The sequence below is a fragment of the Monodon monoceros genome, unplaced genomic scaffold (genome assembly GCF_005190385.1).
Source record: "Monodon monoceros isolate NGI ecotype Baffin Bay Population unplaced genomic scaffold, NGI_Narwhal_1 Super_Scaffold_4, whole genome shotgun sequence".
In the NCBI taxonomy this organism is placed as follows: Eukaryota; Metazoa; Chordata; class Mammalia; order Artiodactyla; family Monodontidae; genus Monodon; species Monodon monoceros.
The window spans coordinates 52,224,417-52,504,487 of record NW_021703781.1 but is presented as its reverse complement, the minus strand read 5'-3'; the positions used below and the strand labels follow the sequence as shown (position 1 = coordinate 52,504,487).

At 48.4% G+C, this 280,071-nt stretch overlaps 14 protein-coding genes across 30 annotated transcripts; 5 read left to right on the top strand and 9 right to left on the bottom strand.

Annotated features, from left to right (window-relative positions):
- The first annotated feature begins 26,995 nt into the window (after positions 1–26,995).
- On the top strand, positions 26,996–32,452 carry SFRP5 (secreted frizzled related protein 5). Its single transcript, XM_029245643.1, has 3 exons — positions 26,996–27,591; positions 29,748–29,825; positions 31,395–32,452. Exons 1-3 carry the CDS (start codon positions 27,069–27,071, stop codon positions 31,739–31,741), a joined length of 948 nt encoding a protein of 315 aa, XP_029101476.1. The 5' UTR covers positions 26,996–27,068; the 3' UTR covers positions 31,742–32,452.
- A 6,020-nt stretch (positions 32,453–38,472) lies between these two features.
- On the bottom strand, positions 38,473–57,606 carry ZFYVE27 (zinc finger FYVE-type containing 27). Of its 3 annotated transcripts, none has more exons than XM_029201031.1 (12): positions 57,438–57,600; positions 55,732–55,929; positions 52,190–52,260; positions 50,423–50,609; positions 47,869–47,985; positions 46,535–46,647; positions 45,655–45,800; positions 44,353–44,424; positions 42,208–42,352; positions 41,671–41,717; positions 41,252–41,333; positions 38,473–40,206 (listed from the first exon to the last, which is right to left on the bottom strand). In XM_029201031.1, the coding sequence occupies exons 2-12, from the start codon at positions 55,926–55,928 to the stop codon at positions 40,142–40,144; spliced, it is 1,242 nt and encodes a 413-aa protein (XP_029056864.1). In that variant the 5' UTR covers position 55,929; positions 57,438–57,600; the 3' UTR covers positions 38,473–40,141. The 3 variants fall into 3 exon arrangements, with proteins under 3 accessions (XP_029056864.1, XP_029056865.1, XP_029056866.1); XM_029201032.1 differs by having other exon boundaries at positions 47,869–47,964; XM_029201033.1 differs by lacking the exon at positions 52,190–52,260 and having other exon boundaries at positions 57,438–57,606.
- A 1,620-nt stretch (positions 57,607–59,226) lies between these two features.
- On the bottom strand, positions 59,227–70,937 carry MARVELD1 (MARVEL domain containing 1). Of its 4 annotated transcripts, XM_029244607.1 has the most exons (3): positions 69,818–70,937; positions 68,871–69,157; positions 66,540–67,119 (listed from the first exon to the last, which is right to left on the bottom strand). In XM_029244607.1, the coding sequence occupies exon 1, from the start codon at positions 70,935–70,937 to the stop codon at positions 70,416–70,418; it is 522 nt and encodes a 173-aa protein (XP_029100440.1). In that variant the 3' UTR covers positions 66,540–67,119; positions 68,871–69,157; positions 69,818–70,415. The 4 variants fall into 4 exon arrangements, with proteins under 4 accessions (XP_029100442.1, XP_029100440.1, XP_029100439.1 ...); XM_029244609.1 differs by lacking the exons at positions 66,540–67,119; positions 68,871–69,157 and adding an exon at positions 59,227–59,286; XM_029244606.1 differs by having other exon boundaries at positions 68,871–70,937.
- An 8,000-nt stretch (positions 70,938–78,937) lies between these two features.
- On the top strand, positions 78,938–91,285 carry AVPI1 (arginine vasopressin induced 1). Of its 5 annotated transcripts, none has more exons than XM_029244873.1 (5): positions 78,979–79,195; positions 80,460–80,572; positions 82,635–82,719; positions 85,283–85,570; positions 86,761–91,285. In XM_029244873.1, exons 4-5 carry the CDS (start codon positions 85,284–85,286, stop codon positions 86,918–86,920), a joined length of 447 nt encoding a protein of 148 aa, XP_029100706.1. In that variant the 5' UTR covers positions 78,979–79,195; positions 80,460–80,572; positions 82,635–82,719; position 85,283; the 3' UTR covers positions 86,921–91,285. The 5 variants fall into 5 exon arrangements, with proteins under 5 accessions (XP_029100709.1, XP_029100706.1, XP_029100705.1 ...); XM_029244872.1 differs by having other exon boundaries at positions 85,123–85,570; XM_029244875.1 differs by lacking the exon at positions 80,460–80,572.
- PI4K2A (phosphatidylinositol 4-kinase type 2 alpha) lies at positions 88,363–115,234 on the bottom strand. Its single transcript, XM_029244868.1, has 9 exons — positions 114,745–115,234; positions 107,686–107,886; positions 103,229–103,360; positions 102,709–102,862; positions 98,037–98,098; positions 96,246–96,345; positions 95,139–95,272; positions 94,578–94,637; positions 88,363–90,796 (listed from the first exon to the last, which is right to left on the bottom strand). The coding sequence occupies exons 1-9, from the start codon at positions 115,177–115,179 to the stop codon at positions 90,635–90,637; spliced, it is 1,440 nt and encodes a 479-aa protein (XP_029100701.1). The 5' UTR covers positions 115,180–115,234; the 3' UTR covers positions 88,363–90,634.
- Positions 115,235–119,924: 4,690 nt separating this feature from the next.
- MORN4 (MORN repeat containing 4) lies at positions 119,925–131,100 on the top strand. The gene is made up of 5 exons (XM_029244878.1): positions 119,925–120,047; positions 127,983–128,075; positions 130,010–130,124; positions 130,535–130,644; positions 130,894–131,100. The coding sequence occupies exons 2-5, from the start codon at positions 128,009–128,011 to the stop codon at positions 131,040–131,042; spliced, it is 441 nt and encodes a 146-aa protein (XP_029100711.1). The 5' UTR covers positions 119,925–120,047; positions 127,983–128,008; the 3' UTR covers positions 131,043–131,100.
- HOGA1 (4-hydroxy-2-oxoglutarate aldolase 1) lies at positions 124,151–154,735 on the bottom strand. 4 transcript variants are annotated; one of them, XR_003796977.1, is made up of 9 exons: positions 154,156–154,665; positions 143,512–143,640; positions 143,176–143,303; positions 142,548–142,682; positions 142,193–142,289; positions 140,344–140,477; positions 134,392–134,660; positions 127,885–128,121; positions 124,151–124,344 (listed from the first exon to the last, which is right to left on the bottom strand). XR_003796977.1 is itself a non-coding variant. In XM_029244871.1 (7 exons), the coding sequence occupies exons 1-7, from the start codon at positions 144,141–144,143 to the stop codon at positions 134,511–134,513; spliced, it is 822 nt and encodes a 273-aa protein (XP_029100704.1). In that variant the 5' UTR covers positions 144,144–146,232; the 3' UTR covers positions 132,591–134,510. The 4 variants fall into 4 exon arrangements, 2 of the variants coding, with proteins under 2 accessions (XP_029100704.1, XP_029100703.1); XR_003796978.1 differs by lacking the exons at positions 124,151–124,344; positions 127,885–128,121 and adding an exon at positions 130,152–131,408; XM_029244871.1 differs by lacking the exons at positions 124,151–124,344; positions 127,885–128,121; positions 154,156–154,665 and adding an exon at positions 144,095–146,232 and having other exon boundaries at positions 132,591–134,660.
- On the bottom strand, positions 144,487–151,476 carry CUNH10orf62 (chromosome unknown C10orf62 homolog). Its single transcript, XM_029244869.1, has one exon. It carries the CDS (start codon positions 150,905–150,907, stop codon positions 149,858–149,860), a length of 1,050 nt encoding a protein of 349 aa, XP_029100702.1. The 5' UTR covers positions 150,908–151,476; the 3' UTR covers positions 144,487–149,857.
- A 414-nt stretch (positions 154,736–155,149) lies between the features above and the next one.
- ANKRD2 (ankyrin repeat domain 2) lies at positions 155,150–165,263 on the bottom strand. The gene is made up of 9 exons (XM_029245778.1): positions 164,908–165,263; positions 161,563–161,667; positions 159,889–160,047; positions 159,674–159,781; positions 158,094–158,192; positions 157,637–157,735; positions 156,673–156,771; positions 156,464–156,562; positions 155,150–155,455 (listed from the first exon to the last, which is right to left on the bottom strand). The coding sequence occupies exons 1-9, from the start codon at positions 164,980–164,982 to the stop codon at positions 155,306–155,308; spliced, it is 993 nt and encodes a 330-aa protein (XP_029101611.1). The 5' UTR covers positions 164,983–165,263; the 3' UTR covers positions 155,150–155,305.
- A 1,373-nt stretch (positions 165,264–166,636) lies between these two features.
- UBTD1 (ubiquitin domain containing 1) lies at positions 166,637–218,795 on the bottom strand. The gene is made up of 3 exons (XM_029244561.1): positions 218,481–218,795; positions 169,115–169,342; positions 166,637–167,740 (listed from the first exon to the last, which is right to left on the bottom strand). Exons 1-3 carry the CDS (start codon positions 218,548–218,550, stop codon positions 167,355–167,357), a joined length of 684 nt encoding a protein of 227 aa, XP_029100394.1. The 5' UTR covers positions 218,551–218,795; the 3' UTR covers positions 166,637–167,354.
- A 591-nt stretch (positions 218,796–219,386) lies between these two features.
- On the top strand, positions 219,387–251,566 carry MMS19 (MMS19 homolog, cytosolic iron-sulfur assembly component). Its single transcript, XM_029245217.1, has 31 exons — positions 219,387–219,524; positions 230,415–230,463; positions 232,424–232,524; positions 233,270–233,355; positions 233,746–233,820; positions 234,231–234,300; positions 234,683–234,811; positions 234,897–234,958; positions 240,817–240,903; positions 241,330–241,404; positions 241,814–241,891; positions 242,410–242,548; positions 242,798–242,952; positions 243,218–243,296; positions 243,707–243,832; positions 244,028–244,109; positions 244,418–244,515; positions 244,620–244,769; positions 246,285–246,440; positions 247,253–247,352; positions 247,838–247,940; positions 248,091–248,159; positions 248,387–248,513; positions 249,211–249,311; positions 249,454–249,510; positions 249,658–249,844; positions 250,169–250,251; positions 250,377–250,541; positions 250,624–250,683; positions 250,976–251,076; positions 251,157–251,566. The coding sequence occupies exons 1-31, from the start codon at positions 219,410–219,412 to the stop codon at positions 251,182–251,184; spliced, it is 3,093 nt and encodes a 1,030-aa protein (XP_029101050.1). The 5' UTR covers positions 219,387–219,409; the 3' UTR covers positions 251,185–251,566.
- Positions 251,567–251,791: 225 nt separating this feature from the next.
- ZDHHC16 (zinc finger DHHC-type containing 16) lies at positions 251,792–260,720 on the bottom strand. Of its 4 annotated transcripts, XM_029245218.1 has the most exons (11): positions 260,493–260,720; positions 257,079–257,326; positions 256,704–256,898; positions 256,465–256,553; positions 256,035–256,063; positions 255,281–255,414; positions 255,094–255,141; positions 254,155–254,240; positions 253,372–253,495; positions 253,116–253,186; positions 251,792–252,377 (listed from the first exon to the last, which is right to left on the bottom strand). In XM_029245218.1, exons 2-11 carry the CDS (start codon positions 257,319–257,321, stop codon positions 252,263–252,265), a joined length of 1,134 nt encoding a protein of 377 aa, XP_029101051.1. In that variant the 5' UTR covers positions 257,322–257,326; positions 260,493–260,720; the 3' UTR covers positions 251,792–252,262. The 4 variants fall into 4 exon arrangements, with proteins under 4 accessions (XP_029101051.1, XP_029101052.1, XP_029101053.1 ...); XM_029245219.1 differs by lacking the exon at positions 255,094–255,141; XM_029245220.1 differs by lacking the exon at positions 256,035–256,063 and having other exon boundaries at positions 255,281–255,326.
- Positions 260,721–260,875: 155 nt separating this feature from the next.
- On the top strand, positions 260,876–269,294 carry EXOSC1 (exosome component 1). Of its 2 annotated transcripts, XM_029201298.1 has the most exons (8): positions 260,876–260,921; positions 261,029–261,144; positions 262,954–263,028; positions 264,535–264,623; positions 265,405–265,438; positions 265,943–265,993; positions 266,123–266,207; positions 266,543–266,963. In XM_029201298.1, the coding sequence occupies exons 1-8, from the start codon at positions 260,891–260,893 to the stop codon at positions 266,647–266,649; spliced, it is 588 nt and encodes a 195-aa protein (XP_029057131.1). In that variant the 5' UTR covers positions 260,876–260,890; the 3' UTR covers positions 266,650–266,963. The 2 variants fall into 2 exon arrangements, with proteins under 2 accessions (XP_029057131.1, XP_029057132.1); XM_029201299.1 differs by lacking the exons at positions 260,876–260,921; positions 261,029–261,144; positions 262,954–263,028 and having other exon boundaries at positions 264,578–264,623; positions 265,405–265,442; positions 266,543–269,294.
- A 1,352-nt stretch (positions 269,295–270,646) lies between these two features.
- Positions 270,647–277,806, bottom strand: PGAM1 (phosphoglycerate mutase 1). The gene is made up of 4 exons (XM_029201084.1): positions 277,551–277,806; positions 273,408–273,682; positions 272,526–272,706; positions 270,647–271,735 (listed from the first exon to the last, which is right to left on the bottom strand). Exons 1-4 carry the CDS (start codon positions 277,687–277,689, stop codon positions 271,566–271,568), a joined length of 765 nt encoding a protein of 254 aa, XP_029056917.1. The 5' UTR covers positions 277,690–277,806; the 3' UTR covers positions 270,647–271,565.
- Between the last annotated feature and the right edge of the window lie 2,265 nt (positions 277,807–280,071).

Here is a 280,071-nt window from a genome sequence, read left to right as displayed (position 1 = left end):
TTATTTCTGCTCTGTTCTTTATGATTTCTTTCCTTCTAACTTTGGGTTTTGTTTGTTCTTCTTTCTCTAGTTCCTTTAGGTGTAAGGTTAGATTGTTTATTTGAGATTTTTCTTGTTTCTTGAGGTAGGATTATATTGCTATAAACTTCCCCCTTAGAACTGTTTTTGCTGCAACCCATAGGTTTTGGATCATCATGTTTTCATTGTCATTTGTCTCTAGGTATTTTTTGGTTTCCTCTTTGATTTCTTCAGTGATCTCTGGTTATTTAGTAATGTATTGTTTAATAACATTCTTTACATGGTTGGTTATTTACATCAGCGGGCTCCAACTCCAAGTGTCACCTGTTCAGATGGCCCCTCTCTACCAACACATCTGAAGTAGAGTGAATCCCATCACCTGTCTTAAAATTCATGGCACCGAGTACTACGAGAAATCAGCATACTTGTTCATTCATTGACTGGTTTGTTATGTCTCCCTACCCCACCCCCATTTTAGAGTTTAGATCCCACGAGGGGAACCAAGGCAGGACCTCGCCTGTTCTGCTTACTGTTGTATCTCTGGTCCCTAGAAGGGTGCCCAGCACCAGATTGGGGCTCAATGAATCATCGCTGATTGAATAATGAGTGAACTTACGAATATTTGTCACATCCCTCATTCAATTAGTTCTAACCACTACCCTGTGACATAATCAGTATAAATGTATCTAAAACCATTTTGCTGATGAGCAAAAGGAAATCCAGAGAGATAAAGTGTTTCCCAGCTAATAAGTGGCCTCTTCGTCCAGTGTGTAACCCATCAAGTTGACACAACGGAAAGCAGTCAAGCCTCTGCTTTACCTCCTACATGACCTTGAACTAGTCACTTAGGCCTTCACAGTGCAGTTTCCTCTTTGAAAACAAAACTGACAGTACTTTCCTCATAAGACTAGAGGATTAAAGGAGACAGTCAGAGATAGCACATGGCACGATGCTTGGCACATAGGAAGCACTAAAAACACTAAAGCACTAAAAATAGTTATTCTCCTTGCTAGTGCATATTCATTATTCATGGGCCTCTATAACAATAGTGCCGTAGTTATTATGTTAGCTCAGGGATACTGAATGCCACACCCAGGACCGCGCTCGCGTGGGTCCTGACCTCACACCCACACATCTGCCTCAAGCCCCGTGGCCCCCAGCACAGTCCTCACGCCCCTCTCCACACCTCAGGGCCGCTGAACAGAGGGCAGGCAGGATTGGGAGCTGTAGAGCAGGGGAGAGGTGCTCCGAGCGGTGGCTCTGTTGGCCTCCCGTGTGCTTTCAGGACCCAGCCCTGCCTGCCCCCCTCCAAGACCCACTCCATTCATACCCGCACCTTCCCTAGCAACAAGCAACTCGGGCCCAGAGCTGCTGGCTAACTCAAGGGAGCCCTTCGTGGGCCCCTCTACACCTCCCTGCCTGTGGCCTGGGCAGTTCCAACTCCCAGCACAGGTTCTGAGATGAGGCTGAAGGCAGTGCTCTAAGGCTGCATGCAAGCCTGCGTCTGCATCTCTGTCTGCATGGAAGCAGGTGGCTCTCTGAGCTCCAGACCTGTGCTGGGCACAGCCAAGGGTAGCTGGGGGCTCAGTGGAGCCCAGCTTGGCTCTGCTTGCTGTGTGGCCTCAGCTGGTCCACTCCCCACTCCCTCTGGGGAGCATGTCTCTTCACCACGGGATGATGGAGCACATGAAGTTTGGCTGACTCTGGAACCTCGGGCAAGTTGCTTAAAACCTGGAAGCCATATTGTGTGCATCAGAATCTCCTGGCCAGGAATTAAGAGAGAGGCGGGGCTCCACCCAGAAGAGCAAGGACTACCACTTACTGAGTACCTACCATATGCCAGGCACTCTTCTCCATGTTCTACCCATATTGTCTTATTTAAGCTTGATGGCAACCTTGTGAGGTATGAACTATTATTATTTCCATTTTGCAGATGAGGGAACAAACAAGAAAAAAAGCTTTCATCCAAAGTCACACAATTTTTTAAATTTATTTTTTATTTACTTATTTTTTGGTCGCACCACCCAGCATGCGGGATCTTAGTTCCCCAACCAGGGATCGAACCTGTGACCCCTGCAGTCGAAGCACAGAGCCCTAACCACTGCAACGCCAGAGAAGTCGCCCAAAGTCACACAGTTAAATAAGTGTGGGAACCAGGTTTGAATCTAGGCAGCATGACTCTGGAGCCTCACACGTCCTCCCCTGGCTCCATCAGATCTCACTGGTTTGAGCACCCCATGGTCCACCTAATTGCCACCCCTCACAGGGATCTCGGGCAGGAAAGGGCTGAGAGCCTGTGGTAGAGGAGGCAGCGCCCTTGGGCTTGGATCAGCCCTGCCAGATGCAGCATCTGCTGCCCCAAAGGTCAGACGGGCCCCCCTTATGAGGTCCCGCCAATGGACATGGGAGCCACTAATGAGGCCATCATGACAGACGGAGGCCAGCATGCCAGCTTCCCCGGAGATGGCTCTCCCTCCAGGGGCATGGCAATGGGCCTTGGGAGGGGCAGTGGGCCCCTGGTGGGACCAGGTGTTCTGGGTTCCTGCCATTCCTTGGAAAGTTCTGTCCTGGCTCCTTCCTTCCTCTGTCCTTTCTCCTCCTCTGACCACCTGGAGGCCAGTGACTTGGCTCTAGCTGCATAATGATTCCTTTCTCCTCCCAACGCTGGGGAGAACTAAAGAAGCAGACATTTGCATCTTCATCCTCTCCCCTCCACTTGCCCACCTGACACATGAAGTTACTATATCACTTCATAGAAGTGACATCGAATCATAGAATCACAGGCTCTCACAGAATGCCACTCTTAGGACTTTAGAATCGTCTTGTCCAAGGGTTTTCAACAGGGACTAGTATTATTCCCAAGGGGCGGTTAGAAAAGAGCAGGGCTGTTTTGGTGGTCACAATGTCTGGGGGTACTACTGGCACTTAGGCATGGCCCAGAGATGTTAAATGCCCTGTACTGCGTTAGAACAGTTCTGCACAGTGAAGAATCACACCACCCAAAATGCCAATAGTGCCCCAACCATCACCACCAATTTTTACAGAAGAGGACACTGAAGTTCAACAAGGAAAAGTGATTCATTCAAGGTCACTGTGGCAGAAACTGCCAATTGCCTACCAATTTCCCTTTTCCTCGTATTCCTTAGAAAAAGAACCTTACAAACAGCTGAGTGCCACCCAGCTCAGAGATTCCGTGTCCCCACTTCCCCAGCAGCTCTGTGCAAGCTGTATGCAAGGTCCAGTCCAGGGAATTAAGCGGGTGTGTTGTACGGGACTGCCGAGAAGTCCCCTTGAATGTGTGCCCTTTCCTGCCCTGCCTCCTCCTGCCGCCTGAGATGCAGCTGAGCAGCATCCTTGTGCCACAAGGCAATGCACTAAGGATGGAGGAGCAGTAGGATGGAAGGTGTCCAAGGTCCGGACGAATGTGGAGTCCACCCCAGCCCTGAACTACCTGCCTTCAGATATCTGATACATGAAAGAGAAATAAATTCTTTTTAAAGCTATTGTTATTTGGGAGATTTTTCTAGTAGTTGCCCCTAAATCGATATAGTCATGTAACTGGTTCAGATTAACATTCATCAAACATTTTTGGGGCATCTAAATGTGTCAAGCAGCAAGCTGGGCATCTTCACAGGCATTATCTTCCGAGGAGATCTGATTCTTAATCCCATGTTGCAGATAAACATTTTTCTTTTTAAAAAAAAGCAAAGACCTAAAAGAGGAAGTAACTTCCTTACCCATGGCAAAGAATGAGCAAGTGGCAAAGCCAGGACTGAAACCAAAACCTCCTAACGCCTTGACTATTGCTACTTCTACTTGTGGCAAGAGGAAAGCTGGGGCAAAGAGAGTAACTACGTGAGGATGGCATCACTCATCCTGCATGACTAGGACAGACATGTTCTTGGCCAATGTGGGGCTCTTTGTGATGAAAATCAGCCCGGGAAGGCAGCAGAGCCTCCTGTAGTGACTAAGGCAGGGGTTGCTGTTTCTCAAGTAGGAAGGTCACAGTCACTCATTCTTCATGTGAACTCCTGGTCACGGTGGACAAGGTAATTCAGGCCAGTTCTCTACTGAGGACAGTGAAAGGAAGGTGAGCCAGAAAATTGGAAAAACATCTTGAAAACGACAAAGACGACAAACCACTGAGGAAGTGCTGGGCTAAGATCTGGGAGAAGACAAGAATCCAGAAAGAGAAACCTAGCCCACAAAGCTGCTATTGTCCAGAGGACATTTGCTTGCCCGGGAGAAACAGGTACTGAGGCAGGAGCTGGCTCTGAGTGTCCCCTCAGGGCTGGAGGGAAAGAAGTGAAAACCCAGAGCCTGTCACAGGTGGGAGCTCTGAAACCCACAGCCTGCACAGTAGTGGAACTACACACCCCAGGTGGGGTATGGAGAAGACATAAACCAGCCCTCGCACAGACTTGCACCCTGGATTCTTTTTTTTTTTTTTTTTTGCGGTACGCGGGCCTCTCACTGTTGTGGCCTCTCCCGTTGCGGAGCACAGGCTCCGGATGCGCAGGCTCAGCGGCCATGGCTCACGGGCCCAGCCGCTCCACGGCATGTGGGATCTTCCTGGATCGGGGCACGAACCCGTGTCCCCTGCATCGGCAGGCGGACTCTCAACCACTGTGCCACCAGGGAAGCCCGCACCCTGGTTTCTTACCAAGAAATATCCAGCCTTGAAATTGAATTGTTGTGATTCCAGAATAGTAGCACACCCAAGCATTTATGCAAAGCAAATAAAAATACTTTCTGGATTTTGAATCCAAGTCTTCAAGATAGTATTCCAACATCCATGAGAAAAACCAAGGAAAAAACAGACAGTAGAAACAGACCCAAAAGTACATGAAGTATTGGTATTATCAGATGCAAGCTAAAAACAACTACGCTTACTGTGTTTAAAGAAATTAAAGGCCAAACTTTAAAAATCTGACAGGGAACTGGAAACTATAAAAAGTGATATTGCAGGTTTGAAAAGAACCAAATAGAAATTCTGGCTCTGAAAAAAATAGCCCAGAGAGATTAAAGAGGGAAAATACAGAAGTGAAAGGAAGAGACAGAGAAGACAGAGCAAGAAGGCCTATCATACTTCTAATAGAAGTCCCGGAAGAAGGGAATAAAAAGCATGTGGCAAGGCATTCCTCATGTGAATCTATCCTGTGGGAGTTTTTTATGGTAATGAAGGGATTTTACCCTTCAGTAAGTAGAACACTGGTCACAGCCCTGGGAGAAAATGATCCAAACTTTTCCTCCTTTGTCAAAGCCCTCTCCTAACTTTCAATCAGCAAAATCCTGAGCAGAGGGAGATCCTGTTGACATCGAACTGAAGACTGAGATGGCAGAGTTTTGCAAGACACAGGAAGAGGTGTGGGGTTGGGACTCTTTTATCTTGAGAGGTGGGGAAGAGTATCCATAAGAACTAGGTGGGAACACCAAGACAGGGAGGGTGTAGAGAGACCTGGGGGAGGAGCCTGGGGAAACCTGGGGAAACAGAGGTAAGACCTGAGAGAGGCTCCCAGGAACCCCTTTGAAGGTTTAAGCTGCATTTAACTACCTTTCTCCCCTAAGTGTCTGGTTTCCACTGGCCCAATCATACTCATCCTCGACCGTGGTCCCATCACCAGGCGTGGTCCTCTCAAGCCAAATCTAAAGCAGCTCCAGGCCACCTCTCCCTCACGCACGGCCCCAGACAGTCCACAGGAAACATGCTCACATCATTCGGCTTGCCATCTGTGGAAGTGGAGTTGGCTCCCAAAGCAGATGGGTTTTTTTTGCTCACCCTTTGCTCTGCCTTCTCAAGTTGAAAGCCACAGACTCACCTTTAGATTCCTTTTTTTTTTTTTTTTGGCCACACCATGTGGTTTGTGGGATCTTTGTTCCCTGACCAGGGATCGAACCCAGGCCCCGGCAGTGAAAGCACCAAGTCCTAACCACTGGACCACCTGGGAATTCCCTAGACTCCTTAGATTTATGTCAGATATGACCTCCTGGGCCCCCCCAAACTCCAGGAGACATACATCAAGTATACACCAAGGGGTCTCCTTGAAGCTCACCTTAACAGGTTTGAGGTGAGGGGGACCCCCTCCCTTTTGGGGTTGGAACCCCAACTGTCCAAGGGGTTGGGACTCATAGCACAGCTTTCTACAAAAAAACTCTCTCAAAATCCCCCAGATCTCCAGTTCCTAATCCTCTTTTGCCCTCAGCCATCTCCCTGGTTCTCAACCACAGTGTCTGTCCTACAACTCCTTCTGCGGGGCGTCTTGGTCTTCATGCCTCAGCCAAACCTGGAAGAGGAAGAGTCCTGATTTAATGTGTCATTATATGTGTCCCTATAACTAAATGGAAAGTTCTGGAAGGAGATACCATATAATACTAACAATATAATTATCAGAAGCTGGAGCTGTAATTTATGTTTTATTTTACCTTTATGCATATTTCAGATTTTCTAAAATGAATTGTTTCACACAGAGAAAAAAATTTTCATTTATTCAAAAAAAAAAAAAAAAGGTGTGGTCCCTGGAGCAAACATTGCTGGTTACCCACCCAACCACCACTTCCCCACTCCATCCCCACTAAATAACCATTCAAGAATGTTTTTATATTAGGTGGCCTGAGCTTCAGAGGAGGCTGGACTCTGCTCCAAGTGATACCTGGCAGTCACATGTGATAATTCTTTTCCCCTTGCCAGCGACTGCCTTAGAAAGGAACACATGACATGAGAGTATAAATAAATTGTGGCGCATTAATGCAAAGGAATATTATTCAGTGAGAAAAAGAAATGAGCTATCAAAGCACAAAAAGACACGGCGGAAACTTAAATGCGTTATCACTAAGTGAAAGAAGCCAATCTGAAAAGACTGTATGATTCCAACTCTATGACATTCAGGAAAAGCAAAACTATGAAGACAATAAAAAGATCCGTGGTTACCAGGGGTTATGGAAGAGGGAAGAATAAACAGGCAGAGGATTTTAGGTCAAACTATTCTCCTGAATGGTGGATACATTTGTTGTTATACATTTGCTGTTATACATACAAATGTTGTTATACATTTGCCCAAACTCATAGAGCTACAACTCCAAGAGTGAACTCTAATGTAAACTACAGACTTTTCAATAACAATGATGTGTCAATGTAGGTTCATCGATTGTAACAAACAAAATGTACCCACTGTGCTGTGGGATGTCCATAGTGGGGGAGATAGTGCATGTGGGGGGCAGGGGTAGATGGGGTCTCTCTACTTTCTGCTCAAATTTGCTGTGAACCTAAAACTGCTCTAAAAAATAAAGTTTATTGAAAATTAAATGTTTTAAAAAGACATGAGAAAAAAAACAGTTCCTTTCCTGCCCGTTAACAAGACCTCACGAGATGTGATGCAGCATCCAATGACACGCTGTGCAGAGATGGAGAACACCAGCTTGTTGGCAGTGGTGGACCAAGGATGGGGCGGGCGTGGTCCACCCCAGTGCAGGCGAAACAGGGGTGCAACGGCAGAGAATCTTAAAACCAGTAAAACAATCCAAAAGTCAGTCTCCATTTTGTTATCATCAAGCAGCAGTTTTAAACTATATCAGTGATAAAATATCCTTCCCTCAAAAATCTCTTGTCAGTCTAATTTCTAAAATTAGACAATAAAAAATTAGACCAAAAAAAAAGTGTATTGGGACTTCCCTGGTGGTGCAGTGGATAAGACTCCGTACTCCCAATGCGGGGGGCCTGGGTTTGATCCCTGGTCAGGGAACTAGATCCTGCAAGCATGCCACAACTAAGAGTTCACATGCCACAACTAAGGAGCCTGCCTGCCACAACTAAGGTGCCCATGTGCTGCAACTAAGGAGCCTGCCTGCCACAACTAAGACCCGGCGCAACCAAATAAATTAATTTTTTTAAAAAAGTGTGTTAAAGCCCCGTGGTTACCGCTGGGCTTTAATACACGTTAACTTCCAATTAGCACATTTTCATTACTTATCCTTTAATAAACATCGTATTCCAGGTGACAGTTAATTCGGAAAGTTCCAATTATCTGGGCAGCATTTGATACATGCAGACTTATCTGCACATGTGGTATTTTTTTAATTAATAGACTTTATTATTTAGAGCGGTTTGAGGCTTACAGAAAATTTGAGTGCACAGAGTTTCCCCCATTATTAACATCTTGCATTAGTGTGGTACATTTGTCACAACTGATGAACCAGTGTTGATAGGCTGTTATTAACTAAAATCCACAATTTACATTAGGGTTCACTCTTTGCATTGTACTTCCTATGGATTCGGACAAATATACAATGTATCCACCATTCCACACTATATAAAATACATTAGCTGTCCTAAAAAATCCCCTGTGCTCTGCCTATGCATCCCTCCCCAAGGCCCTGGAAAATACTGATCTTTTTTCTGTCACCATAGTTTTTCCTTTTCCAGAACGTCATAAAGTTGGAATCATACAGTAGGTAGCCTTCTCCAATTGGCTCCTTTCCCTTAGCAACATGCATTTAAAGTTCCTCCATGTCTTTTCATGGCTTGATAGCTCATTTCTTCTTCTTGTTGAATAATATTCCATTGTATGGATGTACCACAGTTTATCCATTCACTTGATGAAGGACATCTTGCTTTCTTCCTGCCTGTGTGTTTCTGGGATAAGTTCCTAACTGTTCTGATTCATTCAAGCTCATTCAGGTGCAATTTGTGTCCCCAAACCCTATGATATGACACATTCCTCCATTTAAACAGTAGATTCAAAATAGAAAATGATAGCCCACTGGGTTTAAAAACAAAAAACAAACAAACAAAACCCCCAGAACTTGAGTTCCTTCAATTCTGTCATTCTATGGGACCACTGGAGGCTTGTTTTGTGTTTAAAATCAAAAGCTGTGATACAGAGTGTGAAGTGAGAAGTAGAATGCTTTTGTTTGGTAAGCACTATTTTTGTTTATATGTGAAATATTTTACTGAATTTAAACAATATCTTTAAAATTGAAATTTCTTCTGTGTTTGCTTGTTTTGAAACTAGAGAACAATTTAAGGAAATAACCATTACTGATCATTACATGATTACTAGTCAAAATAATTTCATCATGTTAGTAATTCTAAGATGGTCTCCAAGATTCCCACCACCTGGTGTACATGGCCCAAACAATCCCCTCCCCTTGAGTGTGGGCGGAAGCAGTGAATATAATGGAATATTACAGTCAGTTGACTTTGAGCTAATCAAAAGGGATATTATCCTGGGTGGGCCTGACCTAATCAGGTGAGTCCTTTTAAAGCCGGTGACACAGCAGAAAGGTCTTTCCTGCTGGCCTTGAAGATGCAGCCTCGATGAATTCCACAGCTACAAGGAAATTAGTTCTGCCAAAAGCCATGTGTGTTTGGAAAAGGACCCCAAGCCTCAGGTGACACCACTCCCAGCTGACACCTTGACTGCAGCTTTGTGAGGCCCTGAGCAGAGGACCCAGCTAACCCATACCTGGACTCCTGACCCACAGAGACTGAGATAATAAATGTGTGTAGGTTGTTTTAAGCTGCTAACTTTGTGGCCATTTGTTACCGCAGCAATAGAAAACTAACGCACGAGCCTAAGGCCCCCCCGGCTGGCCAGAGGCAGAGCTGGATGAATACATTCCAGTCTGCACGCTGTGAAGGAATCCCTGTTAATGCTTGGAGATGCCAAAGCAGAGAAGTTAGGTGTCTCAGCCAAGATCACACAGTTGGCAAGTGAAGAAGTCAGGCTAAGCCAGGCCTGTCCAACTGCAGGGCCTCCAAGGCATGTGCTCCACGGATGATCCTGCAGGTGGCTGGTAGTCAGGCCCTATGGTGACGTGTGGTGATTTCTGGTGACAACGGGACCCCGAAGCTAGAAAGACCATGTAGAAGAAGTGGTTCCCACTCCAAGATTCCCAGACTGGCTTCACCTCAACCCCACCTGGTCACCTAGCTGAGCAGTGGAGCCAGGCCCCAAGACATTGCCTCTCCCAGCCCTCTGTTTATGTCCTTTATATCATGTTTGCAATTACTCCATTTGCACATCTGCCTGTCCCAGCCTCCCCACTTGAACGTCGGCCCTGTGAGGGTCCACATCTGACATGGGATCCCAGGGCCACCACGGTCCGGGGCACACAGTAGGCACTGAATGACATTCACTGAACGGATTATGGAGTGAGAAATGGTTACTTCTGTTCCTCCTCTGGATCCCTTTCTCTTCCTTTCCCATGGCCCCAACCTGGGCTCTAGGGTTCCAGAGGCGGCTCCCTTCATGGGCGATGAAGTCTTCACCCTTGCCAGTTCCACTCCAAGTCACCCCACTCCACCCCACTAAGGAGCTTCCAGGACCGGAGACCCCCTACGAGGGGGCCTGGAGCCTCCCAGGTTCCCAGACACAGCGCCTGTTCCCTCTGCTGGCAGAAGTGGGCAAGTGCATGGAGGTCCCTCCACACTGGAGACGCTGGAAACACTGGGAAGGTAGGAGTATCCTGGCCTGAGTCCTGCCACAGTGAGGGGACTCCTGCCCTGAGGCCTGCAACCCTGGAGTACTCGCTGGCCTCAGCCCTACCCACAGGGCTGGCAAAGCAGCAAATGCCTCAGATGCTCTGTATTTGCCAAGCAAGGCCTGGATGGGGGACCCCAGACCAGGAGGGGGGACATTGCTTCCACCAGGAGAGCACATTACTCAGAGGGAAGACAGTCCTCTAGCAGCCCAGCCCTGAGAGCTACCCGGTCCCACCGCATGATAATAACAGCTAGCACAGTATGCCTACTACACGCATGCCTCATCTATCCTTGCAGGGTGGGCACTACTACTTCACCATATAGACCAGAGGAGCAGAGAAGGTGGCGGAGTCAAAATCCAAACCCAGGTCAGTGTGGCTCTAAAAGCCCCTGCTTTTTACATGCCCTGTGTAGGTGTGCCTCATATATTATTTCTAATCCTACATCTAAGGAAGCCTTGTTACCCAAGATGGTCACATGTGGCTTCAAAGCCAAGGCTGGCTTGGGTGTGGCTGAAGCTGGGAGGTGCCTGGGATGGGAAATGGCCTCCCAAGACCAGACAGTGCCACGGGTACCTCCTGGCTGGGTGATCTTGGGCAAATCACTTAGCCTCTCTGAACCACTGTATTCTCATCCATAAAAGAAACATAATTCCTGTGGCTGTGGGGATTAGAGATCATGTGTGTCAAGTTCCCAGCACAGAGCACCCAGGCATAGAAAAGCTGGTATTGCACGTGTCTGTCTCTGATATTCCTCCCTTCCCTTGAGCATGGGCTGGCCTTAGTGACTTGCCTCTAACAAATGGGATAAAGGAGGGGTGATGGTGCAACTTCAGAGAGCAGGTGATGAAAAGCACTACGTTTCCTCCATGCTTGCTTCTCGATCACTCGATCCATAGAAGCCAGATGCCACATCATGGAGACACTCAAGCTGGCCATGTGGCTTCCAGCCAGCAGCCCATAGAAGTGAACTTGGAAGCAAGTCCTCCAGCCCAAGTCAAGCCTTCAGATAACAGCAGCCCTGGACAACATCCTAACTGCAACCTCATGAGACATTCTGAGGAAGAACTACGCAGCTAAGCAGCTGAATTTCCAACCCACAGAAACTGTGGAGATAATGTTTGCTGCTTTAAGTTTGTCATTTATTAGTTATAAAAATATAACTAATACACTTTGTAATCAGCATCCTTGGACCAGCAATTGCTTTAGGGTTGAGCTGCCCCTATCTCCTCCCCATAGCTGTGGTCACAGAGAATCCACATTGAAGAGGGTCCAGGCCCTGTGGAGCTGGCCACAAAAGAAAGAATAATCACTAATATTCACTGAGCATCTGCCATCTGTCAGGCATTGAGCTAATAAGCACTTTACATTTATCTTCCTAACAAAAATTCCAGGCGGGAAATACCACCATCCTCTTTTTACAGATGGGAAAACTGAGGTGCCAAAAGGTTGAGTACCCATCCAAGATTACACAAGGCAGTAATCAAACTCCACAATTCCAGCCCCCAGAAGTAGTGAGTGGCCCCCTGAAGGGCACTGTGGCTCTAAGGCCCATTTCCCCTCTCCTGTCCCATCCCTAGCCCCCAGCATCACCACCACTGCCCACTTGCTCTCCTGTGAGGGTGACTAACATGGGGTCTGGGACAAATCCCACCCAGCCTGTTGTCCCTTAGCCAAGGCAGTGCCTCTGCCCTCTTCCTGCTGTCAGGTGAGCCCACCCCTCACCTGTCCCAGCACAGGTCACTGAGCACATTCATGGTGAAAGTTCCCTCCAGGTCGTCTAACCCAGCCCCCTCCCATTCATTCAGATGCAGAGACAGGCCCAGGGAGGTGCGGTGGCTTGTCTAAAGACAGAAGCGGGGGTGGGGGGGTGGGGGGGGGGGGCACTGAGGCTGGAACCCAGGTCTCCTGGCTCCTCTCAACCCAGCCTGCACCCTGGGGCTGCCTTTCCCAGCGTTACCTGCCCCCATACCCAGTGTAGTCTCCACCCACATGCCCAGATACCAGGGATTGGAACTTGAGGCCAAACTTCCCAGCATCCTCCACTACCCCCGGCCCCTGAGGGTAGAAGGGGGCTTATCTCCACCTGTGAGGTGGTGCTGTCCTCACCCCACCCCCACCGTCCCTGCCAGGCAGCCTTGATTAATGGGCTGGCGCTATCTTATCTCCCAGCTGCAGCACTTAGGGATTAATGGGTGGTGGCCTGGGCCCTGGGAGGACACATCCTGCCCCCAGGTCAACCCAAGAGCTCTGCAGGAGGGTGGGGAGCAGGGAGAAAGGGGACTAAGGGGGTCTGTTCTCCAGCTGCCATCTTGCTCACCCACCTGAACTGGCTGAGTCACCACAAAGCACCCAGGACTGGGCCTGGCACTCAATGGGGGCTCAATAAATGGTAGCCACTGTTACACTCTGCTGTTGTTAGTTCCTGGAGTCCTTGGGCCCATGCCTGCCCTTCGGTTAAACTGCCAAAGTCTCCACCACCGCACAGCCCACAGACTAACTAGGAAGTCACCTTCCCCACTCCAGCCTCAGGTGCCCCATCTATAAAATGGGCACAGGTTTGGGGGTTGGAAACAGGGTTGTAGGTCCGACATTATTTTATTGAGTGAACTGGGAGTGGGTTGAGGGATTTATTGACCCAGCTGTGAGGCTTTAGATAATCGATTCATCCTCAGCCTCAATTTCCTCGTCTGTAAAGGGGTATGATAATATCTGCATTGTTAGCATGAAACAACTTCTGGAAAGCCCTGCCAGGACTGTTCCGTGTCATACTGAGTGTGGGTTCCCAGATGGGGTCAGACACCGAACTCTGACCAAGGGGTTCATGCTGATGCAAGTTGCTACTGACAGAACCAAGCCCAAATCCAGGCTCAGCTTTGGGAGAGAAAGGCTGTCTGAGCACAGGCCCTCCTGCTAGGACTGAGGAAGGGGGACCAGATGTTCTGCTGTGCCCAGGACAGTGCCAGGTCACTCCATTGCCCGGGTGCGACTGTTAGTACCACCCCCTTTCACTCTCCAAGTGTCCCCCCTTGGAGAATCAGTTATGTGGTCCCTAGGCTGAAGGAACAAGGTTCTATCCTCCCTCGGAGAAAGAGAGACTCCATCTAACCTTGAGCACGTGGCCAGCGTGTGTGAAGTCAGGCAGCTAACTCCACCAGAGCCACACAGGGGTCCCGACTCAGAAGTCCATGACTCAAAGGACTCCCCGCAAACTCCTCCCTAGTTTTCTCAAGAAACACATGGTCACTATAAAAAGGTAAGAAAAGATATGAAGATTAGTGAGAGGCGGAGGGCAGGAAGAAGGGACTTTCAGATGAACAGACAGAATAAGGGAAAAATGGATGAATTAAATGAGAAAGAGGAAAGAAAAACGGATACGGGGACAATGGATGAAGGGAAGAAAGGAAGGATGGAAGGATATTGAAAGCGAGGATGAAAAGATGGATGGCTGGGGGGTCGACAAGGGGATGGATGACAAGAGATGAACGTCAGAGTCTCACTGGCCAGCTCTCTGACAGAGCACAGCAAACAGGGAGGCCAGCAGAGGGCTTTCTTTCCAGAAGGACATACAGATTGACTCTCTGGGGCCCCAGGAAGCCAGTCTTCCCTCCCCCACTCCAAAGACATTCCTAGGACCACTCCTTCCCCTTCACTCTCTGCCTCTTCCCACTGCCCCTTCCCAAAGGGCAAAGGGCAGCACAGCCAGGAAAGCTATCTGCTATTTATCCCAGCCCTGTTTACTCTGGGTCTGTAATTAACAGAGTCTCCTTCCCAGATCAAGGAGGGCCCAAGAGGGCCCAAAGAGGACACGGAGAGCCCTGACAGGCCAGGTTACTCATTGATAAGCAATGGGGAATTGAGGGAGGCTACACCTTATCCTCTTCTGTCCCGTCAGCCACCCCTTCCTGACTCCCAAGGAGGCAGGGACCCAGGTCCCAAGCAGTTCTTAGCTCAGGAAGGCTGACATGGGATGGCCCTGCCTAGAAAGCCCTGCCTCAAGGTGTGCAGGTCTGTGCAGGTGCAGCTGGAGTCCTGGATCTGCCTTCACCTGGGCAGCTCCCAAGATCAGGGTCGAAAGACTGTGTAGCCTAGTGGTGAAGATCATGGGCCCTGGGAAGGGACCAGACCCAGGTTCATAGACCCATCTCTTCTCACTTACCAGCTGTGTGACCTTGGGCAAGTGACTTAATCCCTCTGAGCCTCAGTCTTCCCCTCTATAAAATAGGGATGATGGTAAGTCAGACCCATGTCAAAAGATGCTGCAAGGATGGAATGAGTTAACTTACATAACACACCAAGCATGCCAGACATCAGCCACAGTTTTGGGCTCCTTTGGGGAACCTGGGGCACCCTTCTCAGCCTTTTCATCTTCCAGGTTCCTTCCACTTTCCCCTAGGATTCCCTCAGCTACCAGCAGACACTTGGAGGTTCTGTTTCCTCAGTTACCCAGAAGGGCTCCAGAGGTTCCTGGTTGTCCAGTCCAGTAGCCACCAGCCACATGGGCCTATTTAAATTTCAATTAACTAAAATTAATATTATTTAGCCATGAAAAGGACTGCAGTACTGATTCATGGTACAACATGGATGAACTTCAAAAACATTCTGTTAAGTGAAAGAGGCCAGGCACGGAAAGTCATATACTGTATGACCACATTCCTATGAAATGTCCAGAAGAGGCAAATCCACAGAGACAGAAAGAAGCTTCGTGGTTTCCAGGGGCTGCGGGCAAGGGGAACGGGGAGAAACTGCTTAATGTGGACAGAGTTTCCTTTTGGGGTGATGAAAATTTTTAGAACTAGATAGAGGTGGTGGTTGCCTGACATCATGAATGTACTCAATGCCACAGAAGTATTCACTTTAAAACGGTTAACTTCCTGTTATGTGAATTTCATCTCACTACAGACAATAATTATAATTTAATTTAAAATTTGGTTCCTTAGTAGCACTAGCCACATTTTAAAAGCTCAGTAGCCACATGTGGCTAGTGGCTCCAGGATTAGAGGGCACAGGTACAGAACACGTCCATCACTGCAGAGAGTTCTTTTAACGAGGTTGACCTTCAGGTAATCAAATATAATAGTGATAAAACCTCTTTACATACATTATCTCATCTGACCCTCTCACCAGGATGGCATTTTTTTTTAAGACATGGGGAGATTGGGACCCAGAGAAGGGAGGTACAAGCCCAAGGCTGCACAGGGAGTGGCAGGCCAAAGACCCGCACTGGGGTCTGTGGGCCTCTGGGGTCCTTTCTGCCCCCCTCAGAGACGGGCCCAGGAAGTAACAACCAAACTCTCTGGCCGTCTGGCTGTTCTGCTCACATATCTGCTTTCTCCTGAAGGGGACTTGGCACCAGTTTAAAGCAGGGGAGGGTGTGAAAGTGTGCAGTCTGGAAGTTGAAGGGTGCTTGGTTCCTGTTTGCAAAAACTGTGGGGAAGAGAACTTAGTGCCAAGTGATTTGGAATTTTAACAAAAACTCCAGGAAGCCAAAGGCTGGGTAATGTGAGTGGAGGGGAAAGAATGCACCTTTCCCTGACCCCAAGTTGCCCGGCCACATAACTAGGTCAACAGGGCACAGACCTCTTTGTCTCTAGTGGACCCTGAGCTGTCTTCAGAGCCCTTCAAGGGGGGCTAAAAAGGCCTGAAAGTTTTCCTGGCCTTGGCATAATTCAGACTCGTGGGGCAGTGGAAAAGCATGGAAGGTTGGGAGAGTCAGAGCTTTGTTCAATTCCAGCTCCATCGCTTACTGCCTGGATGACCTTGAGTAAGATACTTAACCTCTCTGAGCCTCAATTTCTTCACCTGTAAAATGAGGACTGACTGTGTGTCTCCCTCAGTTGCTGTAAGGATGAAGCAAGATAACAGATGTGACTCCCAAACACACTATAAAGATGACTTATCTTCACCAGGACCCAGGCAGCTCTCAACCACTGTCCTTAGGAGGATCTCACCTTAAACATGAACCTGGGGAAGTCTTAAGATTAAAATCCTCATCAATAATATTACTAATAATGGCAATGGTGCTGGCATGGGTCAGACTCACTGAAGGGTGATTATGAAATCGCAGATGGAGGGACAGGCTGGCTGCCCTGCCTGTACTCAAAATATGTGCAGTAGAGTCAGATCCATCTGGAAGATTCCCAGCTGTGTGACCTTGGACAAGTTCCTCAATCACCTCTGACTTCTCATCTGTAAACAGGGATGATAATAACATCTACCTCTCAGCATTGCTGAGAGATTTAAATGAGATGATAAGAACTTAGCACCATGCCTGGACATACAAATGTCTGCTAACACTGTTTATTAATCAGAGCCCTGAGCCGGGTACTGGGGAAGGTAAGAAGGACAGGAAGCCAACTAACCACATCCCCAGGCAGAGAAGGCAGGTTGTGTGGAGCTTCCAGAAGGGAAAGAGTTCTCATTTTAGCCTCAAGGAGGTCCATGAGCCTTGGAGAGTGGCTGCAACCATGAACAGGACGAGGGGTGGAAGTGGGGAGCGGGCACGGCCCCCTCCGAGGCCAGCATTTCTCATCTTGGTCCCCAGGCCACTGCATCAGGACCACCTGAGAGTGACATATGCTGAACTGGAATCTGCAGGTGGCCCAGCAATCTGAATGGGTATTTTAACCAGCTTCCAAGCTGATGGCCTCACACTGCAAATTTGGGAACGTCTCTCCCCTCCTGGCTGTGGGGTGTGTCCTGTGACAGCCCAGGTCAGCCGGCTTAGTCAAGGTGGGTCCAGGAGGCCAGGGACAATTCACAGGCACAGGAAGTCAACCCCAAACCTCATCTGCCCATCATACTTCCAACCATTAGACAAAAACAAAACACCATGGGGCATATGCAGGGGTGAGGAGTAACAGGTGGCACAATGCAGACACTGACTGATTTCAGAAGATGACCAATGAGGGTAGCCACCAACCAATCAGAACAGAGGTCTGACCAATCAGAACAGCCATATAGGGCCGAGTCGGCTGCATGCACCCCTGGAGAGAGTTCATACTGGACAGGGGCCACTGTTGGGGACGGGAATGCTTGGTGGGTAGGGCTCTGGCCCACCCTAGCCCTTACCACACTCGACCCCTCTCATCTGTCTTATCTGTTGAGTTCCCACAAGCCACATTATTTGAAAACAGGATCTCCTTACTTTAAAAACACCATTGGTGAAAAGTGTTGATCCATGAGTGCTTCACAGGGGCTCTGCCGGCCTTTGGGGCAGGACAACCCTTGGTCGTGCGGGGCTGGGCTGGACGATACAGGAAGTTAGCATCCTTGGTCCCTGCCCAGTAAATGCCAGCAGCAGCCCCAACGGTCCTGATGATCAAACCCAGGCAGGGGCGGCCTATCCATCCAGCTGAGAAGCACTTCTAGCCCAACTCCCCCTGCTTTACAGCTGAAACAATTGAGAGCCAAGACATCGAGTGACCATCCAAGGCCACAGCACAGCGGATGAGTGGGGAACTGGAGAGCCAAAAGAAGCAGGCTGAGCCCAGGTCTCAGACAAACCTAACCGGGGCCTCAGTTACCCAGAAGTGGGCAGGACAGAAGTACGGGCCCCTTCCAGAGAGCCTCGTGTGGGCACTCATGCCCTGAACCACCACCAGCTGGAAGAACAAGGACCAGGTAGCCCCACTAGAGCCGGAACCCTCAGCGTCCGAGCACAGAAGACCCATTCTGGGGCTAGGCAAAGAAGCTGTGACCACGTCGGCGGCCCTCGGGGCAAGCGCCCGGCAGTTCCCAGGCCAAGGCCCCAGCTCCCTCACAGCAGAGGACAATTGCTCCATTGGCTAGAGTGGGGGAGAGGAGATTCACTGGCCGGGGCCCTGCCCGGCTTCTCCCCACCCGTACCCTCTCCTTAATGAGGCCATTGTTTGCCCAGGGTTCCCCCAACAGCCGGCCCTCACCCCAGCCACTCCTGCCCTGGGTTTCCCCTCCACAGCCTGCCCTCCAGGACCTCCTGGGGGCTTCCTGACTTTCTCCCTTGCACTTGGAGCACAAAGGTCCCTGGGGCCTCTCTGACCTACAGTTCCCCTTACAGGGCCACTCACTTCCCTCTCCCAGCCTCTGGTTTTTAAATTAATCAAAGAGGCGTGGACTGCCAATTGACTTCTGTTCAGCATGAGAGGAGTTCCATCCTGAGAGCATGTAATTCCAGTCAAAAGCAAAGAAATCTGCTCTTTTATTTACGGGCAAATGCACCATTCTATGTTGTTTTGGGGAAAGATGGTGAATAGCTTATGAAGCTTTAGTAGCTCCTTCCCAGACCCTGGGTGGTCAGGAACCAGCAGAATAGAGAATAGCTTTCAGCTGAAACATTTTATAAATCTGGGGTCCCAAGGGCCCCATGCAGCCACAGCCAGGGTTGAGAGTGGGAGCCGTGCAGCACCTACCTCCTGTGATTGCACAAAACTCTTTCAGCACTCACACTAGAGCAGTTTTACGCATCTTCAGGTACTTATTTAATCTTACCAACAAATCTACAAAAGGAAAGTCCCCATTTTGCAGATGGGGAAACTGAGGCACCAGGAGCTGTGTCTTACCCAAGTTCCCACATAAGCAGTAAAGGCAAAAGCCTAATCATAGGTGCCTTTGACTGCATTCAGGGCTCATTATCTTCTCCACCGAGAGGCTTTGGGGCACCTCTCCACCCCCCCACCCCCAACTAGGAACGCACTCTAGTTGTGATTAGAAGATACTTGTGTGTTTGTTCATCGGCTGGCTGCCCCTCTAGACCTCATACTCCCTGAGGGCAGTGGCCCAGGCAACCAGGGCCAAACCTGCTGCAGCCTCATTACCTGAGTCCCACTGAAGTTTCTGCTCTGGCCCCAGGGCTCCCCTTCCCCTGCAAGGCAGTTTGGGTCAGTGCCAGACAGTGTAGAACTCCCTCCAGACATTCTCACATGCGGACAGGAATCCACAAGCCACAGGGGGAAATCCTGGGTTCAAGTCCTGGCTCTGCTTTTTGGCTGTGTGACTCTGGGCAAGTTACTAAACTTCTCTGAGTCTCAATTTTCTCATATTAAATGAGGATGATAATGCCTCCCTCATAGTGCTATTGGAATAATTAAATGAGGTAATATATGGGAAAGCACAGAGCATTATGCCAGGCACCTAGGATGCCCTAAACAAGTGTTCAAGAGAGTAGGGGGAAGGAGGGAGCAAGGGAAGTCTACATGAGCTTAGGGGGCTTGTCCATCACCCCAAGTCCCTCAGCAAGCATCTCATGCTACTCCACTTACTCCGCTCAGTCCTCACCAGCTCTCCCCACAGTCACCCTATAGCCCTCCGGATCTTCCCTGGGCCTCCCAAGAATTCCAACAAAGACCAAGAAAGGTTAAAGGAAGCTGGCTCCCACCTGAGCCCATCTGGCTCCAAAGACTCCTTTCCCCTGCTGCCTCCTTCCACCAAGCATTCATCTGTCCAGTCAGTCATTCACTCACGCAACATGTATTGAGCATCTACTACGTGACTGGCAGTATTCTAGGAGCCAGAGGAACGGAGATGGACAAGACAGGCCTTGCCTCTGTGGAACCCTCAGCCTACTGGGAAGCCAGAAATTGAAAAAAATCAACCTAGTGAGATGATGAACAGGAGATGAGGGCTGCACAGGGAGGTCTGGGGTTCTACGAGTGCACCCAGCCAGAAGGCCTGGCCTACCTGGAGCCTTGGGAGGAACTTTATGCTAAAAGCAATCAGAGCAACTGAGGGTCTCGAGCTGAAGGGTGAGGCTACCGTGTTTGCAGTTTGAAATGATTCACTCCTGCAGAGTGGAAAACAAGACCAGAAGGCAGCCCCAAGCAGTGAGGAAGGACAGCATTGAGGAGGAGCAACAGTGAGAAAGGGACAGCACAGGTGTACTTACGAGAAATTTAGGAGCAAGGAGCCACAGAATCTGGTGACAGTCTCTAAAGACCATTGTCGTACCAATGTTCAATAGTTTTAACTAACAATTATACAGAAAGCTCTCCTCTGTGCACCATTCCAAGCCTTTTAAAATGAACTCTAATCCTCCCAATAATCCTATAAGGCACTATTGTTATTATCCTCACTTTACAGATGAGGAAACTGAAGCACAGACAGGTTAAATAACTCGCCCAAGGTCAAGTAGCATTGAGGAAATTAGAATCCAGTCTTGCTCCAGAGTTCGTGGTCTTTTTTTTTTCTTCTTCTTCCTCATTTTTTTAAATATTTGAACATGCCAACAGCATCCGGGATCTTAGTTCCCCAACCAGGGATCGAACCTGTGTCCCCTGCAGTGGAAGCGCGGCGTCTTAAGCACTGGACTGCCAGGGAAGTCCCCAGGGTTTGTGGTCTTAACCCAAACATTTGGCTGACTCTCTGATGTGCTTCTAGCTGGGCTGCCCACCAGCCACAGCTCAGGGCTCCCAGGTGTGCTGGGGACCCAGAGAGAAGAGGAGAGCATTTCTCAGCCTTCTCTCCATCCCAGCCCTGTCCAGAGACTACCAGCCGTGCCCACCCTCCACCCCACTTCCTTTTGTACTTCAGACAGTCATTCTTAGACTAGACCAAGGCGCAGGCCCAAGACAAGACTGGCCTCTGCTGTTTTTGCAGAGCTACCTGAGATCCAGGACAAATGGAGAGCCTGCTGGTGCCCGGGCTCATAGAAGGAAGGACTACGTCACCTCCCTAGCCACTCGATTCAGTGACAGCGAGCCCATCCCCTCCAGGACCAGGCCCCCACTGCCACCAGGGCACCCAGAGATCCTGAACAGGCCTTCGTGAACTGCTGCCCACAGCACAGGCTGTGCAGCAGGAAGGCTCGGCGCAGCTGGGGGCCTATGGGACAGATGTTGACTTTGCAATCGACAAAACTAAAATGCTGGAAAGTAAAGCAGTGCTGTAGGTGTGGTAGGAAGAGCACTGGACTGGAAGTCAGGAAGGTCAAGCTCTAGTTTCCTCTTACAGAAAGTGGGGGGGGAGGGGAGGATGCTGGGGGACAACAGAAGTGGTTCCCTGCTAGCACTAATGGTTCTCAACTTCACAGACCACTCTCCCCGCGCTCTTTGCTGAGCACTCAGCAGCAGCGGCTATGAAGACGGGTGTCCCAGCAGAGGAGCACTGAGCCTGTAAAAGGCAGGTACTTCCAGGAGGCTCTGGAACAAGGACAAGATTCTTTCTCACCTCTTCGGGCATCCCAGCCCTCCAGGAGGCAGGCAAGCCTGTGCTGGCAGGACCTCCTCACAGCCAGGGATGGAAGAGGTCCCACCTCAAGCCAAGGCTCCTCACAGCCTCACCTCCATCATCATCCCAGCCCCCTTCCTCTTCACTAACCTCAAGGCAGCCCCATGGAGAACGCAGGGCAGAGACTGCATTCCTCCTCATGTCCACAGATGAGTAAACTGAGACTCAGGGTGTGGGGAGGACTTGCTATTAAGTTGAAAACAGACAACTCAGATCTTCAGAATCCAAGCATGGTGCACTCCCCACTGCTACACACTGCCTCTCCCAGAGGCTTTGTAGAGGCATGAATGGGGCAGATCTCTTGGCTCCTGGCTCTGTTATAGCTCTGATCACAGAGCTACTGTAAGCCAGGCACTCTGCCAGGTGCTTCTCTCATCCTTTATCTAGTAAATCTTCACTACCACCTAGTAAATAAACGTTACTAACCACATTTTACAAATGAATAAACGCAGGTCTAAAGTTCAATAGACATGTGTCCAAAGACACACAACTAGGATGTGGTCAGAATTCACCACCAGTCAGGCTGACTCAAAGCCCTGGCTCCTCCCACTACACTTCACTGCCTTCGTGTGTCTGCGTCCTCCACGTGGGCTGGGACTGAGACTCTTACTCGTGTATGCCTGGCCCATAGCAGGCATTAGCTAAATGTTAGTTCGTGGAATTATTTTTCCCAAGACTAAAGATTAAAAGGAACAAAGAAGGCTATTTCATACAGATAAAAATTACAATCCAACCAGAACATACAATAATCACAAAATTTTATGCTCCAGGGACTTCCCTGGTGGCGCAGTGGTTAAGAATCCGCCTGCCAATGCAGGGGACACGGGTTTGATCTCTGGTCCAAGAAGATCCCACATGCTGCAGAACAACTAAGTCCGTGCGCCACAACTACTGAAGCCCACACACCTAGAACCTGTGCTCTGCAACAAGAGAAGCCACCACAGTGAGAAGCCTGCGCACCGCAACAAAGCGTAGCCAAGTAGACCCCGCTCACGGCAACTAGAGAAAGCCCGCAAGCAGCAGCGAAGACCCAACGCAGCCAAAAATAAATAAATAATTTTTTTAAAAAAAAAGAAACTTTATGCTCCTAACAACACAGCTTCAAAGTATATAAAGCAAAATTGAATCAAAAGAAAAAAAAAGAAAAGAAGAGGCAAAATTAGCAAACCTCACAAAGTAGATTTTATACACCTCTATCAGAAATGAACAGAGGAAGTAAGCCACTGGTTCTTAAACTTTTTGGTCTCAGGACCTCTTTACACTCTTAAAAATTATTGAGGTTTTAGATTAAATCAAAGAACTTTTGTTTATATAGATATCTACCATTTATATCAACATCTACAATGGTTAAAATGAAAACTGAGAAAAAATTTATATATTAATTCATTTCAAATAACCGTAATAATCCCATTATATGTCAACATAAATAAATTTTTGTGAAAAGTAATTACATTTTACAAAACAAAAAAATTTAGTGAGAAGAGTAGCACTGTTTCACTTTTTTTTTTTGGCTGCGTTGGATCTTCGTTGCTGTGCAGGCCTTCTCTAGTTGCGGTGCGCGGGCTTCTCACTGCGGTGGCTTCTCTTGTTGTGGAGCACAGGCTCTAGGCGCGCGGGCTTCAATAGTTGTGGCACACGGGCTCAGTAGTTGTGGCTCACAGGCTCTAGAGTGCAGGCTCAGTAGTTGTGGCGCATGGGCTTAGTTGCTCCGCAGCATGTGGGATCTTCCCGGACCAGGGCTCGAACCCGTGTCCCCTGCACTGGCAGGTGGATTCTTAACCACTGTGCCACCAGGGAAGCCCTGTCTTACACTTTTGCAATCTCTTTCATGTCTAGTTTAATAGAAGACAGATTCTTATATCTCCTGCATTCAATCTGTTGTTACATGTTGTTTTGGTTGACATATATGGAGAAAATTTGGCTTTACAGAGAAAAGTAATTGGAAAAGAGTATTTTAATAGCCTTTTTAGATATTATGGCTATCAAATTGATACTACAAAAAAATTGACAGGTGACAATTCCTTAAATGTTGGTTGTAATGTAGAATCTGAATCCACATCAATAAACTTTTCTTACTCAACAGAGTAAAATCCTTAAAATCCATTGGTCTATCTTGCACCTTGAGTGGATCTTCAAATTACGTACAATTTTGACCTTGCGGACTCCCTGAAAGGCACTTGGGGGCCCTCAAGGGAACCCTGACCACAAGGAGAACCACTGAAGTAGGCACTAAAAAAGTAGAAGAATGTAGGATTTGATAACATAATTAGCAATTTTTTTTTTGGCCGCACTGCATGGCTTGCGGGATCTTAGCACGCAGTCCTAACCACTGGACTGCCAGGGAATTCCCCATAAGTAGCACGTTTAATCTAAGAGTTCTCTATGTAGAACTTTGCTCACAACAAATCATGAATACACATTTTGAACAAGTGGTTCCCTCCATCAGCTGGGGGAAACGTGTGCCTGGACAGACAGCAGACGCTCCAAGATGGACAGATGCCCAGCATGCCAGGTGTCCCACCCAGCTGCCTAGGCCCTGTGACAGCCTCATCAGAAAGGGATACGACATCAGAGCGCAGCCTCTTCCTTTCTCTGGCCACAGGGGGAGAGCGTCCTTGAACAGCTACCCCACGGTGTAGCCCCCCACCTGGGTTCCTTTCCTGTGAAGGGCTTCCCTCCTCAATCTCATCATGGGTCCCATGTCAGGGCGCCTCAGGGGTCCACAAGGCAAAGTTGCCGGGTAAAGCCTACCCATCCTCCTCTTCCAGGAAGTTTCTAGCCTGGCCCCTCTGCTCTTCGGAGCCCCTGGAACTGCCAGGTACAGACTCCCCTAGCTCTCAGACCATGTGTAGTTCTTACATAAGCAGCAGCAGGAACAATGCCTCACTCTGTCCAGGCCAGGCACTGGGATGCCAAGAACAGCAAGGAGACCAGCTACACAGGGAGCCAGCACCTTGTACAACCATCTGGGAACTCCAACACCCCCTGCCAGGGACTGAAACCACAGCTCCCCTGGAGTGCAGAAGCCCTGCCAAGCCCAGAGCGGGTGGTGAGGGGTAAGCTGGAGTACAAGGAACAGAACTGCCGCTGAGAGTCCCAAACCAGAGCCAGGGCCAAGGTGTCCGAGGGAGCTTTCAGAACACACACATTTCTACCCTAAAGTCACACATCCCTTGGCAATCTAACATTCCTAGGTATCTACTATGTGCTGGCATTGTGCAGGAGGCTTTCTTTCCATGCACCATCTTGTATGCCCCTCACAACAACGGCTGAGGTGGTTCTATTTTACAAACAAAGAAGTGAAGGGTTAGAATGGCTCAGTATTTGCCCAAGGTCACTCAGAGAGCATACACTTGGATTTGAACCTGGCTCTTTCCGTCTGCAGAGTCCAGGCTCTTGCACCATTACTACACTGTCTGGCCCTGCAGACAGTGGTCCTTCGCCTTCTGAGTGGTCATCCCCAGAACCTCTTCACGCTGGGGTTGGGAGAGGGAGAAGGGGCAGGAAAGCTTGTTCTCCCCAGACCCAACTAGGTCATCCTGGACATCAAAAGAACATCCTGTCCCACCCCAGGGCTCTGTCTGCTTAATTTTCTTCTGCCTCCTCTGCCCTGCCTTGGGTCTTTTTCTCACAACTGGATCAGATGAAGCAGGGCCTACGCCTTTTGTATTTCTGTAGCCCCGTCTGTAGGATACACACCTCGAGCCTTGCACACAGCATGTGTCTGCTGAATGTTGAGAAGTGATCCTTCACCCCTCTCCACTACCACTGCAAGGGTAGATCCATGGGAAGATGGGAGCCTGGAAACATTCAGGAGGATGGGTACGGGGAGGATGTTAGGGCAAGAGTGGAGGCAGCAAGTGCCCCAGAACTCCTGCCCCCCCATAGCACCCCAAACCCTCCTACAAGACACCTCCCCAGGGTACCTCCCCACCAAAGGCTGGGGAGTCAGTTCCCCAGCTAGGTTCTCAGGAAGGAGCCCCCCACCACCCCCCACAAGCATCTTGTCCAAAGCTCCTCCCACAGGAAAGCCAATGGAAGGCAGGGTCCAGACAAGGAAAAGACCCCAGACATGGGGTTCCTGAAAGCTGCCTCCTCTCTGATACCTCCCTGGAGGTATCTCCTCTTCAATTCCTTCCTTCTCTAGGCTCCCAGAGGAGGTACAGTCTCCTCCCTCAGCGTTTCCTACCCTAGGCTGGAATTTATCTTAGGGCAGAGTAGTTAAACCCTGGCCTTTGGAACCCAACACCTGGACTCAAATGATGGCTCCTTCGTCTATTAGCAATGTGACCAAGGGCCAGTTACTTCACCTCTCTGAGCACCTCCCACCGCAGTCATTAAGCCTACAGACTCAGAATCCAGACCTCCTGGTCATATCTGGGCTCTGACTCTGGAATCAGACTTCCTGGGTTCAAGTCCTGGCACCAATCTTTACTTAACCTTTTCGTCTCAGTGCCTTTATCTGTAAAGTGAGGATAGTAATAGTATCTGCCCACCTAATAGCATTATTATAAGAATTAAATGAGGTAGTTTATGCAATATGCTCAGAACAGACTTGACACATAGGAAGCACCCAATAAGTGTTAGCTATCATTGGAAATGGTTGATAAGGTTGTGAAGTGCTGTGCAGTGTCTGAAGCACTTAATAAGCGCTCACTAAATAGTAGGCATGATTATCTTTGCCCCACTAAGCTGTGATGTCCCGGACGTGGGTTCTGGATCATATCCCCCTCTGATTCCCCAGCACCTCGAGCCTTGCACACAGTCAGCACGCTGCCTGGCACCAAGCAGGAGCTCAATAAATGCGTGAGGACTGGGAGTGAAGAACTTGCCTGCCTGGACCAGGAGGGTGTGGGCAGCCAGGAGCCTCCTGCCGAGAGAAGGGAAAACCGAGGTGTTAGGGAAGAGAAAACAGAGCAGAGTGGTAAGGGCCGAGACGGAGAGATAACCAAGTGAAGTGAGTGAGAAAAGGAACAGGAGAGGCTGTGGCGGAGAGAGATAAGGAGGAAGGATGGAGAAGGCGAGGGGCGAGGAAAAAGCCTAGGGAAGTGAGGGATCCCCGGGGAGAGGCGCAAGGCGAGGCTGGGTCAGTGGCAGGGGAGTGGGCGAGCGGGAGAGGGGCGCAGGAGCCGGCGCTGAGCGGGACGCGCAGGCCCCGGGGCAGGAGGCGCAGGGGGGGCGCCACCCTGCCTCCCCGCCTCGGGGCGGGGGCCGGGCGGCCGGAGATTGGCTGGGGCGCGCGGTGAGGCCGGGGCTGGAGCTTCAAGGTGGGAGGCGCCAGGATCACTCTGTGCGCGCGAGCGCGGAACGAGGCTGCCACCCACTTGGGCGACCTCAGCGGCAGGGGAGTATCGGGGGCCTGTGCAGCCATGCGGGCGGCGGCGGGGGGCGCGCGGGCGGCCGCGCTGGCGCTGCTGCTGGGGGCGCTGCACGGGGCGCCGGGGCGCGGCGAAGAGTACGACTACTACGGCTGGCAGACCGAGCCGCTGCACGGGCGCTCGTACTCCAAACCGCCCCAGTGCCTCGACATCCCCGCCGACCTGCCACTCTGCCACACCGTGGGCTACAAGCGCATGCGGCTGCCCAACCTGCTGGAGCACGAGAGCCTGGCCGAGGTGAAGCAGCAGGCGAGCAGCTGGCTGCCGCTGCTGGCCAAGCGCTGCCACTCGGACACGCAGGTCTTCCTCTGCTCACTCTTCGCGCCCGTCTGCCTCGACCGGCCCATCTACCCTTGCCGCTCGCTGTGCGAGGCCGTGCGCGCCGGCTGCGCGCCGCTCATGGAGGCCTATGGCTTTCCCTGGCCCGAGATGCTGCACTGCCACAAGTTCCCCCTGGACAACGACCTCTGCATCGCTGTGCAGTTCGGGCACTTGCCCGCCACCGCGCCTCCAGGTAGCGCTGCCGCCGCCGCCACCTCCCTACCCCCAGCCCCCAGCGCCCCGCACGCTCCGACGCGATAGATGCCGCTCCCCCAACCCCTTAGCACAGCTCTTCAAGCCCCCAGAGGTGCCACACACACACGTCTTTGCTCAGCCCTGCATGTCGCCCGAAGCCTACCAGCCTTCCCACCTGCGGCTGTGGACATTCCCACTGGTTCTCCCCCATTCCAACTCCGTTCCTGAAACCTCCCCCACTTCCCTCACAGCTCCCACCTTCCCAAGCTTCTGGAATCCCTGGGGGAGCCCAATGCTGTCACTCCATCCTGAGGCCTCCAATAAATGCCTTATCACCTCTCTCAGCCCACAAATGCCCAGGATTGCTAAGCACACTCTGGGCTATGAATTCCACCCTGTCCCCATTTTCTGCACGTGGGAACCCTAAATTTTCCCACTCTTTCCCCAGTCCCCCAGGTTGGGAGACCTTTGGGTAAGGCTCAGTGCAGAAGAGTGAGCAGATTGCTAGGCTTGGCCCCTGACAAGGAGCCCTTGGGCAAGTTGCTCAACTTTGAGCCTTGGTTTCCTCAAGGAAGCAATCCCAGGTTCCCAAAATTTATGAGATCCTAAGTGCCACCTCCCACCCACCCACCCCCAATCCCATTACCCCTAATTCCTCTCTGGTCTCAGCCCCCCCTTCACTGTGCACCCCCTCTGCCAGACTCCTTCCAGGCAGAGTAAGCCCAGGCTGGGCACCAGACAGGAGGATAAACAGTGGCACCAAGCAGGGCATCTTTGCCTGGGTGGCTAATACCCAGAATCTAGGGAGCTCCTGGCTCTGGGACTCTCCCAAGGGGCAGCACCACTCCCCCATTTTCCATTTGACCCGGCCCCCCAGAAACAACTGGACTCCACCACACCCCACCCACCCCTCAAAGCTAACCTCACCCATGCAGTCCCCAGTCCTACACACCCACACAGGATCTGAGAGTTGCAGCTGGGTGGGGGTCCTGTGACCAAAGAGTGTTGAGAGAAGAGAAACCCCCTATTGTCAGGTTAGTAATGGGACCAGGAAGCAGGGGAGAAAGATGCAGTTCAAGCAGAGACAGCATAGTCCCCAGCAGGGATCCTAGGCATGGCTCCTTTATTCTGGTTTTCTTGGAGCCCAAACATTAACATCCTGGAAAGCAGGGAAATCCCAGGCTTGGATTCCCGCCTGGCTCTGCCCTCCCACTCTCACCCGCTTTGAGCCCCTCTCTCCCCGATGATGGGGCACCCACCAGAAGGCAGAGACACAGAGCGAGGGCAGATGCTGTGTGGTAGGACCAGAGGCAGCCCGAGGTGTCTGTGTGCCCAACAGACAAAACTGAGAATATTTCATACAAAAAGAGTTTTGGCTTCCCTTGAAAAATCGGAAGTTCTGGTAATGCTAAAGTGGGTGCTCCTCAGTTTACCACAGTCCCTGCCCTGCCGGCGTCACTCATTTACCCACCTGTCTGGAGCCTGGGTTCCTAGAAAGACCCCGCAAACATCCCCACCCTAGCACTAGTCTAGGAGTCACAAATCCTGAGTTCTAAGCTCAATTCTCACTAGCTTTGCAGACTTGGGTAGCCACTCTGGACCTCGGTTTCCTTTTCTTTAAAAGAGGAATAATGGGGCTTCCCTGGTGGCGCAGTGGTTGAGAGTCTGCCTGCCGATGCAGGGGACATGGGTTCGTGCCCCGCTCTGGGAAGATCCCACATGCCACGGAGCAGCTAGGCCCGTGAGCCATGGCCGCTGAGCCTGCGCGTCCGGAGCCTGTGCTCCGCAGTGGGAGAGGCCACAACGGTGAGAGGCCCGCGTACCGCAAAAAAAAAAAAAGAAAGAAAAAAGAGGAATAACGATACCTACTTCATAGGCTGAGGACTAAATGAGACAAAATTTAGAAAAAGACAGAGCACATCATGGTCACAGCTGCCAGGGTCATGGGGCAATCATGCCCACCTGGTCAGTTTTGTCGCTTCACGACCTTTTGAACTTCACAAGCACTCAGCGAGCATTATCATTATCATCATCCTGTTTCCTGATGAGGAAGTGGAGGCTTGAGGGGGAGGTGGCTGGTCAGTGGGGCAGCCTGAACCCTAAGTGGCTCTATGGACTTTGATCCCCTCTCCCCACCCCTGCTTCTCTCTTCAGTGACCAAGATCTGTGCCCAGTGTGAGATGGAGCACAGCGCTGATGGCCTCATGGAGCAGATGTGTTCCAGCGACTTCGGTGAGTGTAGAGCCCACGTGGCCACTGCCCTCTCCCCAGAGAAATGTACCTCTTTTTTGCATGTCATCCCAGGGACTTCAAAAGCCCCTCAAGGCCATGGTCCATCCCTGGCCAGGGCTCCGGCAGCCCTCCCTTGACACTCTCTACAGAGGGGCCTCCAGGGCTGGATTCTCTTTAGGGGAAGGAGGCTTGGCCCAGAGATGGATGGAGGTAGCAGAGGGGAGAGATGGGCTCCAGGATGGAAGTGCAGCCCCCTTGTCCCTGGGCATCTCTGCCTAGTACCTGATGCACCTCTGGCCAGGGGAGCTGTGGTCACCCGTCCCACAGCTTCATCCTGGAGCCTCCCCATTCCTGGGGCAGTCAGGACTTGGCTCCTGTGCGGACCACGCAGCCCAGCCATGTGGTCTTGGCCAGGTCAGCTCCCCTTTTGTGTCTTAGCCTCCTCTGTCTATGAAAAAGAGAAAGCAATGAAACCCTTCCTGCGACAGGTCTTTGATGTCGTTAGTCTGTTTGGAAAGAGGACACTACTACTGCAAGGTGTGTGCGTGCCCGAGAGAGAAAGAGGGTGTGGGGGAGAAGGAAAGACATTTTATAACACTGTCCTTTCCTGGGTGGCCAAAGTTATTCTCTGGCTTCTCCCTGGCTGCTCCCAGAGATGGGGACCCAGAGGCCCGCAGAAGGAGGACCCTGGCCTAAGTGACCGCCGCTAACTCCATTAGGCTCTCTGGCCTTCAACCACCTCCTCCACTACCCCACACACTCACACTCCTACACACACCGCAGACATTCTCTCACACACAAAAACACACAGCACCACACTCCACACTCCCACCCACACTACACAGTCGCACACAAATTACAGCAGTGGGTTCGCCCAGCAAGAGCTGGTTGTATGCGGTGCTTCCCAACCCTGCGCTCCGTGACTCAGTGGGTCACGGTGGGAGCACTTACCCATGGAAATCAGCACATGCGACAGAGAAGGGCCCCCCCCACCCCCCGCCAGAGCTGGCTGTCTAGCATTTAGAGCCACCACTGCTCCAAACACCACCCCCTTCAACACACACACACACACACACACACACACACACACGCAGCCAGAAATCCATTTGGAAGCATCCCCAGAGATCATGAAATCCAGCCTTCCTCCATCACAAGGACGCCCCCTCCACCAAACCCTCCCTCCAACTGGTCAGCTCCACCCCCAATATTTCCCTTCCCCAGGGAGCCCACACCCAGCTCCACTCCCCACAGAGAGCTCTCCACCCTGCACCTGGTGTCATGGAGCGGCACAGGCCAGACCTCAGTTCAACCCAGGCTCTAGAATTCAGGCACATCACCACCTCTCCAAACCTCATTTCCCCACCACGCCTCAAGGATGAAACATGATAATGCCCGTGCGAGTCCAGCACATGATGGGAGCTTCATAAATGTCAGCGTGTACACGCAGAAGCTCCATCTCCCCAAGCCCCAGGGCTGGAGCTTCAGGCAGAGCACCAAGCATGGGGCCACCAGCGTCCTGAGCAAACGTGATGGTTCTCAGGCCATCCCTCTGTCCACCCCGACACACAGTGGTCAAAATGCGCATCAGAGAGATCAAGATAGAGAACGCGGACCGGAAGCTGATTGGAGCCCAGAAAAAGAAGAAACTGCTCAAGCCAGGCCCCCTGAAGCGCAAGGACACCAAGAGGCTGGTGCTGCACATGAAGAACGGCGCTGGCTGCCCCTGCCCACAGCTGGAGAGCCTGGCCGGCAGCTTCCTGGTCATGGGCCGCAAAGTGGACGGACAGCTGCTGCTTACGGCTGTCTACCGCTGGGACAAGAAGAACAAGGAGATGAAGTTCGCGGTCAAGTTCATGTTCTCCTACCCCTGCTCCCTCTACTATCCCTTCTTCTATGGGGCCGCAGAGCCCCACTGAAGGGCACTCCTCCCTGCCCCACCCAGCCAGCTGTGCCTTGTCTCTGTCTCCACCCCTAGGGCGCACTCTCTCCTCCTGCCCATCTGGCCTCCCCCTACTCCCAGGCTGACCCAGCCCCTGCCGGAGGGTGGTTCATGCAGAGCTGCTACCAGCACAGGCACTAAGGGATGGACATGGAGCCAGGCTGTCCTTGACCGAGGGGTTCTGGGGTCCTTGAAGGTTTCCTCCCATAGGAGCAGAGGTTTCTCAGTTGGGAGAAAGTAGGCAGAGAGAAAAGAGAGCTCTAAGCAGCCTGAGGAGGTGGTTTCCAGGATAGCCGGTGGTGTCAGCTCCCCTCTGTTGGCGGTGGGGCCTCGCCTGGGAGAGGGAAGTCCTGGTATTAGGCTGAGCTACTTGAGAGACAGTTCTTGGCCCCCAGGGCCCCTTCACGTGTCCTCATTGTAGCCCCCCCAAAAGGAAAGGGTCACAGTGCCCTCCAGCCACACCTCCCCTCCTTCCCCGTCTCTGCCCGTTTCCCTTCCCGCTGGACCGGAGAGAAGCCCAGCCCAGCCCCGCTCCCAGACGCGCACTCCTCAGCCTCCGCATGTCCCTTTTATCCTGATGACCAGTAAATTACTGCTACTGCTGTGAGGCCATAGATACTAGACTGATGCAGGTAGGGTTTGGTTTTCTATTTTTTTTTAAGTTTTTAATTAAATCAAAGAAAACAAACTGGTTTTAACCAGGTGATTTCTTTATCAGCTGGTTCCTCGGTGGGGTGTTCAGAAACGACTTCGCGAAAGAGGCCTTTTTGTAACCCACGGCCTGTCCACACAGACATACTTGGAATGCCTAAAAAGAGCAATTCCCATGTTTTCGCAGGATCCCCCGAGAACACATAGAGAGGGTCACCCTTCTCATCCTCACGAGACTAACTGAGCAATGGAGATGACTGTCCTTTTGTCTCAGAGGAAGGACAGAGATGCCAAGTTCCCCAGCCTTCTCCCACCATCAGAAGGCTCCCACAGTCCTGCAGCATCTCCCTGACACGGGCAGTGCCTGCTCTGAGGAGCCCCCAAAAGGCTGGGCCACAGGGAACTACTCTGAAGACCCAGAGGCCTAAACGTGTCACTCCTACCCCTAGAGCTCAAACACCCCTGGGCACTGGACGTGTAGGAGATGATGGTGTGGACAGGTGCTACTCCAAGCTGGTCCCTGGACCACAGCATCAGTATCACCTCAGAGCCGGTGAGAACCACAGAAGCTCAGGCCCCACCCCACACCTGCATTTTAATACATAAACCTTCGTATCATCTAGGGAGCTTTTACAAATTACTGGGCTCTACTCTAAATCAATTAAATCTGAACCTCTGGAGGGTGGTCCAAAATCAGCATTTCTAGATGCCCACTGGGGCGGTGTGCAGCCAGGGCTGAGAACCTCCATCCGGATAAGCCGACAGCTAAGGCAGGAGGGCGAGGGGCTGAGGCTACCTCAGGCTGGAAGGGTCCTGGTCCTGCACGCGGGGAGCGGACCAGCTATAATGCCTCAGGGGGCTTCTTCAGCGAGCTCAGTGCAGATGGAGGCTGCTACCTTGAGCTGGATGGGACAGCGAGGGGAGAAGGCTTGAAACGGAGGTGACAGGCTGCTGTCAGTAACGCGTCCAGAACTCGGGAGGGGTGGTGCCCGGAAAGAGTCCTGAGGTGACCGCCAGCGGATGCTGAGGGACAGGGCAGACGTACCCAGAGCAGGGGGCTGGGGACACCCCCAGAAGGCTTTCCTCACCAACTGGGGTACAGCTGGGATGCCAAGTCCAGTCAAGGCCTGCTGATCCTCCAAAACAATGGAGCCACGTTCTCTTGAGGTGAGGAAAACCCTGGCTTGCTTCCGCAGCTCTCAGAGGAGCGCGCTGCCACAGAGGAACAAGGGGCCAGTGCGGGCTAACAGGTGGTCTGACAGCCTGCCCATAAATCACCTCCCTGGCAGTCAGGTGCCCCACACAGGTCAGGGGCGGCCGCGGCCTGCGTGTTTCTCCTCACCTCTGAGGAAGCCGCTGCCTCCCACCCTCGCCCAAAGCCTGCCCAGCCCACCTGGCTCCCTGAAACCGCCCCTTGTCTTCCAGCCTCCTACCCCGACCAAATATTTACGGGCCCTTCTAGGGTCAACCAGGACCAGGGATTCTTTTTTCACTGAACACACAGGACTCAGGCTGCTTCTGGCCAGAGCACAATACTGACCTCTGTCAGGTGCTGGCAGCCCATGAGAGGGAGCGGGCGGGGAGGGGCTCCCTTAGCCCATCCTGTGAGGCCCCAGCAAGGCGCTCCTCACCCACCGCCACAAAGGGGTCAGGCCCTGCTCTGCACCTTGGCTCTGTCCCCGGCACCTGCCGTCAGAGCCCCCGGCAGTCTCTTCCCTGGGACCAAAGACCAAGGAGGCCCTGCAAGGCCTGAGCGCTCCCTGCATTCAGTTCAGCCACAGAACACTCCCTCCTGGCCAGCCTGAGACAGGCAGCTGGTGGTGCCCAGCGAGCATCTGCACGGCGTACCGGTGAATGATGGCATCTGACCGCGTGGAGCAGAACCCTCCAGAAACAGCGGGGCTTCCCCACTCAAGAGATCCGGAGGTGGGAGGTCCGTGTCCCAGGCTCATTCTGCCTTCCTGCTCTGCCAGTGGGTGGTGCCTCCTCCTCCCAACTTCTCAGCCACATTCCAGGGAGCAAGGCGGGAAAGGGCTAAGAGCAGAAGCGGCGCGTCAGCTGCCTCTGGCCCTTTTGATCAGGAAAACAGTAATTTCCCAACAAGTCCCACCTGGTAGATTTCTACTTCTCGCTCACCAGCCAAAACTAAGCTCACCAGCCAAAACTAAGTCACATGGCCAGTCCAAGTTGCAAGGGAGCAGAGGAAGTGTTTCAGCTGGGTGCAAAATGAGAGTTCTGATAGAGAACAGAAGGGTTTTGGGGTAGGCCCATGACACTCAGGATCAGGCGAGAAGAGGCCAGTTCTGGTTTCCAGTGCTGTGACTTAATGACCATGTGACATTGGGGACATTTCCCAGCTGGAAAACGAAGTGATCCTGTCTACGTCACAGGGCGGCTGAGTGTTAAGCAGGGAAATGTATGAAAAATACCTGGCAACAATGCCCAGCATTTAGAAGATGCTCATTAAATGGTAATTAGTATTTTTATTAACCAAAGGCCTTGACCTAGCACAGTGCCTGCACAAAATAAGTGCTTATTAAATTCCTAATTGATTTGTTAATCAACTAAGAAATGCTACTGGCAGGAAGGCAAGGAAAAGACAGGAACATCTTATCTAAAGGCCAGAACTGTTACTTCCAGAAGGGGGAGAGAATTCACATTTGTGGTTTTGCATCAGAAAATACATCCCCAGGTAGTATGTGGGGCAATAGAGAAAAGAAGACGTATAATACTATAGTAGCATTCAGTATATATCAAGCCCATTAATATATAAATATTCAAGCACTTGGGCATTTTAATTTAAGCCTCCTGAGGTAGGTACTATTATTATCCCCATTTTAATGGTGAGGAGACTGAGGTTCAGAAAGGTTAATGAACTCATTGAAGGACACACAGCTGTACTTAGTGGTGTGGTTAGGATTTGACCCCATGCTCTTAACCCCTGTACTACTGCCTGCAGGCGGCAAAGCTGAGGACAGGTGGGCAGGATCAGAGTACAAGCAGCCATGCGTCTGTTACCCTGCCTCACAGGAAGATTTCTGGGGACCCTGCTCAGATCTCACTCCAAGCACCCTGAGAGCAGCAGAAGAGCCATCCTTGAATGGCTTTTCTCCCGAATCCCAGGGCAGCCCACCCCTTCGCCCCTCCTCCTCTCTCAGCCCCATCAGCATCCAGCCTCTCGGGTCCCACAAAGGAAGCTCACATCCCACAACTGTTTAGTCGACTGTAATCCTGGCTAAAGTTCACTCCTTGGGAAATCCAACGTGGGGGGTGGTTGCTGCTGGAATGTGTGTGGCTGGGACCCAGTGTCCCAGCCCAGACAGCAGGCTCTGCTGGGGCCAGGGGAATCCAGAACCTCCAGCCCCCAGCTGTGCCAGAGAATGGAATGTGCTACTCTAGGGTGTTGCAACAGACCCAGCCAAGGAGATGGGGCAGTGCTGGGAGCTGGGGGAGCTCCTGCCACAAGGCTGCCTCTGTTCCCCTGGAGGCTGAGCCCACTTCACTAGGGCTGGTGGTGGGCAGGCCCTCCTGTTAGCTCAATGGCTCAGAACCTCCTGGAGCTAGTGGGAACAAGGCAGAACAGAAGGGAGGTGACAGCCAGGACTGCTATGGTGACCAGTTTCTCTGAGGCATCCACAAGAACCTGTGGCACAGTTCACATTGCGGCTCCATGGCTTACTAGCTGTGTGACCTGGGGCAGGTTACTTAACCTCCCTAGGCCTCCACTTACTCATCGGGGAAATGGAGTTAATGGTAGAACTTAGCTTTGGGGACAGTCACGAGGTTTAAATGAGATGACACACTCAGCATACTGCCCAGTACAAGTGCTCAATAAACGTAGGTATTATGATCTTAGAGCCACCAGCTGCAGGATAGATGCTGGAGCCAGGGCCTCGAAGGTTCCATGGAGACAAAGGGATGAAAATGGTACTTCGTTTGGCTTCAGCTCTGAGAGCCAGGTGACCAGCGACCTCAAATCCCAAAGACCCCACAAACCACGGCCAGTTCAAGGTCTGCCAAGGCTCACTGGAGGCTGCTCCCCACCACTAGCAACCCATGAAAAGATGGCCAGAACCCTCAACCCATGCCAGGCCGTGGGAGCTGGCCATCCATCCAGGTCTGCCCAGCAGGTTCCAGGGCTGTCGCAGACCTGGCTACTGTCCCCTCACTTGGTCCCTGAGAACAAACTGGGAAGCATCTTTTAAACCAGGCATCCAATTCTACAACGGACAATCTGCTTTCCAGGCCATCCCACCTTTGGTCCTCTCCATGCTGTGGACCCCAGGCAGCGGGAAGGCACAATCCACTGCTAGTAAAACCCTCCATGGCTCCATTTTCCCAGTGGCACCTGCACTTTGAAGATGTCCATCACTGGCCTGCTCTGAGGCCCTCACATGCACCTCAAGGGGACAAGGAGGTGGCTTTCCTTCTATGAGGCCACTGACCCCAAATGATGAAAACCATGTTTCTCACACTCTGAATCCCATGTCCTGAAAGCTACTTGTGCTATAGTCTGTATTTCACCATTAGACATTGTTTTCATTTTCCCAACATAAAATATTGACTCTGCTTTTTCAAACTATACTCTGGCCTCATTCTTTCCTGAAAATAATCTATGATTATTCTCTAGTTTTAAAAAAAATTGCTGTTCTAAGCCATGCAGGGCAGAGTTGTTTTGATATTCCTAAAGATGGCCAGAATGAGAGAAATGAGTTAGTGTTTATTGAGCATTTACTATGTGCCAGGCACCTCGCTTCCCACCTGGAGTGGACTATCTCATTTAATCCTCACAGCAGCCACACAAGGTAGAGATCACTATCTACCCACTTTACAGATGAGGAAAGCACAAAAAGGCTTGGGGGCAAGGCCCCTGCAGCAACTCCAGTGTGGCTGCAGCCAATGGTAGAACAGGGCCAAGTGTGGAGCCGGTCCATCGCAGCACCCGCCTCTACTGTCACCGGGATGCTCTCTAGCTAGTGCAGGCTGCTCCTGCTCTAAGGGAAGTCCCTTCTGGTTCCATCCTCCAATGCTGCGGGGAACCTGCATCTTCAAATGGGTATGGTGTGGCTCCCACAGTGAGGGGCTGGACTGGATTATCTCTGAGCATCCCTCCAACTGACCTACTATGACACACGCCCTCCATGAGAAAAACTGCCTTCCTGGGCCTGTGCTACCACTGCTGTCCCCTTTTGCTCAAAAGCCCTACTTTCCACTCCTCCAGCATCTTTACTGTTCCTCTGGACTACCAGGCTACTGAGGTCGCTTTGGTACTTTTTTTTGCAAGTGAACATGCTCTTCTGTAAAAACTGCTAGGACAAGGTTCTGGCTGCTTCCCTGTCTCTTGGGGCCCCCTGCTGGGGCTCCCCCGTACTAGGGGAAGTTCCCAGACCGAGGCCTCAGTGTGCTGCGAGATCCCCTCAGGCACCGCAGTCTGAGTTGTACGTGCATGGGGTCATGAGGATGTGGCTGCAACCTGACCTCGACTCCAAGGCAGAGTCTCTCCACCCCCCTTTACTGCCTCGGGCCGAAGGTCTTGAAGACACCGCTTATATCCAGCTGTGGTCTGCAAAGTGCCATGCCAAGCCTCTTGCAGCCACTGCTTAACCTCCCTGGACCTCAATTTCCTCCCCTGTAAAATGGGAAGAAAAAGTGCCTACCTCTTAGGGCCGTCTTGAGGATTAAATGAAATAATGTGTGTAAAGCACGTATCACAGCGCCTGGCACCCAGTAAACACCCCCCAAACCCCAGCTCCCAGGGAACTGCTTCTACTTCCCACCTCACAGCCAATCCTCTTTCCGGCTGGTTCTCAGCCTCCCCCAGGGCTGATCCTTTTCTGCTTTCTCAGAGGGATTAGCTAAAATCTTTCCATTCTAAAGCCTGCATTGCTTAGTATTTACCAAGTTCTGGTCCCCAGCCCAACCCCCAGCCCTCACAATGTGGTCACAAGTCAATCCAACAGGCATCTCGCTGAGCCCCTCCTGCGCAAGGCACAGCTTTCCTACCCCAACCCCAGCTCACACCCCAACTTCAGCCTCCGCAGCCCCTCCGCCCCGTCTTGCAGACACAGCCCAGGCCTGCAAACTCGGCCAGTGCTGGGGGGGACCTGGCTCTCCAGCCTCAGGGAGAGGGGGCATGCAAGGACCAAGACGAAAACATAGGAAGCTTGAGGCCTTTTTATTGACAATTCTCCATATACACAGACATCCTTTTAGTTCCTCTCCAGTGTAAATAAAGCACAAGCACTTAACTCTCATATCTCCACAGGACCCAAGGAAGGGGGACCCTTAACTCTCATATCTCCACAGGAGCCCAAGGAAAGGGGTCTACCAAAGCCCGCCTGGTTCCCCAGGGGCTTGCCCCACTTGGCCTGGAGAAGTCCCCTGGCTCCTAGACTGGTTGGCCTGGAGGGAAAGCTGGCCTAGGATGATCCTTGTCTCCCCAACCTGCCACCTTGTGTCCCTGCTTAGGGTATAGAAACGTCTCCGCCTCCCAGGGTTCTGAGTCCCAGGCAGCCCATGAGTTCAGGGAAGCATCCTAGGGTAGGAGAAGCCCCCGTCCTCTTTATCCCATTCCTTGTGCCACATGTTCCCAGGAACCATGCAATAAATAAATAAATACTTCAAAAAGGCAGGGAAGCTCCTGGGGAAGGAAGGGGTGCCTGAGCCTGCTCATGGCTTAGGGAGAGACACTGTGCCCCTAGAAGCCCAGAGTGAACGTGAAATTGTTGGAGAGGGGACAGGGACCCCAAGTGGCCTTATCCCATAACTGCTGTCCTGCTGGAGAACAGCCCTGGAATCTGAGACCCAGCCCAGCGAGATCCTACACTTCTCAGGCCCCCAAAGGTTGAGGGCTTCAGGACCTCTGCTCTGCTTCCTGGTCTCACACTCCATGGGACAAGGGGCCAGGGAGGGGAATTGTAGCTCTAGGCCAGAGAAGGGGTGCCCAAGGCTCTGAACACAGGAAGCAGGAGTGATCTGAGTTTCCAGCATCTACTGGGCAGAGCTGAAAAGACCAGAATAACATGTGGGCTGAGATTCTGTAAGTCAAGGTCCCTGCAAGGTGGGGCTGAGGCCCTCTGAGCTGCCGGGGTGCCCGTTTTGCTCTGCTTAACACTGAAGGATTCTGCCAGGCCCTCCTAGACACGTCCTCCTCTGGGGGAATTTGGGAACTTCAACCCTGTTTCTAGAAGTACTTTTGGTCTTGATAGCCCTCACCACACCCTCTGGTGGGGAAATGATGAGGTCCTGATGCCTGAAGGGACATTTGAACAGAACTGGGACACGTGCAAGCCCTTCTGCAGGCTCTCAAAGGGCAAGGGCTTGGCCCAATACCCAGCAGGGGAAGAATCTCTTTTCCCAATCTCTGACCTCCAGTCTTCTAGAATTCCCAGGCCTGCAGGGACACCCTGATCCCAGGTGAGACCAGGCCTGGCTCACTGCTGCCCTCTAACTTACATTCCCTGCCCAACCCTGAGTCCACTAACAGCCCAGAGCAGAGCAGGGCAAACACTCCAGTCCTTGTTTGAGAGCAACCACTACTGGCCATCTGTAGGAGTGGAGAACAGCTCCAGAACCCGGCTGGAGTCAGCGAGGGCAGGAAGGGGAAGCCTACCTAGCACTCAGGCCACATTTGCCCAGCACATGCCACATGGGGCTAAGGGTGGGGAGAGCGGGGTCTACTGCTGGCCCCAGGGATAGGCGCCCGCTTGGACCCTGGGCCCTCTTCTCACTTGCTCAAAGTCTGGTTACACGAGGCACACACAAACACAGTCTCTCTCTGGGCTTCAGGGGCTGAAAAGGAGGAAGAACTTGGTGAGATGCTTCCTCGTGCCCTCTGGCTCATGGCCCCAAACACTAGACCCTCCTCCCCACTCCCCGAAGCCCCACACAGACCACCCATCGTCCAGCCTACAAGCTCGCTGTCCCAGCTCACCAGCCTGCCCTCAGAGAATTCTCTTTCCATGGGAACTGGGGACTTTGGGGGTGACCATACCAACAGCAGGCCTCACCCAGATGTTCTATGCATTAGAAATTATTTTAGCACCAAAAGAATACCTTTAAAAATGTTTTTTAAATAAAATACCAGAAGAAAATTTTCCAGAATGTTTTAACAGTGGTTATTATCTCTGGGTGGTAAGATTACAAGATTATTTTTCTCTTCCTTCTTCTTCTGTAATTCCCAAATCTTCTAGAATAAGCGTATGTTACTAGCATGACCAGAAGAATGAAAAAAGGACACTCCATTTAACATTGTAACGTAGTGCAAAGCAGTATGTAATACATGCTCCCATTTTTTTTTAGAACATGCATATGTATTTATCCCGTGTGTGACGGCATTAATGACCGGGAAGGGTCCACGCCTAACAGTTCTCTCTGGGAGAGATTAGGAATGTTTTCCTTTCTTTGGCTTTTTGTTTTGTTTACAATGAGTAGGTATAGCTTTTATAGAAGGAAAATAAATTTTTTTTTTTTTTAGTTAAAAGCATTACCAAGGCCATGAGAAAGAATGAAATTCAGGAGGTGGTCTGCCTGGGGAAGGCGGGCATGGCGCTGGGAGCCTTGGTGGTGCTGCTCGTGCTCTATTTTCTAACTTTACTGAGCGGTGGGAGGTAGTCCTTACTGCGCTTCACGATTCAGGTGCGTTTTATATATATATACTCCTGTCCGCGCATCAAATGTTTTCGTTTTTCCTTCGTTAAAGGGAGATGGAGGAGATCCCGAGTTCCCTGGACCTCTCACTGACCCCTGGCTCCCTGCCCACACACAGCAGCCCCCAGAGGAGGTGGGAGGCAGGCGCGCCCTCCCGCTGCCCGGACCCCCAGCCTGCACCACTCACCTGTGGCCCCCATGGAGGACCTGGGTACCTTGAAGGAGCAGCACCGAGAGCAGAAGCTGTTTCCACAGTTACTGCAGTTCCGCTGCAGACAAGAGCCAGGGTCAGTCTTGGATCGCCTGCCCCCGGGCACCTGGAGCTCCTTTCCACCAGCTGGCCCCACCCAGAGAACCTGGGACAACTATGGGAGTGGGGAGGTGCCCGAGCGGGGCAGGACTGAGACCAGATGGGACATCCCAAGAGAAGGCTGGTGAAGGCATGGGCACAGGGGCAGGGCTCCGGAGACCCACTCATTTGAGCAAACCTCAGACCAGACCTCAGGCCCAATGTGGCCCAAGCAGTCAGACTTCATCTGTGACCTCGAGCTACTCCCCTACATCTCGTCCCAAGTCCCCAGCAAACACACCCTCGAGAAGACTTACCCTCTTCTTCAGCACTGAGAAGGTGGCCGAGCAGCCCGTACAGCTCCCTGAGAAACAGAGGCAGCAGCTCAGCTTTGACCCAGCCCAGGCCTTGCAACTCTCGTCTTCTCCTGACTCTTCTAAATGGGGACACTCAGGGCACCAGCCCAGCCCAGACTCCTTGGCTGGGAGCAGAGTGCAAAGTCCAGATCCAGAGCCAGAAGGAGGGATTCAAACTAAGAAGGAAAAACCGACTCCACACTCAGTTCCCTGCCATTATGCTCCACTGCCCACCGCAGCTCTGCCTGCCTCAAGGACCACACCTCTCTGCAGTCCCGGAGTGGCGCTTCTGGAACTGAATTCCTCATCTTCCCTCAAGATTTAGTAAGGACAGAGACACAAGAAGGAACCCACGTTCCCTCCCTCTCAGTCCCTCTGTGCATGTGCTACCTCCCCAGGGTCCTGTGGACACAGCTTTACTCCTTGCTCTCCTCGTAACCCAGCACCTCTGGCCCCACGGCCGGGGCGCCCCCCAGCCAGCCCTCCCCTGGGCCGTACCGAAGTTGTTGGTCGGGTACCGCTTGCGGAGCCGCTCCGTGAGCCTCGACACCTTGTTGCGCAGCACCTCGTTCTTGCTCAGGAACCCGTTGTCCTGCAGGGCCAGCTCATCCTCTGCCGGGCACGGGGGCCCCTCGTCATCCTCCTGTGGGAAAAGCTGCTTCCAGTTCTGCCCACCTTGGGGCAGGGCTCCGGGATCTGTGTGCATGGCGGACCCCGAGAGGCGTGGCAACCACCGGCTCGGCCACCCTTCCCCCATCCCGCCAGCCCCTGCCCACCTCACCAAGGCTGCTACTTACCAGCACCACCAAGTGGGTCTCCTGCCTCCCAAGGTGCAGGGGAGAAGGAGAGAAAACAGAGAGAAGATAGCAAGAAGGAAGCTGCTGGGAGGGGGGCCCCCAAAGGAAAGGAAGCACATAAGTGCTATGCTGAGTTTGTCTGAGCACGTCCCAAAGGGTGACGTTAACAGAGGCCCCTGTAAAAGGACCCCAACATCAAATAAGCTTGGGGGAAGCTGTGTATTACTGTTTTTCAAACTGGGTGAAATTAATTTGGTCGTTATCTTAATAGAACAGAATTGAACAGGAAAGAAAATATCCCTTACAATGTATTTTTCAGGAAACTCGTTTTATTTAAGTTTTTCATATTTCACAGACATAAGTGTGAACTGGGTCAAGATGTAAAATGTGTTCCTTACTCTAGGTCATGAACAAACCTGCTTGAAAGCCCCTGCTATATATATTCCCTACCACCACCACCAAGACTCAGAGTCCACAGCCGCTTCAAGTCTTAGAGAAATCTTAGCAGTTGAAAATGTAAACGCCCACATGGACGAGGCTAATGTAATAGTAAAGCGGGCTGGGTGTAAATCATAGGCCTGGTGAAAACTCACAAAACCTCCATTTCTTGTATCCCCCACTTTACAAAGAGACATAAAGAGAAGTGATTTCCTACTATAAGAAAAGCCATAGGGCTTCCCTGGTGTCACAGTGGTTGGGAGTCCGCCTGCCAACGCAGGGGACACGGGTTCGAGCCCTGGTCTGGGAGGATCCCACGTGCCGCGGAGCAACTGAGCCCGTGCACCACAACTACTGAGCCTGCGCTCTGGAACCCGTGAGCCACAACTACTGAGCCCACGTGCCGCAACTGCTGGGGGCCGTGCGCCTAGAGCCCATGCTCCGCAACGGGAGAGGCCACCACAGTGAGAGGTCCGTGCACCGCAGTGAGAGGTCCATGCACCGCGGTGAGGAACGGTCCCCACTTGCCTCGGCTGGAGAGGGCCCACGCACAGCGGCGAGGACCCAATACAACCAAAAATAAATAAATAAATAAATAAAATAAAATTTAAAAATATATATTTAAAAAAAAAGAAACGCCATAGTGCAAACGTGACAATAAATGGCAACTGCCACTAGGACTCGGTGACGGGGGACGACAGGAAGTGGTGAGGACTATGTGACTTCTCTAAAGGAGACAGTCACTCCTCGGCTACATTGACTGCTACAGATTCAGGGCTCCCAGAGCTTCTGAGCTTTTAGAAAAACTGAAAACCTAGAGTTTCCACCGCAATCTCTCCATTTTTAAATATTGGCTCAAAAAATTATTTTAAAGTTTCTCATGCCAAATAAAACACTTCTGCAAACTATGAGTGTGAACCACTGTCCTAAAACCAGGAAGACTGTCTAACTCTCTGACTTAGCACTTGGTCATGCAACTGCTTTCTCCAATGTCCCATCCTCACCCGTCAAAGGGACATCTTACAGACCTCATCCTTCAGAAGAGCAGGCAGAGACCCCAGCAGTGCCCTCCTCCACATCTGCCTTCCCCACATCTAAGGCACCAAGCCCACAGTCTCCAGCCAAGGCAGTAAATGACCCACCTCCCCCAGCAGGGCATTTTCCAGAGTCTTACAGGGCCATCCCTGCCCTGGGCACCCAGGACAGATGCCTAGGTCAGCAAAAGGATGGGTGGAGGTTCAGTGGCACCCTTTGAACCAGTGAGTTTTAGCTCAGAGCAAGTTTCAGCTTCTCACTTGGACATAAGAAAACTTAAAAAACCCAGACTTGGAATGTGAGAAGCTACATGGCTCCAGGACCACCCAACTTCTGACCTGGTCAGCTGAGGGTGCTGGGGAAGGCCACCCACCTCAATTGCATCTTTAAACTCCTCGTCAGGCTCGGCCTCCTCAGCCTCCTCCACACTGCCTGGCGTGAGGTCCTGGGGAGAGAGACTCTATTACAGTCAGAGAGATGGCAGCCCTGCCCCAAAGGTAGAGGCCACCTCCCCAGAGCCAGCATCCAGATTTCTCAAAACAATGGTTCAAGGGACTCCCCTGATGGTGTACTGGTTAAGAATCCGCCTGCCAATGCAGGGCTGCAACCACTGAGCCTGCGCTCTAGAGCCCGCGAGCCACAACTACTGAGCCTGCGCGCCTAGAGCCCATGCTCCGCAACGAGAAGCCACCGCAATGAGAAGCCCGCGCACCGCGACAAAGAGTAGCCCCCGCTCACCGCAAGTAGAGAAAGCCTGCGCACAGCAACGAAGACCCAACACAGCCAAAAATTTAAAAATAAAAAAAATTATTTTTTTTTAAAAAAAGAGGGACTTCCCTGGTGGCACAGTGGTTAGGAATCCGCCTGCCAATTCAGGGAATACGGGTTCAAGCCCTGGTCCAGGAAGATCCCACATGCCACAGAGCAACTGAGCCCGTGTGCCACAACTGCTGAGCCTGCATGCCACAACTCCTGCAGCCCGCATGCCTGGAGCCTGTGCTTTGCAAGAAAGAGAAGCCACCGCAATGAGAAGCCCACGCACCGCAACAGAGAGTTGCTCGCCACGACTAGAGAAAGCCTGCGCACAGCAACGAAGACCCAACACAACCAAAAAATTAATTAATTAATTAATCAATTTTTTAAAAAAAGAAAAGAAAAACAACAGTTCACGCCACAGAGGAAATGGCACAACTGCCAGAAAGGAAGAAGTCAGGGGAAAGAGAGCAGTCTGTAACCTAGCAGGACAGGGAGATGGGACCAAGGCCACAAAAGGACGCACAGTGGCTGGAGAGCGCTGTGGCTGAGAGCACAGGCTCTAGAACCACAGGGCGTGGATCTGAGACCTGGGCCCACTGCCCCGGACAACCACTCTGCGCCTCAGCCTTCTCTTCTACAAGGAGAGTAATCTCATTCTCAGAAACAACCCACACCTCCTGGGGTTAACGTCCATAAAGTACTTGGAACAGCAGAGTGAACACTCGATAAAGCACAGCATAGCTCTTGTTACTAGTTAACTATAGTCATTACCATTAAGCACTTCAGAGGAGATGGGCCTGGGAAGGAGCAGGAACTACAGAGGCCAGCCCAGGAGTTATTTGGTATGAACAAGCTGGTAACAGAGAGGCTGGGCAGCCCGCCCGCAGCAGGCTCTGCCCGGGTGGTTAGGGGCACTCACCTCTGTGGGCGTGGGCGCAGGTGCAGGTGTGCAGTCCGGCAGAGCGCCCTTCCCCCCGGCATCCGACGGTGGCGGGCTCTCAAAGGCACTCTCCTCCTGCTTGGGGTTCATCCGCCGCTGCAGAGAGGCCCTATACTCAGACACCACTACCCAGAGCAGGGAGAACAGGGTGGGAGGCGGAATCAGGATGCAATGAGCAGTGCTCTGGGGGTACCCACTACTGCAGCCAGCTGGCCGCCTCCTCCAGCACCCCCTCTCGGCAGCAGGAAACAGTCGCCCTCCTAACTCTGAACAAGTCACCTAACCCAAGCCTCATAAACAAGACAGATGTACCAATACCTACCCCATGAGATTGTTAAAGAGAGATTAAATGTAGTAAGTGCCTGATAAATCATGGCTTCTATAATTAATTTCCAACCACAGGGAGGAAAACAAGTATAGCAATCACCCCAACATATGTACAGGCCCAGGCTTCTACGGCTCAAGGCCTCTCCAGACTGTTTCAGTGCTTTAGAAGCCAGACGGCAGACAGGTACTCAGGGATCACAGAGATGAGGCAGCAATTCCTGGGGGGCTGCATCCTGGGAGGTGGATGGCAACACTGGGAAAACATCCCTCCCTCATCTCCCAGAAGCCACCATATCATGTGAGCAGTGATTCATCTGTCTGGGGAAGGGAAAGGGACCCCTAGTAGCAGCCTCCCCTGTATCCCACTGAACATCTGAGAGGCAGGGCCCACCACTCTCCAAGGGAGGACCCTAGTGTGGTGCTGCCCCCTTGTGGAAGGCACAGCAAACAGATGATCAGCCGTAGAGATAAAGGGGAGCCTAACCAGCCCTCAGAGCCGGGTCCCATCTCTGTCAGGCTCTCCAGGGCTTACCTCGGAAGAACTCCACATTTCCCAGAAAGAGTGTGCTGTTTAAAAGGGCAAGGACCCAGCACAGCGGCAGCAGATACAGTATGCAAACCGTGCCCAGAAGAGCCCCATAGAACCTGGATCGACAAAGAGGAACCACAGGATCAGAAATTCGTAAGATCAGAAGGAAACTGGTTTAGGGCACACCCACATGGGGGTCTGGGCAACAAACAGCTATGGGAACAGTTAATAAGCTGACAAGATCTGCTAATCAAACAACTGGAAAGTAAAGTGAGGAGGAAGGATTTACAACCACCAACAGGTCACAACTGACACGGGCAGGGCCGCCTAAACTGGTCCAACACACATCTCTCCTCAGGATCTAGACTCTGAAGTCTAGAATAAGACAGACTTGGATCTGAATCCCACTCTGCCACTTCTTGCTGTGTGACCTTATGCAAGTCCCTTGGCTCTCTGAGTGTTACTTCCTTCACACGTAAAATGAGGACTAAGTCTTCCCTGGCGGTCCAGTGGTTGAGAATACGTGCTTCCAACGCAGGGGGCGTGGGTTCGATTCCTGGTCGGGAAACTAAGATCCCCCATGTGGAGTGGTGCGGCCCAAAAACATGAGGACTGAAATAGCACCTTCCTCATAGGGTCACTACCAAGAGTGAGACAGTACCATGGAAAGCCCTGAGCACAGTGCCTGGCACCAGGGGAAGGCTAAACAAGTATTAGTTGTCATTATTATTCATATACAAAGAGCCTTAAAAACATTCATTTCATATGATTCAATAGTTCCATCCTAGTATTCTAAGAAAAAAAAAATTTCGAAAGATTAAAGCTATACCCATAAAAATGTGCACTACAGGGTTAGTAATAAAAAGTAGAAACTGACTAAACATATCACAGAATGGTTCCATAAATTATAGTATAATCACCATCTATATTAATGTTGTATTACAAGTAATTCCAAAAGCTATGTAGCAACATGGAAAACCAGTTATATGATAACAATAAGTGAAAAAAAACGGGTTCTCACATACACTATGAGCTATAGAGAGCATTTGCATGTGACAAATTCTACAAGGCAATCCAAACATGAGACTGGCTGCTATATCAGGGTGGGAGATTCCATGGTGAGTTATTTTTCTATTATTAAAATATTATGACCACACCTAAAAGAAGGTGTCTGAACAAAAGCAGTGCATTCAAGCCCACAAGCCTACGTACAGGTCTGCACACAAGAGTCTAGTGGGCTCTTTTCCCCTGAGCTAGGGCAACAGGAGCCCTCTCGAGGCAGCTGGCTTTGCCTGGGGTCCTCAGGGCAGCGGTGGTGGGAGCGGACGGGCACTCACTGTGAGGACACGGTGGGGTTCTCCCAGTGCAGCACGCGGTAGGCGGCTTCACAAGTGCAGCACAGGCGGCTCAGGAAGGCCTCCAGCTGGATCAAGCTGCAGACACAACATAGGGGGCTTGTGCAAGCTATACGCCCTGCCTCACCCAGAGGGATCAGAGAGTTTGGGGAAACTTCGTACACTTCAGCCCCCTTTTTTGAACCCTTGCCAAGGTTCCTGCTCTGGTCTCTTCCTAGATATTGATGTTGGGCTGGCTACTTAACTTTTCCAAGGATGCAGTTTTCCTCTATAATAGGAGGAGCAGGGTACCCACCTCCCAGATGCACTGGAGCTGTGAGGATAAATGGCAGGATGTAGAGCAATGTGTCTCACCTGGGAGGTAAGGTAGACTGACATGAAGAGTTTTTTTAAATGGATGCCCCCCAAAAGCAAAGAGCACATGCTTGTGAAATGAGAACCCAGATCTTGGTTTCTGAAGCGCTCTTCGGAGAAATGGCTGATTCTAGAACAGGGCAGGGAATGTGCAAGATGAATGTGAACATTCTGTTGTACCACAGAATAAGGAAGCACTCGAAAATGATGGGGACCATTGAAAGAACACAGGGGCCAGTTCAAAAGAGCTCCATTGACAAATCTAGGACTGAGATCAAAATTAACAATGACAATAATAAATTATAACCCATTGAATAAAATTTAAAATTCCTACGTTCGTATTGATAATAAGGAAACGCTCTTTCTTATAGAATGTCAGGTAATAATGACAATTAGAAAATCACCTTTGCAACCATCATAGTAATAAGTTGATGAAAGTAAGACCTAGCAATGGATTTCAATGTAGTGGGTGTGTATCTGATGAGGGACAAGATATTTACAAAGTCTCAAAGTCCCCCTCAGATTACTAACTCCAGAGGGTAAAATGAATGGTCACTTTACAGTGGAGAAACCTGCACCAAGGTGACCAAAGTTAGTATCTCCCATAACAGACAGTGACATCATGTACCTCTTGATATGATACAATGACAATGTCACTTGTCACATTCCTGCCAAAAATGCAGAACCTGAATCTAATCATGAGGAACCAAACTACCACAAATGCAGAGAAATTCTACAAAATAATAAACATGTTCTATTTTAAAATGTCAAGTCATGAGAAACAAAGACCAAGGAACTATTCCAGTTCATAGGAGACTAAAGAGACATAAAAACTAAATGTCATGCACGAGTCTGGATTGGAGCCTAGATCAGGAGAAATTTATATAAAAGACCTTATTAATACAAATGGCAAAATTTGATCATGAACAATTATTAGATAATGCTAATGTTATCAATGTTAAATTTCCTAATTTTGATTACAGGACTTTGGAAATAGAAGAGAATATCCTTGTTCTTAGAAAATGCATGCTGAAGTATTTGGGGTAAATAGGCAAGATGTTTGTAACTTACTTTCAAATCGTTCAGAAAGAAAAAAAATAATGTCTTAGTGTAGAGAGATAGATGAAGCCAACGTGGCAAATGTTAATAATTGTTCTATCCGGGTAAAGGGCATGTGGGAGTTCTTTGTACTATTCTTGGAAATCTTCTGTAAGTTTAAAATCATTTCAAAGTGAAAAGGTTTTCTGAAAAACTGCAGATACCCAGGCCCCACTCCAGATAACTGACTCAGAATTTCTGGGGTGGGGCCCAGCCCTCCACTGGTTTATAAGTTTCCTTTGGAGCTCCACAGAGGCCTTTGCTGCCCAGGGAGGGATGAGAACCCCTGCTGTATTTGAAGAGAGCCACTGAAGTTGTTATGGTTAATGTTATCCAACAGTCTTAAGGTGCTTCCTCAGAAGTACCAGCTCTGTCACATTTAGGGAAGTTCCTCCACAGCATAGTGATGATGACTTCCTGGGTACCAGACACTCATTTAATTGTCACAACCACCTATGAGGTAAGCCTATAATTATCCCATTTAACAGATGAGGAACCTGAGTAACTTGCCCAATGTCACAGCGATTAAGTGGCAGAACTGAGATTTGAACCCAGGCAGTGGCTCGTGTGTGTGTGTGTGTGTGTGTGCGCGCGTGTGTGTGTGTGCGTGCGTTCAGTCAAGACCCTAAACTGTGAAATCGGCTAGATCTGGATTCCCATCCCAGCTTGGTCAATTGCCTTTTTCCTCATCCATAAATGGAGGACAATCATAGTAGCTACCTCCCAGAACTGTTAAAAAGATGAAAGGAGGGGCTTCCCTGGTGGCGCAGTGGTTGAGAGTCCGCCTGCCAATGCAGGGGACACAGGTGCATGCCCCAGTCCAGGAGGATCCCACATGCCGCGGAGCTGCTAGGCCCGTGAGCCATGGCCGCTGAGCCTGTGTGTCTGGAGCCTGTGCTCCGCAACGGGAGAGGCCACAACAGTGAGAGGCCCATGTGCCGCAAAAAAAAAAAAAAAAAAAAAAAAAAGGTGAAATAACATCCATGGTTTGCCCACTACAATGTCTGGTGCCCAGCAAGCACTCAGTGTGGTGGCAGCTGGTACTGTCACTGTCCCTCACCTCCCTGGCCCCTCCCATACTCACAAGCTCTTCACCTCAGCTATAGCCTCAGGGCGAGACAGGCGAGCTCTCTGAAGGTCCTCCTGCCTCACGCTATGATACTTCCTCCGTATCAGCTCAGACTCGGGCAGCCGTGCCCGGCAGACTTCCTGAAGGTAGCCCAGCAGGGCAGGCACTGAAATCATCAGGGCACCCACTGAGTACCATGCACCTATGGGAGCAAAAACACTGCAGATAAGCAGAGAGCAGGACCAGGAGCCTCCGCCCACCCACATGTCCACGCGCTCGCTCCCTTACCTGCTCCAGGTCTCTGCCCAAAAGACCTCCCCCAACCACCCAGTATGAAACAGAACCCCCGCCCCCCCACGGCCTCCAGCCCCTTAACCCAGCTTTAGTTTTCCTCATAGAACTTATCACCACATGGCAGATTACACATACAGTTGTTGGCTCCTCTGTGACTGTAGGCTCCTAAGAGCTGGGACTTTCCCCCATCTGGTCACTGCTGTAGCCCCAGACCCTTTTTTTAAAATATTAAAAATCACTACACTAGCACACAGCACACAGCACACAGCAGGTGGCTCGTGCCTGGAGTCTGGCCGCTGGGAGCTCCCGATGACTGACAGTCTGATCTTTGGGCCACTAGGGCAGATTGGAAGCCTTCCTTTGGAGTTTAGGATACCACAGACCACTGTGGATCGAGCAATGGTGAGGCTAAAAGAAAATCCAAAGAACGAACTTCTTCCATGTTAACATGGTACCCTCCAAAGCAAGCTAACAGAGCACTGGGCACTGAGTAAATGCTTGTTAAACATATGTCATCTGAACTGATTTACTTTGGAAATATATTTAGAAAAATCTAACAGCCTGGGAAGGATATCTGAGTTTCAATCAGACAAAGAAGAGTCCTACTAAGACATAGAAGATGAGGTTTTATGTGAAACGGGTTTATTTTCAACCCATTGAAACCACAGGAGGCAAAGGAGACACTTGAGAAATGTGAATTCAATAGAACAAACACATGAAGAAAGGACTCAGCTCCTCAGAACGTTCTGCCCCAGGCCCTTCACTCATTTCCCTTGAGGGGTTTGGCTTTTTCTGCAGCCATCTGCCAGTTCCGACTAAAAGGGCTGGGCCCCAGCATACCTTGTCATAAAAGGTCCCCAGGAGACAGCACTATCCAGGACCCCACCAGCTACCCACCCGTCCACACATCAACCTCAAAGGCTTCATGCCACAGACCCCTCACCACTGGTGACTGCCCAGCAGCCCCGGCCAGGCTCACTTGCTGAGCCAGAGAAAATCAACAGATGTGGCAAAAATCTCTGATCAGCTCACCTTCCTAGTACCTTCACCCCATGTCATGTCCCCAAATGACCCCAGAAACCAAAATGGGAAAAGGTTAATGCATCAGCATTCAGTCCAGAAGGAAATAATAATAACAGCTATAATGTACTGACTGCTTATTCTGTGTCAGGAACTGTGTTAAGTGTTATACATAGATTATCTCATTCCTCACAACGACCCTCTGAGGAAAGCACTGTTACTATCCTCCCTTCAGAGATGAGGAAAATTAGGCCTTAATGGACAGGTTAAAGAACTTCCAAGGTCACACCAGTGGCCCGGCCAGGATTCTAGCCCAGGGTGGGTCTCTCAGGAGCCTGTGTTCTGATACCGAGCAGACACAGAGGGAGGCCAACTCCATGGCGACACAGGCGGCTCCCTCACATGGGCCGCTTCTCAGAATTCCTCCCCGCATTCATTCACAAAAAACCCCTGGCCCCTGGTTCTTACCCTCATTCAAGGTGAGGAACAAGATGTTGAGGCCCAGGCAGGTCAGCAAGGAACACAATGGTGTCTGCCACCTACAACACAGAGAGTCCTGGTCACTGAAGACAGCTGCCCCTCCAGCCAGGAAGGGGAGATGGGCACACAGGCGGGTCTTCAAAACCAGGAGGAAGAGGAGGCCCTGGAGCTAGGAGGGTCAGGGAGAAATGAAAAGTGGGTCTCTCACTTGGACAGGCGACCGGGAGAGGAGCTGAGGCCACACCTTAGGCCCCGGGGTGAGAAAGGGCATCCTCTCAGAACCAGAAGACCTGTAGAACCTTTTCCCAGGAGGAGGAAGAATTTATGAAATTATCTGTTAATGTTATAACCCTGTTTAACCTGTGTTTTGTAAGGTTCTATTCTCTTTAAGAGGTGCCGATGACATTCTTCTTTAAGAGTTTTCCTTTATTCTTTCTGTTTACTGAGACAGAGTTGATATGTAACGTATTCTTTTTTTTACAATTTCGTAAGAACACATGCTTACTGCACAAGACTCATCTAATATGGAAACTGAGAGAACAAAATGTAAAGGATTTCTTTGACCTTATTTGCGACTTTCTCTTATTTCTGTGATTTTGAGAGTTTGTTTTAAACATACATTAATTCCAAAGGAAAGAAAATAATAAAGGTTTCATTTCAACATATAAAAAATGAAGACAAAACCAGGGTTGGCATTCCCTCAGCAAACACACCCAAAGTGAACTGGAACTTTTAGAAGCAAACACAGACCCAGCTCCCACCACCACCAAATGCCAAGCAGAAGCCTCCAAAGACGGAGGAAAGAAAATCAGAGACAGGTTGCTGAGGACGAGCAACGGTGCTGGCTTAGTCCTTGATAAAGGACATTTAACAGGGTAAAGGGAGCACAGACGTAATCACGAAGCCACTGACACCTATATTCTAAAGAGCAGTGTCAGTGGATATAAGGTGGGCCCTCAGAGGAGAGAGTCAAATAGAAAAATCAACAGGTAAGTTGCAATGTATTCAGAACTTCAATGCATTTTCTTTTGCTCTAACTGGGATATTTCACAGTTACTAAATGAGGTTAACTAATTTATGGGGTGCTTTTTTTTTTAACAAGAGTTATGAGTAAGGGAGTGAAATGACCTCTCTCTGCCTTTGTCTTAAAATTCCATACACTCCAACTACACCACCCTAATTAGGCCTCAGACCCATCTAGTGGCTGCTACCAGGGTAAAAGCAAATTAAGTCATGTCTAAGGCCAATCCCATCTCAGAAATAAAAATAGCACACAGCCAGAGATCGCTTTCATTTTAAAGCCTCCCTCTCTCTCTCTCTTTTTTTTTAAAGATCTGTTTGTTTATTTTTTGGCCATGCCACGTGGCATGTGGGATCTTAGTTCCCCGACCAGGGATCGAACCTGCGCCTCCTACAGTAGAAGTGCAGAGTCCTAACCACTGGACCGCGAGGGAATTCCCAGCCTCTCCCATTCTATCTGTCTTTACCGACACTTTGGTCATGGAGACCCACCTACCAGAGTAGCTGATCCCAGAAGAGAGAAGTCTTTTAAAAATCTACTGTAGCTCCAGGCTTCAGACCTCATAGAAGCTCAAGATTAGATCCCTCTGCAAAGTCAAATCCTCTTTACTAAGAAAAGAACAACCAAACACACAAACTAATCTGACAGCCACTTTCACGGACCAGCGCTCCATCTCCCAGCGGCTCGGAGACCATAAGCTCCTGGGGGCTTCTGAGTCCCGAGGCTCCTCCTCCATCCAGCTTAGTCAATCCCACCACATCCTCAGATTTCTAATTTCATAAAATGAAAAAATCCTAATACATTAGTGCCAAGAAGCACTAAGAGACCAGTGCTGGAAAAGGAGAAGGGCAGGATATATTTAACTTTTGTGCTTTGCCACGAAAAGGCAAAACACACATACATACATACACACGTATATACATACACACATACGTTTGCATGCACAGGTGCATGCGTGCGCGTGCACACACACACACACAGTAGAAAACGCCAGAGAGCACAGCCCCGTGCTTTCCAGAGCCCACACACTCCCCTAAGGAAGACCACAATTCATTTCAGCTAGTTGGTCATGATGGGATTACAAAGCGAGCCCCTCCTTACACCATCTCCCTACTCCTTACATCAACAGCATAGTCATCTAAAAGTAGAGAACATTGCTCTGGAACACTGACCAGCTCATCTCTAGGGATAATGCCATAAATTAAAGGGGTTCTGGGGTGAACAAGAAAAACTCAGGGCATTGGTCAGAGTTAAAAATAAACCTCCCACTATTTCCAGAATGAGGTAAGAATAAATACTCCAGAGCACCCTGAGAGGTTAACCCAACCCTACCCGCCCTTGTCTCCTACCTGCGTCTCTCAGGCATCTGAGACGGTTGAAGGCCTTTAAAAGAATCTGATGAAAACTAGAAGCTTCTCCCTAGAAATACACACATGTGTGTCCACACAACTTTACATGCAGGTTCAGGAGATTCACTGACCCTGACAGCCCCACCCACAGGCTGTAGATGAAGAACATCTGCTCTTTAGGACAAGCTGGTTTTATGTGATTTCCATTACAATGCAGTATTAGGAACACACAACCTTTGCACAAAAAATTTAAAAAAAAATTTTTTTTTTACTCAAATCTAATCCAACCTTTAAATTTAACTTCCAGTCTGCACCAGGAAGAAGCGGCAACCAGACAAAACTAGGTAGGAAATTCTCCAGCAAGGCAGTGTGTGAAAGAGACCATTTGATTCAGAAAGACCTAAGGGACATAATAACCATACAGAATGCATGGTGCTGGATCGGAGCCTGATTTGACCAAAACAATGGTAAATGACATTCTTGGCACAACTGAGAAAACCTGAATATGAACTGGGTATAGGGTGACATCAAGGAATCATTGTTAATTGTGTTAGGTATGATGTTACCTTATTTTTTTTTAAAAAAGTCATTATTATTTAGAGACAAACTAAATAATGTGTTTAAGGAGCAGAGTGGTATGTATCTATAATTTTAAATACTTTAGCATAAGAAATAAGGTGAGCTGAAAGGAGAAAAAAGAAAATTACCAAGGATGAAAATCAAAGCAGAACAGGAACAAAGACTTTTGAGAGCCATAATCCTAAAGGATTAGTGAAAATAGTGTCTGCTTATTCATAGTTATTTGCATCCTAATTTTAATATGAATTATGCTAATGTTGGGAGAGAAGGGAAAAAAAAGCCTGCTCTGGATATAAAAGGCCCAATGGTCAAGGCTAGCTAGCAGTCCTGAGGTATGAGCTTATTCAGCCACAAAGAAGAAACCCTGGTGAAAGGCCAGATGGTTCCCAGTGCCTGCCTCTCCTGGGTTGGGCCTGAGACACAGGGTCTAGAATAAGCCCAGAGGCCCAAAGGACCTCCCAGAACTGCTCCTCACCAGCGCAGAAAGGATAACCCAGCCACTGCCTAAGTGGCCAGCGCAACTACAAAGCAGGAAGGCAGAAGGCCCAGCAGGTTAGAGCAACCCTAAATAAAATCTGTACCTGAGCAAATACCGGACACCATCACCTGCATCCTTCAGAGGTTCCAGGTAGATCTCCAGCCTCTTGTAGGACAGAACCAAGTTGAAAAGATCAAACGCCGGGGACTTGGCAGGAGCAGTTGGAGACTCCAGGGGAGCCTCGGGGACCATGCTGGGGCTCACCTCTGGCCCACACCCCTCTCGCTCTGAGGTCTGCATCCTGTAACCATAAGAATTCCTGACATTTGCATTGCACTTCCAATGCCCAACACACTTCTACTTGCATTATTTCATGTGGTGCCATAATAAACCTATGAGGTAGGCAGGGCTACAGGTGGAAAGCCTATTTCACAGAGGAAGACACATTCAGCAAGGTGAAGTGAATGACCCAGATAGAGCTGACCCTTGAACAACATGGGTTTGAACTTCACGGTTCCACTTATATGCAGATTTTTTCCAACAGTAAATACTACAGTTCTACACCATCTGCAGTCGGTTGAATCCTCGGATGCCCAACGGCGGATACGGAGGAACCGCGTGGAGGGAGGGCATACTGTAAGTCATACTCCAATTTCTGACTTCACAGAGGGTCAGCGCTCCTAACCCCTGCGTTGTTCAAGGGTCAACTGTATAAAATCCTGCTCTTCTGACTCTCCACCTAATGTTCTTTTCCCCACAGACCCATCAAGAGTATAAACCATAAAGACCAAGCACACATGGTTGCTGGTGAGAGGCAGCCTGGGGTCTCAAGTGAAACGATGTCCTGAAATATTTTTCTCCCACTCTTTACTTAGTTACTAATTTCTACTCATCACTCAGGTATCGGCTTAAACACCACTCCCTTGCTCTGAGAAGTCTTTGCCAACAACTCCAGTCTGGACTGGGAGACCCTCCCCAATGCTCCCAAAGGATCATGTACTCAGTACCCTAACAGCATTTATCACACCAAAGCAAAACTCCCTTCTTTCTTGCCAGTCTGCCCCTCTTAACTTTGAGTTCCAGCAGGTCAAAGACTACGTCTTCCATTCACCACTGTTTCCGCACACAATGGGAATGTAATAAATGCTCGCTGAGTGAGTGAATTAATTGCTCACCCTCCAGGACCCCAGAGCTTTCTTCCGCCCTGCTGCATGCTCTAAGCTTTCCCTCTCCCTTCTGTTCCCAACAACCTCCTGAACCATCTCTGCCCATTACCCGCCCCTTTTTCCCCTTGAACCCTACGGGGCAGTCACCACCTTCCATAAAACCCCATTCCCTTTTCTCTTCTCTGATGGGGATAGCCACAGAACTCCCACCGTCTCTCCTAATTTCAAAGTCCGGCCCAAACGCTAAGCAGTAAACAAGGAGGTAGACCCTTGGCCCACAGCAACAAAAGCCAGTTCCAGGCAAGGGGCTGCGATCTGGGACGACGGGGGGAGGCGGGTGTTTGAAGGGGAGGGTAACAAAGGGGCCACCAGGAACCCGAGACCCCCTCAGGAGGAGCTAGGACGAAAGGACCCAAGGCGGGCGCGTGGTAAGAGCCCAGGAAAGGGTGAAGCAGATCTGCGCCGGCAGAGGCCGGACCATCACCCCTGCAGCCCAGGGAGCCGTACGGGGCCCTGAGACCCAAACCACATAAGACCACACCCAAGGTCGCTGGGCCAGCAGGTGGCAGCCCCCGCGGCGTTCTGGCGCCCAACTCCGCACAGTCGGCGGACACACCAGAGTTGGGTGGCGGTGGCACCTCACCTAAGCGGTCGCTGCGACGGTGGGGAAGAGGCGGGGACGGCCAGGAGGCACTGATAGGGCCACTGGACCCGAGCGCGTTTCCTCAGGCCCGCCCCACCACGACGCGCCTCTTCCCAAGGCCTCTCTGAAGTCGCAGTACTGAGAACCTCCGCCGCCTCCCCCGCCGCCGCTTCCGGGACGCGATTGCTCGGCGGCGGCGTGCCCTTGACGTCATCGCTCCCGCCCCGCCTCCCGCCCGCCTCCCGGGTTTAGCTCCGCCCGCTCTAGGACAGGTGAGCGCTCTCGTCCGCACTACGCCTGCGCGCCTTTTCTTCCTCAGCCAGGATCCTGGGCTCAGCTGTAGTCCTACCCGACGGCGGTCCGCTAAACCCTGGGAGTTTAGGGAACCCCACCCCTCGCTGTCCCCGCGTCGTTTTGGATTCCGGCAGGGAACAGTTGGAGAGAAGCTAATCTGAAGAATTTACGTCTGCATCCTCCCCCCACCAAATTTGGCACTTACCTCACCCCCTGGGGACCGTGAGCTTACAAAAGGCAGAAACCATATCCCTGCTTGCCCGATGCCTAGCAGAGAATGCAATTCCGTTCAGCGTTTCCTGAGTAGCTACTGTGTACAGGGTCCTGGGCAAGCTCTTCCCAATTCAACCCACTTCTCACTGTGTTGCCCGGTTAATCGCCCTTAAAGCATGCATCGGATGCCTTTGCATTAATAATAATAACACTAACATTTATTTGCGGAGGGCTTACCAGGCGCCAGGCACTGGACTAAGCTCTCTGTAGGCATTATCTTAGCTAGTCCTCCTCCAACAACGCTGTTAGGGTTATCGCCATTTCACAGATGAGGAATCTGAGATTTGTCAAGGAACTTCAGTGTCTCTCAGCTAGTATGCAACTGTGAGCTGGGATTTTAACCTCTTTGTCATCTGACCCTGGTTCCCCCAACCATACCATCACCACCTTAGTCTGCATTTACTGGCCTCATCCCCTGCTACATCCCTACAGGAGCCTCTTAACTTCAGCCAACTGAACTCCTCCATTGTTACCTTCAAGTGCCCCTTGCATTCTGGTCTCCTTACATTGCTTGTGCTGTGAGCTCCGGGAGGAATGCCCTTCTCCCACTTGTGCTTGGGTCCAAATCCAACCCATTCATCTGGGCAGGAGTCAAATGTCTACACTCCTTCCCTGATTGCCCCAGCCAGAAGTAATCACTTCCCCCTCCAAACAGCCAGAAGGTAGACAGATACAAATCAGCCACTCACCACTAAACTATATTCAGAAATCCCCTTGCTTTTTAGAGGAATGGGCCTGGCTTTGTGGCTGGGCCAGGCTTGTCTGATGGACTCTGCCTCTCCTTTAAGATGAGGCTAGGAGAAGCAGAGAAGGAAGAATGTTTTTTCTTCATTATCTTTACCGGTAATTCCACCTTCAGTAATTTACTCCAAAGGTAGATTTCACTTTCTTTGAAATCCCTCCTTCTTAGGTCTGCCTGGACCATTGGCCTCAGGCTGACTGTAGCTAGTAGTTTTATTGGTTCTCTCTCCTGGCAGCTATAGAATTGAGGGATATTATTCCAGAACTCCTAGACATTATTTGAGGAAAACACTGGAGGATACAAAAAGGCTCTAAAGACCAGAAAAGGACAACAGTGCTGGCCCATCAATGAACAAAGGCTTCCCCTGGTAACTAGAGACTGGTCAACTGGAGTCTGCTTTCTGGGAACTGACTCTGATTTTTCATAATCAAGTTCTCCTGGTTCCTTCTTTCCCTTCTCCAGCATTCTGAGTCTTCACTTCTTGCCTCAAATCCTGGTGCCACTGATGTTTTCCCCTGGATAGCTGATAGGTGGGAGAGACTAAGGGAGAAAATAAAATAGAAAAAGAGGATAATTAATACCTTAACATGACATTTTTCAGAGGTTACTCTTTGAATCTATAAGCAAGGGTGTATATGGTCCACATAATTTAATTTCACTGGGGCCCTTGGAGAAATATTAGCAAGAAATGTTAGGTAGAACAAGCTGGAAAAATATGAGCAGGAAGAGAAGGGAATGTCTAAGCACAGCTTTCTCCACCAGATGGCGCTCTCACCCACTCTTACACAGACTTGTTCAGAAGCCTCTCTAAACTTGGGGTTTCTGGCGATGGTCTCTCATGCCACCGTTTCTTGCATACACCAGATCTTCTCATGCTTCTAGCTGCATTAGTTATCTCTTGCTGTGTAACAATTATTTCAAAACTTACTGGCTTATCAAAACCGCAAAAAAACAAAAAACTTAGTGGCTTAAAACAATAATAAATATGTATTATTTGGCTTTTGGGTGGGTTTTGCAGGAAACTGCAAGCAGCTTGGTGGGTGGTTTTGGCCCAGGGGCTTTTGTGAGGTTGTACTCAGATGCTGGCCAGGGCTGCTGTCATCTGAAGGCTTGATGGGGCTGGAGGATTGGCTTCCTCACATAGCAGACCGGTTGGTGCTGGCTCTTGTGCTGACAGGCTGGCAAGGGGTTTCAGTTCCTCTCCACCTGGGACTCTCCAGAAGGCATCTCGAGTGTCCTCGCGACATGGAGGCTGACTTCCCCCAGAGCAGGAGATCCAAGAGGGAGCAAAGCAGGAAGCTACAAGGTCTTCTATGCCATATCCTCAAAAGTCACACACTGTCACTTTCACAGTATCCTGTTGGTTTTACGGGTGCGAACTAGTCAACATTCCAATGCATAGTGGGAAGATTATACAACAGCATAACTACCAGGAGGTGAGAATTATCGGGGCCATCCTGGAGGCCATCTTGGAGGCTGGCTGCTATGTGCTGCTCTGTCGGCTTAGATTACCTTTCCTTCCACCTCATCTCCCCCTGCTCACCTTTTAACATCCAGCTTGAATATCAGGTTCTTTGTAAAGACTTCCCCAAATAATTCCTCACTTCCTCCTCTGTGTTTACACAGAACTCTTTCATCTCTATTAAGCACCTATCACCTTGCATTTCTTTTTTCTTTCTTTCTTTCTTTTCTTTTTTTTTTTTTTTTTTGGCCGTGCAGCATGCAGGATCTTAGTTCCCCGACCAGGCGTCAAACTTACGCCCCCCTGCAGTGGACACTCGGAGTCTTAACCACTGGACCGCCAGGGAAGTCCCTCACCTTGCATTTCAATCTTTCTCTTGAACATGACTATTTCCCTCATTGTGTCCTGAATTCCTGAGAGCAGGGGGACTGTGACTTAACATCTTGCCAGTCCCAGTTTCTGCCAAGTATATAGCACAGCCCTGGCATAGTAGGTACTCAGTGAATGCTTGTTTTAAAATAAATGAGTAAAACAAAAAATAACAAGTGTTGGTGAGGATGTGGAGAAACAAGAACCTTGTGTGCTGTTGGTGGGAACGTAAATGGTGCAGACTCTATGGAAAACAATATGGCAGTTCCTAAAAAAGTTAAACAGAATCACCATATGATCCAGCAATGCCACTTCTGGGCATATACCCAAAAGAACTGAAAGCAGAGTCTCGAAGAGATATTTGTATACCCATGTTCACAGCAGTTTTAATCACAAAAGGTGGAAGCAGCCCAAGTGTCCACTAATGGATGAATGGATAAACAAAATGTGGTGTATACATACACAATGGGCTATTTTTACTTAAAAATAAGGAAATTCTGACACATGCTACAACATGAATGAACCTTGAGGACATTGATGCTGAGTGAAGAGCTCAGCCAGTCACAAAAAGACAAATACTGTATGATTACACTTATATGAGGTATCTAGAGCAGTGAAATTCATAGAGACAGAAAGTATTGAATAGTGGTTGTCAGGGGCTGGAGGGAGGGGGAATGGAGATTTATTATTTAATGAGTACAGACTTTCAGTTTTGCAAGATGAGAAGAGTTCTGAAGATGGTTGCCCAACAGCGTGAACATATTTAATACCAATGAACTGTACATTTAAAAAATGGTTAAGGGGGCTTCCCTGGTGGCGCAGTGGTTGAGAATCTGCCTGCTAATGCAGGGGACACGGGCTCGAGCCCTGGTCTGGGAAGATCCCACATGCCACGGAGCAACTAGGCCCGTGAGCCACAACTACTGAGCCTGCGCGTCTGGAGCCTGTGCTCCGCAACAAGAGAGGCCACGATAGTGAGAGGCCCGCGCACCGCGATGAAGAGTGGCCCCCGCTTGCCACAGCTAGAGAAAGCCCTCGCACAGAAACGAAGACCCAACACAGCCAAAAATAAATAAATAAAAACAAATGTGGGGTTTAAAAAAAAAAAGAGGTTAAGATGGGGACTTCCCTGGTGGTGCAGTGGTTAAGAATCTGCCTGCCAATGCAGGGGACACAGGTTTGATCCCTGGTTCAGGAAGATCCCACATGCCGTGGAACAATGAAGCCCATGCGCCACAACTACTGAGCCTGCGCTCTAGAGCCTGCAAGCCACAACTACTGAGCCCACGAGCCACAACTACCGAAGCCCATGCACCTAGAGCCCGTGCTCCACAAGAGAAGCCACCGCAATGAGAAGCCAGTGCACCGCAACGGAGAGTAGCCTCTGCTCGCCGCAACTAGAGAAAGCCTGTGTGCAGCAACAAAGACCCAATGCAGCCTAAATAAATAAACTTATTTTTCTTAAATGGTTAAGATGGTAAATTTTATGTTATGTGTATTTTGCCACAATTTTTAAAAATTTTAAACGGAGGAATGATGGATAAAGAAAGTGTGATATATCCATTCAGTGGAATATTAATATTTATCATTAAAAGGAATGAAGTATTGATATATGCTACAACATAGATGAACCTTGAAAACATTATGCCATGTAGACACAAAAGACCACATATTGTATGATTCCATTTACACTAAATGTCCAGAGCAGGCGAGTCCATACAGACAGAAAGTAGATTGATTAGTGGCTGCCAAGGACTGGCGGGAAGAAGGAATTGGGAGTGACTAATAGGTACAGCGTTTCTTTTTCGGGTGATGGAAATGTTCTGGAACTGGACAGTGGCGATAGTTGCACAACTTTGTGAATATACTAATTCACTAATTAGAGTGAATTGTACGCTCTAAAACGGAGAATTTCTGCGCGAAATTTTATCTTACAGGAACTGTTTCAATTTTTTTAAATGAATGAATAAATGAAAAACATTTGACCGATATGTATTTTTAGATTCTCTTTAATATTTGGGTTTACTCTAGTATTTAAACTTAATATTGGGGTATATTTTTGGATTAATAACTCACTGCCATTGCTCTGAAAAGTGTTCAATAAATAACATCTTTATGTTCTTGTACCTGGGAAAGAAGCCCTCATGAGTAATGAGTTTTCCAGCTGTGACACAGTGAGTTGTTGGACAAACACAGCACGGAAATGAATGTCTGCTGTTATACTCTTACTCAACAGCTCTTGGCAGCCATGAAAACAACCATTCATCAAACACAGGGGCAAAAAAAGTCTCAAAGAGCAAGGCAATGAAAACCTCAGCAATAAAACCTGTGGCCTCCCAGCAAAGAAGCAGTTAACTGTCCACCCAAAAGTCCTTTCCCTCTTCCAGGGTATAGAGTTGTATAGCCGGGCAGCTGTTGCCCCACCATGGACTACACCTTCCAGCCTCCTTGCATATAGATTATTCGGTCATGTGACTCCCCAAAAGAAGTGAGTGATGAGAGTCACTTCTAGTCCAAGGCATTTAAATGTCGGAAATCTACTCCTCCCGCTTTTCTCCCAAATGCCAGCTCAAAGCAGAGGGGATGGCGGGGCCACAAAGTGGGAGGAGCCTAAGTCCCTGAATCATCACATCCTGGAAACCTCCCACTGACCTGGAATATCCACAATGGACAACTATGTGAGGCAGAAATAGATTTGTATGTGAACAACAAATAGACTTTTGTTATATTAAGCCACTGAAATGTTGAGGTGTGTTTGTTACAGCAGCTAAACACCAATATTCATTCATTCCACCAAATAACTACTTATTATGTGCCTTTCATGGGAATATAGAGAAGAATAGCCTGGAATTCTTCCCTCAAAAAGTTCTCATTCTAAATTGGAGAATTAGATGAGAGAATTAATGGGAGAGACAACTTGAATAAAAATGCCACGAATGGAAAGGCAGTAGGTGAGCCACAAAAAACCCTGCATAGACCAATTACCATTAACGAAACTGAGAGAATTAACCAAAAAACTTCCTAAAAGGGAGTTCCCTTGTGGCCTAGTGGTTAGGACTCCAGGCTTTCACTTCCATGGCCCCAGTTCAATCCCTCATCGGGGAACTGAGATCCCACAAGCCGCACAGCTTGGCTAAAAACAAATAAATAAAACAAAAAAAGCTTCCTAAAAGGCATCAGGACCAGGTTATTTTGTAGACAATTTTATTAAACCCATCAGTAAAATGATATGGTTAAAATATTCCAGAGAACAGAACAAGATGGAAAACTTCCCAATTTATTCTGAGTCCGGAATTACCATCCATGATACAAATGTCAGGCAAGAGCACACACACAAATAAACAAACTTCATCTGGAGCATAGGTAATAAAAATAGCAAAAGAGGGCTTCCCTGGTGGCACAGTGCTTGAGAGTCCGCCTGCCGATGCAGGGGACATGGGTTCATGCCCCGGTCCGGGAAGATCCCACATGCCGTGGAGCGGCTGGGCCGGTGAGCCATGGCCGCTGAGCCTGTGCTCCGCAACGGGAGGGGTCACAACAGTGAGAGGCCCCGCGTACCGCAAAAAAAAAAAAAGAAAAAGAATCCACCTGCCAATGCAGGGGACAAGGGTTCGATGCCTGGTCCGGGAAGATCCCACATGGCGTGGAGAAACTAAGCCCGTGCGCCACAACTAACAACTACTGAAGCCCACATGCCTAAAGCCTGTGCTCAAACAAGAGAACAAGAGAAGCCACCGCAGTGAGAAGCTCGTGCACCGCAACGAAGAGAAGAGTAGTCCCTGCTCTCTGCAACTAGAGAAAGCCCACGAGCAGCAGCAAAGACCCAACGCAGCCAAAAATAAATAAATTACATAAATTAAAAAAAAAGAATAAAATAAAATAAAAATTCCCACTGTGGTAGTGGAACTCTTTCTCCAAAAAAATAATAAAATTAAATTAAAAGGACTAGAGCTATATTATTATATTATAGAACATTAGAAAGTGTTTAGAACTATATTATTGCTAAATTTTAAAAGCAAGTTGTAGAAGAGCCTGAATGTATATGTGTGTATTTGGGTGAGCATCCAGATATTTCGTTAGTTATAAAAATTAAGGAAGAAGGCTTAATAGTGAACAATGGCTTATTGCTCAGGTGTGAGGTTAGGATGATCGAATGACTTCTCTTTTTACTTTGTACACTTCTGTACAGGTAAAAAAATTTAATGGGTATATATTACTATTTTATTCTACAAATAACAATTGTAACAAACAAAAACAATAAAAATAGTGCTAACGAGACCTTTCTCCCATATCCCTGCCTTTTCCTTTTTATGCCTGAAAAGGAATTCTTAATTCTCCTTCCTCACCATTGACCATCCCACTCCCATCCCTAGAAAAGCAGGAAAAGTAATAGAAATGAACAAACCCCTCAGATTCCCCAGACCCAAATGGGCTCAGTTATGTCCCCAAGGAGCAGTGTCTTATTTCAAAGTGCCAGCATTAAACAGGAAATGTCAGATTAGACCATTCCTGAACACCTGGTCTCTAGGAGGGAAAACCAAACTCCACCTCTACCTCAGAGCCTGCCCAGAGGCCCACAGGGCTTAGCAACTGGCTGCTGAGGATAGTAAGAGAACATCTTCTTTCCAGGCCCAGTCCTGCCACTTGCCAGCTATGTGACCATGGATAAGGCCTTCTCCTCTCTGGGGCTCTATTTCTTCTATTGAATGGGGGTGACAATGCCAACCTCTAAGACTGGTGACAAGATCAAATAAGGTAATGCACCATTTTCAATTGCAAATATTCCACCGAGCTAAAGTAGAGCAGGTGGCTTACCAGCCTTTGCATAAAGGCCACTTTTTATTTCGTGTGATATTCACTAATTGACACAGAGGGAAGAGGAGAGACAGGGAGGATCTTGGGCAGCTGCTGGCATTCTCCTCCAAGCTGGAAATGCAAACCATGAAGAGGAGGATGAGAGAGAGAGTTTGTGCTGTATTTTGTTTGTTTGTTTGTTTTTGGGTTTTTTTGCAGTACGCGGGCCTCTCACTGTTGTGGCCTCTCCCGTTGCGGAGCACAGGCTCCGGACGCGCAGGCTCAGCGGCCATGGCTCACGGGCCCAGCCGCTCCGCGGCATGTGGGATCTTCCCGGACCGGGGCACGAACCCGTGTCCCCTGCATCGGCAGGAGGACTCTTAACCACTGCGCCACCAGGGAAGCCCTGTGCTGTATTTTGAGGAGGGTGCTTTGAAGAGAGTGGGTGTGGAGCACACACAGCATCAGATCCCTGCCTGGAGCTGTTCTAGGTGTGCTTTGAGATCTGCCAGCAGAACTCTATGTCCCGGCTGTGGACAGCAGGCCCAGGTCACAGGAGGGAGGAGCCGACAAGAAGCCTGTTAACTGCCCTCCAGCCCTTTCCAGGGTACCTCAGTCAGCAGGCTGAGGCTGGAAGGCAGAGAGGGGGGACCAGATTGGGTGTGTCTAGAAGGCAACACCAGAACGATGATCTGCAGGAAAGAACCAGAGCCTGGGCTCCAGGAGACCCCACTCTGGCCCCAGTCAGCTCTGTGACATTAAGCAAGTTGCCACTCCACCCTGGGGTTCATCTCCCCTTCTGTAATATGATGGGCTTGGACCAGAACAGGACCCTCTGGTTCCGTGACCATAGTCATTCTGTGCCTGCCTATCAGGCAGTGGAACTTCCCAAACAGAGGGCCCATTGAGAGCAGGGGTGGGAGCTTCTGGAATTCCCTTCAGCCTCAGTCAGGGACAGACACAGGGAGTTTTATTCCTGATTCCTGTGCCCTGCCTTAACTGTACTGGAAATCTATGACCTCATTTTTCTTTCCCTCCCAGAAAGAAGGGGAAGCCAGGGAGGCAGACAAATGTGGCAAAATGAGAAGATGGAGGGAGGCTAGGGGACCTGACACAGAGTGTTACTGCAGGGGGCAGGAGAGAAGACACATACACCCAGATCAGACAAACAAACTTTATTCAGAAAAGCATATTAGTAATCACCACTAAACTACTGAATGAAGCACATCGGTCCCCTCTTCTCCCTACCCTCCCTCACCCTCCCACGCACACCCTCTCTTTGGCCTTTGTAGAATACTGGAGAAAGCCTCTCCTGGGCCCACAAGTGGTCCCAGACTTTTGGGCTGGGGGCAGCCCACAGCAGTGTCAGGTTGGATCGAGTCGTGGAGTCCAAAGAGGGAGGCCAAGGAGACTGCCTCCAGTATCCAAAAGTTCCGGGCCGGCTCAGGTAGTCATTCCCATGGCACAGGGCCCCGAGGGGAAGGAGAGGATGGGTGTGGGAGCTGTCTTCATGTCCTTCTCACATCTGGAGAAGCCGCGGGAGGCCAAGTGGGAAGGCACATCTAGACGAGCCAGTGAGCTCTGGAATGTTTCAGGCACATGTGGCTGTATAAGGTACCATGAAGGCCAAGGAGACGTCTGCTCCTGAATAAGGTCAGCTAACCACAGACAAAGCGCTATGGGCTGCGGGCTACGAAGAGGTCCTCAAAGGGCTGTATCTGAGCTGAAGGTGCAGCTTATGTGATGATCTAAAAAAGAGAAAAGAACACATGCTGGAGCTCAAAAGCCATTGCTTAGGGTTCAGGGGTGCACGGCTCAGTTCCAGGTATCTGGAAGCTTGTGCCCAAGTCATAACGCAAGCAGAATAGGAATTTCTCTACGTCAAGGCAAAAGGAACCTTCACCATCTTGGCTCTTCCACCGAATGATGTGGAAAGGGAGCTGCTGGGCAAAGATTATTCCCTCTCCCCACCTCCTTATATGGCCAGTGAAAACACTGAAACCCTCTGCTGGCCCAGGGAAGGGGCCCTGGGAGAGGTCAGAATGACTGGCTCTGGGAGTCTCCATGGCCTCAGCAACATGGAAATCTGCAACAGAAGAACCAAAGTTGCCGGGCTTCCAAGACACCTCCAGTATCCCAGCAAAGGTCACCCCCAGGTTCTGGCTGGCACCAGCAGTGGGCACTAAGGAAACAGGTACCCTGCCTGGAGCATGGCAGCAGGACCCCAGCCTAACTGAGATGCTGAAGGGCTCAGTGTTCTGGGATTTCCCGGAGGACAGAAAACAACAGCAACAACAATAACACAAATAACCACAATTTTAATGGTTACAGAGTTTCAGTTTTGCAAGATGAAAAAGTTCTGGAGATGGATGGTGCTGATGGCTGCACGGCACTGTGAATGTGTTTAATGTCACTGAACTGTACGCTTTAAAGACAATTTCGATGGTCAATTGTATGTTATGAATATTTTACCACAATTAAAAAAAATTTTTTTTCCCAAAGATAACCATGGGGATTCCCCGGCGGTCCAGCGGTTAGGACTCCACGCTTTCACTGCTGAGGGTGCAGGTTCAATCCCTGGTCTGGGAACTAAGATCCCACAAGCCACGTGGTGTGGCCAAAAATATTAAAATAAATAAATAAAGATAACCATGTTAACAGCATCTAACATGTATTGACCCCCTACTGTATACAGCACAGCCTGGTTCTGAAGAGGACAGACTGCCAGAGTTCAAATCCAAACTCACCAGCTGGGAGACTCTAGGTAAGTCACTTAACCTCTCTGTGACTCATTTTCCTCATACAGAATATGGAAATAATACTAGAACCCAGCTCAGTAGGGTTGTTGAGAGAATGAAATGAATACATAAGTGCTTTGAGCAGTGCCGGGCACAAAGATGTAAAGATGGTGACTATGTAAAACTCACAAAAGCACTCCACATCCCCACCCAGATCTTCACCACTACAACAGAGAAACCTAAGACTTTTCTTCCTAAACTCTACAAACACGCTCACAAAAAAGCATTCTGGCTTCCCCTATTCTAGTTTCTAATCCAGAGAGGGCTGAACTTTTTCAAAGAGCAGACCTTTGAAGGATTTAGCAAAAAGGTTGAATTGTTGTCATAACCCTTTGGACATTGTGGTTATTACTGTCACCCCTTCAACTTGCTCCTGAATAAAAACACTTTAACTTTTTTTTTTTTTTGCGGTACGTGGGCCTCTCACTGTTGTGACCTCTCCCGTTGTGGAGCACAGGCTCCGGACGCGCAGGCTCAGCGGCCATGGCTCACGGGCCCAGCCACTCCGCGGCATGCGGGATCCTCCCGGACCGGGGCACGAACCCGTGTCCCGAACCCGTGTCCCCTGCATCGGCAGGCGGACTCCCAACCACTGCGCCACCAGGGTAGCCCAAACCCTTTATCTTTTAGAAAAGGAGCGGGCTCTGGGTTTTTTTATTCAAAGGCCTATGAGCTCGCCAGAAAGCCAAGAGGCATCTTACCTTACCGAGGCTGGGCCAGCTGTTCATCCCAGATCCCGAGTTTTCTTCTCTGTTTGGTGTGACCCACCCCTGCCAGTTGCTTATGGTCAATGCCAGCATCTCTTACAGGTGATGTTCCTTTTGACTGGGAAACCAGGAAACCATCTGGACAACCTTGGCTTCATTTCCCAAACAATGTAAAGGAATGTTCAATCCACAGTTTCCCCAGGCTCTCGCTGGCCTGGCAGGGCCGGCTATCTTCTCTTTAATGGAGGGGGTGCGGGGCCTCCCTCTGCTATAGAAATTCCCTGGGAAAGAGAAGGAGTGCCCCTTGTCTTCAAACAGACCACAGCCAACGGGTCGGGACCCTTGGTGATAAATGAGAGCCAGGACGACGCACGGCTGCTTGGAACCTTAGGTGGAAAAAGCTGGTCCAGGTCCAGAGGCAGTTAACACTGTAAACTAAGTTACCTGGGCTTCTTTTAGAGCAGGACTTCTCAAAGCCTTTCATATGCTAATGAGCACTGTGAATCTTCAAGACGGGGAGAAAGCACCTTAGACAAACCCTTTGGGCCTTGGAACCCTCTATTAGAGGGTAGCTCCAGAGTCCGGATTCCTGGGAACAACCAGTGCTTTAAAGTAAACAACGCTAGACTGAGAGTCCAAAGACCGGGTTCTAATCTTTTTCTGGTTGTTCGCAAGAGCAAGCTCTGAGTCTCCATCTGCAAAAGGAAGGGGGTGGGCCTCGCCTAACATTCCTTGACGTAGGTGTGGTATCCCTAATGCAAAAAAGATATTGGGAGGTGGGGACGGAACAGAAACCTGTGAGAGGAAGGCTGGGAAGGTGAGGCCAGGGAAGCTAGTGGGCGTTAGGAACTGGCCTCCGTGAACCGCGAGGACAAAGACGGAACAGGAGGAGAAAGAAGACTCCAAAGGTGCAAGGGTACAGCCCCCTTATCCATCCTCACCTTTGCAGATGGGCCCCAGCGCAAGACATCAAAGCACCGAGGGATGGCCCGGAAGGAATGCGCAGGATGCCCGCACAATCCCAAGCTAAAACCACACCCGTCGCTCATCCCAGGACCAGTGGAGGCCCGTCCCCAGCTCCGCCCGCGACGTCATGCCTGCCTTTTTCAGCACTCGGGGCTGGAAGAGGGGCCAGGGCAAGGGGGTGCTCTTCCGAACGCGGAGCGAGAGGGAGGGGGCAGTGGCGCCGCCAGTAGACTGGTTCCAATTTGGGAGCCTCCCCCGGATCTACGCGGCGCCTGTCCACGTCTCGCTCTCGGCCGGGAAGGGGATGAGGAACCGCGAGGCTTCGCCCCGGGGCGGCCCGACTGAAAGAGTGCGTCCGCCCCTCGGATGCGGCTCTGCCCTGGTCCCAGGAGACGGCGCAGCTGTCCGGACTCTGGACTGCGGCGAAGCCGTCGGACGGGAACTGCGATCCGGGCGCCGGGGCGCGGGCGGCGGCAGGAACGCAGGGCGAGGCGAGGGGAGGGAGCCGGGGCGCACGGGCGCGGGGCGGTGGCGGCAGGAAGGACGGGTCCCCCGCCCCGCGGCGCAGCGACCTCACGCCACCTCCTGCTCGCCCTGGTAGTGGCGGCAGCAGCCGTAGAGTGCTGAGAGCAGGTAGAGGCCGAGGCAGAGGCCGCCGCAGACGGCGGCCGCCAGGAAGGCGTGGTAGGCGCAGGACATCTGGTAATCCTTGAGGTTGCAGTAGCTGTGGCTCTGCGTCTGGCTGATCATGATGCCCATCGCGGCGCCGTAGAGCGCGGCCGCCAGCAGGTCGTGTGCCACGTTGACCACCAGCCAGCGCGAGCCCAGCACGGGCACCAGCTCGTGCTTGCCCAGCAGCGTGAGGAAGTAGAGGCCCAGGGTCAGCAGCCAGAAGAGCACGGACACGAAGAGCGCGAAGTGCACCGGGCCCTGGTACCTGCTTGTGGCGATGGTGATCCAGAAGGCGGCGCCGGCCAGCAGCTGCAGCAGCCGCAGCACGCCCAGCGGGCCGCGCAGAAAGGCCCGCTGCAGGCTCACCGCGCCGCGGGCCGCCCGCGCCTGGGGCGGCGGCTGGCGCGGGGGCGGCGGGAGCATGGCCCCCGGGCGCGGTGGCGGCGGCGGCGGCGCCCCGAGCAGCGGAATGGCGACGTCTGGCTCGCGGAGGTGGCCCGGCCGACGTGCCCCTGAGTCCGCCGCGGCCTCCTCGCTCCCCTCCGAGTCCTCCTCTCTTCCTCTCCCCTTCTCCCCACTCTACCTCTCCTCTCTCCTCCCCTCTCTCCTCCCCGCAGCCCTCCTCTCTTTCTCCGTTTCTCTCTCTCTCCACCCCTCCTGCCCGCCCTCTCCCTTCCCCTCCTCCTTCTCCACCCCCACTCGCTCCTCCGGGCTTCCTGCCTTCTCTCTTTGGGCCTCGCCCACCACCCTGGTGCCCCCCTTCCCGTCGGCGCCAAACTCCCAGCTCGGATTCCTTCCTCCTTCGAGCAGGGCGGAGGGCACCCCAGCTGGCCGTGGGTCTTCCGCTTCGTCCGACTGGGCCGAGTTTGCCACAACTGCTCACCCTGCCTGCCCTGGCTCCCTGGCTCCGGTCCAGCCTCGAAGCTGTGAGTCGTCTTCTGGAGGTGGAGCGTCCCCTCAGTGTTAGGCTGGGCCTTTTTCTTTCTTCTCCCTCCTGTCCTAATAGTTCACTGAGGCCTCCCGGCCCTTCCTTGGCGCTGGAGGAGAGCAGTGCCAGGCTTAAGCTGCCATCTCTTCTCACCTGGACATCCGAATATCATATCCTGCCAGTGCCCACCCCAAACTTATTCTGTCCAAAGCTGGGCTCAGACTTTGTCTCAGCCATCCGAGTTCTCATGTCAGTGAAAGGGACCATCACCTGCTCCAGGCCGCACTGCCCCTCCCGTGCCACAAAGCAAAGTCCTATTAGTCCAATCTCTTTTTTCCAACCTTCTTTGCCATCGAGCATATTAAAAATAGGCTTCCCAGCATGACCAGGACACAAACCCAGCTCTAAGAGACAGCAAAGCCCAACAATGCTTTACATTATTGCTATTACTGTGATTTGCAGGAATTCTCATTTAAGCCTCAGAGAACCCCCGAGATACATACAGTTATTTTCCTCATCTTGTGGAGGAGAAAAACGGAACCTACAGAGGTTAAGACCACGAAACTGGTAACTGCTGCTGGTCTCTCTTTCCTCCCCTTCTGATCCAACCTTTGTGCACTGTGGCATCTTTCTAAAACACAGACCTGGTTGTATATACACTGCTTCCCCTACTGACCACAGAATAGGGTTCTATCTCTTCTATGGGGATGTTTCACAACCTGGCCCCAACCGACTTCCAATTTCCTGGTTTTCCACTTCCTTTTCTTACCCATGCTTGCACCCAGCATGCCAACCCCACCAAACCTCTTAAGGTTCCCAAATAGTCTCAGAATGCCCTTCATTCCCAAACCCCATTTGTCTGGCAAATTCCTACGTATCCTTCAATGCCCAGTTTAAATGTTCCTCCCCTTGGTTTAGCCTCCCAGGCTGTTGATTGCTGGCTCTTCTAGGCCCCCCTTGGATGTTCCCTCTGTAGTAGTTGAGTCAGCTACATCATAACCATTGCTTATCAAGTCTTATTCATCGTTTCCTGTGCCTGGCACGTAAGAGACTCAGTAAATGTCTGTGGAGTGGAAGACTGGGTGGCTGCAGGAACAGCAGTGGAAGTGAGAGGACCCCTCTTGTCCTGGGGACTGTACATGCATCAGACCCCCAGCTTATCCTACCCTACAGAGCTCGTTTCTCGTCTCTTGGTAATGGGATGAGGCAGCTGGCCTCTGGCTCCCCCTGAGGGAGAAAAACTACGTGGCTTCTGGGGAGCTAATGCCTCCCACTGCCAACTCAGCCCCACCTACGGGTACCTGAATGCATATTTTAAGTGAACAAATGGTGGTGTATACCACCCGCATTTTTTGGTAAGACAGCATGGCATAAAGGCTCAGGGTGTAAACCCTGGAGACAGACTGCCTGGCTACTTCTCACTGCTTCACCACTCCCTGGTGCGGGACCTGGGGGGGGTCTGTACCTCAGTTTCCTCATCTGTGAAATCTTTTCATTCAGCAAATAGATATTAAGCACCTAGTAAGTGCTAGGCACCATTTGAGGGGCTAGGGATACATAATATATATGTGATTATTATGAATTGAATGCTTACTATACACTTTATATAAAGTGAGCACTTTATTGTTCTGCCTAATCCTTATACCAGCTCTTTAAAATAACTGGTATTAACTCTGATTCACTGATGGGGAAACCAAGGCTTAGAGAGGTAAGGAAGTGGACCATGCTCACAGAGCTGATGAGTGACAGTTTAAATAGGAGCCTGGGTGTGGCTGACTCCAGGTCCACATTCAATATGCTTTTATATACTTTTGCATATTTAATTCTCAGCTACTGCCACAGGGACCCAGAAAGGTTACATGACTTGCCCAAAGAAACACAGCTACTAAGTGTCAGTGTGGGGACTCAAACCTAGGTCTTCCGATCCCAATTTCAGGGCTGTTCCTTCAGCAGCCCTGAGCAACCCCTGGAGAGACATCCTCAATGTCTTCAGGGTGCCAGTCTCGAGTGTGGTTGGGGCTAGGATGCGCAGCTGGGCACTGAATCTGGGTGCTGCACTGATGACAGGGAATTATGACAACCACACAAACTGCCTCTGTAAGTGGGGGACCTAAGCCAACAAACATTTAGAGGCAGACAAGAGAATCCTTGCCTCTTCTAAAAAGGCCTCTGGGGCTTCCCTGGTGGCACAGTGGTTAAGAATCTGCCTGCCAACACAGGGGATACGGGTTCGAGCCCTGATCCGGGAAGATCCCACATGCCACGAGCAACTAAGCCTGTGCGCCACAACTACTGAGCCTGCGCTCTAGCGCCCACGAGTCACAACTACTGAGCCCATGCACCACAACTACTGAAGCCCGCACGCCTAGAGCCCGTGCTCTGCAGCAAAAGAAGCCACCGCAATGAGAAGCCCACACACCTCAACAAAGGGTAGCCCCCGCTTGCCGCAACTAGAGAAAGCCCGTGCAGCAACGAAAGCCCAACGCAGCCAAAAATAAATAAAAAATAAAGAATAAATAAATAAATAATTAAAAAGGCATCAGGAGAGTTGGGGTGGGGCGCCACCTGGTGGACACAAACTTTTGGCTTCACAAGGCAAATCCTACTCCTTATAAGGAAGCGCCCTTGGCGGCTTTGAGGAGATATTTTTAGCCTCTGGAATCTTGAAGACATTCCAAAAGACGGTCCACAGACTCCGCAAAAGCATGACCATGCACAAAGATCTTGATACCTCCAACTCAACAAGTATGGTCTAAGCACCTGCTGGATGCAAACAATCTGGGTGTGGAATGCAGGAATGAAGAGGACCCATGCTTGCCCTCAAAGTGTTTGCACTCTGCTGGTAGGGGAGGGACAGATGTGGACACAAATGGACACAAAAAAGAGGCATGGATGAGAATTATAAGGAAAATACAAAAGGGAAAGAGTATCGTGATGGGAGGGCTGAGGAAAGATTCAAAAACGAAGTGTCATTTGAGGATGGATAGAGTTTTGACAAGCAGAGGTGGGGGATAGGTGTCTTGGACGAGGCAGTCTCCCATCAGGCAGGTCCTGAGCATCCCTGGATGTTATCACTGAGTATGCCAAGAATGCAAGGCCATGACAGCTCTTTCCGCAACCATTTCTCAGTGTTGTTTTTGCAGCCAGCAGCTTTGAGGGATGAGGGAACATCTTCTCCCAGACACAGAGCAGACTCACTTATTGCTTACGATAAAAGTGGTGAGGTAGGAGGGGACTGTGGTGGGTTTTCCAAGCTCAGAGCTCCGCAGCTGTGACGCAAACCCGCTGCATGTGTAACATCCACCTGGGTCCCTCTGTAGTGCCCCCGTGAAACTTGAGAACAAGGGAAAGATGTGTAACAATGGTGCTAATGCTGCTTGCTGTGCCAACAGCGGTCAATCCTTTGTCTCTGACTCAGGAATCCTGTGTCTTCTGCCAGCATTTATGAAACGACAGCAGGCTAGCTTTTTAGCTTATAAATGGGGTAAATCCCAGCCCCTGACAGGTGTTCTAGGCAGAGGGAACAGTGTGAGCAAAAACGGGGCTAGCTTGTTTAGGGAACAAGTAGTGACACTAGATAGATACTGTGTGCAATGACATTCGATATGCCCAGAGGGGGAGGCAACCTGTAATAAGGAGGAAGGTGTAGCCCACCCTGAGATCCCACGATCAGCTCTTACTGTTCACAGTCAGATTCTATTCTGTTCTCAGTCTCTGGGCTACTGTAAACATACTGCATATATAGACTCAACTCACAGTGGTTTAACACCTTTTATGTCCCAAGCCCTGAGCTGGCACTTGACCCAAATCAGTAATTGTGGCACGCAGCCTCAGTAGTTGTGGCGCACTTAGTTGCTCGGCGGCAATGTGTGATCTTCCCGGACCAGGGCTCGAACCCGTGTCCTCTGCATTGGCAGGTGGATTCTTTTTTTTTTTTTAAAGGAATTTTGCCTTTTTTTAAAAAATTTTTATTTATTTATTTATTTTTGGCTGTGTTGGCTCTTCGTTTCTCTGCGAGGGCTTTCTCTAATTGCGGCAAGTGGGGGCCACTCCTCATCGCGGTGCGCAGACCTCTCACTATCGTGGCCTCTCCCATTGCGGAGCACAGGCTCCAGACGCGCAGGCTCAGTAATTGTGACTCACGGGGCTAGTTGCTCTGCGGCATGTGGGATCTTCCCAGACCAGGGCTCGAACCCGTCTCCTCTGCATTGGCAGGCGGATTCTTAACCACTGCGCCAACGGTGTATTTTTTTTAATGTTTCTATAATGCACCATTTGCCTGTAGGACTTTGTTGTTTTCAGCCTGTTCAGTTTGTAAGTTCACAGAAGAGGGTTGTTGTAAGTTGCTTTTTGTAACGTCCTAAGCAGAAGGATGCTTTTTAAAAAGTTTAGAATGATCAGGTCATTTATCAAGAAAAACGGAGTTGACTCAAGAGTCCCACTGTTGCTTGTCAAGTGAGTGTGGAAGTTCTCTCTGTTCTCCCCAGAACAGAACATTCAGCAACAACAAACCCATGGGAACAAGTCTCAGCCCCACTGGGGGATCATTTGTGACTGTCCAGCTGCTTGAACAATTCCTGCAGCATAGAGAGGGAAGGAGTCGAATGCTGCTTTAGTGTCTGTAGCAAGGTTTATATTATGCACTGTGCCTATAGCACCTTACTTCATCCTCACAGCAATGCTCAGAGGTGGGTATGATTATTCCCATTTTATAGATGAGAAAATAGAGAAGCAGAGAGGTTAAGTTATTTGCCTAAGGTTAAACAGCTAGAACCCCTTTCCTAGACTCTACTCCCCTAAAAACTAGCACCTTGCTGAGCCATATTGGAACCTAGGGCGAAAGGAAAAATGTGTGCCCCTATGTGCACTTATCAAAACATCCTTCCATATTTTGAACCAAATGGAAAAAGTGGATAAAATCTCTACGATCAAAAAACACAACCATATATAAAGCCCTGTGTTGCCCAATCTGTTCGCACAATATTGTCAACACTCACAAAGCCAATTGGCAGGAGACACAATGGCGGCCTTCCTGGGAACCGCGGGCTGATTGGAAATGACTGTTCCCATTGCAAAATGATAGTGTCATAAAACAAACAACAGCCTGTCTTTATGTTAAATGTCAATACTTTGTTCATCGTGGATATTTTGCATTATTTTGATCTTTAAAGATATTACATTAAAATATTTATCCTAATTATGGAGTTTTTTGTTGCCCCCTCAAATATTGCACCCAAGGAGTGTTCCACTTGCCTCACCTTAATCTGATCCCTGGTAAAGCCAGGTCTTGGCCTGAATTACCCCAGGGCTCCATTCCCCAGGGTAGGCCTTCACTAAACAGGGCCCTGTTGGGGAGTGGATCCCAGATCCCCTACTCTTGCATGGCCTCACGGAAGTGCCTCATCTTCTCATCAGAAATATTGAATCACAAAGCTGTAGCAATAGAAATGGTTCCATTGTGTGGTAAGCACACAATGGTCACATGCCTGCAAAGATGTCTGGAGGCACCAGATATTCTCTACCCAGCCTTAGTCACATCTGACCCAGAAGCCACAAGTCCCCGATTCCTACCCTGATATGCTCAGCAGAGCTCATGGCATCAGAATTCTTAGCCTCTCCAAGCACTGATATGCCAAGAGTTTGGCTTTCCTATTGTGGGGAATGGAGTAGAAGGAGTTCCTGGTTCAGAAGCCCAGATTCCTGGTTTAACTGTCTGCACAGTACTCTCCTTAGCCAAGCAGTTGGATGAAAGGCTTTGCAGCAATACTTTCTATTGGAGATGAACATTGCTGATTTCTCCATTCTTTTCAATATTTCCACAGGGCTTCAGGAAAGCAAAGAGAAGCCACTGTTAAAACCCTTTAAGCTACAATAAAGCACTTGCTGATAACTGTTTTTGTGCAGGACACAGAGAGGAATTAGAGACCGTGGGATGAGGAAGAACAGCTCCCAAACATACCCTCCACCTTGCCAAAAGGGACCCACAATCCCAGTGTGCTGGCTCTTACTCTTCCCCCCTGGGAACTTTTACAGAAGAGAACTCAAATGACTACAAAGGTCAGCTTTGAAGTGAAAAAGAAGTCAGGGAGACTCAGCTGCCTATTCCCAGGTGCCCTTTGTGACCATTTTTGAACCAGTGCACAAACAACTCATCTTCCAACGAAGCAAACAAGCACTTATCAAGGGCCTACTGGACACCCTGCATCCACTCCTGTCCCCCTAAGTTTCAAGCTGCAGCCAAAGTGAATTTCTAAAAACACAAATTTGTCATGAGGATGAAATGAGCTACTATTTGTAAAGTGCTGACTGGCATTACTGGCACATAGTAACTGCTATAACGAATCTATTAAATAAACACATACAATGCTATTCCCCTCAGAGGACCAAATGGAAACTTCTTCACTACCTGCCTCTGCCTTCTGCTTCCCCACCTCTCTCTCCCTTGCTAACCTTACTCCAGGCCTCATTTCAAGTCCTCCTGAGTCAAGCTGCCTCCTGGCCTTAGCATGTGGCTTTCTCTCTGCCCAGGCCCATTCCTCTTCATTTGATTAATTTCAACTCCTCCTTCACAACTCAACTGAAATGTTACTTCTGCCTTCTAGGACCTCCCCAAGGGAGCTTAGGTTCCTTCATGTTTATCACAATTGTAATCACAACTAAACGTTTTAAGTTTTTAAATGTGTGCCTCCCTTACTAAGCTGTAAATTCCCCCAGGGCAAGGCTTATTAAAGGTGTCTCCAGTTCGCTGCTGGTCAAGGAACTCGGACAGGGTGAGTCCCTAATGGACCATTGTCGAAGGAATGAATGAAACCTTTTTAATAGTGCCTCATTAGGAGGTTGGCCCGAGATTGCACAGCTGATTCAAGATTCGAACCCACGACATTCTGGCTTTGAAACCAAAGGTCTGACCACCGCACTGACTGTCCCTTCCTCTACCGCAAAGCTGCAGCCAGAAGACAAGTGGTCTGGGAGTTGAGTTTAAGGAGCTGCAAGTCTATTTATTTGCAAAGGGCCACATGCTGCAAGGAACTCGGCGCCGCGCGCAAAGGCCTCGGGCCCAGGGGAGGGGGGCATCCGTCACGTGTAACCAGCAGGGCCAGCCGTCGCCGCACCCCAGGGCAGGAATGCGGCACCGCCCCCGCTCCCGAGCCAGCAAAACCGCGCTCTTCCTGAGGACTGACGTCAATGAAGGGGGCACCTCCGCGCGCTGAGCGAGGGCCGCCTGGGGCGGAGGAAAAGGGCCCGGGAGGACACGCCCCTCTCTGCTGCTCCGCCGCTGATTGGACCTGGGGCTTCTTCGCACTCGGATTTCGAGGCCTTGGGAAAGAAGGGGTCTAGGCGGGAAACGCCCCTCACCCGTCTGCTGCCGCCGATTGGCTCACGGAGTCTCCGCGTTCGATTTTGGAAGGCTCGCGGGGCGCTCACATCAAAACTCGGCAGAGGATTGGCTGTTCCCAAGCCAGGGAGCGCTTTCTCTGGGCAACCGCGGCTGTGACCGAGGTGGCCCGCCTCAGGCGGCCAGGTACGTAGGTTCGGCAGCCTGGCTTGAGCTGCGGTGGAAGCGAGTGGGCGGGCCGTCAGAGCAGGGTTGTCGCCGGGACCCGAATTCCCAGGCCCACTTAGACCCGTCGTTGTGCGAAGCGGCCACGTCTGAGCCCGGGGGCGGACCCGTGCTGGGGATATCGCCGTGTGACCTCGACCAGGATACCCCCTCCCAAGGTCTTGTCCTGTTGATGAACGCCGTCTGGTCCCTGTAAGCACCGTCGAGGCAGGAAGCCCGCCCTTTCGAAAGCCGTGCAAGGGGTTGGGGTGGGTGCATCTTAGCTGACCCCATCCCGATTTGAGGTCTGTCGGCTCTGCCCTTCAGCGTGGTGAGTAATCGTTCTAACTCCCCGCGGGGCGGTGGAGTGTCGAGGGCACAGAGGCTGGCTTGGGAGACCTGACTTCCGATCCCTGCGCCTTCCAAAACCCGCAGAAGCCGATAGGCCGTTTCAGAGCCTCCTGGGTCCTTCCTCCCCCAGAAGACCTCGTCAGCCATCCGGCAGGAACAAAAATAGCAGTGGTTGAGAGCGTGCCCACGATCCCAGCCTCGTCACCTACCACCTGTGTGACTTTGGGAAGTTACTTAACCTTTGTGGGCACAGCTTTCTCATCTGTAAAATGGGTGTAACAATAATAGTGCCTCCTCATAGGGGTGTTGTGAGGCTTAAAGATATTACTCCTCAGAAAGTGCTGTTCTGCACTTGACAGGGAGCAAGATGCCTCAACAGCAGCGATGATTTAAAAGTCCACAGATGAATCCATCTCCCTTTACTCTCTTCTCCCAAGAGTGAAGGTCCCTTTTGAGGGAGTTTCATGACAGTAGTGAGGATGAAAATGGCAATGATTCTATAGTCCCTGGTGGTTAAACAGCCTCTCTCCCTTGCATCATTCATTCACGATGTAATGTACTGGCATAGATGCTTTGGCATATTTTATCTCCCTATCCCTTAAGGGTTATTTATTCTCACCATTTTGATGATGTGCAAATTGAGGCAGGGGAAAACCGAGGCCTGCCAAGGTACCCAGTTATCAGAGGCAGAGCCAGAATTCAGGGTTCTTGAACTCTTGAAAAGAGTTATTTCTAGATCTAGCAGGAGTTTACTTCCAGATCATATCTGAGACTTGATCTGGGGGAAGGGTCCATTTCCTTTCTTTACCTCCTGGGACACAGAATTGGAGACCAGCCTGTGTCCAGTTCTCTCCTGGCTGAGCTAGGCCCACAAGGCCATTTGGACTGAGCCTCCTGCTTGAAGGAGCCACTGATTTTGGCTGCTGTCCAGTGGCATGTCAGTGCAGGGAAGCAGGCCAAGACCACAGGTGTTGATTTGGGCCTTGGGCCAGAGCCTCCAGTTCTTTTTCTAAAGAGGCCCTTGGCCTCTGATTGCAGATTATTACCATCACCAGCATTATCTGAAGGGGGTGAGTGAGGGCCCAGTTGCCGCCCAGGTCATACAAGTGTGTTGTGCCTGTCATAGTTGCCTGTACCTCCCTGAGACTACAGAGAGAATGGCTGTCTGAACTGAACTTCATACGTTACAAAGAACGTTCAGCTGGGCACCATATTTATGTACTGCAAATTCAGTGCATGGTGAGTCACCTTTTAAATATATTTCTTTGTAAGAGCCCTGCAGTTCATTTATTGCCTGTTTCAAAACAAGTTGAACTTCATTTTCAACATTTGATATTTACTTTGGGAGTTCGTTTCTAAGCTAGTTTGGATCAAATTGAAGTATTTCACAATTAGTCTTTACGCATTTGCTCACAGACCCATACCTATTTTTTATGTCAGCTCTGAAATGAAAGATCCATATATAATCTTTTAATAGATCCGTGGTTTCACTTCCCAGTTTAAAAAACTGCCATTTGTTCAAGTACACACTGACTTCCCTGGATTCAGGTCTTGTCCAGGAAATTCGTGGGAAAGTAACACATTGAATAAGATAGGAAATTTTTTTCTGATAATAAAAGTGTTCTGATTCAGTTTTCTCAAAGTTTACCAGATAGTCCTACGTGAAATCCACTGATGTTTATTCCCAGCCTCACTCTGCTGTCTGAATCCCAGAGTGGGAGGCAGAGCCAGGAGTGAGGGGCCTCAAAATCTGGAGGTGCCAAGGCCTCTCGAGATTCATGGAGGCTGTGGTTGAGGCTGAAGGCTCAGACTCTCCCAGATGGTTCCTTGTTGGTGTGTTTGTAACTCACTGTAACTCTATAACTGGCCGCTGGAGGCTAGAGGCAGGAGGCAGGGCCTTGCAGGGCCTTGCAGCCCTGGCAGAGGCGGCTGGACCATCTGGGAGGTCAGGCTCCGAGCCACATCCTCCCTGAGGCAGACGCTGCTACTTGATCCCATTGCCATTCTCTCTGAAGGGAGGGTGAGATTGCCTGAGTCTAAGAGGAGAACTGTCACCCCTTCTCCCACCACCAACATCAGTCTGCTCGTCTGCTCCAGGCTTGGCCATAGCCAGCCTAGGTCACTAGAATGCTTTAGAGCAGTGAGTTCTCTGTCTTCTACCAGACCCTAACCCCACAGCCCACAGCAGCACAGCAGGGTCTGGCCTCCAGGAAAGACTGAGGAGGGCAGAAAAGGGAAGCTACTGGTGGGGAAGTTCCCTGGCACTTAATGAGCCAGACCTGTCCACACATGTTGCTCCTGGGCCCTGGCAGACAAGCAAACCCATCTCTGCTTCCCTACGGACCTAGCCTTGTCATGGAATCATTGACTCAACACCAGCACACATCCTTGGAGACCACAAGCATCAACCTGTCCTTTCAGATGTAAGAGGGAAACAGGCCCACAGAGGCCATGTGAAGTGCCTGAGGCCTTTCAGCCCGTGAGTGGCAGAACTAGGGCTCGAACCTAGTCCTCTGACTCATAAGCCAGTGCTCTGTGCACTGGGCCAGGTTGCAGTTCCAGATTTCTTTTGTGGAGGCTGGGGATCTTCCTCTTCAGAGTGCCACAGGTTCATGGCTTCAAGGCTGGGGCAGCCTGTCACCTGGTAAAGAGCTCTGGTGCTAGTGAAGATTAAAATAAATTCCACAACCCCACTCCTGCCTGGTATGTGGGACATTCACTGTTCTTCCCTTTCCACTGGCAAGTTTACCCTCTTTGTGAATTAGATACGAATAGTGAAACAGTCCTCACAGAAATGATGGGAAGAACTGTGCTTTGAGCTGCCTGGCTGTGAGGGCAACTTGGTGGTTTAAAAGCTCGGGCTGCAGTCATTAAAATGAGGTTCTGGCCTCCGCTGAGCCAAAGATATGTATTTCAGCTACTCTTTAGTCCCCTTTAAATGGCAATGAGGATAACAGTGCCTGATTCCTAAGAACTGTTTTGAGGATGAAATGATATCACGCATGTCGCTGATTCGGAATAAACACCCCATAGTTAGCTTTAATTTCTCTTTATCAGCCTGAAAGTGTTACTTGGTGGCTGTTGTTGTCTGGTCACAGTATATTTATATCATCCAGCACTGGGGGTTTAATTACCACGCATATTAGGTCTTAACTGGATTCTCATAATTGTGCCTATGGAGAGGCAGATTTTTTTTTTTTTTTTGCGGTACGCGGGCCTCTCACTGCTGTGGCCGAGGCAGATTTTAAAATTCCCATTTTCCAGATAACAAGTACATTTTTTTTTTGGCCACGCCATGCAGCATGCGAGATCTTAGTTCCCTGACCAGGGATCGAACCCGCGGCCCCTGCAGTGGACGCGCAGAGTCTTAACCACTGGACCACCAGGTAAGTCCCCCAAAAAGCACAGTTTTTATGAAGTTAATTTATCTGACAGTCTTCTGAAGGTTTATTTTAGTTATTAAATCTTTTCAAGAGAGTGGGATTCTTATGATAGAAGGCCTAGAAACTGGAACAGGGTGAGTGTGGAAATTACTGGAAGGAGGATGGCTACTGGGATGAGGAGGAGGGATGGCCAGGGCAAGGAGGGGGACAGTCATATCTGAGGAGTCTGAATGAGAAGGAGAGATGGCTCAAATTCTCAAGAGCATAAAAAGCAGGTGAGGGCTTCCCTGGTGGCGCAGTGGTTGAGAGTCCACCTGCCGATGCAGGGGACACGGGTTCGTGCCCCGGTTTGGGAGGATCCCACATGCCGCGGAGCGGCTGGTCCCGTGAGCCATGGCCGCTGAGCCTGTGCGTCCGGAGCCTGTGCTCCGCAACGGGAGAGGCCGCAGCAGTGAGAGGCCCGCGTACCGCAAAAAAAAAAAAAAAAAGCAGGTGAGAGTAAGGGTTACTTCGGCAGGTGGGCTGAGGATGGATAGGAAACTGCTGATGCTCTTATTTATATGATTCTGGTTTTTTTTTAATAAATTTATTTTATTTATTTTTTGGCTGTGCTGGGTCTTTGTTGCTGCACGTGGGCTTTCTCTAGTTGCAGAGAGCCGGGGCTGCTCTTCGTTGCGATGCGCGGGCTTCTCATTGCGGTGGCTTCTCTTGTTGTGCAACACAGGCTCTAGGCACGTGGGCTTCAGTAGTTGTGGCTCACAGGCTTAGTTGCTCCGCGGCATGTGGGATCTTCCCGGACCAGGGCTTGAACACGTGTCCTTTGCATTGGCAAGCTTAACCACTGCGCCACCAGGGAAGTCCCTGATTCTGTTCTTTTGCACTTTTTACAGTGAGCATGTACATTTTTAATTTAAATATATTTTAAATTTGATTTCCCCCTTTGTAAGCCAGTTGCTGTTTGATAGGTATCTCTATAGCTGGCTGTGGAATGAGGTCTGACTTAGCAACCAGGCCTTCCTTGTTAGGCCCAGGACTGTGAAGGGTGAAGGGAGCACAGGCAGGCCTTCAGCTGGCTCAGGCCAGGCTGCTCAGAGGAAAAGGAGGGTCTACATTACACCCCTGACCCAAGTAAAAAAGTCAAGGAGGCCAAGAAGAGGGGCATTTGCATTTATTTAGCTCCCATTGGGGACCTGATACCACACTAGACCCATTTAATCCTCACAGTAATCCTGAGAATTGATTATTAGCCCCATTTTACAGTTAAGCAAACAGGCTCAGAGAGGTTGAGTAACTTGCCTAAGGTCACAGCCAGGAAGGTGGCAGAGCTGGGATTCAAACTCAATTCTGTGTAATGCCAAAGTCCTTGGTCTCCTGGTCTCCAGTCTATTTTCCAATGCCATAGCTTTTTCAGGCTGTAGTGAAGATAAGGATAAAGTGGGTGAGCCTCTTATCCCTTTATCATTCAAAAACAACTATCTAGAACTGAGGTAATTCAATTGTCATTTCTTGCATGTGAGGAGGCAGGGGCATTGACCAGAGCCTAACTTTTATTGAACTTAGTATTGATTTCTGCCTCTGCCCTGATAGGATATTCTAACCCTGTAACCCCTTCTTCTGCCCCTACCTTTGCCTCTGTGGTCCTCTGGACTGTGGTTAGATATGATTGGTCTATTTCATACTGTGTTTACTAAATTATATGGACTAGGTTCATCCCCAGGGTCTTGAAAATAGAAAATGGGATGACCCTTCTCAATGTTGTAGATGGAAAAGCAAATGAGTGGTCTTAATGCTTTATGTGTCTTCACTCAGTCCTCACAGGAGCTCTACGAAGTAGGTACTAGTATGGCTAAGTTACACAGGAAGCAGATGAGGTGTGGAGGGTCACCCAGCCAGTAAGTGGTGCAGGCGGCCAGAAGCCGGATTCCCACCTGGGGAGCCCAAGTCCACAGCCCCTCTCTTACTTCTGTGCCACAAAGCTTAGGTCTCAGCATCAGAGTATTCTGGATTGTTCTTCAGTTTCCTCATCTGTGACATGAGGAGGTTAAAAAGTACCTTCCTCATAGGGCTGTTGTGTTCACATTTCAACGATGTTATGTGAATACAGTGAAGCGTGATACATAAGTGCTTAACACGTTTCAGCTGCCGCTGCTACGGGCGTTATCACTAGGACCCGGGGTCTGCGTGGACTCCACAGCCAGACAGACTTGGGTTCTACTTCTGGCTCTGCACTTACACATGGCTTTGTGCCTGCAAGAAAGTCATTTAACATCTGGGGTGCGCTTCTTCATCTGTAAAGTGGAGATAAACAATCCTCGCCTTCTGTGACCCTTAAGTTAATACATACGTCAGGCACATAAGCACTTTATAGTAAAGTTTGACTGTCACCATCATTATTATTTCCCCAAGGTGCTGTGGGAAATTAGAGTGACTTTAAGTCAAGACTTCCTCCACTTCGGCTCCTGGAGAATAGAAACACCAGAAGCCCTTGCGTTAGTCAGGACCCCAGGGCTTGGGAAGGGCCCGCTGAGCTGCTGACGTCCCTCCCTGTTCCTTCCTCGGCACCCAGGATGGGTACCCCCGCCTCTGTGGTGAGCGAGCCGCCCCCTGGGCAGGCCCCGACGGAAGCCCGGGGCCGCAAGCAGGCCTCGGCCAACATCTTCCAGGACGCTGAGCTGCTGCAGATCCAGGGCCTGTTTCACCGCAGCGGGGACCAGCTGGCCGAGGAACGAGCACAGGTCGTCTGGGAGTGTGCAGGGGACCACCGTGTGGCGGAGGCCTTGAAGAGGCTGCGCAGGAAGAGGCCCCCTCGGCAGAAGCCCCTGGGCCCCTCGCTACACCACTGCAGCCGGCTCAGGTAGGCCCCTGGGGCTGGAGGGCCGCGGGGAGGAGAGCACTAACATGCCCACTGTACCCTTTCCTGGCTCTGGGGCCTGGAGCTGCTAACCTGGCCTCACCTCTAAGTACCTACCACTGGGGTTGTTGTGAGGTCTACACAGCACTTACTTACCACGTGGTTGACACTTAGAGGTTGCTCTTACTACTGGAATCACCCTAACCCTACTCCCATGGGAACAGGTGCCTGGGTCCTCTCAGTGCCACCTCATTTCGCAGTGATTCTCCACCAGGTGCGAGGGACTATGGTCTGGAAGAAAAAACAATCCTGTTTACCTATTGCTGAACAGGTAACATTCAAAAGTAAGCCTGGTGAAAACCTTGGCTGTGGGATTACTAAGAAAATAGCATAAGAGAGTACTGTTGAGACATCAAGGGTTAAAAACGGTTGAGAAACTTTACCTTAAACTTTCCCTAGTCCTCCACCTCTTTGCTTATTAGGTCACTGCCAGCTCAGGAACAGCAAGCCCCAAGAGATCGAGTTGAACCACATGGCCTAACCAATCACTATGGGTTACACGCTGGGCCCACACTCAGAATATCAGATCCGAGCAGGCCTTCTGAGATCATCAGGTCCATGGGCAGCAAATCAGCTTCATTGCTCGTATTAGTTCCAATTGATTAGTAATCCCTACTGAAATCATCTTGAGATGGATACTTGCCCTCTGGTCTTGTATCAGGACAGATTAATGATGTCTGCCATGAGTACAGGATGAGGAAGACGGAGAAATGCTGAGTGTCTCACCCCCTGATCTAGCCCCACTCTCTTTACAGAAGAGCAGTCTGAAAGCTTTGCCCTGTCATGCAGCTCTTTGGCCAGAGATGAGACCAGAGCCCTGGTCTCATTTGGCCCTGAACAATGTTTGTTTTGTTTTTTAATATTTATTTGGCTACGTCAGGTCTTAGTTGCAGCATGTGGGATCTTTTAGTTGCGGCATGCGGGACCTTTAGTTGCAGCATGTGGGATCTAGTTCCCCGACCAGGGATCGAACCCAGACCCCCTGCATTGGGAGTGTGGAGTCTTAGCCACTGGACCACCAGGGAAGTCCCCCTGAACAATGTGTTTTAATAGTTCACCATGACCAAAATCTCTTCAGTCCCTGTACTGTCCTTCCTATTGATGTTGGCTTAAAACACACTTGTTCCCTGCAGAATCACAGAGCCCCGCACTCCACCGGCCGACCCACAGAGCAGTGCCACGGAGATGGCTTCCAGCGGGCAGTATCTGAACTCCAGGAGGACCAATGCCAGGATCCGCCGGAACCGGAGGAAGCCAGGTCCCCCAAGCTACCTTCATCAGATCAGACACTGATCCGGGGAAAGGGCTGGGAACAGCTCTATCTTCCCCAGGATTCATAGGGACTTTTGCCAAAAGGTCTGGGGAAGCGAAGAAGGAAGAGAGCTGAGGCAGACAGCCCCACTGCTGGCACTGGCCTGCTCGAGTCAGAACAGGCCCGGAGGCTTCCACTGAGCTGTTATATGGGACCCATTCTTCACCAGATTGAGGAGAAACAGTGACCGTTCCTGCCTCAGCCCTTCTCAGTTTAACACTATACCTGGGCTGCATGATATTCCCCTGGGAGTCAAGGACAGGCACTCAGACTCAGCATCTCACCACTCCTGCTACCGACCCTCCTACTACTACCGTAACCCGTGGTCCAGCAGCTTGTCCCACACCCCTGCCCCTTCAGGCCAGCACAAGGAAACCATAGTTTAAGTGGCAAAATAAAACCATTTGCATCAAGAGTTTTGTTGAGTCTGTCACAGAAGGGGAAGATCCAGAATGGACACTCCGGAGCTGGGGGTGAGGCACTGGGCTCACTGCAGGGAGGGAAGGAAGGAGAAAATAGGGCTGGCCTCCTTTACCAGAGGCTGTCAGACTGGGAGGCGAGATGGAAGCCTCTCCATAGGCAGTCCTGGTCCAAGATGAGGAGAGAGGGTTCTTGGCCCCTAGCCAGCTCTGGAAGGGGAGACTATTACAGTCAGCCCTGCATAGTGGGCCGTGACCCTAGGCCGGATGAGTCTGCCGTCAGTGTAGTGGGCACCAGCTCCTCAGCTGGCTTCTGCATCCCTGTGGAGCAGCCATCCTGAGGCAGCTCGACAGCTGCACCAATCATGCCTTTTGCATTACTGAGGTTTCCTGTAGCCTGAAAACCCTTGAGGTGAGGATTTTTGACTACTATTCTAACTTTGGCTCAAAAGAAGCCTACTGTATGTTCATTAGCGAAGCTCCCCTCACACCCATCCTACCTGCTTGATTATCCGTCACTTAAAGGAGCCAGGGTTCAAATTGCTCCAAGTGGGCAGTGATGCACACACAGAGCAGAGCTGCCCTCTTATGGCCAAAAAGAGAAGCCAGTCCACATTCCTTACCCCAAACCTTCGGGAGAGATGATTTTGTAATTTAGAATTTTTTTGGCTTTTAGAAAGGAGTTATTGCAAAAACTGTATAATCCCTATTGGGGGAGCATCTCATAACAGAACACTAATATTTCTGCAACAAATATTCACAGTAAAAGGGATACATGATGATTACAAATAGCTTTGCATCTCTGTAGGTGCAAGTCAGGTGTTGGTGTCAAATGAGTTATGAAAATATTTTGGGAAATGAGGACCTGTACCTTCCTCTGCTAGAGGAAAAGAGACTCAGGAGCCATATCTCAGTAACTCCATGGCAACACAGGGTTCTTTGTCCTTAAAATTGCATCCTACCTTGTCTTCCTTCCACCAAAGAAAACTAGACAAAAAAGGTCAGAATTGGACTTGTTATTCATACATCTGCATTGATTTAAATACATTACATACAATTTCTACAGTGCATTAGAAGAACAGTACAGAGGCAGCAGCACTCTACAGCCCAGCCTCTACTCCCTGACACTGGGAGACAGGGCCTGTGGCTGGCAGAGGGCCGGACGGTTCCTCGAGTGCCGCCCAGAAGCCTACCCCGGCACTCTGGGCCCTAGCTCTCCCAAAGTCCACATTCAAGGCAACCTGAGTACAGGCTTCAAGGAGAACGGATGTGGGCCAGGAAAGGATGTCCCATACTCTTTGGCCTGCCAGGACTGGGACCAGCTCCCTCTTACATTGGACCCAATTTCCTTCTCATCCCAGAGCTGGTCTGCCTGAGGACAATGTGCAGATCTGCTCAGTGAGGGAAGCACCGGGCTCTTTAGACTGCTCAGGCTCTCTCAACACCCAGGTGGGGGCTTCACAAACACGTTTGCACACAGATGTCTGGAGAGTTAAACACACCTGGGTCCCCTCCGGCCTCTGGGAGCCCTGCTGCTCCCATGTTCTCGCAAAAATTGTCCCTAAGGCCAAAGTCGGGGTCGGCTCAATGGGATTGTCAGGGCTGGGGCCGGCGAGGAGCTGTGCCTTGTCCACAGGGCATGCGTACCCAGCTCCCGAGACTTCCTGTCAGCGGGGTGGAAGCCCAGGATAAGCTGGCTCCTGGGGGCTGGACTGGAAGGGGCCCAGCCTGGCGCAGCTGACGAGAGAGCTGCACACCTCCTGCATGGCGGGAGCTAGGCAAGCAGAGGGAACACAGCCATAGTCCTTGCTCCCTTTCTTTGGTTGTTCTTCAAACCTTCGAGATAGTTTCTTTCCAAAGCTGATTGACCAATCGCAGGACGCCGGAAACTTGAAACGTCCAGTAGCACAGGGCTGCCCCACAGCCACAGGTGGCACCCTCTTTACTCCCCCCTGAGGCCATTCTTTGCTTTGGTGTAGAAAGGGCTCGGACAGCTGGTAAGGGGGACAGCTGAGGGAAGAGAGACATGGAAGCAAGAAGATGCACATTGGGTTGGGCAGCCACCGGGGGGCAGTGTGAAGGCCTCTCTCCTTAGGGCCCTGCCTTTCTCAAGAAGCCGTGGAAAAACTGGCCTGGAACAAGAAGTGGAGGAGCAAAGGGAAGCTGCCAACCAGGAGGCGGAACACCAGTCCTGTTACCTCCAGCAAGCAACAGTGGTAGCGGAAAAAGAAGTCCAAGGACCTAATATCCTGTCCTCTTATGTGCTGAGACCCACCCCAGAACCCTCATCGAGAGCCACTCCAGAACCCAGAACTGAAGCACTAACTCAAGAGTTGAGAACAAAACATCTAAAACAACAGGAACAAATGAGCAGACTGGGAGAGTTTGTTACCTTTGGCTACGGCCAAGGACTAAGGAAGCAAGGCTCGGATAAGTTCACCCATAGACCATTACAGTTCCCAGCATATACCCAGGTGGTATGGATCACATTTGCATGCTGGGGAGTCAACTTCCTCCCTCCTGCCTTTGCCTGAGTGACAAGCAACCTACAGGCCTAGACTAGAGGGGTTGGGTCCCCAGCAGGGAAGGGAGCAGAGGTGATCTATACCATCACTGTAAAACTGCTGGGAGTTCTAGAGCAAAAGTCTCCCCACTGTGAGAATCGTGTCTGGAGTCAGCCTATTGCACCAGTGGGAGGAGAAGGGGAAGAAGACTTGGCAGAAAACCAAAAGGAAGTGTGGCTTCTGTCTGTCCCAGCACTGCGAGTCACCTAGCTGCCTTGGTCCGTGGGGGTAGGGAACTGTGAGACACCTGGATGTCTGGGCCCATGCAAATTTAGGTCTGGATCAGAGGTTTTCTGCTATAAGAGGTTCTGGGATTCTGCCTGGGTTTTATATTTAAATTTGTATTTGTTTTTTTCTGATGCAGAATATAATGAGGAATAGCTACAGAGCAGGGTGTCAGGAAGGGAAGGGAGTTTCCCAGCCTTCCCCCAGGAGATGCTGGAAGGGAGATGCTCCTTCCCGGGCACCTGGACTACTTGCACGGAGCGCCAGCCCCCCTACGCCAGCTCTCAGAAGGGCCCAACAGCACACACTGTCCTTCTGATTGTGCTTCTCCCTGTGCTTGGGAAAGCTCTGAGGGGGTGGTGAGCAGACAGGGAGGGCTCTTAAGGGCACTGATATCCGCCGGCTTCTCTGGCTCTTCCTGTAACCTGCTCCCCAGGCTTTCTCCCAGGCCAAGTCTCAGACAATGTGCCTTTGTCTGCCTCTGGGGCTACCACCATGAAAAGAAGGGCTTCCGACTCTGAAAGCTCTGTGTGTAGGACTCGCTAGCAGATCGCTGGTGGGAACGGGCCGTCTCGACAATCACGGGTGGCATCTGGACGAGGTGCAGGGGACTCTTGTTGTCTTTCAGGGCCTGGGTCAGATTTAGGATCTGCAGTGGGAAAAATGAGATCAGTGAGGGCAAAGCCTAGGCATTCTGGTCTGCCTCTGAAGGGAGACCTGCAGATAGAGTGCTCCTATGAATCAAAACAAAAATAAACAATCCACTAATGGAAAATTGTACCAACAGGCTATTTACTAAAGTAAGAATATAAGTGGGCAATATACAGAAAATGGAAACCTCTCTACTCGTTGAAAAAATACAAATGAAAACAAATACCTCCTATTTTTTTGCCCTTCTAGTTAGTAAAGATACAGAAGACGACGATGACGACTCAGCTGGGGAGAGTTCAGAGACGTGGCTGTGGGACTGGATCGTGGGACAGTTTTTCAGAAAGGCAAGTGGAACATAAAGGCTTAAAAGTGAACAGGCCCTCTGACTCAGCAACTCCATTTTTAAGGACTAAGGGAACAATCACTGACATGCACAAAACTCTTAGTTTCAATCAATACAGTGCAGTATTGTTTGTAACAGTGAAAATGATATAAATACCTGAGTATGGGATCAGCTAATAACTTAAGGGATTAGAAACAAGCAGTTAAAAAATATATTCTCTTGGCATGGAAAACTGATCACAATGTCTTAGATGGAAAAGAAAGGAGATAAGGAACCAGTATTATAGTGTGACTCCACCTTTGTTTTCTTATCTACTTATCTACAGAGAAAAAAAGTCTGGAAGTTGGCAGTGATTATCTCTGGGTCAAGGAAGGTGACCTAGAGATAGGGTGATTTTTGTTTATCCTTATTTTCTGATTTTCCTACAAAGACCATGTATTAAACAAAAAAAAAGCCATTTCAGTTGAATTGCCCCTTCCATGCTGTCTTTTCATCATCTTTTTTTTTAAATAAAACTTTTACTTTGGAATAATTTTATACTTACCGAAAAGTTACAAAGATAGTACAGACAGTTTCTATGTACCATTTACCCAATTTCTCATAATTTTATCATCTTATATAACAGGGTACATTTACCAAAACTAGGAAATCAACATTGGAACATTAGTATTAACCACACTCCAGGCTTAATTCGGATTTCATTAGCTTTTCCAGTACTGTCCTTTTTCTGTTCCAAGATGCCACAGTGCATTCAGCTCCTTTCCAGTTTTTGTCTGTATTTTACATGTATTTCAGATATGTGTCCAAAGGAACACATTTTCTTCCCCTTGTCAAAATCATAGTCACCACCATTTATCGTCTCTGGTAGGACAGTACAAAAGCTGAAGTTGTCCTATGACAGCCTTCTTTAAACCACTGGATGTTGAAGATTTTCACAGCCAGGCCAGACACATGGGAGGGGAAGCTAGGCGGCACCCCCATATCACACAGGCCTCAAGCCATAAATATCCTTGGCCTACAAGTGCTGCCCCAAAAGAGGCAGAGATTCACCTGGAACAGAGGTCAGAAGTGAGAAGTTGATCCTACCAGTAATTAATTTCATTTTTACTTCATTGTTTAGGTATTGCCAGCACCCTACACTGCTTAGAAGAGCCTTGAGTACAAGATCAGGCCAGAGAACTAAAAGGAGCTTCAAATGGAATCAGAGTGAATTGTGCAGGAGACCCGCCCAACTTAAGAGACAGGAGTTCACACCTGCCCTGGCTGGGTCTCCCTGTGCTTTCTTTGGTTCTTCGGGTTAGAAGCCACCTTTCCAGCATGTTTAAAATGGGGTAAAATGTCAAACTGTCTACAACTTACTTTCAAAAGATTTGGCCAAAAACAAACAAAATCTATCTATCTAGGGAGAGAGACAAATTATATAGATACATTAAAGAGAGAAATTATATAGATATATAGAGATAGATACTATTCAGATAGATAATATTTAGAAAAATAAGATAAAGCAAACGTGGCTAACTAAATGTAACAATTGGTGAATTCTAGAAGACCCCACTCATTCTTTCAATTTTACTGAGGTTTGAAGTGTTTCAAATTAAAAAGTTGAAGAAAAATTTATAGCAGGCACATAATGCCAAAAAAGAAATACTGTCTTTGAAAATGTTATCTAAAGAAGCTTTCCCTCAGACTCTGCATTCTTTATCTAACTCCTGGTTAGAAGCCTTTATGGTGAGGAACAACTTCTATCCCCCAATTCCATCTCTCTAGGGGTTCCTCATTCTTCACCTTTGACTCTGGGCCATTGTACAGCCCACTCTGTGATTACAGCTCAGGTAGGTAGAAGGTGGTGCCTTCCTTTCACCTGCATGCTAGGAGGAGGAGCTGGACGCTCACGGAACCTCATGGTTTCAGAGGGAGGCACTCTAGGTTGTAAGATGCCACAGGCCCTCAAAGGACATTAAGAGCACAAGTTGGAAAGAAAGCTAAGATTGCACTCTCTCAATCCACGCCCCTACCCTGCCTTTTGCTACTCTAGATAATGGTCCTAACTAAATATCATGAGAGGAAGATTGCTATGATGTTGGCAGGAGACTGGAGTTGGGAAGGGAGCAGAGAAGAAACTACAATAGGGACAGAGGTACAGCCTACATAAACTTGAGAAGTTTGTTCCTTTATGCTGAGTTCCATAATACCAGACTACATCACGTGGCTTTTAAGGTTTCTACAAATTCTGCCAGCCTAACTGGGCCCTTACATTATTTGGGAAATGTAGGAAGACCATGTTATGGTATTCAGGCAGCTATAATAACTGCAGCTCTTAAAACCTGTCTGTCCCATATCTAGAGAAGATGGGCTTGGTAAGCTCAAGAGCTGCTCTCACCAGAAGCCTTTTGCTAAATGGAAGAAAGAGGTAAATGTATAATTATGACCGAGAACACCCTCTTCTCCTTCACAGATGTGAGAAGCTGTATACAAAGTCATAATCAAAATAGCTAACCCATATTGAGTACTTCAGTACACCAGCACTACTCCAACTGTTTTCAATGATTTATCTCATAATAACCCAACGAGGTAGGTGCTGTTATTAATCCCATGTTACAGACGGAGAAACTAAAAGAAGGAGAGATTAAGTAACTCAACCAAGACCTCATAGCTAGTAAATGGCAGAGCCAGGATTCAAACCAGGCACTCTGACCAGTTTGTGCCCTAACCACTAAGCCATCCCAGCTATCTTTAAGACTTCAAAGTGATAAGCAGAATGTCAGTGTCCTACAGAGTTTTTAGACAATTTTCAAGCTATTCTTTACTATGCTTTGGAAGGTCAACAACACCCTGGGGGTTTCCTTGGTTCTCTTTGAAGGTGAAGTGGAGAAAAAAGAAATAATATGGCTTGTAACTATAACAACAAAAATTATAACCATGACCAGCATCTGAGTGCTTACCATGTGCCAGGCATTGTTTTTACTAAACACTTGATACACATTATCTTATGTAATCCTCTGGCCAACTATGCAAAGTATGATTACTGTCCCATTTTATAAACAAGAAAGCAGAGACTCCTGCCCAAGGCCATAATGCTGGGAATGGTGAAGCAGCAGTCTGACTCCGGAGCCTAGCTCTTAACCACCAAGGCACATGGCTGCCTTGCACAACTTGAGGACACAGACCACCAGGTAAATTTACCAATGAACTATCCAGCAAGGGGCACAGAGCTAAGCACATAGTAAGCGCTTCACCAAGCACCAGATACCACGGAAGAGGTGGGAGATTTGGGATGGCTACCTTTCCCCCTCAGGTGTTAACACAGAGTTACAAATATGTATGGCATAGACTAAAATGAGTTTAAAATACAGGCTTTACACATTTACTCAACATGAGCATAAAACCCTCTCAGAGAGATCCCAGGGATGACACCAGGAGGATGTCCCAGGCTTACCTGTCCCCGCATGACAGCAATCTGCTTATGGAACTGGCCCCTATCGAATCCAGGATCTTTCTGCAAAAGAAGGGCAGAAGGAGATGGAACCTGCATGAATCCCTCAGAACAACCCGTTTTCCTCCCCCAGTTAGAAACTTTCTAATAAAGAGAACCTACATGAAGCTTCAGAGACTTAGTGAAATTAACCACCACCCCAAGAACTCCCTGTTTCACAGATGGGGAAATAGAGAACAAGTAACTATTTTGTCCTCAGTCTCATTATTAACGCTAGAGAACTCCAGGTTCTAGTGCTCCATTTGAAAATGAGAGCTCTGCAGATACACTGCAGCCACATAACACAAAGGACACAAACCAGTGTGATTCATCACAGCTGCCAATTTTTTTCAAACCAACTCAAACCAGGTCTTGCTGTCCACAGGGGGGAATCTTGCTCTTCATTGGCTAACACAAGCCAGAAGGGTGTTTCCATTCTCTTTGGGCTTGTATCAGGACCAATTAGAAAAACCACTGGAATTCTTTCTTCTATATGGTTATAAGGCTGAGGTTCCCAGGGCTAACCTTGAAGAGTTCATATAGGTCCTCCTCCAAGTCCTTGACGAAGTTAGGGTCTGATATCTTTGGAAGAATCAGATCTTTGATCTCCTGAGAGAATGGGACTTTTGCCTGGGGCAACCAGGCCCAGTAAAAAGGATCTGAAAAGAGGAAAAGTCAAAAGCAAAGCTGGTGTTGAAAAAATCCCTGCCCATCTATGTCCTCCACCTATCAGAGCACTGGCAAAAGTAGGATACTGCTCTTATTTGAAACACAACAGAAAATAGAAGTTATAGGGGGGCTTCCCTGGTGGCGCAGTGGTTGAGAGCCCGCCTGCCGATGCAGGGGACACGAGTTCGTGCCCCAGTCCGGGAAGATCCCACATGCCACGGAGCGGCTAGGCCCGTGAGCCATGGCCACTGAGCCTGTGCGCCCGGAGCCTGTGCTCCTCAACGGGAGAGGCCACAACGGTGAGAGGCCCGCGTACCGCAAAAAAAAAAAAAAAAAAAAAAATTATAGGGGCTGTTAACCCTAAAGGTTACACAGTAAGTGGAGAAACTGGGCTTCAAACCCAGGTCTGCCTAATCCCTGAGCCTGTGCACTCTCCCAGACATTATATGACTTTCCAAGATGTCAGCCTATCTAGAAGCAATTACTTGCCACCGAAACATTGAGATGCTCCTTCTGAAAAGACAGACAAGTACTGCAAAGGGACTAGTGACCCTCTACTTGTATCTTTCCCTTTCTAAAGGTTTCTCAGTTATAATGGGGCAGGGGCTGGCTTCTAGAATGTCAACATGGAAGACAGAACACTGACAGCAGCTTGTATTTAGAAACACAAATAGAATAAATTATGATAAGACAGTCCTCAGAAAGAATAAGAAAAATGCAAAGCAGAGATGCGAAAACTCAACTCTGTGTTTCAAATGGGAATAATGTAAGGTAAAAATTATAATAGCTTACATTATGGAGTAGTTGCCATGTGCCAGCCATTGTGCTCAAGTGCATGAGCTGCATTATTTCATTAATTCTTAGAACAATCCTGTGATAGAGGAATTATTATCTTCATTGCACACATAAGAAAACTGAGACTGAGCAAGAAAAGAGCCAGACCATAGTGGTCTTGAGACTTACACGCCCTCCAGGAGTCAGGATGTTTCAGGGGGAAAGCCAGCCCATTGTCTATGGCAGCCACCTTGATAACAGGCTCCTTCACCACCACCCAGTCTGTGTCCTGAAGAGCAAAGGAAGATTAAATATTTATTGAGTCCCACCTGCCCCAGGCCCTTTAAAGTAGTAGCAAAGCATCCCATCTCAACCTCCTCAGGCATCAGTCCTTACTCAACCTCTGAACTGGTTTCCATATTGTTACCTGACTTAATACATTCATGGCACTTTGATTTGGCTAATTCAAGCTTCCCGGAGTCCCTTTCTTATCTTAGAAAAGGTGCCCTTCCCCAAGAGTTGCCACAGTCCTTGGTAACATGGGAAATGACAATAACAAAAGATAACTATAAGCCATTCCTCCTAGGGAAAGGCAGTGAGAATCCTGCGAGTATAAAAAAAAAGAAAGAAAAGTCAATTATCAGTCAGCCAAGGTCCTTTGGTGTGGACCTTGACTCAGATGCCACTTCAGTGGTGGTGACCACATTTTCTAGTAAGATAACAGAACCATGGAAGATAACAGCTGGCTGCTCTTGCATAAGGGAGTCTGCTCCCCTGCTTCAGTGATACATTAAAAGGAAAAGGACGAGAGCTGAATGCAGAGAGAGCGGAGCAGACTGCCTGTGACAGCAGCCCATGTCAGACATTCCCATGACTGTCTACTTGGCTCCATGTTCAGGTTAACTAGTGCCACCACAGGAATAGGGCATGTGGGTCCAGGATACCTGCATCAGAATCCTCTGGGATACCTTATTTAAGGTGTGAAATCCTCAGTTTTACCCCAGACCTAATGGAGGAAAGGCTTGTACTTATCTTACGGAAAAACCCGAGTGAAGTTTTTGGCCAACCCAATAAAATCTGTACTTTTTTTTTTGGCCACTCTGCACAGTGTGTAGTATCTTAGTTGCCCAACCAGGGAGTGAACCTGCACCACTTGTACTGGAAGCACAGAGTCCTAACCACTGGACCGCCAGGGAAGTCCCCCGAATCTGTACTATTTTTAGTAAGCTCTTCAGGTGATTCTGATGTACAGAATTTGAGAACCACTATTACAAAAGGAAGTAAAAACACTATGAGGATGTGTTAACTAATCTTATTGTGGTAAACATTTTGCAACATATACATCAATCATCACATTGTACATCTTAAACTTGCACAATATTATATGTCAATCATACCTCAGTAAAGCTGGAAGAAAAAAAACACTATAAAGAATAAAAGCCAACCTCACTCTCCTTCTCCAGGTAGCCTTCCTGCTAATTTTTTTAAATGTGCAGATTGAACAGGGATGGGGAAGTGTGGTGGAGTATAAAAGCAATGAGAGGGTAAAGAAAGTTGCAGGAAGCAGCTTTTTCTAAACTGATGTTCTGTGGTATTGTATTCTTGTAAGAAAAGTATTCCATGGTTAAAAGGTTTAGAAATCACTGAGCCAAACAAAATCACACAGAGGCGCTAACGCACTATTCCTCAGACCTGTGCTGTGCTGCTATGCAATGTGAATCTCCGAAAAAGGCACAAAGTATGTGACATGTTCCAAACTTATTTGTACTTTTCTTCATTCTATCCCTATCATTAGCAGGATATTCCTTAAAAAACAAATTGAGAAAAGCTCTTCCAAATATTAACCTATCAATTTTAAAGACATGTGCTATCCTGATTCCTCTGAACTTATGTGACCTAAATATCACCCCACTACATGCTTTCATATTATGCATATACTACACCTCATCCTCTCCTTCAAGATATAGATCAACCACTTACCCGAGAGCTAGCACTATCCATTGGACAGTCATATTTAATCAGCCAGTTGTCATTGCCTCGATCTGTGAACAGAAATATGAAGTTAGTAGAAAAAACTGGGGTGATTTTCACTTTCAGCAATGATGAACTAGATACTTTGGACACTTGGGGACCAATCATCCTACTAAGAACAACTACAAAAAACAGATAAAATATTTTTATTCTTATTTATTTATTGGCCAAGCCACATGGGATCTTAGTTCCCTGAAAAGGGATTGAACCCACTACCCCTGCAGTGGAAGCGTGGAGTCTTAACCACTGGACCGCCAGGTAAGTTCCTGGATAAAATATTTTTAAATCTCTTGAAGGCACTGGAGATTTTATAAGACCCTTAAGAGTTAAAGTGTCATGATCTGGGAGAAAAAGGTAATCCAGAGAGGGGAGTCCAGCATTCGTGACTTCTTTTCTCTTACAGCACCTGCTGATTTGGGAAGAGGTGGCTGTGAGGTAGAACAGTGTTCTAATAGCGCTGGGGACCTAGGAAGACAAAGTTGTAGCCTGATGATGGATAAGGTGGGGGAACCCTGATAAATCATCCATGCTTTTGGTTGAAACCTCAAAGGCTACAACCCTGGAAGTAAGCAGAATTTCCCAGCAATACCTGAAGTTAAAGTGATCCTGGGTTGCTGATGACCCTAGCTGCTTGCCAAAAGCAAACATCTCCTTCCAGACAGGATTTATACCAACATCTTAGGCCTCCAAATGTTTCTATAATTTCTGATATACGATATCTGACAATTAAAAATAATGAGGTATACAAAGAGACAACATGACACAAATAAAAACAAGAAAAACAAAAGAAAATTAAAACCAAATCTACAGGGGCCCCAAATAATGAACACAGAGACTCTGAAATGTTCAAGGTAAAATCCTTAATATGTTTAAGAAGATAAAAGGTAAGATTAAGAACATCAGCAGAAAACAGGAATCTATAAAAAGAATCAAATAAAAATTCAAAAAATGAAAAATACAGTTAACAAAATTAAGAACTCAGTAGATAAGTTTAATAGCAGATTGTGCAAAAGAAAGTAGTGATTTGAAAGACAGACCACAAGAAATAAATCAGAATAAAGCACCCAGGAAAAAAAGATATATACATGAATGTATACCTAACAACATATAATTTGGAGTCCCAGAAGGAATAGAGAGAAAAATGGGCAGAAGTAATATTTAAAGAGACAATAGCTGAGAATTTTCCAAAAGTGACAAAACATATCAAACTATAGATTCAAGGAAGCCTGTATATACAAAGGAAAATATACCTAGGTATATCACAGTAAAAATGTTGAAAACCAAACACAGAGTAAATCTCAAAAAGATCTAGAGAAAAAGACAGATTACATTCGAAAAGGCAACAGTAATATGGACAACTTACTTCTCCACAGAAACCATGGGAGCAAGAAGATAACGGAATTTTTTTTAAATACTGCTAAAAGAAAATAATTGCCAATCCCAAATTCTATACCCAGCAAAAATATTCCTCAAAAATGAAGCTGAAATAAAGATATTTTCAGACATCAAAAAATAGGAAATTATTCACCAGCAGACTAATAAATAATAAAAGTCATACATGAAAAACCCACAGCAAACATCATACTCAGTGGTGAAAAGACCAAAAGCTCTTCTTCTAAGATCCTGAACAAAGGAAAAATGCCCACTTTTACCATTTCTATTCAACATAGTACTGACAGACCAGAGCATTATGCAAGAAAAAGAAATAAAAGGCATCCAAACTGGAAATAAAAAGGTAAAATTATCTCTGTTTGTAGATGATATGATCTTATATGTAGAAAACCCTAAAGATTCCACAAAAAACTGTTAGAACCAATAAATAAACTCAGCAAAAGTATCAGGATACCAAGTCGACCGCAAAAATCAGTTGCATTTCTATTCAATAACAATGAACAATCCAAAAAAGGAAATTAAGAAACAAATCCAGGGACTTCCCTGGTAGCGCAGTGGTTAAGAATCTGCCTGCCAATGCAGGGGACACAGGTTCAAGCCCTGGTCCAGGAAGATCCCAGATGCTGCAGAGCAACTAAGCCTGTGCACCACAACTACTGAGCCTGTGCTCTAGAGCCTGTGAGCCACAACTACCAAGCCCACGCACCGCAACTACTGAAGCCTGCACGCCTAGAGCCTGTGCTCTGCAACTAGAGGAGCCGCTGCAATGAAAAGGCCACATACCGCAATGAAGAATAGCCCCCACTCGCCACAACTAGAGAAAGCCTGTGTGCAGCAATGAAGACCCAATGCAGCCAAAAACAAAAACAGAGAAAAAAGACTCTGTGCTCCCAATGCAGGGGGCCCAGGTTCGATCTCTGGTCAGGGAACTAGATCCCGCACGCTGCAGCTAAAAGATCCCGCATGCCGCAACAAAGATCCCATGTGCCACAACTAAGAGCAACAAAGATCCCATGTGCCACAACTAAGACCCAGAGCAGCCAAATAAATAAATAATTATTTTTAAAAAGAAAGAAAGGAAGAAATCCATTTACAATAGCATCAGAAAGAATAAAATACTTAGAAATTAGTTTACCAAGGAGGTGAAAGACTTGCATAATGAACACTACAAAACATTGCTGAAAGAAATTAAAGACATAAATAAATGGAAAGACACCCCATGTTCATAGAATGGAAGACTTAATATTGTTAAGACATCAATACTACTTGAAGTGAAGCAACCTAGAAATTTAATGCAGTTCTATAAAAATCCCAATGATCGGGCTTCCCTGGTGGCACAGTGGTTGAGAGTCCGCCTGCCGATGCAGGGGACGGGGGTTCGTGCCCCGGTCCAGGAAGATCCCACATGCCGCGGAGCGGCTGGGCCCGTGAACCATGGCCGCTGAGCCTGCGCGTCCGGAGCCTGTGCTCCGCAACGGGAGAGGCCACAGCAGTGAGAGGCCCGCGTACCGAAAAATAAAAAAAAATTAAAAAAAAAAAAAAAAATCCCAATGATCTTTTTTGCAGAAATAGAAAAGCTCACCCTAAAATTCATATTGAATCTCAAGGGACCCCAAATAGCCAAAACAATCCAGAAAAGGATCAAAGTTGGAGGACTCACATTTCCTCCAAAACTTTCAAACTTACTACAAAACTTACTACAAAGCTATAGTAATCAAAACAGTGTGGTACTGGCATAAAGACAGACCAATGGACTAGAACAGAGACTCTAGAAATAAACCTTTGCATTTATGATCAAACAATTTTTGACAAGGATAGGAAGACCATTCAATAGGGAAAAGACCGTATTTTCAACAAATGGTGCTGGGAAAACTGGATATCTATATACACAAGAACGAAGTTGGATCCTTACCTAACACCATATACAAAAATTAACTCGAAATGGATCCATGACCTAAATCTAAGACCTAAAACTATAAAATTCATAGAAGAAAACATAGGGCAAAGCTTCATGACCTTCGATTTGGCAGTGATTTCTTAGATATGACACGAAAGGCATAGATTAAAAAAAGGAAAAAAAATACTTCATGAAAAATTTTCAATTAATTGCATCAAAAGACACTATCAACAGAATAAAAAGGCAACCCACAGAATGGGAAGAAATAGTTGCAAGTCATGTATCTGATAAGGGATTAATATCCAGAATATATAAAGAACTCCTACAACTCAACGAAAATAAAACAACCCGATTCAAAGATGTGCAAAGGACTTGAACAGACATTTCTCCAAAGAAGAAATGCAAATGGCCAAAAAGCACATGAAAAGATGTTCAAGATCACTAATCATTAGGGAAATGCAAATCAAAACTACAATGAGATACCACCACATACCTATTAGGATGGCTACTATCAAAAAAACAGAAAATAACAAGTGATGGTGAAGATGTGGACAAATTGGAACTCTTGTGCACTGCTGATGGGAATGTAAAATGGTGCACCTGCTATGGAAAACAGTACGGCAGTTCCTAAAAAAATTCTCAACATAGAATTACCATATGATACAGCAATTCGACTTCTGGGTATACACCCAAAAGAACAGAAAGCAGGGTTTCAAAGATATTTGTACACCCACGTTCATAGCAGAATTATTCACAATAGCTAAAACGTGGAAGCAACCACGAAGCAAGTTTCTGTAGACAGATTAATGGATGAGTGAAATGTGGTATATACACACAATGGACTAGTATTCAGCCTTAAAAAGGAAAGAAATTCTGACATAGCCTACAATATGAATGAACTTTGAGGACATTATGCTAAGTGAATAAGCCAGCCAGAGAATGAAAATGCTGTATAAGTCCACTTAGATGAGGTATTTAAAGACAAAACTGTCCTGTGATAGGCCAGGCTACCATGAATGACTAGAGATCAAGGATAAGAGGACTCTTCGCGTTGCTTTGGAAGAGCCAAAGTGTCTTCTGTCTGGGACCGGGAAAGAGGCAAGGATAAAACATAAATACTCACCACTCCTGATAACTACACATGATGTGCCTGAACAAGGCTTGTCTAGGAAAAGTATTTTCAAGACCCTCTCCAAATGTGCATAACCCTTATGTCTTAGACTAAACTCATCCTGATAGGGTACTCTGATACTAAGCTCTGCAAGCCTCCAGGCCTCCCCCGTGCCTCATCACAGTCTGGCACAGGGCACAGGACCACCCACAGCTGCTCACCAGTGTTGCGGATGATGTAATCCAGCACCACCAACCGCTCAAACTGTAGCAGTAGTTGCCGGTTAGTGTTCTCAGGGAGAGGTTCTGCTTCAAAACGACGTAGCCAGTAGTCTGCATCTTTGTACCCTTCAACAAAGAGCTGGAATGAACCCACCTGCAACCAAAAAGGAAGAATAAAGGTATTTCCCTACAGCCCAAGTGCAAAGATCCCAGGAGTAAGCCAGGTACCCACTAAGGCCCTGTGGAGTTTATATCAGGAAAGGGTTGTGACAGTAATTGCTCATCCAAATTCAAGAAGCCCAGCTAAATGGTCCAGAGGAGTAAAGTGACAAAGTTAGGGTCTCTTTGGAGAATTATTCCTCAAACCTTAGGCCCTTAACAGAAATGAGCAAGATAGAAGCCTCCCGGCAGACTATTCAAGAGTCCATAGGTAAGTCTGTTGACACCTTGCTTCATCACTTGGATGATTATGCCACTATAAATCATCACCTTTGGTAAGCCACCTAGGCGCAGTCTATACCTTTGGCGGTAGCCCGATGCGGTTAAACCGCTGCCCAACTTTTGGCACTTTTTCCAGCGCAAGCCGCTTGCCCCTGGACTTCACTCGGTCAATGGCACTGTAGTTGAAGGTCTCACTGGCCAGGTATACTACCTACAGTGGAAATAGAAGAGACACCTAGGTTAGAGTCAAATTTAAGGAACTATACCACTATGGCAGAGAATAGCTAGATGTTCACCAATACTGTTCCTCTTCCGCACATAGAAGGAATGCATTTCTCAGCCTTTCTAGCTGCTGAGTATATGACTAGTTCAGGCCAAGAGAATGTTGACAAAGTGATGTATGCCCACTACTTCCAGGCCTGGCCCCCAAAATCTCCCATGATCTTTAGCTCACATTCCCCAATCTGTGCCGTTGGAAATGAAGGGCTCTGAGATGGCAAAACCACATCATGGAAAGATCCCAGATCTCTTGCCGCTACGTGGAGTGACATGGGACCTAGGAGAGCTGCCTAACTGGCATGGGTCTTGATGTGAGCAAGAAATAAACTCCTACTGTGTTAAACCACTGCAATTCAGGGGTTGTTACAGCAGCTAGCATGAATTACCCTGACCACTACAACTACCTCCTGGGTTAGGAGAAGATGGCCCAGTGCCTATTTTCTCTCCAAATAAAAACAAATTGCAATTTACTCTATACCCTTTTATTTCCTGTTGAATTCTGTACTATGTACAATTATTTACATTCAAAAATTAAACAAATATTAAAATTGGTTTTAATTTTTAGTGAGTTGCTATATATTTACATAGACTGTATCTAGAATATTACACAAGAAACTAGTAATAACAGCTGCCTCTGAGGAAGGAAACCAAGTGGCTGGAAGACAGGGGTGGGAGAGAGGCTGAATTACTCTTCTTTGTTTACTCTACTGTAATTTTTGCACTAGATGCATGCATTACCTATTCAAAAAAAATTTTAGGACACCAATATTACACTTGATTGTCAAACTGCAGTGATATCACTGTAATCCATAATCCATATGTGTGTCCATTATCACACTTATCACACTGTCTCGTGATTATCCATTTGTATATCTAACTTGTTTCTTAAGACTAAAGAAATGTGGGGTGGATGAGAACATCTTATTTACATTAGCATCCCTAGTACCTAACACAGTGCCTGGCACATGCTCATTTATTAAGTGAATGAATGAATGAGTTACGAGCTTCTTTCAGAGATAGCTATAAGTGAGTTTTACCATATAAATACCTAAAATCAAATTTATAAGAAAATTCTTTCTTTTCCTAAGCCTTGCAAAATTCATTACAAATAACTAATTATTTTGCCCCCGAAATCTCAGAGACAGCATAAAATAATTCCCTTCCTCCCATCCATCCATCCATCCATCCAGTTTTAACAGAGTACCTAAAACGGATGTGCAAAGTACTGTAGGTTAGCACTCTCTGCCTTACAAATCTGGAAACACAGGCACAGGAATAAAGGGGAAAAAAGGCTTTCCTAAGACTACCTTGCCAGTTTCCATGGTGAAAACACTGGCTCTCAAGCCATAAACCACCCTTTCCCCCCATGAGATTTATTTTCGATCAATTTTTGTAACAAACCACTCTTTCCCTATGACTAATGAAACTATCACAACCTGAAACCTTGCAGGAACAGAGAGCAGAGATAGCGATCGAGTGAGAATTACAGCCTTACTGTTTGAAGCTCCATCTCAACATGAGCCCCGTTTCCATAGTGACAGATGCTCTGATCAACTGGATAGAATCCTGTCACAAGGGTGGGGACGGAGGGAGGGGAGAGATTTCCTCTTACTATTGTTCAACAGCTGTAATGTAAAGCTTGCAAATATATGTGGGTATTTTTGGCTTGTTTGTTTTGTTTTAGCATTATTTACTTATTTATTTATTTATTTATTTTTGGCTGCGTTGGGTCTTCCTTGCTGTGCATGGAATTTCTCTAGTTGCGTTGAGCGTGGGTTACTCTTCATTGTGGTGCATGGGATTCTCAGTGCAGTGGCTTCTCTTGTTGCGGCTTCTCTTGCTGCGGAGCACGGGCTCTAGGAAAGCAGGCTTCAGTAGTTGTGGTGCACATGCTCAACAGTTGTAGCTTGCAGGCTCTAGAGCGCAGGCTCAGTAGTTGTGGCGCACGGGCTTAGCTGCTCCGCGGCATGTAGGATCTTCCCGAACCAGGGCTCGAACCTGTGTCCCCTGCATTGGCAGGCAGATTCTTAACCACTGCGCCACCAGGGGAGTCTCACAAATGTATGTTAAGCTTGCAAAGTTCTGCCTCATCTCAGTCTCATGGAAGACAAGTGTTTTTGTTGTTGATTTTTTGATGTAAAGGATCCTCAGGCCTCATTAAGGTTCTCTAACAGGGAAAGAGGAAGCCCAGAGATAAGGAAGAAAGGGATTGTGTGACATTAATGATTAGAATAGTCATAAAAATACCACAGGCGAAGATGTACGGAGTGTTTACACTGTGCCAGCTGCTGGGCTACATGTTCAACATGGATTAACTTGTGCAATCTTCATAGCCACTCTCTAAAGTAGGACCTCTTTATGTCCCTATTTTTATAGTGAGGAGACTAAATGGGCAGGGGATGTGGGGGTGACTTGCCCAAGGGTCACCCAGTAAAGTGCTGCAGCACCAGAATTTGGACTCAAGCCCTCTGATTCTTAGGCACTGCACTCGAGGAGCACAGGCAAAGCAGACAGGCACAGGGCATGGGTAGTCTGCTATTTACCTAGCAAAGAAAGGAAATTACAGTGATAAGATAGAAGCATTTCTAGAGTCTAAGAGGGGCCTAGTAGGAGGATTTCAGGTTAGGCAGGAGATCTTAGGAGCTTTAATTATCATACAAGATGTTCAATGTGCCGTTTAACTATACGCACACAGAGAGAACTAAGTATAAAGGGAAGGAATGAGCTGCACAAGGCCAGGCAGTGACTTAGGTGTCAGATGGGAGCTACAAGCCCGGAACTACAATCAAACATTCTCTCCATTGGCCTGAGGTTGGGGGATCTCTGTTACTGTTTTTTCATGGTTTGGTATCTATCCACTGATTCCACTGGTACTTAAGGAATGCTTACTATAAGTATAGTACTTTGCTAGGTGCTGAGAATGAGAGAAGGAAATTTCAAGAAGTGGTCCCTGATTTCTACAACCTTAACAAATTAGTTGGCTTATTTGAAGTTTGGTGGCAAAGGAGCAGACACAGTTAAACATCCACAACAATCACATTTTCTTCTAACATACCCTGGGAAAACAGAAAAAACAGATTTGAAGGGACGCTCCTGTCTGCTGATCAGGCTCTTTGCCCACAGCCTGCTATCTAAACCAGCAAAGAAAACCTTAAGCAGGGGTTTTTAATCTAGATCCTATGGGTCAAAGGGTGGACTTCAACTTGTCTATGAACCATCCTCCTGAAATTATATGCAATAATTGCAAATATATGTATTTTTTGTGGAAACAAGATTTATAGCTTTTATCAGATTTTCAAAGAGGATTAAGACCCAGAGATACAAAGATGCCCCTGCAGCCTTAAAGCATCAGATCAGAGTTCCACCTTAAATTGTTACTAAATCTCAGGGAGCCACATACTAAATGAGTGACGACATGTCCTTAGATGTTCATATGCTGACCAGCAGATTTCTTCCCCTCAGAACCCTTGAAAGGTTTCATGAGACACCCTGTAGTACAGAGGTTCTTAACCTAGTGTCAGTAAACCTCCTGAAATTGTATGCAATAAATTCTATATTAAAGCATGTTTTTGAAAGGGGCGAGGGGGCGAGGGGGTGGGGGGCGGGTATGGTCCAGACCCTTCAATAGAACCTCAGCTAAGTCTATAACACATACAACGTATGTACAAATCCATTCTAAGTGTGGAATGTGGAATTGCCTGGATCTGGGAACCCGATTTTGTTACGTTCAGACAAGTACCAGAATTCCATAGCATAAAGATGGGTGAGGAGAATTCCATGTCAGTTCCCTGTAGGTGTTCAGGCCAGACCTTTACTCTAACCCTCAGCCAATCCTAGAGTCCTCCTTGGCATACCTTGCATTAGTGCTTAGCTGACATCAGCTAGTCCATTCTAGACTGTATCTAAATCCTGGAATAGCTCAGAAATCTAACAGAGTAAGCTACAAAAGTAGCTAGGTTTCTAACCAGCTTGGGGTTACCTGGGATCCAAAGACCCAGGGAGCCCATACATGGGCATCAGGTCAGTGAACTTCCTGAAATTGTGTGCAGAAAATTTATGTATATCCTTCTCAGGATAGCTTTCATCACAGGATCAAACCATGAGCTGAAACCTACCACCCCCACCAAAAAAAAGGGCTGAGAACCCTAGACTCAGGGCACAAATAGCCGTCACTGGATCTAGCAGTCCCACTAACACATAGCAGGGCTTAGGTCCAGGAAAACTCTGGCCAGGCAGTAAGGCTTCCTGGAGACTAACCTTTGTACGGGGTACAATGTTGAGTTCCAGTTTTTGGTCCACCAGGCTGGCCCCTGCCTCTGAGAGATAGCCCTGGTTGAGGACAAGGCAGTCACGGCCAAAGCAGCAGGGACAGCACAGCTTTTGTAGCCACTTGGTCCACTTAGGATTAAGATGCCCATATGGCTCTTCATTCTTGGGTTTGAAAACAGCAATGATTTTCTACAGAGACAAAAGAAAAAGAGGATGTTAGAGGCAAGTTGATTAAAGTAGCTCACAGACCAGGTCAGCAGGAATCTAGAAAGAAATGAGAGGGCATAGGCAGACAATCCCTACGTACAGTTAGACACTGGCTTCTCCCCCAGCTTGTAAGGGGAAGACACCAGCTCACATGAGCAGCTGAGAGACCCCCTGCCAGAAAGGGCTGTGGCCAGAGAAGATGCCAAGTCTGGTATATACAGTACAACAGATTTTAACACCATCAAACCCCAACTTCTAAGGTACACTCATACATGCTGTTGTTCTGCATCAATTATGGAAAGACTCAAAAAAGTATCAGCTGAAAGAAAATTAGTAAGGTCTTATAGAATGAGGTTAAGAAAGTTCTTTCATCAATGGTAGTTTCCTCCATCGGCCTTACTATTCCACACCCACCCCCTCCGCGTGTTAACAAACCTTAAAAAAGTTTAGGAATGACAAACTAAGAAAGCAATGGAAGAGAAAAATCACAGCAGGAAAAAGGATCTGCTACCTGGTTAGAATGGGGTTCTTTTAAGTAATTCTGATAGGCAAGAGATCAGGACATGAGAGGCCACAAAGATTAAGATCCATCTTCTCTAGCAGACAGTAACTTAATCCTCAAAGATCCTTGGACCTATGGGATGCTGCTGCAATCTAGAAACTAAGGCCTTCCCTCCTGAAGGTTTCTTCCCCAAGCCAGTCAGCCCTCTGAGGTTGTTTTATATTTATGTCATTCCTTCCAGTCCCCAAGCTGGTACTTTCAAAGGAAGAAAAGTAAAGTAAATATGCTATTCAAGTGATTCATCTTTATATCATATGACTCTCCCTCTCCCCTCACCCCACAGCCAACTCAAGCTAGTCTAGGTCATAAGTCATTTTCCTGTGGGTGTCACTTCCTGAATCGCTGGTCACAGCAAAAAACATAAATCCACCTGCCTGCATTAAGTACTCATATTAGGAATTGGCTAGGCACATGTCTAAAACAATAACTGGTCAATCTTGAGGACAGTCCCTTCAAGAAGCCTTGCAAGGATTTGAGAGGGCAAGAGAAATACAGAACTTTCCTCCTCCAAAAGAATCAATTTATTCTTAACGATAAACAAACTTACTTATTCACCAGAAAAAGTCAAATGCATATATTCATATTATTAGTCTTCAGAATTACATTCTTATCTAAAGTGGCTAGGAAGAGGCCTATTTTAGCAATCTTCCTCTCTGTCTCTGTACCCCTGGAACCCTGGGCTCTGAATCACACAGCAGCAGTAGTAAGTGGCTTACCATACAGAGAATGACTGATGACTCCAATGTAACTCTCTGGAACCTGGGCAGTGAAACCACAGTACAACTTGAGGCCCACCCCAGAACCCACCAGTCAGTTCAACTGAGGCACAATGTGGAGTTCTGCAAGCTGGTCCCCAATGAGAGGGAAACCAAGACATTCCTACTATTAGTGAGGCTGAAAAATAACAGGGCTGAGGCTTAAATACTTCCACTTAAAGAAAGCAGAACTTGGGAATTCCCTGGCAATCCAGGGGTTAGGACTCTGCACTTCCACTGCAGGGGGCACAGGTCTGATCCCTGGTCGGGAAACTAAGGTCCCGAAAGCCACATGGTGCAGCCGGGGAAAAAAAAAAAAAAAAGAAAGAAAAGAAAAGAAAGCAGAACTTGAAGGCCAACATTGCAGCCAAGCATCTTTTATAGACTGACCTCTCAAACTTCTCAATTTCCTTCCACCATAAGGAGAATCAGAAAGCATTTTGTTGACTCTAAAAGCATTAGTAATCGTGGTTCTCTCAGTATTACAAGGGTTTCATTAAATAATAATGCCTGGAATGGACAAATAGGGGAATGGCAGGGTGGGAAGGATGGAGGAACAGAAGGACATTCAGACAGACGGGGAGACAAGTGCCTTTCAGGACTAAGCATTGCCTCAGTTCAATTCAATTCTGCCAACATTTGCTCAGTACCTAGTTCTTATAAGACAGTGCATCAGCACTCTGTGGGTTTCCTAGATAGACACATAAAGCAGCCCCTGGCCTAATTTCCAAAGCTAATGTTAACGTCAAATAATCAACTGTGTTACAGAATACTCAAGAATATTCTCCTAATTCATAGAAAACAAACTCTAAAGCCACCCACCAATATTTGGTTGAGAAAGAAAATAACTACTGCCTAACTTGTTTCACCAACCTTTCTCTTCTTTAATATACTTTCAATTCCTTTATTACATTTAGGAGAAAGCTTCAGTTTGATGTCAATATTTTAACACCCACTTACTAAAACCCCTTTTAATAAAGGGGTTAAGGTGCAGGTAGCTCAAGTCGCAGCAATCCATGAACTTGGGGATAAAAACAGCACTGCACAAGGAAGCAAGGGGCCACTCACTGGCTGGTGCCAGACCCACAACCAGTTACTGAAACCTGGAACCCAAAAGGGTTTCCTATATCTATGCAGCAGCCCCACGGAGGAGGGTACTATGCTGTGCTAAAATCTAACACAGTTCAAGCACATCACTCATACTATGCAGTGAAATATGCAAAAATAACGCATAATAAACAGGGGTTTTTTTAAGTTTGGTAAACACAAAGCGGACGGTTCTCAAACTTTTTGGTTTCAAGGTCCCTTCAAACTCTTAAAAACTATTAAAGACCCCAAAAGCTTTTATATACATGGGTAAAATCTATATTTTCTGTACTAGAAATTAAAACTAAAATGTTAAAACTATTTATTAATTTACCTAATCATAAAAATAAGCCTATTACATGTTAACATAAGTGACATGTTTTTATGAAAAATAACTATATTTTAAAAAACATTTAGTGAGAAGACTGGCATTGTTTTACATTTTGCAAATCTCTAATGTTTGGCTCAATAAAAGACAACTGTATTCTCACATCTTCTTTAAAATTCAATCTGTTTCAATATCATACATCATGCAACCTCTGGAAATCTCTGCTGTACACTCATAAGGAAATGAGAGTGAAAAAGGCAAGTCTGTATTCTGTAGAGGTTGGATGCAAACAGCATTCTTTGACTTAGCTATTTAGGTAGAGAAGCCTTATTTACATGTTAACTTTTACAAAAGAGAGGGATGGACTACTCCAAATATATGAGACCCTGAAAGAAGATGGGATCTAAGTAGAATGTAATAAAAGAGATTCAGCCTGTATTTATTTTCCTATCCACTGCCATCGACCCAACCTGCCTCATCCATTACAACTTGCAGCCTGGGACAGCTCCCTATAACAGATGGTAGTTGATGCTTAAAAATCTCCAGAACTACACCTATATATGGTATACAAACATGACTGTGTCTTAACATTTTAGTAATAAATAAGTTACTCTGTTTGATATCTTTATTCTTTATTTGGCTATTAGTGTCATTCTCAACTGAATGTTAGGACATCAAAATTTCCTGGAGGGCACAGGTGGTTAGAAGAAACACATTCAATATCACAACATAATTTTATATTTGAAAAATGGAAAATAATACTGTACTGTTTTCATGACAAACTCTTGGTGAATAAAGTAGTTTTAAAAGGTTGAAAATTACTGATACAAGGCCAAGCTCCTAGAACATGTGAGCAGTACCTGTAGAATTGTGTCGCAAACACCAATGAGCATTATCTAATGAATTACTATTCTCAATATGAAAGGATCATCTCAGAATTATACTGCTTTTGCTTTATTCAGTGCCACGTATCCAAGAAAGCCTAATCCAGAGGTCAGTGGGCATGTAACTTAAAAACGAAACAAAACACTCTGAACTCCTGCTAAGCACCAGGAATTAGGCCAGGGGCTTTCATGTGTGGTATCTCATTTACTCCTCCCAATAAACTAGTCAATCACATGCTGTTCTATGCTTTAGCCACATGAACACCTAGAATTACTAGCCTCTCAAAACAGAAAATTCTCAAAAAATACTTTCGTAGATGATTGAGCATGAGACCTGAAGCACAAGGATGTATGTAGATGAGGAGGGTAATATGAGCACTCTACCATGACTCCTGATCCAGCATCTTCCATCTTACTGTTCCAGGTCCCTTACTTGCTCATCCTGAGGAAGGAACCACCCTACAATGGGAAATGGAATCAGGGCTGTTATCTTTAAGAACCTTTCAGACTGTCCAGCTCCAAAGTACCTGTGGCAGAAACTGCTGGTTCCCCCAATCTCTGTTCCCTCTTCTTCCTTGGACACAGGTCCCTGATTTTTAGCTGGGCAAAATAAAGACTACAGTTCCCAGCCACTACTGCAGCTAAGTTCTGGACAATGGGATGTAAGGAGAAGAGTCTGGTGCAACTTCTAGGGAACGTCCTACAGGGAAAGGGCATCCTCTCCCTCTTCCTCTCCCTCTCCTTCTTCCAACTGGCTGAAAAGCAGGCAAGATGTCTGCAGTTTGAGCAGCCATCTTGGATCACGAAGTGGAAGCCACATGCTAGGGATGCCTGACCAGCCGGACGGTCGGATGCATATTGTTCATACTGCGTCCATGATAAAGGAAAATGCCATCCCAGCTCTGAGCAGTCTGTAGACTTCTTTTAGGAGAGTCAAATGTACTTTTATTCAAGTTATTATTATTTTAAATTTTCTGTCACACACAGCCAAATTTAGTCTTAACCAATATGGTAGCTGAAAAGAGAAACCAGAGATTCAGATGACTAGCTCTGAGGCAGCAGGACATAGTAGTTAGGAGCATGAACGCTGGAGCCAGTCTGCCTGGGTCTGAATCCTGCCTCCTACTTAAGAGCTGCGACACCCTGGGCAAATTAGGTACACTGTGAGCCTCAGTGTCATCATCTCTGGGGGCAATAATAGTACCTACCTCCGAAGGTGTTATGAGTATTAAGTGAATTATTATTTGTAAAGCATTTTAAATAGTACCTGGCATACAGTAAATGCTATCTACGTATTTTTAAATAAAATAGTTAAACACATTTGCAGCAGGGCCAAAGATGACAAAACTAACTACAGTGAGTCTGTGGTCCAGTATAACCCACCATAGCAGTTAGGAAGTGATCCTCTGCTCTGAACCACATTTTCCTCACTGTGAACAGGATGGTTACACTAATAAGTTTTATTCAGTCATATGTGTCTTGACTTCCCCTCTAAGAAAGGACAGTGGCCAGGAAATTTGAGAGACTAAGATCCTGCAAATCACCAAGAAGCATACCCATAGTGTGTCATTCTCTGTGGCCTATGTACTGAGGTGGTAGTACTTTACCTACCAGGTAGAATTGAGAGATCATATTACTCCCACCTGTCAGAGCACCAGAACACTTCTCTGCTGACCTGACACACTTCCAGTGTTACAGTGGAGCTGTAACAGTGTCATGAAAGAAAAACAAAAACCTTCCTCCTGCTTCTATACCTAACAAAGATAATCTTAGCCCATTCTTACATCAGCCAACAAGCAAACAACTACAAAATAAAATAAAATCCATTCATATCTTAGATCTCACTCTGGTTCCTAAATAAAAAAGATGAAAACATCTTGCTAACATTTAAACCTCAGGACACCCACCTTTCTTTTCTTCTACAAGTGATGGTTCCTGTTTGAGCTTTCGATTTAACTCACTGCTCCCTTATTTGAAAGACTTACTACTCTCAAAGCTTTCCCCCGTCTCAGTTTATGTTAACTGATTTGATGGCAGAATTGCTCTCTGGTTCTTGGTGATAATTCAGGGACAACAACATCTGGGAGAATTAACTGAATCCTTCAATGAACCTAACCAAGAGCTACAAGTCACAGTCCATCCTGGCCACTCAGCACTCCTGCCAAAAGAACACACCACCCATCTCAAGAGTTCACACAAGAGAGATGCAGAGAAAATGTGAGGGAGCTCTGATACCCATCATTTTAATAAGCATAACAATAATACATTTTCCCAATAAACCATTCTGGTCCATCTGAGAACTTTAACAGGGAAGATTTGATTTTTTTTTGGACTCATTGATATTCCAAAGATACCTCTAGTTTGATCTAAATGCCTTAAATTCTCCTATGGTTATCAAAAGAATAAAGGTCACTTTTCAGCCGCCCTGGTCACTCCATGCCCCATCCCATCCCCCTTTAAACACATACAAGGGGCAAAATAAAGGTCAAACAAACATTCCGCCTTTGTTAAAAAAGCAAACTGCTGACAGTCCTGGGTGAGAAATGAAAGTAAAAAGTAGCTGACAGTCCCATGTTTCTCAAACTTCACATTCTGAACTGAGGAGCCACAAGAAGGATTGGAACAATTGCGCAGAAGTGAGCAATAACCAGGACAAGTGAAACTTATGAGTCCACCCGCTCTTACAACAAATGTCTGCCAATAAGGGGCCTGGGATGGTGGCAGGAGACGTCCCCACAACAGAGAAGGCTGGGAATGAACCCTCAGAGCCCCTGATGGGTCACCCGTCCTCCTCAATGAACAGCGACGACACTGGTTCAGTCCAAAAAGAGAGGACGGGCTCAAAGCTCAAAACAGTACGTCAGTGGCCGAATAAGGAACCTACTAGAAAGCAGCATCTCCCCGCGCGTCTCTGTCCAGAGGCCGACTGCCCCATCACACCGCTGGGCCCCTCGCCTGTATCTGGTCAATTTCCTCTTTTCATTCTCCGCTCACTCTTCCCCTACCAAATAAGTTCTGATTTATTTCTTCATTCCGGACAGCTTATCCGTCTCCAGTCCTCAGTAGAATTCCAAAATCCTGCCAAGGGGCTCTGCACTGTGAAGTTTCTCCATTTCTTAGCCTTTCAAACCCCCGTTCTCCCTCTGGCTGTGCGAACCCTCAGACTTCCCCGGACAGGCCCACCCTCCCCGATGCCGGCGGTCGCGGTCCCCAGCCCGCTCTCACCCCCTGAGGGTCCTTGACGAAGTAGCTTCCGCTGGAGCCCTGGTAGATGCGCTCGGGGAAGATGCAACGCTCGATGGCCACCTCGGCCTGCCGCACCACCGCCTCGAACTCGGGGTCCTCCGGGAACTCGTTCCGCTCGCGGTGGGCCTGCGCGGCATGCGCGGCCGCCGCGGCCTGGGCGGCCAGGGCTTGGGCCTGCGCCGCCACGGTTTGGGTTTGACACTGGGCCGCCGCGCCCCGGGCCCGATCCAGCAGTGGCTGCCGCTCCCGGTCGTGGCCTGGCGAGCCCTGCGGAGAGGGGGCCGGGCCGGCCACCGCCGCCACGCGGACCGCGCCCCCCGGCACCTGCGGAAAGTGAGCGGCCGAGGCGGACGGAAAGGTGTAGTCCGGAGGCTGGGCCCGCTCAGGGGACACGAGTGGACTAGTCTCGTCCATCCCTCAGGCCGCGGGCTCCAGGACCCGGTGCACTTCACACAGCTGAGATCCCGGCTGGGACCAATCCGCGAAACCCCCAACCCTCCCCGGGCCAACCAGGTCCCGACGCCTCTTTGGCCCCGCCCCTACCTTCCCTGTTTACTTGGCGACGAGTAGACACGACCCCTCGCGGGCGAACGGTAGCCAATCAGAAACGACGCCTACGCAATAGCGTCCTCAGCACTTTTCGCTGATCACTTTCTGTGAAGACTGCGCATGCTCCAGGAGCCAGCCCCGGGTCAGACACTCCTTCTGCTCTTACCAGCCCAGCCCCGCCCTTAGATTCCGATTGCTGGCCCTTGTTTGGAAGTTTACAATAAAGCAGCCAAGCTCCTCAGTCACACATTCTAGTGATGTATATATGTCATTCCTAATCTCCCAATTCTAATCTCCTAATCTCCCACCCTCTCCTTCTCCCCCTGTGTCCTCATGTCCATTCTCTACGTCTGCGTCTCTGTTCCTGCCCTGCAAATAGGTTTATCTGTACCATTTTTCTAGATTCCACGTATACGCGTTAATATATGATATTTGTTTTTCTCTTTCTGGCTTACGAAAGCACGGAGTCAAACTCTGGACCGCCAGAGAGGTCCTACATCATTGATCCTACAGGACTATATATTTGGTCAATCATTTCAAGTCAGCTAATCATCATTAATTTTATCAGAGGCTCAGTCACACATTTGGTAATGTGAGAAACAATCCTGTAAAACAGGCAGAATACAAGTAATATAGCTAGTAACATTAATAAAGTCATAAGTATTTATGCTAAGAACTTCTCTTATGTGCAGGCTAGTATCTCCTCAGGTCGTCTAATCAGTCTGTTCTTCACTAATCGCTATCTTTAAGGGAAATGATACATTGGAATTGTACATAAAGTTCACCAAATATGTCTGTACACACAAGGACTGAGAAAGGAATGTTATTTTCTAAGGAGTCATATGGTTGGCGCCAGAAGAAAAATTGATCTTGTATTTCTGCTATTGGGGAGGTCTGGTTAATGCATAATCCTGATGCACAATGCACACGAGAGAGGAAGAAAGCCCAAACTGGCAGAGAAAATCTTTAAGTTTTTCTTGTCTTGCCTTAAAATGTGAATGTTTATTTCATCATTGGGAAAAGAGTGAATCAAAGAGTTTGAACTCCAGTGCCACACTTATTATTTTGTATGTTACTTAACTTTCTAAGCCTCAGTGTCTTCCTCTATAAAATGAGAATAATCATCCCTTCCTCAACTGGTTAAATAAGAATCAAGATAACGTACATAACAACTTAGCATAAGACTTCCCTGGTGGCGCAGTGGTTAGGAGTCCGCCTGCCGATGCAGGGGACACGGGTTCGTGCCCCGGTCTGGGAAGATCCCACATGCCGCGGAGTGGCTGGGCCCGTGGGCCATGGCCGCTGAGCCTGCGCGTCCGGAGCCTGTGCTCCGCAACGGGAGAGGCCACAACAGTGAGAGGCCCGCGTATAGAAAAAAAAAAAAAAAACTTAGCATAGTGTTTAGTACATAAAAAGCACTCAACGAATGGTAGCTTTTCATCACTGCTCAGGTTATTGGGGTTTTTGAAATATTTATTTATTTATTTATTTATGGCTGCGTTGGGTCTTAGTTGCGGCATGCAGGATCCTTCGCTGGGGCGTGTGGCCTTCTCTCTAGTTGTGGCACGCCGGCTCCAGAGCGCATGGGCTCTGTAGTTGCAACATTCAGGCTTGGTTGCCCCTCAGCATGTGGGATCTTAGTTCCCGACCAGGGATCGAACCCGAGTCCCCTGCATTGGAAGGCTGATTCTTAACCACTGGACCTGAGGTTATTGTTGATGTTGTTTTTGTTTTTATGTTTAAAGTAACCAACAGACTAGAGGCATGGGTTTTCTCAAAAGATGACCAGACCCCTAGTAACCAATATTTTAAAATCATTCTTTCTTGAATCTAATTATTGCCACAACTAAGTAGAAGTACTGAACTGAAAGAATTGTTTAATTGTACGTACGGTGTTAAAAAACAAAATTCAACTGGATAAATTTTAAAGATCTTACAGGCTTTATTCAATGATTCATGAATTGGGCAGCATCCCACGTAGCAGATAGAAAGGAGCTCTGAGGAGCTGTACAACGTGAAAGACCTTTATAGGCAGTGGGCCAAGGAAGTTATAGCTGAAAGCAGATTGGTTGTGGCAACGTTCACCTTCCTTTCGGGCCGGGATGCAGGGGTCTATCAGAAAGATTACCTCACTAGGGCTGACCAGGTGAGTCCAGATTGCCTCATTTAAGATTCCATGTCTGGGAGAGGCTGAAACTGTAATTAAGTAAAGTATTAAGTTTGGGTTTAGTGACATAGGGCTTAGCATAGGTGACTCCCTTTGGGACCTGTTGTCTTGTTTTTAACAATGAGAATATCTTAAACTTTTTTTTGTCAAATAAACCATTCTAGGCAAAGGTCCATACAGATGGTTCAATTTCCCCTTTCAGTTACAAGACATGTTATTTCCTTTTCCTAACAAGACATCAAATAATTAACTAATACTTGCCTCTTATGTCCCAGAGGCCATAGCCACAGAGATGACCTCTTAGTATGATTCATCTCATTTAGCCCTTAAGCTTCAAATTATGGTCAAGGAAAGCTCCAAGATTCAGAGTTCTCCCTTGAATTCTGAGTTTTCTCTATGGAAAACCCTCAGAAATTATTTCTGTATTTACTTCTTAGAACTTGATTCTCCTTTTACTGAAAAGTGTCAATACATTCTCTATTGCCTTTTAAGAGCTAGCACCTACCAAATGCTAGGCATGTGACAAATATTGTTTTTTGTCCACTACACAGATTAAGCCACGTAACCGGCATTACAGCCCCTATGATGTTGGAAACTGAGTAAAGTAACTTGCTTGTGGTCATGCAGCTGGTAAGTGGCAGAACTGGATCAAAATCCAGGCAGACTAGCTCCATGCTTTTAACACTATATTGCTTCTTATTAATTAGTTCTGTGAAATGTGTCTCATGTTTACCCCTTTCTTTCCATCCTCACTGATACCGCATTAGTTTTGAGACTCTCAGGATGTCTTAGCTACATTATTGCAATAGCTTCTGAGTTTCTCTGCTTCCAATCTCTCTCTGATCATCTCTGGGTATCACTGCCAGATTAATTTTCTTAAAACACTGGTTTTATTGTGTCACTGCTCTGATCAAGAAACTACATTTTTTTTATTATGGCAAAATATATGTAATATTTATCATTTTAACCATTCATAAGTGTCCAATTCAGTGACATTAAATAGATTCACAATGTTGTGTAACCATCACCACTATCTATACCCAAGGCTTTTTCATCATCCCAACAAAAACTCTGTACCTGTTAAACAGGAACATCCTCTTCCCCTGGCTCTTGGTAACCTCTAGTCTACTTTCTGTGTGTACAAATTTGCAGATTCAAGAAACTACATTTTGCAAACCGTATCTTCTACTTTTTCAGGTCTATCCATAATTTGACCACAATCTATTTAACCTTATTTCTTCATATTTTCTAAATACACATTCTCCAATCTGATATCTGTTTTCTTGACACTCCGCTCCTCAACTATTGTAATTATATCCATGGTTAACACCACACAGTTCAGCATGTTGAACCAGTGAGTTAGAGCTGGATTGAATCTTATAGATTTGCTAGTGCAATCTCATTTCACAGGCTAGAGAGCTTACCAACTTGCTTGAAGTCACACACAGTTGGTGGCAGAGATGGGATTTGAAAACAGAATCCAAATCTTTTAGAACTACAGTTTATTGAGCACTTACAATGTCAGACACAGTACTGAGCATTTTACATTGTATTTTCATACAAGTCTTGGGGAGACTTTATCATCATTACTATTATCATCCTTTCTACAGATTAGGAAATCCAAATTCAGAGAAGCAATTTGCTTACTCTCTTCATTCGCCTGCCTTCTCTTAATAATTAAGTATATAATAATTAAATATAGACTTGGATTTTTCCATGTACATGAACTTTTTCTTCTCCACATCGAGGCCGTAAATCCTATGAGAGCATTGTTCATGTCTATTCTAGCCTGGCAGAACCTAGCATCATGCTGTATTCACATTGTTCGGTAAATAAACATATGGATAAACCGGTTGGTGTGCATGGTATTTGGGAGGATTTGTTCCAATCTTGGCACTATATTTTAAATACAAAGGATATGAGTCAAGACAACGGCAACACAAATCCGTATAATGAATGCAAAAGTGCCCTGGTATCATCACAATGCTGGCACAGGGCTGATACTCATGAAACTGCAGCTGCCCCATCCTGCGCTTCACAATTTACAAAGCCGCACTTCAAAAGTCAGTTTTGGGTTCTGTCCTTTAGCTCCGCGTCGGTGCCATTGACAGCTGTGGAGATCGGAGCAGGATCGGAGCCGCTTGTGTAGGTGGTGACTGTTGCTTCTGACGCAGTTTTGGTTTTTGTTTGGTTTGGAGTTGACATTTCAGCTAGGCTACCTCTTGGTAGGCGAGATCTGAGTTCTCTGGGTGGCTGAGGTGGCACCGTGGGTCAGCCCCACCCCTCTTTCTGGTATTTGGCCCAGGGTTCTCGCCACACTCAGCCCCGCACAAAGATGGCGTAGAGCCCAGGCTGGGCCAATGGGGAGTGGCGTTGCTCCCGGTTGCCTAGGTAACAGCCAATGGGCTGCGGGAATTGTGCCCAGTGCGGCTGCCCGGGATGGCGGCGTCAAGTGCGGCAGGCACTGGAGGTGGTGGCGGAGAGGCAGGTGGCAGGGGCGAGCCCGGCGGAGCGGAGGTCCGCCCCGCGTCAGGGCGAGACGGTCATCCCGGAAGGCCGAGCCCAGGTTGGCTGGCAGCGCGGGTGGGAGGGGGCCGGGAGAGTGTGGTCTGGGAGGAAGGGACTGAGGAGCCCAGCCCGAAATGACAGGGGCTGCGGGAGCGCGGCTCCATCCCGAGGGTTGCTGCCCCGGAGGTCCCAAACCCAGGCCTCCCGTCTCTACCGCGGGGTCCGAGGCCCGAGCCCATGGCCTCCGGGATAGAGATCGGGGTACGTGGGCGCTGTGTGCAGAGGAGATCGCAGACCAGTGTGAGCTAAAGACCCCTCCCGCCCTGGAGAGCGGACCCGGGGTGAGGGAAGTAGCGGTGCTGGAAAGCCAGAACCGGGTTGGAGAAGGAATGGGGAGGTCGACGAGTAAGTGTTGCCTTGTTGCGGTCTAGGGTTTTGTTTGCTCTGGGTCTGCCTCTGTCACACTCTGGTGGAGAGACGTCCCTCACACACATCCTTGGGAAGTAGGATGCTTAAATTAGTTGATGGTGGCATCCCTACTGTCTAGCATCTCCAAACTGCTTAGGTACCACCGGGAGTCACTCGGTTGTATTAGAACCCAGCCCAGGAATTTTACTTTCTCATGAAATAGAATAGTATCCTGGCAGTCCGCATCACCCCAAGGCGGCTGGGGTTTTTCTGTTTGTTTTGTTTTGTTTTGAGCTTCTTTCTGGTGTCAGGATTTTCTTCCCACTTTCTTCAGTCTAGCTGTCCCACAGTCTTCCTAAATAAGACCTTTATCTAGTAGCGGTACATTTGTTTACTTTTCCAGTGGAAGGAAGAATTACAGTGAAAGAGACTTACAGACTTAAAACAAAGACAGTTATTTTAAGCTCACTTAAAATACTTTGAAAAGAACATTTGACTTTTTGTTCTAGGTCCATTACAAGCCTGATTTTTGTTCATCAAAGCCTTCATTTTCTTCTCTTTAGGATTCTAAATGCCTAAGAGCTGCTTTCTTTATAACTGAAAGAATTTCAAGACTGTCATACCCTGGGGAGGGTGGCTTTAGGGGGACAATGTGAAGCTATATGTAGATAGTTAAGGTGGATGCCTCCAAAAAATATTCTTAAACTGAAAATCTATTCTCTTTTATGTTAGTTTTTTTTTTTTATTAATCCTCTGGATTTGGACACAGGTTACTGTGGATGCATAAATATTTTTTAACCAGTTTGATTTCTGAAATTAAAAAAAAAAACAAATGGAATGGAAACAAAAGTTCTCATTCCTGTCTTCGAGTTCTGTTTGGAAATGTCTGGGGTGGGAGAAAATAAAGATAGCAAGGATATAGTCTATTATGCAGACTAATAGTGTGTTGGTTTATAGGCACAAAATAGTCATTTTCTTTTAGATAAATGTTTGGATTGATCCTTTGCAACCCATCTATCAAGAGAGAGAAAGGGTAGGCATCTGTTAAGAAGCACGAATCATCTTGGCTTTGTAACTAGATTCCACATGTAAATCTGAAGCCTAAACTCCTAGGCCATCTGTTCTCTTTAAAAAGATTTTTTGAGGGCTTCCCTAGTGGTGCAGTGGTTGAGAGTCCACCTGCCAATGCAGGGGACGCGGGTTCGTGGCCCGGTCCGGGAGGATCCCACATGCCGCAGAGCGGCTGGGCCCGTGAGCCATGGCCGCTGAGCCTGCGCATCTGGAGCCTGTGCTTCCCAGCGGGAGAGGCCACAACGGTGAGAGGCCCGCGTACCGCAAAAAAGAAAAAAGATTTTTTGAATAGCTGATACAAATACCGATTTGCATTCCTTATTTTTTTTAATATACATTTATTTATTTTTGGCTGCGTTGGGTCTTTCTTGCTGTGCGTGGCCTTTCTTTTTTCTAGCTCCGGGCAGGCTTCTCATTGCAGTGACTTCTCTTGTTGCAGAGTATGGGCTTAGTTGCTCTGTGGCGTATGGGATCTTCCTGGGCCAGAGCTCGAACCTGTGTCTCCTGCATTGGCAGGCAGATTCTTAACCACTGTACCACCTGGGAAGTCCCTGCATTCCTTTAAAGTATTGGTTTTTTTAGTCTGCATCAGCACTGGCTATACTTTATTAAACTAGATTTGTCTCAAGGACCATGGTTACCGATAGAGTTCTTTTTGGGGTCAGTGGCTATACAGCTATTAATTAGCATGGCTAACTACAGAAGTCATAAATGAAAACCCTGATTCTGCCTCAGGCAGTGACAATATCAATTATTTGGACACACGTAGAAGTTTCAAGTCAAGTGTGTTCAACCATGGCCTGAGACACATGGAGTGTACATGTGTTTCCTTTAATTAGCACTTCTAATTGTATTCTTGGGAATGGACGTCGTTTTGACAGGCAGCTATTGAAGTTTGCTATATCTCCCTAGAACAAAAAGGAATGGGAATTTGTAGTATGTGCTTTTGAAAACAAATGGGAGAGGATGGTGGCAGGGATAGGTTGAGGGATGATGTTCCCATTACAATTGCTGTGTAACCAGTTACCCCAAACTTAGCTGCTTAAAACAACCATAGGATGCTCACAGATTCTGTGAGTCAGGAATTGGGAGATAATCTCTCTCTCTCCTCCATGATACATCAGCTGGGATGTGGGCTCAGTGGCTGGGCACTGGAATCCCTGAAGGCTCCTTCACTCACTCCTGGTGCCTGGGCTAGGATGATTCAGAGATGAGGACTGCCAACTGGAAGCACCAGCACATGTGACTTTTTATGTGGCTCGGCCTCCACTGAGCATGGTAGCCTCAGGATAATCAGACTACTTACGTGGTGGCTTAGGTCTCCAAGCTCAAGTTTACCAGTTAGCAAGATGGAAATTGCATTACCTTGTATGATCTAACCTCAGAACACACCATCGCTTCCATCACGTTCTATTGGTTGAAGCAATCACAAACCTTGCCAGATTCATAAATGAGGAGTTAGCCACTACTTTTTGATGGGGCAGTGGCAAGGTCAAATTGTAGAAGAATGTATAAGACGGGAGATATGATTGAGAATATCTTTGGAAAATTCAGTCCACTCTGTTTGGTAATGAGAAGCTAATCTTTGAAGTTTCATTGGCTTCTTTGAAATATTTAGGATATATTGCCCAAGAGCTAACAGCATACCAAAAGAGTGGCTAGGTTTACAGTTGGAGGGGCTGGGTAGTGCTCGGTCCCTAGATAATCCTCAAACTGGAGAAGAGCCGTTCCCTTTCTTTCAAGTTCCTTCTACTGGTGGGATGCCACTGTTTGGAAGTTTCACATAGCCTTGAGAAAAAGTAAACGCACAAGGGGCTGAACCCCTGTGTAGTCAGTCTGGCTCCTCAAATTGCACTGAAATAACTCCTTCCAAAACTTCGAGTGGGGCTTCCCTAGTGACGCAGTGGTTGAGAGTCTGCCTGCCGATGCAGGAGACGCAGGTTCGTGCCCCGGTCCAGGAGGATCCCACATGCCGTGGAGCGGCTGGGCCCGTGAGCCATGGCCGCTGAGCCTGCACATCCGGAGCCTGTGCTCCGCAACGGGAGAGGCCACAACAGTGAGAGGCCCGCGTACCGCAAAAAAAAAAAAAACTTCGAGTGAAGATAAGTTAGTCAGCTGCTGCTGAGCATTGAAAGGAAATGTCCTTGTCTTATTATCTTCCTGTAGAAATAATGATTTTGCATTTATGTGTCAGAACGGTTGTTTCGTTCTAAGATTTAGTAGAAGATGTAACCATTCATATTCTGACTTGTTTTGAAGGAATGAAATAGCTCAGATTTGTGCCATAAGCTGACTTTTAGTTCTCTGATGTAATTAGTTCTCAGAAGAGCTGATGGTGACCTCTAGCTGTCAACATGCCTTTCTGGACTGGAAAGCGTTTTCCTCTGCACTTTTGATGGAAAACTGCTTCTCTTCCTCTCATTAATGTTGTATTTGCGATGGAGTCATGTTGACCTCTACCCCAGGCATACTCTGATGCTGGGCTGATGATAAGAGGCTCGTGAGCCTGAAATTAGATGCTGACCTTGTGGAACATTGATGGGACAGAGATGGCACACCAGGTGCCAGCCACTGAGAAAATAGCCCCCCAGAGGTACTGAGGGGCATTAAGACAAGAAAATGATCCTGATCTTGGGATATCTTCTACAATGAACATGGACCCTGAACATGGAGCTCCTGAGTAACTAGAAAAGTGAGAAAATCCCTGTGGTACCAATGGGAGTGACTCCAAACATCACCAAAAGAGCTTCCACAAAGCTGGCCTTCATTATGGGGGTAGAAATGAATGTCTCTCCATGTTTGGGTGAGAGCACAGGGCTTCTGCTCTGTTCAGGCCAGACTGTCTTCACATCAGACCATTTCTGAGCTTTCAGCATCTGCATCAAAATCATTAGGACATAGGCCAAAATTAGAATGTCCCATAGGGCGCTTACAAAGAACAGATGAGCGGCTATAATTTACCTTTCCCCTACTCAGTACTTACCTCATTAGTCAAAATTGCTGATATTTTTTCAAAACGTCATTTGAATTTGTAAGGAAACGCAAAAGATCCTGGATAGCCAAAGCAACCTTGAGAAAGACCAACAAAGCTGGAAGTATCACACTCCCTGATTTCAAACTCTACTACAAAGTTACAGAAATCAAAATAGGATGGTACTGGCACAGAAACAGGCACATAGATCAATAAAATAGAATAGACAGCCCAGAAATGAACCCACACTTATATGGGCAATTAGTCTACCACAGAGGAGGCAAGAATATGCCATAAGGAAAACACACTCTTCAATAAATGGTGTTGGGAAAACTGGACAGCTACATGCAGAAGAATCAAATTGGACTACTTTCTCACACCATATACAAACAAACAAACAAACCCTCAAAATGGAGTAAAGATTTAAATGTAAGTCATGACACCATAAAACTCCTAGAAGAAAACGTAGGCAGTATGCTCTTTGACGTCAGTCTTAGCAATATTTTTATGGATACGTCTCCTCAGGTAAGGGAAACAAAAGCAAAAATAAACAAATGGGACTTAGTCAAACTAAAAAGCTTTTGCACAGTGGAGGAAACTATCAACAAAATGAAAAGGCCACCTCGTAAATGGAAGAAGATATTTGCAAACAATGTATTTGATAAGGGGTTAATATCCAAAATATACAAAGTACTCATAAAACTCAACATCAAAAAATCACACAGCCTGATTTAAAAATGGGCAGAGGTCCTGAATAGACATTTTTCCAAAGAAGACATACAGATGGCCAAGAGGCACATGAAAAGATGTTCAACATCACTAACCATCAGGGAAATGCAAATCAAAACCTCAATGAGATATCACCTCACACCTGTCAGAATGGCTGTTATCAAAAAGACAACAGGGGCTTCCCTGGTGGCGCAGTGGTTGAGAGTCCTCCTGCCGATGCAGGGGACACGGGTTCGTGCCCCGGTCCGGGAATCTCCCACATGCCGCGGAGCGGCTAGGCCCGTGAGCCATGGCTGCGCGTCCGGAGCCTGTGCTCCGCAACGGGAGAGGCCACAGCAGTGAGAGGCCCGCGTACTGCAAAAAAAAAAAAAAAAAAGACAACAAATTACAGGTGTTGGGGAGGATGTGGAGAAAAGGGAACCCTCGTGCACTGTTGGTGGGGATGTAAATTGGTGCAGCCACTGTGGAAAACAGTATGGTGGTTCCTCAAAAAATTAAAAACAGAACTACCATATGAGTGGAAGTGGAGCACTTCCACTCCTGGGTATTTATCTGAAGAAAATGAAAACAGTTCTTAGAAAAGATACATGCACCCCTATATTCATTGCAGCATTGTTTACAGTAGCCAAAATATGGAAGCAATCTAAGTGTCCATCAATAAATGAATGGGTAAAGAAGATATGGTATGTGTGTATATATTCTATATATATATATATATATACGCACACACACACAATGGATATATATATATATGAATACTACTCAGCCATGAAAAAGAAAAAGAATGAAATCTTGCCATTTGTGACAATATGGGTGGACATAGAGGGTATTATGCTAAATGAAATAAATCAGAGAAAGACAAATGCCATATGATTTCACTTATACGTGGAATCTAAAAAACAAAGAAAAATGAATAAACTTAACAAAATAAACAGAGTCATAGATACAGAGAACAAACAGGTGTTTGCCAGAGGGGAGGGGGTGGAGAGATCAGAGAAATAAGTGAGGGAGATTAGGAGGTACAAACTTCCAGTTACCAAAAAAAAAAAGGAAAGAAAGAGAAATAAGGATTGCATTTTAAAAAATATGTCAAATGATTCTATTTGTCTCTTTATATTTATTGATGATTTGGGTATCTTAACTCCCTTCTTATAGAATATCCTTGAGTATAAATATTCTTTTACCACTCATATGAAGCTATACCTAGCCAGTCTCCAAATGTTACCAGGTTTTTTTGTTTATCCTGTGATATATCTGTGATAATCATTCCTGCTCCCATTACCCTGTTATCTCCCTAGTTCAGGCTTTATGATCTCATACCTGGTATATCAGTTAGCTTTTGCTAGGTGTGTTATTACACACCATCCCCAAAACATAGTGCCTACAACAACCATTTCTTTAGTCCGTGATTCTGTGGGTCAGTAATTTGGGGCTGGGCTCAGGAGGGCAGCTCTTCTAGTCTTGCCTGAGCTCACCCACGCATCTGTGGTCAGCTGGGACAGCTGCTCCACGTGGCCTCTCACCATCTGGCAGACTAGCCTGGGCTCATTCACGTGGAGGCAGAACAGTTCCAAGTGCAATAAGAGAGCAAGCCCAACAAACAAATGCTTTTCAAACCTCTGCTACGTCACCTTTGCTAATGTTCCATTAGCGAAAGCAAGTCAGATAACCCACCCAGATCCAACAGGCAGAGGAATAAATAAGCTGCCTCTTAATGGAGGATCTGCCATGTCTGCAAGGGCATGGATGGAGGGAGAACACTTTGTGCCCATTTTTACAATTGACTAAATGATCACATCTCCTGCCTTGCAGCTTTTCTGGCTGTAGGCGTTTGCTGTTCCAGTCCATCCTGCTTCCTTCTGCCACATTCATTTTCCTTAGACTCTGCTTTCATATTTCGTATTATAACCCCCAGAGGTTTCTTCCTTTCCATACCTTATCAGCTATCAACCCTTCTGCCTAGCTTTCAAAGGTCTCCTTAAGCTGGCCTGACCCTAAAAGCAGAGCACATGGTACAGGGGAAAAAGAACTAGCAGCAGTCAGGGGAGGCATGGGCATGAGTTCCATCATCATCATTGTTCACTAACTAGTTTTTAACCTCTTGGGGCTTCTGTTTGCTCCAAATGTTTCTCCCTGCAAAATGAGGGAGTTTGGATTAAATCTGAGAGGTTCTTTTCAGATTTAAGATTTAGGATGGGTGTACGTAGATGAATTTGTTTCCTGTTACTCCCTAAATAAACCTTCAACTCGAATAAGACCCGGCTTCTTAATTCCCACCGCACATGTCATGTTTATATTGCTCTTTGTGCTTTCATTCCCCACGTTTTCTCAGTCTGGCATTGCCCTTTGCGTTCTTCACTGCTTGTTTTCAATTCTGCCCATCCCTTGTCTTTGTAATCTCTGCCATCCAGTTTGGCACTTAATTATATTATCTCTCCTATTCAGTGTTTCAGTTGTTAGTCTTATCAGCTAGATTATAAACTCAACGAGGAACGAGACTATATTTTATACATTGACTAAGCACATAGTAGGTATCAAGCAAATATTTACAGATTAATCCTAAATTTCCATCCCAGGTCTTAGAAAATTGGAACCGGCTGAAGACTTTTAAGACAAGTAGGAGGATAAGACTGCTTGGGCAGAGGTGGCGATGATGGTGGTGGTGGTTGGAGAGGGGGGATTTTTGTTAAATGTACTCAAGGTAGTTTATACTTACCAGGCTGGTAGCCCTTAGAAGGTATCTATAAAATTGCTTTACAGGCCTTTCCTCCAGCTATCCTATGACACTGGTTCTCCTCTGCTTATTTCTTGCAGTTTTCATCCTTCTGTAAGCTGTCACCATGACCCTGACAAAAGGTTCCTTCACCTACTCCAGTGGGGAGGAATATCGTGGCGAGTGGAAGGAGGGTGAGAAGATCCGTGGGTAACATCCAGTGATGTACACTTCATTTGGCTGAAGGACGAATACATCAGGATATATATAAGACAACTTTATGAGTCTTCATTTCTAACTTCTAAAGCCAAAGAGTGCCTTTCCTTTATTTGATTTTAGGATTATAAATAAAGGAATTGGAAAATGCTATTGTTACTCCAATCTCCAGAAATAAGTTAAATCTTCCCACTTCTAAATTTAAAGTGTTTTAACACTCTTTTTTTTTTTTTTTTGCCACGCCTCGTGGCTTGCAGGATCTTAGTTCCCCAACCAGGGATTAAACCTGGGCCTATGTCAGTGAAAGTGCCGAGTCCTAACCACTGGCCTGCCAGGAGAACCCCCAACACTTTTTTTTTTTTGCGGTACGCGGGCCTCTCACTGTTGTGGCCTCTCCCGTTGCAGAGCACAGGCTCCGGACGCGCAGGCTCAGCGGCCATGGCTCACGGGCCTACCCGCTCCGCGGCATGTGGGATTTTCCCACACCGGGGCACGAACCCGTGTCCCCTGCATCGGCAGGCGGACTCTCAACCACTGCGCCACAAGGGAAGCCCCCCCAACACTCTTTTACCCTTTAGTGGTATTACTTGGGAATTGTTTTTATAAATGCTAAGGTACTCAGCAGAGCAAAATGAATTATTTTTAGGGCCCATAAATTGCAAAGTACAGATTCATTGTAATGACTTGATTCTAGTGAATCTTAAGGAAGAAATTAGGGCAGACACTCAAGAGCAGATGACATTCATTGCCTTGAATTTACTGTGACAGCTCATTACATTTGGAAGTATCTATTCATAGGAAGGGCAGAATTCCTCCAGCCTGAGGCTATACAGGAAGCACTTTAATGGTGTTCAGTTTGGAAACAGTCTGGCCACTTAAAAGTCTCACGGGTCCAGTCCTAGCAAACCCGGAACTGCCCCGAGGAGACTTGACTCTCTATAGTCCTGCCAACGAAGAGCAGCTCACACCCTTTCCAGACGCCTCATTCTTTTCATGGTAGATCCCTGCAGCCGATGAATTTTTGAGCCTTGAGAGGAGAAATTGTGCACATGGGATGTGACCTTGCCCCCGTACATCCACAGCCTTTTCTCCTGCCTCCCAAACACCTACTGTCCCCTTTAACGTGACCTTTTAAGAGGAGAGTCTTCTCGAGGCTCTGCTGGGCAGTCTCTATCCACCAAAAGAGCGCCCTTGTACCCGGAATGGCATTGCTGCTTCTCCAGTATCTTGCTCTGTTCTCTGGTCAGTTCAGTGGGTAAGCACAGCCCTATTGATGGAACAAAGCTCAAACTAGTATTGCCAGTCAGGCTGTTAGGTTTGCCCAGCAGCTTCATGGTGTTGGAGGGTACTTTAATTTTTTTCTCAGAGTGTCAAGGCAGTTAAGTGTCAAGGGCTCCAGAGTCAGTCTGCCAGCTGCATTTGCTGTCTTGCTCTACCACTTGTAGTTGCTCTGTGGTCTTGAGTAAGTTTTTAATCTTCTCCTTGCCTTGGTTTCTGCATCTGTTAATGGGAATAATAATAGTATTGGGCCTACCTCCTAAGGTTGTTGTGAGGATTAAATAAGGTGATAAATACAAAGTGCTTAGAAGAGTGTATGGCACATAGTGAAGGCCCTGTGAAGTTAGCTATTGTGATTTTTATTTAAAATTTTTTTAAGCTATTGTGATTTTTCAGTGCTCTCTTATCTTCATACTTGGAGAGACCTGCTCCAAATCTGATGGTTGTGACTTAAGAAGGGAAGATCTTAGAGGCCAGCTTATTACTCTGGGTAATAGTTCTCTGCCCTGCTAATGTCACTGCTTCTCTTCTTTCCTTTGTGGGTGGGGTGATGCAAGGCAAGGGATGTTGGACTGTGAGAGGGGACCCTGAAGCTGCCCCATCCCAACCTGACACCCGTCTTCTCTTTGCTCAGGCCGCAGACATGGTTTTGGTCAACTGATGTTTGCAGATGGTGGCACCTACCTGGGCCATTTTGAGAATGGGCTCTTTAATGGCTTCGGGGTACTAACCTTCTCAGATGGCTCGAGGTGGGTACTGGGTCATCACTCCTTTCTCAGCCTTAAACTAGGGAAGGGAAGTTCTGTTCTAAAAGGGATAATGAGAAACATCTGGTCAAACCTGAGCTTGTCCCGGGCCCTCTGAAAACAGGCAAGGAGTAGCGTTCGTTCTTTTATTGGTTACTTTATAAATACATCTAAAATTTGAAATGGCAAGGAGGTCAGTGACCTCCCACCCCACCACTGTCCTCTTAGGTTATTTCCTTGAGATTAGAGCCTCGTATCATACACACTCTCTGACCCTTCTCTGCTGGGTGGGTGGGTGGGAGCTCTGGAAGAGTGGAATCAGCTTTGCTCCTTGGCGTTGATAAACCACACATTTGGTGTTGGCAGCTGCCTGACTCAGTTATCCTGAAGGCTGACATCTCGTGTTTCTGCAGGTATGAGGGGGAGTTTGCCCAGGGCAAGTTCAACGGCGTCGGAGTCTTCATTCGACATGACAACATGACCTTTGAGGGGGAATTTAAAAACGGCAGAGTGGATGGTTTGGGTAAGTTGCGGGCCAGCAGGACAGGTGACTGACAAGCATAAATGGGTGGAAGGACACCTTTGCAGCTTTAATCCTCCTGTGGATGCCCAGCAATGCATAGTGACTGGGCGCCGATGCCGGGTCATCGGACTCACCAATAGAGTACCCAAGGGCTGCAAACTTTTCTCTCCCTCTGCCTCTACGTAGCAAGCAGACCTCCCAGCCACTAATGCCACTGTCACACCCATATTTTCTCTGTCCCCCTCAAAGGCCTGCTGACTTTCCCCGATGGTTCTCACGGAATACCCCGCAACGAAGGTCTGTTCGAGAACAACAAGCTTTTGCGGCGCGAGAAGTGCTCGGCGGTGGTTCAGCGGGCCCAGAGCGCCTCCAAGTCAGCCCGGAGCCTCACCGCCTGACGTGGCGCTGCGCCCAGCTGACAGCAACGCCCCGCCACCCGCTGGGGGTGAACAAAAGAACCCGCTGTGAGAGGAGATGAGAATGACCATGGAGCAGAAGTCCCGGGAGGGGCCCCGTCACCTGCCAGGCAGGGCTTCGGTTACAGAAGGTCTGAGGCTAGGGCCGCTGGCCTTGCAGCAGTGGTACCCGGTGTGCCCTGCCCTTCTCTTGCTCGCTCGTTGGTACTCTCTGTCCCTAACACCGTGGGTCAGCCGGTGCAGACCTGCTACTTCATTTTCTGCCAAGGGATGCAGAGTCTCTTCCTTCTGCCTCTAATCGGGGCAGATGATCCCAGCCCCAGATGAGGGCCAGTGCTCTGCGCTGCCCTGGAGAAATAAGGAAAACGACAGGCGTGGCTCAGACAGTACAGCGGTCCTGAGGACGCCAAGGCCAGAGCTGTGCTGTATGTTACCCTGCATTCGCTTCTGGCTGGCATCACGGCCCCAGGCCTTCCCCTTTGTCTGACCAGACTGGTCCTCGTGTCTGCTTATTGCCCCTGTGAAGGGTTCAGTGAGTGCTATTTCCCTCTCCCTTGACTTTACAAACAGATAATTTGTGCTCCTCTCTCCTTCCTTAGACATGGGAAAGGATCCCTTTAGTCAGAAAGAAACCGATGTAAACAGTCATCTTATAACTTGTATTTATAACTAACTCCAGGGCAAGGGCAGATATCTGTGGGTCCCATCAGGCCCTGTCATGGAGTGAACTAAATCCTTAAGGATGGCTTGGGCTGACACAGCTTCTTCCCAGTGGACCAGTAGGTCAGACCCACCTCAATCCCTTGGGGTTCAGGTAGAATTGGACCCATCTTGGGATGGCAGTGAACTAAAAGAGCATTTGGTTCACTGTAACTCTTCCACCATGAGCCTTGGCCATCAGGCCTAGGGATCAGATCTTGATCGACTGGATCCCTGCACAGTTCATCACAGAGGCCTCCAGTTACCCTGTGACCCAAACATGCCCCCCCTCAGCCCCTTATCCTCACACTGAATGTCTCCTCAACAGCAGATTGTGGTGGAAATTAGAGCCGTGTGCCTCTATTTATTCTCTGAATTGTACTGTAGAAACAAGTGTTTATGAGGAATAAACAAATCACCAGAACTGCCTATACTTAGTTTTCTTGACTCTCTTGCTGTACACCCTTATGAATATTGACCCATTTGCTACTTCTAAAAGTTAATTATAGATGGGGGCTTGAAACTGACACTGCACACTTTACTACATAATATCATCTAATTCTGCAAGGTAGGAACATTATAAAAACACACACACAAAAAAGCCAGGCAGGGCTTCCCTGGTGGCGCAGTGGTTGAGAGTCCGCCTGCCGATGCAGGGGACACGGGTTCGTGCCCCGGTGCGGGAAGATCCCACATGCCGCGGAGCGGCTGGGCCTGTGAGCCATGGCCGCTGAGCCTGCGTGTCCGGAGCCTGTGCTCCGCAACGGGAGAGGCCACAGCAGTGAGAGAGAGGCCCGTGTGGCGCAAAAAAAAAAAAAAAAAAAAGCCAGGCAGGCTCAGGTTGCCCAAACTAGTAAGTGGCAGAGCTTGGTGGGATTTGTATCTGGGACTTTTTGACTCCAAAGCACTTTCCACTGAATTCCTCATCACCTTGAACGTCAGGGTGCCCAAGTCCTGAGACCATTTATTGTCACACCTGTTGGGTTACCTCAGGCAAGTCTTTCTCTGAACATTCACCTTCCATGCTAACCCATTCACTTGCATGATCTTATAAGCCCTGAGAGGAAGGTAGCATTATTATCCCTGTATTACAGATGAGGTTCAGGGCAGTTAAATAGTTTTCTAAGGTCTTGCAGACACTAAGGTGCAAATCCAAGAATGGAAATCCCAGAGACTGAGCTCTTCACCAGTATACTAGGCTGCCTCCTTAGCCCTAACTTTTTGCCCCATCCCTAAACCTGATTCTCCTCTGAGCCCAGATCTTCCAGAAGTTGCCTGTGAGAAGAGCCCAGGTGCTAAGCCCCAAGCTTCAGTGCCAACCAGATGCCCAGTTTCTGCTGAAGATTTGATACCTTTTATATTCTCTCCTTTAGCCCTTGCCCTAAACAAGGATCTGTTTACCTTTCTTTTAAACGAGAGTAGTTTTTATTTATTTATTTATTTATTACGAGAGTAGTTTTTAAAAAATTCATCTCAGGTTTTCTGCCACTAGTCAGATATCACTGAATAAGGTTAAACTTTTTTTTTTTTTTTTTTTTGCCGCGTTGCTTGTGGGACCTTAATTCCCTGACCAGGGATTGAACACAGGCCCTCGGAAGTGAGAGCACGGATTGCTACCACTGGACCGCCAGGGAATTCCCAAGGTTGAACATTTTAGAGAAAGCAGCCTTTTAAATGAATGTGCTAAGTGTTTCTAAATATCTCACTTGAACCTATTTGCCTCTTACCTCTACCATTTAAAACGTCAATAACTTTTCCCCTAGGCCTCCAATAATCTAATGGTTATGTTTGCTCAGTATTCTTAGGGCCTCTCTCAGAGCTGGGAAAACACAGACCTTGGGAACTAAATTGCCTCTGGGAAGGTTCTTGATATCTGGGCTGGAAACCTAAGCTCTGCATAGCAGTGGAGTGTTAATCTGTACATAGCCACACTAATTTAACTTATTCAACTTTATTGCAGTAACAAAGTAATTTTTCCTAACAATAAAAGCAGAGTGTGTATAGGCAAGAGGATGGTCCTATCTCAGGCCAAGTCCCCTTTCCTAATGTTTCAGACCTGGGTTGGCTAGAATAGCCTTCTAGAATGGAACATTTATCCACCAGGTGTCATTATTTACCAGTTCTGGCAAGCCACTGGGCTGTCTCACTGGTGCACGTGATGGTTGGGATCAAGGCTAGAGACAATATGAGATCAATCAAAATAGATTTAGGAAAGGATTAGAATGCAGCTTGCGGGGGGGGGGGGTGTCTTTGAAAGACCAGTGACACCTTTCTGATCAGGTTTCCCAACATATTGCTTCCCCTGGAAGGAGTCAGAACCTGGCTTCTCAGGAGTCACCCTGGCTTCCTGCTGCACTGTGCTGGACTCAGGTTTGTACCCCCAAGTCTAAGCAGTCTTCCTTTCAGTAAAACATGGCCTTTCTGTGCCCAACTGCCCCCGTGACTTTCCCCTCTGGCTCCTGGTTCACGTGTCTCAGGGGATAGAAAAGCACAGTAGAGAGACAAGTAAGTCATTGCTCCTTCCCAGACTGAAGGTCTCTAGAGACCCAGAGTTCAGGATACAAATGCGAGAGGTCATGGGGCCGGGAGAACAGGAAACAAGCATGCATGGCAGCGCCTGGAGAGAGGCTACCTGGATGACTGAAGTAAGAAGAGGGGCCTTGAACCCTCGTCCCCCCGCGTTCCTCTTCAGGCTGCTACCGCAAGGCAAGAAGCTGGGATGGGCGCGGTCCGGCCGTCCCGTCCTCACGCTCAGAGCCAGCCGTTGCTGGTGAAATCCAGGCGCAGTGCCTCCTCCTGGGGAGCGCTCAGCTCCCGCAAGGGGGCGCGGCAGGGGCCTCCGTAGTAGCCAAACCAGTCCATGGTTTTCTTCAGCCCCGGGATCCCGAAGCGCTGGGTCACCTGAGGAGCAGGGCCTGTTAGAAAAGACTGGGGAGTCCCCTGCACACACACATCTGGGACCCAGACATGTGTCACTTGCAGAAAGTTAGGGTTCCCACCCTTCCCTCCCAGTATACTAACTACCAAATCTAGGACACCCAGGGTAGGTCACCAGAAGGCAGGTCGGCAGTAGAGAACACAATGCCAAAACCTAGAATGAAGGAAGGCACCTGCTTTGGTTTTAGGAGAGAAATCCGCCCCATCGGGGAGGAGAGTGGCATTCGGTCCTCAAACTGGGATGGGAGAAGGCAGCAGCGCTGTGGGTCTGGGCGGTAGAGACTCACTGGTCTGCAGCCCAGTTCCCTGGAACCTGACTCAGGGCACACCAGGAGTGGAGAGTCTGAACAGCCCAGACCTCTACTGCCCCCGCAGCAGGGTCCCCCCCCATGCACCCATAGCTCCTCCCTGACCCCAACTCCAAATGCTCTCACAGGGAAAACAATGCATCCTTGTCCGAAGAAGTTTCACTCTGTAACCTTGTATCATTAACTTATCTCTGAGCAAGTTCACTTGCCTAAAACACGAGGGGGCCGGATAACACGATCTCTAAAGTCTTTTCCATTGTAGTGGGAGATCTAATTTAAAATCATGCATGGAGTTTTACAGAAAATGAAGAATCAAGTTTCTTTGTGTTTAGCATAGCAACGGGTTGTTTCATGCTGATGGGAAGTGTTAGATTAATCTTTGACTACCTAAAAACTAAGAAAGTAATTATTACTTAATAAAGTTTCATTTTGAGGGAAATAAAATCTTAGAAATATGGGCTTCATGAAGGGTAAAACTAATAAAAGAGGTTGTTTGGGGTAGAGAGGCTGGGAACCACTGATGAATGACTGGCTAATAACTATTCACCACTAGAGGCCAGTAGACTTTAGCAAGCCTCCTCCCAGACCTGGCCCCCATCATGTTCTAATAACCTGAGCATTTCACCCAAAACCTGACTAGGGTGGGAAAGACGATGGAAACAAGAAGTACCTAGAGGAAAGCTTTCTTCAACATAAGGGTCTGAAGATCTCTGATTTGCCCCTCTTCAGATGCTGAGAAAGGGTTGAACACTTTGGAGGTAAAAAACAGGGAAAATCCTAAATATAGCCTGGGCAGGAGGCCGGCTGGGTGGGAGGGCGGTGGACACACACTGTGTTCGAGCAGGGCAGGGCAATAAGGTGACATCAAGCTGCTCTTGGGGTGGCTGAGCCTAGAGCCCGGGCAGCAGAAAGGTGTTCCAGACATTCCTGAGTGTGTGCCCAGAGTTGGCACAGGACGGGGCGCAGAGTGAAGGGTAAGGCAGGATGGCATGCCAAGGGCTAGGAAGGCAGCAAGTATCCTCTCTTCCCAAAGGACAGCCCAAGCTGCTTCGTCTATCAAATTAGGAGGTAACAACATCTACGCCATGTCACAAGAATTGGATGAGAAAAATGCCACTATTTAGGCCAGACCTCAAGCGGCCTGGAAACTCCTCTTCCTATCCGGGTGGTCTGCAGGTTCTGGGACCTTCTCTCTCACAAGCAGATGGGAGTGGGAGAGCAGAGGTCCCGCCCCAGTGGAATGTCAGAATGTATAGTACAGCCTGGGCCCTGATGGGGCTCAGCTGCAAGGCCCTCATTTCTGCAATTCTTACACCCTATCTGTAGCCCGTCCTATCCCAGGAGAACCTTCACATCCAGGGAAACTCGTGCTTGCCTCCTCAGCTGTCCTTTCTCTAAATCTGAGTTTATCTGTCCTTTTGAGGTAAAGATATAAGCTGTGAGGGAAATCTAGAGCCCGCCCACCACTTTCCCAAAGAAAACATTGCCAAGCTCCGTCTGGGACTATTGCCTCAGAGGCAAAACTCAGTCACAAGACAAATATTTAATGCAATATTAAAAAAAAAAAATGCAAGGGCTTCCCTGGTGGCGCAGTGGTTGAGAGTCCGCCTGCTGATGCAGGGGACACGGGTTCGTGCCCTGGTCTGGGAAGATCCCACATGCCGCGGAGTGGCTAGGCCCGTGAGCCATGGCTGCTGAGCCTGTGCGTCCGGAGCCTGTGCTCCGCAACGGGAGAGGCCACAACGGTGAGAGGCCCACGTACCGCAAAAAAAAAAAAAAAAAAGATGTCAGTGGAGGCCACACAAGTAGCAGTAAGAAGGCACTTCTACCCCTTCCAGCTAGGGAGGTATCCGTAGAGGCCTAGTGTGGAGCCATTATTATTTCTAAACTCCCAAAAAAGAAATCTCCAGGCCCATATGGTTTCAATGGAGAATTGTTTTTTAATGTTTAAAGAAGACTTAACACCAATTCTCACAGCCTCTTCCAGAAAACAGAAGAGGAGAGAACACTTCCCAATCAATTAATGAAGCTATTTTTACCCTGATACCAAAATCAGACAAAGATAGGAAAGAAAGAAAGAAAGAAAGAAAGAAAGAAAGAAAGAAAGAAAGAAAGGAAGGGGTGGCAGGGAGGAAGGAAGGAAGAAAGAAAAAGGACTACATACCAATATCGCTCATGAATATAGGCAGGAAAAACCCTTAATAAAATATTAACAAATGGAATTTGGCAATATATAAAAAGTTATACACCATGTGCAAGTGGGGTTTATCCCAGGGATATAAGTCTGGTTCAATATTTGAAAATTATTAATGTAACTTACCATATTAACAGGCTAAAGAGGAAAAAAAATCACATGATCAAATCAATCAATGCAGAAAAAATTTGACAAAAATTAAACACCCATTCATGATTTTTAAATACTCTCTGAAAACTAGAATGAGGGAGAACTTCCTCAACTTGAAAAACAGCATCTACAGAAACCTATAGCTAACATTGCACTTAACGGTGAAAGGCTGAATGCTTTTCTTTAAGATCAGAAACAAGGCAAGGATGTCCACTCTCCCTACTCTTATTCAACATAGTGCAGGAAGTTCTAGCCAGTGCAATAAGGCAAGAAAGGAAATAAAAGGTATGTAGATCAGAAAGAAAGAAATAAAACATCCCCTATTTGTAGATGATATGATTGTCTATGTAGAAAATCCCAAGGAATATAGAAAAAAATCTCATAGAACCCATTAGTGAGTTCATCAAAGTCATATGATACAACATAAAGAAGCAAAAATCAACTGTGTTTCTATACATACTAGCAATGAACATATGAATAATGAAATTAAAAATACAATATCATTTATAATCACTCAAAAAATATGAGCCACTTGGGTGTAAATATCTCAAAACTTGTATAGGACTGGTTTGCCAAAAACTGCAAAGTGCTGATGAAATAAATCAACGAAGGTCTACATAAATGGAGACATAACCATATTCAAGGATTTGAAGACAACACAATAAAAATGTCAATTGTTCCCAAATGGGTGTACAGGTTTAACACAATTCCTATCAAAATTTCAGCAAGTATTCATAGACATACACAATATTTTTCTAAAATTTATATGGAAAGACAAAGGATTTAGATTAGTTAAAACAATTTTTTGGGGAAAAAAAGAACAAAGTGGGAGGAATCAGTCTAGCTTAAAATCTTAAAATCTGATTTTAAGATTTATTACACACCTACAATAATCAAGTCTGTATGGTACTGCAGAGGGATAGATCAATGGAGAGAATAGAGAATCCAGAAATAGACCTACACAAATACACCCAACTGATTTTTGACAAAAGTGCAAAAGTAATTCAGTAAAGGAAAGATCCATCTTTTCAGCAGATGGTGCTGGAGCAAGTGGATATCTACAGGCCAAAAAAGAACAGAAAAAAAAATGAACCTTGATCTAAGTCTCATACGTTTTACAAAAATTAACTCAAAATGGGTCACAGGCTTGTAAAATATAAAACTTTTAGGAAAAAAATAGAAAAACTTTACAATCTAGTGCTAGGCAAAGAGTTCTTAGACTTGCATCAAAAGCATAAACATAAAAGAAAATATTGATAAATTAGACTTCCTCAAGATTAAAAACTTTTGCTCTGTAAAAGATCTGTTAAGAGAATGATGAGACTAGCTACAGACTGGGAGAAAATCTTTGCAAACCACATTTTTGACAAAGGACTAGTATCTAGAAGGTATAAAGAACTTCCAAAACTCAACAGTTAAAAAAAAAAAAATCCAGTTGGAAAATGGGCAAGAGACATAAACAGACATTTCATCTAAGAGGATATATAGATGGCAAATAAATACATGACAAGATGTTCAATAGCATTAGCCATCAGAAAAATGTAAATTAAAACCACGAGATGTCACAACATGCCTATCAGAATGGCAAAAAAAAAAAAAAAAAGTCACAACACCAAATGCTGGTGAGGATGCAGAGAAACTGGGTCATGCATACATTTACACTGATGTAAATACAATATGGTACACTCACTATGGAAAACAGTTTCTTAAAACACTAAACTTGCAAACAACATACGACCCACCAATTGTGTATTTATCCCAGAAAAATGAAAATTTATGGTCACACAAAAACCTGTTCGTAAATGTATACAGCAGCTTTACAACCAGCTTTCCTTCACCAAGAGAATGGTTAAACAAGCTGTTTATGGCCACACCATGAACTACTATGCAGCAATAAAAAGGAACTATTGCTTACATGTGCCTGAATGAATCTCCAGAAAATTATGCTGAGTGAAAAAAGCAAATCTCAAAAGGTTACAGACTAAAAAGATTTGTTCATAGAGGAAATAAAAAGGTTATAGGCTATCTGATTCCATTTATATAACAGTCTTGAACTGATAAAATTATAAAAATGAACATATTTGTGATGCCAGGGGTTAAGGAGGGGGTGGGGGCAGGAGGTGAGTAGGTGTGGCTCTAAAAGGATAACACGAGGGATCCTCATAGTGCTGGAAATATTCTGTATCTTGACTGTATACATGTCAAAATCCTGGCTGTAATTTCATGCTATAGCTTTTTAAGATGTTACCATTGGGGGAAACAGGGTAATGGGTACTTGGGATCTCCCTGTATTGTTTCTTATAATTTCACGTGAATCTACAATAATCCTAAAATTAAAAGTTTAATTTAAAATATGAATAAAAACATGTCTCCAGGGACACACGTTTTTCTTTATGCCTCAGACTCCAATGTGGCTCAGCACAGCACTGCCTGCAATTGACAAGCATTCCATCTTGCCTCTTCTCCTTGACTTGCCCAGCAGAGTTGGGGTACACAGTCTGACTACAGAATGGATTATTTGAAGACAGGACTTTCCTGGGAAAGCTGCGCTCTGAATACCTCCAGCCTTTCCACTCCTTTATTACTCTCAATCATTCTATTTTTCAGGATCTGGCCCCTTATAAAGCTGACATAAAGGCCCATGTTTCCCTCTCTTTAGGCAGGGCATCTCTAAGTAAGGTTCCAGGATTCCTGATGTCACAATCACCCAGGATGCTTGTCTCAATGACTGTTCCTGAGCCTAAAGGAGTAGAATTTTAACAGCTCCCTAAATGAATTCTAATGCATACGTAAGTTTGAGAACCAATGTGGTTCGACTTTGTTCCTGAAGTCAAGATTTTCTGGGGAGGCACAAAGTGTTCCCACACTGGGATGTTCTCTAAAAGGACTTTCTGAAAGGGAAGAGACCAAGTGGGGACCCCTGTGCCAGCACTGGCTCCTGTTCCAATGAGGACACAGACCACCCCCACTCTGGGTCCATTGGCTGGGAACTCACCGCAGTGTTTGGCTCGATGAGGCGGTGCTGCAGCTTCTGGGCATCTTCCCATTGCCCTGTGAGGCAGAGTCGCTCCAGCTGGCACACCTGAGCCCCCAGGACATTGGCCAGGGCACACACGCCCCCTACAGCTCCTGCCACAGAGTAAGATGCAGAATACCAGCCAGAGCCTCTGCCTGTAGAGAATTCCAAATCCTGGTTCCCAGCACCTCTTTGTTCTGGGCAGACAGGCTGTGCATTTCTAGGCCACTGGTTAGCCATATCTGAGACATGCTCTGTGAGTTCACAGATTTCCAGAGAGAACATTTCCAGCATATTCAAAATAGACTCCCACAGGCTGAGGGGCAGGGAGCAGAGCCTGAAGGCTAACTCAAGGACAGTTCCTTCCCTGCACACCCCTCCCTCCACCCCCCACCCCCTGCAGAGTAGAGTCCCACCTGCCAGTTGACACCTCCACGATCCTCCAATAGCCCCCTGACTCATCAGCCCTGGAAGGGGATGGAGTGGATGGGAAGCCTTTGCTCTACTGAAATTTTATTCCCCGCAGTGAATTCAGCCTGGGACAGCAGTGAGGGAGAGGTTAGGGGAGGGGAAAGAGCACTAGACAGAGGCAGGAGACCCGGCATTTCCTCCCACTGGCTGCATGAACTTGGACAAGTTATCAACCCTCTCCGGTTCTCTTTGTTCTCATGTGGGCAATGAAAACGGGCTGGCTGTGATCTCAGAGGTTCCTGCCACTTCTGCCAGCCTGTGAGTGTGATTCCAAAGCTAGTTGGGGGTGACTCAAAGCAGAGTGGCCTCAAGACTGGAGAGAGAGTAGGCATTTCAACCTAATGCTAATATAGCTCGAATGAGCTAATATAGATGCCATTTATTGAAAACCTACTATGTGCTGAGCACTATGGCAGACATAGGGCCAATGCTCTCTAACCCTCATAACACCTCCCTGCTTTGCAGAGTAGAAACTAGGCCCAGAAAGGTCATGTACTTTGCCCTGTTGGTTCTCAGTGAATAAATGGCAGAGCTCGGATTCCAGCTCAGATCCCCAACTTCCAGAGCCTGTGATATTTCCATCTGCCACACTCTCAGGAATGAAGCATAAATGGGTCCCTTCTACTCTCCCCTTTAGAGACTGTGACAAGGCAGAGGGGAGCTACACAGGACCTATACTACAAGTCAAAGTCTGCAGAGACAAGAGAGAATAGGAACCAGCATTTTCCCCTGCATCGTTGGAAAAGTAACTCAAATCTACACTCACTGGGGCTTTAGCTGAAGGGAGCAGATGCTTCCCTCCGCTCCATGGCTCAAATCCAGTCTGAACCCAAGGACCTTGACCCCAAGCAGATAAGAGCAGTGGGTCTAATGGTGACATTCCTAGGATCCTGGACTGGAACAGAGTCTGATCAGACAGCTGAAGATCCCCAGACCAACCCCGCAGGCCTGACAATTCATTCTGGCCTGGACCCACGGAGAGAGGAAAATGCACTCCCAGACTAGTGGGAAGGGCCCCAAGGCCTCTTCCCTCAGAGAATGATTTACAAGGTGAGATTAAAGGAGCTAAGTTTGTCACCTAAGCAGGGAGCTTGGGACTTCGAGCAAACTGTAGGCATCCCCCCTACAGGCCAGGGATTGTACTCGGCCACCCTCCTCTGCCCAACAAGGTCACCCACAAGCACCCACTATTCAGATAAGTAAGCAGTGTGCCAGACCTCTGAGGTTTCTGAGCAGGCAGGCTGGCAAAGGCCCCCTCTACACCCAGTCCTGGCCCTCACCATCTCTCCCAGCAGAACCCAGCTGCCTGCGTATATCTTGGTCACGCATCACAGTGTGAGAGCAGAGAGAGGCCTACCCACGGCATAGCTGGCCAGCAGGAAGCCAGCCGATCCAGCCAACACCTGGAAATCCTGCCTCCTGGTCTTGTGAACAATCAGCCCGATCCTGGTCACCTGTAACGGCAAACCTGGTGTGAGAGCTGGGCCCACAAGCTCTGCCACCAGCCTGGATGGGGGCTGGGCAAGTGTGGGAGAATGAGAGCCCAGGTCCCAGAGAGATGCCTCAAAGTTCAGATGAGCCCCAGAGAGCCCACAGGACAGAGGGAACCCACACAGGAGCCCAGGACTGAAGCGGGTCCCAGAGCTGCCCGGAAGTTGGTAGCAAAAGAGAAGAGGAGGAGGGCGCCCCAGCCGAGAGCTGCTGCCACTCACATCACCACCGCTGTCCTTGATGCCCACGATATTCGGGTGCTGGGAAAGCGTGACCACCGCATCCACAGGCAGGTCCAGCCCCGTGTTGGCTGGGACACTGTAGAGCACCACAGGAATTGGAGACAGGTCAGCAACCTGAGGGGCACAGAGAAGAGAGGAGAGGGCAGCTGCCCCAGGCCTGAGGCAGTCCAGGCTTGGGTCTCTGCAGGGCTACCTGGACTGGCCCACCTGCTGGGCTAAAAGTCACAGTGCTATGCACCCTGATTGCAAGCACTAGTCCTGGCTAACACTTAGGAGTGCATTCTGTGTGCCAGGCACAGTTCTAAGTCCTTTATGTTTTGATTGAATTTAGTCCTCACAACCACCCTGGAGGAAGATTCCATTATTCCTCCCGTTTGGGAGGGGAGGAAACAGCAATACAGCTTGGTTAGGTCAGTCACCCACTGTCACACAGCTGGTACCTGGTGGCATCCCTCCCCTTTCCCAAAGCTGCCATTCATGGGAAGTAGGCTCACCACTCTGCTCCCAGCTTCTCTCATCTCCCCTCCCCTCCCCAAGCAGTATCTCTGCCTCACCCAGCTTCCTCTTGGCCCCAGACCTCAAGCCCACACCCACCCCTCACACCCACCTTGGTGTAGTGGTGAATGAGGGCGGCGCTGTTCATGCGGCCGTGATAATAGCAAGGAGTCACCACCATGGCGGCGTCAGCCCCGACCTGGGCCATGCTCACCGTCATCTCCACCGTGGCCTGAGTGGCTGCAGGAGGAAGGAGGAAGTCTTCCCTACAGGCCGCGGTGGGCGAGGGCAGGAGGCAGAGGACTGGGCTAGGACCCTGGGGCAAGCAAGGGGCGCAGAGCAGAAGAGACAGAGCAAGCGCTAGACCGGACCCAGCCCCGGGTCAGGGAGCCCGCCCCCGCCCCCGCCCCCAGCAGCTACCGCCAGGGCCGGGGCATTAAGGCCTCACACTCGCAGCCTGAGCCGGCTAGCAGGAGCTTGTCCCTGGGCAGGGCCTGGCGCACGCGGCTCACCACCTCCAGGCGCTCACTGCTGGTCAGGAAGGGGAACTCGCCGTTGGAGCCTTGGACCACGAAGCCTGCAAGAGAGGCAACACCTTCCCACGTGCTTGTGAAAAAGCGGATGTTGGACTTATGCTCACCCAGGCTCCTACCTCCCCGACACCACAGTTTATCACACATTTCCTTCCCAGTCCTGATGCAGGCAGAGCGTGCTACCCAGTTGCCGTGACAGTGTTCACACTATTTTTCTTTGTTTTAATGAGATATTTTAGGCATGCCAAAAAGAATAGTTAATAATAGAATCCACATCGGTGTACCCAGCACCCACGACACTTGCCCCCCACCCCGTCACCGTCCTCTTCCTCATCTCTGGCGTGTCTCAAGTGGTTATTGTTCCCATTCATGTCTTTATACCCTTAAAACATACATCTGGACCCATAAACAATCTATAAGATGGGTTTTGCCATTTAAAACATTATAGAAATGGAATCACACTTACATAACATACTGCAGTTTGCCGTTTTTGCTCACCATTGTGCTTTGCACCTTGGCCACAGCAGTACAGGGAGCTCTGATTCATTCACTTTCATTGCTGTATAGTATTCTCTTGTGAAGTTAGACCACAATTTACTTTTCATTCTCCCTTCGATGACATTTAGAATACATCCTAATTTTGCTATTACAGACAATGCTGAAACAAACACGTTTAAAAGTTTCTCTCAGTTTAGATACTTAGGCGTGTAAAGGCTGAGTCGCATGGAAATGCATCTTCACGTGCCAAAATTCTAATTAGCCAGTTCATACCCCAGCAGCACATAGAAAAAACTGTTAGTGCTCATCCACACCAATACTGAGTATTGTCAGAACTAATTTTTGCCAATTTTCTGGGTGGAAAATGATGTCTCATTATTTTTTTATTTTTATTTTTTTTTGCGTTACGCGGGCCTCTCACTGCTGTGGCCTCTCCCGCCGCCGAGCACAGGTTCCGGACGTGCAGGCTCAGCGGCCATGGCTCACGGGCCCAGCCGCTCTGCGGCACGTGGGATCCTCCCGGACCGGGGCACGAACCTGCATCCCCTGCATCGGCCGGTGGACTCCCAACCACTGCGCCACCAGGGAAGCCTACATCTCATTATTTTATTTTGCATTTTCCTTTTTTAACCATCATCTGTGAGATTTCTAACTTTACCAGTTAAAGGTGTCAACCCTTTTATATCCATGAGAGACCAGTAGAATTGATGCTTTTCAGCTGAATCTAAACGGAATGTTAAACCATTTTCCTCTCAGCTTTTTTCGTTTTACTTTCTCTTTCCTATTCTTTCTCCTCTCCATTCCATTTCAAAAATTTTTTTCTTAAATACAGCGTACAATAAACGAAGATTATTAATAAATAGAAGACCGTTTGGGAGGAAGGAAAGAAAAGAAAGCCAGGGGGAATGTTGGTATACAAAATCCCTGCCATACAGTTCTGATGGGCCAGAAATTTGACTTGGAGCTTCCCGACAGTCAAAGCTAAAAGGGAAACGTGGTCAGCTGACAGATATGTAGAAATCAAGATAAAGCAAAGCAGCTGTCCTGGAGAAACACAGAGTTTCCTGGCACTGGGACAAAGAGAGATTGTTCCTATGAGTCATCCTTAAGGGGACACAGTGTGATGGGGAGACAACTTTACACCACAAATCTCCCTCTGTGCTGTTCGCTCTACCGTTAAAGTCCACTGAGTGGGTTGCCAGAAGAGCTCACCGGATACTTAGCATATTTCCCCCAGTTTTTGCCTTGGTAACATCGCAGGGAACATCTTGAGGCAAATAGATTTTGGCTTCTGTTGCATTGCCTCCTCAGGATCAATTCCTCCGTGTCAGGCTAGGGGCCTACGGTGGGAGCCTCCTTCTGTCTTGCTCCATAAGGCCACAGTGATTTCCCAGTGCATCACCCCACTTGCAGAGTTGCCAACCCCAGAGAGGGCTCCAATCCAGCCACGATTGGACCAGCACCCTCTAAGAATTTAGAGAACAAGCTCTTGCCACTGCCTCCGCAACATTTCCTGCCAGCCCCCTTGAAGGGGGCTTCTTGCTTCAGACATGTCTCCAGACACAGTCACTCACTCCCAAGTCCCCTTTCATTCTGGTGGTCAATTCCAGAAGCCTCCAGTCCCCACAGTTGGACTTGGCCTAAACAGCAGGACAGCTGGGTCTTGAGCTCCCCCTGTGCTCAAGACTCCTAGTGGCTTCTCCTCATTTCATTTAAGGGAGCATCCGACCTGGGCCTGACTCCCAAGAAGGAAGAGATGCCAGGCTGGGGGAGAGGAAGTGTGATAGAGTCAGGCAAGCGCTGGACTCCAGTCCCTCTGGCTACTGGGCAAGTCACATCGCTCTCTGAGACCCCATTTCCTTTTCTTTGGGATGACAATAAAGTCACTTCAATCCTACCTTATAGGGCTGTCTTAAAGGCTCAAATGAGAAAATGTAGGAGAAAGCAAGCACTTTGAAGTCTGTGAACTGATACTGCCAAGACCCCCCTCCTTCTCCTTGACCAGATGTCCAGTTTCAGGTCTAATGTGCCACCATGGTGTAGAGGTGGGGCTAAAGGAGAGGAAAAGGCCAGGGTTCCAGATGGGTGGGGAGTGAGGAAAGTGGGCGGTGGGGAAGCAGGGAGCAGCACAGTAGGGTCGTCAGAGCCCGGGTTTAACTCCCAGTGTGGCCCCTTGCCAGCTCTGAGCCCTTGGGCAAATGGTTTAACCAAACCTCAGCTTCCCCAACTGAAAAATGGGGGTAATATTGGTGCCCTTTTTCAAGACTTGTGAAGTTTCAATGAGATACTATTTGTAAAGTGCTTGGAATAGCTAGAACCTGGCATTCAATATGTTAGCTGTAATCATTATATTAGTCAGAGGAGTGCTCAAGCCTTAAATCAGGAGGGTGGAGGGTGGCAACTTTCAGTCTGAGGAGGGGGAGGATGGCTGGTGTGGGACGGGAGGCTGCACTCAGGAACCTCTCAGGCCCCCTCCAGCTCTAAGAGGAGAGAGACTCATTTCAGAAGCTTCTCTCCCTTGCCCCCATGGTTATTCTGGCTGCTCTGGGGAGCCAGAAAGCCTTGGTGAGGGGAGTAGGTCGGGGCTGAGGACACACAAGCAACAGGGTGATTTACTGTGGCCAAAAGGAATCACAGTCTCTTTTATGTAAGTAGCATCCCCAGTCAGTGTTACGCCCCTTGGCCCATCATCATTGCCACCTCCTCCGAGAAGTCTTCCTGGGATCAAGCCTTCACTGGACATCTCTCCTCTGAACTTCCATTACCTATTCCTTGTCCTTCCCTGCTGCCTACTCAAAAGTGCACAGAGGTCCTCAGAACCCTTCAATCTGCCCGACCCCCACCTGTTGGGACTTGACAAAATTTCTCAAACTGGCCTCTGCTGTGAAATGAGGAAATTGGATGGGACAGTCTCTTAAGTTCTCTTTGCCTTGAGGCTTTGGAGTCACTTTTCGGGCTTTTCCTCTTCCCTTTTGCCTATCTCTGAATGTTCCCCTCCAGCCAAACTTACTATCAGAGTCCCCAGACACACTGCCATCATCCTGCCTCTACACCTTTGCTCCTGTACCTTTCTCTCTGCCCAGAACACCTCCCTAGTTGCAGCCCCTCAAATGCTGCAAGAACCACGAAGCCTTTCCTTAATCCCCCTCTCCCTTGTGCTCCATAGCATTTTGTCCTTGCCCAGCACTTGCCCTACCTTGTCTAGAAGCATCGAGATCAAAGATGGTGTCTTCATTTTGGCCTCCTTCGTGACACCCAGCACACTGCCTGTTGACATGTGCGTTGATAATTTGTTGTATAAAAGAAAAATTGTCCCAAACCTGGTCTAGGGCAGAACATTTTTGCATGATGTAATTCATAACCTCCCACTAGGAAGACATGAAAGTTCCTGATGAAATGCTTAAGCAATTTCCTAATGAGCTTTAATGGAATTAAGCCTTGGTCTGGGAAACCAGCCACTCTCCCAGCGGACTCTCAGACAAGAGTCTAGTGACTGTTAACTTCTCTTCTTTCTATCTAGTCTAACAATGATTTAACCATTCTCTTTTCTTATAAAAATATCCTTTCCAAGAGTATATACTTCAGTTGGCTGCTTAGAAGCTATTTTCCTTGCAGCACGACTGTAATAAAACTTTGATATCATCTCAACTAAATTGCCTGAAAACTTTTTTGACTTTTAATTTGAACTACTTTCCAATTTACAGGAAAGTTGCAAAACTGGTACAGGGCATTTCCATACATCCCTCCCCCAGCCCCCCGCTAATGACAACATCTTACCTAACTAGAGTACAATGATCAGAACCAAAGACTTAACATTGGTACAATGCTAACTACACACTTTATTTGAATTTTGCCAGTTTGAAACTTTTTAAAAGTTAAGGTTCCAAAGTCATAATTAGCTAATCTGAAATTTTATGTAATAAGTTTTTAATAAGGGATTTAAGGTCTTCCAGATAAATGCATGCATTTTATGCATTTTAAGTCACTTCAGAAGCCAAACCTCACTGCTCTCGCCTTCCATCTAATTAGCAGCTTCCAACATTTTCCAGTATGATTGACCCCATTTTTTTCCAACTAAGATTTTTATTATGAAGTACTTTTTTTTTTCGGCTGCGCTGTGCGGCATGGGGTATCCTAGTTCCCCAACCAGGGATCTTACCTGCGCCCCCTGCAGTGGAAGCGTGGAGTCTCAACCACTGGACCGCCAGGGAAGTCCCTATTATGAAGTACTTTAAATACACACACACACACACACACACACACACACACACACACACACACATCAACATTTATATAAAGTCACTTATCAGTAATGTCAAAAATATTCAAATACTCCCAACTATGCTCCATAAAATCAGTTGACAACATTTAGGGTGTTTATAGATTTACCCATCCTTTGCAATGATTCTGGGCACCTTCTTCCTGGAGTTGGAGGCCCACAGGTTGGGAACCACTGGTAAATCCATAGTAGATGCAAATGCTAAGAAAGTTCTATGTAAAGGAGACACTGGAGGTTAGACAGTGCCATGTAGCTGAGTCCTCTCAAGTTTCATGACAGCTGCCTCCCGTTAACTGCCTAACTGGGGGTCACTGCTTGCTCCAGAAATGACTTTGTGAAACTCAGGAAGAGGAGGCAAGGAGAGTCCCAGGCTTGCCGGAGGGTACAGCGAGTATCAGGACATGTGGGAAGAGGACAGGGATAAGTATAAGAGAGATAGGCCCACTGGGGGATGGTGGGCATCAGACTCGGGGGCAGCACAGGGCAGGGGTTCGGGGTACGGGCTTTGGAGTTAGGCCAAGCTGGGCTCTGACCCCAGCAACATCACTTACTGTCTAGGCTGTCTCAGGAAAATTACACCTCTGAGCCTCACCTACAAAATGGAGATAACATAATACCTTCCTCATGGGGCTGTGCTGTAACACAACACAGAACATGGCATATACTAAACACTCAAAAAAAGGTGGGCAGAGCTACTGGTAGTACTAATCCCACTACGGTTTAGCAGTACTGCAACAGAGGCAGCCCCAGCAAGACTAGCATGAACAAGAGAGCATATGGTACAGTAACTTGAAGGTAGGCAGTGGGGAGGCACCAACACGGATCCCAGTGCGGGCAGGGAGAGGGCGGTAGTACACAGGGTGACCTACATCCCACCCCTGCTTACTTCCTGGCTTCTCAAAGCCTGTCTCTCCCCACTCCTCCCAACTCCCAGCTGCTCCCTCCTTCCTTGGTAGCAGCAGGTCGGTGGCAGTTGAGCCCCCTGGAGATTCCCCACGCCCAGAAACTGAGACCCGGGAGGCCGAATTATGGAGTCTCGAATCAGCCCACATGAAGAGGACTGTGGGAGGAGGGACCCTCTCCCCAGAGGCCCGCCCAGACCTGGGGCTGGCCACAAAGCCCTCAGACCCAGAGTGAGGGTGTACAAGGCTTTACTGGCTCAGTTCCAGGCAGCTGGCATCAGCGTGGTGCTCTCAGCTGCTCCTGGGATCTGTCTCGCGCATCTTCTCTCGGTGGGTCTTCCGTGGCCTGCGAGTCTGTCTCAGCTGCTTCAATTCCCCCCAGCTCTCCCTCTGTCAGGGGCCATCAGTGGCAGACCCTGCTCACAGAATCCAAGGGGCCCAGGACCCTTGTGAGGGCCTGACGAAGAAGGGATTTAAGCAGCATCTGGGCCACATAGTTTGCCCCATCGGAGATACGGACCACATAGGATGCCTGTGATTGTGTGCCAGCCCTGTGGGGGGAAGGGGCATCTCCATCTGTGGTCAGGTGGCTTTAAAGGGCTGGTAGGCCTGGTGGCTGCTGTTCGGCAGGCTGTGGCACAGGTGGCTCGGGTGGCTTGGATAACCCTGGTGGCCATGGTGGCAATGGCTATGGAAGGTGTGCGTGTGGTTGGCACCAGCTGTGGTGGTTTCCTGCTGGGTGAGGAAATTCCCTTTCAGCTTCATCTCCACCTCCTCGAGGGCCTTCAGCTCCTCCTGGCTGATGTCCTTGGACTCCAGGTGGCCTGAGTTCTGGCAAGCCGTGGCATGCTGCAACATGGAGATAGCCAGCTGCTGCCCCTTGGTGTCAATCTCCTTGGTACAGGCAGCCACGGCGGCCCACGTGGCCTCATCTGTGGACGAGGATTTCCCAGACTCCTCGTGGGTCTCTTTGGTCACTGAGGTCCCAGACATCCTCTGCTTGCTGGTCAAGGGCTCCCGGTGAAGAGCAGTGCCCTCTTCTCCTTGCCTCGTGGTGAAGGTGTCCACACGAATCGTGGTGCTGGCCTCCCCGCTGCCGCTCTCAGGCTGGGCAGCAGCACCGCTGCTGCAGGCCCCGGCGCTGTGGCTGCAGGTGGGGTTGCTGCCGGCAGCCAGCTTCTCTTCAGAAAAACAGCTAAAGTGCGATTTGATCCAGCTCTCCTTCCTTGCTTTGTCGCTTTCTGGTGGCTCCTGCTCGTCTTGTGCAGTCTCAGAATCCTTCTTCCTTCTCCTCTTCCTCTGCATCCACAACATGAGGCCTCCACCTCCGAGTAAGAGGGCGGTCCCCAGCACCACCCTGCGTGATGGTTGCTGGATGAGCTCCAAGAAGGTCTCCAGGACCCCACGCCAGGCGGGCAGAGCTAAGAGCACACTGGGAGTCGGGGAGCCCAGATGGTATGGCTCATGCTTGAAAGGACAGGCTCCCCGAGGTTGTCTGGCAGGCATGCCCCCCGCTGTGCCCTCCCTAGGCTGCCCCTCCCACCTCAGCAATGAACCCCATTGTGAGGAAGGTGGTTGAGGGGCGGGGCGGGGAGAGGTCACAGGATCCTTTATGTCTAGTCTGACAGGCATGGGCTGAGGCCTGGGACCCTTCTCCCACCCTGACAGCTGTCCCCAAGGTCAGTGGAAGGGTAGCTTCCCCAATTCTGAGTCCCTTCTGCCTCCTGCTTATGACCTATTCTGCAACTCAGGCCTTCTTATCCTCCAGTCTTTGGTTTCTCTTCCTCCCCATCTGATGGCACCCAAGGGGCAGAAGCTGCTGGGTCAAGCTGGCCATGGTTGAAAGACCCCCTTGGCTGGGCTGGCATCCATTCCTGGCTGCCTAAGGCTAGTGTCTCCCTCTATGAAGGGCCGAGCCCCACTGCCAGCTCAGTGCATTCCATCCCCACTTACAGCCCCCAGCCCCATAACAGAGAGGGTCCGGAAGCCAAAGGGGTCCAGAAAGGAGCTCATTCTGGAATAACATGAGGTCACAATTGGGGGGAAGACAAGCAGTGGGCTGAGAAGGCAGAATACACAGGACAGGAGACTTCAGCCCGTCCCAGATCCCTGGGGCCATTTCAGGATGGAGGCTGCTACCTCTTGCCTTAATGCACCTGCAAACCCAGAATTTGCCCCCAACTCCCCTGTAAGTGGGCAGAGTTCAGGTTATGAGTGGGTGGGCCAGCTGGCCAGGCTCTCTGTGGGTACAGACAACTGAGAGTCTGACCGTCAATCCCAAATTATACCCAGGGCCTCTCAGGGCAGAAACAGGCCTGGGCCACTCCCAGAGGCATATGACACATTTTTCAATGCCAAATAGGGTTATAAAAATTGTGATATTTTAAACACAATATTTTATTTAACGAACTAATGGCTTTAATATACACAAAATATTATACTTTATCACGAGAAACCATAGTCTTCCCTTCATAATAAGGGAATAAGACAGAAGCTTAAGGTTTTCTGGGAAACATCACCTCCCTGATCCTGCTGGAGTAACTCTGGGGTCATCCACTAACCTCATTTGGAAATAACAATTCAAAGTTCATCTCTGAGGTTGTTCGTGGGTGTGAGTTCAGGGACCAATGGCCCTTCTGCAAAAACCCTTCCCTCTGGTCTTCGGTTATAAGTTTTATTTAAAAAGAATACTCTTTATTCAAATAATTAGTACAAATTAACTATGCTGAAAAAAAATAAGTAAGTAATAAATAGAGCTGCACAGTTTCAGGCAATGCCTTTCAGAAGAATCTCTTAACTCTTCACTAATTCATCAAGGGCAGGTTCCCATCTCCTCTTTGGAGGACCTTTAACTCATTGCAGGAGGCCCTGGCAATGTGATACGTGATGGTTCCCTCCCCTGCCCCTGAGTTTGGGCTGCAAAAGGGGGTGAGGATCCAGCAAGAGAGACATAGATTTTCGCGCTAGAGTGGCTCATTGTTCCCTTCCCAGGCAACCTGGCTGCATCCTGGGAGCTGTGACTGGGCCCTATGGCCCGGTGTTATCTGTGCCAGGACCTCAGGTTTGGGTTCCTTGGGAGGACTATGTTGAATGCTGTGGCCCCAGTTGCCATTCTAAAATGAGGAAGCCGGATCAGAGGTTCAGTGATTTTTCCAAGGTCGCCGTAACTAGCAGAACTAGAACTCCTACAGGTCTTCTAACTCCGGGTGTTGGGCTCTTCTACACAGTGCCCCGACCCCCCCCCCATGTGCGGGGGTAAGAGAGAGCTGAGGTGGGAGCTGGTGCCTGCGTAGTTTACCAATGGCCAGCCTGCCAAACCCTCTGCAGCCTGTGCTCCTAGGCACCCCTGTCCCCACTGCAGCAGTGAGTTGGGGGGAGGGGGAAGGAAGGGTCCAGAGAAGAGCCTGGGGCGCAGGCAGACACTGGATGCAAAGTCTACCCTCCCCACCCCCTGCACTAGGGTGTCCTTGAAGCCGGGAGGTGAAGCAGAGTCTTCGTTTAGAGATTCAAGGAGCTTCTCACTTTGCTTCAAGAGATCCGGGCCTCAGCCCAAACCTTCAGGCTCCAATGAGCTGAGCCCCAGCAGAAATGTACTTAGAGTTTGTGTCACTGCTCAGTGTGGACGTCCACAGGGCATTCACTGGCCGCTAGGGAAGGTTCACATCGCCTCAGCACTGAGATACGAATGGGGTCTCAGTCATGCCAGCGGGCACTGTCACAACGCGGCTCTGCCCGCAGTGGCGATCATACTGTCATTCTAATCATCATTATCACTGGAATCCACACCTTCTAATGTACATACCCTTCAAAATTTACAGCATGCTTTCACTTGCATTCTCTCAGATTCTTCTCCCCACCCTCCTATGATGTGGCCATTGTTACTCCCACGTGTCAGATGGGGAAACTGAGCTTTAGAGAGATCTCACAGCTAAGTCAGTGGCCGAGCTGTGGTTTGAATCAAGAGTGCACGTTCCCAACTGCTCCACTGCATTACCCCAGTCGGAACCACTCCATTCCCAAGTTGGTGCCCATCAGGGTCTGTTTATTAGAATCTGACCTAGCGACTCATCATTCAGTGCAGTGGAGTGAAACCGAGCATGGCTGTGCAGTCAGACCTGAGTTCAAACCCCAGCTCAGCCATTTATTAGCTGAGTGACCTTGGGTCACTCTGAGCCCCAGCTTCCCCGTCTGTGAAATAGGGCTATTGAGAGAACTGCCTCAGGGCACTGTCACGGGTGATGGATGAGGGTGGGCAGGGCAAGATGGGCAGAATTTGCCGCTTCTATATCTTCATTTATCGTGCCTCTTTTATCTTCATTTATCGTGCCTGTGGCTGTGTTGTATGTTGAGTGTCACAAATATGATCTGGTCCCTGATCTCAGAGAGAGGAGGCCCATGTGTAACAGGGGAAATGAGTCAGAGGATCCAGGACAGGAATTAATTTGGCCGAGGGAGGCTTTGCCCAGAAGAGAGTGTGCAAACAAGGCTTTGAGGGAGATGAGCCCCCTGGCGGGGCTGCCACGTGACACCCCGCTACCCTCACATGTGCACAGAGTGGCTGGTTGACAAAGGCTTTCACACCCATTATCTAGTTTGATCCTCACAATAACGCTGGGCTAAGAACTTCAACAGTTTACAGCTGGGGAAACTGAGGCAGAGGAGATTCAACCCAAGATCACAGGCCAGCAGTTAGCTTCCTGCCTGTTTCCTGACTCCAGACCAATGCCCCCTGTTCCTCTCCCATAATAAAATGACTCCCAGGGCACCCGACTGACCAAGAGCAGCTCGAAAGAGCCTGTGTACCCTCCTCTGGTTGCTGGCTGAGGAGACCAGGGTCATTCACATCTCCCCAACTCCCACAGCGGACAGACCCCACTTACCTCGGAAGGGAAAGGTGCCCAGTTTGTGCAGATTCTCCTCCAGTTTCCCATAGTCCACCTCGGCCGTGGCAGTGAAGGGGGTGGTCACAGGGGGGTAGATGCCTGAGATGTCCACCTTCCTCCCCTCCCCTGAGGCCCAGCCCCCCACGGTGCTGGACAAGGCCCTGCTCAGCCCCTGCCTCACAGAGGACCAGACTCGGGGGCCCAGCATCTCCGCAGGAGGCTCAAAGCCCAGCTGGTCTCTGCCCCCGAGGGATGCTGAATTTGGACTCCTTCCTACCCCAGTTAATGATCTGTGTGTCTGGTTAAAAATTTGCTGCCCCCTGACTTGTTGGCTCTCAGGCAGGCCTGGGCTGGGTGTTTCCAGGGTCAGAGGCTAGGCCTGTTGGCTCCAGGGAGGTCTTCCCTCCCCCTGGGGAGCAGCTAGAGAAATGCCACAACCCAGTGTCCCTGTGGCCAGACGGAGGACTGGTTCCTGGGGTCCTTACACAAAAGGGTGCCTCCAGTGGGGCCCGGCCCTCCTCCCACAATTCCCAGCCCCAAAGCCAGGAGCCAGGCTGACTTCCCCGCTTCCGCGTGGCAGTTGAGAGCTTGGCGGAGCCGATTGGCTGAGCCGGCCCTTCCCTGAGGGAGGCGAGGCTGGCTGGATGAGACCTGTGATCTGCCGCCGGCAACTGCCCCACTCCCCTGCCAAGCTCCTCCCACCAAGCCTGCCACGTGACAGGCCCGTGCTGGTCACGCACAGCCCCACAGGACAGCTGTCACCAGGAAGGGACCCCAGGACAAGTGCCCTGGGAAGCTGATCCACGCTGGAACTTGGGAAGTGGGGTGGCAGGAAAGAAGCAAAAAGAGGCCTTGTTAGGAAAAGCAGCAGGGCTGGCTCAGGGGGGCCAAAGGGCTCCAAGTTCCCCTCTTGCCTGGGCCCACCCTTGCCCCCAGTCTTCCTTCATTCCTAAATGTTTCAGGCACAAATAGAAATGAGCATCACACACAGCAAAAATGACTTTTTTTTAAAATTGCGGTAGCTTGTGGGTGCTCCCGGGGCAAACACAGAGGAGTGGTGCGGTCCTCAGCTCTGGGGGCCATTCTTATGACCCTCCGGCTGTACGCAGGGGACAGGCCAGGTGCCTGGCGGGGCTGGGACAGTCGTTTACTGGGCTGGCACAGGCTGGGGGGTCTCCCGCCCACTCTCGGCAGACCCCTCCAGCCCGTTCTGCTCTGACCCCGGCTCCGGGTGCTCCAGAGCGTGCCGGGTGTCAGCCTGCCAGAGCTGCACCAGGTCCGTGGGGGTCTTTCCTTCCTGGGGGAAACAAGAGGATATCTAGTCACCGTTCAGAAGTCTGTACGAAGAGGTGCCCTCAGCTACGCCAGTGGTTCCCAACTGGGAGCAACTGGCAATGTCTGGAGACATTCTTGGTTATGACACTGGAGGAGGGGATGCTACTGGCATCTTGAGTAGAGGCCAGGGAAGCTGCTCAAACATCCGATAATGCACGGACAGCCCCCCCACGACAAAGAATTATCCCGCCCAAAACGTGTGAGGTTGAGAAGCCCTCATTTACACCTTCCCCTTGTCTTCCTAACTTCCCCATTATCTCCTCAGCCTCTCTTTTTTCTTTCATATAGCTATAGCTTTTTTTAAAAAGTTGAAGTATAGTTGATGTACAATATTATGTAAGTTACAACTTAGAGTTATTATAAAATATTGGCTATATTCCGTGTTGTACAATATATCCTTGTAGCTTATATCATACAGAACAGTTTGTACCTCTTAATCCCCTACCCCTATATTGCACCCCCCAGCCTTTCCTGAGTCAAGGTCCCCCCTTACCCAGTTCTCCTCTCTTTTGTGATTGCTCTGGGCCCCAAAGAAGAGCTTGGACGGGGGGGACATAGGTTCCTAAAGGAACTGGAGGACCACAGGAGCCAACACAGGGTGCTAGGAACAATCGTGCTGACTGAGTGCTTAGCTTCCTTCCGGCTCTGTCCCTCCACGATTTTGGCCTCCCTGAGCCTGGACATTAGGACCGCCTGTGGTCTACTTGGGGGCCTTTGGGAAATCCTCCTCCTATCCCCTCCTGGCTGTTTTCTCCACTTAGATTTTCTGGATGTAGAGAAGCATAGAGAGAGTTGGGAAGCCGAGTGGGCCCCCAATCTCCTGGGGCCCAGAGAAACCCTCCACTGTGACACTGCCCCAAGGGCAGGCCGGCAGAGTCCTGCTCAGTTCTGTCTTTCTTCCGAGTGCCCAGCACAGGGCCTGGGAGGGCAGCGCACACTGTTTACTGAATCAGGAAAGGAGTGAATTTACCAGGTTCTTGCTCATCATGTCAGCCCCGTGCAGGAGCAGCAGTTTGATGATTTTGTAGCGATTGAGCCTCACGGCGTCATGCAGGGCACTGTCCCCTTCCTAGAACCAGTGAGACATTCAGCATGGCCCACGGGGGCATGTGGGAGCCCTCAGGGGGCATATGGAGCCCCCTATGGTGGGGCTGGGCGTGAAGGAACCCAGACACTCACTCTGTCTTTGGCATTGATGTCCAGGCCCAGGGATAGAAAGTGTTCCACGATCTCCACGTGCCCCGTCCGGACTGCCACGTGAAGGGGGGTGCTCAGCAGCTGGGTGCGGAGGAATCAGGAGATGCTGGCTGAAGGGACCTGGACGGTGATGCCTCTGGGAGGCGGCTGTCTTAACTCTAGCCTAATCCTTCTCCCAAGGAGGGGCAGGGAACGCTGTAATTTCCCATCACCCTATCTGATGATCAGCTCTAAGGCATTACATGCCACCTCCTTGGGGAAGACTTCTATGATTCCCCTCTCACCCGGATGTGAGCAACTGCTCACTCCTCTGCCCTTTTAAAATAATTATAGTAGATGCCATTTACTGAGAAATGACTATGTGATGAGCACAGCAAAATCTTACAAAACATTAGCCTTATGTTGAATAAATAATTAATTTACATAAATTTTCCCATCCAATCTATACAAGAACTCTGCAAGACATTTTATAGACGAGCAACAGAGGCTCAGAGGCTGTCACTTGTTCAAGGTCATATACAAAGGATTAAGTGAATTAAAAATGGTGGATGAATAAATAAGTGAACAGATCAATAAATGAATGGATGGATGGATAGATAGACAGATAGAAGGATGATGAACGATGGCATGGGTGAACAAATCCTGCATCTTTGGGTGGCCCCAAAGCCGCCAAGCTAGTGGATCTCTTCTCCTGCCCTCTCCTCTGCTCTTCCTCCCATTCCCAGATGGTGGTCTCCAAGGGGCTGTAGCTGATGGCAAGGACCCATCCCTGGGCTCTGCAGCCACTCCAGAAACCAGACTAGCTCACTACCCTCCTGCTCTCTGCTTTTCTACCCTCTGCTTCTCTCCCCCCCCACCCCTCCGCCCTGCTACCCCAACATCTGTGAGCGTTATGGCCTCACTTTATCCCTCACATTGGTGTCTGCTGTGAGCATTATGGCCTCACCTTATCCCTCACATTGGTGTCTGCTCCCCGGCTTTGCAGAAGCTTCACCACCTCCAAGTGGCCCCCACGGCAGGCCCAATGCATGGCTGTGCAGTCCAGCTAGAAAGGAAGGGTGGAGCCTAATTGCAGAGCTTCAGGGAAGAAAGTGCCCTGGGGGAAAGGACCCCAGCCAAGAGGGCAGGCAGATATCCAGGGAAGGATAGGGCCACTCCAATGACTGAGCAATGGATGCAGTGGAGCCGAAGAACCCTCGGGCTCCATCTCGTCCAAGCCAGATTTACAGAGGAGGCTCAGGGAGGAGATGGGGCCCCCCCAAGGTCATACAACATACTAGAGGTGGAGCCTGGCCCCTGAGGCAGCTTGTTTATGTTCCAGGTTGGAGGTTTGCAGGGATAGGGAGTCTATGAGTGCTGGACCCACCTCCTGCCCCTCACCCAATACCTGGCCTCTTGCTCACCCGATCCTGGAAGTCCACAGTGACCCCACTCTCTAGAAGCTTCTCCAGGATCTCCATGTGGCCCTCCAGGGAAGCTCGGTGCAGTGCTGTCCGGTGGAACTGTCCCCAGAGAAACTGTCAGGGCCTAAACTCTGGCCCCAGGCCTGAGCCCATCGCCCACCCAAGTTGAGCCCAGGCCTTATCCCAGCCCGATTCTGACCCCTGTGCCGGGTCCCCATATCTTCCATGTTCCACCGGCTCCTTCATGCTCTATCTGGACCAGCCTTGGAGGCCTCCTGTGCACTGTGGACTCTGACCTTCTCACTGCCCCCTAAACACACAAGCTGTTGCCTGTGCCCAAATGCCCATTTCGCCCGTACTCCCTGTGAGTGCTTGATGAATTCTTGTAACTCCATGAAGATGCAGCTCAAGTGTCATCGACTTCTTGAAACCTCTAGGCCATAGCTGTCCCAGGGGTCCAGACAACCCTCCACTGTGATAGACAGTCAAAGGCAAGCTGAGTCTTACTTGACTATTTCCCCTGAGTGCCTTGCCCAGGGCCAGGATGGGCAGGTGCACCCTGATTACTGATTCAAGGAGGGAATGAACTTCCTGTCCAATGCAGTCGGCTTTCTGCTTTGGTCTCTTGAAACACTCAGGCCAGAGGGCATATCTTTCCATATTCTAATGATCCGGTTGTGCATCAGTCTCCCAGCCACTGTCAACCCTGATCTTTCTGGTTTTGTGCTCCCAGCACAACACAGAGGCAGGAGATGCTTAGATAGGCCAAGAGGATTAAAACTCTGGAGTCTAAAAAGTGGAAAGGACATGTAGTCTAAGCCTGCAATAATGCAGGCTGAAGGGGGTGACCATTAATTTGCTCAATCCCAGGATATGATCTCGAGAGAGCATCCTACAAAGTATGAAAGAGGCAGTTAAAAAGAAGTATGACGGGTGACGGAAACATTTTGAAAATCGTGGGGATGGGTGCACAACATTATAAGTGTAATTAATGCCGCTGAGTTGTGCACTTAAAATTTATTTGGCATGTCTCATGTCTTATATATATATATTTTAACCATAAGATAAAAATAATTGTTAAAAGTATGATGATATACAATGCAACACAAAATATCATATCCAAGCACATGCTTTAATAGTGTTTTCATTCGATAAATATGTATTGAAGCACTAATATTCTATTTGATCCCCATAACATGCTCTGAGGGGTGGAGCCAGTTTTACGAAGAAGGAAACAGGCACAGAGAGGTGACGGGCCCAGCCACAGGTCACAGAACTAGGGAGTGGTACAGGTGGGATTTGAGTCCAAATCTCCTGGTCTTGGACTCTGTATTTGATTCCATTCCATTTTTTCCCCTAAAAATCCAGGTGTTTATTACTCTGGAGGTGGTTCAAGTTGGAAAGGGTCTAAGGATTTAGAAAAACTCCTGTGTGGGGAAGGGGGCATCCCACATCTTCTGAGGGGCCCCCTCCTAAAGGACACCCATGCCTCTTCTCAAAGAATGCACAAGCGGGCGGGGTGCAGGCATCAGCTCTGAAAGGGAGGCCGGCACAGGTGCAGGGCCCGATGGGAACATCACCTGATCGCAGGTGTCGGGGGAACCCCCGTCCGCCAGGAACTTCTCAATGACCTTCATTTGCCCCTCCACCGCCGCTTTCAGGAATGTCTCCGCGTCCACGGGGCCAGCCTGGAGAGAGCGAATGCAGTCCCTGGGGGCCGCTCCACTGTGATCTGAGCCATTCCCCCTTCCCCGGCTCCCCCTGCCCACACAGGTGTCCTCCCCAGGACGCTTACGATCTCCTCCGGCTCTGGAGGTGGCTCCTGGGAGGCTGCCAGGGCTTCCCGCTTCTTCTGCTTGCGTTTTTTCCGCAGCTGGATGAGGTTCTGGATCCCACCCACGTCGATGATCTCCCTCCGCAGGTCTAGGGATGTTTTACGCACGCGCTCTTGACCCTGCGTGGGGATAGCCAATCAAGCCCCGCACTGGGGCACAGAATGTGGGGCTTGGGGACCTCTGAGCTAGGCTGGAGGTGGAGGACAGGGAGAGCCTCTCAAGGGAGAAAGAATCCAGGTCTAGCTCTGCCGCCTAGGACTAGGTGAAGCCAATGAGACAGACACAGATGCACAGGGCGCTTGAGGGGGCTGCTCGGGAGCTGCCCAGCTCCAAGGCTCCACAAGAGTGGGGAGTTGATGAAGAAATCTCAAGGGCAGTTCTTAGCCCAGGTCTCCAGAACAGGGTACGAATTCTCATCTCTCCATGCAATTCTCTCCCTCTCCCTCCCTCCGTCCCTCCCTGCCTCTCTCTCTCTCTCTCTCTGGCCATAAAAGTAATACAGAAACATAAAAGCTCTGAAGAGAAAGCCCTTCTCTCCCAGAGGAACTTCTATCATAGCTCGGTTGATGCCCTTTCCTACGGGATCAAACTCCACACAGTGGTCTGGAAACTCTGGTTTCTCTTATCAGCGTGCAGATGTCTCCTGTCAGCACACACAGCCTCCCCCAGCCCACTAACACCTGCATCATGCCCTGTTGTATGGCTGCCCCATCACTGCCGCTTCCAAAATGAGTCCCCTGGGATCTTGTACACATGCAGATTCTGACTTAGCAGACGTGGGGAGGAAAACTTCCCCCCTCTTCACTTCTAAGTTCTTTGGCTGGTCTAATAATTAAATTGATGTAAGACGGATTAATAGGAGAAAAACAAATTTAATTTCATATGTATGGTAGTCCATAAAAATATGAGACTCAAAGAAGTGACCAAAGCAGGCAGCTTTTACACATTTTAGACAAAGAAACAATTAATTTGTGCCACATTGAAAAGACAAAGGAGTTTGTTTTTGGAGGAACTAATTAGTGAAGAAACAAGTTTTGTTTATATAGACTTCTCAGCCCTGAATTCCTGAGATCTAGTGATAAGGAAGCTTTCTACTTTCCTGATATAAGGAGGGTAACTTCCCATGGCAGATTTATTTACTACTTTCAGGGGAACAAAGGAGGGTCAGAGTGTCCTTCATGCACTGGCTTTTTCTCAGATAACTTTAATTAAAAATAATCAGTATGGGGCTTCCCTGGTGGCACAGTGGTTGAGAGTCTGCCTGCCGATGCAGGGGACGCGGGTTCGTGCCCCGGTCCGGGAAGATCCCACATGCCGCGGAGCGGCTGGGCCCGTGAGCCATGGCTGCTGAGCCTATGCGTCCGGAGCCTGTGCTCCGCCAACGGGAGAGGCCACAACAATGAGAGGCCCGTGTACCGCAAAAAGAAAAAAAAAAAAAAATCAGTATGCCAAAGTGACATATTTGGGGGTGGCATATTCTGCTCTCCTTTACTAGTATGAGATGGGGCCGAGCTGCTGCATCGCTAACAACTCCCAAGGGTGCTGAGCTGCTGGAGGAGCACCAGGAGGGGCAAGGCTGTAACTGCCTTGTCTGTCTCCTCAGCGCGCAGATACTGGGTTCTCCTAGCACTTACCTTAACCTTTTGTAAGGATGGACTCTGAGGCCTGTGGTGCTTCTCATCCTCCAACACCAGCATCTCCATGGGCAGCTTCTGATGGGTGGTGGTTCCTCGGAGTTTCTGGTGAGCCAAGGACAGGACGGGTTCCGGGCCTGCCTGCAGTGCCTTGGGGGCCAGATAGCCTCGCCCACAACAAATTCAAGGACCCCAAGGACCTCCTCCTGTGTGACCTCCCAGCCCGTCATCTGCCCCACTCCTGTCTGGTCCAGGAGGCCCCAGGTCAGAGCCGGCCTCCCTGGCCGCAACCCCAGTTCAAACACCTGTGTACTGACTGCCCTGTGTCCCCAGCAAAACAGGATTAAGGGCTACTGGAATGAGTTTTCATGAAATTAAACATACTCACTTTTTTCAAGCACTGAGGTTTTGGTTTTTTTTTCTTTTTGGCGTTTAAAATTCACTTTGATGAAATACTTGAGATGAGATGATAGTTTTTTTTTTTTTTTTTAGTGGGCTTACTTGACAATACAAAAATTTGGCAGCTCTGTCAGTTACCAACTTCTTTCCCTCAGATTTTACTGATCCGTGAAATCCTAGAGCATGGAAACTGTTGCTCTCAGGGAACCTGAGGGGTGGAACCCGCAGCTCCCCAGCTCTCAGCTTGACGTGAACTCTAAGTATTAACCTTATTCTCGTTTTAATAATATGGGGGAAACTCTGTGCAAGTCTCCTCCCCACTTGTAGCTCCAACCTGCCTGGACTACTTCCTCATGGCCGCTTCCTCTCTTCTAAAGGAAAACACTCTTTGTTAAGTGCTGGCGCCCCTATCTCTGAAGTCCCCATGTACCGGAAACATTCGTCCAGGCTGGAGAGTGCTGAGTCCAGGTGGCAGCTGGGGAGGAATGATCTCCCTTACAGAGCTCTCAGCTGCCTTTGTCGTTCGACGCGGAGCTCCGGTGTTATACTCTTCAAGTGTCAGTTGAGGGCTGATTTTCCAGGTCTTTATTTCGAATGTTATACTCTTCAGGTGTCAGTTGAGGGCTGATTTTCCAGGTCTTTATTTCGAATGTTCTGTTGCCCACTGGCATCTCCCTTCCATGTCAGGCTTACATGGTTTGAGGTCTCCCCAGTGCCGGCCTCGCCTGAAACGCTGCATCCTCACCCAGGGACAAGATCACCTAGGGCTTCAGCTACTACTGCATGTGGAGCCCTGGCTGGGCTCCTGGAGCGTCTGGAGTGGGCTTGGTCCTAATCATCTTGGCATCCCCAGCACCGATGACAAGAGTTAGCACACAGTAGGTGCTCAGCAAATGTTTGGAGAATAAATGAATGAATGAGTTCACGGATGGTGGCAGGCGGGCTCAGCAGCTCTGCACACCTCCAAGTCCTCAGTGATGACCTAGCCCAGTAAGGCCCCTGCAAGAGAGCCTCAGCCCCTGGGCTGGTCTCCAAGACCCTCCTTCCCTACCCACCCCATGAAGCGGGTGCAGGCTGAACAGCGGTTCTCCTCTAAGAATGCTGCTGGGCTGGGGTCTGGTGGGAACAACTGGGGACTCTAACGCCTGCCCACGCCTTACCCAGACTCCATAGCCCCTCGCTTCAGATTTGTCTCTGTAGGTTGGCATACAGTAGGTGCTCAAGAAATGTTTATTGAATTGGGTGTTTGTCGGTGAAACACAACCCAACAAAACTTCCACCTTACTTCATAGATGGTTGCACAGAGGAAATGAGAGAATGCCTATCCAATGCGTAGCATGGTGCCTGGCATGTAGGAGACGCCAGTGGTGAGGGTGGCTCTGTGGACACCTGGGGCCCTGACAGCCCTGCCGCTATATTTGTTGGATGAATGAATGGATGAGGACTGTTCCGTGTCCCCTTGCTGAAGGTCTCTGTGTCCAGTGGCAGCATTCCAGAAATGGCCCAGCAACATGACTCCCCTGCCTGGCCCTGGTGCACATGCCCTTGGGGGAGTGAGAAATGGCATTCCTGGAGATCCAGGGATGCGCCGGCGGGGACTCAGCAGGCTCAGTCCAGGTCCTTCCCAGCCAAACCTCCCCTCCCTTCCCTAGCCCTCATCTCTTCTTCCACCAGAGTCCTGACCCTTCCCTCTTCCTCACCTCCATTCAGTCACTCTTCCTTTTTTGAATGGAGTCTACATCTACACTGATTTATCTCCTCCCTCCCATTCCTGTTAGGGCCAGTCTTTCCCCCTCCAAGTCCTTCTCAGGGCTGTCAGAGCTGCCTTCCCCAAACAGGTCAGGTGGCACCACTGTGCCTCACTCAACAACATGCAGTGGCTCCCCACTGCCCACAGAATAAGTATCTTTCACGTGGTCCTCACTGTCTGGTTTGTGCCCTGTCTCCCTTCCCAGCCTCAGCCCCTCCTGCCAGACTTTCTCCCGACAATCATGCTTCCACTCACCCCAACGACAGGCGCCTGTTGTTTCCTTAGCCTGGAATACTCTCCCCCCTCCTGACCTCCATCCTTCAAGGGCCATCCTTGAAGGCCTGGCTCAAATGCCCTCCTGTCCACGGAGAAGTCCTCGGGGGCCCACGGTCGGCATGCCTCACCCACCCTATGCCTCACCCACCCTTTGTGCTCCTTCACTTCTGAGTTACACCTCTATTTCACCCTTTTCCACTCTGCCTTGTTTCTTAGTTGACCGTGCACCTGGCAGATGTCGGCTAAAATGAACACAGAGCTGGTAAAGAGGAGGCAGGGGCTGACCTTCCTGAGCCTCTCATTCCTCCCAGCACTGGGCTCTTGGAAGAGTAGACTCTAGGTGAAGTATTCATCTCCATAAAATGAAGAGTAGGACCAGCCCGCACCCTCCTCCCCGACTTCTTTATTCCAGAGAAAATACAATTGCCCAGAGCCCCATGCTCAGTCGCCTCCCCGGGTGTGGCTGGTGGTCCTAGAAAACCCATGCTTCCTTTGCCAGCAACCCTTTCTCACTCTGCTCCCCGTCTTTATCCTTCCTCAGGGACCAAACACTGGAGTTTTTCCTGTCCCAGCCTCCCAGCTGGCAGCTGGGGGGATCTCAGGGCCCCAAGCTGCAGGCAGCATCCCAGCTGTCCTGCTCTGTGCAGCTCAGCCTGTCTCCTCGAGGCCCAGGTGGGTGGACAGGGTCTCGAGGAACCCAGCTTGGCTCGCCCACTCCACTGTCTCTCAGATTTGGGGGCTGAAGCCTCCGTCTCCCACTGCCAGCAGCTCCCTCTCAGAAGCACCCTGCAGTAGAGCCAGCTGGGCCCCTGGGGACACCTGTCCTCCTTCCTTCCAGGTACGGCAGCCAGGCTCTTCCTTCCCTTGACAGCAGAGCTGGGTCTCCTCAGCACCCCCTTGGGCCCCACAACCCGCCCTACCTCATTCTCCTCCTCCTGTGCCAGCCGCTCCTCGATGAGTGCCGCGGCCCTCTGCACCTCCTCGGAGCCCGCCATGGCACCGTGCGCAACCCGCCCCTGCAGGCCCCGGGGCCCCAGGGGCTTTATATGCCAGGGCTCCCACCCCCGCCCTGCTAGGCGCCTCTGCCATGAGCTCACCGGCCCAATTCTCCAGCTGCCTCCCGACCTGTCACCTTCACCCCAGGCAGCCCCGAGGAGCAGGAGGCGGCAGGGACAGTTGCCACCCCCCAACCCCTGGCCTATTGGAGCCGGAGGGCCCAGTGCCCCGGGAGCGAGAGCGAGGACTGCAGGAAGGCGCCTGCCCAGCCTCTGTCCTGAGTGCTGAGGCCCAGATGGGCCGGGCAGCCGCGCTGCACAAAGGATCGCTGGCTGCCCTTAGCCCTGATGGCGGTGCCACCTGCTGGACGCCTGGAAACCCTGCCCAGCCAGTGCCAGTGAGGGAGCCTAAAGGCCAAATGTGGGGACCCAAGATAAGCCCGCATCCCCAGGCCGTCCCATGAAAAGGCCCTTCCTGCTCTGGGAAGGGGCAAGACTCTGCCTCATCTGGGCTGGAGTGCCAGGCAGTGGGTGGAGGTAAGGGCAGCCGCCTGCCTCTTTGCCCGCAGCCCGCGCAGGCCTTTGCCTCTCTGGGGTCCCACAGCGCCCCCTAGTGAAGCACCGCAGCATTTGGCTGCAAGTCCACTTGTCCCTGACAGACCCTCACCCATCAGTCTGTCGCAGGGGGCCTCTGTGGGACTTAAAGGGTCTTGCTTCAAGGAGCCACTGGAAGGGCTGGAACGCAGTGCCAAGCCCCGCTGACGAAGACACCAGCTCTGACTGATCATCCTTCCCTCCCCGGTTTCCCAGTCAGGCCAACCTGACCGGTGCTCACTGAGAAAGAAAAATACTATCAACTGGAGAAGAAGCAGACCTGTACTGCTCAGTTCCGCACCTGGAACTGTGGGAGCGAGGCCTGGGTCACCACGACCCAGGTTGAACCTGCCAGTGAACCACAGACACCACAGCCCTGTGGTTCTGTGACACTCACGTGGCCTGCCCTCAGCTAAACCACCTTATCTAAGGTCCCCCTCTCTGCTTACGTGCACATTTTCCCCTAAGGAAGCACAAGACCCAGCTCCTTCTTCCCTCTGGTTCCCTTGCTGGCAAGGGATGAGCTGACACAGGCTCATCATCGAAATTTATCAGAGATTTTGCTTTCACGTCGCCAAGGGTGCATGCAGCATTTGCAGGACATCCACACACATCTCAGTCCTGAAGGCCCGGCTCAGGGGGCTGGAGCCTGAAGCCAGCACCCTCGTGCTGCAGGAGCAGAGCAGCAGGTAACTAACGCCGCCTTCCTGAGGTGCTGCCTTCGCTTTCAAAGCGAGTTCACACCTGTTATCCCATGTAATCCTGCCAGCAGCTGAGAGGGGAGGCAGGGCAGGCGGCATCACCTCCACTTTAAAGACAAGCAACGCGGGTTCGGAGGTTAAGTGGCTTTTCCGGAGGACCCACGAGAACATAGGCCCGCATACTGGCAGTTCACGGCTCGCTCCACCGTACTCTCTGCGGTGGAGAGCACGGAGCAGTAGCTGCTCTACCCGGAGCAGCTGGGGAGGCCGTGCACCCACCTGCTCCCACCCCAGAACTGGCTCCAGGGCTCCAGAGAGCTACAGGAGAACCCAAAGCCAAAGCCAGGCAAGAGAGAAGGAAGGAGCAAAAGGCTTTATTGATAAATATGCAGACATGTCTGCACACAGGGACCTGCTGCGGGGCCGTGAGCGGGCTGCAGACCCCCCACTGCCGGGGTTACAGCCAGGAGATGGCCCTGTGCAGGCCTCTGCCATGACAGCCCAGCCATCGGCCACCACCTCATCTCTGCCAGCTGTGCTGGGGGCTGGGAGAGGCAGAGGCCGGCCTCAGGCTCCCCACCCCCGGGGCTCACGAGTGGTCCCCTCCCCTCTGGGGGGCTGGCACTGGGCCCAGGGCAGAATCAGGGGGTAGGGGCGAGGGAGGGAGACAGCAGCTGCTTCAGACCCTGAGCAGAAACCCGAGTGAGCACAGCCGGCAGCACCAGATGACAGATCTGGGCTCCAGGGGCCTCCGGGCTGGCCCTCGTGGCTTGAACCTGCCGCAGGGGAGAGGCAGGGTGGAGGGCCCCAGTTTGCCTTTTCTTTGACAAGGTTGGCAAGGCCTGTGTGTGGCAGCACACTGTTTCCTGGGTGCTGGGCACTGGTGGCCCACGGAGTCCCTGGGAAGCAGGGTCCCCTCAGGGCTCGCCTGGCAGCCATACACGTGAGGCTCCCCTGGAGAAAAGAACGGCTCTCAAAGGCAGCAGCAGGGCGGGGGTGCCTAGTGCTCCAGCCGGGAGGCCTCTCAGCCCTGCAGAGGCCTTCCCTGGTCTCTCTGCCCAGGGGTCCGTGGGCTCCTCAGTCCTGGGGCAGCGGGGGCTGGTTAATGATGACCTGGATGACAAAATCTTTCTGGATCTTGGTTTCCTGGAGCCGCGTGCGATCTGTGAGCAGCTTTCCAGAGAAGAACCATCGCTGCCAGGATGGCTCGATGCCCTCCTGGGTGTGCAGCTGCCTCTTGAGCTGCCCCACCGTGTCAGGCAGGCTGGCGCTGAGCCTCACGTCCTTGCCCGTGGAGAGGCGTACCTTCAGTGGGAACTCTCGGCGCACGCTGGGGGTGGGCTCGGGGGGCTCCAGGTTCTCCTCCTCAGTGTGCTCCAGAAGCAGGTTCACGGGTGGCGACAGGCAGTAGATGGGCAGCTGGTAGCGATTGCCCAGCTCATCGTAGCATTCACAGAGGGTGCCTGTGGGAAAGGCAGGGTGGTCAGAGTCGTCTTGGGGACCAACTGATATGGATTAACTTGTGTCCCCTCCACCAATTTCATGTATTGAAGCCCTAACCCCACCCCCACAGTGTCACTGTATTTGGAGATAGGGGCCTATATGGGAGTAATTAAGGTTAAATGAGGTCATATAGGTGGGGCCCTGATCCGGTAAGGGTTAGTGCCCTTACAAGAAGACCAGAAAGTTCAAGCTCTCTCTCTTCTCCCACAATGAGGACATAGAGGGCAGGTGGCCATCTACAAGCCAGGAAGAGAGCTCTCACCAAAAACCAAATCAGCTGCCACCTTGATCTTGGGCTTCTCGGACTCCAGAACTAAATTTCTGTTGTTTAATAAGCTATCCGGTCTGCAGTATTTTGCTATAGCAGCCTGAGCAGACTGATACACCTGTCCTGGTCATCCCACAGTCCTCAAACCCACCCTACAGGCAGGTCTTCCTGGGACAGCTGGTGGGAGCTCAAGGTAGAGGCAGGAAGACCTGGGCTGACATTCTGGCTCCACCAGGTACTGGCTCATTCAACCCTAGAAAATTACTTAACTTTTCATTTGTTCATTCAACAACTCCTTCCTGAGCATATGTGCTGGGTGCTGGGGTTACAAGGATGAATGAAATAGCATAGGCCCTGCTTTTCATGACTTATATACCCAGTGGGCCTCAATCTTCTTACTTGTACAATGTGTTACATATAGTAATATATTGATATTTACTGTATCATGAGCACCAGCTAAGTGCTGGGACTGGACTAAATGATGTTATGTGTATCTTGTTGAATCCTAACAGCCATCCTATGAGGTTGGTATCACCACTTTATAACTGTTTAGTCACTGAGGCTTTAAATTCAAGAAGCCCACGGTCACATAGCTAGGAAAGAGACACTTGGTTAAAACCCAGTCTCTGACTCTATAGAGTTTCCATTGTTGCCCTCTGCTTTACATAGTCCCAGGGGCCATTGTGAAATTAAATGAGATAATGCAGCAGAAGCTTCTAGCTCGGTGCCCAGCACATAATAATACTCAACAGAAGGTTGTTACCTGAGATGTGCTGGGATCTCAAAGGGCCCTGAGCAATCTTTAGCTTGCTCTCATCACACCGCCTTGAGGTTTGCTGTTGTCTTTCCACGCCCTCGTTAGGCAAGTGGGGACTGTGTCTCATTTTTCTTGGTGTCCCACTCCTGGACCATGTTCATGAGGGCTGCTTGAATGAACAAGCGACTAGCCACACCTGCCACCCACCAGCCTGGATGGGAGCTCCTGACATGGGGCTGGCCACTGGCTCTCCTCCACCCTGACGGCCCCCTCACTCCGGTGGGGAAAGCCCCCGCCCTGCCTGCTCACCATGAGGCAAGGTGATGCTGGCTCCGTCCAGGATGGCCTGAGCCAGCTCGTGGTCGTTGGCCTCAGCTGCGTAGGCGGCAGCCTTGAGGGCATCCCAGATCTCCTTGCGGCCCTCGAAGGCGGGCGCTGTGTCCCAGAACTCATCCCTCTTGCTCCGCAGCTGCCCATCGGTCATTGGGTAGTCGCTCTTCCACTTCAGCCGCTCCTTCTTCAGGGGCTCGTTGCGTCCTGGGCAGGACAGAAGGGAGAAGCTCAGCATCTAGAAAGCCAGGGCTGTGGTCCACCCTCTCCCAGCCCTGCCTCCCTGGCCCTCACTGCAGTGGCTCCTGAACGTTCGGGTCTCCGGGCCCTTTCCTGGAGTCAGTGAAGAGTCTGGAAACTGCACACACCCAACCTGGGGGTGTAAACCACTTCTGTTAGCAGACGCAGCATGTACTGCCTTTGTTGTTGTTGCTGCTGCTGTTGAAGTCTTAATTTTACTCTCTTTCTTTGATAATAAAGTAGGATGTGTTCAGTATTTTTAAAATCTGTAAAGAATGTAAAAAATTTTTAATCTGAAAAAATTAACTGCCACGGTTTACGGAGCCAGCTTGTGCCAGATCACAGGCTGGCATTGTAGCCTCAAAATGCCCCAGCAGACGGGGAAACTAAGACCCAAAGAGCTCGTCATTGGTCTAAAGCCACACAGGTACCAATTTAATACCAGGCTTCCTGACTCAGAAGGCCACCCTCCGACCACTGTCTGTACCGTGCTGCCATTGGGGAAAACTTACTTAAGAATTCCACCATTCAGAAGTGACTACTGCTGACACTTAGACATATTTCCTTCCAGGTTTCTTTCCCCCATTTTTCTCAGTAGAGTTGGGCTCATATCATACAATTTATTTAAAAAATATTCCTTGTTATAAAGAGGATTTAAAATGTTTTCATGCCAATATACAACTTTCTGTTTATTTCACACTTATATTACTGTCCACGTATATTCCCATGGCTAAAAATTATAAACGTTTTTAATGTCTTCTTATTAATGTTCCACTATAAAGTTACAAAGAATGTTTTTAGAACCATAACCAACCAACCAAAAAATCCCTGCAGCCTCTGAAGAAGAAAACAATTCTGTTAAATGTCATCATTCTTGTTACCCAGCTCCAAGACAACTCCAGACCTCAGTCAAGATTGAGGGAAGAAGCATCTCTCAAAGGCTTTCGGAAGCTCAGTCACCTCAAAGCTGAAGGCAGGATGAGCCACAGGAGTGAGGTCTAGAGTACTTGGCTCCCGCTATAACTCAGATCCTGGGTGAGATGCGGAACTAAGGCTGAGGACTGCCCCCACGGGCTGGGGCAGGAGTGGCGGCTCCTCAGGGGAAGAGAAGGACATTCACTGTCTACCAACTGTGTGAAAGAAAACTGTGTAAGCACTTTACTTATATATATCATCCCATTTCACCCTTCCAATGGCTTTAGGTGGTAGATGTTATTATTACTACTTCACAGATGATGGGACAGGCAGAGAAATTAAATGACTCGCCCGAGGTCACACAGTAAGTGACAGAGTGAGAGTTCCACCTCAGATCAGACTGAATCCACAAACGGCCCTCCTGTGGGTTTGCTGCTACCAGTGCAGACAGAAAACTCTCAAGCCAGACATTTAATCTGAAGTGTTCCTAAGTTAGCCGAAGGAAATGCAAATCCTCTTTGTAGGAAAATAACTTCAAACCAGGCCTCAAAGAATTCCTGAGATGAAGTTCCAAGAAAAACAAATAATAAGGTCATCTATTTTTTTGTTTTTGTTTTTGTTTTTGAATCACAGCATACAAAGAAACAAGGCAATATGAGTCTGAGCCAGCAAAAACAACAGGCAATAGAATCAGACTCACAAAGACTTCAGATGTGGGATTCATCAGACACAGATTACAAAAGAACTGAGCTTAAGAAAGGAGAGCCTTAACAATATGAAGAGGGTATGGGAAAAACACCCACATAACTGTCTTCAGAAGTATTCTGTGTGAGCAGTAGAGGAGAAACACTAGAGATTTTTCTTTATAATGGGCTACTGATAAATGATGTTGGGACTACAGGTTCTCCATATAGAAAAACATGCAACAGGAGTCCTACCTCATGCCAGCCACAAAAATCAAAGCCAGGTGACTCGGGACTTCCGTGGTGGTGCAGTGGTTAAGAATCCGCCTGCCAACGCAGGGGACATGGGTTTGAGCCCTGGTCCTCTATAGTCCACGAGCCACAACTACTGAGCCCGCGTGCTGCAACTCCTGAAGCCCACGTGCTGCAACTCCCGAAGCCCGCGTGCCTAGAGCCCGTGCTCCGCAACAAGAGAAGCCACTGCAATGAGAAGCCCGCAGCCCCAGTTCACCGCAACCAGAGAAAGCCCGCACGCGGCAATGAAGACCCAACACAGCCAAAAATAAATTAAAAGAAAGAAAAAGAAAAAAAAGCCAGATGGCTCAAAGGTTTAAGTGCGAACGACAGAAAGGAGGCAGAAGGCAGCACAGAAAATGACAGTATTGTCCATGTGCTTTTTTGAAAAGGTTTGGCCTGGAGGTGTTTCTGCCTGGATCAATCAAGTAGCTCTGCATCATGATTTCTGACCCCCTTTCTCTTTGGTCCTTTAGCATTGATGACTCACTGACAAGAGCTTTGATCCATCAGGACTCACAGGCATTATGCAGTGACACCCTCAGGACCTCTGGGGTGCAGCATTTCTGCCTCTCCACTCAAGGACCCAGACGTCAGGCCTTTTTAACTTCTTGAGCTGTTTTCTAAAGTTTTCCTTTCTCCTTCCTCTTTGCCAGATGTCACTTCTTACTGGTCTCCATCTAACTGCAGCTCCCGTTGGGTAGAGGTCAGGCCCAGCTAATGGGCCACTCCTGGTCTGCTGAGAGTTGAGAAAGCTTTGTCAGCACTGTCAAAATTGAGAGCATATGGCTCTAGGAAAGAGTCTTCCTAAAGAAGAAAGAGACTAGGCTTCGGGACATGTGTTGTTCCTGCTCAGATGCCCCACCACCCCCTTACTTAAATGGTCAGGTTTTGGTTCTGTCCCTGGCAATCAAGGTTGCTGGACTGGTGACCTCAGGACACCTGACATGTAACTGTGTATGAATGCATCTCGCTCTTTCTTTAATATGAACACAGCCCCATGGTGTCACCTTTCAAAGCTGTCACCTCAGGAGGCCCCCAGTACCTGAGGGATGCTTTGCTCGAATACCTGGCCTTCAGAGTCCCCTCCCCTCCACACGGAGAACAGCATGCTTTCCTGTCTGCGCTGTCAGAGACACACTTCTCACCCCAGGATGGACACGATGCCGGTGAGCCTCCCCAAGTATTAACTGCATCTCCATCACCCAAGACACAAGGGCTTAAAATTTCTTCGCCCTGCATGCTGGTCCTTTCAGGCTGAAAATATGAGAAAATATTAGAATGGGGTGGGGGTGGGGGTGGGAAGGGGGAGGGTTGATGTAAGAAAAGGGCAGCAGGAGCCCAGCTGTCTCAGCTGTCACTGCACTTCTTTGCCAGCAGGGGGCAGGCGCAGCACCTCGGGCCAGGGGCTGGCTCCCTTCACAGTGAGTCAAACACAGCACAAAAATATGCAGCAAAGTTCCCCAGGCCCAAGGCAAGCATGCAGAGAGACGTGCCAAAATGTCCAGATCCCTACACACGAATGCTGACAATTTTAGGCACAAATATAGACAAGACAGAAAAGGAAGTTTTTACTCCAAACATTAAAAAAAGCAAATTGATGACGAGTATTTTAAATTTCATTTACTTAAAAAAAAATGATGTTTTATAGTTAGTTGAGTCAAAAAATATTGGGCAGTGGAAGGGGTGTGAACACTTTTATATGCTGTACAAATTGCTACAAACTTTCTGGAGGGTATTTGCTATGATACCAAAAAACTTAAAAGTGGGCTTCCCTGGTGGCGCAGTGGTTGAGAGTCCGCCTGCCGATGCAGGGGACGCGGGTTCGTGCCCCGGTCCGGGAGGATCCCACATGCCGCGGAGCGGCTGGGCCCATGAGCCATGGCCGCTGAGCCTGCGCGTCCGGAGCCTGTACTCCGCAGCGGGAGAGGCCACAACAGTGAGAGGCCCGCGTACCGCAAAAAAAAAAACAAACTTAAAAGTGTGCATCCCTTTGGCTCACCGATTTGGTTTCTAAGAAAGTATTCTAAGAAAATAATCACAAGCGTGTGGGGAAAGTTCATCTACAAAGCTATTTAGCTCAGCCCGGTTTTCTAGAAATAAACTAAACGCACAGGAGAAAGGCTACATTAACATCTGTGCATCCCTAGCAGCCATTCTGTAATGGGGCAGAAGGAGGCTGAGTAACACGGGGAAATGTGCATTATACAGTGAAAAAAAAGGGTTAGAGAACAGCCAGTGCACTGTGCTCCAGCTTTTATTTCTAAAAACGTATGTAGGGCTTCCCTGGTGGCGCAGTGGTTGAGAGTCCGCCTGCCGATGCAGGGGACACGGGTTCGTGCCCTGGTCTGGGAGGATCCCACGTGCCGTGGAGCGGCTGGGCCCATGAGCCATGGCCACTGAGCCTGCGCGTCCGGAGCCTGTGCTCCACAACGGGAGAGGCCACAACAGTGAGAGGCCCGCATACCACACACACACAAAAAACACGTATGTAATATTATATATATTAAAAAGACTGGAAGGATTTACACCAAAATGTTAACAGTGGTTATATCTGATTGACAGTTACCAATGATTTTATTTTGCTTTTATTTTCCAAGTTTCCAACAATAAGCATTAATTACTTTAGTAATAAGAATAATATAATGAAAGTTGTTGACAAGTAAAAAGGGTACATAAAGTTCTGAGGAGCAGCCACAGAAAAGAAGGAAGAGTTTGGGGAGCTGAGGGGTGGGGTTTGAGGGTGGTGGTGAACTGAGAGCCCAAGGCCCACAGCCTCTAGGATTTCAGTTGCTGGCAGCTCTGGGTGACTCTGTTCAGGGCCAGGCAGGCTCTGTTGGTTTCAGCAGCAGCAGCAGCAGCAGCATCTAGTGGCCTCTACTTACGTCTCCACCCGTCCTAGATAAGCTCCAGGTCAAAAACAGAGTAACAGAAATGGTCCTTATCCCCAGTGAAGTTGACAAAACAGAGATTTAAAAACAAAATAAAAGATCAAAGTACACACCTGTATGGGGAGGGACAAAACGCCCATGACAATCATGGGTCTCTATGATTGTGGTGGGAAGGGCACTGAGCAGAGAATGTATGTTTCTGAGTAGACGCAAAAGCTGGGGTGTTGAGGGTTGCCTGAAATACCACTTGTGTTAGGACCTGCTGAGGTGCTGGTTAAAAAGGCAGCTTCGGACTTCCCTGGTGGCGCAGTGGTTAAGGATCCGCCTGCCAATGCAGGGGAAATGGGCTCGATCCCTGGTCCAGGAAGATCCCACGTTCCGCGGAGCAACTAAGCCCGTGCGCCACAACTACTGAGCCTGTGCTCTAGAGCCCACGAGCCACAACTACTGAGCCCACGTGCTGCAACTGCTGAAGCCCGCACGCTCTAGGGCCCGTGTGCCGCAACTACTGAGCCCGCGTGCCACAACTACTGAAGCCCATGCGCCTAGAGCCCGTGCCCCGCAACAAGAGATGCCACCGCAGTGAGAAGCCCGTGTACCACAATGAAGAGTAGCCCCCGCTTGCTGCAACTAGAGAAAGCCTGCGTGCAGCAACAAAGACCCAATGCACACACACAAAAAAAACCCAAAAAACAAAAACAGGCAGCTTCCCAGGGCCCACCTCAGACCCACTGAGCCAGAGTTGCAGGGCTAGGCTGGAGTAGGTACTCGGTTCTGATTGACGAACGCCACTTGTGAGCACAGCAAAACAAAGTGGAAATGGCCCGCTCATCCATATGTTAACAGCAGCTAGCTCAATGGATGCCTCCAAAGTTGCTGCTGAGAGCAGATTCAGAGGGTAAAGGGGGAAGAGAGCGAGAGGGCACGATGTCTGGGTTGGGGGAGGATAATGATGGTGGACGCTGTGGTTTGGCCTGGATAATGAATGGTGTCTGGCAATACCACCCCCAAGGGACGGTGGTGAAAGGAGAGTGAGAGAGAGAACACTAAAGATCCTTTCCAGTTTGCATAGAGCTGGAGTGCATCTATGCACGTGTGTGCGTATGTGTGTGATTCACACTGCTTAACTCAGAATAACTACACAAGAGGGGATTCTCAAGAACCCACGGAAGGACAGCGGGCCTGGCTGCTTCCCTCTGAATATCCCTGGCCCAGTGCAGGTTCTCAGCAAGTGTCTGCTGAGTTGAAAATGGAACTGACAAATGCACAGTGAACGGTGTGGGAGCATGGTGGAGGAATCACAGCTGAGAGCAGCAGTGGGCAGGCAGGGGAAGTGGGAGAAGGGGCTGCCGTGAGGGAAAAGTCAGGCAGTCCCTTTGGTTGTTGATCTCAGACCCCAAGAGATCCTTATTGTGGCCTCCGGGACTGGCATACCTGAGTCACTGGGACGTGACACCAAGTCTGAGACCAGCCAAGGGAACCAGAGATTTCCCAGGAGAGTCAGTCCACCCAAGCCAGGAGACGGCCCTATTTATACCTGTGGCAATCCCCAAGCTCTATTTCCACACTCGGTTACCAAGCTGCATACCCAGGTCCCTGCTCCAGGGATGGGGCCAGCCATGTTCTCCCCAGAAGTACTGATTATATGACAAGCCTGGGCTTGCTCTGGCTGGTGGGAGAGATGAGGCTTCAGGCAGAAGAAGGGACAAGGGCCTCCCCATCCCAACAGCCTGGGCTGCAATGGCCCTTTGACCAGGATGCAGACTCCAATCTCTCCTCCCCTCCCCTTCCGCCCTGGCAGTCACAGCTGGGCTGCAGGGGGCTGGAGAGATGTGGCTGAAGTATGGCACCTGGCAGAGGGGATAAGAGATTCAAGAGAACAGCAGGCCCAGAAAAGGATCAGCCCAGCCAAGGAGGGTGCAGGCAGGGGAAGCAGAGCGCAGGTAATCCCTTCAGGAAGCACAGTATTTATAGTTAGACTTAGTCCAGGATGACCCTCAGAGCCTGGGTAACCTTCAAAAGGAAAGTGCTAGCCCAGCTCTGCTCAGCTGGGGCCTCCCCACCTGGCCTCTTTACAGCCTGGGCCCATCTTCCCCATTCATTCCCTCGGGCCCAGCTCTAGGATTCAGGGAGGGAAAGGGGTGGAGCCAGTTGCTAAGTGACAGCCCAAGTTTCCTAAACTGCATCCCTTCCTAGGGCACGTCGGGTCCCAGGGGTCCTGGGCAGGGTTGAAGGACTCGAGGCTCCTCTGGGAGCCCTGAACTCAGCTCTGTGATGGCGCCCAGCCTGGGGCAACTGCAGTTCCCTGAAATGGTCCAGTTTGTCCCCCTGGGGCTGGGACCACCTCCAGTTCATCACTCGCATCCTGGGGACAGGCCCCGGTCTGGCACACAGCGGGTCTCAACCACTGTTTGCCCAATGAATGAGTGAATAAAGTGAACGAGCCATCTGGGAAAAGTGGGAGGAGCTGGAGAGGGCAGAGGCCAGATCAGAGACGGGGAGCAGAAGAAATCTGCTGGAAGAAATCCCAGCAACGGAGAGAGGCAAAAGACAGTGGGTGGCAGAAGTGGCAGTCCAGGAGGGACAAAACCAGTTCCGGAGGTGTACAGTGAGGGAACCCGCCGGAGAATGAGGGCCTGGGTGTCAGAAACCACGCCCAGTGAGGGCCTGGAAGCTTCGTGGCAACGGGAGAGACGAAAGTGCAGCCAAGAAAAATAACCCTACCCAGAGCCCCCCTGCTTGGGCGGCTGTGAGTGTGGACAAGGGGGCACACAGAACCGTGGAGACAGTGTGCGCTTTCACTGTGCTTGCACACAACGCACACATTTACTGGGGTGGACTCAGCGGAGCAGGCCTTTTATCTGCTCTCTGCTCTGTGCCCCCAGCCCAGGGCCCCCGGCTGAGAGGCCAGGCAGGGCTAAAGGTGGCATCCCAGGCTGGGCTCTGACCAACTCTCCCACTCACCCAAGCTGACTTCCCCCAGCCGTTCCCCTGTCCCACTTCCTGAGGGAAAACTGGAAAGCTGGCCTTTCTGAGCTCTACAAACAGAACCCCCAAATCCCCAGGGCCTACTCTGGGATCCAGCCTGCTATACAATCAACAGCTCCTTTTCTGGGGCTGGCTGGGAAAGAATGATGTATTTCATAAGCAGAGTTATAAAACGTCAGGTGTTTGGGAAACGACAGTGATTCTTCTTGTTTTAAGTTCACATGAATTAAAAACAAAAACAAAAACCCAGCCTGTTCCTTTCCTGTAGTGAATATATTCCCATCTTCTTCATGTGCTGATTTTTGTTCCCAGGTGTAACAAAGTCCCGGCCTGAATGTGAACAGTTCCAGGGCTACCAGCTCTAGAGAGAACCTAGATTACAGATAACCATGACTTGAGACACATTAGCATAGGCTCTCTCTCCAATCTGGCTACTTACTTATGCATGGGCTTCAGGGCTGGATGGGGTGGGGGTGGGGGCTGCTTTGGCTACTGGCCACCTGTGTGAGTGCAGGGGCCCAACCTGTCATTCCAAGCCTCAGTGCTCCCATCTGTAAAGAGGACGTGACTCCCACCTCACAGGACTGCTGTGCGGGTTACAGAGACCACCCTGCCCAGTACTTAAAAGACGGTAGCTACTGTAATTAGTGAGCAAGCCGAGTCAATCGTGCTCATTATCATTACGCAATTAACAGAATGAAAGGTTACCATCTTTTTTTTCCTTTTCCATAAAGTTGCTGTGATTTTGAAAACTGTGAAAACCCCTGCTGTAGTGAACTCTTGGTCTCTACCTCCCCCAGTGCGGTAGAATGCAGGGGTTAAATGAGGTTAAGTTTGACAGGGACAAGAGAGCGGGCTTGATGGTTGCCCGCTTCCCTGTTCGGCTGCACAGCATAGGGTCAGCACTTTTCCCGGGGCAGAAGAGTGAGGATGGCAGCTAATAAGTAAAACAGGAACTCCCCAGAGGTTGCTAGAAAGGTCTCCGGTATCCGGCCAGCTCCCCTTGCTACCTCAGGACTCTAGGGAGGAGAGACAGGTCATCTCTACCACTGCTTTCTACAGCCCTGCTGTCAAGGAGGGTCCCCGCAGGGAGGATCCAGACCAGCACCAGCTTGGCAGCCAGGTGCCTAGAGGCCTGACTTCTGACACCCAAGACTCTGTCCTCCTGGGTGTCAAGCGCCATCTGTGCTTCACTCGGACATGCGCCACTCCATCAGGGCAGGTCCCCCAGAGCATGGCAGAATCCTGAAGCCAGGAGTGACCTTAAAGTCACCTACTCTAGCCCCTTCATTTTAACAGATGAGGAAACCGAGGCTCTGAGAAGTGATGTGACCTGTCCCAAAACCCACAGCTTTTGCCCGTGTGTGTGTCGGGGTGGGGGGATGGTAAATTGTTTCTATCAAACCACTCCACTGCCAGTGAAAGCTCAATTATAACTAGAACATTAAAACGATAGGCCTTTGACCCAAAGATGATGAAAACTCCAACAGGAAGAGCAGTAAGCAGAACACGCTTCAAGAGCAAGAGTGGAAGAGTTACGAGTCAGTCTGTTCCCACTAGGAAAGAACGAAATCTAAGAGCGGGGCCTTCCCAGGACTCCAGGGCCTGACTGTGCATCCAGGTCTCCTGTGGGCTAGACAGAAACACAGACTCAGGCACTAGCCCAAGACTCTACTTCCGCATGGCTGGTTTGGGGCTCAGGGATGGAGACCAACCTCCCACCCGTATGACACTCCCGCGGGGGGCAATTCAGCCTCTGTGGGCACTTCTGGAGACACTCACTATGCCAGGAGGAAACCTATCCCACTGCTGGATGGATCAAATGGTTAGAAAGTTAAGTGTTATAGTCACCCTTCACTGAGCACTAACTATGCAGCAGGCAGTAGGACCGAGAAACACAGAGACCGAAGGTCCAGATTTTGGAGTCAGACAGACCAGGGTTTTAACATCAGCCCCATCATAAATTAGCTAAGTGACTTTGGGTAAATGTCTTAAGCTTTCTAGTCTCCTCTTCTGAGAAGCAGGAGTTAGTAGCGGCCCACTTCTTAGGGAGGCTGGGAGGATTGAAAATCTACACATATATATTACATTAGCTAATAGGATCAAGACGATGATATATAATAAATCAACTCACCTAACACCCCACACCCTAGGTGCAGTCTCCCTAGCACTTCAGGTTGTTTCCTCAACCTGAAGACAGACAGACACACACACACCCCAGCACCGTACTTGCTACAGAGGAGGCACTATTATTGTCACTGAAATTGTTTTTGCCATTATTAAGATTATTATTTTGACCTGGAATCCACTGGCTCTGCTCTCTGGAATGACACAGAACAAGTCACCACGACTGTCACGGTGACATTTTGCTCTTCTCCAGACTGAAGATCCCTGTTCCCTCTACTGTTACTCCAGCTTCTTTACCATCCCGTCCACCCTCCTCTCAACTAACCAACTCACCTAACAGCCCACGTGAGATCTGCCCAGCACCAAGCCTCCCTGGGCTCTCGCTTCCTCTGCCTGAGTGCCAGCCCCTCTGCCTCCACAGCAAACATGACAGCGAGTCTGCCCAGCACTGCTGGGGCTAGAAAAGACCCCACAACCCTTCCCCTGGCTGTGCCTCTATACTCTCTCTGGCCTGGTGTCAGTTTACAATCCACACCCTGTCTTTCTTTCTGGCCTGTCTTAAGTGGGTGAACTTGGAGTGAGAAGGCCTGAGTCTGTTTCCATCGCGGCCTGTGCCAGGTGACCTGGGGCATGGCCCTTCACTCTCCAAACACATCTGCCCAATTCTGTGTACCTCAGAGACGCTGAAATACTCCAGGGAGCTTCTGTGAGAAGTGCCTTGGTCAAGTGTGAGGTGTACACAGAGGCCTGACATCCCTGAGATCTGGAACCCCACCTTTTTTAGGCTCACCCACTTCACATGCCACAGCTCAGAGCCTGCAACATTCTGTTTGTGGATCAACAGAGAACTCCTCGTCTGAGCACGTTCACTCTCCTCCAAAGCCAGGCTCGGGCCTTGCAGGCAGCTAGCTGTGCCTGACTCATTCTTTCCCCTTCTTCCTCTACAGCCCGTGAATCACTGGCCCTGTCAGGCCAGCATCCTCCTTGTTTCCTTCCCATGCTTTGCCTGGTCCTGACCTCCATCCATCAGAATGCAGGCCAGAAGCGTCTTCCCTCCAGGACCCACATGTACCTCAGCCCTGGCCCCATGGGGTGTGACTGTCCCACACCGCCCTGAGTCACATGCTGACATGTGTGCGTGTCCCCTGCACATCGTGCTGTCCCTTCAACTTGACCGTCAGCTCCTGGAGGGCAGGCTCTCGAGAGGCAATACAGGCATCAAAACCACAGCTGCCTGGGACCCAGCCCCAGGGATTCTGATTTAATTGCTCTGGGGTATGGCCTGAGCATCAGAGGGGTTTAAAAGCTCTCCAGATGATTCTAATATGTGGCCAGGACTGACAAGCACTGATGTGGAACTAGGCTGGCTGCTTTGACTGTTTAATGAGGCCTCTGAGAGGGTCTGGCATGGGGGTACTCAGGGAGAACCCTGACAGCCCATCTGGACAGTCCTCTCAAGGCTCGCAGCCAGGCTGGTCATAAGGCAAGGAGTGGATAGCTCAGGGGACCCTGTGCCTTGGGAAACCCGGCTGCAATGTCCAGAGGATACAGGGCTAGGGCCCTCTTTGCAGATAGGAGTGGGTAAGCCAAAACGAGAGGCCAAGAGCAGGGCTTTGGAGTCAGACAGCCCTGGACTAGCTACCTCACACTCCTTACTAACAAGGAGGGCCCCTTCTCTCGCCACTCTACTCAGCCCGGGGCCTGCTCCCTCGAGCCTGTGCGGCCAGCATCCAGATACCCTTTTCTGTAGGGACGCAGGCTGAGCCACAGACTTTTGGAGAGAAAATATGTAGCTCCAAGGCATTGAGGGACAGTGGAGAGCAGAGGGAGGGAGGTCCTGTTTCCTAACAAAACCCCCACCCTCTCCCCAGCTGCTCTGGGCAAGGAGAAGGGAAAAACCTGACTCACCAGTGCTGTGTGACTCACAGGCCAACAAAACTTACTTGCCAGACTGGCAGGGAGGAGCGCCTACTGCTCCCACCACAACCGGGGGCCGTGGGCAGGTAAAGCCCATCCCTCCATCCCTGCCCACCACCAGCTGCCAGGCCTGAGTGGCGGCCTGGCAGGAGTGTCTTGCTCAGCTTGGCCCCCTGACAGCCACACCCTCCCGTGGCTGGTTCAGTAACTTACCAGCAAGGGGTGGTGCGGGGCTGGGAAGGGGAGAGAGCTCAGAAGGTCTGGAACGTAGAGAGGTGGCTTAGGGATCAGAGAGGACCTGGGTCTGACTCTCATGTCCACCCGCTCACAGGTGTGAGCCCAGGCAGCTGAGCCTCTGGACTTCAGTTTCCACATCCATAAAATGGGAGCAATGATATCCACCTTAAAGAACTAGTGTAAGGATTAAACAAGGTACTGGCGCTTCCCTGGTGGCGCAGTGGTTAAGAATCCGCCTGCCAATGCAGGGGACACGGATTTGAGCCCTGGTCCGGGAAGATCCCACATGCTACGGAACAGCTAAGCCCGTGCGTCACAACTACTGAGCCTGTGCTCTAGAGCCTGCGAGCCACAACTACTGAAGCCTGCACGCCTAGAGCCCGTGCTCCGCAACGAGAAGCCACCGCAATGAGAAGCCCACACACCGCAACGAAGAGTAGCCCCCACTCGCCGCAACTAGAGAAAGCCCATGCGTAGCAACGAAGACCCAATGCAGCCAAAAAAATAAATAAAATTAAATAAATAAATTAAAAAAAAAAACAGAAACAAGGTACTGTGTGTAGTCTAGTATTGTGTGAGGCACCAAGCAGGGGCTCAAAAAGGGTAGTGATTATTATTAGTCATGTAAGTACTAGACTTAGGATTATAGAGAGTTTTTTTGCATCATTTCACTTAATCCTTACAACAACCCTGTGCGGCAAATAATGTTAGTCCCATCTTACAGATGAGGACGCTGAGGTTCAGGAACCCTGGAACAGTGGCAGGAATCCAGTGAGTGGTTTCAGATCCTCTCACCCTCAGCCCTCTCAGTGCTTGTCCCAGACCCTGTCCGGCATGCCATCTCCCCAGGGCAGTGAGAAGAACGCCCTGGCTGGAGCTGGGAGGGGGGTGGGAGAGGAGGTGACCCCCTCTCCCCTCCGACACACATAATTTTTTTTTAACATCTTTATTGGAGTATAATTGCTTTACAATGGTGTGTTAGTTTCTGCTTTATGACACACACAGTTGACAGGCACAGAAGCAGTTCTGCCTCTAGCCCAAAAGGGGAGGCCTAGCTGGAGGCACCACTGACCAGTCCTGTGTGTAGTGCAGCACTGCTGTCAGTCCTGCCCTGCCTCTCACTCAGCCTGGCTTGACTCTAACCCATGTGGTGCCTCTGGAAATTCACTCAGTGATGCCTATGTGTGTGTTGGCCTCCATGCCAGGTGATGAGCTCTTCAAGGCAGCACCTAGTCTCGTTAGTGTAGGCACCTGAATGCCTAGCCCCTAGCCTGGGGCCAGCTAAGCAGCTCAGTCCGGCTGCCAAAAGCCTCAGACTCCAGGCCTGAGATGGAACCCTGGCTCTGCCACTTACTTGCATGACTTGGGCATGTTATTTAACCATTGAGAATCTCAGTTTCCTCATCTGGAAAATGGGAACAATAACCGTCACTACCTTACAGGGTTACGATGAGCACTATGGTAAATACCAGGACATTAATAATCATGGCTAACATGTATTAAGTTCTTATCATATGTCAGACACTGTTCTAAGCCCTTTACATGTATTAAGCCACCTAATCCAAAGGTCACACAGCTAGGTGGCGGGCTGGCTCTGAAACCCCCATGAGATACGGCCTCTTGGACTTCCCTAGTGGTCCGGTGGTTAAGACTCTTTACTCCCAGTGCAGGGGGCCTGGGTTGGATCCCTGGTCAGGGAACTATGTTCCGGCATGCCGCAACTAAGACCTGGTGCAGCCAAATAAATAAATGTTAAAAAAAAAAAAAAAAGATACGGCCTCTGCTGAGCGTCAAGTGCTTGGTAGGTCATGAATGCTCATCACACGGGAGCTAGTTTAGCAAATGCTCGGAAAGCATTTCTGAGCCGAATCAATGAATGGACCTCCTTGGGTCTAATTTCCTTTCCACCAGCAAGCATTTACCACTGAGTCCTATTTTGTGTACAGGCGAACTGGGTTATTTGAAGTTCCTGTGAAATATAAAGCAAAAAAAGAAAAACAAGTTTTTTAAAAAGCAAGGCCTCCTCACCCCTCTCAGGAGGGTAATGGGATCCAGATTGCTGGAGCGAGAGGCAGGGATCCCAAACCGGGAAGTTCCCCAGCTCCCTCCCCCTTCCTCAGAGAACATTCCAGATGGAAGGCGCCAGCCCTCAGGAGGAGAGGGGACAGAAATGCCCAAAGGTGCTGGCTGTGGTGGCCCTCCAGGGTGCCTCTGAGGAAGGGTCTCTGGGCGCCTCGTGCTGTTTGTTTTGGCAACGCCTGAGGAGGCGGCGGGCTGGGAGGGCAGGGAGCTCACAGGGGCTGAGCAGCCTCCAGGAGTGGGCCTGGCATCTGTATGGAGTGCAGGGCCCCGTCCTGCTACCAGCCAGGCCGCAAGGGCAGGCCCTCAAGCTAAACAAGGAGAGGTCTCCCCAGCCAGCCCCAGGGCAGCTCTTCTCTAAGCAGCAAAACCCTTGTTTCAGAGAAAAGAGGGAACAGTTTTCAGAGAAGCCCACTTATCGTGGGAGGCAGGTAAAGTGGACCCGATCAGGGAAGGCGGGGAGAACACGGACACAACACACTGCTCACCCCTCCCGACACCTCCCCAGTGGCCCCCAGAAACCCCAGGCTCCTGAGGCACAAGTGAGCTTCAGCTCCCACCCACACTGCCCACCGGGCCTCTCGGGGACATACCCCTTCTTCACCTCCAGGGCAGCTCCCGACTCAGCTCTGAAGGCTGCACACTTCAGCCCCAGGACCACCTGGTTCATTCAGCCCCTGTGACCTGGGGCACGTCATCTCCCTGCAGGCCCTCTTCTGGTAAATGAGGCAGTTGGACTAACAGATCCAGGGCCCCTCCTGGCTCTAAGATTCAACTCAAATCTCCTTGTGGAGAGACCTGTGCGGGGCCAGTGAGGGGCACAAAGACAACTAAAGCAAGATCTCTTCCTTCAAAAACTCAGGGGTCCCGCCCAAAACCACAAGGCAAACCATACGTGTGATCTTGCATGCACTCAAAGAGCTACGACATTCTGTGCACAAAAATGCTGCAAGACTGACAAGAGAGAGAGACTCTCAGACACCCATGGGATCCCTGCTGAAGTGGAAATGGCTCGGATCTCACACAACCATCCACCAGCACCAGGCACTGTGCAACCCAGGAGAACATGACACGTCCCAACCAGATGAGCTTCTAACGTCACCTGGGCCGGGGCTGAATCGCGCGAGCGATGCATGGTGATGCTTTCTGGTTTTGTGATACATTATGTTCATGCTCCCTATTCTGAAAATACTTGAATGCATAATTCAGGAAACCCTTGTAGTATGTTACTCTGCAGCACATTTTAAAAAATAAACAAATGCATAATAAGTAAATGATATGCCCCCCACACAAGCAGGCAAACTGCCGTGTGCTAGAGCAGAGGTACCTGGAAAGCATTCGGGAGCCACACCCTGACAACCAGGCCTCGTTTACGCATCTGTCAAAGGGGTGGGCAGGAGCTGGGTTAGAGCATCTCCACAGCCGGCAGCTTCCACCTACGACCCTGTGTGACGAGGACTCTGGAAGTTAGCAGGCTCCAGTGGGCTAGGAGGGCAGGCTAGAGGAAGCCTCCCCCTCGTGCTCACATTTCAGACTTCCCATTTCTCCTTCCCCAGCACAGTGACCCACTCTGGCCTCTGCTGCTGCTAGAGGAAGAGGTAGCTTCCGAACTCTGGGCCTCAGTTTCCCTCTGGGGTTATGGGGGTGGCAGGGGAGGGGAAGCGTCCCTGATGGAGGATCCAGATGCAAGAGGCCCAGTCACATGTAGAGCCTCCAGGCTGTCTGGAGGTCGTCAGCCCCTGTTCATGCTCTCTCTCTCTCTCCTGCCCCCTGATGCTGCCGGGCTTGGCCTGGGAGCAGCCTTGCTGGCCCACACCCAAGTTCACAGGACCCTGCCACCCCACCCCCAAAGTAACCCAATTCTTCTCGGTCAAATGACAGCTGGAGGCGGGGCTAGGGAGCCCTAAGGCGGGAGAGGGCTACGGTTACTGGCTCCCAGGGTGCTGACGCCCAGACAAAAGGGTCATGGCCTAGATTCATTTCAACACAATTCTGAACACCCACTGTGTTCAAGATCTTACCAGGCACTCAAGGGGCCTGAGACTGTGAGGATGTCATTTTAATTACCTTAAGGTTTAAACAGCACCTGCTTAGAGAGGCTATCCCTGCTGACCTAACTAAGATGGGCTCCCCTGTTCCCCATCCCAGCCCCTTTCCTTCTAAGTAGTGTCGATCCCAATTCTGCTGTGGTTAGTTTACACATTTTTCTGTCTGTATCCCCATCAGAATGCCAGCGGCTCATAGGCAGGGCCCTGGTCTCTCCTTCACAGTGGCACCTGGCACCCTACACATAGTAGGTCCTTAGTATTAGCTGAATGAATGAATGAATGAATGGACAAATGAATGAATGACTACACCACCAGACAAGCCAGAAGTGACATAAAAAAGATTCAGAAGGCTGTGGGGAAACAAATGAGGGAGTGAGCACATCTGTGAGGCTCCATGGAGGAGGTATAACATTGTGAACTTGGCCTTGAAGTGGGTGACAGAGGAGGCGTTCCAGGTGCAAGGTACAGAAGCAGCAAAGGCCTGGAGTCAGGCTGGGACAGTGAGTGCCAGGCAGCAAGATGGGCTGAAGTTTGATGAGTCCGCCCGGGCCCTGATGGGTGCCCTTTCTCAGGCCCACTGGCCTCCTACTCAACATTGCTCTTCACTCTTCGTTGACAAGGTCAGGACTATAGAAATATCTGAACAAAAGTCTGCAGTGTGGTGAGCAGGGGTCATTTCTAAATCAAACTCTCGCTGTGGCATCCAGGCTGTGCCCCGCTTTCTTCTTTTCTAGTGTCCATCCCTGGCTGACTGGCTCCGGTTCTACACAGCTATGCCACCACTGGGGGACGGTGGGGCAACTCCCAACCTGGTCGTGACAAAGACCTTTTATTACCCTCCCCCCACAAGTCTCGAAAGAATTTCTCTCCAGCTACATTTAGATTATAATTTTTCTAATGGAAATGCTAAGACATCTGTCAACTAAAGCTTCTGATCAGCATATGGAAACAAGTGGCTCACGGAGCTCATAGAATTCCAGCCCAGAAAAGATGCTTTGGTCAATTCTGGAAGGTTGTGATGCTTCTGTGACTCAAGTTCTTGAGGTCAGGAGATGGGGGAAGAACAAAGGAGGTGAGAGACATGGTCAGAAGGAGGAGGAATGGGCAGAAAACCCCAGAGGTCCCACTTCTAGATCCAGGTGGGATCTCCCCACTGCCCACACGCTCCTCTTCAAGGGAAGAGGAGTCTGGGGTGCAAGCGGGGAAGGGGAGGTTGGCAAATGAAATTCTAGCCAATCAAAGGCTTTCACCACAGAGCTTTAGATCCTGACTTGGTGCAAAGTGGGGAGGGTGGGGGGAGGGAGCAAGGAGGACTGTGAGCTTGACGCCATTTTTCTGGGTAGAGGTCTAGGGCTGGAGTAACTGCCACAGGTAGGTGGTGGCCCTTGGAGGCTGTGTGCTTCCCAAGAAAACAGGCAGCTCCAAATGAGCCCAAGTTTATAAAAACAGTGTTAGCATCAGCGAGCAAAAAAATCTGGGGGATACACACCAGTCTTTCCACTGGAGGGGTGTAGTGATTGGCCTTTAACTTTCTAGAATATATATTTGTATATGGATTGACTTCTTAAAAAAAATAAGGTCTCGTGTGTGTGTGTGTGTTAAGCTTTTGTTTAAGTGTGGTTTGGTAGAAAACTTTATAAGCCTTACAGGGAAAGGCAATAAAAGATCCTCATCATGACAAGGTGGAAACAACTCAGTCAGGACTTTGGGTGTCTTCTGCCCACAAGGCACCTCTAAGGAAAGATTCTTCCTCGCTGTCCTGAATCTGATAAAACTCGCATTTAAGCCACTCTGTAGGAGTTGCGCCGCAAACAAACTGTAAGGGCAGGGCTGGGCCTTAACCATCTCTGGAGCTCCAGGGCTCAGGCCAGTGCCTGGCACACAATCGGTGCTCAACAAAGGCTGAGAGAAGGATCGAGGGAGAGGATCACACGGTGGGGTGGTGAGAGCCCAGGTCTCCCGGGCAGAGATGAGGGTGAGAGTGGGAAAGGGGACAACAGAGGGGAAAACACCTGACCTCCTGGTGGAGCCGCCCTCAGGCCTTCGTCTCTGGGAAAGGCAGCCGGCTGTGTGGCTAGGAAAGATGCAGCTGGCCCTGCCTGCGGGGTTTCCCAGAGTAGAAGGCTGCAGGGCCCAGCCCGTCTCGGGCAGCTCAGCCGTGGCCCACATCACCTGCCCTCCCTGAGACAGTCTGACGAGGACTGAAGATCTGTGTCAAGCAAGAGCTGAGTCAGACTTGAGGGGACAGGTCAGGCCTCATCCTCTCAGGTGTGCTCCACCAGCCCGAGGCCAGGCAGGAGCAGCCTCTCCATCCTCCCCTCAATCCACCTCTGGGGCCAAGGAGAAAGGCAGGCTCCCAGGGTGCTGAAACCCAGAAGAAAGCAAGGCCCTAAGAAGGCCCCCTGGCAGACAGGATGCAGCTGGTAGTGTGTGCTAGGAGACCACCTGTTTTGCCCCAAGCCTCCTCCCCGACCTGGACTGTGCAGACAGGCTCTGGCAGTGGGGAGAAGGAGGCGGCAAACCCCTGGCAGCAGGAGGTATCTGTTTTCAGCACAGCCACTAAAGGGACAGGGAGGGAGCCCTGTGGGCTGGGCTCTTGGCTGCTGGAAAAGGCATCCTCTCAGTTTCAACTCAGTTGGGGTCAAGAACTGCTGAGGCCGGCAGCCCTGCACGGGGGATGCTATTTACTTGCGTGTGAGCACCCTGTCGCCGTGGCGACCCTGAGACACACCAGGCAGGAGCCAGCCACAAGGCCAGGAGCAGAGCCCTCCCTGCTGTAGCCCTGGCCTTGACCTTTCCAGCTAGGGAAGCAGGTTCGAAGCACTCCTCCACCTTCGCTGGACCCGAGCATGGCCTGTGTGGACCGCAAAGATTCATGAGACTTCATCCTGCCCTCAGGAGGGCCCAAGACACGCCCAGAAACAAGAACACAAAATCAGAAAGTGACAAAGGCCATAAGAAGCATGAACAAGGACCATCGGGGCTTTAAAGGAAAGAAAGAGCTCACCTTGATGGGGGACATAAAGGGAAAGACTCAAACAGGCTGCTGGGAGGAAGACGGCATTAGATAACAAGCAAACACGCCCCACCCCTACCCTGTGGACAATCCCAGCTGCCTGGTTAGCTCTAGAGCCAAGAGACTACAAACCAAGAGCCCCTTGGTTCAGGCGTACTCCCTCCAGTGGGCTGCTTTCCTCAAGCCAGTCAGTCCCCTGCTACCTGCTCCCCAACTGTCCCACTTTTGTAACCCTCAGTGTCCCACTTGGCTGCCCCTGCCCTTCCTCATACCTATCAGGTGGCTCTCTACCCAGCCCCCAGTATCACAGTGAACCTACTGGTCTTGGCCCTCAGATCCGGGCCCCACCCCCATCCCATCCCAGCTCAGCTTTTCTGTTCTGGACCCGTTTGGAGACTACCCTGGGGTGGCAAATTCTTACCAAATTCCCACCACATTCCTCACCTGGAGACCTGGAATGACAAGGCAGCCTGCTTCGGACCTAGGAATCATCTACGGCAGTTTCCAAGGTCCCCGGTCACTGGGCAGTTTCTCAGAGCACCAGGATGCTGGAGCTCAGAAAGCGTAAAGGGTCAGGTTCTAGACCCAGTGCCGGAATCAGTCGCAGGACCCAGTGAAAGGCTGTGACCCAGGGCTGACCCCAGGACCCACCATGCCAAGCACAATCAGGACTCCTGTCTGACTGCCCTTCTTTTCATTTTTTTGTGTTGTTTAAAAGGTGACATATACTAAATAGAGAAAAAGTACACAATAAAACACAAAAAGAAAACAAATTAAAGTCACCCAAATCCTGACACCCAGCAATAAGCAGCAATAACATGCTGAGCAATTGTCTTTCTGTTCCTCTCAATGCACGCATGTGTTGCTGGGATCACACAGTGTGTACAATCCAAACTCCCACCATTAGTATGTCCTCAATCCTGCTTTTATTTTAATCTGCTAAGCCAGTGATTTGCAGTCCTTGCTGCTCATCAGATACGCCTGTGGAAGCTCTGTAAAAATGCAGATGCCCAGGTTGTACCCCGAAAGGTCAACTCAGGAAATAAAGGAAATCCAGAATAAATAAGACACTTCCAAAAAATCCTGTTGTTTTCTGTCTCACATAGAATCATTCAATAAATATTTACTGGGTACTTACTACATGTTTAGCACTGTACAGGATGTACTTTTTCATAACAAAAAGCTTACATCATTCTCCAGTCATTGATTCACTCATTCAAGAAAATGTATTGAGCTTCTCCTATGTACCAGACCCCATGCTGGGGAACAGAGACACAAAGCCAATAAGACAGGCTCTCAAGGTCAGAGCTGGTAAGGGAGACAGACACATAAGGAGATAGTAGAAAACAACGTACAAACGCAAGGACTGCGATCACACAGGACCACGGGAACACAGGAGACGGGGTCTCACTCAGTCTATGAGAGGTCCTGAAGTCGGCTCCGAGTCTAGGGATGAGCAGGGGTTAGCCAGGCAGTGGAAAGAAGGGGAGCAAGGGCCTGGAGGTGAGCAGGGGAAGCACAAGCAGTGCTGCCAGAGTGTGACGTGCAAGGCAGGAGGCGGCTGGAAACTAAGCCAAAGCAGAGGTGAGAGCAGGCTATGGAAGGTGTGAGGCCAGTGTGGACACTACCCCCAAGAGCTGGAAGAACCCAGAAAAGATGCTGCAGAAGAAGGACATGCATTTTTTTAAAATAAATTTATTTATTTATTATTTATTTATTTTTGGCTGTGTTGGGTCTTCGTTGCTGCGCATGGGCTTTCTCTAGTTGCAGCGAGCGGGCGCTACTCTTCATTGCAGTGCACGGGCTTCTCGTTGCGGTGGCTTCTCTTGTTGCGGAGCACGGGGTCTAGGCGTGTGGGCTTCGGTAGTTCTGGCACACAGGCTCAGTAGTTGTGGCTCGTGGGCTCTAGAGCACAGGCTCAGTAGCTGTGGCACATGGGCTTAGTTGCTCCATGGCATGTGGGATCTTCCTGGACCAGGGCTCAAACCCAAAGGACACGCATTTTATTTATTTATTTTTTGGCTGTGTTGGGTCTTCGTTTCTGTGCGTGGGCTTTCTTCTAGTTGCGGCGAGCGGGGGCCACTCTTCATCGCGGTGCGCGGGCCTCTCACTGTTGCGGCCTCTCTTGTTGCAGAGCAAAAGCTCCAGACGCACAGGCTCAGTAGTTGTGGCTCACAGGCCTAGTTGCTCCACGGCATGTGGGATCTTCCCAGACCAGGGCTCGAACCCGTGTCCCCTGTATTGGCAGGCACATTCTCAACCACTGCGCCACCAGGGAAGCCCAGGACACGCATTTTTGATCATTCATTCTGGAGTCCATGCATAGGGTGGGTTTGAGGGGACTCGACTGGCAGCAGGAAGACCAGTTAGGAGGCTGCTGCATTAGCTCAGGAGAGAAAACAAGGACCCGGACTCCAACTGTATTGAGTGCCTATTATGTGGCAGGCAGAGTTTTAGTGGGATGGAGGTGAGAGGTACTTGAGTCACACATTTAGATAATTTCTAATTTTTCACACTGGGACGAAAGTCTTCATACATAAAGCTTTGCACATACTTTGGCTTACTTTCCTATGACAGAGTCCTCGTTGAATTTCTAGGTTAAAGGTATCTTTAACAATATCTTTAAGATACTTGGTTACCTTTTGCCAAACTGCTTTCCAGAAAGACTGTATCAATTTTCACTTTCACCAGTGAAGTGCACAAGAGTGGCTGTTAGACCTTCTTTGGCCTCCAAAAAGAAAAGCATAGGTCAGCTTACATCCACCCCACTGCTAGGAATGAAGACTTGCCAGAGACTGAATCTCTGCTCGGCCCTGAACAAAATGACCGTGCCCACGAAAAGGTTTCCAGGCTGCACAAACGGGGCATTAGGCTGAAGGGTGTATTGCTGCGGAGCTGGGGTAGGACCAGGGAAGGGGCACTTTCTCCCTGCTCCAACCCATCTTCCTGCTGCCAATAACCTTCCCTAGAGTGATTGTGCCACTCCCCTGCTCAAAAAGTTTCCGTGGCTTCCCACTGCCTACAAAATAAAAGCCCAACTCTTTGGCATAGAAATCAAGGTTTTTGGGCTTCCCTGGTGGCGCAGTGGTTGAGAGTCTGCCTGCCGATGCAGGGGACACGGGTTTGTGCCCCGGTCCGGGAAGATCCCACATGCCGCGGAGCGGCTGGGCCCGTGAGCCATGGCCGCTGAGCCTGCACGTCCAGACCCTGTGCTCCGCAACGGGAGAGGCCACAACAGTGAGAGGCCCGCGTACCGCAAAAAAAAAAAAAAAAAAGAAAGAAATCAAGGTTTTCCAAGAATATGATCTTCAACACACATTTCTATTCATTCATTTATTCATTCAACAAACATCTGAGTACCTGCTATTTGCCAGGTACTGTACAAAACAAAATCCTTGCTCTCAAGGAACTTTAATGGGAGAGACAGATGATGCACAGGTCAATATAGATGTGCCACGTATTTATATGTGTTATGCTCAAAATAAAGCAGAAAAATAAAGTCATGAGAGGGGGCACAATTGTAGAAAGGGTGGCCAGGGAAGGCAGGTGCAAGGAGCAGGTGCAGAGGCCAGAACGGAGCAAGGAATGAGCCACACAGACATCTGGACTCGCTCCCACTATGCTCAGACCACACCCGGGCCACCAACCCTGCACGGGTTTGCAAGTCTGCACGCCTTCGCTGTTGGTCTTCTCTCCTGAAGATTCCCGCCTCTACCTGTTGAAACTGAACGCTTCTGTGCCTGGCTCCAGTGTCACCTCTTCTATGAAGCCCTCCTTATTCCCCAAGCCAGCCCTGCTCCCAGCACTTCACTTCCATCTCCTAGACCACACGACTGCGTGCATATGGAGGCCATGTGTGGTCCTTTAGTTCTGTATCTGCAGTGCCTCGCACACAAGAACAAGAGAATCTCTGTGTTGGCACTTACAGACTCTCTGGCCTCCACACTTGCCCTCTCCAGACCACACTGAGTTGCTAAAAGGCAGGAATTGCCTTACTCAGCTTCTGGTTCACCCAGTTTGTGCAGCATTGAGTCTGATGCACAGATATTTGCCAAGGAGGGAGGCATGTGTACAAGTTATCAAAGAGAGTGGCCACATTACAGGCAGGGAAACATTCTTCATATCAGCACATGCAAAGGAAAATACTCTCCATCTTTTGTGCTAAGACTGGCAGTTGTCTACCCGAGTCCATTCTGCCCTCCTTCTTGGCAAGCGGCAGCCCAGCTGGACCACATTTCCCAGCCTCCCTTGCAGTCAGGGAAGTCCCTGTAATTACATTCTTATTCTTGCCAATGGAATGTGAGCTGTAGGGACGTGAGTCACAGAGGACCTGGGCCTAAGGACAACAGGCTTGCGTCCTCCACCTCCTCTTTTCCCTTCCCCTGGTTGGAAACCAAGCTTCAGCCATGTGGACAATGATGTCCTGTGATGCAGCAGCGCTTCCAAAGGGAAGGGATCCCAGAATGACCACAAGCAGCAGAGGTGCCCTCTCACCCAGTCTGCTCACATCAGGGAGAAACAGGACCACTACATGAGACAGAAAAATAAATTTCTCACTCTTCAAGCAATTGTATCATTAGGCCCCTTTCGTACAGCAGAATAGCTTTAACGTGAATAAACGCACTTGCCTTCACAGGGTGAGCCAGGCACCAATGGGACATAAATCTTCATCATCGTCAAATACCTTTCTCAGTGCCTACTGGGCAAGGGTGAGTCCTAACCCCCACACAAGCCTCTAAGATCTAGGAGTGTCAGGAGAGGAGGCAAGGTGAAAGGTGTACAAGTGAGAGCAAACACTCTGTGAGGAACCCATAAGGAGGCACGAACGGGGTGAAGAGCACTGTGGTGAGAGCAGGAAAAAGGCAGCATCAGAGCCAATGGACGGGACCAGAAAAACAAACCTGGTCCCCAAAGGTTTGAAAGCCTGACTCCCACTGTTAAGAAAGGGTTAAGGGATGCAAAACCAAATGCACACCAACATTTATTCTAGTCCCTAGATGGGTCCCCTCACACTCAACCTGCTGGCTGTCATGGGGCAGAAGGTGCGGAGAACCAGAGAAATGGGGAAGAAGTTGGCCCAGGAGATGGTGGACATAATCTCACCAATACCACCTCTCACAGAGGTACCAGGAAGCTGGTCTTCGTCAGCCTTGGGAGCCCGCCGAGATCAATGGCCCTGACATAACTCTGGGTCTGCTACACCCAGCACCACCGCTCCTCATTCCACTTCTGGATGCTCTCAAGCTTGGGTGCCCACTGAGTCACGCCCAAACAGAAGGTACAAGGACCGAGGACAGCCACTGCCTTCCCCCAGCCCACAGGTGCCTCAGGCATCTGCCCAACCATCCCAGGTCTACCCAGCTCACCAGGCCCCTACCTGACAGCCCTATCCCACCTTCTACGACCACCATCACATGTTCATGTTCACGACAGGTGCTGGGCTCGGCGCTAGTAGGAAACACTGAAGACAGAGGCCCTGTGGGGAGGCAGCACAGACCAGGGGAAGGAGCTTGGGCTCTGGAGTCAAGCAGAAGAGGATTCACACTCTGACCCCACCCATTAACTGGCCCTGGGACCCTAAGCAAGCTTGAGTTCTCGCATGTGTAAAACAGAGATAATGGTGCCACCTCACAGGCTCACTGGAAGGAGAAGCTCGCCCTGTTCCTGGCATGTGGAAAGTACTCCACAAGTTACTCATTTCCTTCTATTGCCCCCAAACGTCCTCTTGTTGGCATGCCACAATACATCAAATTCCTACCACTGGACCTGTCCTTCAGCATTAAGGCACTGTCGTGAAATGTCGCTGTGAAATAAGATGTCACCTGCAAGAGGTAATTAAATGTTCTGGGCAGGCTGGCAGCCAAGCATCCAGACTGTTTGGTTGAGGCTCAGTGTTAAAGCTCCCAGGTACAGACAGGAGTTGCTCTGAAGTGGCAGGTATGGCTGCAGAGCCCTGAAGGAGAAGACGTTATAAAGAAATATGATGTGTCAAGGATGCTAAACCTTAAGATCGGGAATCTCCAGGTAGACAGAAGAGAAGATGCTAAAGAGCTGGAAGGCAGAACAGCTCAGGGCTGCCTCACAAGAAGAGAAAAAGGAGAAAAGCCAAAAGAAAAAGGAGGCAGGGAGATGAAAGACCTCTGAAGGAGAAAAGGAGGGAGTTACCAGGGTGGCCCCAGCCTCCCGTGGCGGTGGCCCTTCTCTGAGGCACTCAGCCATCACACCCTGGCCCCCCTCCAGATCCCTCCTCCTTGCTGCTACGTCCTGTTCCTGGTACCATGTGGCTCCTACGTGTCCATCCCCACACTCACCCCACCAGCCAGGTACATTCTAAAGAAGGAAGTCAAAAAGCTTTAACCTTGCTGTTTGGAAATCTGAATCTTGCCCATAAAACATGCCAGAGATCAGGAAGGAGGCAGACTGTGCCTGAGCAGCAAAGGACAAGACCGAGCGTCTCGGGGGTTGTGGTCCTTGCCTGGCCACACGTGTGGGATGACTTGGGCAAGGCCTATGCCTTATCTTTGATCCTCACCACGCTGTAAGACAGGTCACCAATGCTTACCCTGGATTCGTATTCCAGGAGTGGTAACAGGAAAACTTCACCAAAGGGAAGCAGACGTGCTCATGCAGAACCAGTGGGTGGGAGACACAAAGAAAGCCTGCCCAGGATCACGCAAGCTCATTGAATACAGACCCCCTCACAAGGCCACGGTGAGAGGCAATAAGGCAGTGCATAGGAACACACTCTGCAAAGGGCCAGGAAGGAGTTCCTCCTCGTTAGAGCCATCCAAAATTAGCCTTGTTGAAGGAAAGCCTGGCCGACTGCCTGGCAGGGGTGCTGAGTGGAGCAACTCCACGCTGGGTGTGTAGCTGGACAATATCACCTTTAGGGCCTTTCCAACTCTAATTTCTGGTCAAAATGCTCTGGAGTGGAAAAGGCGATCTCATCCATGTCTTGCAATTCCAATTGGTTGTCCCCTGCTCCTGCAGCCTCCTGTGTAAACCACTGGTATCAACTCACTCGATGTGTGGCAGGGGCTCAAGAGCCAACCCATACCCTTCTGCACCCTGGAGCCAGCCACATGGCCACCGGAAGTCAGTGAGGCAAAGTGAAAGGCACAGGACAATCAATGTATGCATGTAAACATCTGTAGCCCTAAAGAGCCCAGAATAGGTGCGTCCACTCCAATCTGCCCTCCCCTGAAGGCCAAACAAGTGCCAGCTTCCATGCCAGGGTCCAGAGGCCTGGCCATGTGGTTGCGTGGCCCATTCCAAAGGGGGTCAGGTGCACATTCCTGCCCAGCTCCTTTTGGAAGAAACCTGAACCCAGCCCTATAGCTTGGGCTTCAGGGAGAACAGGGAGCAGAACACAGAGTCCAGGCTGGGTTGACCCAGGAAGTCTGAGTACTGCTGCTCATGTCAGCTCAGTTCAGAAAAAGCCCCTAGCAGGGTAAGGCAGGAGAGCTTCAGCTTTTGTAGAACCAGATCCCATTGAAGTTGAAGATCCTGGGAGGTCCTGCAGTGTTAGCTGGGCAGCCCATTCTAATTTCAGACTGTTCTCCTTTAGGAAGAGAAATCACCCTATGGGGAACAGGAAACTACCTTCCTGGAGCTCCTACCCACGAGTGCCAGCTCTAGTTTCTGAAAGCACATGACAAAATCTCTAGGCAGTGCTGTTGTGTTGGTTAAAATCTCTCAGCAATTATGGGTCTGGGAGTCAGAGATACCCATTCTAAATCTCAGGTAGACAATCTTGGGGGGGGGCCATTTAATCTAAGCACCAGTTCCCTCCCTTATCAAATATAGATAATAATATTCTCCTTTTTGGATTATTGTGAGGATTAAACTAGATTGCATATGTGAAGCCCCTAGCACAGTGCCTGGCACAAAGGAAGGACTCAGTAACTGGTAACAATATCACGACAACAGTTCTTGGAGGATTTAAAGACCACGTTCCTGATCCCCCTGTGCCTTTGTGTTTTCTTGCCAAGCAGTCCCAGTTCCCCAAGACATGATTTCCAGTTCCTCAAACATCCCTTAGTTTTTCTGTCACTAGGTAGCTGTGGCCCAGTGGCAGGCCTCGGGCAAAGGGACAGAAACCTGGGTTCGAATTTGGACAGCCTTCCTGGAGAGATGCGGAATCTCCAAATAAATCTCTATATCATACTGAGCACCTGTGATGAGCCAGGCATCATGCTAAGCACTGCAGATTCACCATCAACAACAGAAGCCCTCCCTCCAAGAGCTTAGAGTTTAGTCCACTCCATAAATTAATGGTCCATGTGCATCCATGCACCTAGGACTGAACTCAAATGCCACTTCCTTCCCCAAGGCGAGCAGAGCTCTGCACCCAGCAGCCATCATTCGCATTTGAGTCCATCATCCCTACCTGTGGAATGAAAGGCTGTGTGTCCCAGGTAAGACAAAGAAAAAGGTTAAAGGTTCATGATATTCCAAATTGGCAAGATTAGCACAGAACTTGGCACAGAGTAGGTACTTGTCCTGGGGTGGCTGAATGGAAGCTGGAAGGTCCTGGGCTTTGGTCTCTGTCCTGGCTTCCCCAGAACTCCCTCCTAAGGGTCCTTCTCTCTTCCTAGGACACTGTGGAAGGGACATCTCCTGTGGGAAGAAGGTCGGAGCAGACGTTCACCAACTAACTATGGCCCCATGGAAGCCAGAATCCAAGTGCTTGTTGGACAGCCTCGCAGCTCTGGACAGTGCCCCAGACGTGGCCTCTCTCTCCTTTCTCCTTGAAAGGGAAAATACCTCCTTACCAGGGGAGAAAAGCTGAGGTGGCAACTTGCTTCTTCCAATGGCTTCTTTCACTTCTTGGAAGGCATCAAGCTGTTTGCTGTCCAAGGGCCTTCACTCATGCAGTTCCTTCTATCTGGCTTGGGTAATCCCCCCCCCACACCTCCCCGCCTTGGATTGTACCCAGCACATAAGCACCAGGATCAGGGGCCAGCTCATGTTCAATCATCAGCAACGGGCCCTAGCAGGACTGCCTCTGCCCAAAAGCATCTTCTTCTAATTTATCTAGACGTGTCTCATGGGCCAGCAAGTAGTCCTGGCCAAAGGGGAGTGTGGTCACATGAGACAAACGTGGCTCCCTCAGTCTCAGCCTTCAGGTGTCAGCTTAGGTATCTTTGTCAGGGAAGTGTTTTTGATCGTCAACCCCAAAACAGTTCATTCCCCCTACCCCACAGTTCTCTCCCAACACCCTCTTCTCCCCTTTGTCATATGCATTCTGATTATTTGGGCATAATCTGTTTCCCCACTACTCTGTGGGTTCTATGAGGGCAGGACTATACCTGTTTTGTTCAGTTGCATACCCAGGACCAAGCATGGGGCCAGGCATATACAAACTCAATGCACGCCTGAGCTTTATGAAGGTATATACTTCAGATAAGCTTTGAAGTCTCCAGGACCGGGCCTCCACACTAGATATCACCTTCATCTGGCATACAACAAAGCCATCGGGTAGGCCACCCAGGGCCCCAAGAGGGTTCGGTCCAACTGAGACAAGGCAGGCAGGATGCCCCCATATAGTGCGAGCCATCCTGAGGCACCTCCAGTAAACACTTGTAGGGCCGCAGGACACAGAACGACAAGACAATACAGTCTCTTGTTGGAAAACCGCGTTTCCCAGCCTTTTTAAGCACACACCCTTTTGATAAATACAGACTTCATACACACACACACACACACACACACACACACACACACACACACACAAAACTGTGCCATGCCCGACTTGGGAACTACTGTAACATCAGGCAAGATTTTTGCCAAACTCTACCTTTGATAGTTTACATTTTAAAAATGGTTTATTTTCCAAACCTAAGATGTGATTATGATACTGAATATGCTCTTTCAAACTTCCTATATGCCCCAATCCCCAGAGATTTTGATTCAATCTCTCTCCCATTGATGATCACCGCTCACAGACAAGAATAGAACACAGAGGGCCAACTGCAAAGAGCAGAAGTGTTCTAAACAGAATGTGTGGAAGAGGCAACCTCTGGGGCATAGTTCTAGCACACTCAGAACAGAATGGCAACATGATCTCAGTGGGAAGAGTATCGAATGGAAGTCAAGAGATTAGACTATTATTTCTAGTTCTGAAGTTCCTTTGTCAGGATAATGTCAAATTAAGTTCTTAAGACTAGGAGGATGTAGAAAACAAACTGATGGCTACCGGGGTTAAGGGTGGGGGAGAGAGGGATAAATTAGAAGATTGGGATTGAGATATACACAGTACTATATCTAAAATAGATAACTAATAAGAACCTACTGTACAGCACAGGGAACTCTACTCAATACTCTCTAATGGCCTATATGGGAAAAGAATCTAAAAAAGAGTGGATATATGTATATGTATAACTGATTCACTTTGCTGTACACCTGAAACTAACACAACACTGTAAATCAATTATACTCTAATAAGAATTAAAAAAAAAAAAAGACTAGGAGGCATTTTCCCATCTGTAAAATGGGACACTGGTATGGGGGAGTCCACAGCAAAGAGAAATGCTATGAGCCCTGCCACCTGAAGGTCTTTCCATTGTTTGGGGTACGGAGAAACGAGAAACAAAGCACAGCTCTGAGAAGGACACTGTAAGGGTTCCTTATCTGGGCTAGTTACTAGTTTCAACAGGCAACTGGGGGAAAGGTGAACTTGGAAACTTAGGTGGGCTGAGGGGATGCCTGGCCCTGTGGCAACTCTCCTCCTCCAGTGGAAGGCAGATAGGTCGCCAAAGTTAGGAGATGGGCATGGGAGTCAGACCCACACGAGTTCTACTCTCATTCTGCCGCTTACTTGCAGGTAATGTCAGACAACTTACATAACCTCTGGAGCCTCAGTTTCCCTCAGCTGTGAGAGGATGACTATACAACTTATGTCTCTAGGTTATTATGAAGATTAAATGTAATAAGGCATGTAAAATATTTAGCACAGCATCTGGAAAATGATAAGTGAAAATGCAGAGTATAAGCATTAGCTTTATTATTTTTATTACAATTACTGTTTCCCAGTAGGATTGCAGGCAGCTGGAAGGGGAGCCCAGAGGCACGGGGCAACCCTCTCATTCTCATTTTCTATTTATTGTCATAAATGACATGACCTCTGTGGTCAAGGACAAGAACAGCTGGGTAGGCCAGCAAAATGCACAGCTGCTGCGATTTAGAAAAAGTAATACTCCAAGGGGCCCGAGTTTGGAAAGGAGCTGGCAGGAGAATACAAAGTCTCACTTGGGCTGGGAGGAGCAGAGGCTCTGTAGGAGCGAAACAGACAGAAACAGCCAAAGGGGCTGGAGGGGGAAAAAGAGAAATCACCAGGGAAAGACCCAAACCAAAGACAGGAGGGCACAGGAAGCCGGCCTTCCCAGAGACAGGAAGCTGCAGGTGAGCCAGGAGGAAGCCAGGAAGCACAGGACGTGGGCAGCAGGGGAAAGCCGGGCCACATCCTGGGGGAGGGGTGGCTGGGGAAAACGAAGCAGGCTATCAGGCTGCCGGATGCTACTAAATGGAGCAAGGTGGGGACAGAAGGGGAAGGAGGGCCACACGCTCTCCCCTCATTGACCTTGGGTCCCCTCCTCAAGCCTCTGTTGCCCCAACTCGGCAGGCCCCAGGATTTCACCAGTACTCCTGTCACTGCCACCATCTATTGTCCCCACCTGGGTCCTCCTCCCTAGGCTGGTGGCAAAACAGGATGCAGGTTTCATCATTTCCCCTTTTCCTGGGAACTTTGAAACAAGTGCTCCGTGGTTTTCTCTTTGGGGAACAGGCCAAGGAGGCCCACGTGGGGGAGAAATCACCTTCCAGCTCCACTCTGAAATGTACATGGTTCAGCCTGCCCACATCCCGCCCTTCCCCAACTGCCTCTTCTCCTTCTCCACTGGACTCCACACACACACAGCACCCATCAGGAGAATGCTTGAAGTTGGTGAGGGGTGACTAATCTTAGACCTAATCGGCCATCCAGGTACCCCCAGGCTCAAATTCCAGAAGGGTGCTGATCTCAACATGACCCCAGGTAACATGGAGTTGGCAGCGACATCATCCGGGAGTCGGGGGTGGCTATGGGAAGGAAGGCTCCCTGACCCTGCAGAGGGGGTCACCATGCAGGCCGGCACACCAACAGCCACAGTAACAAGGCTGCCCGCATCTGTACAAGCTTTTCCTGTGCACAAAGCATCGCCATGTGTGTGACCTCTGACCTTCCTCACATCGCTAGGAGGAAGACTGGGCAGATATTGTTCCCATTTTGAAGATGAGGAAGCTGAGCGCCTTGGGCAGGATCACAGTTCCTGAGAAGCAGAGCTGGTGGGCCCAGGACCCATTCTCCAGAAGTCTCCTTCCTTTAGCCTGGGACTTCCCTTTCCCTGTTAACTCTGCTCAGCTCTCCCAACATAAAACAACAAGCACTCCAGCAGCCCTGCTGCTCTGTAAGGCTAACGATCTGTCTCCTTAGAGGAGCCTCCCTTCCCCAAGTTCCCAGTGTCGCTAGGCCCTCCCCAATGTTCCCAGCCCTCCCCCCAGGCCTCTGGCCCTCCTGCTTCCGACAACCTGTCACCCAATCCTGTGGATTCTTTCTTCAAAGGGACTTCCACTCCCAACATGTCAGGGCAGAACTTTCCCCCGTCCCCCTAGTTGGCCTGGCTGTCTTCAGCCCTGCTCCATCCCTTCCCCAGCCATCCTTCTCAGCCTCGGAGTCCAGGGTACCCTTTCAAGTCCCCGGCAGCGTGCCCTGGCCACACGTTCCCAGTGGCTCCCCATCCCCTCCACACCCCTGGCCCACAGCTCAGCTCTCAAGGTGCCTTTCAGACCTTGCCTCTTACTGTCCCCTCCCCGAAGCACGCACTGGCCCCCCGGCCCCTCCCTGCACCCTTGCTTCAGTTCAGACTGGTCCCCCTTCCTGAGCCCCCTCCTCTCTTCCATCTTCCAGGCTCCCCTCTCCTCTGTCCGCAAGCATTCCCCCTGACTGCAGGAGGTATGAGGAGACCATTTCTTAACACCTGCCCTGCCCAGAGTCCTGAAAGGGGCAGCCCAGCATCCTGCAGGATCAGGCGCCCACCTGCTGCCTGTACCTGGGTGATCCCTGGCCACAGAGTAGCCAATCTACTCGCTGCCAGAACTTGGCACTGGCGTGCTCAGTCACGGAACAAGCCGATGAGTAAGAAGAGAAGGCTGGGTCTACGGAGGGGGAAGCCAGGAGCAGATGCTCAAACACAAGCGGAGAGGCCAACGGCCCCCAAAAGACAGAGCCGCCTCCATTCCTGACTGCTCTTCAGGCCCAGCTCCCATGAGGCCGGCTGCCTCGCTGTAATCCTGCCAACAAACCCTTTCCCCCTGAGCTAACGCGGAGGGGCCCCTGCTCTGTGGGGAACACTGCCAACACCAGCCCAGGGAGCCCTGTCGCCTCCATCTGACAGCCCCAACTGGAAGAGCCGTGTACTCGGCAACAAGCAGGCTCTGCCAAGGGTCACTTCTCTTCCTGTCTCCCTGTGAGCCTAGTAAGTGCTCCTCTTACACCTGCTCCTGCCCTGGGACTGGAGCTCCTCACTGAGGGCTGGAGGAGCACACAGCTTTGCAGTTGTCTGTGCGGCTCACAAGTGCCCCTCTTCTGGAGCTGCCCCGCATCCGCACGGGGTCAGAAGTGGCCCCCACGAGACAGGTTTTACTGCATGTGACCCCACCCCCTGGCTGGAGCTGAGTGGACCAAGCTGGGCCAATTGGACCCACTGCTCTGGTAATCTGGACTTTGGGCTGGGAGAGCTAAGCCCCCCTGAGTGTGGCTGGAGCTGCAGCAGGAACACTGGGGCCATGTGGCCTGAAGGAGGAGGAAGCCCGGCTGCAGAGACAGGAGGAAGCCCAAGGAGAAGCCGAGTTGAGGGGAAGAGGGAGAATCTGACAAGGTTTTTCCAATCCCTGCTTAAGGCCAGGCAGCAATCTTGCTGTGGGGTCCTGCGCACCCCCTGAAACCCTGTAATTAATCACCTTTTGTGCTTAAGCTAGATTCAGCTGGTTTCTGTTAACTCGAAATCACGGGGTCCTAACAAAGCTGGGATCTCCCTTATGCTTCTCCAGGAATACAAGCAGGTGCCTGACAAACAAACTTACTGAATGAAAAAAACTGGCCCCAGATCCTGGCTTTCTGATTCCTGCCAAAGGTACCACCATGCTCTACAAATACTCCACGTATCAAGTATGTAACTCAGCCCCAGGCAACTTAAGTTAAATGCACGTTCCTTGCCTGAAGTGCATTATATCCTCATTTTCATCTCATCTTTGGGACAAACCAGCACTCAAAGGAAAGGCAAGCGGGAGCAGGCTGGAGAAAATAGCCCATGGTGGTGCGGGCCAGCACGTCCAACTGGATCTGCAAACTGTGCTCCCCTGGGCTGCCCCCACTACAGAAACCTCTGCCCCGAGATTTCTGTCCCTGTACCATTCTCCCCTCCCCCAAGATGACCATCAAAGTCTCCAAGAGGTCACAAAGTTTCCACCCCTATTGATGGGTCATTTATGCCAGAGGCCATTGCAAGGCCAGACCATGAATCCTAAGTCTAGAAGAAGAAACCTCAGAGGGTTGTCTCACCTAGTGGTTTTCAAATTGTGCGCTCTGCGGGACCCTGAGACTTCAGTGGAACCTCTCGGGGCTCCAGTGTCCCCAGTCTCAACCAGGGGCACGCCCATTTGGTTGTATATATCAGGCTACCTTGTAAGCTTGCATCTGAAAGGGTTCCAGTGGCTTAAACCAATAGTACAAAACTCCTGGGCTTCCCTGGTGGCGCAGTGGTTGACAGTCCGCCTGCCGATGCAGGGGACACGGGATCCTGCCCCGGTCCGGGAAGATCCCACATGCCGCGAAGCGGCTGGTCCCGTGAGCCATGGCCGCTGAGCCTGCGCGTCCGGAGCCTGTGCTCCGCAACGGGAGAGGCCACAACAGTGAGAGGCCCGCGTACCGCAAAAAAACAAACAAACGAACAAAAATACCTGTTCCAGACCAATTCCTTTATCATTCAGATGAGGAGCCAGAGATTCATAGGCATAAGGCCACACAGGTGCCAAGTGGCTGAGCTGGAAGAGAACTCTGGGCTCTGAACTCTCCCTACTGCCCCTTTCCCTAGGCAGCTCCTTTAAAGGCTCTCTTGGAACTGGGAGGGGTCAGAACCCCGGTCCTGTGTGGGTGAGCACTGGCTGGGGGACACAGAGAGAGCGCTGAAGGTACAAAGCAGAGCCCATCTGACGGGCGCTGAGTCCCAGGTGACCCTGTCTGCATCAGCTGAAGGGCAATGCTAAACGGTCAGAACAATATGGAGATGTCCTGATGCTAGTCCTCCGCTATATATAGTTTCTCCCCTGAAATGACCTCAGGTAGCAGCACAGCTTTGTGGTGTGGCAAAATCAGCTGTGTGGCCCCAACTCCAGGGGAGGAGAACTCTGCTCGAGAAACTGGATGGTAAGTAAGAAAGAGAGGAGTCTGTGGGATGGGGGTGTGTCGGGGGAAGCGAGCTTTTGAGACGACTCAGGACAAATTCTTTCCCTTGACCCCCTGGGAAGCAGCAGTGAGGAGTAAACCTGAGACTCTTCTGCAGTGGGCGATGAAATCTGAGTCCCAGCTCTGGGTGGAGGAGCCCCTGCTTCCTCACAGGGTCCGATCCCATCTGCTCACGGATGTTGGGTGCCTCTTCCTGAAGCACTTCATTCATTGCACTCCATGTGTAAGGAACCAGCAGAGGCTTGCTCTGACCTACGCTCCCCATTTGCTATTCGAGACCTTCCCTTAACCTTGGTGTACACCGCCAATTTGATTCTACTGCCTAAAAAATAAAAAAGAAAGAAAGGCTAGAAGAACAAACACCAAACGGTAATGGAGACTCTCTCTGGGTGGTGGGAATATGAAGGAGATTTTCTTCTTTGGGCTTGCTGGTATTGCTCACATTTTTTACATAAACACAGACTGCTTTTACAATAAAGAAAATTGTATTACTTGCTTCTCTCCAACCTGCACCCCTTACTGAAATCACTAACCCTTCTGTAAACTCTCCTCACTTACCCTTAATATCTGCCCTATCCAACCTCGACTCTTTCTCAAGTGTCTACACGTTGCCTTTGTCTCTACCTGTCTACACCGCATGATTCAGCACTTGTCTGCACATTATCTTGCTTGAAATTGTATCACACCTCTATTTGTCTTTGCTCCTTCCCCCAGATAGACTGTAAGCCATCATGGATGATGAGACATACATGTATAATATGCATACACGGGAATGAGGCAGGATGTACAGAAAAGACACAGGAAATGGAGTCAGATTCCCTGGGTCAGGTACCAGCTCCACTTCTGACTGCACAGGACAGACCACAGACCAGGGGCTTGACATTTCTGAACCAGTTCCTCCAGCCGAATTCCTTATTAATGCCAATTCTCTTCTAAAAGGTAAGGGTAGATTCTGAGCAGCCCCACAGCTTTTGGATCATTTCACCTCTAAAAACTGAGGCCCCAGGCCCAGCCTACAAAAGGGGTCCCCATCAATCCATATCCAAACCAGCATCGGGTGGTGAGCCAGACACATGCAGAACAGGGCCCACAGGCTGAAGTCTCTCCTTGGATATTTCCCCTGGGCCTAGGCCCCTGGCATAGATGAATGCCCAAGGAGTGGTGCTGTCAACAGTAGCAGACTGAGAATCTCTGTCCGGGGCTGCGGGAAAACGTGCTTAATGGCCAAAAATGGACCAGACATCCAGGCCCTGGATCTTCCATGGGACATACGTCAAAGCAGGGCAACGCTAAGCTCAGCTTCAGATAGGCGAGGTCAGCTACAGATTAAAGGGTCCAATGTAGCTCTCCTTCTGCCTATGGACTCCAAAGACTAGCCCACTCTGCTCCTCAGGGAGCGGGACCAAATAACAGCGCATACAGCATGTTTCAAAAAATAATTTGGGGCCTTATAAAAAGCCATAATAGCAGCAAGTTTCCAGTCAAATAAGGCTTCCCTTGTCCTCGCCAGCCAGCCCTGCACTGGGCCACAAACAGGAATATCACACTGGGCCAGACCCGGATGAGCTCTGGGTTCTATGAACCTGATGTGAGAGCCCAGAGGGAAGAAGGGCAAATAGCAAACGGAGAAGTAAACCTGGGGCATAAACACAGCCATACAGAGCACTGCCAGCTCGCCGGGGACTGTCCCCTCAGCTCACCCTGCAACCTTGGAGCTGTGTGTCATGAATCTGCACACTTGGGTGTGCCCACATGGAAATGGAATAAATAAAAACAGATCACAGAAGCTCAGTATTATTCAGCCCACCACACCGTGAGCTCCTTGAGGAAAGGAACTGACTCTTCACGCTGCGCCCTGTGCTAACACCATGGCCGGGACAAGGCAGTTACGGTGAATATTTAGGGGCAGTTTCCCATAGCGGTTAAGATACAGGCCCCTGGGGTACAACTACTAGGATTCAAACAGCAGTTCCCCCACTTTCGTGGACTAGGGTCTTAACCTCCCTGAGCCTCAGCTTCCTCATCTGTAAAGTGGAGGTAATTATGCCTACCTCCTGGGGCTGACGTGAACAATGAAGGCAGTGATGTCAAACATGTAGTAGGGTGCCTAATGCACGTGGTAATCACCACGTAAACGGGACTGCTTCAGGGGTGATGATTCCTGGAGCTGCTGTGAGGGTTCGTGAAAGGAAATGCTCCGGCCACGTGACAGTCTATTTTGGGGGAACAGAGCGCATTGCATAAGTGAAAAAAATCAATGCCATGTGTGATATCCCATGTTACAGAGGACAGTGTGGTCTGTTTAGCAGACACTGCAGTAGGGGTAGGTGGGGAGAGGTGGAAGGGGGGACAAACCCATGAAGGCTGTCGCAAAGTGCACTTCCTAACATACTCGGGATACATAGTGCAAGAACTGGCAGAAGCAGACTATTCGATAGTCATGGGTGGCAATGACGTTAGTAAACCAGCTATACCTGTTTAGGGCCCGGTGAGCCCTCAGTTGAAACTGACAGTGAGGCAGGTGTTTCATGGAAGGAATGCAGGGCTGAAAATGGAAAACAGTAATCTGGGATCCGAAATCTTCCATTTCTCACCATGTGACCCTGGGCGCAATAGTATCACGGAGCCTCTCCCCTAATATGAGGACAACATCACTTGCAGTGAATTAACGGGAGGATTAGAGGAGATGTGTATGAAGTACCTACTGCAGGGCCTGCCACACAGTTAGTACTCAATAAACAGCAGTATATAATAACTATAAGACAACTGTTTTTGAATCCAGTTGCAGGAAGTTGTGTATCAAGTGTGGACAAGTGGCCCTGCTGTGATGTTTGTCACTGCTTTCTTGGAAGTTCATGGAGGAGGTGCCAGGCTCCAGGAAGGAAGCCCCAGCAGACCCAGACATGTTCTGCCAACCTGAGGGTGAGCGCACTGAGGGCACTCCCGAGCCCTGAACCTACCAGGCAAGAAGTGTTTGCATCTGTTCCAAGAGAGCCCAGAAAAGTAGCTACTAGTTGTTGCTGGAATCGGCAAGAATATGCGGGACATTGCAAGAGATCTGTAACTAACAAGAGTTGAAGTTCTCAAGCTTTTGTGAATGATTCACATTTTTTAAAAAATGAAGCTAGGGGCTTCCCTGGTGGCGCAGTGGTTGAGAGTCCGCCTGCCGATGCAGGGGATATGGGCTTGTGCCCCGGTCCGGGAGGATCCCACATGCCGCGGAGCGGCTGGGCCCGTGAGCCATGGCCACTGAGCCTGCGCGTCCGGAGCCTGTGCTCCGCAACGGGAGAGGCCACAACAGTGAGAGCCCGGGTACCGCAAAAAAAAAAAAAAAATGAAGCTAGATTCAAGGCTATCTCTGCAATAATATCACTCTTGTGCAACTTGCCTCCCATTTGTTTTCCTGAATGAGTGGAGTTGCAAGAATGGTAAATAGCCAGGGTACAGAGCAGAAGCTAGGTCTTGTATATGAACTTCACTGGCCATATATCTCAACTTGGGGGGAAGAAGAAGGCTGGGGACAGCTGGCTTAAATACAGTGCCAAGCATGCTGATAATAATGAAAAAAAATAACTACTATTTACTGAATATTTTAATATGCCCCAGGCGCCAGTCTAAGCATTTATGTGCTTTAACTCATTTCATCCTCAAGACAACCCTATGAGTAGATACTGTTATCTCCATTTTACAGGTGAGGAAGGTGAGGCCCCCAAATCCAAAACAACTTGCCCAGATTACACAGCTAATGAGCTGGAGGAGCTAGGATAAAAAAATGCAAATGGATACTAAGTGAATAAAATATTTGTCATAATTGTCATAATTACCTGTTACCAAACGAAAAACTCTACCTTATAAACGTCCTCTTTGAAAGACCTCAGATTTTGCAAATCAAAAGAAATTCAGGGTCAGCCCTTGCTATACACTCTGAGTGCAGGGGAAGGGCCAGAGGGTGGCCAGAGTCGGACTTCCCAGGTCAAGGTAAGGGAGGCTACACTCTGCTCTTCCCAATACTCTGAGCTGAACAAGAGTCAGTAGAATACAAGTCCCCAAAGAAACAATGAACTTAGCCTAGGTTATTGTCATTAATGGCCTACTGCCATCATTTGCTAAGCATCTCCCTGTGTGAGCATTGCACTGATCACTTCACACAAATCATCACATTTAATCCCTGAATACCTGAAGTGGTCTACTCTTGTCCCTATTTCACAGATGCAGAAACTGAGGCTCTGACCTGAGACTTTCTCACCACAATGAGAAAGCAGAGGGGCCATTGCCTCCCATGGCTTCTGCCTAACTTACTTGTCAACAACCTTGGGCAGCTCTTAACATCCTAAGTCTCAGTATCCTCATCGGTAAAACAGGAAAAATGATTCCTGCCCTGATCACCTAACAGGATGGTTGTGGGGATCAAATGACACATAATATTTGAGAAAGCACTTTGAAAATGGCAAAATGAACATAGCAAGGGATCATTAGTCTTATTAATTACAAAGAATGACACCTGATCCTGCAAGCACTTTGCTAATGTAACTCTGTTGCCTCTTTTCCCTTGGGAATTTGGGGGTAATTCAAAGTCTGCAGAGCCAAGGCACTCTTTTCTTCAAGTCCCTGGCATCTGGGCATTGGGAAGTGGAGGTTCCTTCTGGGAGAAGAGGGAGAAAACAATGCTGTTTGCATTCTGCTGGTGTTCCTCTTCAGGAACAATCTGGCTGAGATTCTACTGCTTCCACCACACTCAGCCCTCAAACATGCAATGCACATTTACTGAGCACCTACTATGTGCCAAAGTGCCAAGTACTAGATGCATAATGATGGACTCATGGGACCCTGAGATATAGTCTGGGGGTGAGGAAATGAGAGAAGGAGGAGACAGCAATGGGAAGGGAGTGGAGTGACTCCAGTCCTTGCAGCTTTGCAGACTTCACAGCCACCTCCCGATTCTTCTCATGGGGATGGGAGGAGGCAGCACAATGGAATGAGCTCAGAGCACTGAAATTTGAGTCAAAGTATTAAAGTGAGTCCCAGCTCTGCCTCTGCTCAGCCTGTGACCACCAGAAATCAGTTTACTTTCCCCTATGTAAATTGGGTAGGAATGTTCTCATAAGGCAAAATGAGGAGAATCAAAAGAGATGATTGAACAAGGTGAGCAGGGTGCCTGAAGGTACTCAATAACAAACTCTTGTTTCAAAACAAAAAAACCCTGTGCTCTCTTCCTCCCATTCCTGGGAAGGTAAACTATACAGGGGCCAAAAGCTCAGGCTCTGAGATCAGGCCCTGCTGTTTACAAGCTGCATGGTCTTAGAGAGGAGACATTACCTTTCTAAGGCTCAATTTCTTCCTCTGTGAAAAGGTGATAATAGTATCCACCCATAGGATGGATGTGAAGATTAATCAAGATACTGCACAGGAGGCTCCTGGCACATGGTACATACCCAGCAAAGGTGAGCTGTTGCTAATTTCATCTCTACAAGCCCTTAAAAAGAACAAAATTCCAAGTCCACAGGCTCGCCTCTAAGATCCAGGCTGCCTGGTAACTGGCTGGCTGCCTAGGTTTGGGCTCTGGTGGCAGCCTCCCAGAGGAGACAGGTACAAATGAGGAGCCATTCCCATCCCCCTACTCCCCCCACCCCATACCCTGCGCCAGCCCTTTTCCTGACAGGTTCCCCTTTCCGAGGGCAATAAGGGACACAAGTTGAGGGCCTGGGGCTGGTCAGAGGTGTGAGGGCACACTAAGCTTGGTCCCCCTTCCCTGTGGGCTCAGAAAGCAGGGAGATCTTGTCCCCAACAGCTTAGAGAGAAGCACATGGCCTGGAGCAGCGGACAAGCTCACCAGGAGGCCATGTCATTATAATACTCCCTGCCTTTTACCCATCCCAAGTGCTCCCACCTGAACCATAGTCCTGCATCTCTTGTGCAAAAGGGAGCACTCAATATGAGTAAGACAGCATTAACGTTCTTTGGGAGCCACATGAATTGTAACAACAAAGAACTGCTTTGCTTAACTGGAAGCCACTGTCCATCCATCCCAGCCATCGACCACATTATTAGAAACCCAGAAGCAAGCCAGATTCTGACTGACCAGAAAAGATGTCACAGAATCTACCTGCCCAAACTCCTGTACTTCCCTCTCTGGAGGGCCCCTCGGGCTTCACTTTGAGCCCATCTACTCTCTCTCTAGGTACAAGTCTAACAATCTCAGCCATATGTTCCCCCAGGAAACTGGAGGGGCTGCTATTTAAGCCTGGTAGTCAGGATCTCAAGAAGTGACCACTACGATGAGATGCCTCTACACACCCATTGGGATGGCTATTATCAAAAAGGCAGAAAATAACAAGCATTGGTTAGGATGTGGAGAAATCGGAACCCTTGTGCATTGCTGGCGGGAATGTAAAATGGTGCAGCCGCTGAGGAAAACAGTATGGCAGCTCCTCAAAAAATTAAACACAGAATTAACATATCATCCAGCAATCCCACTTCTAGACATATACATAAAAGAACTGAAAGCAGGGACTCGAACAGATATTTGTACACCCATGTTCATAGGAGCATTATTCACAATAACCAAAAGGTGGAAGCAACCCAAGTGTCCATCAACAGACGAATGGATAAGCAAAATGTGGTATAGACATACAATAGAATTCACCCCTAAAAAGCAAGGCAAGTGACACATGTACAACGTGGATGAACCTTGAAGATATTATGCTAAGTGAAATAAACCTGACACAAAAGGACTAATATTGCCTGATTCCACTTCTATGTGGTACCCAGAGTAGTCAAATTCATAGAGACAGAAAGTAGAACGGTGGTTGCCAGGGGCTGGGGAAGGGGAGAATGGGGAGTCTGTGTCTAATAGGTACAGATTTTTAGCTGGGAAGATGAAAAAGTTGTGAAGATGGATGGTGGTGATGGCTGCACAGCAATGTGAATATACTTAATGCTACAGAACTGTACACTTAGAAGTTGTTAAGGGGCTTCCCTGGTGGCACAGTGGTTGAGAGTCCGCCTGCCGATGCAGGGGACACGGGTTCGTGCCCCGGTCCGGGAGAATCCCACATGCCGCGGAGCAGCTAGGCCTGTGAGCCATGGCCGCTGAGCCTGCGCGTCCGGAGCCTGTGCTCCGCAACTGGAGAGGCCACAACAGTGACAGGCCCACGTGCAGCAAAAAAAAAAAAAAAAAGAAAGAAAAAAGTTGTTAAGGTGGTATATTTTATCTTGTGTATATTTAACCACAAGTTTTTTAATGAGAAAAAAAAAAGTGACACTGACTACCAGGGAGAAGACAGAGCAACAATTATAGGTGGAAACGTGAACCCCAAAAGCACAGCAGCTGGGAACCATTTAGTTTGGGACCCAATGCCCTACATTCTGAAAAGCCTGGGGGTCTCACACTGTCGTGAGTACAGTAACTGATCAGGCAGGACTGCTATTTTCATTCAGAGCCCAGAACAGGGTTCAAGAGCCTACCCACACCAATACTGCTTGGGACCTCGAGGCAGGCCACTGTGTAATGGGCTCTTCCTCAGCAATTTACCTTCCACCTGCCACAAGTTCACCCTCACCTTCTTTCAGAGATAAAGGCTTTTGAGAGAAAGAGGCTTTTGTGGTCCCCATCTCCACCAAGCAGGGCTTTGTACATACAGGTCCAAACTCAACACCCCCAAGTTGCAAAGAGGAGGTTATTCATGCTCAGTATACTTTGCTGGGAAGCATATCATCCGTTTCAGAAAGATTCCCATCCAAAAATAGTTTTTAAACATTTCTTTTATAGTTTTGCTCTTTAAAAAAGAGTAAGCTTCAATGATCTGGGGAAAATCACTGGCTATGGTTTTTGTGTGTAAAAATCCTCTACCTTTGAATAATGGGAACTTCATAAGTTCACAAAGTCTCCTTTCATCCAGGATTGCACTTGATTCTTACAATCTCTCTGGGCAGCAGTCATCCCATTGTACAAATGGGGAAACTGAGGCTCAAAGAGATCAAGAGGCCTGTCCAAAGTTGCACACACAACTAGGAAGGAGCAGAGAACCAAGGCCTTATTTCCCATCAATAGCAGATCACACTCTGGATTGGGACCTCATATCTGAGCAGATCATTAAGCCATGAAAGTGATTTTAAAAACAATGTTAGTTTATTTTATCCCCACAACATCTCTCTGAAGTAAACTGGAAATATCATCTTTTTTTTTTTTAAGAGATGATTAACTGAGCAAACAAATGACTTGCCCAAGATCACCATTCAAGAAAGTGGCAAAGAGACCACACCCCCTCCCTTTTGAATACGCTCAACTTTGACCACAATTTCTTGACCTTAGCATACTCAAAACTTAAAGGAGCTTATGCAGTTTTTATATAGTTTGCACCATATTTCTGTGAACTTGGCAGGGAGTAGACATACCTTTATTCTCTTTTTAATAGCTGGAAAAGAAAAAGAGGTTAAAGAAATCTTTAAGTTCCTTTTCAGCTCTAAAATTCTATGATTCTAAAAATTCCCCAGCAAGTCAATTCAATGGGTAGAGAGGCCTGGAGTCCACGTCACCCACCTTCCTGCCTCACACTCTATCAGACCACCCCACACCCACCTCTTGAGTTAATGACCACAAATACCATGTGTGCCTGGGAGAAGGGTCCACTCTTACATAGTTGCACACGTAAAATAACAAGAAAGTGCTAACTGCTTGGTTGGGACCCTAGTAAGGGGCTTCACTCTGTCCTCCTGCTTCAGCCCCAGCAACTCCTAGCAAGAGGCTCCCAAACCACGGGAAATTACATCCCAGGTATTTGAGACCTTACCCAGGCCTGGGGTGAGAGAGAAGCCAGTCCTAGGAACAGAACACCACTTTGAGGTTGCAGTTAAATCCGTCCATTAGGATACATCCACCCACCTAAGATGAGACAGCAATCAGGGCTGCTCATTCCTGCTCTTCTACAGACTGTACCCACTCTGTTCTACACACTAGCTTCATCCACAAATATTTATTATGCACCTACTACATGCCAGGTGCTGCTCTAGTTGCCATGGAACGAACAAATAAAAATCTCAGGTCACACGTAGTAGGGGAGATAGCCAATGTCAGGTGATGGTGAGTGCCAGGGAGAAAAATAAAATAGGGAAAAGGTGGTAGATAATGCTGAGAGCAGGTAATGGAAGAAAGGGGATCAGTTTTAAAAAGGATGGCCTGGTGGCGCAGTGGTTGAGAGTCCCCCTGCCGATGCAAGGGACACGGGTTCGTGCCCCGGTCCGGGAAGATCCCACGTGCCGCAGAGCGGCTGGGCCCGTGAGCCATGGCCGCTGAGCCTGCGCGTCCGGAGCCTGTGCTCCACAACGGGAGAGGCCACAACAGTGAGAGGCCCGCGTACCGCAAAAAAAAAAAAAAAAAAGGATGGCCTGGGAGGCCTTGACTGACAAGAAGGGAGGAGCCTTGGAGGAGGAGAGAGAGGGACCCATTCAGATTTTAGGGGGTGGAACAGGGGATGAAGAACAAGAGATGGCTGAGGAAAGGCAAGGTGTTGAAAATCCTATCGTGTCTTGTAGGCCAACACAAGGACTCTGAATGAGACGGGGAGCAAAGGAGTAACAAAGTCTGACTTACAGTTTACAGCATCTCTCTGGCTGCTGTGATGAAAATAGTCTGTCGGGAGACAAGGGAGGAAGCAGGAAGGTCAGTTAAAAGGCCAGTGGTAGCTTAAACCAGGGTGAAAGTGGTGAAGATGGTGAGAGTCAGGTTCTGGATACATTTAAGGCAAAGACAACAGGATCTATTGATTAAGTGGAGGTGGGATTAAAAGGGAGGAGTCAGGGATGATATTAGAGTTTTGGGGGCCTGAGCAACTGGAAGGATGAAATCACCATTGGCTGACTTTGGGAGGACAGGGGGTGGGGTGGGCCTTCCTTCTGTTTTGGAAATGTTAAACTGAGAAGCCTTTTAGACATTAGGTGTGTTGAGCAGGCAGCAAAATATACAAGGCTGGAGTTGGAGAAACTGAGCTGAAATTATACATGTGGGAGTCACCAGCATATATAATAATACAAAATTGTATGTATTATCATACAGAATTTCTATGTATGATCACACACACTTTGTATGTTTACTGTCTGCGCCCCCCAAAACTATAAGCTCCATGTGGCTAAGGACCCTCTGTCTGTTCACAGCCAGCAACGTGCCTGGCACTCAGTAAATATTTACTGAGCAAATGGAGAAGTTGCCCAATTACTCCCTCAAGAATAGCCACAGCAGCCCACACAATGAGAAGTAGGCTCTCTTGCAACCACAGAGCCAAGCCCAGCCAGCCCAAAACAGGGCCCTGGGTCTGTCCACCCCGAGCTTGAGATTCCAGAACGTAAGTGGATATGCTTGGCACATCACAGATAGCTGGGTTTCAGCCCTGCCACATTCTCAAAGGGTGGAACTGGGCAAGACACCTGCCTGTTCTACCACCTCTATTTCTCCCCGGGATGGGCCTGGGAGGGGCTGCCTCACCCACTTCATGGGCAGAGATATCAGATCTATCCAGGGTATATGCATGGGTTGGTGGGAGCCCCCCAAAGGAGTAATTCCCCACGTATTCTCTGGAGCATGCAAAGACCACCCAGCACCTGAAGGGGAGAACTCAGACCTACTGAGAATGTATTAAGAGTAATAGGTTAAAAAAAAAAGAGTGACAACCACAAATCTTGATGAGATGAGAGTACCGCCTAATCCTTCCAGCTCTTGGAAGACTCCCTGACCGGTAGGCCTTGTGTCTCTGCTTCACCCATCAAGTGACTAGGAAGACAGAACAAAGGCCAAAGAGTGACATAAGAATGCATAAGATTTCAGCTCATTAACTTTCCAGTGTAGAACAGCTGCCTTTGTGAAGATGGTAAAAACAGCTCTAATGATCTGGTATAGCCCCCTCCCTTTCTGAGATATTGCAAGTGTGACCCAGAGAGGGTTAATGACTTGCCCAGGGTTACCCAGCTGCAGGCCTAGACCTAGAAGTCAGGTTTTAGCTGTCTGTTGAGGGTTTCTTCCCACTACGGCAGTGGCGAAGGAAAGATAAGAGTTATGGTGGGAGGCAGGGGGAGTTTTAGGCATTAGTCTTACAACATGAAAGTATGTCCTTGTCAAAGGGTAAACTGCAGATGTCACAGGAATGCCAGGTGCACGCTGTGAAGTTAAGAAAGAGTCCGTCCCGGGCTTCCCTGGTGGCGCAGTGGTTAAGAATCCGTCTGCCAATGCAGGGGACATGGGTTCGAGCCCTGGTCCAGGAAGATCCCACATGTCGTGGAGCAACTAAGCCCGAGTGCCACAAATACTAAGCCTGTGCTCTAGAGCCCGTGAGACACAACTACTGAGCCTGCGTGCTGCAACTACTGAAGCCCGTGTGCCTAGAGCCTGTGCTCCGCAACAAGAGAAGCCACCGCAATGAGAAGCCTGTGCACTGCAACGAAGAGCAGCCCCCACTCACTGCAACCAGAGAAAGCCCGCGTGCAGCCACGAAGACCCAACACAGCCAAAAATAAATAAATAAATAAATTACTTAAAAGGAAAAAAAAGAGAGTCCGTCCCTTATACCAAACTTGTCATCCTCCAGAGTTCCCCTTGGCTTTGGACTGTATGAATAAAGCTATTCATAGTAGGACCCACAGAAGTGAAATAAAGATACACTAACAGATTTTTTTTTAAATGCAGATATATACCTCAGTAAAACATTTAGGTGAAAATTTTATTTATTTATTTAATTTATTTTTAATTTTTTTTTTTTTTTTGGCTGCGCCACATGGCTTGTGGAATCTTAGTTCCCCAACAGGGACTGAACCCAGGCCACGGCAGGGAAAGAGCCAAGTCCTAATCACTGGACTGCCAGGGAATTCCCGTGTAAGCCTTCTAAAATCAACAAATATTGAGTCCTTCCTCTGTACAAATCATTGTGATAAGCGCCTAGTGTGTGTGTGTGTATGACTATATGAATGAGACAGAGAGACAGACACACACACACAGACACACACATACACACACACACACACACAAGGTCTTCAAGGCTTGCAGTGCAGTTGCTGATATGACTGTAACATCAAAGAAATGACTAATAATATGGAGTAGATAATTAATTGTTAAGTAAGTGGTATAATGGGACTGCAGGAGTTCTCACAAAGAGCAATCATGTTTGCTGGGGGGTGGGGGGGACTTGTCAGGCAAGGTGCTTCCAGAAAGATAAGGGATTTGAGGTGGACCTTGAAGAGAAGAAAGGCTCTTGATAAGAAGGGGGAAAGGGCATGAGCAAACACAGGTGACATTAATGTCAAAGAAGAGAAAGAAATCACGCCTTAAAAGGTAGGACTGGACCAGACTTGAACAGCCTTGAAAGTTAAAGTTCTTGTAGGAGTGGGAGGGGCAGAAAGATTTCTGAACCTAGAACTTACAGGGTTCAGAACAGGTTAATTTAACAAATGCCTTCTGGGACACTACCATGTGCAGGCACTGGATGAATAACTGAAGATGTATTTGCCTTTGGTGGGGAACTAACTTCAGTCTGGGAGATGAGGTGGCCTTGAGGTGACAAGGGGCAGGTTTGTAAGACCTGCTGAAGGAAGAACCAGCACGGCCCAGAGAATGACTCCTCCAGGACATGGAGACAAAGACAGCAGAGAGAATTCTTCAAAGTATAAATTTAGGCAGCTGGAAGAACGGAAGAGTAAAGGGAAGCTAGTTGAGGAGGAGAGATGCAGAGCTGGTTTTAGAACTGTTGAACCTAAGGTTAACTACATCTGTGTCTAGTGGGCATTTAGATATATGAGTCTGGGGTTGGAGAGACAATAGTTGAAGATACAGCATAGGGGCCTTCCCAACGGACGAGTTGGGGGGCTGAGTAAGATTCCTCTGGGAGGGAGCATGATGAGAGAAACAAACGGAATGTCAGACTGAACCATGGGCGTCCCACACTAGGAGGTAATGGCGGGCGGGAGTGATCAGAGAAAAAAACAATGCCAAGGAGGGAAAAGTTGGCGGAGGTGTTGGAGTTTCAAATGGGAGAGGGTTGTCAACAATAAAAAATGCTACAAATCAACTATGTGGGCTGAGCACATAAATAATAAGTATTTGTTGAATAAGTGAATGAATGAAAGGAAGAAAGCCTTTGGATTTGAGAATCAACTTTCCTCACTCAGAAGAATGGCCAGGGTTGCCCTCAGACAAGAGGACTTCAACGCTAAATTTTACATCGTCCTCCCTATAAACACGTGTTGCTTCTTGCACAAGTCATCCTGTCCACCACACAGACATCCTTCCCTGCTTCCCCCATGTTTCCCCTCATCTTCCGTCCCAGTTTCCGGAACTCAAGCAACACAAACCTTCGGTGTCAAAGGAGACAGGAAACTCCAACTAGAGTTTCTACTTCATTAACAACTCTGACTGTGGCTCCTCTTACATAAAGGGATATGTGGCAATTGAGTGGAACAGCAGACTGCATTCTAGCCCCAGCTGTACTACTGACTAGCTGTGTGGCTGGGGACAAGCTGCTCAACCTCTCTGGAGCTGGGCTTTTCATAGACAAGAGGAGGTAGGTCTATCTGGACTCTAGACAAGTTTCGAAGGTCTCTTTCAGCTCTAAAGTCTGCGATTTTATCATTCTCAGAAGGCCCTCGCAACACCCTCAGAGAAGGAAGTGAAGTGAGTACAAGACCCGGGGAAACGACCGCCAGACCTCTTACCCAGGCGAAGCGCCAGGATAGGAGGAGTGTACCCAGAAAGTGAGAAGGAGCTGCCGGCCCTCGCGGATCACCAGGGAGCAGATCCCATTCCCAAGGCTGGGAAGGATCCCAACAACCCGAGTGCGATTCCCACCCCGCACCCCACCTTTCCTAGACTCTCAGACGACCGGGAGGCTCTAAAAAGCCCTGCGGGAAAAATAAAGATTTCTTTCCCAGAGTCCTGCGCTGCTTTTGCAAGTCGGATTCCGGCAGACACGATCTGCAGCCCGATAATGACACAGTCTTTGGAAGGAGCGACTGTTCTCGTTTCGCTCGCTCCGAGTTCTGGGGACGCCTGGCCGCCCGCGCCGTGCCCCGACGGGCGGGCGTCCGACCCCGGCACCGCCGACGGGCCAGCGGCGCCCCCGCCCGGGGCTCTCCTCCCCGCCGCCGGCCCAGCTGCGGTCTGCAAACATTTCCTGCCCCCGCCCCCACCCCCACCCGGAGCTTCCCAGTTGGAGCGAGTTGGGCTCGCAGCCGGGTCAGCGCTCGCGGTTGCCCCAACTCGGCTCCCCCGGCCCGCGGGGCTGGGCAGGGGGACCCCGTCTGGCTCCGGAGCAGCCATCGGGGAAACCCAGGCGCCAGGAGCCGTGGGAGGTCGCTCGGGAAGCCCAAGTCTCGGGCAAGAAGGAGGACAACTGGCGGGGCGCCGACGACCCTGCTCCCTTCCCTGTCGTTACCTGCTCGCTTGCGGGGGTGTCCTGGGGCGGTCGGCCTCTCCCGGCGCTGTCTCCCCACGCAGTTGCCCATGCTGGCTCCTCAGCCGGGCCCCATGCACCGGAGGCGGCAGGGTGGTCGGCTGCTCCGCGCTCCTGCCCCGGAACGGCGGCGTCCCGGGTCAACGGCTCCTGCCGCCCGGCATCCGGCGCTCCCCAATCTCCCCCGGGGGCGTGCTCTACCCCTGCACCGGCTTCGCCACAAACTTTGCGGGCGAGGGGAGAGAGGGAAGTGGCCGACTACCCAGCACAGTCCCAGGTGGCCGGGCCAGGGGGGCCCGCGACGGTGCCCGGCCGGAGACCAGCTCCGCTGGAGGGGCGGAGAGAGGGGGCGGGCACCGCCGCAGCTACTCCCGGTTCGCTCGGGGCTCCCAGCTGGGGCCGGCCCCCCGGGGCCTGTCACTCACCTGCCTAACCCCGCCCCAGCCCGGCCCCGCTCCCTGCCATCCGCTCTCGGTGCCCGCACCGGCGGCACCGCCCCCCCAGGTGCGCATGTGACCAACGACACCGCCCCCTTGGGCTGGCCTTGTTTTCTCATTGGCTTCCCCCAGGGTGCGTACCGCCCCTCGACCCCACCCAGCCAGGTGCCCGCCCCACCGCCCGTCTCCCAGGGAGCTGGGCTGGGAATTATTCGCCCTCAAAGGCCCCCGGCTGCGTGCCCATCAGCCGCCCTCCCTCCCTGAGCCACCGCCCCGACTCCAGGCCCCGCCCCTTGGGGAGGGACCGTCCCATCCCTCCCTGGAACTGCCGGGCCTGGAGCCGGCAGGCACGTAATCCAGAGAGCGCCCCGCCCCCTCATCTTTCGCCACGCAATTGGCTCAGGAGGCGCGTGCGCGGAGAGGCCCGTCCCGTGCCACCTCCCACTTCCCCTCCCACGGTTTCCAGTTCGCGTCATGGCCGCCGCCGCCGCCGCTCTGGAGGCGGTGGCGCCTACGGGCGCGCTGTGGGGCCTCGTGCAAGACTTCGTCATGGGTCAGCAGGAGGGCCCCGCTGACCAAGTGGCTGCAGGTACGGCCGACGGCGCCGCACGGCTTCCGCTTGGGGGCCTCCAGGAGGGAGCGGCCTCAGCACAGGCGCCGGGAGGGAAGGGAGTGAGGGACAGCGGTGACTTTGAGAGATTAGTCCGGGGCTGGTTGTGAGCACCGCGTGCTTAAGAGCCATAACAAATTGCGAGTCGCTTGCAGTCTTCCTTAAAGCGCCCTTACGCGCCTTGTCTCGGTTTATAGCCATTCTGTGCGCCGGCCGGGGTTAGGAGATTAATTACCATTTCACAGATGAGGAAACAGGCCCAGCGAGGGCAAGAGACTCTCAGATCAGGCCGGTGGGGGAGCTGGGACTCGGACCCAGTTCCTGCAGTTCAGAATCACGGGCTCACGCCGCAAAAGCACGTTGTTTCTAGGAAGTTGACGTGACAAGAAGCATCTTCAGCGGCATCAGCTCCAGTCGCGTGGCATGCTGGGAGTGGCCGGGCGGCCGGATATCTGACTGGCTGTAGTTGGAGAGAGGAGGAGAGAAACCAGTCTAGAGGGAGTTTGAGAAGTTCTGCGTATCTTCCTTAAGGCTTTCCCTCCGTTTCTTGGTAAAGTTCTTGATTAATTTGCTTTGTGACTTTTTAACGTGGAGTTTGTTTTTATCTTTTCCCCAGAACTCCACTTTCCTGCTTTTGATCAGTTTAGGGATCTCTTAGTTCTGACAGCTTATCTAAGATTTGAATAAAACAAATTACAGATTTCATTGGAATTCTGAGACTTTTCACTCTTTTAGAAAAAAAAATCTAAAAAGTTATTGAATGTTAGGAGGCCTTCAGACCTTGTGTTTAAGTAATAGAATGCAAAATAATCTTGTCAGCACAGATGCTTTTTGTCTCTATTTTTGGAAATTTTGCGTGTTTGGGGAGAAGTAAAGGATACATTTCTCTTGAAAATTGAACATACTCACTATTAGAATATGTGAGAAATGAATAATGTGAATCTGCCAGAAGTATAATACTTTGATCCTTAGCAATATTTCAATTTAATTTAATCCTTCCACCATTATTGAACACATTATTCTTGAAACACGATGCAAAGTAATAGGGATATAAATACAAATTACGCTAGATCTGTGCCTGCCAGGGACTTATAATATAGTGGGAGAGACTGCCATGCAAACGGATAGTACACCATGAAAAGGGCTGTAAGAGGTATGTGCAGGGTGACATGGAAGCATCAAGGAGCAAATAAATGCCTGATGCAGCCTTTCCACTAAGTTAACTTCTTACAGCTTTGTGCAGTATAGTGTGTCGTCAGTGCTTATGATTAACAACGACAGTGTATTATCAATGTCATTTTCCCCCATGTTTTATTATGAAAATTTTCAAACATACAGCAAAGTCTAAGTAATTTTTTCATAAGAAAAACACACATACACCCACCACCTAGATTCTACCATTAACATTTTAATATAATTTGCTTTATCATGTATCTATCTGTCATTTAAATTGCAGATAGCAGTACACTTCCCTCTAACTGCTTTGGTATGTATGTCATTGACTAGGGTTTGTTTATAGTTTAATACAAATTTTGGTGTAAAATTTGTATTCAATGAAGTGTACAAATCTTAAGCATACATTCACTGATTTTGAAAAATGCTTATACCTACCCACTATCAAGATAAAGAACATTACTATAAAAAGTGTTATTTGTAACTTTTTTCACATTTATACATTATGAACACAGTAATTTAGGGTTCTTCAAATTCAGAACACACTTGAGAAGTCAGCATGAATAAAGACCGCCAAGTTCTTATAAATATTTTTGTAGAATTTATATTTTTTGAAAAAGAAAGTGGCCTAAACTGTTGTCTAGTTTAAATTTAGCTCAGCTAAGACTGTAACACTAGCCCTGTTGTAATTTAGCTCTCCTGATTAGGAAAGGAGGTTGGTAATAACAGATAACTAACAGAGGGGTAATAACAGATAAGGTTGAAAAGGTTTGGTGGGGTTGGATGATGCCTAACCTTGGATTCTAAACAGAGGGATTTAAATGACCTATTGTAGGTAATTGGGATCAATGTAGATCCTTGAGCAAGGGAGTCATATAGTGAAGATGAATTTGAGAAGGATTAAATCGGTATTCTCAGTCTTAGATCACAGCCTTAGTTAGGGTTGTTGAAGGCTGACAGAGTTTTAAAGCATCCCCAGAATAAGATGTGCTTTCTAATCCTCCAGCCTAAATCAAGCTTCGTTAGTGCTGAAGGGACCAGCTTTCTATTCGGCCACTCATAGCCGCATCCTCTCCTACAAATTGTAACTGCAGAAGGAACGTCCTGTGATCACAAAGGCAGCTACCACCAACTTTGTTTTGCACCTGGGTTCCTGATGAGAGTAGGTGTCAGATGTAAAGGTGCAAATGATGGAAGAGAAATGACCTGGCAGCCTAAGGGTTAAAGGCTGCTCAGCCAGGCATTCAATGGCTACCACTCCCCTCCTGGATCTTTAGTTCCAGGCAGCCAGTTGATTTGCTGTTCCCCTGATTGCTTTGCTTCCCAGATCCCTCCATTGGCTCCATCTAATTAAAGTTAGGCCTGGGATTAAAGGCCCAGTTTGAGTGCTCACTGCCTGCCCCCAAGTGTCTCCTGATTACTCCAGCCAGACATCATCTCACAGTTCAGAATCTTTGTGGTACTTATTTCTCAACCACTCATACTTACTTGCAGACTGTTTAGTAGCTACTTCTGTATACATCTCTGCATCCTACCTGCCTGTTTCTACCACCATAGTCTCCTGGAGACTAGCATAAGTAGGTGGTATAAATGAATGGAATAAAAGATGCTGAAGGAAGAATCTGGAATTTGAGGGCTAATTAGTTATAGGGCTTGGAGGAGAGGGAGGACTCTAAGATGACCTCAAGCTTTTGAGCCTGAAGATGAGCAAAAGAAAAGTACTATGTCCAAAAATTGGGAAGGGAGCTGATTTTGAACATGTTGGATTTATAGGTGATGGATATAAATTTTCTTCCTCTTGGTTATTTGGATTTGCCTTCATTTCAGTCTTTATTGTATTTTCCTACATTTGTAATTCCATGAGGAGACCACTATTCTTGAAACCAGAAAACTGTTAAAGAAAAGTAAAATATAGTTCTGAGAAATGTCTGTGGCATTCTCAGCAGAAAGGGCATTTTGAGAGCTTGATTGGAACTGAGTCCTGATTGGGAATTTTCTCTCTCCTGTTCCTTCACATCCTCCCCCCTCTCCCCTTCCCCCTTGGCTGCTACTCCAGATTCTCAAGAGGCTGCAACTCCATCAGACAGAGGTCTGATTGTGCATTCTATGTCAGTGCTCATATAAATACTCCTTTGACGACTCCTCAGTGCCCCACACGGACTGGTGCCCTGCTGAGGAAAGAGTGGGTATTTAGCAGGTGCTAGTAGGTCCATTTTTAGAGAACAAATCTTGGACACATTGGAAAAACTTAGCCAACCTATATAGGGAAAGGAACTTACATTTATTTTTCTTATGCCAGTGAGACTACCCCTAGGAAAATTAACTTTTTATTAGCTTCTTTCATCCCTAGAGTCCAAGTGCATAATTAACAGTACTTCCAGGTATTTTTCATTTGGAAGAACTTTTATTGTTAAGAGAACTAATCACTTAAAGTTAGTGATGGACGGTCCCATACACCCAAGAATTTTACTCCTTTCCTATGTTACCCCAGGCTCTGTTTATATCACTGTGGTAACACTGAACTTGTTGTTCTTTGATTGTTTTAAGTGTCTTTCTGCCCCAACAGACTGGGCTCCTTAAAAGCTCCCTGTCTATATTTCTCTCTCCAGTCCTAACACAGTAATTGATTTATAATAGCTATTCAATAAATGTTGAATGGATAAATGAAACCAAACGTACATGACAGTTTTTTTAAAGAATGATTCAAGGAACGTGTAAGAGGGAGTAATTCTGTTTTGGGAATCAAGGAAGGCTTCACAGAAGAGTTGCCATTTGAGCTGGGTCTTGAGGAGTTGAAGTTCCTCAGACTGACAAGGGCAGGAAAGAGGCATTCCAAACCAAGGGAATGTGTTTCCAGGCTTAAGGATATGGAAGAGCTTGACATGTTGAGATTTCATGTGACTGAATGATAGGAGTTATGATCAAAGGTGAGGCTGGAGGGGGTTGAGGGCTAAATCGTGAATGACATCAAGCCAAGGAGTCAGGTCTTAGGCAATGAGGGGCAAAGGGAGATTGGTGAGCAGGGAAGTAATTGTGCATTTTAGATAGATTAGGGATTGATCAGAAGGCTTTTTTTTTTAATTGAGATAAAATTCACCACTGTAACCATTTTAAGTGTACAAATAAGTGGCTTTTAGTATATTCACAATGTTCTACAACTACCACCACTATCTAAAAGTTACAGAACCTTTTCATTACACTAAAAAGTTGAAGGCTATTTTGACAGCTGTCCCTGTATAGTCTGGTTATAAGGGATGAAAAGGAAAAGATGAAAATTTGAAAGACGTTCTAAGATAGGCTCAACAGAACTAGAATAAGATGTTAGATTTAGTTACCTTTGTGAAAACATCTTCAAAATACTGATTCTAGTTCTTTGCCACCTTATTTGCCATTTTCCTTACTCTTATTTACTGTTGCAATAGCTTTATTATTTCTTCATTTTTTCCTAATTTTGTATGACTTTTGTACTTCACTTTTATGTTTGTGCTGCATTAATTCAAGATGGATTCTTTGTGAAAGTATGAAGACTAAAGGGCTTTGCCAGGAGAATTCACCCATATACTGGGATTCAAGAAATCACATGCAAATGGATGTTTCTTTGTAATTGTAAAACAGCCAGTTTCATAATGATGTATACTGAATGCTGAAGAACTCTTTTTCATTTATAAGATTTGAGGCAACCTATATCAGTGAGATTGACTAGTAGAGAGTGTGAGGGAAACTTTCTCTGGTGGTAGAAATATTCTATATCTTGATTGGGGTGTTGGTTACTCTGGGTATACTTTTGTTAAAACTAATCAAATTATATGTTCACTGTGCATTCCACTGTATGTAAATTATACCTCAATTTTTTTTTTAATGAAAAAATTAGAGGTGACTGAGTGAGGCCTAATAGTCAGGTATTTTGTCTTAACAGCACTTGAGGTACTTCCAAAGAGAGTCCCTAGCCCAGCATACACAGAGGACTTTGATGGTGTTGCTGAAGAAGGATGGTTCAGTTCAGTAACAGTTATCAGTCCCCTATGGCTTCCTATGTGCTAACACCCTTGTGGCCGCTACTGAAATTATTTTTTAGATGGGTTTTTCAGCAGAGTTTCCTGGGTTCTGTCCAGGAGGTTCCAGAAAAGTACCCTTTTCCACCCTCCCAAATGGTGCAACTTTGTAACCCAGAAATGGGTATCTCTCTTAAGTACTGACGTTAAGGAATTGGGTGTAGAACAACTGTCAGTGCCTTGGTTTGTCCTTTTAGTCTAGCTGCTGCCCCTTCCCCCACCCCACAGCTTGCGCATTTTTCCCTTTGGCTCTTTCTCAGGAGCAGGGGCAGCACTGGGCCTTCCACATCCTGGCACGAGTAAGGCTAAGAGTGCCTGATGTCTAAATTGGTGCCAGTCACGAGCTATGAATCCCAACTAGAGCACTCCCTTCCTCAGTCAGATCGGACTTCTTACTCTAGTACCAGATTGCGCCTCAGCTCAGTTCACAGCTATTGTTCAGAGACTACAGACTTAAGGGGGACTGGAAGTTTAGGAGTTTTCTCAAGCCTGTTTTTCACCTAGCCAAAGTCTGGTGTTGTCGAGAGCCGACTAATTAGGTCTTGCATTTAGAAGTAGGTGGGTTGGGGACCCAGAACAGGCTGCGAAAGTAATTCCCTGATTGCCACACCTTATTGAGCTAAAACTCCTCTACGTTAATCAAACGCTTAGGAAGATGGCTAACCTTTGCTCTTTGTTTCTCCTTTGAAAATTTATCCCAAGATGATTCTGTTAGATCTATGTGAATTACCATTGTGCTGTTAAAATTGCATTTTCAAAAATAAGTAATACACTCACATGGTGCAACATTCAAAAGGTGCAAAAGGATACACAGTGAGAAGTCTCCCTTCCATCCCAAGATGGCATGCAGACTGTGACAAATGAATTTACTATATTACTAGTGTATGATATATCCTTGCTAAAGGGGGTGGGGGGAAAAGCTGATCTAAGTGACTTTGGAAAACAGTATTTTGTCTGGAGACTATAAGGCTAAAGACAAAACTGTACATAAATACTGTACTCTGCTTATAAATTTGTTTCTCACAGAGGCTGACAATTCTGAAAGTAGTTTATTAGCTACACTAGTGTTGAAAAGAATAATAAATGGTATAATAGATAATGGGAACCAGGTTTCTCACTGTCAGAGAAATAAATTACAAATAAGCAAGGGGGAAGGCTAGAATGAACCCTGTGGCACTAGATTAGAGAGGAGACTAATATGATCTTATGTTTAGTTTAATATATATGGGTAGATACAGACATAATGATAATATGTGTGTATACGTGGGTTAGGATACCTACATATATTTCCCAGCTCTCTCTGCTGAGGAGGGCCTAGAGGCAGTGACACCCCAATAGCAATGAGCACAGTTACACCCAGATCTTGGTTTTTAATACCATTCTCCAATAAAAGGAACCAGGGCTTCTTGGAGAAAAGGCTGATTCAAGGGTTGGGGCAGGGAAGTTACAAGATGACCCTGTAGTATTTTGTAGTGCCAGAAAGTAAGAAAGCACTTAAAAAAATAAAAGGATGGGGCATGTCAAAGGGACACTGGTGCCAACCTAAAAAAGCTCCCCATGGCCAAAGATAGAAAATTTGAGCAAGAAAATAACCTAGTATTGGGGCTTCCCTGGTGGCGCAGTGGTTGAGAGTCCGCCTGCCGATGCAGGGGACACGGGTTCGCGCCCTGGTCCGGGAAGATCCCACATGCCGCAGAGCGGGTAGGCCCGTGAGCCATGGCCGCTGAGCCTGCGCGTCCGGAGCCTGTGCTCCGCAATGGGAGAGGCCACAACAGTGAGAGGCCCGCGCACCGCAAAAAAAAACAAAAAAACACCTAGTATTGGATTATAACCCAAGGAATAAAATAAATATACATGAGCTTATGCTGATGTAAACAACTGAATAAATGAAGAAAAGAGATGAATCTTCCTTAGAATAACTCCAAATAACATAGATAAATACTCTCCTTCTAGGAAATGAAGCTTAATCTCCCGTTTCCCCTTAACTGTGGACTGGACTTAGTGACTCCCTTCCAAAGGAAAGAGTGTGGGAAAAGAAAAAATAGTATGTATGGTGCAGAGACCTGCTGACACTACCTTAACCAAGTGATCAAAGTTAAAATCACCAGTGATAAGTCATGTTGATATACTGTACCTATGATATGATGTGATGAGAAAGGCACTTCACCTCTATGCTATTCTTTCTCCAAATCCATAACCCCAGGCTAAACATGAGGAAAACATCAAAGAAACCCATATCAAGGGACATTCTATAAAGTAATTCTTTTAAAATCAAGGTCATGAAAAGCAGGGAAGACTGAGAAACTTTCACAGACTAGAGGAGACTAAGGATTTATGATGGCTAGTTGCGATGTGGTATCCTTAATTGGATCCTGAAACAGGAAAATTACATTAGTGGAAAAACTGGTAAAATCTGAATAAAGTCTAGAGTTTAATTAAAAGTAATATACAAATGCTAATCTCTGTTAGTTTCGACAGATGTACTATGTAAGATGGTAACATTCAGGGAAACTGGGCAAGGGGTATACAGGAACTCTATACTGTCTTTACAACCTTTTTTTAAATCTAAAATTATTCCAAAGTGTAAAACATTTTTTTAAGTCTACCTCTCAACCCCCAGCTACCCGTCTCCCTCCCTAGAGACAACCAGTGTTACTAATTCCTTTCATCTTCTAGAGATATAAATAAATACAAATAGAAATAATTCTCCCTCCCTTTAAAAACAATGCTATGCACATACTATATACTATTTATGTACACTCTATTTATGTTCTGCTTTTAAATCTTTTCCCACTATCAGTATAAATATACAGGTTCCTCAGTCTTTTTTCAATTTTTTTCCTAAGTAGTTACAGAGAATTCTATTATGGATGTACTATAACTTATTTAACTTGTTTCTTTTTTTTTTAAATTTTATTTATGTATTGTTTATACAGCAGGTTCTTATTAGTTATCTATTTTATACATATTAGTGTATACATGTCAATCCCAATCTCCCAATTCATCCCACCACCACCACCACCACCACCCTCCCCGCCACTTTCCCCCCTTGGTGTCCATAGGTTTGTTCTCTACATCTGTGTCTCTATTTCTACCTTGCAAACTGGTTCATCTGTACCATTTTTCTAGATTCCACATATATGCGTCAATATATGACATTTGTTTTTCTCTTTCTGACTTACTTCACTCTGTAGTCTCTAGGTCCATCCTCCTCTCTACAGATGACCCAATTTCGTTCCTTTCTATGGCTGAGTAATATTCCATTGTATATATGTGCCACATCTTTATCCATTCATCTGTCGATGGACACTTAGGTTGCTTCCATGTCCCAGCCATTTGTTGTTTGCAGTCATTTGCTATTATAAATCATTCTGAAATGAAAAAACTTGTACATGCATTATTTTGCACTTTTACAAGTATGTAGGATAAATTCTGAGAAGATTCCCTGGATTAAAGCCTACATACATTTGTAATTTAAAAAGTGTTTTCAAATTGCCTTCTATAGGGACTTCTCTGGTGGTCCAGTGGTTAAGTGGTCCAGTGGTTAAGACTCCGCGCTTCCACTGCAGGGGGCGCAGGTTCGATCCCTAGTCAAGCAGTTAAAATCCTCCATGCCCCACAGGCGCGGCCAAAAAAAGGGGGGGGGGTGCTCCATAAAAGGGCAGTACCAATTTTTACTCCACCTACAGTGTTTAAGAGTGCCTTAATTCCACGCACCATCACCAAACAAAAGCGTGATACAAAATGTTTGATCTTTGCCAGTCTAGTATGTTAAAAACCAACGTTTTGGGGAGTTGAATTTGCATTCCTGTTGTTAATATGGTTGAGCATCTTTTAAAATTGGTTGTTGGTCTTTTTTCTCAATGACTTGTAGAAGTGCTTTTTATATTGGTAAAATAGCCCTTTGTTATAAGAATTGCAAATATTTTTTCCCAGTTTGTCTTATGATGTTTGTTTTTGCCTTGCAGAAAATCCAATTTTTTTTTTAATGTAGCTGATTTTAACCAATCTTTTCTTTTATGGCTAAATATAACTATGTTATACTTAGAAATGTTCTTGTGTGTTTTTTTCTTTAATCCATTTGATATTTACTTTGGTGAAAGATTCAGAGCCATTGGTTTGTTTGTTTGTTTGTTTGTTTCAAATATTTACCCAATCATGCCAACACCATTTATTGAATAGTCTGTTTTTCATTAATTGAAATATGATTTTTAAAATCATATTCTCATGTATTTGTGTCTCTTTCTGGATTTGCTATTCTATTTCTGTACCATTGATTTCTTTGAATATGAACTCATACTACACTGGTTACTTTTATTATGGAAAACATAAAGTATATTCAAAACTATACAGTATTTTATGGGCTTCCCTGGTGGCGCAGTGGTTAAGAGTCCGCCTGCCAATGCAGGGGACGCGGGTTCGTGCCCGGGTCCGGGAAGATCCCACATGCCGCGGAGCAGCTGGGCCCATGAGCCATGGCCGCTAAGCCTGCACGTCCAGAGCCTGTGCTCTGCAACGGGAGAGGCCACAACAGTGAGAGGCCCGCGTACCGCCAAAAAAAAAAAAACAAAAACAAAAAACTATACGGTATTTTAATTACTGTGACTTTCTAACAATCTTTTACTATCTGGAAGAACTGCCTTCCCTCCCTCCCTCATTGCTCTTTTTCAGAATTTGCCTGTCTAATTATGTATTATTTTTAACACAGTAACTTTCTCAGTGGTTCTTCAAAGTTTTCACCATTCAGATATTCACATTTATATATATATATATATATTTTTTTTTTTTTTTTTTGCCTGCGTTGGGTCTTTGTTGCTGCTTGCAGGTTTTCTGTAGTTGCAGTGAGCAGGGGCTACTCTTCGTTGCAGTGCGTGGGCTTCTCATTGCGGTGGCTTCTTTTGTTGTGGAGCACAGGCTCTAGGTGCGTGGGCTACAGTAGTTGCAGCACGTGGGCTCAGTAGTTGTGGCACGCAGGCCATAGAGCGCACGGGCTTCAGTAGTTTTGGCGCATGGGCTCAGTAGTTGTGGCTCTCAGGCTCTAGAGTGCAGGCTCAGTAGTTGTGGCACATGGGTTCAGTTGCTCCACGGCATGTGGGATCTTCCCGGAGCAGGGATTGAACCTGTGTCCCCTGCATTGGCAGGCAAATTCTTAACCACTGAGCCACCAGAGAAGTCCCCAAATATTCACATTTTTTGTTAGGTTTATATCTAGGTATTTTTCTCTCTCTTTCTCTCTTTTTTATTTTTATTTGTTGCTATTGTAAATAGGCTCTTTTTTCCTTTATATAAATTTTCAGGCTATTGTATGTGTGTATGTGAAAGTTCTTAATTTCATATTAATTTTGTACCTAGCCACCCTAATGAATTATTTTGTTTGATTTTTTTCATTTATTTCTCTTGGATTTTCTAGATAAACAGTTACCTGCAAATGATATATTGACTTTCTTTTCAGTTTTTATACTTGGAGCTGCATACTTGAAGTGTTACAGAAATGCTTTTCATGTAGGAGAGGCTCTTGGCAAGCACAGTGGGCCCCATGGTGTAAGACCTAGGGTAGGCAAAAACATTGGTAATTAGAACCATTGAACCCTGGGATGGAATTTTATTTTTGTTTTTTCAGATTTCTTTTTCTTCTTTCCTTTAGATGTGAAATCTGGAAGCTATACGGTGTTACAAGTGGTGGAAGCCCTTGGGTAAGAGCCTCTGCTCTAGAATACCAGCCTCCAGCCCTGGCGCTGCACTCTGAAAAAGTTATTTTGTCCTGAATTTCTCCCACTGTAGCCCAACACCCTCCTCCCCCTCCCATATCAGTACTTCAGGTTAAGCCAGTGTTTCTCCTGAAAAATGATTCTTGCCACCTGACTGAGGCCCCTAAGGAAGTGTTGGGAACACCGCCTATGGGTCACATTAGCTCCTGGGTCAGCCCACAGGTTTAGGCTGAGATGGGTGGTTGAAAGCCATCAACTGTTAGTTAATTAGAGCTGGGATTCCTCTTCTGCTTCTTTAGACCCACCCTCCCCAATAGGATTCTAGTCAGCCTACCTCTGACTCAGACCTGCTGTGAGCCCAGCCTGGGGAGTGGTCAAGAGGCTGACCTTGCACCAGGTTCCCCACTATAAGAAAAGGCTTGGAAAAACAGCTGGAAGACCAGTGTTACCACCAGATATTCCAAGCTCCAGAGGAACTATATGCTTGTAGTCTAATGTCTGCTTTCCTCATATTTCATACTTGGTAGACCATTTAAATTGACATTTAAATTAGAGAAGGTTGTTAACTGTCATGGCTAGCATGTCTTCTGAAACAGAAAAAACTAGAAAATTGGGGAGAGGGTGGGGGAGTAAGGTCACTATTATGCATTTTTCCCACATAAGAGACCTTTTGGCCTCTCTCCTCATGTTGTGGCCTTGGTCCATTTTTTTTTAAATAACAGCTTTATCGAGATACAATTTATGTATCATAAAGTTCACCATTTTAAAGTGTGTATTCACAGATTTGTATGACCCTTATCACAGTCAGTTTTAAGACATTTTCATCACCCCAAAGAGAAACCCCACGCCCATTAGCAATCACTCCCCATTCCTTTCTCTTCCTAGCCCCTGGCAACCACTAATCTACTCTGTCTCTGTGGATTTGCCTGTGCTGAAAATTTCACATAAATGGAATTATACAGTAATATGTAACCTTTGTGATTGGCTTCTTTCACTTAGCATAATGTTTTCAAAGTTCATCCCTGTTGTGGCATGTATCAGTACTTCATTTCTTGCTGAACAATATTCTATTATATGGGTATACCACATTTTGTTTAACCATTCATCAGTTGAGGGATATCTGAGTTGTTTCCACATTTTGGCTATTCTGAATAATGCTGCTATGAGCATTTGTGTGCCTTGGTCCATTTTTAAATGCACAGTTTTCTACTTCTACCTTTCTATAAGTTCCTGTCCTAAGGATTCTGTCAAAAGTGAGATTCTTTTTACCCCATTACCCCTAGCTATAGATACTCTTAACCTTGAGGTTTCATTCATGTATCCTGGCCAGTTCTCCTTCAGAAGTCTTCTACCTCCTGCATTTACTTAGATTCCTCCTGGTATGTCTAAATGTGAGTTGTTTTGAAAATAAATCACCTCCTTGTTGTTTCAGCCTAGGTCCTCCCATATCAATAATGCTAAATAGTTAAAACCTTTACTCTGACCATCTTACTTTGTAAACTTCCAATTATAAAGACCATAATGGTCTTCCAGTTATAAAGACGATATGGTCCCTAAGACTACAGTGGTTGCTTTAACAGTGATATATTTATTCTCCTCCTGTTTTGGTAGAAGCTGCAGCTGCCAGTCATCTCTTGAGCCCTGTGGTTAGCTGCTAAGCTCTGTTTCAGAGGAATGTCACAGTTGTATGAGAAGGAGTAAGCCCCATGCCCAGTCAGTGCCTGGAGATGGACACTTCTGTTGGCTGTGGTGTCATGTATGCCTCTAATGATGCCAGGTCAATCTGGGGATTGGCCTTAGTGTTGTCTGTAATGCTAAGCACCTCCAGAATACCTTCCTGGGCTGGCTTCCATGCCCAGGGGGTAAGTGTGACTAATTGCAAAATATTTACTTCAAAAGTTTGAACTGGGTAATGTCAGGCTGTCTCTATCTTACTTTACCCCAGGTCCTCTCTAGAGAATCCAGAACCCCGAACTCGGGCACGAGGAATCCAGCTCTTGTCACAGGTGCTACTGCAGTGTCACTCCTTGCTCCTGGAGAAGGAAGGTACTGGCATCGCTAGTAGGAGTGCTGAGCCAAGGCCTCGATCTATTCAAGCCAACTTTACAGGGAGGGAGGGAGGACATAAGGTATCTGTGAACTCTTAATTCAGGGTCTTCATTCCTCACTGGTATATGTGGCAGAGAAGATAAGAATTGAGACACAAGACACATGGATTTCAAATGTAGCCTTAGACAGTATTTTTCAGCATATCTTCCCCTCTTTGTAAAATGGACAAAGTAGTGTTTCATAGATGGAGTGGAAAAGTAATGAAATATCAAAGTGTTTTGAAGTCCTGAGGAAAAAAGCCAACAACTTATTTATCTTCTATAAAGCTTTATTAGCATCTAGCCATGCCCACTTATTTACCTATTGTGTATGCTGCTTTTATGTTACAGTGGCCCAGTTGAGTAGTTTTGACATACTATGTCCTACAAGCCTAAAATATTTACTGTCTGGCCCTTTGAGAAAATTTGCCAACCCAAGTTCTGTAGAAAGGCAGTTCTCGGCTTGAGAATGGGTTTGATTGTGACCTAGTGAGAATGGATAATAAAAGATGTTCACCTATTTTCCTGACAGATCAAGGAAGTCACCCTCAAATGGGAGGGCTTGGGACATATCTCTCAGTGAAGGAGAAAATTTGTAGTGAAGCCCAAGCAGGAACAGTCCTTATAAACTTTGGGAAGGAGCAAAGCCGGTGGGCCCTCCTCCAGCCTGTGTAAACTAACGGCTGAATTTCTGGTCTGTGCAGTGGTACACTTGATCCTATTCTATGAGAACCGGCTGAAGGACCATCATCTTGTGATCCCGTCTGTCCTGCAGGGTTTGAGGGCACTTGTGAGTTCTTTTTTGTATTACATACCATGTTTGCAGGAACCTATTTCCAGTGAATTCTCTCCTTCCCCTTAGAGGGTGAGACTTCAAGTGCTTCAAAGCAGATGCCCAGATGTGGGAGTAAACTAGTCTCAGCCAGCTCCACTTCTGTTTTTAGTTTGTAGAGTAAAAGTATCCTTTGGGGACTGGAATTCAAAGCCAAACTGGAAGGAGCTGCAGAGACCTAATCAACTTGAGAAAAGGGACCATGTATCTCACTGTTAGCACTTCTTCCCAAACCTGGATGTTGTGATTCCCACTGTAGCTAAATAGCCCTGTTTTAGGCTTGTGTCTTGAAGGCTGTGCTAGAATTCCCAGAATTCCCTCTGTGCTCACACTTCTCTTCTCCCCCAGAGCCTGTGTGTGGCCCTGCCCCCAGGGCTGGCTGTCTCTGTGCTTAAAGCCATCTTCCAGGAGGTCCACGTACAGGTGAGTGATAACAGTCACCTTGGTATTCTCCTCTATCTCCCAGCCATTGACATAACTAGAATTAGATGGCAAAAAAAACTGCCTTCTAAGTTCTGAACTCTTTCAGGTCTTTGACCATGTTCACATGCTATCCCTTGCTACTGTATAAGGAGAGCGAGGCATGCCATTATGTCTGACCTGTGTCCTCTTACACTTAAAGTAAGGCATACAGCAGACAGGTTTTGGTTATCGGTTCCACTGCTGGACTGCTGGGCAATAGCCGTATCCTTTCTCTACATTTCCTCTGAGGTTCATCTTATACTGGTGTAAAGAGCACTGTCCACTTAGAGATTGTGAAGCAGGAAGTAGTTTTGTCAGCTGAGGTATTCTTTGGGCACTTTCTTTACCTACTTCCTGTCTCTCCTACCAAGTCCCTGCCACAGGTGGACCGACACACAGTCTACAGTATCATCACCAACTTCATGCGAACCCGGGAAGAAGGTAAGAGGCAGGGCTCTCTGGAAAATCTGAAAAGTGAGCACATCTTTTTTTCCCCCCATTACCAGGACTCATTTTAGCCCAGGGGTGATATAGAAGAGCCAGTACTTTGAGAGGATGATAAAGGGAAACTGGGAGCCACTCACTCCCCAGGAAAGTAAAGAAACAGTGGAGTTTGAGCTGATGTTTTAAATTCTTACCGCTGTAACAATTATGTATTGTTGCACATCTTCTCTTCACTGGGAACTCTCTTGGAATAGGAAAACAGAAAGGGCCTGCTCTGGTAGGCAGGAAAGTCAGTGATAGCAGAGGGAGAACACAGGCCAGAAGAAAGCCCAGCTTTCTATCCCACGGGACAGTAATGATCTTGTTCTCTCCTCCGCAGAGCTGAAGGGCCTAGGAGCTGATTTCACCTTTGGCTTCATCCAGGTGATGGATGGGGAAAAGGATCCCCGTAATCTTCTGGTGGCCTTCCGCATCGTCCATGACCTCATCTCCAGAGACTATAGCCTGGGTACACCCTTGTAGCCTTCAATTAGCTGGTTGGGGCTTGTCAGATGAGAGACTTATAAGTCTTCATTCTTTCTCTGTTGCCTTAGGACCCTTTGCGGAGGAGTTGTTTGAAGTGACATCCTGTTACTTCCCTATTGATTTTACCCCTGTAAGTAGCACCTTTCATTCATTCACTCATTCAAATATTTGTCCAGTGTCTGTTATGTGCCAGGCCCAGTTCTAGGCCCTGAGGGTGCAGCGGTGAACAAAAGAAACAATCCCCGCCCTCAAGAACTTAATGTTTTAGTAAACTGGCAAGTGGAAAAACATTTGCCATGGGAGGAAGGGTTCAATTCGGCAGGTATTTGGGAGACTCCTTGACAAAGTATGTAGTGCTTCGAACTACAGGATTGTATAACATGATTCATGTCCTTGAAAGTTGAAACATTTAAGTAACAGTAAGAGATTGTGGACCAAAACAAGTGGTGTTATAATTGTTCAAAGAAGACAGAGTTTAGTGTGAGCTAGAGTAGGCAGGAACTGACTTCACAGATAAGATAGGATTTCTGTTGGTTTCTGAAGGATGTGTAGGAGATGATCCTGGATTCTGAGGGTGCATCTCAGGCAGTAGAAACAAATTGACTAAACACAGACGACACAGTTGAGCATAGGGTGTACAGGAGGTGTTTGCTCTGATGCCCTCGGACTTTCCTCCCACTCTGCATCTTGATTTTCCTTCTTTTTCCAAATACTGAGGGTCTCATCGCTATATGGGTACGCATGGGTATGTGTACTGCAAGCATTAGTGATTTGGAAAAAATGAAAGGAGTTATACCACAGCATACCAAACTACATTGGAGCACTGACTCTCAGTGCCTTTAAAGATACACAGCCATTTTTGCCATAGGGAATTTCTTAACCAGCTTATTCTAGTTGACATCAACTGCTTGGGACCACCGCTCTGATATTCTTTTCATCTCTTTTGTAATCAGTATCACTGTTTCTTCTCAGAAGAACTTAAGCCTTTTAAATAGGGACACCTGGCTTTTAGTGTAACAATTTATGTTAGAAATATTCTTTATGGTCTTACCAATCTGTTTTGGCCATTTGCCATCCTCACAGTGGATCACATCAGTATAAGTGATGGTTCCTATCCTGTGTGTAGGGGTCAGCAAACTTTCTGTTAGGGCCAGATAGTTACTATTTTAGACTTTGCAGGCTATATGGTCTCTGTTGAAGCTCCTCACCTCTGCTGTTCTAGCACAGAAATGGCCATAGACACTGGAATGTGGTACAGTGGCTATATTGCAATAAAACTTTATTTATGGACACGGAAATTTAAATTTCATATAATTTTCATGTGTCACAAGATACTATTCTTTTGATTTTTTTTCAATGACTTAAAAATGTAAAAACCATTCTTAACTTGGCCATACAGTCTTAACTGGTTGCTTCCTACTCTTAATGCAGAGTAGATAATCTTCCTTTACCATCATCTAGGGATTCCTTTGTCTTTTCTCTTGGATTGGATCTCTTATCTCCTGGGTTTATGTACTTCCTATTTTATAGTTTACTCCCTCATTTTGGTGGTGCACATCCCTTATTAGCTTCCCCAGTGTGTAAAAAGAGTGAAACATTTAGATTTTTGTAAATCTAGAATGTCTTCATTCTTTCCTCCCACTTATTGACAATATGGGTATGAAATTGAAGGCATTGCTACATTTACCTCTAATTTTCAGTTGCTGTGAAGAAGTCTAAATTCTTTTTGATTTGCAAAACTTTATGGTCACTTTTTTTCCTCTTTTCTGGAAGCTTTTAAGTTTTGATTATTTTCCCCCAATATATTGAAAATTCACAATTATGTGCCTTAGTACGGGTCTGCTTTCATGCATTGTATTGGGTACTTGGTAGGTCCCATCAATCTGGAAACTCATGTCCTTCAGTCCTGGGAAATGTTCTTGCATTCTTTCTTTGATGATTTCTTTCCCTCTGTTTTCTCTGTTCCATCCTTTTGGAACTCCTATCAGTCTTCTGTTAGACCTCTGAATCTCCTACTTTTCTTTCATATTTCTTACCTCTACCTTTTCGTTAGTTTATAAGAAAATTCTACAATTTTATCTTTTCTGTCAGTCAAAGTCCAGGCATGAAAACAGAAACCACTTTGGTATTTAAAACAGAAATAATTTAATGCAGGAAATTGTTTTTACAAGTTATGGGAAAGCTGAGAAGCCAAACGGGATAGTGAGGCAACCTATCAATAGCAGGAAGCCATTATCACCCCTAGGCTGGAGGGACAAAGGGAAGAGTTGATGTTACTGGACCTCAGGGGCTGAGAGTATGACAAAAACATAGGCCTATCAGTAGGAGCTGGAGCCATGGAGGAGATGCTGCCAATGCTGAAAGCGCCCACTAAATTGGAGAAATGGGAAGAAATGCCCTGGGGTTTCCTTTCCTTCTGACCTGCATTCTTCTACAAGTGCTTCCCGTTGGCTGAACCCAGGCCATTATGGGAGCCTGGGAAATGTAGCCTGCAGTGGTCAGCCCAAGGAATGGCTCTGAGGGCAGAAAGGCCCAGGACTAGCACATCTCCTATTAACCCCTTCTATTGATTTTGTTTCTCATTTCTGCTCTCATGCTTTGAATTTCCCAGGACGTTTTTTTTTTTAATTAATTTTTATTGGAGTATGGTTGTTTTACAATGTTGTGTTAGCCTCCACCGCACAACAAAATGAATCAGCCATACACATACAGATATCCCCTCCCTTTTGGACTTCCCTCCCATTTAGGTCACCACAGTGCATTAGGTAGAGTTCCCTGTGCTATACAGTATGTTCCCATCAGTTGTCTATTTTATACATAGTATCAATAATATATATGTGTCAATCCAGTCTCCCAATTCCTCCCACCCCACCCCTTTCCCCCTTTGTATCCATACATTTGTTCTCAACATCTGTGTCTCTATATCTGCTTTGCAAATAAGATCATCTATACCATTTCTCTAAATTCCACATATATGCGTTATTATACGATATTTGCTTTTCTTTCTGACTTACTTCACTCTGTATGACACTCTCCAGGTCCATCCACGTCTCTACAAATGACCCAATTTCATTCCTTTTTATGGCTGAGTAATATTCCTTTGTATATATGTACCACGTCTTCTTTATCCATTTTCCCAGGGCCTTTTATTGTCATTTTTGATGATCTCTTGAACGTCTTTTGTTTTGTTTTTTTAAATATTTATTTATTTGGCTGTGCTGGATCTTAGTCGCAGCACGCAGGATCTTTGTTGCCACATGCAGGATCTTTAGTTGCACCATGCAGGATCTTTTAGTTGTGGCATGCAGGCTCTTAGTTGCGGCATGCAGGATCTCGTTCCCTGACCAGGGATCGAACCCAGGCCCCCTGCATTGGGAGCTCGGAGCCTTAACTGCTGGACCACCAAGTTAAGACTGGTGGTCTTTTTTTCTTTAGCATTCTGTTCTTATTTAATCCATGAATGAATTACTTTCTTACTGTTTTTGAAAACTCTCCCCACATATGTGGTCTTTGTTTCCTCCAAGTTTTTTTTTTTTGTTTTTGGTCTCTATTTCCAGGTTAGAGGCTTTCTTCAGATATCTGGTAATCCTTGGGAGTTTGCACATGTTTCAAAGTGAGAATTATAAAGTTGAGTGGGAGCTCTGAGCACAGGGAATGGGCTGGCTGAGGATGAACTTCCCTGTATAGTGGCTTACATGGACAGCTTGGGAACCCCCAGTGTATTCTTCCTCTTGGGCTAGTCAGGTTCTTCTAGAAAAAGACCTTAGATCAGCCTAGAGGGAGAAATCTGGCTACAAGCAAATAGGGCTGGAAGGGGTTGGAAAGTCTCAATTCTCAAAACTGTATCACTTAGACCTTTTTTTTTTTTTTCCTGCCGTGCCGTTCCCCAATCAGGGGTTGAACCCGGGCCCTGGTAGTGAAAGCACTGAGTCCTAACTACTGGACCACTGGGGAATTCCCACTTAAACCCCTTTTGATTCAGCACCCAGGCCCTCAGCTGCACCTATGTCTCTAAGACTAGACCTCTGTCTTACCTTCTCTAAAGAATTAAACCTCCAGATTCTACTGCAGCTAGGGAGGACTTGAGAAGCAATCTCGGAGGTCAGATTGCTTCTCGAACCCCACTCGCAATTCCAAAGGTACCTGGTACTTCTGGTTGCGAAGCCTTTTGAGGAGACTGGTGTATATGGGGAGTTACTCAGCATTCCCCAAGCCTACTGAGGATTCTGTTGTCTTGGCTCTGCTAAGTCATTTTCTTCTTATCCATCTGCTTTTCACCTTCTACAGTTTTGTTGCTAACATCCCTTATCCTGTTCTCGTCAACCTTTAGCTTTATAGCTTTAAAAAAAAAAAAAGAAAAAAAAGGAAAATCCCTTTACTGTATTTTTGGTGGGGTTTCTAAAGAGAAAAGGAAAATCTGATGTATGTTTTCAGTGTGCCTTCTTGACATACACGTGGCCAACAGGCACATGAAAAGATGCAAATCAAAACTACAATGAGGTATCACCTCACACCTGTTAGAATGGCCATCATCAAAAAGTCTACAAATAATAAATGCTGGAGAAGGTGTAGAGAAAAGGGAACTCTCCACTGTTGGTGGGAATGTAAATTGGTGCAGCCACTATGGAAAACAGTATGGAGGTTCCTTAAAAAACTGAAAATAGAGCCACCATATGATCCAGCCATCCCACACCTGGGCATATATCCAGAAAAGATGAAAACTCTAATTTGAAAAGATATATGCACCCCAGTGTTCATAGCAGCACTATATACAAGAGCCAAGACATGGAAGCAACCTAAACGTTCAACAGATGAATGGATAAAGATGTTGGGGGGGGTGCGTGTATGTGAGTATGTGTGTGTTTATACACACACACACACAAACACACACACACACACACACACACACACACACACACACACACTGGAATACTACTCAGCCATAAAAAAGAATGAAATAATGCCATTTGCAGCAACATCGATGGACCTAGAGATTATCATACTGAGTAAAGTAAGACAGAGAAAGACAAATATTATATGATATCACTTATATGTGGAATCTAAAAGTAATATAAATGAATTTATTTACAAAACAGAAACAGACTCAAAGATATAGAAAACAAACTTTATGGTTATCAAAGGGGAAAGGTGAGGAGGAATAAATTAGGAGTATGGGATTAACAGATACATACCACTATATATAAAATAGATAAACAACAAGGATTTACTGTATAACACAGGGAACTATGTTCAGTATCTTATAATAACCTATAGTGGAAAAGAATCTGAAAAATATATATATGTATATAAGTGAATCACTTTACTGTACACCTGAAACAAACACAGTATTGTAAGTCAACTATATACTTCAATAAAAAAAAAATCTGCCTTCTTGATGCAGAAATCATGAAAGTTTTTATAATGCCAGAATTACAGCTTTTTATAATGGTAAAAAAATAGAAATGTCCATCAAAGGGTGATTATCCAAATAAACTGTGACTCAACCACACAATGAAATAGTATCAGCCACTAAAACTAATGCTATGAAAAAATAATTTAATAACATGAAAAAATGTACCTAGTATTAAGTGAAAAAATAGATTGCAGAAAATATATTCAAAAGATCACATTTTTTAAAAGTGTATATATTTTAAAGGGAAACAGCGTCTACCAATCACATAGTCATAATAGTATATATACAGAGAAGAAACTTGCACCAGAAAGTTAAGGGTGCTTATCTCTGAGTGGTGAGATGATAGATCAGATGGAAACTGTGTGATCAGATAGAAAATAAATGTCCAACAGACAAAAATTCCCAAGGAACATGTAAGAGCAAGCAGTCTTCCTGCTGGGGCCTCATACCATAAACTTCTTCTGCCAGATTGGGTGTAAATCTCACCCTATTCTGCAGGGTTGCCAGGTTCACTCCTGTGTCCAGGGGTGGTCTGAAGAGTTATACAAGCTCACGCCCCCTTCTCCCTTTTCCAGCCACCTAATGATCCCCATGGTATCCAGAGAGAAGATCTCATCCTGAGTCTTCGAGCTGTGCTGGCTTCTACACCACGATTTGCTGAGGTGGGTCTAGCCAAAGTTAGGTTATGTGGCCTCAACCCACAGAAGGGTCTGAAGAAAGAACAGTAAAAGCATGGGGGAAAAGAAAGTTCCAGTATACATTTTAGGTTATGGCATCTTGCAAGTGTCTTCAGACCTTCGAAGTAAAAAACTTCACCATCTCTTCATTTAAAATAGTAAACCAATCCCTATTTGGTGCTATCTTTTGAAATTCTTTAGCTTTGCCAGCTAGCCCACTTCTCAGGTCACTGGGAGTCTGGCCATGGATTGAGAGGGAGGTTAGTTTACAGTCACAACTCTCGACTCGAGTATAGCTCCTTGATGTAACACCTACCCCTGGGAACTGGTGGCAGTGAGGACATGGTTGGCCTTAGTGTGGCTGCAGCACTACCCATATCTCACTCTTTAGTTCTTCCTTCTCTCCCACAGTTCCTGCTCCCCCTGCTGATTGAGAAAGTGGATTCCGAGATTCTGAGTGCCAAGCTGGATTCTCTGCAGACTCTGGTGAGTGATTGTTCTCTTTTGAGGATCTAGCTGTCTTTAGACAATTTAGGGGTGCTAAAGGATTATGAATTGATTCTTGGAGAGCCAGGGAATAGTTCATTGGCCTCAAGAGAGGGATACCCAGAATCCGGGCCTATATGTTGACCTAAAGCCCCCAGTTGCATTTTGTCTTGTTCTGTAGTAACTGAGTGGCAGCTGAGGAAAGGCTGACCAGGGCTCCCTCTTCATGCTTGTTTTCCATCAGTCAGGACAAGCTCCTATTTTTCAGTGACCTGGGTAGGATGGTTATGAAATCCTGCTGGTTTACTGCTGAGAGCCGGGGTCTTTTAGGTGCCATTATGCTGAGGGGCCTGCATATCCTAGGAAGTCTGAGTGTGTAGATAGCCATTACCTGTGCTTTCCTTGGCAGAATGCTTGCTGTGCTGTGTACGGACAGAAAGAACTAAAGGACTTCCTCCCCAGCCTTTGGGCTTCTATCCGCAGAGAGGTTAGTGTTACTGAGATAAACTCACTACCATTAACTCCTGGTTGTCAGGCACGAGGGGAAATAACACACTGTATCCTTTTCCCTCTGTTGCTGTGCTTGGTTATTCAGCAAGAGAGCAAGGGGGCATACTTCTAGTTGAATGACAGGGGTAGGGTGAGCTGTTTGGTGGTGGCACATGATCAGTCTCGCACAGTGCCCAATTCCTGTCCTTCCATGGTAAGGAGCGTAGGTCATGCTGAGTAGAGCGGGAGAGGAAGAGACTTAGGAAAGGGGTTCCCAACAACCACTGCTCAAAGTCGTATTCAGTTTCTCAAAAAGTATGTGTATCAATCCTAGTGGGACTGAGGACTTAGTGAGAATACACCAATTGAGAAGAAACTCATTTGGGGGGTTAATTTCCATTGCTGTGCCCCAAAGGTTCTCACCACCCCCTCCCCGCAAAGGAAATAGGCAGTAGGTGGGCGGGGTCTCACCTGGTGCAGGCTCACCTCAGTAGCCATGGGATCCCTCCCTGACAGGTGTTCCAGACGGCAAGTGAGCGGGTAGAGGCCGAGGGCCTGGCAGCCCTTAACTCCCTGACTGCGTGTTTGTCTCGCTCTGTGCTGAGGGCTGATGCTGAGGACCTCCTTGACTCCTTCCTTAGCAACATTCTACAGGGTAATGGGGCCATGGCAGCTAGAAAGGGGAGTGAGCACAACAGAGAAATTCCTTAAGGCCAGTGACCCTTCATGAGTGGCCCCCATGTTCAGTGATTTGGGTGCTGGAGCCCTGCTTTGAATTGAAAGCAATTTAAGTGGTAACTGCTAGCCAGCTGTCCCAGGGCTCAGCCTCCAACTTCTATGGCCTGCAGGGGAACCAGGCAACATTCAGCCTACTCCCTAGGTCTGTGATGTGCTGCCTTTCTAGACTGCAGGCACCATCTGTGTGAACCAGACATGAAACTGGTGTGGCCTAGTGCCAAATTGTTGCAGGCGGCTGCAGGTGCGTCTGCCCGGGCCTGTGACCACATCACCAGCAACGTGCTGCCCCTACTGCTGGAACAGTTCCACAAGCACAGTCAGGTAAGGAAGCAGAATCTGTTGGGGAAATGATGGGACCCCTTGCCAGGATCGCTGTCTCACAGAGAGAGCGCTAAGCATTGAGCTTAGGCCTAGATATAGTAGATCTCGGGTTTTGCTCCCATTTGCTGCTGCTGGTTCCCTTGTTCACTCTTTTCCTGACACTCTTATGTAAAAGGATAATTCTCCCCAATTCTGCAAGTAGCAGGACTGAAATCCTTTAAAAATAAAGTATTTTTAGACTTGAATACCCCTTAAAACATTACAGAGCAACCAGCGGCGGACAATCCTTGAAATGATCCTGGGTTTCTTGAAGCTGCAACAGAAATGGAGCTATGAAGACAAGGGTGAGGCCATCTTCTAGATGTGGTATCCTGGGGGCTGCTGAGCACTATAGCCCTATAAAGGATGGCAGGCAAAGAGCGCTACAGAGAAGTAGTCTAGAACAGTGGACCTGTTGTTCTGAGGATGTAGCCCAAGAGAACACTTAACAGTTGAGAGCTGTTGATTTCTTTCCTAGTGTACTTCCCAGATACCCAATGGATTAAATTCTTTAAATCTGCCCCGGGAATTCCGTGGCGGTCCAGTGCTTAAGACTCTGTGCTTCCACCGCAGGAGGCACGGGTTCGATCCCTGGTCAGGGAATTAAGATCCCACATGCCACGCAGCACGGCAAAAAAAAAAAATCTGTCCCAGGTTATCTTTGCATCACTTCTGAATAGGATGTCCCTCTAACCTGGACTCTGTCTCTTCCTAGATGAAAGGCCTCTGAGTGGCTTCAAGGACCAGCTGTGCTCACTGGTATTCATGGCCCTGACGGACCCCAGCACCCAGCTTCAGCTTGTTGGCATCCGTACACTCACAGTCTTGGGTGCCCAGCCAGGTACGCTAAAGGGAAAGAGAAAAGATAGGAGTATTGGTCCCTTTCTTGTGATTTTCTGTCTTAAGTGAAGAGCAATCTTAATTCCCTGGTTCTCACTACAACTCTGGATGATTTGGGACTTCTTATAGGACTTTAGGAAGGGTTGTGATGGCTGTAGGGGAAGAAAGATGAGGTCCGTGTTTCCTTCCTGCACAGATCTCCTGTCTTCTGGGGACTTGGAGCTGGCAGTGGGTCACCTATACAGACTGAGCTTCCTGGAGGAGGATTCCCAGAGTTGGTGAGAATATAAGGCAGCGAGATCGAGCAAGCTGTTCCAGGGCTCTGTGCTTCCGACCCTTGGCTTTCCGTAGGGGAGGTGGGCCCTGTGCTTGGCTCTGGCTGCTCCCCGGTTGGAGGTGTGGGAATGCTCTCTTTTCTTGGGCATTAAGAAGCCCGGTCCAACTTAGTGGTGTAAGTACTGGAATCCTACTCTTCAGCAAGGTGGCTTCAGAAGCCCACACTCCTGAATCTGCCTAATGGCAGGCCTAGGCAAGAGAGCCATGGGTCAAGGCTCAGCTAATGCTCATCTGCCTTGTGCCCCGGCAGGGTGGCAGCACTGGAAGCATCAGGAACCCTGGCCACTCTCTACCCTGTGGCCTTCAGCAGCCACCTAGTGCCCAGGCTTGCTGGGGAGCTCTGTATAGGTATGTGTCTCTGATCTTCCATGGCTTACCCCTTCCCAGGGAGGCTTGGGGGCCTTCGTGCTTGCCATCACACAGTGAAACCTTGTCTCCTGGGCTGCTTTCAGAGGAGTCAGATTTGGCTAGAGGGGATGGGCCCACCAAATGCTCCCGGCATCGGCGCTGTCTGCAAGCCTTGTCAGCTATATCCACACATGCCAGTATTGTCAAGGAGACCCTGCCTCTTCTGCTGCAGCATCTCCGCCAGATGAACAAAGGTAACTACCAGGAACAGTCCTCAAGGAACTGGGCTGAAGGGGGAACCATAGTCAGGTTTGGAGTTGATGCCTCTAAAGCAGTGGTTCCAGTGGTGGCTATAGTAAGAGTCACATGGGAACTTTTAAAAAGTGCTGAATGCGTGGGTCTTAGTCAGTCCAACTGATTCAGCCTCTGAGGAGGGATGAGACTTGGGCAACAGTTATTAAGAATGCCCACGGAGGCCATTGAAAAGCACCACTGGGGACTTCCCTGGTGGAGCAGTGGTTAAGAATCGCTTGCCGGGCTTCCCTGGTGGCGCAGTGGTTGAGAGTCCGCCTGCCGATGCAGGGGACACGGGTTTGTGCCCCGGTCCGGGAAGATCCCACATGCCGCGGAGCAGCTAAGCCCGTGCACCACAACTACTGAGCCTGCACTCTAGAGCCTGTGAGCCACAACTGCTGAGCCCGCGCGCCACAACTACTGAAGCCCACACACCTAGAGCCTGTGCTCTGCAACAAGAGAAGCCACCGCAATGAGAAGCCCATGCACCGCAACAAAGAGTAGCCCCCACTCGCCGCAACTAGAGAAAGCCTGCGTGCAGCAACGAAGACCCAACGCAGCCAAAAATAAAAACATAAATAAAATTTTTAAGAAAAGCACCACTGTAAGGCCAAGCTACTCAAAATAGGGTTCATCAACCAGCAGCACGGGTATTATCTGGGAGTTTATTAGAAATGCAGAATCTCAGGTGCCACTGATCAGAATCTGCGTTTTAACTGGATCTCCAAGTAACCTGTACATACCCTGGAGTTTGAGAAGCACTGCTCCTCATAAGTGACAGCAGCTATTGCTGTTGTGAACCTGTGCATGCACACCATAGAACCTCACTAATTCCCTAAGTGCCCCACTCTGCACTGCCCGGCCCTTTGTGGATGATCCAGCACCTGATGTAAAGTAGAACACTGGACTCAGAGCGTGGCCTGGGTTTGATTCCTGACTTTTTCCCTGTTACCCTGGAAAAACCACTGGTAATTTATTGAGCCTCCACATCCTCCTCTATAAAATGGGGAAAATGATATTTCTAAGAGAGTTGTTATGAAAACTAAATGAGAATGTACAGCTGACCCTTGAACAAAACAAGTCTGAACAGCACAGGTCCACGTATACAGATTTTTTTCAGTAGTAAAAACTATAGTACAATATGCTTGTGGTTGGTTGAGTCCACAGATGCAGAACTGCAGCTATGGAGGAACTGTGTAAAGAGGGACCATTATAACTTGCACGTGGATTTTCGACTGTACAGGAGGGTCGGCTCCCCTTACCCCCGCCTTGTTCAACGATCAGCTGTGTATGAATGCTTCTGTTGCAGAGCTGGCTGGGCAGGTCTCAGCTCCTGGATAAAATGACTTGGCTCTTTATAAGACACTCTTGGTCTCTTTAGTTACTCGTCTTCGATTATTCTTCCCATATTCTGTATATGACAGACCTGGAAGTGCTTTTAAGAAAACCTTACAGAGAACTTTCTCACCACACAGGGAATACGGTTGCAGGAACAAGTGAAGTTATTGCTGTCTGTCAGAGTCTCCAGCAGGTGGCAGAAAAATGCCAGCAAGACCCCGAGAGCTGCTGGTATTTCCATCAGACAGCTATACCTTGCCTGCTTGCCTTGGCTGTGCAGGCTTCCATGCCAGGTAACTTCCTCCACCTCACCCCTCCCTCCTCCCGAATCAGCCTTCCACTAGTGTTGAACAGCACTGCCACCCTCGGGGTATCACTGGTATTGCATTTTGTACCAGCAGAGGCTTCTTTTGAATCCTGTGTCCACATAATGAGATTTCACTTCAAGCAGAGGGTGCCAAGCTGACCTTCGGCAGGAACCAAAATCTACTAGTGTTAGCAACACTCAAAAGGATGCACACTTTTTCCCCCTTAGTTGCTGTGTAATTAGATTAGTTAGAATTAGGCTCTGGAGTCAAGCAGACCTGGTTGGGTTTCATGGTCAACTCTACCACTTGCCAACTTAGATGAAGATAGCCTTTCTAAGCTTCTGTTTCCTCACTTTATGGGGTTGATAGAGAGTAATATCTATATCACAGGGTAGTTGGTAAGGATTAAATAAGTTAATGTGCAGTGCTTGGCAACAGTAATGTATGTGTGGTAGCTGCTGTATAAAAGGACCCATGAAGATAAATCCATGTTACCTTTAAGTTTTTGAAAAGACTAACATTTCTGATGTTAAGAATGTTCACATTAGCTAGCCTTATTTTCCACTGTTGCCCAGTCAAAAGGACTGCACAAAGTTCTCGGGAGCTCCCTATGGCCTGCATTACACACTCCTACTTCTGGTGCCTTGCTGCTTCTCAGGGCTACAGCACTACTAGAGGACAGTTTAAAAACTGCTCCTCTTGTAACTAGAGTCAAGGCCCAGAGTCATGATGATGACAGGACCTAATCGTCTGAGCCACAGTCATGGCCTGTGATTGTGTGTGTGTTGATTTTGCAGAGAAGGAGCACCCAGTTCTGAAGAAAGTGCTGTTGCAGGATGAGGTCTTGGCCGCCATGGTGTCTGTCATTGGCACTGCCACCACCCACTTGAGCCCTGAGTGAGTATAATCATGGATGTGACTTGATCCCAGGGAGGACAGAATTCTTGGGAAGAAGCAGCAAATAACTTCCTTTTGAGCTGTCCTTTTACCCAGATTGAAACATGGAGGCAGCTTTTGTTTTGTTAAGTCTTGCTGGCAAAGTAAGAAGGGGCCTTTTAGCATCATGGACTGGGGGCCAGAGACTAATGGCTCTTAGCTGCAGATGTGCATGAGAGTCACCTGTGGAGCACTTCTGAAATACACATTGAGTTCTCTCGCTAGATCGTAAGGTCCAGGAGAACAGGGATTTGATCTGTCTTGTTCACTGCTGTAGCACCAAGGCCTAGAACAGGAATGGTTCCTGGCATATAATATGTGCTGAATTAATATTTGTTGAAGATGTGAATGATCATGCTCTGGCCCACGGACTCAGTGACTACCAGGAACCCCAGGGCTGCTGTAGAGCCCTGGCTCCTCGGTGACACCTAGTGCTCTCCCCCCAGCTTGGCTGCCCAGAGTGTTGCCCACATTGTGCCCCTTTTCTTGGATGGCAACATCACATTCCTGCCTGAAAACAGCTTCCCTGGCAGATTCCAACCATTCCAGGTAAGGGTCTGATGGATCAGATTGGGGAGAATCTTAGGACTTCTGTCCTTCAGATTTTTAGGGCTAACCTGGGATGGGTATCCTCAGGGCAGACAAGCCTCTTGCTAGCAGGACAGGCTTGTTAAGGCTCTTCTTCCTCTTCCTCTGTAGGATGGCTCCTCAGGGCAGAGGCGGCTGGTTGCACTGCTTATGGCCTTTGTCTGCTCCCTGCCTCGAAATGTAAGAGACCACAACATTTGGGGCGTACCCTAGTTTAACCCTGACCCGGGGAGGTGAATCCTGGGTGACTTCTGGGCTGAAATTTGTCACAAGCTAAGCTGACTTTCTGCTTTTCCCACTGGAGAGTTTATTTCCCATCCACCCTGGCCCCTGCTGCCACTCTCTCCTGGGTGTCTCTTAGAGTTCAAGTGTTCTCTGGGTCCATGACATGGCCAGGTTTTCTATAGGTGGAAATCCCTCAGCTGAACCAACTCATGCGGGAACTTTTAGAGCTGAGCTGCTGCCACAACTGCCCCTTCTCTTCCACTGCTGCTGCCAAGTGCTTTGCAGGACTTCTGAACAAGCATCCTGCAGGTACTGGAGTGAGGCTGTGGGTTGGGAGCCTCCCTGAATCAACTTCTGATGAAATCTTGACGTTTAGTTCTCATTCTCTTTTTAAAGGAAGTTAGCTAATATATCAATAATAGGGCTTTCCAAGGGACAGCCCGTGGGACAAGAGTCAAGACCAGAGTTGGGCAAAGCTTTATAGGACATAAGATAAGGGCTTCAAGCAGAGTGCTCTATCTAGTTCTGTCATCCTATTCCCTACAAAGAGCTATTAGGGGTAAATCTTTTTTTTTTTTTTTTTTGCGGTACGGGGTCCTCTCACTATTGTGGCCTCTCCCGTTGCGGAGCACAGGCTCCGGACGCACAGGCTCAGCGGCCACGGCTCACGGGCCCAGCCGCTCCGCGGCATGTGGGATCTTCCCAGACCGGGGCATGAACCCGTGTCCCCTGCATCGGCAGGCGGACTCTCAACCACTGCACCACCAGGGAAGCCCTTAGGGGTAATTCTTTATTAGAAGTAGACAACTCTTTTTCGAATGCCAGCACCCCTACATTATGGGAATACCAGGCTCTTGTGCTGGTGTCCTAGAGCTGAGTGGGCCAAATCCACAACCAAAACAATATTGGTTTTTTCTAATGGCTTCTACATTTAAATGATTTACACCTTTGTTGGTAAAACGGACATGTGTAGCGTCTGCATCAGCATTTCCTCCCTCCTTTTTAGGGCAACAGCTGGATGAATTCCTACAGCTGGCTGTGGACAAAGTGGAGGCTGGGCTGAGCTCTGGGCCCTATCGTAGTCAGGCCTTCACACTGCTTCTCTGGGTAAGGAGTCGGAATGGATTCCAGTTAGACAGAGCAGTTGGTCTGGTTAAAAAGAATTTCTCCATTTAACCCTGAAGCGCATGCATACTTCTCAGGGTTTGAGTGTCATGCCCCTGACTGTTCTCTTTCTCTCTGATAACAGGTCACAAAGGCCCTAGTGCTCAGATATCATCCTCTCAGCTCCTGCCTTACAGACCGGGTAAGTCCTTGCTGAAGACAGCAGAACCTAGGACCTAACAGGAACTTCCCTGTCGATCCTCTTCTTCCCAAAAATGACTGCTGTCCTCCTCTTGGGTATTTAAGATTCCTCCCCGCTGATGCGCCTCAAAGGCTCTCTTTTCTCCAGCTCGTGGGCCTCCTGAGTGATCCAGAACTAGGCCCAGCAGCAGCTGATGGCTTCTCTCTGCTCATGTCTGACTGCACTGAGGTGCTGACTCGTGCTGGCCATGCTGAAGTGCGAATCATGTTTCGCCAGCGGTTCTTCACGGATAACGTGCCTGCTTTGGTCCGGGGTTTCCATGCTGCTCCTCGAGGTGAGGAGAGTCTAAAGGAAAGTCCTCAAATATATAGACCTCTCCATTGGTCAGGCCACAGTCTCTAAAATAATTTAGGACCTGAGTGCTTCTTTAGAGCTGTAGTGTGACCTGTACCTGAAGCGCTGAACATCTAGATTCTTGACCCACTCTTTTCCTTTGATTGGCATATCTTGGCTATTCTGAGCTTGAGGGGCTTTTTAAAAAAAAAACAAAAAAAACTTTTTGTAGGCTAATGTCCCAGCTTCACCAGAGATTAGAATTGAATTCTTAAGCTCTATGTCTGAGCCCAGTTTTTCCCCTAAGCTTTTCCATTTTTTACAGATGTGAAGCCAAATTACCTGAAGGGTCTGTCTCATGTACTTAACAGGCTGCCAAAGCCTGTGCTCTTGCCGGAGCTGCCCACGGTAAGCCTCGCAGTCACAGCCTCTAAGCAGGGACCAAGCCATTGTCCCCCAGCTGGGGCTAGAAAGGGGAGGAAAAGCAGGCTCATCAAAGATGTGGTCATCCCACCTTTCCTGTGGCCCCTTAGCTGCTTTCCTTGCTGCTGGAGGCCCTGTCCTGCCCAGACTCTGTGGTACAGCTCTCCACCCTCAGCTGCCTTCAGCCTCTTCTACTGGAAGCACCCCAAGTAATGAGTCTTCACGTTGACACCCTCGTCACCAAGTTCCTAAACCTCAGCTCCAGCCCTTCCATGGTGCGTTGAGCCTGAACAACTCTTTGGCCTGTACATCTCCCATTCGTGGGTCTCCCCTCACCTCCTTATGGTTGTGTTCCAGGCTGTCCGGATCGCTGCACTGCAGTGTATGCACGCTGTTACTCACCTGCCCACCCCCGTGGTGAGTACCGCAGATGTCCTCTCTGGCTTGGACGCTTCTTAGAAGAGCCAGAGGTACCTTTCTGCCTTAGTCAAGAGGGACTGGCCACCCTGTTGTGTGACTGAGATATGCACTGTAGGGTACAGACAGGCAAGGATCTCCTGACTACCCTAAAATATAATGGCCAGCCTGCCACATAGCATTCTCTGGAATCACTAAAGAAGAATAGGAAGAGTATTAGTTGTAGAGTCAGAGCAGCTTTTTTGGTTGTCTTGGTTGAACAAGGCTAAGATTAGCTCCTCTAACTCCACAGCTGCTGCCGTACAAACTGCAGGTGATCCGGGCCTTAGCCAAACCCCTGGATGACAAGAAGAGACTGGTGCGTAAGGAAGCAGTGTCAGCCAGGGGAGAATGGTGAGTTTTTAGGTCATGGGGAGAGATGGGACTGAAATGAGCCTCACCACTAATGCTGTCAACATTCTTTTTGCCTACAGGTTTCTGCTGGGGAGCCCTGGCAGCTGAGCCCTCCATCCTGGCCTACACTGTTCTGAAAGACAATCTAACCTGAAATTACTAACTATCAAGCCATCTTGCCCAAAGCAGGGAGATGACTGGCTTCTGACTGCCTTTCCCACAGACACCGCACAAATGCTGGGCCTCTGTCGCATGGCTGTACAGGAAACAGAGGAACCCTGACTTCTAATGGATTTGTGAAGTAACTGAGTGCGAGACTCCTTGTGTTTGAAGAGTGACCTTGGTCTTGGGGCTCTTCCATTTATATGTCAGAAAAAGTGAGATATGCTGCTGAGGGCGAATACAGAGGAGCGTGGCCCCGAGGACCAGGGATGGTGGCGTGTGTGTACCTGCTGGAGAATAAAGATTCTTTTGGTAATGGGGCCGTCAGTTATTTCCCTCTCTCCACTTATGCCTCAGCAGTACATAACCAGAAGCAACACTGCATAAGCTAGAGGAACAGTAGTGATAGGAACTGGCCAGGAATTCTTCAGGACATCCAACCCCTCCAAGTGGGGCAGAGGTGGCAGGACCGTTAACACCCACTCACTAGGCCTTGACCCTGACTTTCCCCTTCCCCGCCCCACAAGAGAAAGGCAAAGAGTGAAAAGCTACATATCTTTAAAAAATCAAATACCTTTATTTTTGCTCCCTTCAGCACATGAGAAGTGGCAGTGACCTCAGCAGTAGGCCTGGTATCTTTGCCCTGTTGAGAAGCCAGGATCTCAGCTCTACCATTCAGGTGTTTTCTCAGACGGCAAGTGGAAGAGGTGGTAGCCAACCCCAGTGCTGTAAGCTGGAGGAGGTCGGGGTCAGTACCTGGCAAGGTTGCTAGCTGCCTGATCTCCAGTCTGGGGCTGGAACTTCTGTTTGCCTGAGTAAAGGGACATCAGTCCTAGGGTTTTTCCACATCATGCCTTGCTTCCGCCATGGCCGGGAGACTGGTCCTTGAGCTGTCCCTGCATGGTACCGTAAGGCAGGCCCACTGGCTCTTTTTGCTCAAGGATTCCAAGAAGCTATCCTTGGAGGCCCTTGAGGCAATGTCGGAAGCAGGGTGGTGCTCAAGTTGTGGCTGACACACTCCAGCTCACACTGCCATCACAGAGGCTGAGTGAGCGGTCACCCAGGGAGGGGGATCCCAGCTCATTCCGTTCCCATGGGGCAGGTGACTGGAAGGTAACAACACCCGAGTCAGCCAATGCCTATAAGAGAAGACAGAAATACTTGTGAGATCTAAGATTTCCTAGTCTTCCTTCCTGAGCCTCATTCCTCAGCAAAGATATATCAAGGTAGTCTGAAGCTACCCTGGCATTCATCACAAAAGTAATAAAAGTTACAGTTCTGTCCAATAAATGTGCCCTCTGGTGCCTTGAAGGCCTTTAGAGGTTTTGAGCTAAACTTCTAAGGGGCCACTGTAAGCACAGTGACAGGAGTAATAGGATGGGAAAAGGAAGAGGGCAGGTACTTCCAGTCACCTACTTATTACTGCCTCAGTAGTTGCAATTTGAAGAATGATTTACCTTTGTCTCTTGGGCTGAGGGAACTAGCTTCATTTATTGTCTTAGGACCTCTGTCACAAATAGATGACTTCAATCCCACAAATTATGTGCTTGAAATCCAGACACTGCCATACAAATGAGAGGTGACTGGTGGCCAGCATACCCTAACTAGAGGTCCCTTCTCGAGAATAGCTTTCTAAGGATTCTGTCGTAGTCACCTGCTACCGTACCAATATGGGGGCCACTAGCCACACATGCCTAATTAAATTGGTGAAGATGAAATTAAATTTAAAATTCAATTCACTGATATACTAGCCACACTGCAAGCACTCAAAAGCCGTATGTGACTAATGGCTAATGTTTTAGACAGCAGAGGTATAGAATATTTTTCTCATTCCAGAAAGTTCAATGAACAGTGCTGGTCTAAATATTTTACTTTACCTTCCTGTGTCCACACCCAGGAATACCTTCCAGTTGTCCAAGCAGCCATAGTTGTAATGATTCCTAAAAACCTAGAGCAAAGAAAAACATGTTTCTATGAATCCTTTTCCTTAAACCAATTTTGAGCCTAAATTGGCCAGGCAAGTTCTGGATTTCATGATGCCTGCCTTAGTTGGCCCTGACCATGGCCTCTGTTTATAGGATGGCAGGCTCAGTTACCTACCCATCCCTCCACCCCAATCCCGGCCCTACTCACTCTGCCCTTGGCCTGCAGTCGGCGTCGCTCCTTCTTGTTGATGTGCCTTTCGATACTAGTCTCACCTCGACTGATGAGAACAGCGTGCCACACAGTTAGGGCACCCAGGGCAAGTGCCACGGAACTGAGAAAAGAGGGGCAAAGGTCATGGGGTAGTGTGGAGGGAGTGAGAGGCCATGCGTAGGTCTGAAATTGAGCTGAGCAACAGTGACTGCCTAGGGGCTTATGTCTAAGTCTGCCTTAACTCCCAGCGTACGTGTCCTAGACGAACTTTTACTTCACTGCATCCATGAAAAAGCATCAATGTGGGCTAAGAATAAATGATGTGGAAAGCAAGATGGGGAAATAAGTCTATTTCTATTAATGAAAAGGTTATATATTTCCTAAAATACCCATGCTTGGGAGACAGAAGAGGTAGTAAAAGCACTAACAATTAGAATAAAATGGCACAACGTTCAGGTTCCAGCTCTACCATTCCTAGCTGTGTATCATGGAACAAATCACCTCACCCCTCAGATCTGCAATTGTCCTCATCTATGAAATGCACCTACCCTTTAAGTAGGAGTTTAACTTCCCTTGGCACATACCAAACACTCAATGCCAAATCTTTAATGTTCCCTGCCCCCAAATGCTGAAGAAAATTAAGCCCTACTCTTTGCCAACCTAAGTGAGAATAAGAACAGCAGCAGTTTACACGGGGATGGGTTCCTGCCTGGCTGTGGGCACCGAAAAAGGTTTTTCTGAAGCTGCCCCTCAAACTGTCAAAAATGAGAGTTGAGATACCTGCACAGGAACCAGAGGTAGACAAGACTCTTGTGAGTCACTCTTTCTCGGAAGGAGAAGGTGGGTGGTGGGGTCTGGTGATAAGTCTAGAAAAAGAAAACAGCAAAGTCTGGATCATTTGCTCCATCGGTCTCTCTCTACCAGAGCCCAACACCTGCAGGCAGGGAAGTGATCCAAGCCCATGATGAGAAAATAGGGGGTTAAGCCACAGAGGAGTCAGGGCAGCAACCAGATGGGTGGACCAAGCTGGCGGCATCATCATGGACAAACACGGGGCAGAGCAGGTCTGGACAGGATGGTAAAGCACAAGAGGGACCAACCCTGGGCCTTTAGCTCTGACAACACAAATGGGGCTCCAGGGGAAGCCACTCCACTCCCCAGCTAGAACTGTGTGGCTGTAATCCCCAAGAGGGGACGAGACCCATACCCAGAATGGAATAACTGGAGGGGGAGAACTGTGAGCCCCACTAAGGACCGAAAGGGCAGCAGAGACACAATCACAAGCCCAAGATCTGCTCAGAATAAGGAGTCCTAAAAGGCCAGGGGAGAAGGGACGATCCTGCTGCGGACGCAGACAGACCAGGAACAAAGGATGGTCAGACTGGCCCAGCCCGACCTCTGTCCCCTGGAACCCCATTACACAGACTAACATAGACTCCTTGCTGCTCAGGCCATCACCAAGGCAGAGCCGTTGCTCAGCCCAAAGAAGGTGATAATGGAATAGAGAGCCAAAAACTGTCACGTACCAGGGACTCCCAGCTTGCCCCTAGGCCACTTAGTCTGCCCACGGCCGACAGTGCCCAGAAACACCCCGATCCAGTCTCGACTGGCCCCTTACCCCAGCCTCTACAACTCGACTAACAGGTGGGCCCCAGTTGCCTCAGCAACTCTATACCCCTGGCCTGAGCAGCAGGAGGCAGTGGGGTGGGGAGAGCCCACCTGGTTGGCAACCGCCTGTAGTTTGTTCTTGTCGAGCTGTTTCATTTTCTAAGGGGATGGAAAACAGTGCTGGTTATACTCCCAGACCTCTAGGATGAGGGGTGCTACCAGCCCCACTCCTTAGGGACGGATTCCACACCCCAAAGTGCTCTCTACTGAGCTGCCCTGCTCCTAACTACAGGCTCACCTCGATGGCAGCATAAGCCTCCCGGAAAAGGTCCCAACTTCCGTAGCTGCAGTAGACACAGCCCAGAGTCATGAAAAAGCAGAAAGAGAAGAAGTACCGATGGTTATAGTGGCCTACACAGTTGTTTAGCCAGGCTGGTGGGGGCAGGATTAAGGACAAGACCAAACACACAACTTCAGGGGGTGTCCAGGTTTCTCTGGTTCATCCTTGGTTCCTGACAACATCATCCAAGCCCAAGGCTTCCTGTCACCAAAGGCAGGAAAATATGGGACTCCCTTGAAGTTGAGGTGAAAGTGTTAAAGCTTTTCAAAGCCCTCACAAGTCCCATCAGGAGATCATGAAAACTGAAATCCTTCAGTAAAATGAGTCTGCCAATACTTCAACCTAACGGGTTAACCAGACATCTGTGTGGGACAGCAGCAAGGGACCAATGGTTCTATCTGGACACCTACTGGACAACCCACTGAACCAAACATCTCTTTCCATCCAATAGATGTTACCACGACAGTCTACAAAAGAAAGAGCTGTTAGGGATGGGTGCCTTGCTCCAAGAAGATCCATCCCAGAATGCATGTAAGCCTCCTGCTTTTCCCAGGAGATGTCAGCCCCAAAACTGCTCTTCTACAAACTTCTCATGAGCCCAGTGTTCTCTGCAGGGTGATGCTAGAAGCCTTGGGTTTGTGGCCCTTAAACCTCTGCAGTGCTCTGGAGCTAAAGAAGGAGGCCTCAGGCAGAAGAGATAATAAAAGGATACGGCAGTGATGATCCATCTTCAGCACACACCTGTGAGGGAGGGACACAGGCTCTGTTACGGTGGCCAAGGATCTTGAGATGTCAGTGCCAGTCCTTTCCTATAAGGACCAGCATCCTGCTGAGGTGGAAAGGGCACAGACTTTGAGGAGAGCCAGGCCTTGCTTCAAACCCTGCTTCACTGGCTACATGACACTGGACAAGCTAACTCCGGGTCTCTTGCCTACCCTGGCCCATCTCTCTGAATGTCACTTTCCACAAGCGGTGAAAATGCGGAACTTGCAGGACGATCCTGAGGACCAGGTGTCCCGATATAGAGGGCACACTGCCTGGCACATGAGGGGTGCCTCATAAATGTCCTGTCAAATTCCAGGTCTAGGTTCTGCCCTAGAGCTACAGCAAAAGGGCCACAGCTGGGGTTCGCAGAGACCCACCTATTGCAGATGCTGCAGTGGTGTGTTCGGGCTGGCTTGGGGTTAATGCACTTCTTACAGATGGAGACTGTTGTGATATCATTCCTGCCCTGTGCAGAGGGAGAAAAGCACCATGACAACTGTGGCAGCACCGGTTTCGTACCTCCAAAATACCAAGGCACTCTCCCTCCGCACTCCTGGAACTGGCTCCAATAGCCTGCAGTTCTCTCCCTCCCCCATGCCCCTAAGGGGGGACCCACCGGGGGTGGGTATCCAGGTGGAGTGGTGATAGCCTGGTAGTAATGGAAGACGATGAGGATCAGATTCCAGTGACTATAGAAGAAATGCCAGCAGAGTCGTGGCACTGAGTAGGTTTGAAGGATGAGGGGCAGGATACACAGGTAGGCGATGGCCACGATGGAGCTGGTCAGCACGATCACCAGCACCACGAACACCTGCCAACACCAGGGAGGTCAAGAAGACGCAGTGAGAGAGCTCGCCAACACCCAGGGTAGACTCGGGAGTTTCCCCAGGGTAGGAGGCCAGTGTGGGTCCAAACCCAGTGTAGGTCCATCAGACACATGTCCCTCTGCTACCCCCAAACATCCCTGTTCCTGTCCCCAGGCATTACTCACCACCCCACACCAGCGGATCACGTTGTCCACCAGCCAGTAGATAGGCTCAAAGGCAGCATCCACAGCGGTGTCACTGCCTGCAAAGGAGTTGTAGAGCAGGGAGCGCAGGCAGACCTTGCCATAGCGCCAGCGCTGAACCAGGCCGCGGAGCAGAGGTGGGCAGCGGCGCCTGTAGCCCAGGAGCAGAAGCAGGCGCAGGCAGAGGCGGGCAGGGCCCAGCAGCAGGCTCCGCTGGCCCCGCATGGCTCCTAGGAGAGCACACAACTGTGAGGGGCCAGCCTGGGTCCTGTCCCTCCCTGCCCCACCAGTGGGGCGCTTAGAGGCAAAGACCTAAGACCAAGGCCCGCTGGGCCAGTCAGTAGGTGTGGGAAGTAGGGAGGTGACTCCAAGCCAAAGCAGGATCTCTGGAGCTGTCTGTGTAGACAGACCACTGGGTGGAGCCCGACCAACGTGCACAAAGCCATCCACGTGCCTCTGAGGGCCTGGCCACCGTAGCAGAGGTGTCCCAGCATCTCCTGCCTGCCCTGGCCCATTGGCCTACCTCCTAACAATTGTCTTCACCAGGAAGCCAGTGGGGGAGTGAGTTCACAGCATGTGGATCCTGCACCTAGATCTTCCCTGGTGCTACCTGAGTCTTGGCAAAAGATACTCATCCTTCCTGCTGACGTTACAGGCCTGGTGGCATGAGAGTCCCTGTCTCCTGTCAGGACAGCTCAGCTACCCCTTGCATGACGTAAGATGCTTTGTCTCCAATTCTAGTCCCAGCCCCACCGCAAGCTTACTGAAGCCAAGACAATTTCTGGTGTTCAGAGCAGAACACCACCACAGGCAGGAGACACTGGCAGTGGGAGGAGGGCTGGTGGCTCCTGAAGACCACAGGGCCTGCCCTCTGAGTGACGAGTCTCCCCTGCCCTGTTCTAGTTGGACACTCGAGAGCTTTCTCTGCGGCTGCTGCCATTGGCCCCAAGATTCCCAACCAACCTTCCCAGCTCTTTAGCCCTGTGCGTGGCTCCTCTGCAAGTGCCTTCACCTCCTCCATGTGGTTTTTACCTCATCTAATAGCCACAGGAGGTCAGCTGCCCAGGCAATGCCCAGAACAGAAGACACAGATTCCTTCGATGACAGTCTCATCAATTCTGCAGATTAAAGGCTTTACCAGAAAGGAAATTATCTGATTTTCTCCTATGGCTACTTTGTCCTCAGCAACTCCACTGACTTATTTAACAGGCAGCTCAAAACCCAGCAGAAACTGGAGGAGGCTGCTCCACTGTAGGGGTGGTTTCATTTCAGTAACTGGAGCAAGGTACTCTCCTTGCACCCTGGCTCATCCCCAGAAGAGGCCTTTCAAAGAAAACTTAATTATCTCCTTCCACAAGCCCTCTAAAGACCTAAGGCAAAAAGAAATCCAGCAGACAAGGCCAGCAAAGAGAAGACAGACAATTCAGTAGGGACCTACTCTCTGTACCAGGATAAAGTAAGTGGTCATTCCCATCACCTCCGAGGGTATAAGAGAATTAAGGGGCAGTGTAGAAAAAAGAAAAAGGAAAAGTTCAAACTTCTTCCTACCTCCTTTGAGTTGGACTCCCACTGTGTGGAATCATGATTTGGCTTGAAGCATGAATTTTCGAATAGTATACAGCTAAAATCTAACATAAGAGTGGGACAAAACATTTTACCCCATAGCAAATCCAGGTGACTTAGGTCATCCGCATATTGTTCATTCCCTTTCTATGGCTAATGGAGAGTTTCCTATTTACTAAAATACTTTTTATAACAATAGCTTTCAAATAAGATGCATTCCTCATCTGTAATAAACATGAATTATATGCCATCTCTCCTGTCTACAAAAAAAAATCTCCCTTCTCTGATTCTCCACTTTTCAGCTTGTTCTCAACCACTTCCAGAATTACTGAGCTCTACAGGAAATGCCTGCCTCAAGGACGAGACTTACCAACTCTCACCTGCCCCATAACTCGACTACTTAGGGTTCAATTCTGCCCTTAAGTAGTTCTGTGACCTTGGGCAAATCACCAAACCCTGTTGGCACTCAATTTTCTTGTGTTCCCATTCAGTGAGAGGGTAGGATTAAATACTAAGGTCCCTTCCTGCTCTACCCCTTTATGATTCTATATATACACTTGGTAAGACGTTTAAACGAAATGTTTATAAAGTGCTTAGCGCAATACCTGGATCATGGAAGTGCTCAATAAATACTTGTTGAATGAATGAACTGAAGGGATGCTGAAGTGGAAAGGCTGGTCAGATGTCTATCTGTCCTACAAATAACAGCAAGGACACTCCTGCCAACATGATAACACTAAGTAAGTGTCTACTGAGAAATGAAAACCATTGTTAGAATCATAGCACTTAAGAGCTAGAAGTCATTTTTAAAAACTAGTCCAACCAGAAATCAACCCAAACATGTAAGCCAAAAGCTTGTAGGTGCAGAGCTAAAGATCAGATCTGTGTAAAAGAAATCTGAAGCCAAACCCGCCACACCCTTATTTAGTGGGGTTTGGGGGGGGTATGGGAATGCCAGGGAAGAGATATGTAGTCCATGGGGCCACAGCTGAACATTTCATCTCAGGAAATTGAGGTAAAGCAGAGCTCAAAAAATTGTGTGGTAGGGGCGAGGGGTGGTGATGGAAGTGAACAGGGCAGGAAATAGAGCACGCACAGTTTCGCTATCACCCCCAGCACAAGCTCTGAGCACTCTGATCCCTCAGTAGTAGCCACTTAGTGACATCTGCCACCAGATCAGAAGGGACTGCAGGCCACAGCATCCCCCTCTTCCCGAGGATCTAAGTCACCATCTCTTTCCCAAGGGGAAACCGTATATGAGGGACATAGGGCTGGGAGTGGGAGTACACACACAGATTCCAAAGCCACCAGAAGGCAGAGGAAACTGAGAAGAAGGTCGACAAATCTCATTTGGACAAAGGCTGTTCTCAGGATGTTTACAGCCTCAAGCAGCAGATGTCAATCATCAGTAAGAGCAGCATTTTATTCATGTGCAAACTTCCCTTCCAGACTAACATGCTCCGCTTGACAGGATCCGACAGCAAGATCGAAAAGCTGCAGTTACAGAAACCGGGGAAAGGTTTTATTTCTCAAAAAGCCTGGCGTGGCCAAAGTATGATGGACCGGAAGTAAAATAACTTGGGTACCGGTTTGGTCTCTAGAGACACTGTACAAGTCAAATCCTATCTCTGGGGCTGAGTTTCCAAATCTGTGAAATGGGCGAGCTGGGTGGGCTGACCTTCCAATTCCGCGCCTTAAGGCTGCTCGGAGGGTGAGCTCCGCCCGGTTCGAGGGCAAGGCCGTGCAGAGCAGAACTCACAAGGCCCCAGAACAGGGCCCGACCCTAGAAAAAGGGAAAGGACCGGGCAGCAAAGGCCGCGGCTTCGCTCTTACCTGCCACCGGCCGACTCCCCAGTCAGCCAAATCGAACCCTGCAGCCTCCGCCGCCGCTCACTGCCACCCCCTCCAGCTCGGCGCCCCGGCCCGGCCTGGCTCAATCCAACCAACCATGGCCCACAGCCCACGGCTTCAGCCTCCAGAGCCGTACCCGCCGCCCGCCCATCCTTATCCGCAAGCGCAAGCGTAAGCGCAAGCGCATGCGGGCCGGAGCTCCGCCCCCGGTCTCGTCCCGGGGTAACCTGGGAAATGGAGTTTACATCTCAAGGAGGCGCTCCCTGTGGTCACGTGATAAAGCTCACCAATTGGCACGCTTCTTACTGCGGAATGGCACCTGGATGTTGGCCAATGAGAGGTCGGCTTCATTTTCCTCCGGACTTGGGGCAGGGGCAGTCATGGCGCCACCCGTGAGGTACTGCATCCCCGGTAAGTCAGCGGTGCCCAGAGCGAATCCTGGGCAGGGACGGAGGCAGGAAGGCCCGACGACCAACAGCTTCTGCGGACCCGTGGCTGATGCAGCGTTTTTTCCGCAGGCGAACGTCTGTGTAACTTGGAAGAGGGCAGCCCCGGCAGCGGCACCTACACCCGGCATGGCTACATCTTTTCGTCGCTTGCTGGCTGCCTGATAAAGAGCAGCGAGAACGGCGCGGTAAAGGGGGCGGCTTCCCCTCTTCTCCGTCTCTGCCTTTTTCTTAGGCTGCCTTTGATTTCGCAGCTCTTAGGGGATCTGCGGGCGCGTCTTCAGTGCCTCGTTCAGTAAAAGAAGTTGGTCTCTTAAGTTTTAACAGCTGTGGTCCCCGCTGCCGGGCACTTAGCCATCACAGAACAGTTTTGTTGGTCCGGCTTGGTTGTGTTGCTGACACTCGGGGAAGCAAGTTGGGGGAAGAGTGGAGGCGAGCTCAGCCCTGCAGTGAGCTGAATCCTGTCCGAATGTCGCCTACCTCTCCGACTTTATCTCGCTCCGCTACCCGCGCCTCACTCTCTGCTATCTAGTACTACTGGCTTCTTTCAGTCTCGCCAGTGCGCCACAGAGCCTTTGTACACATGCCGACTGGAACACGCTCCTCTCTTCCTTAGCCTATTCAATTCCTACCTACCCTTCAGATAGCCTCACTAGTATCACTTTCTCAGAGAAGCTGTCCTAGCCACTAGTCGAAAAAAGTTTTGTTTTTGTCTGTTTTGTTGAACACTCACAAAGAGCTGTATTCTTCCCTTTCTAAGCACTTAGCTCAGCATGTAATTAAACACTCAGTTATATCAGTAAGTTCCCCATTAGACCCTTGTCCCGTAGACTCCATGAAAGCAGGCCTCACTCCCATAACCTCCGCGCCTAGCACAAGATAAATGCTCAGTAGATGTTTGTTGAATGCATGAGTAATACTATTCTCCCTGGTTCCAGAGGCTGATCCACGATTAGCTCAGGATCAGATAAGCAGTTCTTGAAGGAGCAGCTTAAAGACACGGAGCGTAGTAGAAAGAGGATTCAGAGTTAGAACACTTCAGTATTGACTAAACCTTGATTCTGCTTTAGATAAGAAACTTAAACCCTCTGGTTTTAGGTTCTTCCTCATCTATAAAATGAGAGACTTTTTATTCGATCAATTTGGGAATTTCCTTAGGATTTGAAAGTTTGTTCATTTCATAGCTATACATATAGCTATCTATGGAGCATTTTCATGTGCCAGGCACAGTGCTGACCTCTAGGGATGTTGTAATGAGCCAAATACACATGGTCTCTTATCAGGGGGCACAAACACAAACTGTAAGCAAATATATGCTCGAATGAATGTATGCTTACAAATGTGATTCCTGCTCTGAAAGAATATTACGGGGTACCATGAGAACATGTAATAGGCAAACCCACCCTAGTCAGAAGTGACATTTAACCTGAATCTTTAACCTGAATATTTATATTTATCCTGAATAAAGGATAAATAAGAGTTGAGTGGGTGAGCATAAAGAACAGGTTGAATAGAGATCCTGAGATGGGAAGAAACTTAGTGAATTCATGAAACAAAAAAGGCCAGGAGAGCTGAGGCATAGTGAACAAGGTGCTATTATGTATGCTATTATATAACATTTATTTGGAAATTCTAGCCTGTCCAATAAAATGACAAACAGAAAGAAAGGTATAACTTTGGAGGAAAGAGTCACATTATCCATGATTACAGGCAATATAGTTGTATGCCAAAAAGCTCTAAGAAAATCACCAGAAAACTTAGAACTCGTCTGAAATGATTAGATTATGTCTTCTAGCAGCTTTCTTCCTGTGGCCCCTTGGCCATCCTATAGCCTAAAATGTCTAAGGCTTTCTGCTCTGGGCTGCAAATGAATCTGTAGTCCACCTGCCCTTGTGACCCCAACTGTGGCCCATGGCATTCCTATATTATTCTCAAGCCACAGACACTTTTACCCAAGACTTAGCAAGGATATTTATGTTTTATTGTTCCCTCTGTAGCTTCCTGTCATATCTGTGATGAGAGAAACAGAGTCCCAATTACTGCCAGATGTGGGAGCTATTGTAACCTGTAAGGTAAGTTGGTCCTAACCTCCCTGCTTAGGATACTGTTCAATGCTGAAATAATGATCATTGTAGAGCTGCACTGTTCAATATGGTAACCAGTAGCCACATATGGCCATTTAAATTTAAATAAATTAAAATTAAACAAAATTTAAAATTTATTTTCTCACTTCCACTAGGTACATTTCAAGTGCTCAGTAGCCACAGGTGGTTGGTGGCTGCCATATTGGTCAACACAGAATATTTCTGTCATCACAGAAAGTTTTACTGGACTATGCTGGTCTGGAGATTTCTAGGATAATGATCAATGAGGTCAAGTTCAAGCTTGCATAGTTCTTTCACAGAGCTGATTCCCTGAGTTTGTAATTTTTTACTTTTGTCTGGGAGACAGGGGCACCAAAGGGTGATAAGGAAGCCCTTTTTTTTTTTTTTTTTTTTTTTTTTTTAGTATTTATTTATTTGGTTGTGCCGGGTCTTAGTTGCAACAGGTGGGCTCCTTAGTTGCAGCATGTGGACTCCTTAGTTGCAGCTCGAGGACTCCTTTAGTTGTGGCTTAGCTCCTTAGTTGTGGCAGGCAGGCTCCTTAGTTGTGGCTCACGGGCTCCTTAGTTGCAGCATGCGAGCTTCTTAGTTGTGGCATGCAAACTCTTTGTTGCAGCATGCATGTGGCATCTAGTTCCCCAACCAGGGATTGAACCCAGGCCCCCTGCACTGGGAGCATGGAGTCTCAACCACTACACCACCAGGGAAGTCCCAGAAGGCCCATTTTTGAACAACTGAAGCAAAACTCTTTCTGCAGAGAAACAAAAGATTTGATAAAGTCTTTGAGGGAAAGTACACATTAATGCGATACTGGTCAGTAACTATAATATATCAGTACTCCCTGCCCATCCCCACTCTCTGCCAGTTAAATTAACTTGCAGCTCTTAGTTTTTCTCTATAAATTTCTCCAGCAGAAAATCTATGTGGGGATTCCCTGGCGATCCAGTGGTTAGGACTCCGAGCTTTCACTGCTGAGGGCGTGGGTTCAATCCCTGGTCAGGTAGCTAAGATCCCGCAAGCTGCGAAGCGTGGCCAAATTTAAAAAAAAACAGAAAGGGGGAGAGAATGTATGTGTTATTTTGAAAATAACTGGAGAGGCAGTGATCTAAATATTATGCAGCTGCTGAAATGGAGACTTAAATTCTGTTCACACTACAGGGCTCATAGTAAGATCTGTTAAAGGTCTAGCTGGATTTGCTATATACTATAAATACCCTTGTGTATTTATGTTAGACTTGTATATTTTTCAAAACCTATTCCATCTTATTTGATTTCCACAGTAACTCTATTAAGTGGCCAGAGTGGCTTTTATTCCACTTTACAAATATGACTTATACAGGGATAAGTAGGAGTTAACTTGTCTTAAATTCTATACTTAGTAGGGTTGCTTGGACCAAAATCCTAGTTTATTCCCTCCTCCTTCAGCTGCCAACGACTAATACTCACTCTAGTGCTGCTCTTTTCTCTATTGCACAGGTCTCTAGCATCAATTCACGCTTTGCCAAAGTACACATCCTATATGTGGGGTCCACACCACTTAAGAACTCTTTTCGAGGAACTATCCGGTAAGAAGTATTTTTGTCTTCATATTTGCCTCAGCACCTGGAATGAGATTAGGATAGAATGGGAGCCTGGAATTTTTAGGAACAATTACATTCTCTATTCCTGCCCATTTCTCTCTTCCTTTGTGCTTTGATTCTCCCCGGGTAGTAGCCAAAGAAAACGTTAAAACATGTGAGTTAGGACAAAAGGAAAATATTAATGAGATAGGGCTTTAAATAAAACAAAAAGGGTTGAGCTAAGCTGGAGATTAGCATTGTAGGGATGATTCATATCAAACAAAGTAGAAAGCATTTTAGGAAGTACCTTTCTTGAATTTAATATCAATCAAACCCAAGGACTGTAAAACAATAAAAAGGGTAGTGGGTGAAATGGTAAATTTTTTTCCTGTGGGTTCTTGAGAAGGGAAAAACAATTCTCGTGAGCTAGATAATTTAACATCTGAGGCTCTTTCCACCCTCAGGATTCTGTGTTGTTCTGTGGTGCTTCTGTTCAAGCTCTCCTAAGGCAGTGAAGTTCCTTATCCTTCCCTGCTAAATCTGATCCACTTTTCTGTAGTGGGAGGTATTGATACTGCTGCTCTGTGTGATCCAAGAATGGGAAATGTGGTTTTCTCCTCCAGGAGAGGACTGGGGATACATCTTCACCCTGCTCCTCTGGGTGGCCGCTGGGTCCCCATTAGGACTTGTTCTCTCTGCTGTTGTAGCTCTTTGTCTGCCAGGAGTCTGCAGGATAATTCTTTCTCACAGATAATTAACCTTTCTGTTAATTCTTTTTTCTTTATAGCAAGGAAGACGTCCGAGCTACTGAAAAAGACAAGGTTTGTTGGTTGGTTCTTTTTTTTTTTCATGGCCTTAGGAATCTCAATCCTTTTAAATTATTCCAGTGAATTTGAAAAGTCTGTGGAAATGTGGAGTCCAAGGAATTTTAAGGTGTTCCCTTCTGGAAGGTGTGGAATTCACTTCACTGTCCCTTTCCTCTTCCTATCATTTTTGTTCACTTTGTTGACCAGAGGGGGGCTAGTTTACTCTTTGCCTTTGAAGCCACGTATTTATTCATTGCTGCTTCCTCAGACTTACTCTGGAGCCTTTCAGAGCAACCATAGTACTTTTGTCCAAGTCAGATTCCTGATTAGGTTACTGAGTTCAAAATCTTTCATTTATGTGATGATGCCACAGAAACAATAAAAGTTGTTGATTGACTTGAGTAGTGATGCCTTCTACCCTCTGAGATTAGAAGTTGACTGGTTCTGCCAGGGGTGTTAATAGTTTCATGTAGACCTGATTCGGAGCTTTCACTTAACACTTCTGTTCTTTCTTTACAGGTTGAAATTTATAAGAGTTTCCGCCCAGGGGACATTGTCTTGGCCAAAGTGGTATCCTTTATTCCCCTCAGACTTGTGGTCCTTTGTCAAAAGAAGAAATGGAAGTAGAGAAACCTCTCAAGTGGCTATGGGAGGGATGGCTTATAACTCTGTTTTCCTTTACCAGTGTGGTGTGACTAGATCTCCCTAGGCGATGCACAGTCCAACTACCTCCTAACCACTGCTGAAAATGAGCTGGGAGTGGTGGTGGCCCACAGTGAATCGGGTGAGTTTGTCCATGCTTCCACATGCTTACCTTTACCTGGGAGCTAGGGTTTGGGATTAGTCCATTGTTTTCCCTCATTTCCCTTGTTTTTTAATTATCTAAAAAGCAATACTAGTGTAGATACTTACTACTGAGATTAGAATGATTCTCCTTATATAATCTAAGGAAAAGAGGCACTCACTCCATAAATCAGTGGAATAAACAAGGTTTTTTTCTGTATGAGGTGAGGTTCACTAGGCAGCTTGGTGACACTTCAGTTCATATCCAGCTGAAAAGAGAAGGGTCTCAAGCAAATATTTGGGGTCCCATCTCCAACTCCACCTTTTCCCTTCCAGGTGTCCAGATGGTTCCCATCAGCTGGTGCGAGATGCAGTGCCCTAAGACCCACACTAAAGAATTCCGGAAAGTGGCCCGAGTACAGCCTGAATTCTTACAGACCTAAGAAGCCACACTTTACCCCATGCATAGGAGTAAGCTCTTTCCAAGAGTACATGTGTGAAAGTGACATCAGGGTGCCGTTGTCTTCATTCAGGCACCTGGGGCTGGCCAGCAGCCACCTCTAGAAAAATCTTACTCTATAGGCAAAACATTTTTCCTGTGAATCGTTCAGTGGATTTTATCCTCTTGAGTGATAAATTTCTCTTTTGGAGGCACCAGCAAACCAACTGTATGATGGTGGAAATAGCCTGTTCTTTCTGACAGTCTTATAAATATGTATTCTTTGCTGTGAAAAAGAAAACATTTTTACGAAAAGAATTTTATGGTTTCTATTATATTGAGTAGGGAAAAGAATCTAAACAGTGTCATGACATTTAGAGCAGGGTCTTGCCTGGTGGCACCGATTAACAGACATGTGTTATGTGCTTTCTTGCTCTAGACAACGCCTAATTGCCAATCTTTTTTGTATATTCTGTTGTACATACTTTTGCTTATTGAGTACTTGTTATGTGTCAGGCACTAGGTTAAGTACTTTATATACATTCCCTCATTTAGAGAGATTATGGTTTAGTGAAAATTATGGGACACATGTGGTGATTCAGGTAGCATGCTAGTAATTCTGAAAGTAATTTGGTAAACAAAGCATTACTGATACAGTAGATACTCCAGGAAATGTTAAATCTGAATTGAAAAGAGGTACAGAACACTATCATGTGAAGTGGCCAGGAAAGGATTTGTAACATGAAGTGAAAGGAATTAAAGAACTAAGATAAGTGAGGTGAAGATATTCAGAGCAGAGAGAGAAGCCCAAGCAAAGTGCAGAATCAGGAATGTACACACAAGCTTGAGGACAAGCAAAGGATGAGGGTAAGCATGGGGAGGTTGCAGAGAGAATGAAAGGAGAGATGAATTATGTCACTTCTTGAGATGTTATTAGGGAGCCCATGTCTTCTCTGTGAAGTGAGAATGGTTGGGGTAAGGTTTGGAGTCATCCCACCTGGGTTTGTGTCCTCTCGTTGCCTTAAGCCGGGTTATACGTTGTTTTGTTTTTTTTAATTGAAATTTTTATTGACATAATTGTAAGTAATTGCAGTTTTAAGAAATAATACAGAGATCCCTTATGCACTTTTTCCAGTTTCCGCCAGTGGTGACATTTTGCAAAATAATAATATGCTGTACTATAACAATCAGGATGTTGAACTGACACTTGAGCAAATTATTTTTATTTCTTTAAGTCCGTTTCCTCATCTGGAATAGTATGACCTCATAGGATTATTATGAGGAAATGTTTAAAAGTGGTTAGTACACGCCAATATTACTGTGATATATTATTGTTGTTATTATATAACTGATTGCCTTCTATCAGGTATCTACTAAATGCCAGGACTTAATGCTAGATACTTCAGTGTAGTTCGTATTGATATAATCAGTCTCCTATTGATAGATATTTTTAAACTTTTTTTCTTTTACAGACAGTGCTGCAGGGAAAATCCCTATACCATATATCTTTGTGCATGCCTATGATTCTTTTGCAAAACAGATTCCTAGCAGTATAATGCTGAGTAAAAGAATATGCACATTTAAATTTTTGGTTAGATTCTCCCTTATTGCCTTGCAGAAAGATGCTACCAATTGATTTTCTCAACAGTGTTAGCCATTTTACTTACGTTATCTCTGAACTTCACAGTGACCCGGAAAAGTAGCAATTATTTCCACGTTACAGATAAGTAAACTAAGGCTTAGAAAAATTAATAAATCTCACAGACATCAAGAGGCAGAACAGTGTTCAAACTCAGATCTGTTTTACTGTAAAGCCTGGGCCCTTCCTTCTGTACCATGGTGCCTCATTTTTCCAAGTATTGAACAGAAACCTCAGGCATGCAATTAGAGGCTCTCCAAATTGACATTGGTTAATTAATTATAAGTGCTTGTTGGACATCATTCATTCGTTATATAAATATATTTGAGCAACTCCTCTGCCCACCACTGCTCCAGGAACTAGGGAGTAAAGCAGTGAACATGATAGAATCCTTTCCTTGTGGAGCTTACATTTCTAGTGGGGGGGGACCATTGGTGGGAGGGGAGACAAATGAAAAGTAAACAAATACAGAAATGTTATAATTTCAAACAGTAATTTTAAAAAGTGTCATAAAGAAGAACATTTGAAACAACTGGGTAATGGCCTTCTGATTTGCTGCGAACCAGGTTAGATTTTCTCACCCTTAACCATGCAATATTGTATTACATGTTTGTTAGTTGTGTGCGTGTCTCCCCTACTTACCTTAGCTTTAAGGGCAGCATGCTGTCTTCTCTATCTTCAAATCTCCAGTACCTGGTACTGTGATTAACACGTAGCAAACGCTCAATAAAAATTTTTTGAGTGTACTCATAGCTGACTGAATAGCTATGCCCAAACAGTGATTGATATGTAGTAATGGTGATATTTGTTAATCTAGAGACAGGGAGGATATACTTTCTGTGCCTTGGAAAAGTGGTTCTCAGCCTGGGTTAGGTGAACTTCAAAATTGCCTGTAAGTGGTAAAGGGGTAGCAGGGGGAGTGCAGGGGAAAAAAAAGACTGCAGGTGCCCTAGCTCTGCTCACGAATCTCATGGTTGAACCTGTGGGTGTTAAGGGTTTGTTCAGCTCCACAGGTGATTCTGATGTGCTACTCTGGCTAAGAAACACTGTCTTGGAGGGATAGTAGTAGTTGGCCTCCTAGCCATAATGGTAAATGAGGATGGCTTTCTGTTATTTTCCTGCCCATAAGGCAGGAGTTCTAGCCAGGAGTCTAAGTTGCAAGGAATGGAGACTGCTGTAAACTCAAGTGATGTCAGGACATAGAGTAGTAGTAATCAAAGCTGATCCAGCCTGATTTGGGTGAAGAGCACTTGACCAAACAAAATTACCAACTTCTGGTCTAAGATTCAGTACAAGCTAAGTAAACTAACATCCCACCAGGCTACTGGAGACTTAAATTACTAAAGGTCTTCCTAGGATTAATGTGTAGATCAAATAAAAAACTAAACTTGAAAAGCAAGATGCTTAAAAGTACTTAAATTTTAGAATAAGAATCTTTGATTTAGCTGCAGTAACATTCATCTGGGTTCCAGTACTTAGTAGTGTACCTTCTGGCAAGTTTCCGTTATCGTTTTCAGCATGTTTCCCCTTCTGTAAACTGGGGATGCCAGCCCTTTCAGAGGTTGTCAAGATTGGAGATTATGTAGGTAACGTACTCACCCAATGGCTAACATAGAGGCACTTCATAGAGCTTTATAGATGGTGTTACTTGCTCCTACTAGAAGAGAAAGGCATTATGGGCTTTCTCATGTTCCAGTGATCTTTTCAAAGGCCTTAGAGAAAAGGTAAATGTGAGTAGTGCCCCTTCCCTATTACGTATATAATTAGTCGGCCCTCCCTATTCATGGATGTGAAACCTGTGAATACGGAGGGCCAACTGTACTAGTTTTACATAAGGCACTTTAGCTTCTGTTAATTTTGGTATCCACAGGAGTCCTGGAACCAGTCCCCCACTGCAGATACCAAGGGATGACTGTATATCCCTTTTCTCCTGCATGTGTAACTTTTGAGGATGTTAATTAGTTGACTGATAGGGTTAAAATTTTAGGGGCCAAAAAGAAAGATGTGAATCAAGTTTAAAAGTTACTAACAAAAAAAGGGTTGGCTTTTTTAAGTCTAGTAAACAAGCATTTACCTTACTCTAAAGAGGGCATAATAGTTTCAGAATTTGATTTTCCCGTGTTCGGTAACCAGCACCACTGAGCAAGAGCTGTAGAGAGGCAACAGGAATACAGAGTTCAGCTCTCCAACACTGAAAACCCAATGAGATACATGATACTTGGACCAGGCTATGTAAAGTTGTGACTGGTTGTCCTAAAAGCTCTTAATCTGTCATACAAGGATTTGGGTAATGAGAGACATTTCAAGTTGAATGTTTGAGTTGATTTCCTCAGATAAGACATACCACACATGACACAGAAAATATTGCACATCACTCCTTTATCATACTGACCTGGAAAAAAGATTTACTACAGTTATGCTCAAATGAGTACTGGGCCTAAGTGGTGGGCCAAGCAACTGGAACATGATTCAGAAATCAGGCACAGTGAAAGACACACTTGGATGTGATCAAGAGGCATTCCGCTGCCATAAAACAATAAGGCGGGGGAGGGATTCTAAAACACACAGCAGGATGAGCTCCTACACCTTAGAAGTCAAGAAGCTTATCCCATGACGGTGTAAGGAATGGCTCATTTTCTGATGACCACATGTGGGAATATTTCAACCGCCACTAGAAACCCCAGAAGGGTTTTTTTTTAATTTATTTATATATACATATAAATTTTTCTTTTGTAAAAGTAAATGCAACACATAAACATTCAGCATTGATCCCAATCTTCTGGAGTCAGGGAGGAAGTGTTTGATTGAATCACCATGCAGGTTACGTTCATCTCCACTGGCATGACTAGAGCCCCCAGCCACCTGAACACAACAGTGCCCGGCTAGCCTCTGGGAACACAAATAGGCACTCTTGCTTCTCCTCATTGGTCACACCTTGGCATGGTTCCTCCCTATCCCCTACTCAAGCAGGTCCTTAGTAATAAACCACTAGCAACGCCCCGCCCCAGTTACTACCTCTCAACGCTCTTGGATAAGTCTTCCCTTGGCTTGGACTGAGGACCATGTCCCAGAGGTGCCATTCTGACTAGACTGTATGAAGGGAGTGGGTGCAAGAGAGAAAATGGCTAAAATGAAATTGGGAGCCACTGCTCCCCATCCGCAGCTACAGCTTAAGATGCCTACAGATGCCGTCAGTGTGACGTGTGCAGGGGAGAGGTGCAGAGGAATGGATGGGCTTGGGAGGAAGGGTAATCCTTGGGAAAGTAATCTGCTGCTCGACCTCACTTCTTGGCCTTGCCCTGGGCAGCCACAGCCTCCATGGCTTTACGCACGGTCTCTTCATCACCCAGGAACTGCATTGGCTTGATGGGCTTCAAGTTCTTGTCCAATTCGTAGACAATGGGAATGCCAGTCGGCAGGTTCAGCTCCATGATAGCCTCCTCGGAGAGACCTGAAAATACACCCCGCTATGATCAGTCAAGCAAGATATGAATCCACAGACCTCTCCAGCGTTGCTATTCATTCTCCAGGTGGGAAAACAGGTCCTCCAAGGACTTTCGTAGGAATTAAAACAAGACAACCTTTCTGGTATTTGTCATAACAGTAATGATCTGTGTTATAGTAGATCGCTCACCCAAGGAATGCCCCCGTAACTTATTTCTCAGTCACTGAAAAGCAAGAAAAAAGGATGAAAGGTATGTCTCCCAAAGTGAGATCTGGAAGCCCATAGTAAAGCAGGACTATACATATCTCAAATGTCCTATGTAGTCCATCCAGGCTGCCAAAATTCAGCACATCTGGGCCTCTAGGCCCTTGGGTGAAACAATTTAAGATGCAAATTGAGATTCATCTGTGGAGTTGAACCAGGTTGTGATTAAGAAGGATTTTTATCAGCAGTTTCGACTGGTAATCCTAGTCTAGAGGTGGGCATCTCAAACTTCCATGTGTATCTGAATTACCTGGGTGACAGATGCACCTTCTCCATCAGGTCTGAAGTGGGGCCTGAGGTTCCGCATGTGTAATAAGCACCCAGTGGGGTCCGGCCACCTCTGCTTCTGCAGAGGATGCTTTGAGAGACAAGGATAGAGAGTGTGTTTCAACTAGGAGACAATCTGGACTGTCTCTAAGGCTAGCAACATGTCCAGCCCTTTCCTGAAGGTCTCCTTCGTACTAAATAAGTCCAGATTAGTGACAGTTCTGCTTTAGCCCTCTTTGAGGGCCCCTCTGAAAAACGTACATACCCTCCAGATGCTTGACGATGCCCCGAAGGCTGTTGCCATGGGCTGCAATCAGTACTCGTTTCCCCTCCTTGATCTGGGGAACTATTTCTTCATTCCAAAAGGGCAGAGCTCTGGCAATAGTGTCCTTCAGACTCTCACAGGAGGGCAGCTGATCTTCAGTGAGGTCTGCATACCTACGATCCTAAACAACAAAAAATCCAAGCGTATCAGTTATTACCAGTTGCATCCATTCTGCCTATTTCTCATCCCCTGAAGGATCAAAGTGATGGGTGAAAGTCTCTCACCAGGGCACTGAGAGCTTGGGAAAGGGGATAATTATTATCCTGCCCCTCCCTCCCCCATTACCCTCCATAGGGAAGACTGACAGTTCAAAAGAAACATAACTTAGGAAAGGAGAAAAAAAAAGGTAGGCTACAAGGCTCTAACCAATTCACTTTATCTTGCAATTGGCTTAGGAAGGCCCTATCAGCTATGGATGGGTTTTTTTAAAACATGGCAGTAGATGTAAAAAAGATATATTCTTTTTAGATAAACAACATAAACTCTTAACTAAATCTTTTAACAAGTGGAGGTCATTCCTTGGAGAAAGGGGATTACAATTAACTATTTTAGGGAATTCCCTGGTGGTCCAGTGGTTGGGACTCTGTGCTTTCACTGCCGAGGGCCCAGGTTTGATCCCTGGCTGGGGAACTAAGATCCCACAAACCCCACAGCCAAAAAAAAAAAAAAAAAAGAAAGAAAAGAAAAAAACAAGTAACTATTTTATCATAAATTAGAAACTCAGTGGGTCTAAGCAGACCCTAATAAAAGCTAAAAGAGTGAAGCCCAGATTCTAACACCCTGGTCCTGGGTGGAGCGAGCCAAACCTCCATTTGTCCATACCTTACTGATGTTGCTATAGAAGGGATGGTCGGGCTCCATCGGAGGTGGTGGGACATCATAGGAGCGCCTCCAGATCTTTACCTGGGCCTCACCGTGCTTGGCAGCAGTTTCTGCCTTATTGAGGCCAGTCAGACCCCCATAGTGTCGCTCATTAAGGCGCCAAGTCCTCACCACTGGCAGCCACATCTGGTCAATGGCATCCAGCACTGTCCAGAGGGTCCGAATTGCTCTCTTCTGCACTGAGGTGAAGCAGATGTCAAACTCATAGCCGGCATCTGGAAATTATAAGTTCAAAGTGATAAGCTAATCAGGTCCACTCTAGAGCAAGAATTCTCTTTCTTTCTTTTTGGCCGCACCATGTGGCTTGTGGGATCTTAGTTCCCCAACCAGGGATTCAACCCGGACCCTCGGCAGTGAGAGTTGTAACCAGTGGACCACCAGGGAATTCCCTAGAGCCAGAATTTTCTTACATATAAATTTCATCACGTACAGACAACCCAAATGAAAATTATTTGGCTAAATATTTTATTTTGTACACCCTAGCAGGAAAAACAATATTCTGCCTTCGGGGAAGATAAAATTTGTTGATTTATGTTGCAGTTGACAATATACTTCCCAGTGGTTCCCCAATAATTCATCTAACCCAAGGCCCAAATGTACTGTCAACCAGCTAACCTGAGATCTGGGCTACTTTTCCTAATCCCCAGAGTGCTGTGCTTAAGCACACTTTAAGAATTTATTTGCTTTAATTCTTTCAAGGTAAGGATTCAAAAAACTTGGAATCTTTTAATAAATATAATAGCTAATACTTATAGAGAGCTTACCATCTGTCAGGCACTGGACTGAGTACTTTGTATGTGTTTTATTTAGTCTTCGTAACAATCCTATAAGGTTACATCATTACAACCCATCTTACCAGGTGAAAATAGAAACTAGAGGAGTTAAGCAAACTATCTGAGCTCACAGCTATTACACAAAAGAGATTAAAACCCAGGTTGTATGACTCTAAAATCTAACTCACAGGGGACTTCCCTGGTGGCGTGGTGGTTAAGAATCCACCTGCCAAGGTAGGGGAAACGGGTTCGAGCCCTCATCTGGGAACATCCCACATGCAGCGGAGCAGCTAAGCCCACGAGCTACAACTACCAAACCTGCACTCTAAAGCCCGCGAGCCACAACTGCAAAGCCCACGTGCTGCAACTACTGAAGCCCGTGCGCCTAGAGCCCGTGCTCTGCAACAAGAGAAGCCTGTGCACCGCAGCAAAAAGTTAGCCCCCGCTCGCCACAACTAAATAAAGCCCGAGCCCAGCAACAAAGACTCAACGCAGCCAAAAATAAATAAATACATCAATAAATTTATTTTTTAAAAATCTAACTCATAAACACCACCTCTAGCTATCTCCATAGTTGGCTAATTTCTAAGGATCCTGATGTTTGTATTTTAGTTAGAACTGTCACTTCTGATTGATAATTATTAACATACTTCAGTCCTCTCTAACCTCTGGTCTAGGAGAAATGGGATTTTGAACTCTCAACAATCAGGACACAGCAAGAGCTCTTAGAGGATGCTGATAAAACTAGTTTGTTGCATGAAATTATACCTTCCCTAGAGTATGGAAATCACATCACAACCTCTTCATCCACAGTTCCTTTCTGCTATCGTCAAATTACCTCACTACCCAGGGAATATAATCTACCTACGTCAATTGTTAAACCAAGTTTAAGAGGAGCCACTCGTTGGAGAAAGAGCAAATGCTGTGCACTGTCTGATGCATTTGTAAATGGACCTCTCCTCCATACACAGCGGTTACTGAGGGGTGGTATCAAGTTATATTGGCCCAACCAGTGAGTTACAACTATTTGTCTTCATGTTTCACAAACGATTATTCTCCCTCCCACTTTAATGGGGAGATGGCCCTTTCCTTAAGTAGTGGACCAGGAAAACATTCCTGTTTTCGTCCATGAGGCTACAAGGCCCTCTTTGAAATTCAGCACAAACTTTCCTGCGCATTGCCTCATGTTGAGGTGGCCAACAGTAATTAACGAAATGTGAAGTGAATTTTCCTGCCAGCCGTTCAACTGAGAATAAGGCCAGTAAGAACTACACTGATGGGGGAAGGGAGAATTAATCACCAAGAAACTCACCACAACCCACAAGGGAAAAGACACAGATTTCATCACTAAGGCTCACTGACAAGTGCGAGTAGACTCACTTACCATCCCCTCCCTAATCTTATGGGGAGGAATGGCTCCCCAATAAAAGGGAGTCACTGGGAATTGAGTATCCACAGTGCAAGCCTCAGCTCCCATGCTGAAAAGCTATTGGTTGTTTCACTGCATTTTCCACTTGCAATGGAGTGCTGCACATTGGATACACAAGTCAGTCCCCGAGGAAAAGAGCAGTTCCCCTTACAAATCTTAACAGAGAACTCTAAATCCTCTTCCTTCAACTTGGCCATCAAACAAAAGCATAGTCTAGGCCACTCCCAGGGATGGGGTTAGCTGGTGTTGTGCAGTGTGGACTCCATCCGCCCCCCAGGAGCAAGACGGCATGGGAAAACTCAGTTCTTGGTAGCTTCCTCCTGAAATCATTCAAGATTTTATAAACCCTACAATACTTAAAGCCCTGGTGAATTTAATGTTATTTTAGGTCTTTTACAGTATTAGGTTATTCATATGGTCTTCATCATTCAGTTTTCGCTTTTGGTCTTTCACTTTTTATTTCATCATCTGTGATGCCCCTCAACAGTTATTAAAATTTTAAATGGGATTTCTTTTGAAACTAATGCTACTAACATTTACTTAAAAACTGAAATAGGGTCTGTTATTTTAAGATATCACAAGTTAAGGCATTTGATCAGTCTTTAGAGGACAGCTGCAATTTGGTTTGTCCTAGGCTAGTCATCAGGAAACCACCACAGACCCATACAGTTCCTCCTGCCAGACAGCAGGAGAGAAAATGGCCTCCTTTACCAGCACTTTCCCTATCCTGGCCTCTCCTAACCGGTATGAGGTCACACCAGGCCACCCCAAAGTATTCACACACATCCCCAGCAGGATTACATTTCCCATACTTTCCGAACCTTTGCTTCATTTCTAAAGCTAGAGAGAGCAAACTGGGGCCAAATACCTGATTCACATCAGCCAGGAATCAGTGACCCTTTTAATGGCTGCTGCTTTGTCCAGAGGTTAAAAGGGAGCAGGGAAGGATTGGTGGAAGCACCTCCTCGGTCCAGAGACGCTTTGAATTGCTGGCAGCAGGGAATGCTTCCTTATTAGCGCTTCAAAATCACAAAGAGCTGTCTGCCAGCGGGGGCAAGCCTGGGTAAGCCAGCTTATCTCATTGCCACTTCCACCTTTGCCCATAACAGCCTACCAGTTCCTCGCACTTACCCGGTACTCAACCCCAGAACAGAGGCCAGGGTGGCAGACTAGGAATAAGATGTGACCTTGGACAAGTCATCTTTCCAATCCTCACTTTCCCAACTAGAAAAGAGGGCCAGGGAGGGATGGGAAGGAGGGGAATAAAACCTGTATAATTTATAGGGCTGTGAAGAGGATCTACTCAAATCATTCATTTACTCAATTACATTTGTGGACGCATTCTGGACACAGGATTTGCGGAATGCTGGTAAACAGCATTCTACACAAGCACGTGGATGTCTTTGTACCTAGAACCCTGCTGGTTGCCCCCCGCCCCTCCCCGGCCCCGGGGGCCGCGTCACTCCCCCGCAGCGGGGAGAAGCATGTGGCCTGCCGCTTCACCAGGATCCCCAGCATCCTCTTGAGTAGGCTTGATTATAGCTGCTGGAAGACACCGGGCATCCCATTTAGCAACCCGTCCCCGAGTTACTAAGTGCTCGGACTAGGAAAAAGGGGACTTTCTCAAGGCTGTGTCGTGGAGAGCGCAGTAAGCTGCGGGGCTACCGCCCGGGTCCTCTTCCTGGCACTGCCCCTCACACTCCGCTGGGTGACCTTGAGCAAGTCGGTCCCCCACCCTGGGCCCATTTTTTCAACTGTAAAATAAACTGTTGGAGAGAAGGGGCTCACCGAGGGGGCGCGGGGGCGGCCAAGCGGCCCTCACCCAGCGGCGCCTGCCCGAGCCTTCGCAGCCCCCACCCACTGCCCCGGCCCTCTCCGCACCTCGCAGCGCCTGCCCACCGCGCTTCGCCTCCTCGTGCCCGGCCGGGCTCAGGTCGGCGTCGTACCAGCCGCTGAAGCGATTCTCCAGGTTCCACGCGCTCTCGCCGTGCCGGATCAGCACCAGCTTGTAGGCGGCCATGGCTGCGGCTCGGGGTGCAGCGCAGACTGGGGCTCAGCGAGATTCCGGAGTCGCGGCCTTACCCCGGCCGCGCCTGCGCGCTCGCGCTCCACCGGCCCGCTCCCGCTCACTTGCTCGGCCAAATCTTTCCACTGGCTCGGGGCCGTCCTCCGCCCGCCGGATGTACGCATGCGCCCCGTGCGGACGCTGCAGCCGCCAGGGGGAGGGGGCGCCCTCCAGGACGCCAGGGCGCATGCGGCCTCCGTCGTCGGCCCCGTGTCCGCCGAGGTAGTCACGGAGCGCACGTAAGCGCCGAAGGGAGGTGGGACCTTCGGGCTGTTCCCGGTTGTGCCCCGCTGGCCGGAGTGTGGTCGTATTGCCGTTATTCATAAGCCCTTCGTTGTAATCAAATGGTCTTTTATCATTTGAATCGCGCTTGGCTCGGCCAGGTCACACTTTCCCATCCGTACGCAGGGTGTGATTCACACACCTGTGTTCCAATCTTCACTCTTCCATTTTATTCGCCTTGTATCTCGCTTAACCTCGCTCAGCCCCATCTGTAAATGGACGTAGTAAATACTTAGCTGGTGCCTATCTACCTGGAAGGTGCTCAGTAAATGGTGGTTGTTTCTATCTCATTTCCATGGACACTGACCTCCATAACGACACGGGTTCTGACTGCTGGTTCGAAAGCCACGCTCTTTATCTAACACACGGCCTTTTGTCCCACCTTCTTCTAGTTTCTCACAGCCTCTGGCCAGTGCTTCCTGGACCAACCACAGTGAAGCAAATTCTAGGCCGATCAAACACTCCAGGAAGAGAAGAGTTACTGCCTGTGCCTGACCTACACCCAATCACAGTTTCAGTATCTGCTTTATCTGGACAGCTCTCTGGTGCCCATGCCCCTTTTCCTGGTTTATTTCAATCTAGCCACTTTATTGAGCACCAAACATGAATCAGGCAGTGGGCTAGGGTCAAAGATGGGTTGAATGTGTTTTCTACCCTTCATAGCAGGTGGAGTGCAAATAAGACCCACATGGAAACAGCTAACAATGAAATTGTGCCGTGTGCTATACTTTGACAGATTATAGAAAAATTTTTAGCATGCACTCGTAAAGCACCTACTACATGCCAGGCAGTGTTATGAGTGCTTTACAAACATTAACTCATTTAATCCTCATATCCTCATGATGATCTTATGAGGCTAGTACTATTGTGTCCCTATTTACTGATGAAGAAACTGAGGGATGAAGTAATTTGTCTAAGGTTATAGGAACCAAGATTCACGCCTAGTATGGCTGGCTCCCAAGTCCATGCTTATCTGACCTACTACTCTCTGCAGCCTCCACATATTTGTTGCATTTTAGGCATTTATTGACTGAAGAGCGGGAAGGTTTGAGAGGCAGAGAAAAGGCACTTTGGGAATGACATGAACCAAAATACATAAGACTGGCTTTTAGATATGTCATCTACTGTTTGTGAAAGTTTAGCGTGTCAAGTGTTTTAATGTATTATCTCAACCTTCCAGCAATTCATATAATATAGGTACTATTATAGCTCCATTCCACAGATGAAGAAACTGAGGCTCGGGGAAATAATTTGTCCAAAGTCACAGCTCGGAGCAGAAGTGAAGAAGAAACCAAGACTCAAACCCAGGCAGGGCAGTGGCCTAGCGTGCACTCTAGCCACACCTTCCTCCTCTGCAGCTGGGAGAAGATGGAATTCAGGAAGGTGACTGGGATGCGGTCCAGCACTAAAAGCTGCACTTGGAGCTTACAGTCTCCCAGGGCTGCAAAGCAAGAACTGTCCTGGAAGGCTTCCTTGTTCAAGCTCCTGGCATGGCCCACATGGGGGACCTTGGAAGAATCCCTCTTTGGAAGTTCTCCCTCTGGTCATTCCTTCTGCTTGGTCATCCCAGTACTGATGCCCAGGCCCTCCCAGGGTTTTTCACACCAGCAAATAGCCATAAATAATAATAATGTATTATTAACATATTAATAATAAATACTATTAGCAATGTGATCAAGAAGACAAAAAAGATTTAATGAGGTACCGATTTAGAGCATATGAATCTGAGGGTCTATGGACAGATTTTCTCTCCAGGAGGATGCCTGGTAAGGGATCCCTTGCCCACTGGGATTGGAACTGAGCAGATAACTAGGATACTTTGGGCAGGAGGCCAAGGGCTTCTGTGCCACCAGCCTTGGGAAAGAGCCCGGGAAGTCCTACTTTATTGCTTTCACCAACCCCCTCTGCCTCCAGAAGGGATCTCTCATCTCCTTGGAATTCTGAGGAGCTCTGATTAACTCACAGCATATCTACCTTGGAGCATCAGAGATTTTTTTATGTATGTGTCAGATCCACTCAACTAGAAACTCCTTGAGGGTGGGTACTGCATCTCTA

What these genes read in the sequence shown, in the direction of transcription:
- HOGA1 (XM_029244870.1), bottom strand. Translation starts at nt 154,366, where the DNA reads ATGCTGGGCCCCCGAGTCTGGTCCTCTGTGAGGCAGGGGCTGAGCAGG. An exon ending in TCATTCACCACTACACCAAG is followed by an intron (nt 142,683 to 143,175) that starts GTGGGTGTGAGG and finishes TGTGCCCCTCAG; the next exon opens with GTTGCTGACCTGTCTCCAAT. An exon ending in GCTGGCCAGCTATGCCGTGG is followed by an intron (nt 140,478 to 142,192) that starts GTAGGCCTCTCT and finishes ACTCTGTGGCAG; the next exon opens with GAGCTGTAGGGGGCGTGTGT.
- PI4K2A (XM_029244868.1), bottom strand. Translation starts at nt 115,179, where the DNA reads ATGGACGAGACTAGTCCACTCGTGTCCCCTGAGCGGGCCCAGCCTCCG. An exon ending in TCGTCAAGGACCCTCAGGGG is followed by an intron (nt 107,887 to 114,744) that starts GTGAGAGCGGGC and finishes TTGTCTCTGTAG; the next exon opens with AAAATCATTGCTGTTTTCAA. An exon ending in TTACATCATCCGCAACACTG is followed by an intron (nt 98,099 to 102,708) that starts GTGAGCAGCTGT and finishes TTCTGTTCACAG; the next exon opens with ATCGAGGCAATGACAACTGG.
- MARVELD1 (XM_029244609.1), bottom strand. Translation starts at nt 70,937, where the DNA reads ATGCTCCCGCCGCCCCCGCGCCAGCCGCCGCCCCAGGCGCGGGCGGCC.
- EXOSC1 (XM_029201298.1), top strand. Translation starts at nt 260,891, where the DNA reads ATGGCGCCACCCGTGAGGTACTGCATCCCCG. An exon ending in GAGCTATTGTAACCTGTAAG is followed by an intron (nt 263,029 to 264,534) that starts GTAAGTTGGTCC and finishes TCTATTGCACAG; the next exon opens with GTCTCTAGCATCAATTCACG. An exon ending in ACATTGTCTTGGCCAAAGTG is followed by an intron (nt 265,994 to 266,122) that starts GTATCCTTTATT and finishes TGGTGTGACTAG; the next exon opens with ATCTCCCTAGGCGATGCACA.
- MORN4 (XM_029244878.1), top strand. Translation starts at nt 128,009, where the DNA reads ATGACCCTGACAAAAGGTTCCTTCACCTACTCCAGTGGGGAGGAATAT. An exon ending in TCGTGGCGAGTGGAAGGAGG is followed by an intron (nt 128,076 to 130,009) that starts GTGAGAAGATCC and finishes CTCTTTGCTCAG; the next exon opens with GCCGCAGACATGGTTTTGGT. An exon ending in ACCTTCTCAGATGGCTCGAG is followed by an intron (nt 130,125 to 130,534) that starts GTGGGTACTGGG and finishes GTGTTTCTGCAG; the next exon opens with GTATGAGGGGGAGTTTGCCC.
- AVPI1 (XM_029244876.1), top strand. Translation starts at nt 85,284, where the DNA reads ATGGGTACCCCCGCCTCTGTGGTGAGCGAGCCGCCCCCTGGGCAGGCC. An exon ending in CACCACTGCAGCCGGCTCAG is followed by an intron (nt 85,571 to 86,760) that starts GTAGGCCCCTGG and finishes TGTTCCCTGCAG; the next exon opens with AATCACAGAGCCCCGCACTC.
- ZDHHC16 (XM_029245218.1), bottom strand. Translation starts at nt 257,321, where the DNA reads ATGCGGGGCCAGCGGAGCCTGCTGCTGGGCCCTGCCCGCCTCTGCCTG. An exon ending in TGATCCGCTGGTGTGGGGTG is followed by an intron (nt 256,899 to 257,078) that starts GTGAGTAATGCC and finishes TGGTGTTGGCAG; the next exon opens with GTGTTCGTGGTGCTGGTGAT. An exon ending in CACCTGGATACCCACCCCCG is followed by an intron (nt 256,554 to 256,703) that starts GTGGGTCCCCCC and finishes CCCTCTGCACAG; the next exon opens with GGCAGGAATGATATCACAAC.
- PGAM1 (XM_029201084.1), bottom strand. Translation starts at nt 277,689, where the DNA reads ATGGCCGCCTACAAGCTGGTGCTGATCCGGCACGGCGAGAGCGCGTGG. An exon ending in CGGTGGGCAGGCGCTGCGAG is followed by an intron (nt 273,683 to 277,550) that starts GTGCGGAGAGGG and finishes TATAATTTCCAG; the next exon opens with ATGCCGGCTATGAGTTTGAC. An exon ending in TCTATAGCAACATCAGTAAG is followed by an intron (nt 272,707 to 273,407) that starts GTATGGACAAAT and finishes TTTGTTGTTTAG; the next exon opens with GATCGTAGGTATGCAGACCT.
- SFRP5 (XM_029245643.1), top strand. Translation starts at nt 27,069, where the DNA reads ATGCGGGCGGCGGCGGGGGGCGCGCGGGCGGCCGCGCTGGCGCTGCTG. An exon ending in GCCCGCCACCGCGCCTCCAG is followed by an intron (nt 27,592 to 29,747) that starts GTAGCGCTGCCG and finishes TTCTCTCTTCAG; the next exon opens with TGACCAAGATCTGTGCCCAG. An exon ending in GATGTGTTCCAGCGACTTCG is followed by an intron (nt 29,826 to 31,394) that starts GTGAGTGTAGAG and finishes CCCGACACACAG; the next exon opens with TGGTCAAAATGCGCATCAGA.
- ANKRD2 (XM_029245778.1), bottom strand. Translation starts at nt 164,982, where the DNA reads ATGGCGGGCTCCGAGGAGGTGCAGAGGGCCGCGGCACTCATCGAGGAG. An exon ending in CCCCCGACACCTGCGATCAG is followed by an intron (nt 158,193 to 159,673) that starts GTGATGTTCCCA and finishes CTCTGGGGACAG; the next exon opens with TTCCACCGGACAGCACTGCA. An exon ending in ACATGATGAGCAAGAACCTG is followed by an intron (nt 155,456 to 156,463) that starts GTAAATTCACTC and finishes TGTTTCCCCCAG; the next exon opens with GAAGGAAAGACCCCCACGGA.
- CUNH10orf62 (XM_029244869.1), bottom strand. Translation starts at nt 150,907, where the DNA reads ATGCCTGTCAGACTAGACATAAAGGATCCTGTGACCTCTCCCCGCCCC.
- MMS19 (XM_029245217.1), top strand. Translation starts at nt 219,410, where the DNA reads ATGGCCGCCGCCGCCGCCGCTCTGGAGGCGGTGGCGCCTACGGGCGCG. An exon ending in GCAGATTCCAACCATTCCAG is followed by an intron (nt 247,941 to 248,090) that starts GTAAGGGTCTGA and finishes CTTCCTCTGTAG; the next exon opens with GATGGCTCCTCAGGGCAGAG. An exon ending in GCTCCTGCCTTACAGACCGG is followed by an intron (nt 249,511 to 249,657) that starts GTAAGTCCTTGC and finishes TCTTTTCTCCAG; the next exon opens with CTCGTGGGCCTCCTGAGTGA.
- ZFYVE27 (XM_029201031.1), bottom strand. Translation starts at nt 55,928, where the DNA reads ATGCAGACCTCAGAGCGAGAGGGGTGTGGGCCAGAGGTGAGCCCCAGC. An exon ending in GTTCCTCACCTTGAATGAGG is followed by an intron (nt 50,610 to 52,189) that starts GTAAGAACCAGG and finishes TTGCTCCCATAG; the next exon opens with GTGCATGGTACTCAGTGGGT. An exon ending in AACCCCACCGTGTCCTCACA is followed by an intron (nt 46,648 to 47,868) that starts GTGAGTGCCCGT and finishes TTGTCGATCCAG; the next exon opens with GTTCTATGGGGCTCTTCTGG.
- UBTD1 (XM_029244561.1), bottom strand. Translation starts at nt 218,550, where the DNA reads ATGGGCAACTGCGTGGGGAGACAGCGCCGGGAGAGGCCGACCGCCCCA. An exon ending in ACACCCCCGCAAGCGAGCAG is followed by an intron (nt 169,343 to 218,480) that starts GTAACGACAGGG and finishes TGTCCTGCCCAG; the next exon opens with GACGCAACGAGCCCCTGAAG. An exon ending in CAGCATCACCTTGCCTCATG is followed by an intron (nt 167,741 to 169,114) that starts GTGAGCAGGCAG and finishes CCTTTCCCACAG; the next exon opens with GCACCCTCTGTGAATGCTAC.